General features: G+C 40.5%; 5 protein-coding genes across 25 annotated transcripts; 3 read left to right on the forward strand and 2 right to left on the reverse strand.

Moving 5' to 3' along the window:
* The first annotated feature begins 722 nt into the window (after positions 1-722).
* On the forward strand, positions 723-66,830 carry Zdhhc2 (zinc finger, DHHC domain containing 2). Of its 3 annotated transcripts, none has more exons than XM_006509485.4 (13): positions 723-1,407; positions 23,016-23,042; positions 24,289-24,383; positions 31,736-31,856; positions 33,269-33,338; positions 33,901-33,933; positions 39,326-39,446; positions 41,396-41,528; positions 44,667-44,793; positions 45,149-45,241; positions 50,151-50,263; positions 51,973-52,045; positions 66,550-66,830. In XM_006509485.4, exons 1-12 carry the CDS (start codon positions 1,281-1,283, stop codon positions 52,011-52,013), a joined length of 1,101 nt encoding a protein of 366 aa, XP_006509548.1. In that variant the 5' UTR covers positions 723-1,280; the 3' UTR covers positions 52,014-52,045; positions 66,550-66,830. The 3 variants fall into 3 exon arrangements, with proteins under 3 accessions (XP_006509548.1, NP_848482.1, NP_001344178.1); NM_178395.4 differs by lacking the exon at positions 66,550-66,830 and adding an exon at positions 60,944-62,964 and having other exon boundaries at positions 1,053-1,407; NM_001357249.1 differs by lacking the exon at positions 66,550-66,830 and adding an exon at positions 60,944-62,964 and having other exon boundaries at positions 1,053-1,407; positions 31,755-31,856.
* Positions 66,831-69,775: 2,945 nt separating this feature from the next.
* On the reverse strand, positions 69,776-93,085 carry Cnot7 (CCR4-NOT transcription complex, subunit 7). Of its 10 annotated transcripts, NM_001361939.1 has the most exons (8): positions 88,778-88,992; positions 87,253-87,464; positions 84,693-84,886; positions 79,527-79,565; positions 77,990-78,151; positions 76,533-76,677; positions 73,043-73,153; positions 69,776-71,353 (listed from the first exon to the last, which is right to left on the reverse strand). In NM_001361939.1, the coding sequence occupies exons 2-8, from the start codon at positions 87,367-87,369 to the stop codon at positions 71,225-71,227; spliced, it is 897 nt and encodes a 298-aa protein (NP_001348868.1). In that variant the 5' UTR covers positions 87,370-87,464; positions 88,778-88,992; the 3' UTR covers positions 69,776-71,224. The 10 variants fall into 10 exon arrangements, 7 of the variants coding, with proteins under 7 accessions (NP_001348868.1, NP_001258471.1, NP_035265.1 ...); NR_155265.1 differs by lacking the exon at positions 79,527-79,565 and having other exon boundaries at positions 72,934-73,153; NM_001271542.1 differs by lacking the exons at positions 79,527-79,565; positions 88,778-88,992 and adding an exon at positions 92,942-93,085.
* Positions 88,980-128,372, forward strand: Vps37a (vacuolar protein sorting 37A). 4 transcript variants are annotated; one of them, XR_003947317.1, is made up of 12 exons: positions 88,980-89,471; positions 104,165-104,239; positions 105,556-105,670; positions 106,347-106,447; positions 114,108-114,333; positions 116,548-116,618; positions 117,917-118,044; positions 118,127-118,185; positions 118,263-120,409; positions 121,048-121,191; positions 122,182-122,262; positions 123,514-127,995. XR_003947317.1 is itself a non-coding variant. In NM_033560.3 (12 exons), exons 1-11 carry the CDS (start codon positions 89,347-89,349, stop codon positions 122,260-122,262), a joined length of 1,194 nt encoding a protein of 397 aa, NP_291038.2. In that variant the 5' UTR covers positions 89,021-89,346; the 3' UTR covers positions 123,514-128,372. The 4 variants fall into 4 exon arrangements, 2 of the variants coding, with proteins under 2 accessions (XP_030099531.1, NP_291038.2); NM_033560.3 differs by having other exon boundaries at positions 89,021-89,471; positions 118,263-118,331; positions 123,514-128,372; XR_003947316.1 differs by having other exon boundaries at positions 118,263-121,191.
* Positions 125,437-212,173, reverse strand: Mtmr7 (myotubularin related protein 7). 6 transcript variants are annotated; one of them, XM_017312902.2, is made up of 15 exons: positions 211,936-212,162; positions 203,257-203,375; positions 186,132-186,254; positions 183,997-184,159; positions 174,521-174,678; positions 167,648-167,776; positions 164,286-164,420; positions 158,652-158,784; positions 141,198-141,307; positions 139,808-139,933; positions 138,095-138,144; positions 135,394-135,594; positions 133,014-133,154; positions 131,509-131,635; positions 128,337-129,151 (listed from the first exon to the last, which is right to left on the reverse strand). In XM_017312902.2, the coding sequence occupies exons 5-15, from the start codon at positions 174,572-174,574 to the stop codon at positions 128,789-128,791; spliced, it is 1,569 nt and encodes a 522-aa protein (XP_017168391.1). In that variant the 5' UTR covers positions 174,575-174,678; positions 183,997-184,159; positions 186,132-186,254; positions 203,257-203,375; positions 211,936-212,162; the 3' UTR covers positions 128,337-128,788. The 6 variants fall into 6 exon arrangements, with proteins under 6 accessions (XP_030099538.1, XP_006509532.1, NP_001035789.1 ...); XM_030243678.1 differs by lacking the exon at positions 158,652-158,784 and having other exon boundaries at positions 125,437-129,151; positions 211,936-212,173; NM_001040699.1 differs by lacking the exon at positions 203,257-203,375 and having other exon boundaries at positions 127,397-129,151; positions 211,936-212,030.
* Positions 212,174-252,314: 40,141 nt separating this feature from the next.
* Positions 252,315-259,437, forward strand: Adam24 (a disintegrin and metallopeptidase domain 24 (testase 1)). 2 transcript variants are annotated; one of them, NM_010086.5, is made up of 2 exons: positions 252,315-252,360; positions 256,597-259,437. In NM_010086.5, exon 2 carries the CDS (start codon positions 256,733-256,735, stop codon positions 259,016-259,018), a length of 2,286 nt encoding a protein of 761 aa, NP_034216.3. In that variant the 5' UTR covers positions 252,315-252,360; positions 256,597-256,732; the 3' UTR covers positions 259,019-259,437. The 2 variants fall into 2 exon arrangements, with proteins under 2 accessions (NP_034216.3, XP_006509324.1); XM_006509261.1 differs by lacking the exon at positions 252,315-252,360 and adding an exon at positions 253,128-253,188 and having other exon boundaries at positions 256,597-259,365.
* Positions 259,438-288,358: the final 28,921 nt, after the last annotated feature.

The following is a 288,358-nucleotide window of genomic DNA, read 5'->3' on the forward strand; positions in this document are numbered from 1 at the left end:
TGGTACCTGTTACACATACTAATTGTTTATATAATGGGAGGAGTAATCTCAGAAACACGTTCCTTTCCCATTCACCAACAATTAACTGTGGGATGTTTGTTCTAACTACCATTAGAATCACGTTCCAGTGGTTTTGACAACCGCTTTAAACTCTACTATATGCTAAATTTAGAATCGCTATCACAACCAAAATCACTGTCAGGCTGGATAGGATGGGAAAGAACGCAGAGAAGGAATCGCTTGGCTCTTGGGAGATGGGGACGGTAAACTTTACTCTTAGAATCACAAGACAGTTTAACACAAAAAGAGAGAATCTTCTCTCAGCAAAGATCTGCCAGCCCTAACTCTAGTTACTGTCAATGGATTCACAACGTAAAATTCAACTTGCTCCCTCTGGCTAGGGCCTCTGGCAACCCTCTTCATGGCGATCTGGGCACCTAGGTAGGCGTTCTCATGCCCAAACACCATCATTTCGCTGGTCTGTTCTGGAAACTGACCGCACTTTGGCTACTCTCAGCCAGTTTACTGGCACCCACAAGTTAAAGCGAGAATTTTCCTGACAGATGCAAGGGTGAGGGCCTGGGCGCCTAAGGACTTGGCGCAATCCTCCCTGGGCCTGGCCGGTGAGGAGTGGGATAGCAACTGGCTGGTCCCGGGGGCGGGGCGAAGAGGGGCTGACGCTCGTCCTCCTACAAGCGACACCTTGCAGCTCGTCCCCCTCCGATCCGCGCCCTGGGAGTGGCTTGCGGCTGGGGAGGGTGACCCAAAGCGAGTGTCAATTCTCATCACAGTCCCGCGATCCAGGGCCAAGTGCAGGGGCGGGAGGGCCAAGGTGGGCACCGGGTCGCCACCTCGAGCGCCCCTGCGGTGGCCCAGGGCAAGGGCGCACGGGTAGCCGAGAGTCCGAGGGCGCCGTGGGAGTCCGCGTCCGGATCCCTGCACCCGCCCGAGGGCGCAGCCCGCCGCGCAGTGGGAGGCAGCGAGGCGGGGACCGGGCGGGGACCAGGCGGGGGCGGAGCGGAGCTTCCCGCCGCCTCGTCGCCTTCGTCCTCCTACTCTGAGCCGCCGCCTCAGCCCGGCAGAGCAGCGGGAGTCCGCGGCGCCCGCTCGCTGCCGCGGGATGGGGAGCTAGCGCCACGGCGGCCGCGGTGGCCGCAGCACAGCCAGCCGCCGCCCCCGGGCCTGTCCCGTCGGGTGCTCCGGGAGCCCCGAGCCCGGCCCCGAGCCAGGCCCACGGGCGGCGGCGGCGGCAGAGCTGGGCAGGTGTCTGCGGCTGGAAGATGGCGCCCTCGGGCTCGGGCGGCGTGAGGCGGCGGTGCCGGCGGGTGCTCTACTGGATCCCGGTGGTGTTCATCAGCTTGCTGCTGGGCTGGTCCTACTACGCCTACGCCATCCAGCTGTGCATAGGTGAGTGGGTGCCCGCGTCCCGAACCCCACACGCTGTCCCCTCGCGGTCCCGGGACTACAGCCCCGCTCTGCGATTGCTTCCACTCTGTGCATCCGCTGGGTTCTCCCCACCCCGCCGCGCGCCCTGGGCGCTTCCCAATACCTGCTTGCCTGCCGCCCCAAACCTCTCTCCCCACCACCACCACCCCAAGCGGAGGTCAGCCGGCCTCCTGGAGACCTCCTGCACTCTGTCACTCCCTTGGTCTCCCCTTGCCGCTTTTGGGTTACTGGGTCACCTCCACCCCAGGACGCACGGCCAGGAGTACCCCCTTCTGCCTTTTACTCACCACTGCCACCCCAGCCACACCCTCTCACCGAGCAGGACAGAACAGGGGACCACTGTGGTCACTGAGGCTGGGAAGCTGCCCTGGAGGCCGGAGAAGCTGCCCTGAAGGCTGGGCCAAGAATCAGAGCTGCGCCAGATATGCGATGGGGAAACACTGGCCTTAACCTCGCTCGGATGGCAGAGCCAGCTTCTTTTCTGATGGCCATAGACCCACTTTTTAAAAAATGATAACAGTACTCACGAGCGTTGTAACCGCCTGTGTGGTTTGAGGGTTGATAATTAGCCACTTTCTAATTCAAAAGGAGGCAGGAAGGGCGAGCCACTAGAAAGTATCTTTCGAAGACCTGTGAGAAATATAGAAGACTATAGTTTAGATGCTGGGAAAATAGAGAGCGGGGCAGGAAAACCATCATCTGAAGTGCATAGCATCCAGAGAACCAAGTGCCCCAGTCCAAGATAAAGCTCCTGAATTGGTGGGTGGGGCACTTTCAGCACTGAAGATTTGTTTTTTTAAGGTTGATTATTCATAAGCAGGGAATACAGTTATGAAGCTTAATGTAAACTTTCTGCCTTAGGAGGTTCCGTGAAAGCTGATGTGTGTTATCAGGAAGAAATGTTCACACAGGGGATGACTCTTCTGCCAGGGATACGTGAATATTTTGTCTGATGTTTACCCACTGAACTTACTAACCTTTGCCCTAACCAAGTACTAGCCTAGGGTGGGACAAGGAGGAAATAGGGTCTGTTTCCTTAAAGCTTTGCAACTTGAGTAGTTTCAAAGCTTCGTGCATGAAGTGCAAAACCTTCTCTGAAGCCATCTCAGCTCCAAATGTCGGTCCTATGAGAAATGGTGTCAAGATGATAACACCAAAATAATTTTGACATCACTTTCAAGATAATTGAACCTATCTTCCCATTTCATATAGTTTTAAAATTTGCTATTATTACCTTGTCGACTAGATTCAGAAACAACATTTTAATCCCAATTAGGTGAAAATTCTAATTTTTGATTTAAAGATTTTTAAAAGTGGTCTATACTGACATCTTCCTGACAATGCATAAGAATATGTAATAAGTAGTCATGTACAATGTACAGGAAGAGCGTTAAAGAAAGAAATTAAAGTTTCTGTATTAACAGTTAATCTGTAAATAGGTTGCTTACTGATATATACTGTATATGTTATGTAACTATTGGGAAACTTTGTACTGTTTGATTCCTTCATCTCTGGGAAATAATAACATCATTTGTTGCAAAAGAGGAATGCCCTAGAAGGCCTTCACTGTCAAAATAGCCAGCTTGTTCTTTATTATCACATTAAGCTAAGAAGCTTAGCCTGGCATAATAGCTCATGTCCGTCAAAAGGAAGCATTTGAAGGCACAGAGGGTTCCCTCCATCACAAGTAGCAGATGCTCCATAGGGGGTTTTATTTTACTAAGTAGACAGATGACTAAGGAACTGCATAGAGAATGGTTACTATACCTGAACCATAGTGTGCTGTGTGTGTGTGTGTGTGTGTGTGTGTGTGTGTGTGTGTGTGTGTGTAGTCTTTGCTTATGTGCATGTGTGAGCAGATTCACTATCCCATGCTGGTGAGCCAAAAGTCAGTATTGGGTATCTTCCTCAATAATTCTCCAATTTCCCTTCTGAGACACATTCTCTTACTGAAACTGGAGCTTACCTTTTTCCACTAGCCTGGCAGGCCAGCAAGCCCCAGGGTGGACCTGTCTCCACTGACTAGAGCTAGGATCACAGGCCTGTACTCATCCAGCTTTTAGATGGCTCTGTGGCTCAGAGAGAGTCTGAACTCAGGACCTCGTGCTTGCATAGTGAACGCTTTACCCACTGCTGAGCCATCTCCCCAGCCCCTGAGCCATACTTTATGTATATTTCCATCATTTTAAAGTAAGCTATCTGTGGTATCCAAGTCACCCTTTTCATAAGTGACCATTGGACTTAGAAGGGCAAGTTCCTCGGGGCCATGGCCTCTTACTGATATTTACCTGATAAAGCATCCTGCCACTCCTTGTCACTACCCACCTATGGTGACCAACCGTGCCCCAGTAAGAAACAATCAGAAAACAGACCACCACAAACAAATCAATGGGTGCAGAACTATACCCACACCAAGCTGTTAGAAACAAAGCATCTAGATCCTAAAGACGAGGAAGCAAAGTTCAGGAAGGTGAGTTTGATTTTCAGTGGTGTTCTCCAAAAGCCTTGCACTCACTGCCTGATGCCTGAGCTTGGTTGGCTGAGACATTGAGGTTAAAGGTACAGTTGTTCTCTAGACACAGGGAAAGATGGCGGCCACAGTGACTGATGCACACAGCCAGCCTTTGCTGCTTTTCACAAACAAAGAAAATGTGAGTGCCAGCCCCCACCTCCACCCTCACATTAATCCATCTCTTTCTGCCCTGCCCTTTGGGGGAGTTTTCTGTCCTCTTGGAAGCTGTTATTTACAATCATAGTCTTCAACTTCCTCCTGTGAAATATTGGCCAGGGTTGGAGCCAAAGGATGGGGGTCAAGGACTGAAAAGTAAAGTGGGTGACACACAGGATTCAGCAAAGCAGGGTGATTTACCCTGGTCTTCCTTCCACATCTGCTGTCAGCCAGTGATGACCCTGAATATAAATTACTCTATGCCCTTTGCTGAATGAACTGCAATTTAGGAGTAGTGCTTATCCTGGTATCCTTGGAAACCAGAGATAATGATGCTCATTACAGTTAGTTTCTATATTTAACGATGTGCATGTATGTGGCTCTCTAGGCACGTTCTCGGTGAGCATAATTTTTGCTTGGTGTTTGTATTTTACAAAAATAACTCATCTCTTTGGGAATGTGTGTGGATGTGAAATATATGGAATGTAGAGGAAATGGAAGAGTCAAGTGTTTCAGATAAAATACATCCAATTCTGACAATAGGAGACTAAATATGGCTATTATATGGGTAATCTGTAGAATATTTTATATGCTTTACTAGTTAATAAAACTTTTATCTTATTCCCAATGCTTTCCTCTCTCTCACCTATCCATGGCCCTCTTCCTACTGCCCTTCTCCCCATCCTTGGCTTATTTTAGGCCATAGCCATCTTTAATCTATTCAGATATTAGCTATAGCATTTTCTATATGGTCATATATTCCAAGGGTTAAAAAAAGTATAAGGGCGTGTGTATTATGATGCAAAATTAAAGGGGTAAGAGTGCCTGCAGCCTTGGGTGCGGTTCAGTGTCTATGCCGGACCCGATGGGTGTGTTTTACAGAGCCACCATGATAATTAGTATAGAAACATACATATTGAAGAAGGCAGTTAAACTGGTTCCTCTTAGGTGCTAACATTTAAAATGGATTGATATGTTTTTTTTAAATACCCTTTATCTTGTTATAAGTCCAAATTTACTAAAAGCTCCTGAGATCATTATAAGAGAGGAACACATATATTTGCTGAACCTTTTTGATGTCCTCTTTGCCTAACATGTGTCACGGCCATGATTTCACCTTGGGCATGTGCTGTTGTTCCTAGTGGTCATGATCTCGGGCAGGATTTTCTTGGGTCTGGGGCCTGTTTTAATGAAATGAAAGCCCACAGAGAGCGCGAAGGAGCCAGGAAACTTAATTCAGAGCAGAGCGCTGGAACAGGTGAGAACAGGCCGTAGGAGAGCAAGCAGGTTGCATGACTGGGGATACCCAAGGGTCATGGTTGTTCCCTGGGCTCTTTCAGGACGTATAAAGGAAGAAGGATCTGGTTCAGAAGGGGCGTGGTTTGCATGGTTCTCCATGTTTGATTGGTTGATTGAGTTAAGTCATCATTTGTTCTACTGCAAGTGTCCCATCCCACCATTAAGTTGTACGTTCACCCTTTAATGCACAGGCTAAACGTGGTAAACAGGAGCTACTCTCTAAGGAGAACCTAGTCTTGCTTTGTTGTTTATGTAACCCCAAACCAGCTCAGGCTGAACGGGCTTTTGAGGAAGAAAAGCCTTGTTCCATTTTGGAGGGTGCCGGGTGCATGTAGCTTGATGTGGCTAGCAGGTGGCTAAGTGCGTCATCGTTCAGAGACGGGCATGTGTGCACAGCTCGAGAGTCTCACACGGGCAAGAGAGATTCGTTCATGCGGCCCAAGCCAAGTGGGTCCCAAGGTTTCTAAACGGTTTCCTGGCTGTCTACCTGACAGTTAGTACTAATTATACACTCGCAGTTCTAAGCTTCCTTGTGGTTTTACTCAAGTCGCTGCACTCCATCAAGGCAACTTACAAAGCTCAGAGGTAGTTTAGGCCAGCCTCATCCTTATCCCAGAGGAACAGTGGGACGCTGCATTCGTTAAAAGTTCTCTGTCCTTCCTGAAGTGTCCCAGAGGTGTCCCTCGTGGATCTCACCACTCTGGTCAGGCGTTCTGGGGCTGAGGAGGTAGCTCAGTTAGTGAGTGCTTGTTATGCACCCATGAAGACATGAGCTTGACCCCCCCCCCCCCACACACACACATGTAAAAAACTGGCCATGGCAGCACACTGGTGATCCCAATTCTGGGAGACTAGAGACAGGTGGCTCCCAGGTCACTCACTAGTCTGCTTAGCCTAACTGGTGAACTCTAGGTCTATGAGATAGACCCATCCTCCAAACCAAAATAGAGTGAGTGAAAAATGGCTTCTGAATGTGCTCTCTGGGATCTATATACTAATACACTAATACACATGTACACACACACACACACACACCTTAGCAGTGATTGCAACCCATTGCATTCCATTCTATGTAATGAAGATGTTTAAGAATTTGAAGAAGGCAAGTGTGGTGATGCATGCCCAAAACCCAGCACTGGAGATTCAGAGGCAGGAGGACTGTGGGTTCCAGGCCAGCCTGGGCTACCTACCCACTTCAATCTCTAAATAGATGAGTATACAAATAAGACCAAAAAAAAAAAAAAAACCAGAATTAATCCACATATTTAGGGATCCATATTAAGGTGTGCTGACTCACTTTCTCTTCCTTAAAAACACGAACAAATACCCCACGGATAAAATATATCAGCTCTCATTTTAGATTCTGGTAAGCTCTGTTCTTTGATGAGCCCGGCCCACTGAAATCTCAAGGACAGAGCCTGGAGGACCCTAAACTATCTTCAAAAATGAAAATGCATTTGAGCCTTGGGGGGAAAAAAAAACCAACAAAACTATTCTTGCCATTGGTAAACTTTCACTTTATAAACCATTGAGGACATTAATATTGTCTTTTAATATTGTCTTTTAAGATCAGAGAGACAACTTAGAGATATAAATGTTACTCTCCTTGAGTTTGAAAGGAGACAGAAGACACATCTGTAAAACCTGAGATATTCAGGGCATGTGATGCCGCTATACTTTAAATAATGTGAATGTACTCTGTGAGGATTTGGTGGTGGTGTTAAATATTTTTAAAATTAATATCTTAAGTCTGAATCCAAAATCCAAAAGTTTAAAATATGTTTCAAATTCTGGACCATGCTACCATCTAACTTGGATATAATGATTCAAGGCAGAGTAAGAAGGGGAAAGAAAATGGCTCTGCCGATGTGTCAGAGCAATCTTTGTCTTTGGATTTGCAGGATAACGTGGTTAGGCTTAAAAAGAAAAGAAAAGAAAAGAAAACTGGAAATACCCCAAGTAAGACAGCTGACATTCTTTTTTTTTTTTCCTTTTCCATTTTTTATTAGGTATTTAGCTCATTTACATTTCCAATGCTATACCAAAAGTCCCCCATACCCACCCACCCCGATTCCCCTACCCACCCACTCCCCCTTTTTGGCCCTGGCGTTCCCCTGTACTGGGGCATATAAAGTTTGCGTGTCCAATGGGCCTCTCTTTCCAGCGATGGCCGACTAGGCCATCTTTTGATACATATGCGGCAGCTGACATTCTTAACATGTAGAGATGATTGCCAAGTGCTAAGTGAACTAATTTATCTGTGATTTTTTTATTGACCTTCAATTTTTTGATATGAAGGCATCCAACCAGAAATGCAAATAAAGGTGACAAGAAGAACTAGCCATCAGAATTCAATTTTAATTAAGCCATAGAGAAGTTTGCTTCTAGACTCTTCCTGGGATTGTCATCCACATCAAAACATTTCCCCAAGACTTTCTCAGTACCTTTCTCAGAAGCTGAAGGGCAAGTTCTCTAAGTCAAGGCAAACTTCTCTGGGGGAAGTGTGTCAGTGTGTGTGTGTGTGTGTGTGTGTGTGTGTGTGTGTGTGTGTGTGTGTGTGTGTGCTCGCGCGCACCCACACAAAGGTTAGAGAAGAGACATCATTGTCCAAAGCTGAGGGAGGTTCAACCATTGAACCCTGGTCACCTGGCAAGTATTTCTTTCTGCAGCTTATTTGCAGAACTTAATGTAATTCATAAAAACCAAGAAAAATTATGAACCAGGACACCCAGACCAGCCTCCTTCAGCTTGGACACGAGGAAAGGGTGCCCGTCTTTCTCTTCCGAGCTCCAGAGACAGGTGATAGGGTGACAGAAATGGACTGTGGACCTGCCAGGAAGTCGTAAATTGATCACTGGAGCTGCGTGAAAGGATAATCAATGAAGAAGGTGGAAAGACGCGGAGAAAGTGCATCGGCAGTGACGCCGTCCAGTTGCGATGCGGACTACATCCGTATGTCTCACAATCAGAGCAGGACCAGGTGCTTTTGCTCCTGTTGTGAAACTGGCGTGGTGGTTCGACCTTCGTGTGGCTTACAGGAGGCACAGACCCACTTTTCCTCCACCCCCATTTAGTCTGTGAAGCTAGACAGAATCTCAGGAATATGATTCACTGACCCCCCTGGGAAGACTGAAGAAGAATATAGCTTAGAAGATCCACAGAAGCCAAGAGAAGATGGATGAAGCAGACCTAACAATACGCTGGGAATGGACGTCTGAAGGAGCCACTTGCCCTTGGAGACCAGCTATCATACACTGGAGGGGTATAGATGGAGATGCTGTTGTGCCCACAGTAAAAATGGTCCCAAGGTTAAAGGCTTGAACACAAACAGCAAGCTGAGCTGTGGTTTTTTTTTGTTTTTTTTTTTTTGGCTTGTTTTTTGTTTTTTTTTTCTTTCTTTTTTTTTTTTTTTTGACTTTTGTGCTGAGAAATGACACCACTAAGACACAAAACTAAAAAAGCAGACAAAATTACTCAGAGATAAATATATATGGTATGTGTTAGGATGAGTCTGCAATGAAATATTCTTTATTGTCTTTTATTTGTTTTATTTTTATCTTTTAGAAATCTTGTGATTTTTTTTTCCTTCTCAGAAAGATGGAATGTGGGCCCCGGGGTGTGTGCTTATGTGATTAGTGGTAGAATATTTGCCTTGCTTATGTGGAATCCTGAGATTAATCTCCATCATCACACATGTGTGTGTACGAGCACACACCACACACAGAGACATCATACCACACACCCCACCACACAACATACACACACACATACCACACCACACATCACACACACACACAGACATCATACTACACACCACACACACACAGACATCATACTACACACCACACACACACACAGACATCATACTACACACCACACACACATACCACACCACACATCATACACAACACCACACACACAGACATCATACACAGCACCACACACACACAGACATTATACCACACACATATCACACACACTGCACGACACACACATATCATACCACACTACACATACACACACACACACACACACATATCATACTACACTGCACACTACACACACAGACACACACATATCATACTACACTGCACACTACACACACATATAAGAAAGGGAGGCAGAGAGAGAGAGAGAGACTCACACATAAAGAGAACACACAGAGAAAGAGAGAAATAGACAAAAACAGAGAGACACACATGGAGAACTAAATTGTATAATTTATCCTGTGGATTCCATGTGTTTTGACAGTTGGCTCATTTCTCCCAGCCTTCCTTTCCTTCTGGGCTCTCCTGAGATTGTAGCACTCTGTCTATAATGACTGTAGAAATAACTGTCTTCTCTAGCTTGAAAATGATAAATTAGAATGTGACAGAAATTCCTCATGCTGTCTGCTGGTTGAAGCAATATTCCAAAGGTGGTTAGAAAGATACTTTTTATATGTGAAGTTTCATTATTTACTATTTAGAAATATTAATAAGAGTTTGTCACAAAAACATAATGCCATTGACTGGAGTTTTTTGATCCTCCATTTGAAAACCAGTTGGAAAATGTGCTTTTGATTTCTTTAAGGGGACTCTATATATTTTGATTTTTTTATAGTCAGATGCTAACAATGGAAAGGTACAAGTTATCACAGCAGGCAGGAGGGCAGGGGTGAGTGTAAAGTAGGTACTTGCTTGGATTGTTCTGTCCTCCCTCCCTTTTTCCCTTTCTTCCTCCCTCTCTTTCTCCCTCCTTCCTTCCTTCCCTTCCCTTTGAAATAGACTCTGCTATGTAAGTGAGCCTGGCCTAGAGGCCTTTGCCCCTTCCTCAGCCTCCCTAATCCTGGGATTAAGTGTATGCTATCAGACCCCACTGCTTTAGGGGCTCTGCCAGTGCCTGGCAAATACAGAAGTGGATGCTCACAATCATTCATTGGACTGAGCACAAGGTCCCCAATGAAGGAGTTAGAGAAAGTACCCAAGGAGCTGAAGGGGTTTGCAGCCTTGTAGAGGACCAACAATATGAACTAACCAATACCCCCAGAGCTCCTTGGAACTAAACCATCAATCAAAGAAAACACATGGTGAGACTTATGGCTCTAGCTGTATAAGTAGTAGAGGATGGCCTAGTCGGTCATCAATGGGAGGAGAGGCCCTAGGTCCTGTTCTATGCCCCAGAATAGGGAAATGCCAAGACCAGGAATGGGAGTGGGTGGGTTGGGGAGCAGGAGAGGAGGGAGGGGGTAGGGGATTTTTGGAGGAGAAACTAGGAAAGGGGATAACATTTGAAATGTAAATAAAGAAAATGTCTAATAAAAAAAGAAAGTAAGATAGTAGATTAACTAATTTGGTTCAGAAATAAAATACTTTTAAACCAAGAGAGAGAGAGAGAGAGAGAGAGAGAGAGAGAGAGAGAGAGAGAGAGAGAGAGAGAGAGAGAGAACCATATAAGAGCAGTAAGCCAGCAATGATTCTTGATAATTCCCCTTTCAAAATTATAACCACATTTTTGCCACGGGGATGTGGCCTTTTCTTAATTTGACTTTTCATCTGATAGAGACTCTTAAATTGAATTTATAATGCCAGTGCTTGGAAGTGCTACAAAACCCATATTTGATTTTAATTTATTACTTGAAAGTCTCATACACACATGCAATGTATCTTGATCCTATACGCCACCACTCCAGCTCTCATTTCAGCCCCGACTTGAGAATCTCCTCATTACACTTCCCTTCCCAGCATCCTCCCTCCAACGTCCATTTTTGCCTGAGAGACACTCTTGAGCCAGAATCAATGCCCGCTGCCTGCGTGTTTCATCTTATCATTTCTCCGAACACTTCTGTTCATTCCTGACGCACTGGTGACTGCATTTAAGAATGTAAATGAGGTGCCTGCATACACCTCTGGGTAAATTCTTTGCTAATGTCTCTTCCTAGTGTCTGGAGATTTTTTTTTCCTCGTGGACTGTACAATTAATTACTTGTTAATGGCCCCTTTGGCTTTCATCACTACTGTTGTGATGGAGAAGCAAGATACCCTCAAAGAGTGTGTCAAATAACCCTAACCAACAAGGGTAAAAACCCTTGTAATATTGCCTTTTAAAACAAAATGTATGCTCTCCGGAAAGCATAAAATGGCTTTGAATCAGTTTTAAGTCTCCGGGTTCATCTTATAATAGACACAAAATCTGTATGAAGACTTCGTGTAGCTTCAAGAACCTTATACTCTGGTGTTTCAGTGAAATCGTTCTCTTTTGTTTTCTAGTGTGCAGTTAAAATTACATTTTTTGGTTCTTGTGCATTTTGTATAATAAGGAAAAAAATATGTTCTCACTGCACTCAACATGTGTTTTGGGAATGAAGTGACTTTAAACCCAGACTAGGGACTTTGTGGAACAGCATTTGCTAACCATGTCTGAGACATGGGGTTTTCCCCAACACTAAAACAAATGAAAAAAATTTGGACAGACTGGATTATGTCCACGATCCCCTGGCTTATGTCCCCGATCCCTTTGGGGGCCCACGGGTTATCTCAGTCTCCAAGAGGTGTGTAGCTGAATCTGCAAAGTGGCTTTTCCCTGGGTTTGTAGAACTGGCACGATTCAAATTCTGTCTGTAAAGTACATGTAACTCACAGCAGCGGTCCGTGAGTGGGAGAGGCAGCCTGCTGAATAACAAACAGTTGGCTGAGCTGTAATGAGAGACGCTTGCTTGCTATCCATCAGTTAGAGCGGAGGCAAAAGACAAAATCAGAGTCTCCAACTGATGGTCACGAGGTTGCTCTGAATTGCAGGACTAACATGTGATCCAGTTTATCACTAAGTGGCAACCCCATGTGACATGCATTAGCAAGAAAGGCTGTCAGGGATTTATGTACTTAACCCTGACTACTGATTACCCTAGACTTCTCCAGGGACGCCAAGGAACGGAAGAGGAGGAAGGGCAGAGACCAGTTTGTCTTAATCAAGGCTTTCATTATGACACCTTTTTCATGAAATACAGTTGGTTTCAGAAATAGGTACATTTTAAAAACTAACATATACAGGACTGAGAGCTATATGTTAGCCAGAGCAGAGGAGATGGTATCGGTTCACTAAAGATTCTCACAACACGCTTACCCTGTAATAAGTAATTTCAAAATCCAAGGGGTCGAATGCGTTTCAAGCATCCACCAATTTTGAACAGTTTTAATTTATTCATTCACAAACATCTATTGCTTGGTCTTTGTCTTAGTTAGGACCTTTATAGCTGTCATAAAACATGATGACCAAAAAAGAAAAACTTGGAGAAAAGAAGGTTTATTCCAAGTTTACAATTCCAGGTAACAGTCCCTCACTGAGGGGAGTGAAGCTAGAGGCAGGAAGTGAAGCAGAGGCCATGGAGGGGTGCTGCCTACTGGCTTGCTCCTCATGGCTTTCTCAGCCTGCTTTCTTATACAACCTCCCATGCAGGCATGGGATTACCCACATCTACCTGGGCCATCACTAATCAATCATTAATCAAGACCATACCCCCACAGACTTGTATTTAGGCCGATCTAATGAAGGCATATTCTCAACTAAGATTCCTCTTCCCAGATTGTGTCTAGGCTCGTGATAAGTTGACAAAAGCCAAACAGTACAGTCTTGGAGCTCAGCTCACACTGGACTTGGGGAAGAGGTGACAGATAAATGATTATGTAATCTGTTAGAGAGTCATAGTATCACGACAAAGAATAAAAGGGCCAGAGGGGTTGGGTGCTGAGCGTATAGCATATAGCGTATAGCGTATAGTACCAGCACCTGGGAGTGCAGACAGACAGAGTGAACATTCAAGGCCAGGCTAGGCACCTTGGCAAGACCCTGTCTCAAGACAACAGCAGCAGTCCCCACCTCCAAATACCTAAACAGCAACAGCAGCAGAAACAGGAACAGTAACAATAAACCAAGAAGGTTGAGAATTCAGGAGTAGGTCTCCATTTCAAATAAGATGGAAGGGTGTACAGAGGCAAAAGCCAGAAGATATGCATGTCAGGCAGAAGGAAAGATCTATACAATGCTCCAAAGCAGGATAGTTCAACAATTAATATCTGGAAAGGAAATGCCGAAAGAATCGTGGCAGTGACCATGGCTGGCATGTGTATAGTGGTGGTACTCTTTCCTATGGGAAAAACAGTCTATTCAGTTTTGTTTGTTTGTTTGTTTGTTTGTTTGTTTGTTTGTTTGTTTTTTGGAATGAATGAACGTGTAAGGATTAGCATCTGAGTTTGTTTAATTGAGCCCAATGGGGATCAGTTGACATTCAAAGCAAATAATATGGAGTTCTCCATGAAAAGATCTACTTTTGTTATTTGACCACTCATGGTTATCAACAGGCTGGTATTATTATTTATTTACACATACTTATGCACATATTTTTAGGGTTGCAAATAAATAATTTTTCCCATCTGGACTTTGAGTGTGAATATGTGGAGTAAGGAGTTAGGTGAATTAGACATTATTTGAGAATTGCTAGGATGGTACAGTATAATAATACAATGTATGTATAATAATTACTCTTCAGACTGGGTAAATGATATGAACCACTATACCTGTGAAATAAGATGCACTTGCAGGAAGCACACAGACTGAGTCAGCGTTGTTCGGACACCCGCCCCTTATTTTTGTGGTCCTCGGATAACTAAATCTTCCTTTAAAAATACTAAAATTGTTACTCTCTTTAAGTTTTAAGAATAACTGTCTAAAATATGTCTCGATTCCTTCCTTTTCTTGCTCCAACCTTCTTAAGAATGTGCTGAACGTAGTTTCTTTCCTATTGACTGGAAAAGGTCACAGGGGAGTGGGGTTTGCTGCTTTCCCTGGGCATTCTTTTGATTCCCAGGCAATGAGCTCGGGCAGACTCATGAATGAGCTGCTTCAGGAGCAGAGATGCCTGGCTGTCTTTCTCTGCTTATCAGTCTGGGACTGTTTCCCAGGGTAAGAGAGAACACTTCAGCTACTGTTCAATATTAACATATTTATGGTTGTGAATAGACTCTGGAATAGGTGGGCTTTGTTTTTACTGTGGTAAAGGATAACATAGAATCCATCATTTCAATCCTAAAGTTCGGTGGTAGTCTATACATTTGAGTCACTGTACCAATAACTAATATCTCTCTCTAGGATAAATGCCCAAGTTAAATTTCTGTACCCATTAAGTAACAATAGCCCCGCCCTTGGCATTCACCATTCAACTTTCTGACTGGGAGTCTGACCATTTTAAGGACCTGCCTCCTAGGAGAGAAAATGTGATGTTTGACCTTCTGTTGCTGGTTTACTTCATTCATGTAATGTCTTCAAAACTCATCCATATTGTAGCATGCGGCTCAGTTTTGATTTTAAAGGCTGGATAATATGCCAGGCAATTATCTGTGTGCATGTATATACGGCATTCTGTTTGTCCATAGGTATTTGAGTTAAACTTTTACTTTGGCTGTTGTGACTAATGCTACATTAACAGTGTGCATAAACCCCTATTTGCATCCTTGATTTAAATCCTTTAGGGTTATCGAGGAATTGAATTACCAAATAATACAGTCATCATTCTCTGTTTCTTTTCTAAGGATCACCGTACAAGTTTTCCAAGGAAGGTAATTTGGGTGGAAAATTATTCCAGGGGTGCTTATAATAGGTGTCCAAGAGTGAACGTCTCCAAGGACATCCAGGAAATGTGTCAGGGCTCCCTATCTTGTCCTTTCATGGCTTAGCAGCAAATTCTTAGACAGTGAGTTGTGAATAGTCCCACCTCACCAATGGGGAAGCCTTTGTTCCTGGGTTGTGTGCCCTCATGAGAATGCTGGCCATTGGGCATGCTTGAGGCAGACAACATAATTGCTGTTGCTTCACCAGGATAGTGGGTAAGGAGGAGTTAGTGGGGAGAAGCATGGGATCCGTGCATTTGAATTAACACCATGGGCACATAGTGAATGAACACCATGGTTGTAGATCCTGATCCAAAACCCAAGGACTGAACATAATTCATGAATGAGGGAATGAATGAATGAATGAATGAATAACAAGCTTTCTAGAGTGCTTGCATAGCCTGAGTCTCATGAAGTTTAGCAGAAGCCGGGACCCAGTGCTATAACCGTAGCAGTTACTGAGGGTACCAGCATTTCATTCACATCACACTTTCTCTCCTCGAGTGCAGCCTTGTAAACTCTGTTCCAGCGAGTGCCTTGAACACAGCAGTTAGAATTATAGCCTTGTGTAGCTCTTTTCTCTGGAGAGCTGTGGAGTGGTACCAAAGTGTCAAATAACTTTTATGAACCTAGGAATATTGGCTTAATTTTAAACTATGTTGTGTGTGTTCTTTGGTTGTAAATGCTCTGCATGTTGGCTGCTATCCTGAGGTGAGGGCAGTTTATGGAAATCGTGTGTTTCTTGGGATAAGCACAGCTTCTTTCTCTTAATGCATAAAATAGCTAATGTTTGATAGTGAGAAAGAAAAAAAAAACATTCAGTCCTCTGTGATAACTGTTACCATACCAGATAATGAAAAACTGATGTAATGACATTCAAAACACACGACAAAATTGTTTAACTGTTTGTATACTTTTCAAAAGAGATAAAATAATTAAAATACAGGTAGGAATTTTGCTTGTAAGCAATATATACATGTGGTGGTTTAATGGATCCATCCCATAAGTTCCTATGTTTGACCACTTGGTCCCCAGTTGGTGGAACTGCTTAAAGAAGGTTTGAAGGTGTAACTATTGGAGGAGGTGTGTTGCTGGGCGCGGGCTTTGAGGTTTCAAAAGCCGTTTCTGGTTAGTCTGTCTATTCCTGTGCTTATATATCAGGATCTAAGCTCTCAGCTACTGCTCAGCCCTATGCCTGACCATGCTTCCTACCAAGACAGTCACAGACTCACCCTCTGAAACTGTAAGCCCTTAATAAACCCTTTCTTCCATAAGTTGCCTTGGATACAGTATTCTATGACAGCAAGAGAAAAGTAACCAAGACGGTATGTACATGTAAACATGGGTGAGACAAGGATGAGCAGTTACACTGGGCAACGTGAGAACCATGATCCTTCCACCTATAACAATTTGGTTCGAATAAGGAAATGTCTCAGGATATAGATTCCTTCCAACCTTCCAGCTTATGACGTGAGAACCAGCTAGAATTGGTGAGAGCCTAGCATCCGCCATACAGTACTCGGTTCATAGAAATTTCTCATGGCCTCTCTGGTTTCTCCTTAAGGACAAATATTTGGGATGGAGAAGGAAGACGGTTGGAATCCAAAAGGTTCCATGATGATTTGAACTTGGAGTTGAGTTGTAGCCACATGTAGAGAATGGAGGGCCCTAAAAGTGTATGCAGGATAAATAAGCCACACTCACACTGAAGTCAGCACAGCTTGTTGGCATTGGGAATCTTGGTTTTTTATATAGTCCTTTAGTATGTGTATATTTGTATGTATGTGTGTGCATGCATGTGTGTGTTTGTTACAGTGTGTAGATGGAGGTCTTTTGAGCCTGTTCTTTCATCAAGTCCTCAGAGTCTGAGGCAAGTGATTTTACACACTGAGGCAGTTTGCTGGCCCCCAATCTTGTCTGTTTTGGGATGGAGGTTATTGGAGTCATTGAGTGAAACAAGAATACTAACATCAAGGGACTGGCCTAGAGGTCAGATTTCCCCATGTATCTACACTGCACATTAACCAGTAACTGGGAATCACTTTTTGTGAATTTGAAAGTGGCAGTGAGTTATAAAGTCATCTTTGCTTCCCTCTCAGAACATAAACTGAAAGATGTGCCCATTCTTAATGATTTAAGTACAGCCAGCAAATGTCTCTAGTGTTAAGTGTGTAACTAGCATCAACTACCAACTAGAAGGGAGCTACAAAGGTATTTAGAGCAAGCCACTGACATGGCAAGTTGCGGAAGAAGCAATGGTAAGTCTACTATATCCAGTAGTGTGGATAAACCTGGAGAACATTATGCTGAGAGCAACCAACAGGAGGGGAAACAGCCAAACTTAGAGAAATAGAGAGTAGAATGTTTAGTGGTTTCCAGAACCTGGAAGAAGAGTGGAATAATAGACGGCATTCACCAGGTCAGAGGTCTTCAGGCATATTAGATGCCTGTGCTCTGGGATCCTGTTGTCTATTGTTGTGCTTAGACGTAACACTACTGCATTGTGCAGTTAAAATGTTTAAAGGAGGCGGATCTCAAGCTGGGCCATTTCTGTGATTAAAAAAAAAATGGAGACGTCTTCTTACTATTGAGGCAGGAAAGAAACAGTTCTAGATTTAATAATTTCACAAGTGTAAAGACAGGGAATCCTAAGTCAGGGCAGCCCAGTCTTCTGGACTCGTTATTAGCAGCTTATCCAAGCAGGGATGAACCTTCAAAGTGTGTCGGGTTAAAGTGTTCCTCTCCCTCTGCATTGGCGAGACCAAATGTTAGGATGCCCCTGGTTTCTATCACCACCAACCCAGTCTTGCCCTAGCAACATAGCTCTTATTCGGTTTTGAAGTGCAATACTCAGTAAAGTGTAAACTCAGGCTGTGCCCAGAAATATGGTTATTGGGATAGTTTAATGGTGGCAAAAGTGTTACAGTATCTGTTCCTAGATGTTTAAAGCAGGCTGTTAAAGGAGAGGTGGTAGAGGGTCTTTTACCTCTTTACCCTAATTTCTGAAGCCTTCTTGAGAAGAAACTAAGTAGGATGGGTATCAGTTATTGGCAGACTAGTTGAATAAAGGTTATTGAAGTTGGAAGTCATCAAAGGTGGAATCTACCCAGGGCTGGAATCCTAGCAGAATGCACGGTTAGGAGGCATAGGTTCCTGAGAGAATTTTGGGTTAGATAGGCCCATAGTTAGCTCTCAACTCCATATCTTTTTTTTTTTTTAAGATTTATTTATTTATTATATGTAAGTACACTGTAGCTGTCTTCAGACACTCCAGAACCAGAAGAGGGAGTCAGATCTCGTGATCGGATGGTTGTGAGCCACCATGTGGTTGCTGGGATTTGAACTCCTGACCTTCGGAAGAGCAGTCGGGTGCTCTTACCCACTGAGCCATCTCACCAGCCCTCAACTCCATATCTTATAATTTGCCTACCATTAAAAAGTTATCTTATCAGGGGTAGGAGTAGGGGGAGGGGGTCTTCAGAGGGGAAACCAGGAAAGGGGGTAACATTTGAAATATAAGTAAAGAAATTATCTAATAAAGAAATTATAAAAAAGAGAAAATATCCAATTAAAAAAAAAGAAAAAAAGTTATCTTATCCCTGGAAGAGTGTCTCATATTTTAAAACTATAATATGGCCCACCTCACACACTATATCTGCATATAGCATTTATCAAATGATTTCTTTGTAAAAGTCAGTTTAGTACCACCATTATCGTCTGACCCTCACTAACCCCAGATTCTCTCTCATCTCTGCACAGCCTCTGCGCTATTAAAACTAACCTCTGCCTTTGGAGGACGTTGTAAGCTACAATGTTTCCATTCAAAGGTCTTAGGTTAGAGTTTCAAATCTGAGGGCATCAGAATGTGACTGCATTCAGAGATAAAGTCTTTAAAGAGATTAAATTAAACTAAAACGAGGTCACTGGAGTAGGGTCTAATCCATTATATGTGCTGTCTGCAAAAGAAGAGGACATTTGAAAGCAGGGTATAACAGAGGGAAGAGGAGCTGAAGACCCAGAGAGGCGGTGGCCAAGGAGAAAGGCTTCAGGCCACCAACTGTGTTCACATCTTGCCCTTGGCTTTTTCTGCAGCCTTTGTTTAAGAACCCCATGCTTGCTACTTTGTTACAGTGTCTCTGATAAAGTAACCAAGCTGAAGATGAGGGGCAAGTCAGGAGGAAAGGAGAGGTAGGCTAAAGAAATAAGTGATAGCTCACCAAGCTGGGCATGTGGGCATACTCCGGTAATCTCAGCTACTGGGGTAGGGTGGAGGTGGGGGGGGATGCCCTGAGAGGGAGGACCCAGTAGGGCAGCATAATGAGATGCTCAGAAAAGCCTGCCCTTTTTCCTGATTTAGCTTGTTTGGTATGGTTGCTCAAGATGGCATGTGATTTGTTACATTTTCTTAACATTTTCACCTTAAAAGATCCTGCCCCAATCCAGCCCTAGCGACTCAAATGCCCCTTTGAGACCACCACTCCAAACTCCAATTCACTGTACTTCTGGCCTGTTTTGTGTGTAAAACTGCTAGCACTGAGCACCAGGGAGTGCCTCTCCTCGTCTCTCTGGCCACATCTTTATCTACATTTTGACTACGAGTCCCTGATACACGTCAGGCTCTGTGCCAAGTGCTTTCCTTTTTTTCTAATTTAATTCTCAGAACAGTCCTGAGAGATGAGATGAGCATTTAGACAGTTTAAAAAAAAAAAAAAAAGAGAGCTTAGCCTAGATAAAATGTCAATGGAGCTATAAAGCCAGGATACAAATCACAAATCTCAGAAAACAACTTAGCAGACCAAGAAAGAAAAATAAAGAATGAAGAGACAGAAGTGTGTGGTCACTGACACTCAAGTTGCACCTGAGGGGTGGTAAGGGACACAGAGCTTGGTGCCAGAGGAGATTTTCAGGTTCAATAAAGCACAGTGGAACCTGTGTTCTACAAACAAACACAGTGGCCTCGGGAACAAGACAGTGCAAAGATGTGATTTTGAAGGAGAGCTTGGCCAGAGCCTGGTCACCTGTGACCATAAGGGGGATGTAAGGACACGGTGGCTTTATTTTAAATGCAGCACAAGTCTTGGACTGGCTTTTAGGGAGATGGTTTCATCATCTGTTCATGTGTTAGTAGAAAATGTGGTTTTATTTTTTTATTGAAAGGTGAAATTTTTTTTAGAGCTATGTGGGGCACCATTGTGGGATATAGAGTGTCAAGGCTGTATGTAGTAAGGACTGGTTTCCGTGGTAACCCAGGGGAAAGCCATGTATTTGGAGCTTAAGTTCTACACTATTGAAGCCTCCTCCATTCCCTTTGTTTCCATCCTGTCCTTCACAGATCTGTTTATTATTTGAACCCAATGGCAAATTTATTTTTAGAATCACTTTTGACCCAGGTTTTTAAGTCAGGTTTTTTTTTTCCCGCTCAGAAAACATTAAAAGATAATAGTTTAATTTTAGAGGAGAAGGATTCTTTAAGATAAAGTACAATTTTTTTTGTTTTGCTTAAACAACAAAATTCTAGCTCAGCTTTGCTGTGTATGGTGATCACGGTAGTGTGTATGGACGGGCTGGAGTCCAGGTTTCCTGTGGATTGTTAAAGTACCAGTCAAGGAGCTTTTGAGGAGTGGGCAGTGTGGTTCAGAACATCGAGAGGGGTGGAAGCATTGTGTATCAGAAAGATGTAATAGAATCTAAGGGTAGAGAGGAAGGTGGGCTCTAGAATGATTCCTAAAATCTCCATGGCGTATGAGGATCACCCCACCCTACCCCCCCCCCCCAAAAGATGAGCAGGATTGAAGATAACATAGTAATTGAGTGCATGGACCCAAAGTTAATTCCGATAAAAAAAATCAAAATGGAAATAGATATGTCATAGGAAAACAAACTTTAACGTAGTGGTAGTAGTAGGAAGCTATGGATGGAATTAAACTGGAAACATTCATAGGAATTAGCGGGGTCTCTCAGGTCTGGCATTACAGTGGCCGAAAGGCAATGCCAGTTTTGATCTTTAATACATTGAAGATGAACGTGAGCTTCCTAAAGGGTGTCTAAAAGGACAAAGGATTCTGCTATAAGAGGCTTCCACTAGCTGAATTTATCCAAGATGAATTCATAGTCAGTTTGACAAAAATTTCCAAAAATGAGCATAATTAGATCTGCTAGGGTTACTTAAGCATAAAAAATTAGCAGTAGGGAGAGGCCATTGAGGACTTCCACTAGGATGAGATATGAAAGAGTACTGAGAATCGAATGAAGAAGTAATGGGATGATAGTGATATGGGGAACGATTTGGATTTCTTGTGAATACTAAAAACCAAACAACCAAACAAAAACGAAAACCAAAAAGATATTGTGATGGCAGCTAGAACCAGGAAGCCAGTCTAGGTCATGTGGGTAGTCAGGAAATAGAACTGGAACCCAACCCCCTAGCCTTGCCGTTTGACAGGATCTAAGGTGACCTTCCAGGGGGGCTTGGTTCTGCTCTTGGTACACAGGAGCAGTTTGGTAACTATGGCGATAAATTGTTGTTCCTGCTCTCCTGCACCCCAACCATGCCAACAAAGGGCTGTGATTCCAGTAACACCATTAGCCAAGGAAAAGTGTTAACTCCTGGAGGCACAGTAGAGGAGTCGATGTCTCGAGAGCACAATAGACCATTGCAAGACATGGATCGGGAAGAAGCTCTTCTCATTTATGATAAAATTAGACAAAGGAATTTTGAACGTGGTCCACAGTGTTACTACTGCAGATGCTTAGATTGTGCCCATGTATTTGAATAACAAACATTTTAATGTAATAATAGAAATTCTCTTACTCATTCTTCCTAAATAAATTATATGTTTTATCTGAGGAAAATATGGAATTTAGTCTTGTTTTTGTTCCTTAACATAACAGTTAAGTTAGGTCTTGTCATTTAGGTTTTTATTTACAGTTACAAAACGGAAATCTAGATACCACAGTTCAAAGCCATGTAGTAACGAATTTCAACATGCTATAGGCATGAATGTTTCCCTTCTTAGAGCCATTCAGTAATGTGAGAGGCTGTTCTCTAAAGCTAGCTCTAGAAATATTTAGAAAAGAAGTGGGTTTGCTTGATCAGATATTGCTAAAAATCTGTCCCGTGATCCCAAGATTGCAGCCTGTTTAAAGACAGTGACATTTCATTCCAGAGGAAGGAAAACTGAGTAGGGGAGAAAAAAAGATACATAGGCAAAATGTGACCTTCCCTTGGTACAGCTGAAAAAGGCCCAGACTCCAAAGGACACCACTATCAGCACAGTATGATCACGTGATCGTAGCAAACAAATCACACTCACAGCCAAACAAATATACAGAGCAAGAAGTAAAGAATGTGTGTGAATTACTGAATGTCGTTTCTTGTTCCAGGCCTTTTCAGATTGTCTGTGGCTTGTCCTCAGCCAGCTGCTTTCTTCAGAGGAAGCCCATGCGGGATAGTGGCTCCTCATACCTTGTCTGGGCCCCTCAACATTGCTTGCAGAGCAATTAGAGCCATGGGCTGTTAGGATGCGAAGTATGTGTGCTGTAAGCACAGGCATTTGGTTCTTTGTGGAGAATTGACTAGACGGTTCCTCATTCATAAAGACCAATAAATATCTCAGGAAATGTAATGGGCCTGGAGAATACCATTTTTAATCTGAACTCGATAGCCGAAGGCCCACATACTGGTCATCTACAGAGGCCCACAAGGCTCAAACTTGAGGAACACTGCTTTGTTGGGTGAGGTGCACCACTGAAGCAATTCTGACCGAAGCTGCCAGCCTACCCTTTGACCCTCAGTTCATAATGCTTGCCCTCCTCTACATAAAGCTGATCAAATATTTAAAGAATGTTGGTTTGAAGAAAAATCAAAGTATGAATCCATTTTAATGTCTTTTGTCTTCAGGGCTCTCTGCTTATTCAAACTTCATATAACCTATGACCTCTCTCTTTTTTCCTGTTTCTAGTGTCCATGGAAAACATTGGTGAACAAGGTAAAATATTGTTATGATTGCAGATATAATGTCCTAAGAACAGTTCAATAAAACATGCATTTGGTTGAGATTAAGAAATTATTCCTTGACAATATGATGATATGATAGAGTTAATGACATCTCATTTTTCCAAGTTCCCAAACTAAGATGTGTCACACATTTGGCAAAGAACCCCATAATGACCTTAAGTGTTTCAAAGATCCTTGTAGTTATAATTCACAAGGATACGGACAATCTCCTGTCCTAGCTTCAATTACTACCTTATAACTAGTTATCTATCTGCAGAGTTTATGGAATTCTGCCTGTAGTCATGTTATGCTGATTGAAGTTCCATATTTGATAATACAAGTTCTAAACGATTCCACAGGTTCAAATCCCATGATTCTTCAGAACAATAAAGAATTGCTAATGAAATTTTAAAATATCAAACTTGTCATATTCTGCTTAGTTATTTTGTTCTTGTTAGGAGTAGGGGGCCTGGCACTTGCTAGAAAAGGAATCTACTACTGTTCTGCATCTCTAGCCCTCAACATGCTGATATTCTGAATTGGCACATTTTCTGCAATTGTTTATTTAAGAACGATATTAATGTATTATTCAGACAGGATGATTATCACCAGTATGAAATTATTTTAAATTCATGTAGTACCTTGAGCCCTTAAAAGAACATACAAAGTATGTTCGCATTCTTTAAAGAACTCAAGATGCTTGTCTTCACAGTTGCCCTGTGTGATAAAGTAGGTAACAGAACCCCCGTGGAGAGAAATCACTTCATCCAGATGGTCCCTGTTCACATGTTGTCATTCTAACAAGGAGAGCCACCAGTGTCAACTAGAGCTAAGAAAACAGGCAAACAGCGACTCAGATGGGAACGGCTTTGCTTTCTCTGCCTCTCTTAAGCAAAGTTCATGAAGCCTGAAAGTCTGGTTAATTAAGTGTGGTTAACATTGTGTTTACTCTTCTGTAACAGCCCTATTTTAACAACTTAGGAAAGCTCCAACTAACCAATTAGAGATGGGCTTAAGTACAAATGAGGGGGTTTATTTATGGATATAAGTATAATGATATATTTAGAGATATTAAAAAAATCAAATCTTCATAACTTTAGGTTTTTATTCAAAGAGATGTGTTATTTGAATATAACATCAATAATATTTTATCATTGTAAATTTGAATATTTTGTGAATACCATGATTTGAGTAAAAATTTACATATTACAGTGATGATTTTGTTTCTCTCATTTTAGTTGTGTGCCTCATGGCTTATCATCTACTTTTTGCAATGTTTGTCTGGTCATACTGGAAAACCATTTTTACATTGCCCATGAATCCTTCAAAAGAAGTAAGTTAAGACAATAGCAAAGTTATCCTAAAGATAGCAATCTGTAATATTGATTTGGAAAATGAATTTCCTCCGTTTCATTAGGGTGTCAAATGTATTGAATACAGTCATGTTTGGGGATCTAAAAAAATCTGCATATGTTAATAAAGATGGAAATTTCACTAGGTCCTTACTTTCATATCTGATAGAATTATTCTGTCAAGTGTTCTATGCTGTCTTTCTAATTTACTGTCAAGCATCCAGATAGATATATGAGATAGGTGATAGATAGATGGATAGATAGAGAGATAGATACATAGATATATAGATACCTAGATAGATACCTAGATAATATAACACATACATAATAGATACATAGATAGATATATGCATGCATACACACATGCATACATACATACATACATACATACATACATACATACATAGACACATAGATACATAGGTACCTAGATATATAGATACCTAGATAGGTACATGGATAATACATACATAATAGATGATAGATAGATAGATAGATAGATAGATAGATAGATAGATAGATAGATAGATAGACAGACAGACAGACAGACAGACAGACAGACAGACAGACAGACAGAAAAACAATTTGGTGCAATTATATACTAATTATTATAGTAAATACATATTAGTTGTCTGTCAATCACCAGAAACAACCATAAGTAACATAATTCATTATCTCGGGACTCAAGTTATCTATAGCTAGTTCACAGCTCTTAGATACCCAGACTCCTTCTATCCTATTGCTCTGTCACATGACATTTTGATTCTGTGAGCTACTTCTTGGCTAAAGATGCAGCCGTCGTTCCAGACATCATGAATATATTATAGCCAGAAGACCATAGACAATAGGGAAGAGGTGCCCTTTCCCTTCAGTGACATTTGCTTTAAGGTACTGATTCCATTTCCACTTGCATTTAGATGACTTCATTATGTGACCACATCTCGCATGGAAGCCTGGGAATGTAATCGTGATTCTCAATGGTCATGACAGCCACTAAAGGCAGGAATGGGTATTGGGGGCAGCTAGCAATAGTTGGTACAGAAGGCTTTACATAGCAGTGTATGACTAAACTAGATTCTCATTTTTGAATATATTGTTCTTTTCATCTCTGGGTCTCTCACTTGGTTAAACAATTTTAGAGCAAGAGACAGTATCTTACATACTTTCCTATTCTTGGCATTTGCTCTAATATCATGTTTGTTGAATTGAAAAAAAAAAACCCTTGCTGTGCAGATCATAGCATAATTTTAATAGTTCAAGTTAAAAAGAAGAGACATCGTGGTAGATTGTTCCCTAAAGCAATTAGTTTGAAATGAATCTGTGATCATACTGGCCCAAAACTATACTTTTGGCCTGGATAAAAGTTGTTAAAACCTAAACCACATATATTTGCACAGAAATAACGGTGTGTGTAGACTATAGTGTTTCACAGACCATCTTTTCTCTCTGACTTTCCACCACTTTCCCCTTTTCTGTGTGCTTTTTCCTTCTTCATGCAGTATTTATTTCTTCCTCCTAACCTCTTTCAAGGTGTCTTGGCCTTTGTGTAGATTTTAAAGAAAATGCTGACTTCAATCAATTGGGTGAGCGACCACATCCTCTCAGGTGGCTCACCAATCACCTCGACATTGAAAACTTTCCCATCTGTCCCCAGCTCTGATCACTTCGGAGAGCCTAATGTGTGTGTCTCTCTGTTAAACATCTCACTTTGGTTAGTATCCTGACACTTTAGATACAAACTACATAGATCACCGTTTTGTCCTTCCCTAAACCATAGCCTGCCTACTTCTTACATTAGCAAATATCTCTGCCATCCACCAGTTGTGTGGGTCAGGATCCTGGTGTCTGTTTGCTTCTGTCTATCTGCCCCTCCCCACTCTGTCCCTCTGATTCTTTGTCTCTATCTTTCTGTCTCCCTGTGTCTGCTCTCTCTCTCTCTGTGTCTCTGTCTCTCTTTCTCTGTCTGTCTGTCTCTCTGTGTCTCTCTCTTTGTCTCTGTCTGTCCATCTCTCTCTCTCTCTCTCTCTCTCTCTCTCTCTCTCTCTCTCTCTCTCTCTCTCTCTCTCACACACACACACACACACACACACTTGTCCTTCCCTCTTCCCATTGTCTGACATACTGCATTGTCGTGGTATTTAAGTCTTACTTATAACCCCTTCCCTAAACCCTGCAGAAGTCCATCCTCCACCTTGAAATAGAGTGTCTCATCTACAGGGAACTGTAGCATCTTCATCTGTAGCGTGTCTGCTCTGCAGTGTGACTGCACACACTCCCACAGGGAAAAGTCTGTCTCCCTTGCCTGGCAGCAATTATGCTTGTCTCGGTCTGACTTCCTGCTTTATGTTCTTGTAACTCTCAACTCGTGTAGCTTCCTGAATGTGCTGCCCCAGTAGTTTTCTTTCTCAGATATTCTTTCTCTCTGGTATCCATCCACACCAGCAGCAATTATCTCCTAAAATTCTCAAGCATGGGATTAATTATTCCAGAGCTCAGTTTCTAGACCTCTTTTTTATATATCTGAATTGGGGATCCCATTTAGTTTCATAACTTTATATAGTATCTCATTGGTATAACTCTTAAATGAATATATTAGCCCAGACCTCTGTCCTGAACTCCAGACTCATCAATAACTAACTCTCACACCTGACCAAAAAATTTCAAATTCAATGTAACTGAAAACATTTGGATCTCCTACTTGGTTTTCTGATCATTTTCTCAAAGTGGTCCCATCTCAGTAATAAATGGTGGTTACAGCCTCTACTCTTCAGGCCAAAAACCATTAGGGTCATCCTTGACTAGTCTTCCTCCCTCATCCCGTATCCAATTAGCAACTTAGCTTCAGGCTATGGATTTAGCCGGTGCCTACTGTGTAAACTCATGCTTCCACTCTGAGCCGCATCATCATCTCTTATATATCTGCTGCATCATGTTCAGGATTTCTCTAACCACACCAGAAACAATGGCAAGCCTCCTAGTGCACACATAGAAATTAATCACAATGAATTTATGACTTGATCAGACTTTGCTAGGTGATTATTTTACATAAAACCGTGTGTGTGTGTGTATGTGTTGTGTTGTGTTCAGAAAACTTTGTGAAGTAGATATTATTAGATATCACTTTATATGTGTGCATGAGTGTTCATGAGTGTGCAGGCACGTTCAGAGGCCAGAAGAGGGTGTCAGATACCCAGGAACTAGAGTTACAGGTGCTTTCAAGCCACTTTGGCATGAATGCTAAGAGCAGAACTTGGGTCCTCTGCAAGAACAGTGAGGAGTATTTAACCGCTTAGCCATCCCTCCAGCCTGTATTGCTAATTTTCATAGTGACATAATATTCTCATTGAAATATGTAATAACTGATGTAGTCATGCCCCATTTTAAAATGTTTAGGCTAACCCTAACCTAATTATATATAGTGCTGATACTAGCATGTTTGTATGTAGAGCTTTACCCACATCTTAAATTATTTCCTTATTAAAAATTCTTGGATATAGAATTACTAGATCAAGGAAATTTCAACTGCTTGAGAAACTGTTACCCAAAAGAATTGCAGTGACTTTCAATACTACCAGTTATATTAGACTCTTGGCATTGCTTGCTATTATGAAAACTCTGTTAGCAACTCTGTTAGCAACTTAGTAGACAAAGTGTTCTATGTTTTAACTTGTACATTTTCGATTCTAGTGAGGGGATATATATATATTTCTGGTTCCTTTTATAAACCATGATTTTATTTTTGTGTATATGGCTAAAATTGAAAGCTACTTTAATCTAGGAATTATAGATGAGCTCAGATCTTGGTTCCTACTGCATTTACCAGTAAGAAGGTAGGCGTTTTGGAGAAATGATTACTTTTAGGGTTCTGCAGGGATAATGAGGGTGAGTCAGGGGTACTTTTAGTGTGAGAAAATAAGTAAGTACTCAGAAAAAATAGGTATAAGAGGATGTGTCAGAGGAACACATGGACCAATGACAGAAGTCCCAGTTGTATACAATTTCAGTATACAATAAACATCTATGAGACTCCTTAATTGAATCAATAGTTGACTAAATTGATACATACGTAATAGACCAGAAACCTCTGTTCTGTAAAAGATTTCTAAATAATTTCTGTAAAAAACTCATCTTTTAGGAGTGGAGGTATAAATTCCCCACTCCTTACTAATGAACAAATTTCCTCCAAAGAGTACAGGACAGAAAAGGAGGAAGGTTACAGTAAAAACCCCTGACAAAAAGCTCCCACATGCTGTAGAGGTAGCTCAGTGGTTAGGAACACTTGCTCTTCAAGTGGACCTGGGTATGGTTTCTAGCACCCATATGGAAGCTTACAACCATTGATAACTCTATTTCCAGGGGATATGATGCCATTCTCTGACCTCTGAGAGGACCAGACATGTACATGCTACATATACATACATGCAGGAGAAACATCATATGCATTAAAATCAATCTTAAAACATTTAACTCTCCTTAATTGTATGATCAAGGCCAGCATCATATGGCCGGGCCTGTTATTATGACCTGCTGGCAATGTCTGTCTTTCTCCTAAAGATTCATAAACATCAGAAAAATTACAATTGAGTGGGCCTCTACACAATACCAGTACTACTCAGAAATACTGTGGTGATAAGAAACAAGAAAAGGGAAACATAAACAATTAGGGAAAATCTGAGAAATTGCTGAGGCTAAAATGAACCTGAAGTGATGTTGCAATTGAAAATATTATATTTTTGTAATATGATATTATGTAGATATATAGAGTATAAATACTGGAGTAGAAAAAGATATTCCAAAACAGAGGATCTGAATCTCTGTGTTGAACTTTGTGTGATGTACATTATTATTATATTAAATATTGGTAATAATGTACCAATATTTCTTTGTCAAAGTGCTAAGTGTGCCATGCTACTGTAAGATACTCGTAGAGGGAACTTAGAGATAGGCCACATAGAAATTTTAGAAATTTATACGATTTCCTCAAAACAATTTTTTTTTAGTAAACCTATTGTACTTCTTAAAAATAAAATAAAATTAGTGTTACAAAAGCAAAACCAGGTTGTAGGAAGAACTGTGACATCTGGAGACTAGAAACTGTATCAGGAGTTCCCAGCTCTACTTTATAAGATGCACAGACCTTCAGATCTGTACAGCTAACATCTTCTAATCTGTGAACTGATAAGACTTTGCATATCATAATGTTCTGGAGGAGGGAGAACCATATAGCTCTATCCTATTCCAAGGTAGAAATCTATTTTTGACCTCTGTGTTATGTAAGTAAGAATTTCACCAGCCTATATTTGACTTCTTGGAGCTGACCCTGGTGTTCTGGTTAAATTTATTGATTTAAGTATTAAGCACGCTGGTGTCTCCCATGTCCGATGCTCCCCAGAAGTTACTCCTCAGGTGAAAAAGAGCCAGAAACTTGGTGAAAAGTCATAAAATGTTGATAATTTCAGTGCACATTGACAGTTCTAAGGAGTTTTCATAAACCAATTTACTGGCTGTTCATAATGCCAGGTTTTAAATTAATTTCAGAAATAGCAATGGGAAGAGCTAAGGAGATGGCTTGGTGATACAAATTCTTGCTCTAAGCTTGAGAACCTGAGTTCAAACAGGAAGCCCCTGTGCAGTGGGCCTGCAGTGTGATGATCGGGTCTAGCAAAACGTCATGCACACAAATTATTATGCTAATATACGAGTTATTTACCCTTTAAAGCTGAAGATACTTTTACGTTTATTTCATTGAGGGGAAAGGTTTATGCCCAATGTCATGATCTAATTTTTATTCTCTTGTCGTTGTGTAAATGACTATGTATGTCATCTTAATTTTTTTTTCTTTCTGTTAGTTGTAGAAACTCTCTGGGCAGCCAAGGCTAGCCTTGAACTCACAATCCTCCTGTCACAGTCTCTTGAGTGTTTAGATTACTGGCATGCAGTGTCATGCCCAACTCCAGGTTGTTTTAAATCTTTCTTTTAAAAATTATCTATCTAGTCTGTGAGAGTTTTATTAGTAGCTCCTCCTGTGAGGTATTTCTTAATATAAAACGGGTGTTTAAAGGCAGGGAATATAGTGCAGTGATAAAGAATATTCCTTTTATATATGATGCCCTAGATTTAATTCCCAGCACTACCCAACAAAGCACCTATAATGTACAGTTTAAAGAATAATCAAATAAAAGTGCCTAAGCAAACATTCAGTCAACCTATAGAATGTTCTTATCTTTTCTGGCTGCTATAAAGGTCATACTTGTATTTCCCTCTACTCTCCAAAAGGAAACGACTCCTCTGCATTTTGTTTTAAATATTTCCTTGTTCTTTATAATTTTATCACATATGAGTGTGCCCTTATTGATAATATAGAGGCTGTTTAGTTTCCTGACTTTGAAGCTTTATAGAGAATGTGTTCTATAAGATAATTAGTTATTGCTGTTTTCAGCAAGATACTGAGATGTGGCCCTTCATTGTTGGGCCACTGTGGTTCATGGGTACGTGCCAGTAGCACATTTAGATGTACCCTACCCTAATTGATTTGCCCACTAACCTTTTATAGACATTCAGCTGCCGTTCATATTTTTCCCATTCCTAAGAACATCACTGTGGTTGATCTCGTACATAACTTCTGGACCTGTTTCTAGGGATTCATGCAGTGCCAACTCTGCCACTTTTGTGTGTGTGTGGTTATTCAGTAGAAGCCAAAACAATTTCTTGTTTTTCTCAAATAAGTATGGTTAGTTAAACCAAAGAGTCAATATAAGCAGTAAAATGAATGATTAGTTATTTGGGTGCCAGCAGAGATCCTGAGTAACAACTATGCCTAAGTTCAAATGGTCTTAAATACACACACACACACACACATATATATATATATATATATATATATATATATATATATATTCAAATGATTCGTTTTCTTCTTTTGTTTCTAATAGTATCCAAATGAAAAATTCATTGTTGAGGAATGTATTTTTTAACTGGGCCAACTTATCTATTGTATAATTAATATTTTGACAGAATTATTCATTTTATAAACAATTTTCTACATTCCATTCCCTTTCACATTAAAAACACTTGGGAAATAGGTATAATAACTAGTATGCCTATGTTATTGTTATTATTATTATTTCATCATCACATTCTTTTTCAAGATTCATAATGTAGTTGTCTGGAAGGTTAAGAGACATATCCAGATTTGAAACCTTTTTAATCTGCCTGAATATACTATATACCATTAATATTTTATATTTTATAAGTACCTTTGGGTATAATAGAGCAGACAAATGTGTTGTCATTCCTTTGAAAATACTGATTAAAATTTAAATTTATTCCTCAGTTCCATCTCTCTTATGCAGAGAAAGAATTGCTGGAGAGAGAGCCAAGAGGAGAAGCCCATCAGGAAGTTCTGAGGCGAGCAGCCAAAGACCTTCCCATCTACACCAGGACCATGTCCGGCGGTAAGCCCTGATAATGAGGGCCTTGGAAGAGCACCCAAATGGGGCGTAATGACACTTAGAAAGCATCTTCCTACTCATGAACTGTCAACCACTCATCTGAAAATGCTGTTGCTATTGCTTAGGTTGCTATTGAATCTTCCCTGCACAGTTCCATAAAACAGAATGGAAACATGAGTCACACACACTGTGGCACAGAGATCCCAGAACCGACTCTAATTCTGTCCCTCCTACTTGGTCGTGACTTGGTGACGACATAAAGGGCTGCTGAAGTCTGCATCCGTCGTAGGAAATTTACTTTTAACTATAAACCTTCCTATTTGTATTTAAGGAAGCAATATCTCTAGGTGATGTAAAACTAATAGTTTTGCAAATATTTTAATAAGAGTAAAACAGTAATTGTGTGAATTATATAAAACATAATTTAGGTATTGCTCTCTGTCTTTAAAATGGGAACTATCATACAAATAACTTTAGCCTGCTTAACTTATATTTTAAGGTAATTTAACATCTAACTAAGTCATTGTCTTAAAAAAACAAATAAACAACAACACACATGAACTACAGATAGTCACCCAGACATGTTTTGTGGCTTTAAGCTTCTGCGTGCCTCTTATGACCCATTAGCCCATTTTTCTGTCGAGTACTTAAAATATGGCTAGACGAAGGTGAGAATTCTTAAACATAAGATACACAATGTCTTAAAAGGTTTAGTATAAAAATGTAAAATGCCTCATTAATACTATGTAAATCGCATTTGCTTTTAGCTCACATTAGAACCACACCGAGTCTACCTCTTACACAGTTTCCACTGCAATCTGCTGCACCCTGTGAGGTTTGTGCAGAGAAATCTCATTTCAGACTCAGTCATCCAGATAGTCTGTGCTCCCCTGTGCTACTGAAGAAAAGATGCCGGCATTACCTGCAAGAACTCAAATCCTTAACTGGAAAGACCTCTTCCAGGACCGGCTTATACTCTTGTATCACAATTATCAGAGATGTGAGGTCATTTCCACTTGTTGCAACCAATAGCGTATATTTACACACTCTGGAGAACCTCACCCAGTTAGTCACAGGAATACATTGATTTAGGCGAGGGAGCCTTTCTGTTGACGAGTAGAAATGAACACATTTTCCCCTTGAGCTGTAGCTACTGAGGATGGAGAACTCCTGAAACAAATTTACCCAGGAGGTCTCCTGCTCTTGGAAAATCTCTCCAGAGAACTCTGACTCTAGGCAAGCTCATGCTCTGTGTTTAAAATTCGTTGACTATCTTTTTTATTTTTCTCCTTTGAGTCAAACTTAAATTCAGTATGCGTTTTTAGAGTTTAAATTTGGAATGATGATAAAAAGCCATTTCATTGTATTTTCAGTGACTTGTTAAGCTTAAGACTAAGTGAACTCTTTGTTCCTAGCAATCCGATATTGTGACAGATGCCAACTTATAAAACCAGACCGCTGTCATCATTGTTCCGTCTGTGATAAGTAAGAAAACCTTTGCATCTTAAGCATCTACATGATCGTGGGCATGTTGTTCAGGACCGTGCTTCTGCTTTTCAGATTATCACACAGTCCACACTCATGCCTTTTATGCCTCGTTTAGAAACATGAGTGGGGTTGTTCTTTGTATTAGCAGCAGTGTAGACGCAATTAACACTGTTTCCCCTTGATCCGCTTCACATACTATTGTATATTTAATATGTAACAGAAACAGTAAATCTTGTCCTAAAGATGGATAGTAAAGCGAAAACTTTACATAGGTTTTGTGTATATTTACGGGGATTTTGCACTTTTTAGTGCAAACCATTCCTGTGTTAACATAATAGTCTTTTAAAAAGAAACTGATTCGTATCTTAAGGAGTATACTTTGTGAAGTTTTATTGTTCTTTATTATGACTAGAGTAAGATATAATGTCTCTTTTCTATGAGAATATCTGTTTTTACTGTATTCTATTTTTAAATAAGTAATTCTGTGGTATTTTATGTGCCAAACCTCTTGGAAATATTTTATAAAGCATCGTGTTTTATTTTTGGGGGGTATTTTTAGATGTATTTTGAAGATGGATCATCATTGCCCATGGTAAGTACGAGCCTATAATTAAAACAAGTTTGTATCAGTTACTAACTTAATATAAATTGAGCCACTTTTTTTAAACAAAGCTTTTTATTAATTGGTTTCCTTACTTGTCCTCAGAGGTTCAGTTTCAAGTACTTAATTAGCTTCAAAGAGCCTCCATTTGGGAGAATTTCCATTAAATAATCTTAAAACTAGTGTGTTAATAACATTAAAGTTAATTTTACACATTTTACATGCACAAAGGGTATTCTTTTTATGCACATATATAAACACAGATGCACTAAAATACTTTCCAGAAATATAAGTGCTCACACATTAATTACATACCACGATACCTCTGTAGACGTTTATAATAAACTTTAACAATTTAAACTTTAAACTTTCAAGGAAAACTGCATTGGTGGGTAGAATAGTAAGCAGACAAATACACAAGTATGGTTAAATAAGATTTTCTACTTAGAACTCATTCTTGCGTTTTTTGGGGTTTTTGTTTGTTTGTTTGTCTGTTTGTTTTTTGGATTTTTTTACTTTTTTTATTTTTTTGCCTACTTCTAAGGCATTAAGTTAAGTGACTTTATGGAGGGCTATCTTTAAGGTCTGCTAGGGAAGGTCGACTCTCCTATCCTTGTTACCGTTTTTTCATTCTGCATACATGTTAATCATGCTAAAGTCGCCATGGCTGATTTCAAACATTTATTACAATTATCGCACAAATTTTACATCTTCCAGGGGTGACACACTGAAGAGACATGAATGCTCACAAGTCCACACTAGGTGGTGCGTAGTGCGTATAGGTTGTGATTTTCTTAGGAACAGGAGAGAACAGGGAAGGTTAAGGGCTTTTTCATTCGAGATCTCTTGCGATTATACCTCTCTTGTTTCTTCCCTTCTTTCTCGCACACTTCTCCCTAGCTTCCACTGCTCCCCCACCCCCTACAGTTTTCTTGTAGGGAGCAGCTCCTCTGTTTGATGGCATCCCCCAGCCTCAGAAACACGTCTCCGTTCCTTTACTTTCCCTTTACAGCTTTCTTTTACCTGAACAAGATTTCTCATCTCCCACGGTCGTCCAGAAGTGCCAGGACATTCCTACCTCCATGATGATCCTTTCAGCCAGTCAGAGACTGGCCAATAACCCAACTCTACTGACACTTTTTCCTCTCCTTTTTTATGGTGATGGGGATCAAACCCAGGACCTAGAACATGCTGAGGAAGCACCCTGCCCTAAGCTACATCTCCAGCTCTTCTTACCATCTTTATCTAAAAACAAACACGACAGCCCACCTATCTGTACCAAAGCTGTTGTCTCAGGGTCTTCTTTGAGGAGAGCTCACATGGAGAATTCTGTCTAGTTTTCTACGTGATCTAAACACAATCTAAAATGATCAGGCCAGACCGATGGCGCCAATCTTTCCACTTAAATGAGAGATTGTGATAGTAAAGAATGGGGAGACAGGATAACCAGATTTGTGCTGGGTCAGTGCCTACCCAGGTAATAGCTCCTACCACCCGGTGTAAGATGCACAAAGTTACAAAGCTAGAAAATAATGACTCACAATGAGAGCAGTCTTTCTAAGCCAGCAATTAATATGGCAATAGAGTAAGAAACTTAAGGATAATGTCACCATCTTTCAAACTTTGACAGATCTTATTAAATAGGTTAAAAAATAAAAAGAATAGCTAGATGACTGCAGCTGTTAAGAAGTAAGCTTCCGGAGCATAACTTCTTTAATCTCCACAAGTTTATTGAACTCTTTCCTGCACTAATGTTTCGCAAACTGCTATGTCTGTTCCCACAGCATCTTCCTGCACCCCCTGCAGGAATCACCAGCCTTGTCACTATGTGACTACAGGAGGCCAGGTGTCTTACATTCAGCAGGTGTCGACTCAAGGCAGCATCTGACTTTTTTCTTTTAGTTCTTAGATGGGACCAGCTGGGTGCTTAGCCAGTGTGTATGAGGCCTTATGTTTATTATGTCACACAAAAAATAATTAGGAATTTAATTTTAAGGATGGAGCTAGGGATGTATCCCAGTGGTAGAGTACATGAATAGTAAGCAATGAGATCTAAGTTCAGCCTCATTATACACTCCCCCCCCCCCCACACACACACACTCTCTCTCCAAAGTACAGAGAAAGCACAATGTGGTTCTCGAGTTCAAAAGTAAAAGCAGAAAATAATTTTCTTTTTTCGAGACATTGTTTCTCTGTATAGCCCTGGCTGTCCTGGAACTCACCTTGTAGACCAGGCTGGCCTCAAACTCAGAAATCCGCCTGCCTCTGCCTCCCGAGTGCTGGGATTAAAGGCGTGTGCCACCACGCCGGGCTATAAGTTTTCTAACATCTGTTTTTACTTCTTCCCTAATCACAGAGAACCACTTTTGGTATTGTCATGGCGACTGTTTAGGTCTAGATTTTCCATGTATATGTTTGTATATGCATACATACATACATGTGTGTGGTTTTTCTCTTAACAACAACAACAACAACAACAACAACAACAGCAATAACAACAATAACAACAACAAAACCCAAAACAACAAATGGCTTACAGAGTTGATGGGCTGGATATGACTCATCTTTTTATTCACTATATTCTGGAGCCGTTTCCACACCAGTATATGAAAATTGTTTTACAGCTGTTATCTGAATATGATTTGTCTAAGGGCTTTTAGGACATTACCAGGTTACACAGCTGCCTTTTTATATAGGTCTTGTATGTGGTTTTGCACTTTAGAGTACATATCAACTCTGAGCACTTGAAACATTAGATAAACAGTGCCTGTCAGTTTTGTATTCAAGGGTTTGCACAACTGTATGCTGGGCACTTAAAATTACCCAGTAGGATTTAGGAGATCAGTGTCACGTGGGTCTTTTTAACTAAATGAGACCTTCCGTAGTGTTGATCTTATTGGGTTTTTCTACTGGAGGAATGAGTTTTCCTTTAGCATACAATTTTAATTAACTATATTTAGAATACTTTGGTGTGGTTACCTAATAACTCCTCAAATAGAAGTAAATAGTTTTAGTCTCAATATATTGAATGCCCACTGTATATTAAAGACTATACATATTTTAAAAGTTATTTTTATATGTTGATAACAGAAAGAAGTAATATAATTTGCCCTGAGGCTCAGCAGAGTTGGAAAATGGACTCAAAGTCACACAGTTTTGTTTGGGAGCCTGAAAAGCTTCTTTCTTTCCAACATACTTTACTCTCTATTTAGTTGTATTCAGAAAGCAGTTTCTGTGAAACATTCCACTGCTAGCTTTACACCAAATTCAAATGATCTAACCCAAAGTGTGTTGTTTCTGCATAAACATCAAGCTGTCCTTCCTGGGGGGTGTTGTGTAAGCTGGGTCCTCGGGCCAAACTGAGTCTACAATAGGCAGTTACGATGTCTAACCGAAAGCAGACTAGAAAAAGTATATTGTTATTGTTCAAGATAAATATTCTTCTTTGGGGGTTGGGATTTAGCTCAGTAGTAGCAAGCTCAAGGCCCTGGGTTCGGTCCTCAGCTCAAAAAAAAAAAAAAAAAAAAAAGCCCTCTTCTTTGTTTCTTCTTGAAATACGCCTTCCAGAATCATCATGTACATATATCAAAGTTGGTTTTGATTGTAGGTTCTTGTGTGGTCAATTACCCCAGTGATCGTAAGCATGAGTTACAGTAAGCTGAATCAGGTATTATAAAAGCCTGATCAAAATCATTTCCTTTCTATAAAAGTGTTCTTCATCATTTAATAAAAAAATCTTCTGTTTGCATTCCTTCAGAAAGAGGCACAACAGGTGGCAGTCAGTGTAACTCGGTTCACAAGTACCCTTGCTTATACCCACCCGCCCCCCATTCGACGTCTGTTTAGCCTCTCTACTTCTTGAAAGCAACACTAGTAAGCTAAGGCAATATCCTGCATTCTTTGGAGAGAGATCACGTCAGAGGAAGCCTGTACAGGACCTGTTTCTAATACTCTTTCTTGCCATTATTCCATTCTGGTGCCATAAAAAATAATCTCAGAGATCTGTCTGCATTCCCACTGGGCCCCTCCAAAGCTGCAAACATAACCATTAGTGAGTAATATGTGTATTTGTGAATTGCTTCTCTATGGACAAGACCTTTAAGTTCAAACTTACTAAACTCCAACTGGTCGTTATGCTTTTTGAAGGATAAGCAAAGTCTATGAGAACATAGGTTGTTTTTAAATAAACAAAAACAAGAAATGAAAAAATGTTTTGTTTCATTGCCAAGGTGGAGGAGGGAGAAGGGAGAGGGAGGAGGGGGAGGGGAGAGCAAGAAGAAGAAGGAGGAAGAGAAGGAGGAGGAGGAGAAGGAAGAGGAAGAGAATAGGGACTCAAGAGGAAACAAGGACAGGAAGGAGAGGAAGCAGTAGGCAGGCATGCAGTAGATTTGTCATCCTAGCTACCTAAGAGTTAACCCCATCATCTGTATCAAACAGGTTAGCTACGGAGGCTGTTAATGTTTGTAGAAGATCATGGAGCCATGCCCACGTTTTATGGAAAGCAGAGAGAATAGCTACACAATGAAATGTACTCATTTTGGGATTATTGATATTTATAGTTGTGATTCCACCCTCCCCCCGTGCATCATATAATGACTTTAGAATAGGAACTTAGGGCATCTCAGTTTTTATATTTGGCATCACATCCCCAGAGTGACATAACTGTCTAATATCAAATGGGTATTACACTTTATCTAGCTGGCTCCCACACTTCAGTTTCTTAATTCTTCGATTTATTACACATTGATTGACCTTTGATTACCAACATGATGGCATGCATGCAACGAGGTCATAGAAGTGACTTCAACCAAATTTGGGGAAACTTAAGAGACTTTACCTTAGTTTATCATAGTACAAATAGAATCTAGAGATAACCTAGTGGACTTCCCACGTCTGCTTGACTCTGTTGGCCCTGTCACAAGCTCTCTTCCTTAAGGTAGGTGTGTGTTTATGTAACTCATTGTGTATGAGGTGTAGTAGCTTTCACTGTGATTGATAAAAAAATATTAAGAGTCATATACTGAGGGCTGGAGAGATGGCTCAGCGGTTAAAAGCACTGCCTGCTCTTCTAGAGGTCCTGAGTTCAATTCTCAGCAACCACATGGTGGCTCACAATCATCTATAGTGAGATCTGGTGCCTTCTTTTCTTTTGCCTGCAGGCCAAATGCTGTATACATAATAAATAAATCCTTAAAAATTCATATGTTGAATATCTAAGTGCAAAAGTTCATTTTCATTGTGTTAAAAAATGTTACTGTTCTTTATGAATGAAATAATAATGAGTTTTAAATGGAGATAAATCAAAAAACTATGCTATGATTAAACATATTTATCCCTAGACTGGAGATGGAACTCATTAAGACTATTTTTGTTTTCTTGGCAGGGTGAACAATTGTGTTGGATTTTCAAACTACAAATTCTTCCTTCTTTTCTTGGCTTACTCTCTGCTGTACTGCCTTTTCATTGCTGCTACCGATTTACAGTATTTTATCAGATTTTGGACAGTAAGTCATCACTTTAGTGACTTTTCTATGTATGAACATTCAGTAGCCAGTCATTTCAGACCCTGACTCTCTAGGGTCACTCTGTGTACAGTCAGGTCTCTGCATTCGCAGTCTGTATTTGTGGACTCACCATCTCAAAATTTACTTAGAACTCCCGACAATGTACTCTGAGCTGTTTGAACAGTTTCTAGGCATGCACATATTTGTGCAGTGTACATGCATATTCCTAGTTGAGGTAAACAAGGTATTGTTGCACCATCTGCATCCCAGCATCCTTTAAACAGGTATCGTCTCCCATGGTCTGTTTGCTTCCATGGTTTGTTGTTGGGTTTTTGCTTAGTTGGGTTTTTTTTTTTTTTTTTACCTGTTGTTGATTTTGCAAGTATAAAATGATCTTTATACATACTGATGAAGTGCTGTCTATTATTTCTCAGTGAGACTGATGTGTCTTATGGAGAAAATACATGCTTTATCCAGACATTAATTATAGTGCTGTTGTTCAGAATTTTCATATCAATAAGTCAACACACTATATTAAATAAGGGGCATTCAGGCAAAACCCCACATCAAACAAGGTTGTGAACTGGTCAGTAGATGCCTAAGGCACCAGGAGAAGAGAAAACCAACCCTGTATTTCCTCAGGGTCCTGTACCCATGAATCTAGTGATCAAGGCCATCTTGTGCAGCTTTTTAAACTATTATATCCTGGTAATTCAGCTGGTTTTTTAAAATTATTTTTGCACTATATATTCTAAAACAAAGCAAAACAAAATTATGGAGTATGAAACTAAGCAGAAACATTCCTGCTGAGTATGACACGTTGGTAAGAAAGCATTCTACTCCTTGCCAGGATTGCTTTCTCTCTGAATTTTCTTTTATTTTCGATAAACTATCTTTTATTATGGCAAGAATTTCTGAATTGCTGGTTAGTTTATATGAGATTTAAACCAAATTTAATACTAAAGAGCTATTGAATGCCTACTTTGTGTTGGCCCCATTGCTAAGAAACAGAAAGGCACAAGTGAGTTGGTGTGTCTCTAGCATTCGAGGATACTTCTAATCTCCAGTTGATCCCTAATGCTTGTCTACTATAATCTCTCTGCCCTCTATCCCGATGGGCAGTTTTCTTTTCAAACTGGGAGCACATGTGAACAGAAAACACCAAAGTCTCTGTTGTTCAGAGCTTACTGTCAAAAGCTGCCCGTTGAGGTCTTATCGTCTATATCAGTGGCGAGTATCACTGTGTACCACAGTGTACCATGAAACACTGTGGTCATGCCAGAATGGGAGGTTCCTAGCGTATTTGGTACTTTGCTGAAAGTCAGGCCCCCAGACGTTCATTCTAGAGTCAGTTTATCTCTCTTGATTTTGCAGGGCTGGCTGGTTTCAACCCCTGGGTATTAAAAGTATTTCAAACTGGTCTTACTAATGTTGATCTTTTCTGTAATGTTCTTGCCAGAGCTTGGAGCCTTATTGTGGGGGGTGTCTCCTGTATTCTTTTAGTTGATGATGCTGTTATTTATAATAATCTGAAGTATCAATGAGAATAGGAACTAAATTTTGCCAACTAACCTTCATTTATCTGTCATTATAATTAAAAATTATTTAAACATTAATTAATATGAAGCATGCTAATAATATGTTCTGTTTCTTTTCTCTTGTTTCCTACTTGTATGGTTTATGCTGCCATGTTTTTTTCCCGGAATTTGATTTGGTTATGCAAAGCAAAATAAATATTCCCACTTTAATCTTTTCTGGATAGATGTTCATGTACCAATAAGCCTTTAATCTAATTCAAAATGAATATTTACTTTTCTCCTTAAAATTTAGCATGAAGCTACGTGTCATTTTCTATTTCTAAATTATTTAAACAATCATATTAGCTAATAGTTGTAGAAGAGTATTCATACCACTGATAAAACATTTTGTTTTCTGCCTTTTCCTTACAGAATGGTCTGCCTGATACTCAAGCCAAGTTCCATATTATGTTTTTATTCTTTGCTGCAGCTATGTTTTCTGTCAGCTTGTCCTCTCTGTTTGGTTATCATTGCTGGCTAGTCAGCAAAAATAAATCTACTTTAGGTGAGTATCCAATTATTATAGAGAACAAAACTTTAAATACACATGTAGTCATTTACAAAATGTTCTCATAGACTCATAAGTCATCAACCTGTTTTGAAATAGAAAAAAAAATCTTATTTGCTGTACGTTTTGTAATGTCACAGAGACACATTTTCATTCTTTCATATACTAATTGACTGTGCGTGGTGTACAAAGCAGGATTTATACTGAGGTGAGGACAAGGGAAAAACAACCTGTTGCAGAGCACAGAGGCAAGATTCAAACATAAAAGTAATTATAAAAATAGGGGTGCTTTGAAAGAAACAAACAGGCCTTGATGTGTGACAGAAAGGTTGGAGATAGCGCCATTTTGAATGAGTTGTCAAGGAAGACCTCACCACACTAAGGAATATTCATTTTGAAAAGTTAACCATTGAAACATCCAGAACACTGTAGACACAAAACAGAGTCTGTTAAGCTTCACTGTAGGAATACATTTTTCTCAACCTACCTTAATAAGTGACCAACCTCCCCTCTAGCCCACCACCCATCAGAAGTAATGGAAAAGATAAGTTATTCAAATACAGAACAAGTAGACCTGTCTAGAAATAGTTCTTGGCAGGCGAGCCCAATATTCATTGTCAGGAGATCAGCAGTTCAGTCCAGTAGCAAACACCAAATATGAATCAGCGGCTGCAGTCCAACCCTCTTGGCAGTCACCACACACAACCCAGCAAGGGAAGTTCAATCCAGAAGAAACCGAAAGGCTTGCCAACCTGCCTGAGGCCACAAAAGTGGCAAGAAGCCGCAGGAACCTCGTGAGAAGTCCTTTGGTGAGTTTCTCTCTATGGTGTCACCACAAGCAGAGCTGGCAAGGCAATGTAAGGCAAACAACAAAAGTCTCCACTTTACTCTACAGACAGTGATGGCTAGTGTTGTTAAACAAAATCTAGAATCATCTGGGAGATGGGTCTCTTAGCATGCTTCGGATAAGAGGGCTGGAATTATCTCAATTACCTTACTTAAGGTGGGAAGACCTACCTACTGTGGGTGACACCATTCTCTGGCTGGGATCCTGAGCTGTATAGATGGAGAAAGAGACAGAAGAACAGCAAGCATTCATTGTTCTCTTCAGCTGAGGGTGGATACAATGTAACTATCAGCTTCGAGGTCCTGCCAGCCAAACAGACCCTTTCTCCCTTAAGTTGCTTTCATGGAAATATTTTATCACAGCATCAGGAAAAGAAACTAAGACATATGGCACGAAGTGGGCCTGTCTTAGGGTTTCTATTTCTGCACAAAGCAACATGACCAAGAAGCAAGTCGGGGAGGAAAGGGTTATTCGGCTTACACTTCCACACTGTTGTTGATCACCAAAGGAAGTCAGACTGGAGCTCAAGCAGGGCAGGAACTGGGAGGCAGGAGCTGATGCAGAGGGCATGGAGGGATGTTACTTACTGGCTTGCTTCTCCTGGCTTGCTCAGCTTGCTTTCTTATAGAGCCCAGGTTTACTAGCCCAAGGATGTCAGCACCCACAATGGGCCCTCCCCTCTTGATCACTAATTGAGAAAATGCCTTACAGCTAGATCTCATGGAGACATTTCCTCAAGGGGGGCTCCTTTCTCTGTCATGATTCTAACTCGTGTCAAGTTGGCACAAAAACAAAATAAAATCCAGCTAGTACAAGGCCTCAGAGGGAAAGGCACACCTCCAAGTGTCCATATTATAAATGAAGAAACATCTTAAACTGGTAACTATGTATATATTGTGAGGAACCAGTAAAAGGAGAAGAGAATAAACTTAAATCCAGCAGAGGGGAGGAGACAGTGAAGACGGAAGATAATAGTAAAGGAAGTTATAGAAAAGAAATGAAGCCAATAACTGTCATTTTTAATATAACTAATTTGATGAGGCTTAGCTACCAAAAAAAAAGTAAAAAAGGTATTACCAAATTAGAGGTGAGGGTAGCATTATAACCGACTTCACAGGTATGAAAGGATTGTGGGAAACGCTGCCTGTTGGAACAATGGTTACCTCAGTGTGATGGAAAATGACCAGAAACAAAGCACCACCCTGATTGAGAGATAGCAAGGCTGTGTAGGCAAGACCCTGTCTAATGAAGACCTTTTTTTTTAAACATCAACATCCAGGATCAACAAAGACCTAAGGTCGCATAGCAAGCAGCATGTTTCTTAGTATCCGACCTCGCATGTTAGATTCTGTCTCCAAAATGATGGGCAAAATCTTTATACTTCTAAATGTATTCATATCCTAAAGTTATGATTTTAGAACCTGTTTTTCAGGGTTGTGACAAGAACATTAATAGCCTCACAGACATTCCACATCTTCATTTGTTATATGACCGTGGGCAATTCTAATGTCTTTTTGGACCACAGATATGCAAAGTAGACATAACCAGATGTATCTGTTTTGGGATTGGATTTTTGTTTGGACAAGCTGGCTATAAAGTACATTCTTGGGTCAACTGGAAAAATTATGATGAGACAAAAGTTTCAATGAAGTTAAAAATGTTTTTTTTTTTTTTACTTTAAGAGGTTATTGAGTATAAATACACTTACATTTTGTTTAAAAACATAGATTTAAATATTTCAATATTATTTAGTCCGTCCACCCATTTATAGTCAGAAGACCTATAAGCTGGGCTGGAAGGGTAGGTCAATGGTAAAAGTCACAAAGGCTGATAATCTGAATTCAATCCCCATATTGCATATAGAGGTAGAATGGGAAGCCTCTCCACAGAATTGTCTCCTGATCTCTACATGCACACACACACACACACACACACACACACACACACACACACACACACACACACACATAAAATAAAAATCTAGATGGTGTAATTTTTAGTTTATTTGTTCATTTTTATTTTCTAATTTTCTTTTGTGCGCTTGTACTCTTATAATAGGGAAAAAATTAAAGCAGACCTACTTATTTCTTAATATTTTAAGCCAGAATAGACAACCTCTGTTTCAAGGCTATGTACAGTACATGACAACTCCCGGGAGATGATCCACCAGTTGTTGGAGTTCCCCCCACCACACACACACACACACACACACACACACTTGTTTCGGTATTAGGGCTTGCTAGTATATAAATTCTGAATTTAAAGTATTGCTTCTCTGTTCCTTTTAGAGGCATTCAGAAATCCAGTATTTAGACACGGAACAGATAAGAACGGATTCAGCTTGGGTTTCAGTAAAAACATGAGACAAGTGTTTGGTGATGAGAAGAAATACTGGCTGTTACCAGTATTTTCAAGGTACTTGGTTCTGAAAGTTTTCTTTTAATTTAAATTAATAAAAGTAAGCAAACAAAAGACAGAGTTAAATCTGTTGTTTTTCTTCACAGGGGTGGCTAGAGCAGGGTTTCTCAACCTATGGGTCCTGACCCCCTTTGCAGATGGAATAACCTTTTCATAGGGGTCACCTATCAGATATCCTGAATAATAGATGTTTATATTAGGATTCGTAACAGTACCAAAATTATAGCTAGGAAGTAACAACAACATTGTATGATGGGGGGGGGGTTACTGCAGTATGAGGAACTGTATTAAAGGGTCACAGCATCGGGAAGGTTGAACATTTTTCTTTCTCTCTCTCTGTTTTTAATTACAGTCAAGGTGATGGCTGTTCCTTTCCAACTTGCCTTGTTAACCAGGATCCTGAACAACCTTCTACTCCTGCGGGACTAAATTCAACAGTGAAAAAGTAATGCTACATTTTTTTTCCTGTTTTATTTTCAAGTGATGTATTTTATTCTGTTGTCTCTTTTGGTTTTCTGTTCCTTTGAGAAAACTACGTTAAAGGTGAAGGAAAAGCCGGGCGTGGTGGCGCGTGCCTTTCATCCCAGCACTTGGGAGGCAGAGGCAGGCGGAGTTCTGAGTTTGAGGCCAGCCTGGTCTACAGAGTGAGTTCCAGGACAGCCAGGGCAACACAGAGAAACCCTGCCTCGATAAACAAACAAACAAACGTGAAGGAAAATGTACTATAATGGATTCTACTTTTAATGATGGAGGGAGACAGTGGTAGAATAGACAGGATACATAGTTTCAATTACATTCATACAATTCTGTTCCTAAGAAAACAGTTGTTAAATCTCTAGATATTTTAGTTGAATAAAATATATCATGATAGTTGGTTGTGAGCCTAGCATTTAATGACTGAGCCATCTTTCCAGCCCAAAATATGTTATGACATTTAAAAGGTAGTGTTAAACAAATAATGTAATTCAAAAGCCCTTCTCTGCTCCTTCCTGTACGAAGTCAAGGTGCAACATCGCCTCTCACCCTCTGGGTCTTAACTCTGCGGTAATGTTTATAAAGGTGAAATTCCTTCAGTTGGACCTTTGGAGATCAAAAGGACTCCCAGACATCCATTTGATAGTTCAGGGGGCTCTGGAAGGCCTCTAAATGCTACTTGAATTCACATGTGTGCTTGCAAGCATATGTGCTCGTGTGCCTGAATGTGTGCCCGTTTTATGTTTTCCCAAAGGAAAGGGAAAAGGGTTTAAACATTCACTGTGTGGAGACTTTTGCGCCAGCTTTAAGATTATTTAGATTCTAGTCTATCAAGGACAGAAACATAAAGATTGAAGTTTAATTCTGGCTTTTCACTAATTGGAGAAAGAAAAAGTAAAAAAAAAAAATTCAAGTTTTATAGGAATTCTCTCTCTCTCTCTCTCTCTCTCTCTCTCTCTCTCTCCCTCTCCCTCTCCCTCTCCCTCTCCCTCCCTCCCTCCCTCCCTCTCTCTCTCTCTCTCTCTCTCTCTCTCTCTCTCTCTCTCTCTCTCTCTCCCTCTCCCTCTCTCTCTCCCTCTCCCTCTCTCTCTCCCTCTCCCTCTCCCTCCCTCTCTCTCTCTCTCTTTAGAGAAACATGGCTGTATCCTTTTCTTTTAGAAGGAAGCATATGTCTAAATGTGAAAGTTTTAAAAGATTTGTTTAATTTATTTGTGTGTTAAGTGTTTTTCCTGCATGTATACAGGTGCACCACATACTTGCCTGGTACCAAAAGTCACAAATGGGAGTCAGATTTCCTGGAATTGGAGTCACAGACAATTGTGTGAGCCCCCATGTATACACTTTAAACTGAGCACAGGTCCTCTACAAAAGCAGAGAGTGTTCTTCACTGCTGAGCCATCTCTCCCAACCTTCTATAGGAATTTCTAGCAGTTTGAAATATTAATTTTTATATATTTACATATATAAAGGTGTATTACAACATATTCTGATTTTTAAATGAAAGTCAGTAACAAAAGCATAAGCATGATATCATTTATAAAACTTTAGAATTCTTTATAAAATTTTAGAGTTAGTCTTCATTTCTATAATTTAGTTGTGCTGGGCCACTTACCCTGTGAATATTTCATATTGATTACAGTGCTTTTTCCTATGGCTTCTGGAGTGTTCCCAGAATTATTTGCAAGACTATGATTTTGGCAAACATTCCAAAATCACATTAAGGTTTTAAAAGACTTAAAACACGAGGGCTGGAGAGATGGCTCAGTGGTTAAGAGCATTAGTTGGTCTTCCAGAGGTCCTGAGTTCAGTTCCCAGCAAGCACATGGTGGCTCACAATCATCTGTGATGAAATCTGATTCCCTCTTCTCGTGTGCATGAAAACAGATTACTCATATACACAAAATAAATATATCTTTAAAAAAAGACTTAAAACATATTTGTTACCCGATCTTTAGTGTGAGATATGTACAGGTCAAATTCTGCCTATTAGTGAAAAAGCTCTTCTGATGTGTTTCACATTCAAAGGCATCAGTCACTTCCTGGGTCAAACTTTATGCGCTTTGGCTCGAAAACTGTACACAGTTAAATGTTAATGGATTTTCCTCTACATCAATGAAAACAAAAAACCTGAGCTCTAATAAATTATTTAGGATATGTTTTCAAAGTTTTGCAAAATTTAATAGTAGATTACATTAATATTATTGACCCTCTGTTAAGTGGTTTTTGAACGTTAAGAATGTATAGGTTTTAGGAGCTGCGTGGTCTCAGTCATTAAAGTGCTCTAGCAGTGGCTCTCAACCTTCCTAATGCTGTGACCCTTTAATACAATCCCTCCTGTTGTGGTGACTCCTAACAATAAAATTATTTTGTTGCTACTTCATAACTGTAATTTTGCTACTGTTATGAATCATAACATAAATATCTGATATGCAGGATGTCTGATATGCAACCCCCAAAGGGGGTCATGACTCACAGGTTGAGAGGACTGGGGAAAATCTTACTTGTGACAGCATTTCCCTGCTAAGTGAACTTGAAGTGATTTGTACTCAACAGGCATTTCTTGTCTTTCATTTAAATTGTTGAGGCTGAATTTGAACATGTAAGGGAGAATGTAAGGCCAGACAGGGTATTGAGCAAACTCAAGACTAGACTGACCTACACCAAGAGACTACTTGAAAATCAAAGACCAGAGATATAGTTCAGTGGTAGAACTTGGGTATGTGGTATATGTGCAAGATCACAAGGTCCTAGGACTGATTCCTTAACACTTTAACACTGCAGAATTATATATATGTATACTTATACTACTTATATATTTAAATTTTTTCTATATATGCATGAATCTTTTCTTACCACTTGCAGTTATATGTGTGTGTGCATCACACACACATACACACACACACACACACACACCATTGTTTACCACCTTCATGGCTGCCTTCCTAAGCTAGGCCGTCTTCACTTTGTTAGGGTCCAAGAATCACTGTAGGAAGACCCCAGATTCAAATAGTATGCAAAGAAAAAGAGCGTTTATTCTGCACAAATTACCAGCTTACAGGGATCAATCATTCATCAAAATGGTGATGACCTGAGGGGCTCTCAGGCCCCTTTATATGCAGTGCTAGGGGAATTTTCCAGAAGAATTAGATGACCTCTAATATGATTGGTAGGTGGCAAAGCCATGACATGAGTACAGGTTTGATTGGCTACTATTTTAGTTTCATTCAGTTTTAATTGGCTAATATGTAGGTTTCACTATATTTGGTGAGATCTTGAAGAGGTTGAATAATAAGCCTTGTTCTTGGCTGGTTATCTCCTCTAGTTAGGTGTCCAGACTTATTCTCCCTAAGTCAGGGACATCACTGATCAGTGGCCCATTGTCAGTGGTTTCTTCTGAGGAGCCCAGTTTGCTTCCGGTGGGGGTAGGGAGGAGGGAGCAGGAATTAGTCCCATGTTTTTTATTTCTTAGTGGACCTCTCAACTTCTCCATAGATAATTTCATCAAGTTTCAAACTGTTCTTTCTTGTCCCTGTGGATTGTGTCTTCTCTTGCTTCTAGTTCTTCAATGGAGATAGATGGATGGATAGATAGATATAGATAGATACCAAAACTAACAAATGTGCTTACCTGGTGTCTTAGTCAGGGTTTCTATTCCTGCACAAACATCATGACCAAGAAGCAAGTTGGGGAGGAAAGGATTAATTCAGTTTACACTTCCACACTGCTGTTCATCACCAAAGGAAATCAGGACTGGAACTCAAGCAGGTCAGGAAGCAGGAGCTGATGCAGAGGCCATAGAGGGATCTTACTGACTGGCTTGCTTCCCCTGGCTTGCTCAGCTTGCTTTCTTATAGAACTCGGGACTACCAGCCCAGGAATGTCACTGCTCACAGTGGGCCCTCTCCCCTTGATCACTAATTGAGAAAATGCCTTACAGCTGGATCTCATGGAGGCATTTCTTCAAGGGAGGCTCCTTTCTCTGTGATAACTCCAGCTTGTGTCAAGTTAACACACAAAACCAGCCAGGACACCTGACCTACTAGACAGTTTCAGATCTGCCTTTGAAACATCTTTAATGCCATTCCTTCTCATTTTCTCATGATTTCCAACCCAGAGCCACAAAGACCTTGTTCTGTTTCTAAATTCTCCCAATTCTGCATTTTATGCCTTTGTACTTGCCAACTCCCCTCTATTCCTGAGCAACTGACCATCATGGGGGGCAGGTAGGGAGGCAGCCAGGCTCTCCTGTTATTGTGTAACTGAGGATGTCTTTACCCATCCCTGTACTGGACTCTATAGGTCTTCATGTTGACTAGCCTAGGTAGCTTATTTGCTCCAGAGAAGCCCTTTCTCAAGTGTTCTGAGGAATCCCATTTCAGTCAGACTGCCACGCCCACCCGGCATTTACCGAGGTCTAAGATGTGAACTCAGGACCTCATGCTTGGAAAACAAATGGAGCCCAAATTCATGGCCCTCAATCTTATTTCAAAACCATTATCGTGAGAAGCTAGGATCACGTGGCATAAATAAAACTTAATAAACTGTCATCAAATAAATGCTATTGCATGCTTACTAAATTATCTTGCATGCTAAACAGAATATAGTGTTATTGGACCCTCAGAACATTTTCTGTATGCCAAATCGACATTTCTCGGAGTTGGGGACTGTCACTTTAGCATAACCTGGAATGCAAGAAGACAAAACAGAATGGTTCTCTAGTAGAGAACCTGGTTTTATGTATTTTCCTTGTAGTCCTTGGTTGTCATGGGTCTTTCCCAAGAGCGCCTTGCATTGCGAGAGGTCTGCATTTCATTTTTTTTGAGAAATATTCAGCTGTGCTATTAAGAGTTGACTTGGGCTTCTGATTATTTTTTTGTCAGTCCTGAAAACCACCAGTTTCCTGCAAAGCCTCTGAGAGAGTCCCAGAGCCATCTCCTTAAGGATTCTCAGACCTGGACAGAGAGCAGCGCAAACCCTGGGAAGGGCAAAGCCGGTGAGAGTGCACCCGCTTTTCTTTTACTAGCCTCTGTTTTTCACAGGTGAAGGCGGAGGGAAAAGTCTGTTACACAATTTCATATCTTATTGTTGAACGAGACTCCCGTCAAACAGAATTCATCTTTACTGTGGCATGTTAAAAAATGGTAACTGATTCACAATACAAAGTATTCAAAGTGAAAGAACACAAATCAATTCAGAAATTTGAAAAATGTCTCCAGGAGAGGATCTTAAATTCTGCACTTTTGTCTTTTACCTTAAGAATTCCATCTAGTTTTGGATGATCTGGAGTGATTATGTGGATCACCTTAACTTCAGCTGTTTTCAACTTCTTCACCTCTCACTCCCCATCCCCCCCCCCCGCCCTTGCTGGTGATTTTACTGATTTTTTTTATTACTTCCGTCACTGTAATCTAGTAACAAAGAACAAGCAATCGAGGTTTTGAACTCAGAAATGATTACCAAGATTGGCCTTTTAATGACATTTAGATTTGGGTTTTTTATCTTTGCACTATCAGGGGTTAAATACAATAGTGTGGTTATAATGCAGGTGTGTGTGTGTGTGTGTGTGTGTGTGTGTGTGTGTGTGTGTGTGTTGTGTGTTGAGTACAAAACCACAAACCTGTGATTAAGGTCCTGTTACCTAGAACAGTTCCAGATCAATTTTAATCATTCAAATTTAAACCTTTACTTGTTTTTACTTTACTCCCCTTCATTTTCAAAATTAACACACTGGTTCATTATTCTTTAAAGCACTGAGTGATTTATTAGTGATCTCTTTGGAATATAGTGATAGTTTCAACAAAACAGATAGTCCTGAGTAAAAATTCTAGTTAGTGTTTAACATCTGATCAGCCACAGTATCCCAAAATGTAAGGTTTCCTTAGCAAATCTTAGAGTTGTTTTCAAAATACATTTGCCTCATGATTTGGTCTCCCTCGCTTTCAGACATGGTAAAGTAGTTCACTCTCCAGGCTGTGGGAAGGATGAGGCATTACCTACACAGTAATTGATGATACTTATTTGGCTTCTAGACACTAGTTTCCATAGAAACCAAAGAGTGATGCAGGGGCAGTTGTCAGGGAGGCTCACAAGTCTTTCTTCCAGGAAGGATTTATACTTCATCTTACAGTACACATTAACATATTGCTGATTTCTTGTTTTTTAATGTGCTATTAATTACTTGGCAATTTAGGTTGATTTTTTTACGGTTTTTCGACTGCTAAGTTGAGAAGCTAAAGGGTGAAGTAAGGAAGGTGGGAAGGACTTGAGAAGGGAGGGAGAAAAAAATGCTGCTTTCATCCAGCAAGAGAGGGGAGAGGCTGGGAAATCAAGTGGATGCAATGCCTGCTCCCCACACATCTTTCTTTCCTGTGGTCCCCTGCCTCCTTAGCTCTGTCCTCCCTCACTGCCCCTGCTCTGGTCTGTGTGTGTGTGTGTGTGTGTGTGTGTGTGTGTGTGTGTGTGTGTGTGTGTGTGAGAGAGAGAGAGAGAGAGAGAGAGAGAGAGAGAGAGAAGAGAAGAGAGAAGAGAGTATTGATTTAACTAATACTGTATAGTGTATGATTGTCTAATGTGTTTCTATAAATCAAAAATGAATACATTATAAAAAAACTTTTTGTTATTATTATAGAGGGCCTTTAGAGGTAGAAATTTCCTGCCATTTGTTCAAAGAAGTCCAAAAAAAATCTTAATTTGTTTTTTAAGGTATGAGCAACCCTGCATTAACTATGGAGAACGAGACTTAGTTCTACAATCAAAATAAAACCACTCTTGTAAAGTAAGATGTTTTGATTTTATTGTTACACTTTATTTTTAACAGCTTCCTAGTCTCAAAGAGTTAATAGTTTCCATGAGCAGTATTTATTTTGAATGGCTTGGAAGGTATCTTACATGACCAACGGGATTCCACGAGTCATGTTGGACATGGATTATGGACCTAGCTTCAGTATCAGCCAGCATTTATGCTAACTTGGCAAGCTATAAAAATTAGTTGATGGCCGGGCGTGGTGGCACACGCCTTTAATCCCAGCACTCGGGAGGCAGAGGCAGGCGGATTTCTGAGTTCGAGGCCAGCCTGGTCTACAAAGTGAGTTCCAGGACAGCCAGGGCTACACAGAGAAACCCTGTCTCGAAAAACCAAAAAAAAAAAAAAAATTAGTTCATGGAAACGTGACAGGGATGGATCCTAAAACAAGCACTGTCTTACATTTTGCAGGATCCCAGAATTAACCTTTCCTCTCACTGAGGGTATTGTCTGAGGGTACTGTCATCATATCTTTGACCATCTATTAGCTGATTCTTACTTGGTCTAAGTACTAGATGACTAAGTCTTGTCAGCACAAGCTTCATCATCCCCATTTTGGGTCACTCACTGTTGGAACTCATCGTTGGTCTTCTTTAATAGTTGTTCCTGTTCGTTTTCTTTAAATTATAGTAACAAGTAAACTTGTGCTTTCCAATAAGATTCCTTAAATCCTATCTTGTTTATAAACCTGTAGTTAGCACAAAGGGATAATAAAGAGTGCCTTTGAAATAAACACCTGTGCATCTAGAGAAAAGCCAGCTCTCTCCCTATATGTGCAACATTAGAATAGATACAATATATCCATATATGGTATGCATGCCTGTAATCCTGGCAGTCAGTAAGTAAAAGAGAAAAGATTGCTGCAAGGTCATGGCCAAGCTAGTCTGTATAAGGAGTTCTAGGCCAGCCGAGGCTACATGGAAAGATCCTATCTTCAAAGCATGTAAACAAAGAACAAGCTCATTATAGCCAAGTTACACATTAAAAATTATAAACACAACTTTTTATTTTAAAAACTGCATTCTAAAAATCCTCCATTTTTAGAGAGACATGGGATTGCTGTCCAAAATAAAATAATTTGTATCAACATGAATATTGAATGTTTTAAAATTTTTCTTTGCTTGGTTTTGATGAATAACAATGTAAATAAGGGTAAAATACAGAAGGGTGTAGAGGCCTGTTCATTTAATCCCAAAATCTCAGGAGCAGAGCCAGGTAGAGCTTTGTGGAGTCAAGGCCAGCCTGTGCTAAGTAGTGATCTCCACGTCGTTCAGAGCTGCATAATGAGACTCTGTCTGGGGGGGGGGGGCAGGGGGGGAGTGAATACAAATTAAATTATAAGCTGCTAGTTGATAGTGTTTTGGCTTTTGGAAGCCATGATCGCTTCTGAATATATGATAGTACAATAGATCACACTAATTATAGCTATAGTTAGGAAGGTGAAAATGGAATATTCTGAATCATACTAAATTCCAAGTAGGTATTACTTAATTTCAAGAAAAGATCCTAAGAATGGACCTGTGAGTGGAAAAATATGAAGTACTAGTTAATACTGCAAAAAATTTATATATTTTATAGGTCTGGAGAGATGGCTCAGTGATGAAGAGCACTGACTGCTCTTCCAGAGGTCCTAAGTTCAATTTCCAGCAAGCATGTGGTAGCTCACAACCATCTATAATGGGATCTGTAGCCCTCTTCCGGTGTGTCAGAATACACAGCTACACTGTGCTCAGATACATAAAATAAATAATCTAAAAATAATAATAATTTAGAGAACATAGTTGTGTAAGACATGGGGTCCTCCAGATTTGTTTTCAGTATTTCAAACCATTGGTTACAATTACCATCATTTAAGTGGCCATTTTTAGTACAGAATTTTCTCTATATTTATAAATAGTCCACTTGTTTAAATGACAACGCTGTTTCTAAGTCTCCTTTGTATTCTAATATTCTGACACTGACCAGTGCCAAACACATTTCACAGAGGCAGCATTTGTAGGATCTCAATATTTGATAGAGTCGTAACTGAGCAATTAAAATTAAAAACCAACAGAAGCTTGATTCTATGACCTTTGAACATATAAAGTTGGTATTTATAGCCAAATCACAGCAAAATCAACTGCACACACCTTTAAAAAACAAAAACAAAAACAAAACAAACAAAAAACCACCAAGTAATTTTCTACGTGTTTCTCATTTAAGTAACAACCATTGCCAGAAAAGTTTTTAAATTAAATTTCAGTCCTCTGCACCAGTTCTTTGAGGAAGGCAGCCAAGCAATGGAGTATGGAGTCAAGAGCAAGGTCAAAGGTTACCTTTAGCAATTCTTCTGTCTAGAACTCTTTGCTATTCTAAATCCAAAAGCCATTGGCTTCTGTTAACTAGCTTCTGCTGCTCAGGAGCAGGGAATAAAGAAGGGGAATTAGCTTATTCAGGCTCTCCTTCAACTCAGAAGCTCTTCCACAGCAGTGGGGTGCTCAGAGTTTCATTAACTCTTTGTGAGCCAGAGTAAAAGGAAAAGAAAGCCATGCAAGCAGAATGAAAATCTTTTGCACATTCAACTCGCACAGACACAAACACACAATCATGCACACAAACATGTACACACACACACACACACACACACACACACACACTGGTTTTCCCCCGACCATCTGTCTCATCAACTCCACAAGAGTTCATTCATTCATTCTAGATGAAAAAGAAGCCCCAACCTTTATTACTCAAAGAAGAACTCTATCTTTTTATTGCTGAGAGTAAAAAAAAAGCCCTTTCCTTACTGTCATTCTTAGTTCTTATACTTGCTCAAGAGAATTGATTACATGGTCTTCCAAGCATCTTCATATTCCATAAGTTTATAGCAAGTTTTAAGACACCAATTCAAGTCATAAGTTGAGAAGGAGTCACAGCAGAAATCTTTACATGTGTTTCCATTAAGACTACACCACTTTCATCAATGGACAGATCGTGGACACAGTGAAACTAACAGAAGTTATGAAACAAATGGACCTGACAGATATCTACAGAACATTTTATCCTAAAACAAAAGGATATACCTTCTTCTCAGCACCTCACGGGACCTTCTCCAAAATTGACCATATAATTGGTCACAAAACAGGCCTCAACAGATACAAAAATATTGAAATTGTCCCATGTATCCTATCAGACCACCATGGCCTAAGACTGATCTTCAATAACAAAATAAATAATGGAAAGCCAACATTCACGTGGAAACTGAATAACACTCTTCTCAATGATACCTTGGTCAAGGAAGGAATAAAGAAAGAAATTAAAGACTTTTTAGAGTTTAATGAAAATGAAGCCACAACGTACCCAAACCTATGGGACACAATGAAAGCATTTCTAAGAGGGAAACTCATAGCTCTGAGTGTCTCCAAGAAGAAATGGGAGAGAGCACATACTAGCAGCTTGACAACACATCTAAAAGCTCTAGAACAAAAGGAAGCAAATTCACCCAAGAGGAGTAGACGGCAGGAAATAATCAAACTCAGGGGTGAAATCAACCAAGTGGAAACAAGAAGAACTATTCAAAGAATTAACCAAACGAGGAGTTGGTTCTTTGAAAAAATCAACAAGATAGATAAACCCTTAACTAGACTCACTAAAGGGCACAGGGACAAAATCCTAATTAACAAAATCAGAAATGAAAAGGGAGACATAACAACAGATCCTGAAGAAATCCAAAACACCATCAGATCCTTCTACAAAAGGCTATACTCAACAAAAGTGGAAAACCTGGACAAATGGACAAATTTCTGGACAGATATCAGGTACCAAAGTTGAATCAGGATCAAGTTGACCATCTAAACAGTCCAATATCACGTAAAGAAATAGAAGCAGTTATCAATAGTCTCCCAGCCAAAAAAAGCCCAGAACCAGACGGGTTTAGTGCAGAGTTCTATCAGACCTTCAAAGAAGATCTAATTCCAGTTCTGCACAAACTATTCCACAAAATAGAAGTAGAAGGTACTCTACCCAACTCATTTTATGAAGCCACTATTACTCTGATACCTAAACCACAGAAAGACCCAACAAAGATAGAGAACTTCAGACCAATTTCTCTTATGAATATCGATGCAAAAATCCTCAATAAAATTCTTGCTAACCGAATCCAAGAACCCATTAAAGCAATCATCCATCCTGACCAAGTAGGTTTTATTCCAGGGATGCAGGGATGGTTTAATATACGAAAATCCATCAATGTAATCCATTATATAAACAAACTCAAAGACAAAAACCACATGATCATCTCGTTAGATGCAGAAAAAGCATTTGACAAGATCCAACACCCATTCATGATAAAAGTGTTGGAAAGATCAGGAATTCAAGGCCCATACCTAAACATGATAAAAGCAATCTACAGCAAACCAGTAGCCAACATCAAAGTAAATGGAGAGAAGCTGGAAGCAATCCCACTAAAATCAGGGACTAGACAAGGCTGCCCACTTTCTCCCTACCTCTTCAACATAGTACTTGAAGTATTAGCAAGAGCAATTCGACAACAAAAGGAGATCAAGGGGATACTAATTGGAAAGAGGAAGTCAAAATATCACTTTTTGCAGATGATATGATAGTATATATAAGTGACCCTAAAAATTCTACCAGAGAACTCCTAAACATGATAAACAGCTTCGGTGAAGTAGCTGGATATAAAATAAACCCAAACAAGTCAATGGCCTTTCTCTATACAAAGAATAAACAGGCTGAGAAAGAAATTAGGGAAACAACACCCTTCTCAATAGTCACAAATAATATAAAATATCTTGGCGTGACTCTAACTAAGGAAGTGAAAGATCTATATGATAAAAACTTCAAATCTCTGAAGAAAGAAATTAAAGAAGATCTCAGAAGATGGAAAGATCTCCCATGCTCATGGATTGGCAGGATCAACATTGTAAAAATGGCTATCTTGCCAAAAGCAATCTACAGATTCAATGCAATCCCCATCAAAATTCCAACTCAATTCTTCAACGAATTAGAAGGAGCAATTTGCAAATTCATCTGGAATAACAAAAAACCTAGGATAGCAAAAAGTCTTCTTAAGGATAAAAGAACCTCTGGTGGAATCACCATGCCTGACCTAAAGCTTTACTACAGAGCAATAGTGATAAAAACTGCATGGTACTGGTATAGAGACAGACCAGTAGGCCAATGGAATAGAATTGAAGACCCAGAAATGAACCCACACACCTATGGTCACTTGATCTTCGACAAGGGAGCTAAAACCATCCAGTGGAAGAAAGACAGCATTTTCAACAATTGGTGCTGGCACAACTGGTTGTTAACATGTAGAAGAATGTGCATCGATCCATACTTATCTCCTTGTACTAAGGTCAAATCTAAGTGGATCAAGGAACTTCACATAAAACCAGAGACACTGAAACTTATAGAGGAGAAAGTGGGGAAAAGCCTTGAAGATATGGGCAGAGGGGAAAAATTCCTGAACAGAACAGCAATGGCTTGTGCTGTAAGATCGAGAATTGACAAATGGGACCTAATGAAACTCCAAAGTTTCTGCAAGGCAAAAGACACCGTCAATAAGACAAAAAGACCACCAACAGATTGGGAAAGGATCTTTACCTATCCTAAATCAGATAGGGGACTAATATCCAACATATATAAAGAACTCAAGAAGGTGGACTTCAGAAAATCAAATAACCCCATTAAAAAATGGGGCTCAGAACTGAACAAAGAATTCTCACCTGAGGAATACCGAATGGCAGAGAAGCACCTGAAAAAATGTTCAACATCCTTAATCATCAGGGAAATGCAAATCAAAACAACCCTGAGATTCCACCTCACACCAGTCAGAATGGCTAAGATCAAAAATTCAGGTGACAGCAGATCCTGGCGTGGATGTGGAGAAAGAGGAACACTCCTCCATTGTTGGTGGGATTGCAGGCTTGTACAACCACTCTGGAAATCAGTCTGGCGGTTCCTCAGGAAATTGGACATAGTACTACCGGAGGATCCAGCAATACCTCTCCTGGGCATATATCCAGAAGATGCCCCAACTGGTAAGAAGGACACATGCTCCACTATGTTCATAGCAGCCTTATTTATAATAGCCAGAAGCTGGAAAGAACCCAGATGCCCCTCAACAGAGGAATGGATACAGAAAATGTGGTACATCTACACAATGGAGTACTACTCAGCTATTAAAAAGAATGAATTTATGAAATTCCTAGCCAAATGGATGGACCTGGAGGGCATCATCCTGAGTGAGGTAACACATTCACAAAGGAACTCACACAATATGTACTCACTGATAAGTGGATATTAGCCCAAAACCTAGGATACCCAAGATATAAGATACAATTTCCTAAACACATGAAACTCAAGAAAAATGAAGACTGAAGTGTGGACACTATGCCCCTCCTTAGAAGTGGGAATAAAACACCCTTGGAAGGAGTTACAGAGACAAAGTTTGGAGCTGAGATGAAAGGATGGTCCATGTAGAGACTTCCATATCCAGGGATCCACCCCATAATCAGCATCCAAACGCTGACATCATTGCATACACTAGCAAGATTTTATCGAAACGACCTAGATGTAGCTGTCTCTTGTGAGACTATGCCGGGACCTAGCAAACACAGAAGTGGATGCTCACAGTCAGCTAATGGATGGATCACAGGGCTCCCAATGGAGGAGCTAGAGAAAGTAGCTAAGGAACTAAAGGGAACTGCAACCCTATAGGCGGAACAACATTATGAACTAACCAGTACCCCGGAGCTCTTGACTCTAGCTGCATATGTATCAAAAGATGGCCTAGTCGGCCATCACTGGAAAGAGAGGCCCATTGGACATGCAAACTTTATATGCCCCAGTACAGGGGAACGCCAGGGCCAAAAAGGGGGAGTGGGTGGGTAGGGGATTGGAGGTGGGTGGGTATGGGGGACTTTTGGTATAGCATTGGAAATGTAAATGAGCTAAATACCTAATAAAAAAATGGAAAAAAATAAATAAAAAATTAAAAAAAAAAGACTAGTACCTGACTAAACATTATCTGTTACTAGCTCCATAAGTTTATTAAAAGTTTAAAACAATAATTCTGATGTCATAAGTTAGCATGATTTTACTAAGAAACAAAACCATCTGCTTTGTGTCCCACTAATTTTGAAGTTTTCTATAGGTAAACATTAGTTTATTTTTTTGTCCTTGCACCTACAATAAATTGTCCCTTCCCAAATCAGACCTTTAGTTACCAGATAGTAGTCTCACAACTAACCTAAAAGGAATGTTTTCCCTGATCATAAATTTTTTCTAAGCATGCTTTCTTAACCTAGCGCATTCGCCCGTGACCCATGAAGGTTTATAGCGCCCTATTTGCAGCTTTTCATAGGGCTGGAAATTACTTGTATAATTTAGGAATTCTATAAAATCATTATCAGGAATTGTGAACTCATCAATACGTCTATACAGCATTACTACATATTATGTCTTTGTTGATCTGCAGAATATCTGCCCAATAGGGTGGGCTCATCCCCAGGAATCACTAGTCTATGTAATAGTGACAGGAAAGGTATATTAACAGCAAGAGGCAATCCTGGGATGAAATCTCTGAAGGCCCTGCAATTCAGAGCTTACCCATCGCAGCCATGCAAAGTGATGTGCCATCTCCAGGAAACTTACTTGAATGCCTTTAGCCTTTCTTAGATGGCTCCTGACATGGGACTGCTTGTTTGTTTTGAGCCAGGTCTCATTTGTCAGTCTCAGAACTCATTGTGTAGACCAGTATAGTCTCAAACTTCTAGAGATCTGCCTGCCTTTACCTGCCACTGCCTTAGCTGTGGTGGAATTAAAGGCATTCAGTACCATGCCTAGTGATACCACACTTTAAGAAAATAATTTTTCTTGCATCATGTCTCACATTTTCAAGTCATGTAATACATACATTTATGGATCTGTGTCTAGCGGGGGCTAGAGAGATAGCTCAGTGGTTTAGAACACTGGTTGCCCTTTCAGGGAACCTGGGTCCAAATCCCAGTACCCGTATGGCAGCTCACAACTGATTGTAACTCCAATTTCAGGATATCTGACGCCCTCATACTCGTACAGACATGCATGCAGGCAAAGCACCAGTGCACATAAAATAAAATATAAAAAATTATGAAACTGTGTCCAATGTTGATGGACCTAATACAGATTGTCAAATGGTATCTCCTGTTCTTGTCCTTTTGAACTGCATTAGTCAATGTTCTGCAGCCTTGGGAGAGATGCTGAGGATGAATTGCCAGGGCCTTGCACATTCTAAATAAGCACCATACCATTGTGTTCAGTACCATACCGTGCCGTGCCGTGCCGTGCCGTGCCGTACCATACCAAAGTCCCAAGCCTAATCTGTGGCCGTTTTACAGACTTCTTTCTCATTTCAGCATAATTTACAAATAATTATATTTTTCCTGAAATGTGCTGTGATGCTAAAAACATTGTATATCCAACCCTCCTTGTCGTGGCACAAAACATGTAAAAGTACTGTGATATTATGTGTATAAGTTTCCTTAAATTCCCCTCAACTCTTCAGACATTCCTAGTCTCCAACTGGCCTCAGAGGGATGAACAAAGAACTTATCTCCTGGAGCTAGACAGTCATACAGAAACTTTCATTACCATAGGCCTACCAAGTCTACATTGACGGTGCATTTAGTAAAAACATCTGCTATAAACATATCTTCATGTCTTCTCATTTGTACATTGGATTTGGAGGTCTGTATTCACGAAGGCATCCACCACGCCTTGCATCATGGGAATCAGTTTGGAACAGGGGGTGTGTGATAATGCAACAAATAGTGAATACATTGCTTGTTTTTGTGTTTAACATAGTCTCGTTGGTTTTTGTTTGCTTTTAAGGTACCAGTGCTGTGGAGGAATGGAACAACCTTCCGATTGGAAGGCACCATTTGCCAATTGTCCCTATATCCCTTTGACTAGATATGCAAATTTTGTCTTCAGTGATGGGGATCAAACACAGCAGTATGAAGAGTTTCAAGTAATCACCAAACTGATGCTTAAAACAGAACACTGTTTATTCCAATATATAAACTTCTGTAACTAATACAAATTACTATTAACCTTTAAAAGTTATTAAAAGGGAACCATTTTCTGCCAAAACCCGAGATTAAGTTTATGGGCCCATGTTCATTCGAATAATTGGGTTGTACAACTTATCTCATAATCCCATTATTCATTTGATATTCTGTTTTAGAAAATTTAGGTTAATCTTAAGATTTAATAAATTTCAAATCATGTTATTATGCAAAACTGTATTTGAGAGCAGGTAAGAAATCATCCTTGATTTTTTTTTTCTGATGTGAGATTAGCTTCCGATGAGAGAGCTGCATTGACTATGAACTCATTACGGAGGCCATGTAGCCTATAGCTGGAGGTCATTTATCCCCTTGTGCCAGGTTTCAATTCCCATTCTAGACTTTGTCTCCCATTGGAAGATTCAAATACAAATACTGAAGCTCGAGTTCAAAGCAATTGGATAAAAACTTTTGTTTGACTTAATATGATGTCTTGACAAGGAACTTACATCAGAAATGTACTTTCATGTCTTCTCATTTGAAATCAGAGGGAACACATGCTAATTCTCTTGAAGATTGCCTGGCAACACTCTTTTGCTGGTTTGGATGTTAACCAATCTGTTTTTTTTTTTTAACTACTTGCTCAGTGTTATTGTGAAAAGACTGAGTTTCTAAGCATTTCTGATAGATCAATGGATTATTCCTCCATGTGCACCTGTGTATCATCTCTGTCTTTTCATCAAAACTACAATTGTCAATAGATATTTTTCCTCAAATGCCTATCCAGATTAAATTATGCAAATCATTTAAAAATGAGGAAGTTTAGTTTACCATGAACTAAACATCGTGCTGTTTAGAAATGTAGTTTAGGGTAAATTACGATAATGTGTTTGTTGATGCCAAAATGTTTGGCCTCAGTAAGTATACTCACAGAAGTTCTTGTGCCTTGTATGCACTATTTACAAAAAGGAAAAAAAAATCTCATTTTTCAAAAAATCTGGGAAGTAAGTTTTATAAATTAATCTTAGAATGTTAAGCTGTGCCATTGGTTCCTTTGGTACTAATTTTGAAAATTTCAAGTAGATTAGCTTTTTTTAAAAAAAAAATGGCTAAATAATTGATGTAAGCAAGAATTCACTACAAACTGAAAGACCTGGAGAGAATAGAATAATGAAAGATCCTTGCAATCACTCATTCTTGCTAAAGCGTTTTTGAGTTTTGTTTGTTTGTTTGTTTTTTTCGAGACAGGGTTTCTCTGTGTAGTCCTGGCTGTCCTGGAACTCACTCTGTAGACCATGCTGGCCTCGAACTTTTGAGAGTGTTTAGGGAGAGCAGACATCCGCACAATTCATTGTGGGATCCAGGCGGGTGCGGTTCTGTGGATGAGGGCAATGATTGCTTCCTCGTCTCTCACGCTTGAGCGTTGGATCTGACAATCTACTTCACAAGACTCAGAAGATGAAGGATGCTCTCCCCTTTGTCTTTAAGCATGTTTTGATCATTTGTCATTACCGGAAGTGCCAGACTGGAGCTCATAGCTCCTGCTAGAAGTCTTTTGGGCAGCAGCATGTGGTGTATTTGAAGATCTATGCAGCAGATTTTCTGATAGCACATTGCTCCCTTATCTGTTTTCCAGGGCAGGAGTCTATTAGGCATGTCCTTTTATCAAAGTGGTAGCTGGTGGGGCTGGGGGAGGATTTACGGTTTACCCTGGTAGGATGCTGTTATTTCTGCTCTCTTTAGGTCGTTTATTTACTTATTTTAAATACCTAAGTCCATACACCTTAGAGACAAAATGGAAAAAAGATTAAGAAATAAAATTTTTTCAGTATGTTGTAATGGTTACTTCCGTCTCCATCCAGTTATTTAACCTTTGAAGTTTGTTGGTCATTTTGTTCTAACTCGTGGAATGAATGATTGGGATGAGTGCATATCTCATCAGAAGTACACTGCCACCTTGCCTGAGTGGACGAGCATCATCAAATAAATATGTCTGCATTCTGTACAGCATCTTAACTATTTCCCTTGAAACGATGTGATAGCGTCAGTAAGATTTGTGCAGACACACATGCATGACGAATGTCCTGACTTATGTTTAAAATGGTCATTTCCATTTTCCTCGTTTTAAGAACTCTTTCCATATAGGCAACCGGATTTAGAAATCCTTCATTTAGGAATACTGAACAAAGGTTTCATTTATTTACATTACGTCTACTGCCATATCGTAGAAGAGAACTGGCTTGTTCAATGGTAGCGCTTGCATCTGAACACAGTGATGCTGCCTGCCAGCATTCTTGGTTTTCTTTCTGATATTCTCTAATGAAGAATCTATTTGTCTTCATTAGCTACCTAGATGAAATCCCCTTGGCACTTTCAATACCATTCAAGAGAGGCTTTTGATAATAGTCTACTGGAGCTACTATCGGCAGAATTCATGCCAACATCTAGTCCTAGCATGTCTCCCTGGAGGCAATGGGAAGACGAAGACCTGTTAGTAGTTAGGCAGTTCTGAGGACAACTGGAAATAGACTGTAAAATGTACATTTAGATGTCTATTGAAAAGTATGTCAACTGTTTAACAACAAACTACCTCCACCAAGGAAATCAGATGCAAAGAGTTTTCTAACCAAGTTCATAGAAAGTAGCCTAACATGCAATTTCTGTTTTAAGAAAATATGGAAAGGATGTTGTGCCATTAAATTACAGAAGTCATTTTTCCCGTTCTTAAATATGGGTAAAGTTAGTTGGCTGAATCTGTAGTCTGTATTTGTATTCTGTGTAAGTATTTACTGATGAAATTAGCTATTTTGACACCTCAGTGAGGTTTTTTTCGTTTTTGTTTTTTTGTTGTTGTTTTTGTTCTGGTTTGTTTTTGCACAGAAGCATATACACAAATCAATAAGGCGACTTACACTGTAAGGAATGGCAGTTTTCTCAGGGGAGCCTTTCCTTCTCCCCACCCAGATTGCATTCCGATGGGCCAATACTTTGTACAAAGTGACAAAACTAAACAGTGGTCTTGCACACACACACACACACACACACACACACACACACACACACACACACACACACACACACTGTGTCTGTACATAAGTTCCCTTTGTGGAAACTCAGACTTCTTAGGTAGTTCAAACCGTGAACTCTTTCCTCCCAGGGGTGGTTGCGTTATCTTGTAGTAGAGTCCTGGTTTGTAAACAGTGGTCGTCACTGACATGATGAACACACGCGTTGCAGTGGCACTCCTGTGGATGACATGATGAACACATGCGTTGCAGAGGCACTCCTGTGGTGGAGACACCGTTGAGAAGCACCTCTCAAGCACAGTGCAGCATAGCAGGAGGTTCTGAAATTACCTGGGTATCTGAGCCCTGGAATCTGAGATGTGAGTAGAGGATGCTTGACCATCACAGAGCCCACATGGTAACAGCTCAGTCTCTCAGCCAACATTTGCAAGATTCTTGAGGATTCCCTCACAGTAAGCCACTGCAGAGGTGGGGCAGGAAGGTAGACTGATTGGTTGAGCTACCTGCCAGTCATACAGAGCTTCCTGAGTCTTTACTCTTGTAGGGATGAGTTTGTTTGTTTTGTTATTGTTATGTTTGGGTTTTCTGCTTTATTTTTTCTTTTTATCAATGCACCCACTTCTCAGTTATTGCTCCATACTCCCATTAGTAACCCCAATGAATATCCATTATTCAACAAGTTGGACTTGGATAAAGTCATTATTTTGGTCTGTGCTGGGTTCCCTTACTGGGATGAGTAGATGGGTGTGGCTGTCATCCCAGGAAGAGTCTCTCATACAATAGGAGTTCATTAATACTTAGTAATTTATTTGACATATAAAGGCGTTGATTTAAATTGAGGAGGACAAAAATGCTCCAATTAAAGACTAAATCAAAGAACGACCTCAACCTTGGAAAGCTGCAGTACCTGTTGGCTTTTTTCAGGTTTTTAAAGCGATGCTTTCACAAGTTTGGATTAAATGGTTTTTTGTTGTTGTTGTTTTGTTTTGTTTTGTTTTTGACCCTATATTTTCTACCACTATTTATGGCTCCTTAAAGCACAATCTTAAAGAATCTTAACGAGCTTAATAAAACTTTTGCAAATGAGACAGTGGTAGCACGTGCCTTTAATTCCAGCACTTGGGCAGCAGAGGCAATGGATCTCTGAGAGTTTGAGGCCGGCCTGGTCTACACAGCTGTAGAGGGGCAAATATAACTCTATGCAGGTTAAAAGGCTTGAAGTGAACACCCTTAGGCAAGTGAAGAAGACAGGGATGAGCCCCCAGTGGCTGTAGGGTCAACTAAGGCTCAGGCAGAGAGCACGGGAGTGTTTACTGGTTTTATATGTAGGTATGCCTGTGATGGTCTTGTAAGACAGCAGCTTACTGTAGGACAACTTATTTGCTTTTATGCTACTGAACATTTTAACATATTCAGATCATAATAGAATTTGAGAGTGACTGCAGTTTGGCCAACCTGGGCTTGTGTTCCCTATCATCAAAATTCATTCAAAATATTAATCTAGAATGAGATTTTACTTATTTCTGAATTTTTTTCCTTCCCACAGATACATAAATTACTACCAAACGTCTGCTTCAAGCATGATTTTACTTATGCCATATTAATCATTTTTAAAAGTCATTTGAGAGATCCCATTAATCTTTCTTTGGTTTCTTTTTTTAAACATGCCACCTCATTTTTTAATCATTTTTACAATAGACTAAGAAGAAGCTCTTTAATGGTTAAGTGCTCAGCCGTACCGAAGACATGTAGATCACTTCCAAAACTCAGTGAATATCACAGAAAAGGAGTTGGGAAGAACGTAAGCTGGAATATAGGGCAAAGAGCTGCAAAATACTGTATCTTTTGGACATGATACAGCCATTCCAATCATGACTTCACAGCAGCTAGAAAGAGCCTTTAATATCTTTTAATTTTTAGGGGTGTGTGCGTGCTCATGTGTGTGTGCGCGCGCACATGCTTGTGAAAACCATGTGTGCCCTCTGTGAAGGGAAGAGGGCACCTTGGACTTACCCAAGACTGGGTGTGTCTACAGCTAATCATAGGGGCTCCCTACAGAACTACTGCGACTGATGGATTCTAGCAAGATGGGCAGTCAATGACTTTGGCTTTACTCACTGGGCATCCTATCAGGCTCATGGATAGTTCCTGACCCATGGTTACACAAACAGCCCTGATTACACTGGCCACAAAACAAAACAACATAAATGAGCAAAAAAGACTGGCTGGGAGGAAGGAGCAGGATGTGAACAAGAGAGGAGAAAGGGCAGGAGATGAGAATGATCAGAAGGCAGTAAGTTACTAAATTGTCAAAGGACATTTTAGAAACATTTATTTCTTTTACATTTTTAAGTATTTTCTCCTGTTTGTCTATGTTCACCACATGTATGCCTGCCGTCTTCAGACATTAGAAGAATGCTCTTCTGTTCAACCCCCGAGAACTGGAGTTGCAGATGACAGTGAACCACCATGGAGATGCTCAGAAATAAAGCCAGGTCTTCTGTAAGAGCAACAAGTGTGCTCAACCAATGAGCCGTCTCTCTCCAGTCCCAGTCAAAGAACAAATTTGATAACAGCTCTAAAAAAAAAATAAGAACTATAAAAACTCCATTGAAATTAAATGGATTTTGAAATACAATTTTTATTGCACTTTGCATCAAAATAAAGTGAAGAACTGAAGAAAAACATTTCCAATGAGAATTTATAAAGAATATACATTTAATTTGTATGACTTAATTCTATCTATCTATCTATCTATCTAGGTTTTCAAGACAGGGTTTGAATTCACAGAGGTCCACTTGCCTCTGCCTCCTAAATGCTGGGATTAAAGGCATTTGCCACCACCACCACCTGGATGTTTTTAAAATTATTTTTATTGTATGAAGGTTTTAGCTATGTGTATGTCTGTTTGCCCATGTGTCCCTGGTCCCTGTGGAGATCAGAAGAGGTTATCAGATGCCCTGGGACAGTTACACACGTTTGGGAACAACTGTGTGGGGGCTGGGAGTAGAACCTGGGTCCTATTCAAGAACAGCCAGTGCTCTTAACCACTGAACCATCTCTCAGACCTTTAATATCTTTTAATTTTTTTAGGCACATGCATATGTGTGTGCGTGTGGTGTGCACACGCAGTCACCATGCCATCTGTGAAAGTAAGAGGGTCTCTTTAAAGAGCTGTTCTTACCTTTCATCTTGAAGCAGGGTCTCTTTTGTTTCTGCTGCTACTGCTGCTCCATACTCACTCCAAGGCTATCCTTGAGCTCTTCTGCAGGTTCAGTGCTGGGATTGCAAATGCACACTTTGGATCCAGCTCTTTATATGGACTCCAGAAGTTAAACTCGAGTTATCAGACTAATAGTTTTACTCACTGAGCCATTTCTGCCAGCCCTCATTTAAACTTTAATAGCACCTAGAGTACGGAACAACTTGGAAGGCTTCTGATTTAAAGGATTCGTCTTTGCTGAAAACTAACGCAGTAAAGGTATTGTTTTGCTTTGTAATTTTAAGGCAAACTTGTTAAGGAACTCTGCCAAACTTATAATAAAAGCTGATAGCCAAAGTCACTGCCCCAGTAGTTGACTGAGGACAAGTTCTCATTCAGAAAAATTGCTCTTAACCCTAAATTTAAAAATTACAACAAAAATCCCAGTGTGGTCATGCATATCTTTCATCCCTGAACTCAGAAGATAGGAGGGAGGGGGGATCTCTTTGAGTACATAGTGAGTTTGAGGACAGCCATAATTACATACTCAAACTTTGGGCTTTTGGGTTGTTGTTTTTCCTTCAGACAGATTTTCTGTGTAGACTTGGCTCTTCTGGATTTCACTCTGTAGACCAGGCTAGCATCCAACTCAGAGATACACCTGCCTCTGCCTCCCATGTGTTGGGATTAAAGGCGTGAGCCACCACAGCCTGACTTTTTTTTTTTTTTTTTTGAGACCCTGTCTTCAAAAAAAGAAAGGAATAAAAGTGTCTTAGGGTTTCTGTTCCTGCACAAACATCATGACCAAGAAGCAAGTTGGGGAGGAAAGGGTTTATTCATCTTACACTTCCATACTGTTGTTCATCACCAAGGAAGTCAGGACTGGAACTCAAGCAGGTCAGGAAGCAGGAGCTGATGCAGAGGCCATGGAGAGATGTTCTTTACTGATTTGCTTCCCCTGGCTTGCTCAGCCTGCTCTCTTATAGAACCCAAGACTCCCAGCCCAGAGATGGTCCCACCCACAAGGGGCCTTTCCCCTTGATCACTAATTGAGAAAATACCCCACAGCTGGATCTCATGGAGGCATTTCCCCAACTGAAGGTCCTTTCTCTGCGATAACCCCTTCACTTATGGATACTGAAATTGGAATTTCATATAATTTACATGTTAGGACATGTTCTGCACACAGTCTAACCATTTAAAAAATGGTTTTTAAATTCTCAGTTTGCAAGACACAAAAGTACAGCAGATTGCCTTATAGACCAGTTCAACCTTTCTTCTGTAAAGACTGGTGATTCCAGATGACTGGATCAAATGTATTCAAAGCTGAGATTTTAGTAAGGTTTTAACAGTCCTGAGCAAAAGTGACTTCTAGAGAAGAAAGCCAAATTGATACAAATCAGGAAACTCAGCAACAGATGCGGAACAAGCAGTTCCAGTTTCTGAGAGGAAGGTGAAAAAGAAACCATAGAACACTGCTTCATCTTGGATTTTCAAAATAAGTCACAGTAAGGTTGTGCTAAGTATACTTAGTTTGTAAGTCTTAAAAAAGCAAAAGACAGAGATTCCCTTCTATCCTTTCTGGAGGTTAAAGGGGATTGAAGCCAGGGTTTTCTACTCTTATCAAACTCAAGATCCTCCTTGGATCTCCCCAATGCTAGGTGTTCCTGGGGAGATAAAATTAGTCCTCTTCCTAGGGTTCCAAGGACAAACCATGGCCCACCTTCACTCTGAGGAAACACTGAGTTTGTGGAGTTTCCTTACAGAGCATAATGTGAGGGTTACCAGCAATGGTATGGATACTCCTTTCAACAGTTGTAATTAGAAAGTCTTTACCAAACAGGGAGGAGGGCTTCTCATTATCTGCATATACTCCTTTCCCCTAATCTTCCAGGTCTCTAACCTCTAGCCTCTCCCAGGACGTGTACAACTAAGGAAAAGCTGCGCAACAGTATAGTGTCTGGATACTCAAGTGAGGCTATTTTGGCCTTCTCCATCCTGCCTAAACGGGATGTAATCAGATAAAGACCAGCATGGAAAAATCCTTTTGCAAGGGAGTGCAGCTGAACACACCAAGACAGTGGAAATTGACTCAGGACAGTCACTCACAACAGCAGGATTACGGATGTGAGCTTCTACACCCAGAGACTTCTAATTTCTTTCAGTCAGGTAATTAACAAAGGGCAAGGAAAGGAATACAGTTGATACAAAGGGGTCAGAGTGCCAGGCTTTATGGCCCAGGCTCTGGGCTGGAGAACTGATTTATGGATCAGCTGGCCTTACTGCAACTTTGAACACTAATAAAAACTAAACCAATCTTTTGAGAACACACACACCACCTAGTGAAGTCCTGTTACCCAAAGAAAATGGCTCAAGTATTCAACACTTCTAAATAAGAGCCCCAAAACCAAAGCCATCAGTCACAACCATATAGGAAAACATTTTTGAAGCCTTTATTTACAAAAGCTTTAAAAACAAATAATACCCTCTGTTTTGCAAATAATGTTTAGTTTAAAAAGGACCGCCCAGGTACAGCATTTTCATATCATGTTTACAGAATGTACAAGGGAAACGAACTATGTTGCTAACAGTTGGAGACTTGCTAATATCGATTGAAGTGTAGATAACACACATTACAACTTGTAGTCCATCACTTCAGGGTAGAGTTAATGTTCACCAAAATCTTCCAACACATGCTCTGGTCTGGTCACATATTCTGCATGGCTAAATATTTCACAGTCTCTTGTCAATATATATAAAATAGATTGCAAAGATATACACAAAAAAATAAACAAGCATTACACTCCTCAGGTAATTTTATTAGCTATATATGTGTGTATTTATATATATTTTTTGCATTTTGTTGTTTTGCACCAAATCTCTCCATTATTTATTTTTGTAGCATTTATGAAATCACATTTATTTTGTATTTTTATTGATATAAAATGTACCTTAAGACTTGTTATCTTTGGACTTTAATGAAATTGATTTGTGTAGTTAACAAATCAAGAACATCATAAATATGTTTATAAAATAAAACAGTAAGGGTAAAAGTGATGGAGTAAAAGGAAGCCGATCAAGGGAGGCGGTGCTGTCATAAAACTGGAGCTCCAACATCTTAATGGCCAGCCTTCTGGCAGAGAGGAGATAGCCAATCACAGGGCTTCTTCCTGAAGGGTGTAAAGCTGGTTTGAAATTCTTCAGTCACATAGCAGCCTATGCATGCCAATTAGAAACCAACAGACATGAGATGTGCTTGGAAGGCTAAACACTACACACAGAAACAGTAGTTACTAGGCTCTTCAGTAGTTCCTTGTCTTTTTCTGTTATTCCTGTTGAACAATTTGCACAATGCACGTGCTGTACTCTGAATGTCAAAAACAAGCAAATACTGTAAAAAGGTGGTAGATGGTTATTTTTCTAGCTAAGAGCAAGAAAAATCACAATTTCTGATAAAATAGAGGATTGAAATCACTCTCTAAAGTGCAAACTTGATGGTCCACAATCTTAAATACCTATAAGTACTGCAGAATAGAAGGAGAGGCATGGAAGAGGGAAATAAATTACACTCAATGCTAGTTAATTTAGGAAAAGGGAAAAACAAAACCAAGCTCAAGTAGGCAAAGTTTATCAAATTATTCAGTAATGTAGCTTTGTCACACAAGCTTGATAAGAAGTGTATTAAATTAAGGCCAGATTTAACCTGAATGTACTTTAATTTATTAAGATCATAGCTAAGAAAGGCCATACTTATTACTGAAAGCAGAGAAGGTCTACAAAAGGGGGGGGGTATTGCCTATTATTTAAGGGATGATAAAACCTATATACAAGCATGTGTGTAACTCGTATAAAATAAAAATAAGAAGACTATTTCCTGTCATGACTGCTTGCTGGCTTCCTCTTCATATGCATTCCCTGTGCCGTTCTGTACATAGGATGAGCCAGAACCAAGGCCATATAAGTGACCACAGTATTTGGCATCATCAATGTGATCTTCAAAGAACATCTAAAAAGAAAATTTTGAAAGAAAAAAAAATCATCTTAAGCAAATGATACAACCTGTAGTTTACATCTCAACACTGTAATTGCTACTAACTCTTTCTGTGATGTTCCTTTGAGAAGCTATGCTGCATATTTAATAAATAAGACTGACTGATGCCCTTAACTACAGGCCTAAAGGACACGTTCTAAAAAGCAAAAATATTTTTCGTTAACATTTACCTCATTTTAATAAGAACTTATGAGCATAAAAAACATGGCAGACATTTTCATTTCTTTAACATAACAAACTTCACAGAATATGAGAAGTAATGTCGAGAAGGGGAGGAGACATTATACCATCTTAGGTTGTCTTAAGTCTAGGTGCAAGGGTGAACTGACTAAAATTAACAAAATCCTAAGCATGGTATAGACAGTAAACCTTAACACTCTCACTACATCACTGTCCTTGAAGAAGACAATAAAAAGGAAAATAAGGATAACAAACTGGTGCCAGAATTCCACCACTGACTAGCCATAAGACATTTTAAAATAAAAATCCAGCTAGGCAGTGGTGGTGCACGCCTTTAATCCCAGCACTCAGGAGGCAGAGGCAGGTGGATTTCTGAGTTCGAGGCCAGCCTGGTCTACAAACTGAGTTCCAGGACAGCCAAGACTAAACAGAGAAACCCTGTCTCAAAAAAACTAAAAAAAAAAAAAAAATCCAAAAGGTGGTCCTATACTGAAACTAAGTTAGTTACGTGAGTGGACAATTCAAATAACTTCTGAATCAATACTACCTGGCAAAACAAGTCAAATGCGTTCTGTCAATAGCATGTTTTTACCAAGAGAATATACTCAAAATAATTCCACAGCAACTATTTCATAAAAATGTGTTTCTGTAGGCACATTTTATATATATATTTGTACCATTTATACCAAACTAAAATAGGACACACACACACAGTGTACCAAAAATAGAATACATGTGTGTGTGTGTGTGTGTGTATATATGTGTGTGTGTGTGTGTGTGTGTGTGGGTATACAATTAAAATTTGTTTATTATTATCAGCAATGAAGTAACCACGACATCTATCACCTAGTTATCTATCCTAAAAACACTCAGTTCCACTACATATCATCCTTCTACTCCTAACAATTTTATACTTGAATTCCTGATAGTTTTGACTCAACTATATGTCAGACTTCAGATTTAATTAATACCTATATATTCAAAAAGCCTTTAAGACTTAGTAAAAACTGTTAAGTTCTACTTTATAAAACCTTTAAAGCAATGAAGAATGACATGAGCAAATCTATTTTCGCCACCAGTTTCTAGAAAAAGAAGGTACGACTCCCTGGCTCGTATGGGGTCTAAGAAAGTTGAGTTCCCTCACTATTACCTTTTTAGCTTAAAAAACAGCATGTTCATATGTACATGATCTCTACAATCACCTAATTTTTTATTCTATAAACAACATATTTCAGTAGAATAAATAATGTTTTTTTATTCTATAAAGAGTTTATTCTATTTCCTTTTGCGTTACATTTCAGGAGGACTTATTTAACATTTTCATTCAAATGTGGTGGATGTAACTTATATAGTACCTCTATTTATATCTTCACTTAGTAGGTTCTTAATGCCCAAAACTTTTGTCATCAGACCTTTAATGTTCTCTACCTAACAACCAAGAAAAAGGCACTGATGTCTTCATACTTCTCTCATTTTGAAAAAGGCCATTCCTGTAAGCAGTGAGTCAGATCCTGCCTGGTGCTGAGGGCCTATGCGCTCCAGCTCTAACTGCTCAGCAACTTCCTGTAATCCACCCTAGAAGGAAGAAAAGTTGCTTGTCAAATAGAGAGGACTTTGGGACTGGAATTCACAATTACAGATTTAGACACTGACAAAAATATGAATACATTTTTAATATGTAAAGATGAACCTTGTAAAGATGGCAAGGGGATTGATAAAATATGAATCTGTAATTTATCTGTGGACTATAAAAGCCTTTTTTTACCAGAATATGAAATTCTAATAGGAAAATTTTATTTTAATTATACATCTTAAGGCAAGTTAAGCATGCCTTAACAACTTTCCAGAGATATGAAGGAAGTAGATCATATTCAGGGTAACAGTAATAAACCATACTCAGTGTCATTAAAAATATCTGCATCCCCTAAAGTATTTAAAACTTAGTAAAACAAAGACAACATGAGTGTTCAGACCACTGTCATTGTCAATCTACCACATAATTTCCATTTTCTCAACTAAAAAGAGAATTTTACAAATATACAACTCTTTTAGAATGGTTGCTCTGATCTGCTTATATTACTATAGCTATGACTGAGAAAAATAACGAGTGTCAAAGGAAAAGAGAAGAAATAGACAGACACAGAACAGACTACCAATCAACTTCCTCCTTAAAATACAAAGCCTTTACTATCCTGTAGTCACATCCTAGCCTGACAGGACTCCTGCCAGCAACGGTTTCTAACATTGTGTGCACCATGCATCCTTGGCAGCTGCTTAGAACACAGCAGCAGACTAGATATGAATGACTGGTAGCACCTTATTGCTAACATACACTTTTAATGTGAGCAGCTCACATAGCACTCAATAAAATATTTGATATTTTTAGATATTTCTGAATATATAGAAGAATAAAAAATTAGGACTCTGTTTCTGAAAACTATCATTATACCAAGCTGTCAATTAAAAAAACAAAATACAGCCGGGCATGGTGGCGCACGCCTTTAATCCCAGCACTCAGGAGGCAGAGGCAGGCGGATTTCTGAGTTCGAGGCCAGCCTGGTCTACAAAGTAAGTTCCAGGACAGCCAGGGCTATACAGAGAAACCCTGTCTTGAAAAACCAAAAATAAATAAATAAATAAAAGAAACCCTGTCTTGAAAAACCAAAAATAAATAAATAAATAACCAAAACAAAACAAAACAAAACAAAACCAAAAACTTCCAGAGCCAGCCAGGTGGGAGCCTTAGATTCTCAGCATGCCACTCATCAGTGTAAGTAGTCAGAATACTCTGCTGGAGTTCACTTATGAGGAAACCTCAAATGACACAGGATTCTGTGACTTTCAACTGACAGTCATGAGATAATCTTTCAAGAAGTTCTCCTAGTTATTTGGCACCACACCTACAACAGTGACAAATTACTTCTGTCCTACAATTCTCAGTAAATTGTTGAAACTAAAGCTTCCACATTATAATTCCTCTATTCTTGCTTAAGAAAAACTATTAAATTCCTTACTGTTTCCTAAAGCAAAGCTCTGTCTGTATTTTTCTAAAACCTAGATAGGGAAAACTTGGCCAACCTTGGTTTTACTGAAGACAGGGACAATATTGGCTACACATACACTTGTTTCCTTAGTTATAACTTAACATATCACACCAAAATCCAGCAACTAAAAACCCACTCAGTGTATTGCCAGGGATCTGTGCCAACTCAGGGGAATTTGCTCTTGAGCCAAAGTAGTACTTTTCTTTAATCAGGAAATGTTTGTTTTGATAAAATTAATGTCCAAAGGTTAAAAATACATGGCTACATATGTTCAGTATTATCAGAATAAGCTACTGTCTATATAGAACCTACACATTTACTATATAGTATTTATGCCTAACCAGTTTTAGCTACGAAAATAACAACATCATACTTTAACAAGAAAGAATAAAGGAGAGTCTCTAGTCAGGATAATCTGAAGGAAAACCACCTTAGAACACTACTGAGTGTCTCTGCCCCCTGCTGGCCAACCCCAATCTGTATGCTTGTGATAGTTCTGTGTGCTGGGAGTATGAGAACCTCTGTAATACAGGGCTCTGTCAGTGTACACCTCACACTTTCATTTCAGTTGATGACCCTCAATCTGGCATCAATAACAAAAACATGGCCCTTAGCTTGGCTTTTGTTAAAAATTTATTCTGGGGACTAAAGAGTTGGCTCAGCAGCTAAGAGCACAGCTGTTGTGGAGGACCAAATTTCAGTTTCTAGCACCCACTAGGTGGCTCACAAGTACCCATAACTCCAGTTCCAGAGGGTCTGACACTCTCTCTTTTAGCCTCTGCTACCTCTTGCTGTAAACTTCCACAGAAGTGAGTGAGAGTGTGTGTATCTTAAATATATATATATTTTTAAAAGATTTATTTTATTATTATATGTAAGTACACTGTAGCTGTCTTCAGACACACCAGAAGAGGGAGTCAGATCTTATTACGGATGGTTGTGAGCCACCATGTGGTTGCTGGGATTTGAACTCTGGACCTTCGGAAGAGCAGTCGGGTGCTCTTACCCACTGAGCCATCTCACCAGCCCTCTTAAATATATTTAATGCAATTAATATATCAACATTATTCTGGGCTGGAAAAATGGCTCAGCAGGTAAGATAACTTGGTTGGAAAGATAGCTCAGCAGGTAAGAGCACTTGCTGTTTTTGCAGAGGACACAGGCTCAGCCCCAACACAGCATGGTGGTTCACAACCATCCATAACTATAATCTAGGAGATGGGATGCCCTCTTCTAACCTCCTCAGACAGCAGGCACACATTTAGTGCATATACACATGCAAGTAAAATACCCACATACATAAAATACAATTTAAAGTATCTACAACAAGACAAAAATCCAACCAAGGAAAACACAAAACCAAAACAAACCTTATCCTGTTAAGATAAATACCGCAGCTTTGAAGAGAGATTGTTTATTAAGAATAGGATCAGATAATTTAACTAACTTTTTTCTTTTTTTTGGAGACAGGGTTTTTCTGTGTAGCCCTGGCTGTCCTGGAACTTATTCTGTAGACCGGGCCAGCCTTGAACTCAGAAATCTGACTGCCTCTGCCTCCTAAGTGCTGGGATTAAAGGCATGCACCACCACTGCCCGGCTTAACATAACTTCTAAAACATGGTTTAAAACATTCAGGCCTAAGATATTATAGAAATTACTTGGTCTAAATTGTGCTTCTCAACCTTCCTAATGCTGCATCCTTTAATACAGCTTTGTTGTGGTGAACCCCAACCATAAAACTATTTTTATCGCTTCTTAACTATGATTTTTCTGTTATGAATCATAATATAAATATTTGTGTTTTCCAATGGTCATAATTGATCCCTGTGAAAGGGTTGTTCAACTTCCAGGTTGAGACTCATTGGGCTAACTAATGTGCTAGTTCCGGATAAAGTCATCTGAAGCCTTACTTTGAGATTTTTGCAGCTCTTCATGAGGTACTTCACATCATAAATGACAGGAAAAAATAACCGAAGGATCTCAAAGAAATCAAGTTCTTCCTCAGGCAAGTTAGAGTTGGTCAGAATTTTGATTAAATAGCCAAAGTCATAACCACTAATAAAAAGATTAAAATAATTCAGAAAAAAATACATTAATACCATACAATGAAAGAAATTAGTTTTTCAGATAGAAAGTTAAACAAGTCATACTATAGGCAAAAGGATTAACAATAACGTACACACAGGAACAATGAAAAGAAACACGTCCATAACTACAGTGCAGAAACTGATCACTCAGCATCTTGAACACATGATAGTATAAATTTAACTCTACAGTCACTAAAATAACATTTTTCTGATATGTAAGCTGGAGAGATGATGTTCAAACATGAGTATTTTTGACCCCCAATACCCAAGTAAAAGCTGAGTGTTTTATGTCAACCACACAGACATGCAAGTGCACACCCCAAAAGATAGGTTCAGTAAGGTCACTGCCACAGTGAATGGGAAGGTATGTGAAAATGTAATAAACCAGCAAGACTTAACATGCCAAAGGCAAAAATCATGTAAAACCTTGTCACCATTTACATGAGATGGTGACACTTTCCAATTTCGAAGAATAAATCCCTAACAGAGTATTTCATTTCCACTAAGTGACTTAATTAAGATGTACATTTCCTCAAATGTTTCTATGTCAGTATAACTCTCCGAGACAGTTGTCAATGGAAAAGTTAAATGTGACAGGAACTAAGGAAAAGTAAGAACTGGTTTTTTATACAATACAACCCCCTGCTCCCTCAAACTGACGTCACACATCCTTTATCACGAGTCTTCCCACAGCGGCCTAACTCCTTCCCCTCCTGAAGTCCTCCTGTGAAGGGCCTGTGCCAGCCTTCCCTGAAGCCCAACCCCAGACATCTCCGTACAACAAGCGTTTGCTGGTGCTGACCTTTAGGTTCATGAGTTTCCTCCACTGGGTTAAAGGAGAGGAATTATAGCTATAAAGTATCTTTTTCTTACCTATAATTTAAACTCATTATTTGGCAAATGACCTTACTGAGCCTATCTTTTGGAGGACAAACAAAATCAACTTTTATTTGATGTTTATTATTTTACTTGTAATTTGAAGGAGGAGAAGTTTTACCATAGAAGATCTTTGGTACACGCACCCAAGAGCAGGTATGTGTGGTTTTGGTTTTGTTAAAAGATCCACAGCACTGTTCTCAGTGAGGTACTAGACAGACTCACGGCAGCTAATTCCTTCTAGAGCTAAGCACAACACTGCTGACACAGTAACCCAGACAGACGTAAAAGGCAGATGGGACAGAAGCACACTGCAACCCCTTATTTATTTATTTATTTATTTATTTATTTATTTATTTATTTATTTATTTATTTATTTATTTATTTATTTATTTATTTTTTACCTGTGAAATGATAGCCATTTGACCCCTTCACAAAGAACCACTCCTGAAGTCATAAGAAGTTCTGCAAAATATTGGGTCTCAATTCCTTCCTCCTCGTGTTTTTTAAACTGGATACCAGATGTTGTTAGTAGCTCTATAGAGTCCTGAGCATACATGTCCTCCCTGGCAGGAGAAAGAAAACGAAAGTTCAAAATTCCCATTAAACAGTTGTTCTCCACTTATGCCTACAACTACAATGCAGAAACAAGACAGAGGATTGGTTTATGTCCAACCATTCAAATGCTTCACAATGATCAAGAAAAATAAAATATGAGGTATCCAAAAAGTAAATAATCATTCAAAAAGTCCAATGGTGAGTTCACCCTTAACACCAACTCAATTTCATCAGCTTCTAAACATTACATACATTTCACTGGGCTTAAAAAGGGTCTTTTACTCACCAGAGGCTACCACAGACATGTTCTTTTCAGTCTCTGCAGCTATTTTAGTGCTGCCAGATGGAGCTGTAACCACAGCCATGAGGGGTTATGCACACCTCTCATGCTCTCAGCAGAACCAGGAAGGAGACACCAAGTGGCCAACATCTCTTGTGGCTGAGTTAAACTACATTCCATCTTAAAGAAAAAGGAGATGCCTCCTCTCACAAATGAGGAGCCTTTCAGCGGCTCTAGTTAAGCAGTGAACTGTTCAGATAAAGACTCAGTTATGACATCATTTCTTCTTCAGCAATCACATACCTACATTAGAGGCAAATACAATCCTAGACGACTACCTTAAACCAAGCCAGGAAGCACACTATAAACCAGCTCTTCAAACTTTTACTTAAACCACACAAAAAGCCACCTATAGTTTCTAAGCACAAATACATTAAGTATTATATTAAAAAGTTGAAGATTCATGAAAAAGTATCTTGTGGATTTATCACTTATTTTTATTTACTTTTTAAAAAACCTTAACATTGGTTTCTACCATCAGCAAAAGAAAATTTCTATAAAAGACTTCAATAAAACTAACAAAACCAAAATTAATGTTTGATTTTCATCAGATGTATTTTTGTAGCTTATTCTCTGGAAATCAATTTCAAAGGTCAGTTTAGTTCCCAGACTGTCAGGAACTAAATGACAAAATTAAGAATTGAAGCATCTAAAAACAGAGAGGAGCCACAGTCATCACTTTCAAACATCATGCTTTCTCTTGAAACATCCTGTAGGAAAGATATCAGAATAAATTCAATGCAGGCCCTCCCACTACCCTCGGTTAAATTGTTTGTTATACTAAAAATATGTCCCTTAAATGAGGTCCTTGGGCTCACACTGAAGCTCGTTTAAACACGATTAATCAATCAAGAATACAGTAGACTGTTCTCCAGGCTCATGTTGCTCTTAGCCACATGCTCAAGTTATTTTATTATAGTCAACATTATGTAACCATTACCAAATTAAATAATACATCAATAAGGTAGGATAGTGAGTCTTGGTGCATTTAAGTCATTATTTCCCAAACTTGCCCAATGATAATAATCACCAGGGGAACTTACCAAAAATATGGATTCCCAGGTCCCAATGCAGTCCCAGACCTATTGAATCACAATTCCCAGGTGAGAGACCTGGAGGAGGACCTCGGTATTTTATAATAAAGTAAGGTTGGCAAACAAAGACACATGAACACTCCCTTTCTTTCTCTCTCTTCTGCAAAATTTATATAACTCAGTCTAAGCTTTGTAGAATGAGTCTTTTATAGTAAAGTTTGGTACAGAACTCATACTTTATAATACCCAACTCATAACCTTAATGGTGAGGTCAATCTCTAGAGAGGATGAAGGAAACTTCCTACAGTAAGGTAAATTTGATAGCAATTAGGAGTCTCATTTCCAAATCACTGTACAATCCTTTTCTGATGGTACCAACTTTAGATGTTCTACATTCTGCTTTCTCTACTCTCAAACATTCTAGCAATAAAGGGAAAAATACTAAAACTAACATTAAAAAGTAACTATAACATTGTTTAGTCAAACTGTAAGAATTTCATCTGGTGTTGGCTACTGCCTGTTACATCTATTATTCAGATTTAAGTTAGCAAAGTATATAGTTATGACTAAACATGAGTAAAAAACATGTAAAAATCTCCGAAGATTTTCCAAAAGGCATAGGTACATACGGCTATCTTAGTTAATATCCTAAAGATGCACTATCTACTAACTCAATCATGTAAAAATACCAAATTTCCTATTTTTATAATATGAATAAACCCTATTATAAGAACTCACACTTCTAAACGTGTTCTTATCAACATTAAACTACTTCTTGATCACCTCCCAGATGCCCACCATAGGGTCGATATAGCACCTCCTTCAAATGTCACTTACTTTTATACTAATGGTTAGCCATCTTTAGTTTTTAATAAATTAAATTAATAACAATAGACCTTAATAAACTCAAATAACAGCTCAAAATAAAGTAATAACACAAAAATATATCTAAAATTGCAAAGTCCATGAATGACAAGAAGACAACTAAAAATAGGAAGTATTCTCACAAGTCCAAATAGCAAGCTATTTAAAATAGACTAATTATTTATTCTTTTGATGGATGAAACTGGGCAGAAGTTTCCAATTTGCAAAAGACTATAACTTTCAGAAAACAGTAGCAAGCCGGCCTGCTTGTTTCTTAATATGCACATATGTGCCCAGTTAAAACTTACTGAAATATTCCTTCTGGGAATGAATACATAAAATTTAACAAGGTTTTCATCTTTGGATTTAGATTTCAACTTCCAATAAATTAACCACAAAGTTTCCGAAGAATATACAGATACTCCATGATCAAGGTTATAACCTGATAACCTCATTAGAAGTTAGGACGACAGTAACAAAAGGTGAAAATATTACTACATCACCTAAATGCTTGGCAGCAGAGTGTAATGCAAGCTATCATAGAGAAGAGCAGCCAGCTGGGAGACAGTGCTTCCTACTGCTACCCAACACTGTACAAGAGTATACAGTGCTGCCAAAGAAATGGCACAAAATTCAAAATTTAATGTCTCATCCACTGAATGCATACTACTTCTGTATATAGTCAAAAAGTGTAAGTTGAGCCATCATGAGTCAGGAGCCATGTGAAGGGCTCACTAAAGAACCTAAAGCATAGACCCTAATCATCCAACCACAGCATAGTTAGATATACCACAGTACATTAAGAAAAAGGTCCACTTAGGTGGCAGACAGGCAGATCTCTGAGCTCGAGACCACCCTGGTCTACAAAGCAAGTTCAAGACAACCAGGGCTATGCAAAATAAAACAAAAAACAAACAAACAACAAAAAAAACCAAAACAAAACCCCACAAAAAAAAACCAGAAAAAGGTCAAATAACGGATTACTCAGAACTCTGAATAACAATATCACCAATATCACATATAAATGAGAAATCCTTAATATATACCAAAAATATAATAGTTACACAACAACTAGGAGGAAGTGTTGAGAAACTAGTAAAAGTTGTTTCAACTTTTCAATACTAATGCAGTTTCAAAAGCATGCTTTTTGTAAAAAAGAAAAAAAATGTCAGCAAATATGCTTTATAAAGTCACAGTGTAACACTGTTACAGTCAAGTTTTCTTTCTTTATGTCTGAAATGTATATACTTCAATGTTAACAGTAATCCTGTGGGTAAATCCACACCTCGCAAGTGTGTTTACCTCACCTTTAACCTGAGGAGCTAATGAGAAGGTGAGAAAACACTACTAGAAAATGCTGTCCATCAAGCCAACAGTTTTAGGCTATGTCAGTGGTGAGGATAATCCAGCTTGCTCACTCCATAACACTCAAGTTTAGCTCTGAAGAGGACACAATAGCAGCCAGTGTGCTCGTTAACTATGGCTGTGATGTTCTTTTTCTGTTACAGAGTTTATCAAGCACTGGGCAAAGAAAGCAAAGTCTTAGCTTGAAAACACACATTAATAACCATGCTTGCTTTCAAGCCCACAGTAAGTACAACAGTTACAGTGACCAAAATACCAATATGTCTAAAGACACATTTTTACATAGAGAGTATTTATTTTTTCCTAAATGTTTGTTACCTAATACTGATCTAGGTATTACAAGTCATGCCTTCAAGATTCAGAGAATGTTAAGTAAGACTTGAAGAGCGTTCTTCCAATTGTAGGTATTTCTTATAAGTGGGCTACTCTCAAGAATCTATGCAAAGCTTAATGCAACACACACTGCAACTATACATATCTTTCCACAAATCTTTCTATTTACACCTGATAAATAATGCTTTGCACTTACTCCCTTGATGCTAATGGTAAAACTTGAAACAACACTGGCAAACCTAAAAGAACCCTGACTTGGACAAATGTGAGAATTAAACACAAAAATTTTCGCAAGCACAGACAACAGGCAGAGAGATGAAAACCACTAGGCTATTATGATGTTGGACAATGTTCACCAACACTGTGCTGCAGAGCCTAGTGCACTAACACGCTCCTTCTAGGCATTCAACAAGGTCAATTTCCACCATCCTTCAACACGTCTAAGATGCTATTATGATGCTTCCCACATTATGCAGTACTACTTTTATCTTCTCAAAGGCTTTTGTTCTCATTAACATTTTTCACTATGTTCTTAAAAATTTTAGCCTAAAATTTTCATTGTGTGTGTGCGCGCGCGCGCCTGCACATGTCCATCATATGACACATATTCAGTTCTCTCCCACCATGTGAGTCCTGAGCATCATACTTAAGATCATCCACCATGATGGCAGGCACTTAAGCACTGAGCCACCTCACCAGCCAATGCACTCTTTTCTTTACCATCCTATGATGTTACCATTAGTAGAAATAGTAGCAAAATTGGCGGTAAAACTAGTTTTGTCTGAGTAAGAAAAAAACAAATGTTCCTGGAGAATAATGGAAAAGCCACTGCTACAAAAATTACCATCCTTGCAATGAAGACTACCAGCTTTACCAACTAATACCCTGAGATATTAGCTCCCAGTCACAAACTGAGTATCTTATATAAAAAAACAAAACAAAAACAAAAAAACCAAACAACACCCAATGCTATGATGATTAATTTGAGGGGTAAAAAGAACCCTGAAGAAGTTAAAATAGGAAAAAACTAAAGAACACAGTAATCATTTGAGGAGAGCATGGGAGGACATTTTCACCTGTTCCAAAGCTGTAGTACTCATGAAGCACTATGAAATGACAGTGGGGATGAGCACGTTAGCCTTTCTAGGGTCTATAGGGACTGTCAGGACAGTACTAGATGTTAAAATACTATCAGGATTATTTAGAGGAGTAACAACACATTTTTCAAGATACACAACTGCATCGCTTACACTACTGCCTTCTAAAACCATCAGTCCTGCTATTCATTAGGTCTAACATAAAACTGTACATATTCAACAAAAAATAGGAATGAAGAAAGAATTCTCATTCTCATGTAAGAATTCTTACACTAGCACTGATTTTCTTATCATTTTCTGTTGCTATTTTTCAAACCAGATGTTTGATCATATTATACAAATATAGGCTACCAAGCAGAAGGGCACCACAATATTGTAACATAGTACAGAATATACTATATATTTTATTTCCATACCTGAACAGCAGTAATATGCCCCTGCCTCATACTAGGCGCTTATATCCTGAAGCTCAGAAGTCATATGAACTCCACAATGGTTATAAATGTGGCAAACTTACTTAAAACATTGTGTGTGTGTGTGTATATATAAATTTTAAAAATCCAAATGCATGGTTCTTGAGCATAAACTTTGCCAATGATGCTGTGTCAAAAGGATGGACTCACCTTCATGCAGTTCCCTCAGCTATGAAGATTGTAATAATTAATGTAGAACTATTTTAACTAAAGAAATAGTTTATACCCAAGATTTGAGGTAGACATCAGGTTTTGGTAAATATGCAAGCTTCAATACTATTACATTTTCTGTATGTAGATTAAGAGGTTGAGGATTGCATTGGAATAGCCCTTTAGAGAAAATGAATTTGAAAAGAAAATAGCCCCAATTTCCCAAGAAATATCTTAGTACACGTGGTGAGTATTTAGAATGCAAAGTATGACTGTAATAATAGTTTCTTCACAGGAATAATAACTATCTTAACAAGTCACAGTAGATTGGAGTTGTAGCTAAGTGGTACCCGCTTGCTTAGTCAGCAAAGCGCCACCCCAATCATATGTATTCCAAGTTGGGCATAAAAACAAATGTGAAAGCTCTATGTGTGGTGGCACAAGCCTTTTAATCCCAGCACTTGGGAGGCAGAAGCAGATGGATCTCTGGGAGTTTGAGCCCAGCATTGTCTACATAGAGAGTTCCAGGCCAGCCTAGGCTATGTAATGAGACACTGTCTCAAAAAAGCAAAACAACAGCAAAATGTAAAAGTCAAATCAATACCCTAAGGGTCATGCTTAGGGCCCCAGGTTTAATCTGCAGCACCTTAAACAATGACAAACACAACAGAAACAGCAACACAAATACAGGTTCACAACTTTCCATAAAAATGACCATCATATTTTAAAAATAACATCTCTATAACTAAAGTCTTTGAAATTAGAAAGTTTTTATTATCTTTCTAACTGTGAAGCAATTACAACTGCCTCGTAATAATAAGCCTAAACTTTTGAATTTCTGTATTTAGTACATTTCCAGGGACACTGAGGTTATATATTTACTTCCCACTTACGTCAAATTAAACTTAAAGTTAAACTGCCAAGTTGACGTTCCTGGAGGGTATTCTCCCTGTTCATTCATAAAGGTCAGTCCGAGCTGGATTATCTTTAACAAGTCTACATTACACCGCAACAGTTGGTACTGATAGTCAGCATTGCTTCTGAATTCTCCAATGGGTCTTGCAACAACGCCTGGAAACTCGGTGTCCTGTAAAATAATTGATAATTGTTTACTAAATGGTCATAAATACAACCCATAAACTCTCAGGAAATTTTTGATACAAGTCAGAGAATTCTATGACAATGAAATTCTGTATGTTCACACTCAATGCTTATTTTATAAGCATGAACAGCATTACCTATCAGACCTCAATATTCTATAAACTTAAATTACTTTTTCTTGAAATTTATCCATAAATTACTATCCTGTACTGATAACTCATAATAAACTCAGGCAAATATTTGGGCTATTTCCAAGGAAAAGAAAAATCATAAACTGATTCCTAAGGAGTAGGCATATGAAACTACACTTATAGCATTACATTACTAAACTCAACCCGCATGAAAGATTGATTTAAAAGTTAAAAAGTACCCTGTGCTTTCCAATCAAAGCAGTGAGACACCAAAATAAAGAAAAAGTCTCATTAATGTCATTTCTTTAGTTAGCACAGGTGTTTTCTGTGTACAGTCACACTCTCTCTTGTAAGCTGTCCTTTCTGTAATGCAGCTATTCCTTATTATCTGAGATATAAATGACCACTAACAATTTCTGCTGCTCATAAAAATAACGGTCCCTGCCGAGACAGAAAGTTTCAGCTCTAATTATGGACAAGCATACCTTACTGAATGGTATGCTATACAAAGAAATTCCTGTTTATCCACAGAGATGCATTTCTTTTTAAATTGTGATAGTAAAATTATGTATTAGTTTAGCATGAGCATTCAAATTAAGGCTAACAAAAAAGAGGAGGAGGAGGAAGAGGAAGAAAAAAATAGTAAGTCAATATGACAGCAAAGAAATTAAAATTTGCTGAATTTAATACAACCACCAGCCAATTACTGGATTCTATAAAAATTAAGCTAGACGTGAAGTGGGCCAGGGATAGAGGTGCAAGACATTGAAATATCGCCTTCTAGGGCTAATAATTGTGTGGATCAAGAAAATAGACTAGCACTGGGCGTGGTGGCGCACTGTCTCGAGAAAAACCCTGTCTCAAGAGAAACCCTGTCTCGAAAAAAAACAAACAAAAAAACCCAAGAAAATAGACTAGCTATAACAAATACACAAAATGTAGTAACAAAGCAGAAAATTAATTATACAAACATGCTAGGCAGACTGAATACCACTTATAAGAGCAGACTGTTTAATGATCAAGTATGTTTCTGGAGCTTTAGCAATTTTTTTTTTTCTAAAAGATCTACTTTGGTTTTTCTATCTTTCTTCTTTTTAAAAAGATACCCAGGAACTCACTGGTCTGAAAGCTTATTTGGACCTAGTAGCACGGCCTTGGGATTGCTTAGAGCTGAGCTGACATGCTTAGATAGGCTTTATAGTCCTCCCACTGAACGTAATCAGCTTCACAAAATTGTACATCAACAAGTACATTCTGTAACCATGTCCTCCTCCCCATGCCAAAGACGTCTAAACCACACAACATTCTCCTCCTAGCTGAGTGAGCGACTCCTCCCATCTGCAGCCTTGGTATCTTACTCTTGCCTTCTCACAAAGCAGCTCAGACTCAGTAAAAACCCATAGGAATGCCATAGCTTCCTGAGAGCACAGGGAAGCCTGCCTCCCTTAATCTCTTAAACCCAGGTGAAGCAAGACTAAATCCTAAAGCATGTCTGCCACTTACACTCAAATGTCCCTGACTCCTAATCCCTTGCCGATTAATGCAAGCAGTAAAAACTCAACTTGTCAAAATAGTTTTGTTTCTGATAGCCTTCGATGAAAGAAATAGTCCACTTTTTTCATGATTAAATTAATCCTTAGCTATCAATGAGAAGGGTTTAACTGATGGTTTTTGGTTTTTGTTTTGGTTTTTTGAGACAGGGTTTCTCTGTATAGCCCTGGCTGTCCTGGAACTCACTCTGTAGACCAGGCTGGCCTCGAACTCAGAAATCCACCTGCCTCAGCCTCCCAGGTGCTGGGATTAAAGGCGTGCACCACCACGCCCAGCTTTACCTGATGGTTTTAACAGCCCACTCCAGGGCTTAGGGGGACAGTTCATCTGGTAAAAGCACTTGGCATGCAAGCATGTGGACCAGAAGGAGTTCAAACTCAAGAATCTATGCTTAAAAGGTGCATGGCCCATGTGCTGGCAATTTACATGTTTGGAAAGCAGAGGCAGGTGGATCCCTGGGGCTTCCTGGCCAGTCAATGTAGCTTAATCAGGAAGTCTCAGGCCACCAAAAGACCCGTGTCAGTGCACCCCTCCCCCCAAACACACACACACACACACACACACACACACACACACACACACACACACACACACACGTACTTATTCACTCACACACTTCCCACTTCACCCTTACAAAAGGCATTTTAAAAAGCTTTAGTCATGTCCATACCATAGCAACATAATTATATTTTCGGATAACTTGACGGATTTTCTTCATCTCTTCATCCAGGTTACAAGCCCAAACTTCACAAATTCTTTGGCTATGATCTACGGTTGCTGCTGGCATAGTGACAGCACAAGGAGTCTAGATGTGGAGCATCAAAATGTTATACTTGATTGAAGATTTGTGTCATAAAAATACTTTACCCTTTACTTATGCACCTGTTGAAATAAAAAAACACCAATATCATGAATGTGAATTATAAAACTGGGCTGGTATAAACCTTATTTATACAAAGTTCATGACTCATAACAAAATCAAGTTTTAGACAGTTCCTTTTCTCAAGGTATACAGCTAATATTTAGAGGATAAAAGCACCACACCGCCGATTTCCCAACTGAATATAAATTTCACTAATTAAGATTTGCTCCGAGTTCAATTCACTCCACACAAAACTTTGAACCATTTCAAGCCAAAAAAAAAAAAAAAAATCAACAAAATCAAACGTTTCATAACAGAATGCTTGCTTTTATTCTTCTAACAAAACATTTAAAAATCTTACTCATTCAAAGCAGAGCAGAGGAAACATTTTTCTTAAAAATGTTTTGAAAAGCCATTAGGCAATCTCAGAAACAAATATAGCGGGAGGGAGAAAGAAAGAAAGAAAGAAAGAAAGCAAGCAAGCAGGTAGGCAGGCAGGCAATGAAATGTGTACATTTAAAAATTTCTAATTTCAAAAACTGGCAACCCAAGAGAGACCTCACGTCTCTGCCATCCACACAAGGTTCACGGTATACAATGGTAAGATAATTAATCAGACGGACAGGGACCAAACACACAATAACCCCCGACAAAACCAGCGAGTTAAAAGAGGGTGGCCTGGTGTCCCAAACTCCTAAATGTACGCTGGAGAAAACAAAAGGTGATGCAGGGCACGCCTTCTTTCTTCCTCCCCTCCGTCCTCACACCGGTCCCTACACGCGCTCTACCGACACACTGTACTTTAACCCTGCTTTCCTCCACCCGCTCTTCTCTACTGCGGTCTCAGGGGTCCCTCCAAGGGGCAGCCAAGGCCTTCTCATCCCTGAGGTCGCGCGTCCTCCGTGGGCGAGCAACGTGGAGAGAGCACGGCCGCCTTCATGTCAAGGATAAGTCGCTCGGCTGGCCGCCGGCCAGGAGCAGGGTGCCTATTCGCATGGCCTAGAGCCAGACCGACTACCCCCAAAAACCACTGCCGAGGACGAAAGCCACCGGGGCCCCAAGTAGGCCACCGCCCTCCACTCGCAATTTCCTTCCCACAACGAAGTCCCAGGTACAAAGCGGTGGCGTCATCACTGCGCGCCGCGCCCCTGACAGCCCCCACCCGCCCCCCGCCCGTTAGCACCGCCGTCCCCCCGGGCTCCCCGCCTCCGCCAGTTCCGTCCCACACAGCCACGCTTAGGCGGGCGCCATCGCGCGCGCCAATCTCGGGCTCCCCACTCCCAGCCCCTTTTCCCAAGGCGCCCCAGCACGCCCGGGCCCCCGCCGGATCTACTTGGGTCTCTGAGCTCGCGCTCCTCCTCCTCCTCCTCGCCATAGAGCTAGCACCCGGCGGCGGCGGTGGCGGTGGCGGTACCGGCGGCGGCGGCGGGAGCCCCATAGACGCCTCTCGCCCTGCGAAAGGGGGAAAGGGGAGCTGGAGCGGCGCTCGGCCCAGCGCGGCGACGTCGCTCCTCGCACGTCCCGCCGAGGGCGCGGCCTGATGACGCCGGGCGCCGGGTGGGCGGGGCCCTCCCTCAGGAGGCGGGGCGGGCAGGTGACGAACGCCCCGGCGTTGGAGCAGCTGAGCCGGCAAGGCGACCAGGCCTAGCTAACTGACCCCGGGGTGGTGGTGGCCCGGAGCACACCGGGGTTCCGTCCAGCCGACGAGTCGCCCTTCTCCAGCCGCCCGCAGTGGTAGCTCGGACCCCCGGGGCCAGGGACTCACGAGCGCGGCGTGTGGGAGACGGCGCGGCCCCTGGGCACCCCGTCCGGGCCGTGCTCGATCGCCCGGGAAGCACTGGGCTAAGCGAGGAGCAGCAGGCCAGAACCTTGTAGGGCCTCGGGCCCGGGGACCCGAGGAGGATGAGCTGGCTCTTTCCCCTGGCGAAGAGCGCGTCATCCTCCGCGGCTGGGTCCCCTGCCGGCCTCACCAGTCTCCAGCAGCAGAAGCAGCGGCTGATCGAGTCACTCCGGAACTCCCATTCCAGGTGACGACTGGTGGCTTCGGCCCAGGGTAAAGTAGGACGGGAGGGCGGGCTGCTTGCAAACACACCGTGTGCGAATCCGTAGGCCGCTCCATCAGCTGCCTCCTGTTGATGGGTCTTCCAGTGGGGTTAAGCGCTTGCTTCCCTAGTTTGTGTCCCTGGTGCCCCACCGCTGTTCAGCTCCTCTCTTGACTTGGCTCATCTCCACTGACAAACGGAGTCATCTCTCTTTAATCTGTATACAGCACCCCTAGCTCACACGCTAATTTTCCTTTTGATCTACCTGATTGTAGCATTGCCTTCGAATTGTTAACATGCTAAGAGACAGTTGGAAAGATAATTCCCAACAGTTTTATGAACTGAAAATTTAAACTGTTGCAACGTCAAAGAAAAGGGAAGCCAGTGTTTTTAGTTAACTCTGTCCTGGTGACAATCCTTTTGAGTCTGTAATTAAAGCTCACCCTGTTCCAATAACCTCTTTCTGTCTTGTAATTGTTAGAGTCTTTAGACTTCTCACTTTCTTCTATTTGGCTCCACACTTAGGACTTGCCAGACAACCATCTGCATTATCTGTTGTCTTTTGAGTTTGCTTGTTGTATTGTAGTCAAACTAGAAATACAGGAAATCAGATTATTTCGACTTTTTTTCTTAAATATAAAATTGTTTGCTGCAGTCTTTTTTTTAAATTAGATATGTCCGTGGCTGCTACAGGCTTTCAAATATTAGAGCTGCTTTGCGATATATGGATTTTACAATTAACTAACAGCTTCACAGCACATTTTATAAAGCATATTAGAGATCAACATGATTAAACTCTAGACTTTCAAAAACCTTGTCACATTATACACATTATAATATGTTATACAATATAATTATGTATGTATACATACCTACTCACACATCCATGAGATAATAACATCAAGTTATTGAACACACCATCAAGGGCTATTTTTGTGTTACACATCTATTTTCTTCCCAAGCAAGTAAGCTATAACCTAAAAAAACATTGTCTAAAGAAAAATTCACTACAAAATCAGTTTGAATGAGGCCTGTTGCTGACTGAACTGAGTTTCTTGGTTGTCAACTTCATTTTTGGTTGTAGGAAAGTTTCAAAAAGTCATTTACTGTCTTTTTAAGTAGAAAAGAGTAGCTATCCTTTATTGTTGGTTTCACTGTGGAAAATTCAACTCATAAAGTTGTCCCACTTTGTCGGGTGTGATGGCTTTTCCCCACTCATGGTAAGGTCATGATCCATGCCTGCTCTTAAAGCTTTGGGTTGGCTACACGAGAGAACAAAATAGACTTGTGTAAGCCAAATTTTATGTGGTGTGGAGCTTTCATAAACGAAGACCCCGAGTCCCAGGGAAACCTTTTTGTCTTAGGAGTAGGCAGTGGGTGGGAGAGTGTTAGGACAAAAGGGCACGATCTAATGGTGGTAGACTGAAATGGAGGAAACTAGCAAGTCCTAGATTTGAGGTGTGCTTGCTTGTTTGGTTTTGGTTTTTCTAAACAGGGTTTCTCTGTGTAGCTCTAGTTATCTTGGACTTGGCGCTGTAGGCGCCTTGAACTCAGGGATTTGCCTCTCTGCCTCTCAAGTGCTGCCTGCCAGTCTCCCTATTCTTAACTCTTCTGTGCAGCATTCCTTCTGCCCTGTTAGAGGGACAGAGCCCCTCTAGAAAGAGGATTTTCTAAGAGTGGCCTTTCTAGGTGTTAGGTTTCTTTTATCATCCATGAGGAAAGGGGACTCTTGTCTTTAGGACGACTTTCAGAGGAAAATGTGGGGTAAGAGATAGGAAGACAGCAGGAGAGTTTGCTTCCAATCTTCAAGTCTCCCTTAGTTCAAGGTATCAATAATACCCAAGAGCTATACTTATGATGGTAGCAATTTCTGAACTCCCAACATAAGTCAGCCTTACTCTAAATGGGGTTTTGTTTTGTTTGCTACTCTTGAGAGCAGAGTCATGGATAACTAGAGCTACACAAAGAAATCCTGCTTTGAAAACCAAACCAAAGCAAACAAACCCCAAACACTTGCAAGCTACACTCGCAAGATGTGTAAAATAAGGTGGCTAACTTTTTTTTAATATTTTTATTAGGTATTTTCCTCATTTACATTTCCAATACTAGCCCAAAAGTCCCCCATGCCCTCCCCCCTCACCCCCCTACCCACCCACTCCCACTTTTTGGCCCTGGCGTTCCCCTGTACTGGGACATATAAAGTTTGCGTGTCCAATGGGCCTCTCTTTCCAGTGATGGCCGACTAGGCCATCTTTTGATACATATGCAGCTAGAGACAAGAGCTCCGGGGTTCTGGGTGACAAACTTTTGAGAAACACTACAAAGGTTTCTGCCTTATAATGTCTACTTAGAAAACTGTAGACTGTGTTAGTACTACTATTGCAGAAACACGGTTAGAATTATTCCCTAGCCTTTACTCTTTTCTGTTAGTAATGCTGGTGATTTTTTATTCTTAGCGGATAAGATGGAACTTTTGAAACACTAGAGTCTCTTACTGCTAAGGCTAGTATATGGGGGACGTTATCTGAAGTTTGTGCTTAAGTTTCAAATAGAGTTAATAAAATGGTAATTGTTCCTTGAAGGAGATCTGGAGTTGGTTTAGAAGGATCAGTAAGTACCTTTAAATGGATGATGCAAAACTATTTTGTGTGCAAATCTTTGAACTAGAAATTTTGGACAGGTTACATTATCTACACATACTGTAGAACATAACAACACTAAGTATTTGATTCTTGTAAGTTCTTGAGATTTTAATTAAAATACTTTAAACTTACAAATTAGATATGAATAATTCTAAACATTTAAGAATCTCTTAAACACTTTAACAAATTGTTACCTTCTTCAAAAGATTAGATGAATTTCATAGCTTTTTTTTTTTTTTCTTTTTTAAGTGAGTGATACCCTGCAGGAACAAGTCTGAAACTGTCATAAAAAACTAAAGGAGTTTAACCAAAGCAAGAGGACACATATAAGTCTGCTATGGAAGTGAAAATGGAAGTTATATAACCTGGACTCAAGAACTAATCTTCTAGATAATAATGATAATCACACTATTCAGTTTACCACTCAAACAGTGGTTCCCAAACTTCCTAATGCTGTGACCTTTACTAAAGCTCCTCATATTGTGGTGACTCCCCCAACCGTAAAGTTATTTTCATTGTTACTTCATAGCTGTAATTTTGCTACTGTTGAGAATCAATGTAAATATCTGATATTCAAGTTATCTATGTGGCCCAACCCTTGTGAAAGGGTCATTCAATCCCCAAAGGTGTTACCACCCGCACCAGTTGAGAACTACTGCACTAAAACTTTTGAGTTCATATGTAGAAAAACAAGTTTCCTCTGAAATCTTTAAAGAACACCTGTGTGTGTTCTGTTTATAATCTGACTTGGTGGAGGTGCTTTCAATCCCAGGAGGTGTAATAATTAGGGGTGATCTTAACTCACACTCTTACCTCTTTTGTCGTGGGAATAGGCTTCACCCTCCCCTTCCTCTCCCTCCTCTTCTTTCTCTTTGTGGTCTTCTCCCTGGTTTGTTTGTTCCTTCCTTCTTTCGTTGATTCCACACTCACTCACAGGGAGCCACCTGCCTCTGCTTCACAGTGCTGGGAGGTAGGACTCTTAAATAGAAGTCGGAAGGAAAGCCCAGGTTTTTTCAATAATGTAGAGCTGTGTGGGAAGAAAACAAATGGGAGGAAAAATGTTTCTCATGTTTTAGATGTTGTTGTGTTCATGGGACTTCTGGAGCTGTTTTGGATTGTGATTGAAGGCTGGTAACAAATGTAAAATAGAAGGACAAGGTTTCCCTACTGAATTAGTTGCTCTGGAGCAAACCTCCTTTCCTTTGTGGTACTTCGTGTTTAAGATAAATAACTCCTCACTGGTGGCGTGACTTGCACCGTCCTTTTCAGTAACGTGTGTTTGTGATGATCCTTGCTAACCCGGCTAATATGTAAGGTCTCCAGTGAAGCTGTTTAGTCGAGGTTCTCTGTGTTGCACCCACAGTTAGAAAATACTCCAAATGGATGAGGTAATAGTGATTGTTCTAAACAGGTCTCTCTTTTCTCTATATCTAAAGTTAATTAGCCTCTTATTAATTTCTTTATCTCTAAAACAACCTAGAGCTATGTTATGAGTAGTAATTATTACTTATCATTAACTGTAAATTCAAAGTTATACAAGTAATGAGCCATCTTTATTATCTTTACCTGGATCTCCCAGGTAAAAGGCTTCTGCATTAATTTTGATACTAATTATATAATAATGGGAATGCTGTTTTGTTTGCGTATTCAACTAGAGTATATTAAGTTGTTTGTGATGCAGACAGAATTGTATCTTCCTTTTGTACCACTACTAGACTCCTAATGAAAGGAAGCCAAGAAGTCAGGAGCTACAGCTGGGTTGCTGCCTGTAGTCCTTACATGCCTATGACCACTGAACTGAAAGGATTCACTGCCTGCTTGCTCTTTGCTCTACTCAGCCTGAAAAGTCAGTTGATTCCTCAAGCCTCTCAATGGGACATGCTTTAAGGCACAAAACAAAATAAATCCTGGCATTGGAGACCTGTAGGGGACCCACCAAGGAACAGAGCAGTGGTTCTCAACCTTCTTAATGCTGCGACCCTTTGATACACTTCCTCATGTTGTGGTGACCCCAACCATAAAATTATTTTTGTTGCTACTTGATAACTGTAATTTTGCTGCCCCGTTATGAATTGTAATGCAAATATCTGTGTTTTCTGGTGGTCATAGGCGATCCCTGTGAAAGGATCACTCAGTCTCAAAAGGGATAAAGACCCACAGGTTGAGAACTGCTGGAATAGAAGCGTTGTAATGAAACTGTCCTAGATTGCTGGCTGTAGTTTTAACACACACTAGATGCACAGTCTGTTTGTAAAGCATTCAGTTCTTCCCGTCTTCCATTTTCTGTCTGTGGCTCTTATACATAATGCCAGTGATGGGGATGGATGCGGGGTCAGATATGGATCACAGAGTCCTTTTTGATTATTCAAACCTTAATCCTGTAACTTCCCTTGACAGTAAGCTTTTGTGTAGTCATTGACTTACAGCTTTAAGCATTACTCTTTGCTCATAGTGCAAGGCTTGTACCCTTTAGCTCACTGGTTTCTAGTAAGTCTTTCTGCAGATTTTACTCTCAGGACTCACAAACATCGAACCATAACAAACTTGTAATAGGATATATGTTATCGTCTTTTGTTTTTGTTTTTGTTTTGTTTTGTTTCAAGACAGGGTTTCTCTCTATAGTCCTGGCTGTCCTGGAACTCACTCTGTAGACCAGGCTAGCCTCAAACTCAGAAATCCGCCTGCCTCTGCCTCCCAAGTGCTGGAATTAAAGGCGTGCACCACCACTGTCCGACATATGTTATCTTTTAACCTCTTCTATTATTTTTATTGAAGGATTCGTATTTAGTATTTAAAGCTGAAACTTTATGTTAAAATTTCCAAGTCTCCAATATCCTTTTAAAAGATTTTATTTTTGGAGCATCAAAGTTAAATGTAACACACACCCTTAACCCCCATGACGACTCTTATAACGTTTCTTTTAAAAATAGGGACATCTGGCAACAACTTTTATATAACAACATTTACTTTACGTTAATAGTAAATGTCCTCTGTGCTAGGCTGGCCTCTTCCATTTACCATTCTCTATTGTATAAATAGCTGTATATTCACATGCATTCCCTGGCCACTATAGGCATTTGAGGTTAACTTGTTGCAATAAAACGTTTCATAAGAGGAAGAATAAGGAGATGTTGAGCTCCCCATAGGCCCCCCTCAAAAGGGGCCAGCCAATCACCGGCTAAAATCTCAGCTGTGAGCTACAGTTAAGCTCCTGAGAAGTAGAGTCTTTGTATGACTGTTCCTAGTGTGAAACATTTAGCTAGAACTTCATGGGCACCTGGTAGGCATTCAGAAGACCAGACTGGTGATAGAGAAATGCAGAGACAGTAGGAGCCAAGCTGATCAGGTAGGAACTGTAGGGTATCCGACCAGAGGCAATCACCAAGCAGAAACGTTGCTTTCTGGAAATTTTATGGGAAACTGAACTTAAAGTGAACGGAGTGGTGGTTTTGATGTAGGAAATTTCAAAATAACACAGCATTCAGGCAGTAGAATGAATACTCTTGAGATCAAACAGATTTGGAAGAAAGAATTGGGCATTTTTGAGACTAGCCAGAAAAGATGTGTGTTTAAAGGCATAACCAAAAGCTGCCACACGTGATGGGAGTCCCAGCTTTCAGCAGACAGAAGCAGGAACAGCATATGTTTAAGACCTGCCTAAAAAACACTGTAAAACCTTTTCTCAGAAGTAGAAACAAAAAATTGTAGTAAAGGCCTAGTTGTTAAAGAGATTAACCTCATGAAAACAAATAGTAAGTCCAAGTGTTGCTCCCTGGGACAGTGACGAGTTTGCCCTGTTTTCTGGCCTGTGATGAGGCAGCACATGGTGACAGCGCAGGTTGCACAGCTGTTCTTAGGATAGCAAGGTTAAAAACAGAACCAGAAACTCTAGTCCTCTAATCTTCTTTAAGGCACATGCTTCCAGTAACCTAAATCCCTCAGTCAGTAGGCTGGTCGCTTTGAAAGCCTCACTTTTCCAGTACCAGTGCTGGGACCAAGCCTTGTCACCTAGGCCTTTGGAGAGCATTCCCAACCTAAACTGTAGCAGGTACTCTTTTATTTTGCATGTGAAACTTTTTCAAGAATGTGTTCTTCAGTTCCCCTTTCCTCGTTGCAAAGTCTTAGTTGACTTTTAAAACTTCAGTGAAGTTTTCCCACTCTGTTCTCAGCCAGTGTATTCTGTGTCCATGGTCATTTTCCTATGTGTTTTGAACATGGCTGAGAAGATATTATGAAATAAGTGGGTGGATGTCACACAGCTCTTGAAAACAAAGTCAAGCAGTTGGCCTTAGAATTTCTTACATCCATGTTCTCCAAGAGACTGATTTAGGCTGAAGTATTTTCCAAATAACACACACCATTTACTTAAGTTATCTATTTTAAAATTCTTAGTTTTTCATGTTCATATCAACTGCATATTTATACTGATATGTGTACATGGTTATTAATTTGTTCTTACGAAGATATTAAGCAAACAAATTTGAAATCTTCTATTTGTTTCCTTGAGTTTTTTGGTTTTCTTTTGTTTTTTTCTGGTTTGTTGAGTTAGGTTCCTACCTTCTAATATTTTTTTCCCTTTGAAAGCTTTTTGATGCTCTTATTTCTGCTTTTGAGATTTCTTTCTACTTGTTTGTGGTTTCTTTATCTGTTTACTCTAACTTGCCTGTGGTAAAGGGGTAGGGGGGAAGAAATGGCTATTTCTATTCTTGGGGAGAGTCAGTAACTTCCTACCTCATGCAGATGTCTCTACTGTCTGCACTGGACTGAGCAGAGAGAAGAGAAAGGCCTTCCCTCAGTTAGACAGCATGTTCCTGTTTGGCATGGGCTGGGGTCTAGGGTTTGGAAGACATATTGATCCTGTGTGGGTGTGGCAAGGGCCTTTTGTTTTTTTAATTTTTCTTTCAATCAAATTTTCATCTTTTATTCTTTAAAAAAGGTTTCACTGTGTCTGACTGTCTGATCAATGGCCTGGACAATGGTGATCCTCCTGCCTCTTTCTCCCCAGGGTTGAGATTACAGGCAAGCACCTCCTGCCTGCCTTTCATCTTTTATCTTGCAGGCTTCCTCACATTTTCATGTCTGCTTATGGTAATATTTGCTTTTCATGCTGTTAATGATTTACTTTTTAGAAATTATTTGGTCTTTTTTAAGTTTATATGGTAAATGAAAATTGTCCTTTTGAGAGGTTTACTTATGAATGATAATTTGAGTTACCTAGTACTGTAGGAATATATGTGGTATCTTGAACTGTTTTTCCTCAGAGTCACCCAACTTTCCCATCAAGCTGTATGCTCCTATAGAGACATAGCCATTTCAGTATTCCCATTTTCCTGAAAATTACTGTGTACATAGTATCTGTTCAGTTTTACTGTATTTAGGGAAATGTTTATTAACAATAAATAGAAACAAAACATAAACGATTGCTTATTTTTTAAAGGCAACTTTTAGCCATAGCTAATATGTGTTTTGGATTCACATTTAGAAACTACCCAAATGTGTGACCAATTTATATATTCTGACTAACAGAAGTTTAAAAAATTTATAGATTTGCTTCCTTTGTGTATATGAGTGTCTTGCCTGCATGCATATAAATGCATCACATGTGTACATGGTACTCACATCGAGAAAAAGGCATTGGATCCCCTGGAACTGTAGTTAAAGATGGCTGTGAGCTGCCGTGTGGGTGCTTGGAACTGAATTCAGGTCCTCTACAGGAGCAAGAAGTGCTCTTAACTGCTGAGCTGTCTCTCCAGACCAAACATTTTATATTGTAAATTTATATAGCTCCAAAGATTTAGAAGCACTTGAAGTAAAACTTCAGTGGTAGGGCACCCCTTCTATATGCAAGGCCCTTCAAGTTTTCCCCTTTCTATAGTAGAATCTACTGCTGTTGTCCGTCGTAGCCTCTTGTTTCTGATTGTTATGAGTGAAACTTGCCTGTTGTCTTAGTCAGGGTTTCTATTCCTGTACAGTCATCATGATCAAGAAGCAAGTTGGGGAGGAAAGGGTTTATTCAGCTTACACTTCCACATTGCTGTTCATCACCAAAGGAAGTCAGGACTAGAACTCAAGCAGGTCAGGGAGCAGGAGCTGATGCAGAAGCCATGGAGGGATGTTACTTATTGGCTTGCTTCCCCTGGCTTGCTCAGCTTCCTTTCTTATAGAATCCAAGACTACCAGCCCAGAGATGGTACCACCCACAAGGGGCCCTTCCCCCCTTGTTCACTAATTAAGAAAATGCCTTACAGCTGGATCTCATGGAAGGATTTCCTCACCCGAAGCACCTTTCTGTGGGATAAGTCCTGCTTGTGTCAAGTTGACATAAAACCAGCCAGTACACCTGTCATTTCTAGGAGACAACATCACAGCAGATTTTCTGGTTCTCTGGCTCTTACATACAATCTTCCTGCTCACTCTTCCAAAACATTCCCTGAGCCTGAGGTGCAGAAGTTGTGTTGTAGATCTATCCACTTGGGCTGAGTGCCCCAAGATCTGTTGTTCCCTGCATTTTGACCAGTTATGGTTTTCTCTAGTAGTTTGAGTCTATTGCAAAGAGAAGCTTCTTGGATGAGAGGTGAGAGCTACACTTATGTGGGTCTAAGGATAAGTATTTAGAATGCAGTTGGTAATTATTTTGGTTTAGTAAAGTGGAGGCAGTAGGTTCTCCACCAAGATCCATGGCATCACTAGCCTGGGTAGTTGCTCGGTTCCAATACTGGCATGGGTTCTCTGGTATTGAGCAGGCCTTAGGGCTAATTTGACAGCTGTTGCTTAGTGGCAAGAAATGTATGCCACTATTGCACCTATGGATATCTTGACATGTTGGTCATTATTGTGATTTATAAGTCTCACAGCTGGGTAGGACTATGATTGCTTCCATCCACTGGCAGGTTGCATTTTAATATGTTTCCTGTGATTTTTTTTTTTAATAAAACTCAGAAAATGACTGAAAATGTTAGAGAGTTAAAATTTATTACCACAAATCCAAGAGATATAATAGGTGGATTTTATAAATGCTTTCTTTAAAAATATCAATACATTGAGTAGTTATTGCTAATAATCTTCTGAAGCCTCCACATATATGATCTTGTTTAATCACACAACATCACAAGACCTCTGTGATTCTATTACTATGAAGAGACACCATGACCAATGCAACTCTTATTTAAAAAAAGGTATTTAATTGGGGACTTGCTTACAGTTTCAGAGGTTTATTCGATTTATCATCATGGCACCATGCATTGTGATGTACCTGATCTGCAGGGCTGTGAGAAAACAGCCTAGCATGAGCTTTTGAAACCTCAAATCCAGCCAGGCATGGTGGCACACGCCTTTAATCCCAGCATTTGGGAGGCAGGCGGATTTCTGACTTTGAGGCCAGCCTGGTCTACAGTGTGAGTTCCAGGACAGCCCGGGCTACACAGAGAAACCCTGTCTCGGAAACAAAACAAAACAAAAAAAAACCCTCAAATCCTACCTCCAGTGTCACACTTCCTCCAACTAGGCCACACCCCCTAATCCTTCACAAAGAGTTCAACTCCTTGGTGACTAAGCATTCAAATATATGAGCCTATAGGGGTCAGTTTTAGCCAAATCATCACCAAGTAAAATGGCCCATGTGGGATCTGAGCCTAGGAAACCTGTCTTCAGTCACAGAGTGCTCTTCTTGACTTGAGCTGATAGAAGAGTCTTTCACTATTCATCCCTCGTGACATCTCGGTAGTACAGAAGAATAAACTTAGGGCTTTGTTTTAATTATATGGTATTCATAAAGGGGAAGATGGTATCAACTAAAACCAGTCCCCGTAGGGAAGCTTTCATAAAAATCATTATATTCTGATATTGATTATCTGTTTGAATTACCTGAGCTATTTCTTTATTCTTAAATTTTTTATTAGTTGAAAGTTATGTACAGTGTGTTTTGATCTTATTTATTTCCTCCATACTCCTCCTAAGTCCACCCCCCTTTCCTACCCACACACGTGGTTTCCTTTCTTTTAAACCATCAAACCTAGTTTGTTCTATCCATATATTCTTGAATGTGTGGCCTTCCACTAGAGCTTGGTTGATACCTACCGACTTATGTACCAGAGGTGATGGCTTTAGAAAAAGCTGACTCTCCCTCTTCCAGCAGCTGTCAATTGCTAATTGGTTCTCAGCTAAGGGAACTTTAGTATTTGGTCTGGCTTAAGCTTGTATGTGGTTTGTGCATGTGTGAGGGGGTCCCTGCAGATATCCAGGCAGGGACCTGAAAGATGCTCCCCACCCTTGCCCCATGCAGATTGATTTTTATCAACCTGGATCAGACTTGGGGAGTCTAGTGGCAGACAGTTCATTCTCAACATATAAAACATGGTACAATTTTGGAAAAAGTTTTCAGGTAATAGTCAGTCCCTTTCCAGGTGTACAATAAAGCTTAAGGTGTGACTACTTATAAACTCTTTTACAGAGTACATGTGCCCATGAGAGTGGGTTCTATACCAGGCTACAAAGTACATGTGCCTAAGGATGGGTAATGCTCTAGGGAGGGAAGAGTCTGAGATAATCATTCTGGGGAATTTGGGTGAGGTCTGCCTCCACAGATAGCAAAAAGGTCACCAGGCCATTAACAAAACCTACTCTCAGCTTTCTGGTTGGTATGCAGGTATTTGATTTTATCTCCTCCATTGAGGAGACACTCCTGTGTGATTAATATTCCTGGTGCTCTTAGTGCTTCTCTCTAAGTACAAGGACCTCTGGGCCCCAACACTTGTCACAGTTGCTATGTGTTCATCTGTATAGCTGCCTTGCTGTGTCTGGAGAGTGTTGTTTCCTTGTATTATCAATCACCTCTAGCTCTTACAGTCTGCTTTTTTTCTCCTTTTCACAATGGTCCCTGAGCCTTGGGAGGAGAAGGTTTTGATGTAGATGTCCCATGTAGGGCTGAACATTTCTTAGTCTCTTACTCTCTTTATATTGGACAGTTGTAGGTCTCTATTAATCACCATCTATTGCAAATAGAAGCTTTCCTGATGAGGTTTGAGAGGTGTATTAATCAATGCATCTAACAATAACTCAGTAGGAGGCAGATTACTTCTATGTCATTTAGCTGTTCTCCCCTAGTTTAGCCCTATGAGCTGTTTAGCTGCAGGTTCTTGGCCCTGTAGTGGTGCTAGGTAGGGGTATCATGTTGTAGTCAGGGATGTGAATACAATCAGAAAGTGGTAGATTTTTCCATTATGCTTGTGCCTCTATTGTACCAGAGCACATGCCTTACTGGCCAGTTATTATTATAGTTTTCAGGGTTCATCGATGGATATGATTGATTACTTTTCTCTTCCAACCAGAATTTGATGGTAAGACCCTGTCAACATGGCCCAGCAGGTTGTTCTGCCTTAGGCCAAGCAAGTCTATTAAGAAACACAGCATCTTATGTACAGTTTTCAAGTATGTGTGGGGGTTGGGGAGTTTGGGACAGGCAGAGTCAGCAGAAAGCTATCATAATGGGACAAAGTCAGCAGGAAGCTAATCAAGCAATATTGTACAAAAAGAACACAGGCTATCTCAAGTGTGTCACAAACTGAACACAGAATGGCCTTGGAACTGATAGCCATAGTCTTTTGGGGGAGGAGTTGGGTTCCCAGGGTCAGAAGTTGCAGCTTCCTGCACTCCACTCCCCAAGGTCTGGGCTTCAGGCCACTACTGGCCTTGCCATGCATATTCCTACTTTTAGACAAGGAATTACATTCCTTCTCCATACATCAGGGCCTTAGGAAAACCATTGGCTCACGCTGGCTTCAGTACCTGTTACTAAAGACAACACACACAACATAGAACAAAGGAAAGTCAAGCTGGTCCTGACCTGGAAGCTCCCTCCCTGGGGTTAGCGTTCCTACCTCTGGACGGTTCTACAAATGCTACGGAAGGAGACAAGTAACCACCAAATTTCTTACCTATATCTTATTAGTGAAGCATCATTCCATAGAGTATTAGAGGAAAAAGCTTATTTACATCAGAATTGTTGTCCATGGCTTCATCCCAATTGTGGTGGTTTAAATGGGATGGCTCCCATAGGCTCTTCTATGTGAATGCTTGGTCCTCAGTTGATGGTGGAAGAATTAGGAGGTATGGCTTTGTTGATAATGTTTCTCAACCTATGGGTTGAGAACCCTTTGGGATTGAATGACCTTTTCACAGGGGTCAGTTAGGACTATTGGAAAACATATTTACATTATGATTCATAATAGTAGCAAAATTACAGTTATGAAGTAACAGTAAAAATAATTTTACAGTTGGGGAGCAGCACAAGTGAGGAACTGTATTAAAGGATGGCAGCATTGGGAAGGTTGAGAACCACTGCTCTAAGAGGTGTGCCACTGGAGTGGGAATTTGAGGTTTCAGAAGTTTTCTCTCTCTCTGCCTACAGATACAGCACCATGCCTGCCTTCTGCCATACTCCCCAACACAGTAGTCAGGGCTGATCCTCTGAAACTCTGAACAAGACCTTATTTAAGTGGTGTTTGTTTGTTTTTAGTAAATTGCCTTGGTCATGGTGTGCTTCACAGCAATATAAAAGTAACACTTAGGACACCAAAAGGACATAAGATTTACGTATTTGAGGGGCTAGGTTTTTATTAAAGACTTGAAAATATAATAGTCCAATATTGAGGAAAATAAGCTTTATAAAAGCTGTTAGTTTGAAATAACTAAAATAACAGGAAATAGGTCATAATGCATTTGCTAGTCCATTCAAAGATTCTTGAATACTAAGTATCAACTACTGAGTACTACCTAGTGTGTTTCCCCTTAGAACAATTATGACTGTCAGCATTTCAGGTGAGTTCCCTCAGGCTCTATATTTCTTAGTAAATTTTACTTATAAACATGCCTATAATCAATAATAAGACAAATTGCTTGTAGGGTGTCAAATATAAGGGCTTTATATTGGAAACTCTTCTCTAATAGTGATAAAGACACCCAAAATAGTAGCTCAAACAAGATAAAAGCTTATTAGAATAAACCTAAAATAAACCTAAGTGAGGCGTAGTGACACTTGTTTTTGATACTAGTACTCAGGGCAGAGGCAGATGGACCTCTGTGAGGTCAAGACCAACCTGGTCTACATTGGGAGTTCAAGGACATTCCAGGCATGCATACATACATATGTGTGTGTGTGTGTGTATATATGTATATACTATATATGTGTGTGTGTGTGTGTGTGTGTGTGTGTGTATGCTAAGACTTGTGTCAAAGAAAAAAGCAAACAAAAATTTTGCTAACAATTTCATACTCATCAAGGAGTCCAGCTACTTGGACTCAAGGAGACCCTACAAAGGGTCATTTGTAGGGTCACTCATGGCTTAAAGTGGTTATTACTGTGCAAGCCTGACATCCAGGGGGAAACAGGGAGAAGGCAAGAAAGCCAGTCAGAACTCCTAGTAGTTGCCTGTTCTTTCAACTCCATTGTAAGCTGCTTCTCTAGAACTCCACCTCACTACTAACCTATATTTTTATTGGATGGGACCAAAGTCTTTAACACCAGCTAATTACAAGAAAGACTAGAGTGTGGCTACTCAGACTAAAATCAGGCTTCTTTGTGGAGAAGAGGAAAGATGGAGAACAGCCAGCAGCTGTTGTCTTGCCACTCCAAGGCACAATCATCTGGACTGCTGGGTTTAAGCAGTTAAGTCCGTAAAGCTGCTAGTGGCGGGTTACAGAACTCAGATATTTGTTGACACATATTATTACCCAGAAGGCTTGCAGTTGCTTCTACTAATGATAACTTGGATAAAGTTATCTTAAATCTAAGATTAATTTGAGTTTTCCTCACCATCCTTCCCTTACACCTTGGATAGTTCAGAGTATCATTGCCTGAATATTTGGTAAGCCTTTCCAACTATAGTAGTTTCCTTTCTAGATACAAGTTATAGCATATACCCAAGTTCTGTGATTAAAATAAAAACGTTTCAGTAGGCTATAGCATTTAACACTTGCATTTGATATTAATGGTTTTATAACAGTGATCTCTTTTTTCTTTTTCCAAATTTTCTCTTACAGTATAGCTGAAATACAAAAAGATGTGGAATACAGATTGCCATTCACAGTAAACAACCTGACAATTAACATTAATATGTAAGTAGTGTTGGTTTCTATTTTTATATATTAGGTTTTAATTTTTGCTTTCTATCTTAACAGCCTGACAATATTAGTGTGTGAATAGAATTGTAATTTATACTTCATGTAATAGGAGCTTTTTTGTTTTGTCTTTTAGTTAATATCAGAAATAAGCTGTTTGAGTGAGCTCATTCAAAGAGACTATAACATAACATAGTGCCAAGCTTAGTGAAATAATAACTGCCGTGGCTCATTGCTAACACATGGACATAGGAGGCCTTGTTCAATATTAGTTCTCTGAACAAATTTAAGAATGGATATATAGTGCTGGCAAAAAATAATCAACTTTACAAATATGAGTTATGAGTCTGTACAGTAGCTTATAAATTAGGATAGATTACAGACACATAATAAATGTCAACAAACACTCAGATTAGTTGGCTCCAAAGACCACTTATTGCCTCCTTTACAAAACTATTTTAAAAATCTTTAGTTATTAAAAAAAAACAGACAAAATAAACAAACAAAACTTTTTCTATATAAATGAATTCATCTTATTTCTCTTCTAGTCTCCAGGTAGAGGTAGGTAGGAGAGGTCAACAAAATCGCAGTTTTAGTGTTTTGTTTTTTATAATGCTATCTACAAATAATCTTCTTAGCAATATGTAAACAGAGACATTTAAAAGGAAATATTCTGAGTGTTCAAAATTTGAAAAACAGTTCTTTATTTAATAAACTTCTATTAAAGTGTTTCACAAACTAACTTTGATTTTATAGTACTTGAAACAGTTTGAACTTTTTCACTTTTCTGAATAAGTGCCATAGACACATGCACAAAGGTACACGGGCACGCACAGGCGCGCGCGCACACACACACACACACACACACACACACACACACACACACACACACGTGCACGCGCACACACAGCCAGAGCCATCAGCTAAACAACCAGACGGAGTTTTACAGCATTTACTTGATATAAGGTGTGACCTAATTTCTAGCTGAGATGGTTTTATTCATTAAGTTATACTATCTTTGAAAATTCATTGACATGCTAAACAGACTATTCTATGATACGTGGTTTCTATATTACACATTAAAAAGAATCTATTGTATTGAATTACTATATCTTATTGCCAAAACATAACCTTTTATATATTTTCAATCTGCTCAAATTCTATACTAAGGCACTTCTTACAAAAGAATTAATCCACATAAGTCAATGTGAAAGTTTAATAAATTGCTTTTAAATAACTTGGTTTTAGGACTATGGTCACATGTTGTACTTTCTTTTCATTTGTTTGTGTATTCTCGTGTTATTCCTTTCTAGATTACTTCCTCCACAGTTTCCTCAGGAAAAGCCAGTGATTAGTGTTTATCCGCCAATCAGACATCATTTAATGGATAGTCAAGGATTATATGTTACCTCTCCATTAGTAAGCAATGTACGTATGTGCTATGGTTTATTTCAGAGTAATATAATGTATTCATTACATTTTTATTATTCTTGAAATCTGAAATGTATAGACATTTTCATCTTGAAATTAGTAAAGTTTCCCTGGAGAATACTGTTTACTTGAAGTTTTTGGATACAATGTGGTTGATTATGTGACAAGGTAAAAACTTAATATACCCCAATTATTTACCTTTGGACAATCAAATTATTGTGAAGTGTGGGAATATTTTAGCCTCATTATTGCTTGAATAGACTGTTAACCTGATATTTATAGTACTGATTGTATTAGAAATTGTTGTAAGTCATGTTGACACAGTGCTCTTGTTTTTCTGTTTATTTTTTCCTATTTTATGTGTATGAGTGTTGTGACTCACATGTATGAAATGCGTGCATGCACCACATGCATGCAGGGCCCATGGAAAGCAGAGGTCATGTAGAACTGCACTTATGAATGTGAGCTGCCATGAAGGTGTGAGGAACTGAACCTGGGCCTCTGCAAGGACATGAAGTGCTCTGATCCACTGAGCCCTCACTTCAGCCCCCCATTTCTATTTATTCCTGCCTGCAAACATTGGTTAAGATTTAGAATGACATTTAGTCACAAGAAATTTTGTTACCGCTTTTTGGAGAGGGTTTCTATCATTATGTATTACTGTTACTTTCAGTTTACAATGCACTCAGATCTTGGAAAAATTATTCAAAGTCTTTTGGATGAGTTCTGGAAGAATCCTCCAGTTTTAGCTCCTACTTCAACAACATTTCCATAGTAAGTATACTAATAGTATGTAACCTTAGCACATATTTTCATTTATCACAATTGAAAAATAGTTTAAAGAAATTGAAGTGATGTTTAAATGAGATCTCACCTTCATGCCCATAAGACCACAGTTATCAGAAGGCTGTGTCATCTTTTTGTAGCTGACCGTCCGCCCACCTTTGTGATGGCATTAACATGGCATGGCGCTATTCTTGAATTTCATATTGGCTAGTACTTATTGGTCTGTTACTATAAAAGATGAGGATTTTAACTGTTGGAAATTTTCTTCCTCTTCCTAGTGAAATTATATCTACATAAGTCTATTTGGTATTTTTGTTACATGACTCTTGAGTATTAAGCATTGCAGAGCCAAGCATTCTTTTTAGCCTCTTTGTGTTCTGTCATACCGGGTAGGTAATTCCTAGGTTCTGTGTTTTGTTGGTGGGTTGTTTTGCTTGCTTGCTTGTGTGTTTTCTTTCCCCCACTCTTCCTTAGTAGGTCCACTTTCTGTCTCACAGGCCTCATCCAGTAGCATCCCTTTATTGTTTCCCTCAGATTTTCCTTTGCTGGTGTGGCTTTAAGAAATATGAATGAGGTGAAAACTCACTGAATTCTCTTGGCTGGCAATTTTGTTAGCCAAATATTAAGACCTTAGTGGAGGCTATCGGCTATTGCCATTGAAGGTGGCCTGGGTTCCCTCACAGAGTAACACGTGGAGAGAGGGCAGATCAGCCAGTAGAAGCCGTGCTTCTTATTTAGATCTAGACATGGGTGGGTGCTGCCATCATCATTTCTGCTGTGGACTAAGTCCACTTGGACTGGAAAGGGAGAAGATAAAAAATCCATCCCTCACTAGTGTGGAAGAATTGAAAAAAAGCCTGTGTTTGTGGGAAGTGTTCACCGGAAATCCTGCAATAGCTATTTTAAAAACCACAGTCTGTCATAGCTCTGATCACAAGAGTTCACCTCTGTCCTATATGCAAAACCATGTTCAGGCTTTCACAAGAGTTTTTCACAGTTCATATTTTATAGACTGAGGCTCATGGTTAGATTTGACTTTCATTATCTAAAAGGTGCTTAGGTATAGCAGAGGTTCTTCAGTTGTGTTCCTCAAGAACAGCTCTTAGACTGAAGAATGGTGGATTAAAATGACAAGATTGCTGCCCCACACATAGCAGCAACATGCAATGGTAGAACAAACCTGTGATACTCACTGTAGGTTACCCTACCCATACCGACAAGATGTAGGAATTCTGAAATCCGGCTGGGCTCACTGCTTGGATGGACCTATGGTTTTCTTTTTTGTTTGTTTGTTTTTTTATTAGGTATTTATTTCATTTACATTTCCAGTGCTATCCCAAAAGTCCCCCACTCGCTCCCCCACCCACTCCCCCACCCACCCACTCCCACTTCGTGGCCCTGGTGTTCCCCTGTACTGAGGCAGATAAAGTTTGCATGACCAATGGGCCTCTCTTTCCACTGATGGCTGACTAGGGCCATCCACCTATAGGGTGGATGTTCCACCTATAGGGTTCCACCTATAGGGTTGCAGATCCCTTTAGCTCCTTGGGTACTTTCTCTAGCTCCTCCATTGGGGGCCCTGTGATCCATCCAATAGCTTACTGTGAGCATCCACTTCTGTGTTTGCTAGGCCCCGGCATAGTCTCACAAGAGACAGCTATATCATGGTCCTTTCAGCAAACGCTTGCTAGTGTATGCAATGGTGTCATCGTTTGGAGGCTAATTGTGGGATGGATCCCTGGATATGGCAGTCTCTAGATGGTCCATCCTTTTGTCTCAGCTCCAAACTTTGTCTCTGTAACTCCTTCCATGGGTGATTGTTTCCAATTCTAAGAAGGGGCAAAGTGTCCACACTTTGGTCTTCGTTCTTCTTCAGTTTCATGTGTTTTACAAATTGTCTCTTATATCTCGGGTATACTAAGTTTCTGGGCTAATATCCACTTATCAGTGAGTACATATCATTTGAGTTCTTTTGTGATTGTGTTACCTCACTCAGGATGATGCCCTCCAGGTCCAACCATTTGCCTAGGAATTTCATAAATTCATTCTTTTTAATAGCTGAGTAGTACTCCATTGTGTAGACGTACCACATTTTCTGTATCCATTCCTCTGTTGAGGGGCATCTGGGTTCTTTCCAGCTTCTGGCTATTATAAATAAGGCTGCTATGAACATAGTGGAGCATGTGTCCTTCTTACCGGTTGGGGCATCTTCTGGATAAATGCCCAGGAGAGGTATTGCTGGATCCTCTGGTATTACTATGTCCAATTTTCTGAGGAACCGCCAGACTGATTTCCAGAGTGGTTGTACAAGCTTGCAATCCCACCAGCAATGGAGGAGTGTTCCCACAAAGAATCAAGAATTACAGTTGTTCCCAAAAGTTTCAAGCTTCCCCTATTCCCAAGCATATGGCCAAAATAATACTAATTGCAAACTTATCATTATTTAAACTTTAACTTTTGACTTATACTTCAGAGCTCTGAGACCAGCTCCTTGCATTTTTCCTGTGAAGCTCTAATGACAGATGTGGGCACAGCTGCCAGGCAGTGGCCAGAAAGACTCAGGTTAACCCTTAACTCAGTAGTTCTCCTTCTGCATATTGTACACAGTGACGCTCGGAAGAGTCCCAGTGTTTTGACTTAGTTTTACTAGTATATAATTTTATGTTTTTTATACTTGCTTACCCAGGAACCACTCTTAAGATGTTGTGCAAAACTTATTTCATAATTTCAGTAGTTTTTTTTTTTCCTTTCTTGTGGTCCCAATGTTGGCTCTATTTCATTTTCTAATAATTTCTTCAAACTTTCTTTGCAAGTCAAACATTAATCTGGAACTGCCATTGTGCAGTTCCTACATTGTTTCCAAGATGAGAACACACAGCTTGCACCTGGGCCATTAGGACTGTGCTGTGCTGGGCTGTGCTGGGCTGTGCTGGGCCCCGTGCCTCAATTCTTAATTGTTGAAGAATTATTACATCAAGGAAATGTAGTTTCACAGAATTCATGAGACTAGAAGGAAAAAGATATAGGGAAGTCAGATATAATAGAATAATTATGCATACCAAGGCCAATTGAAAAGCAGTCACGCACACATGAAATCTCTACAGCCGTTGTCCAGGGTTAGGAGAAATGAGAACAAGTGTTTTTTAGAAGGAGCTGCTGTGGGCTTCTGAGACGTCTCCGTCCCAGCCTGCTGTGGGCAGACCCTGTCTTGGTTGCTCTTCCCAGCAACTCAGTTCAGGAGCTCAAGCAGGGCTAGAACCTGGAGGCAGGGGCTGGTACAGAGGCTGTGGAGAGGTGCTTCCCATGGCCTGCTCAGCCTACTTTCTTAAAGAACCCAGGACTGCCAGCCCAGGGATGGGACCACCCACAAGGGGCTGCCTCCCCGTCCCCACCCCACATGGATCACCTATTGAGAAAATGCCTTAGAGCTGGATCTCATGGAGGCCTTTCCTCAACGGAGGTTCCTTCCTCTCTGAAGACACACACACTCCCCCACACAGTACCGTGTGTTTGTGTGCATGTACACGCAGGCACGTGGGCACGCATATGTGGGGCTGATGTCGGATGTCTTCCGCATTGGAGGCCTCATGTATTTTTGATTCAGAGTTTCTCACTCACCCTTGAGCTCATCAGTCGGCTGGCTGGGCTGGCCAGTGAGCTCCGTGAGTCCTCATCTCCTGCCTCGCCCATCGTTCAGTGCTAGGGCTACAGATGTATGTCTCTGTACCAGATGTTAAATATGTGCTGGGAATAACAGCTTAAGTCTTCATGCTTATGCACCAAGCATTTACTGACTCAGCCATTTACCAAGGCAGCCATCAGATATATTAATGAGTGTAGAATCTATAAGGAAGAATCTATACAAGGGAGAGAGCAGTGTTTACAAGAAAGTACTACCTAAAATCTGAAATATGCTAATATGAGGCCATATCAAAGCTCTTTGTCATTTTTAAGTCTCAATGTTCATCTTTCAAGATAAAATGCCTGTCACACTTTCTAACCACATGCCTTTCAAGCTTGGCCACTTCTCCATCAAGAAGAAAAGCATGTTCTCTTCCCTCAAATCTGGTCAGTAATCAATATGTGTGTGTGTGTGTGTGTGTGTGTGTGTGTGTGTGTGTGTGTGTGTGTGTGTGTGTGTGTGTGTGTGTGTGAGAGAGAGAGAGAGAGAGAGAGAGAGAGAGAGAGAGAGAGACATAAACAGAGAGAGACTGTCTCCCAGTCTGCCTTCAAGGACAGAGGCACTCCTGCTGCCGTAGACACTGACCTGTATGAGGTTCTCAAGAGACAAACAGCAGAGAAAATAGAGATTTGAGAGTGACAGAGTGTAGTGTCCTACACCTTTAATACTAGCACTCAGGAGACAGGCAGGCTGATCTCCATGAGTAGGACGCCAGCCTGGTCTGTACAGTGAGTTCTAGCCCCTTGAAAGCTATGTAATGGGCTTATCTTCCTCCCTCTCTTATCCTTCTCCTTCGCCCTCTTTCCCCAATCCCTCTCTGTTTTTTGTTCTTTTTTAAAGACTGGGTTTCTTCATGTATCCCGGGCTGTCCTGGAGTTCACTCTGTAGACCAGGCTGCTGCCTCTGCCTCCTGAGTGCTGGGATTAAAGGTGTGGAACACTACCACCCAGCTGAGGCTCATCTTAAAAGGGGAGTTGTATAGAAATGGCAGGAGATGAGGTCATACAGGGAGAGAGATCAGAAAGAGGAGGATCTAGGGCAGGATTCAAAGGTATATATCAACAAGGAACATGTAATGAATGTGCCAAGGGAAGGTGGAAGAGAGGCTTAGCCCAGAGCTTATAGCATCTAGACTACAGCAGGAAGTCTGTAGGCAGGCAAGACTCAGACAGTAGGTGAGAACTGGGCCAAAGAGTAGAGAGGACTGCTCTAGCCACTAGAGATGCTCTGAAACTGTCTTAAATTTCTCTAACTTGTTTTTGTCATAATGAGTAAAGTAACTCATGGAACTTTTTGTGGGAAGGTAAGGCACCAGGATCCACTCAGAGCCAGCTGGCCTGGCCCTCTGTGCCTGAGCTGCAGTCCTAGCTGCTATGTGCTTTTTACATTTTGAGACTGTCACACTGACTTACTCAGGCTAGTCTTGAACTCACAGTTCTGGCTCAGCCTCTGAGTAGCTAAGATTAAAAGCCTACAACACCAGTCCTAGCTAATACAAGTATTTTAATCCATAATTTTATAATCTGTAGCAAGTATAACTTTGGGAGGCACCTGGAAATTGGATTATTCTACCCTCTGAGAAGAAAATCTAAAGTAAGAGAGTTTTAAACAAGCAGGGATTAAAACTAGAGGTGCTTTCATGAAAGATTTTTTATTAAAGGAGATATCATCCAAAAATAAGCTTCAGAGTTTGGAAAGTCAACCAGCAATGTTTCTTGCAACAATGTGGATAAAGAAAATGCACTAGTGAGTTGGATGGTCTGTCTAGAGAGAAGTCTTTACAGTGTTGAAGGTGCTGTTTGACTTTGTTGGCTTTAATCCATGGAACAGGAGAGAAAGAGCTGCCGAATATATCGGAGACAAGACTTCCTGTGATTTAATATCCAGCCTCTCATTATTCTGCTTTTCCCAAGACTTAAGAAGAGTAAAGTTCAGGGGCTGGAGAGATGGCTCAGCGGGTAAGAGCACTGACTGCTCTTCCAAAGGTCCTGAGTTCAAATCCCAGAAACCACATGGTGGCTCACAACCATCCGTAATGAGATCTGAAGGCCTCCTCTGGTGTGTCTGAAGACAGCTACAGTGTACTTACATATAATAATTAAAAAAGAAGAGTCAAGTTCAGACCCTTTCAGAGGGTTAGCAATGGATCTTCTAGGATCCAGGCAGTGCCTTATCAACTGTCCAGTAAGGAAAACACCTAAAACCGTTAAAGGTGTTGTCTCTCAGCAGCCTTGCTGAAAATCCCATATATACATTTCAGACCTTGGTTTGTTGCTATTATCTGAAAAGCAAAGAGGTGATCAGGTCCTTAATCATCTATAAATAAGAAAGGTAAGCAGGAAGGGGAAAAAAAAAAAACTCACTGGCAAAAATAGCCCTACTGTTTTTTCTGTTTGTGCTGGGAATCGATGCCTAGGATTGTGTGCATTGTGCGGACTTTACCACTGCACTGAGGCCCTAACACACTCTCCTTCTGTCAGGATATTCCTTTTAAGTGTGATATTGCATCTCTTAGAGCTATCTGGTTTTCTTATATGCATTTTAATATTGTCATTTTTTTCTAGAAATAGTACTTTGACAAATATTGTAAAACTGTCCTCTCTCCTAGCTACACTCATTTCACTTACACACACAATGCCCATTTATCCATGCCCTTTCCAGTATGGGATATTGTCAGAAGAGATCTCTGCCCATTTTGTGGGCCTTAAAAAGTTCTTTCGTTTATTTGTTATCTAACAGTTTAATTGCACACTGTTTTCCTGATGTAAAGATACTTTATTTTATGGAAGTTATATACCATTGTGTCCTCTATTTGCTGTTACATTTGTTTTGGGAATTCTTTATGTGTTAGAAAAGTTATTCTTCTATGTGTGATAGGGCTTTCAGTTCAAGAAAATTTCCAACTCAGGTTAATTTCTGTCATTAAGTAAGATTATAGTAGTTCTATAAAATTTAGTTTTATGCAATTTAGAATTTGTACCAACATAAAGTGAAATATTTTAGTAGTTACTTAGTATTATCTCAAATATACCTTTTCTTTATCTGAGAGTCACTAATTGATCAAATTATTATTAACTCAAATGTATGTGTTTCTGTGATTTTTTTTTTTTTAGTCTTCATTTAGGCCTGAAATACTCCTCATTCTTATATAATTTGATTTCTTCTCAATTTTTCATTTGTTTATTTTTTTTTGAGACAAGGTCTCCCTACATAACCCTTGTCTGGTGTAGAACTAACTGTACAGACAGGGTGGCCTTGAACTCATGGAAATCTGCTTGGTTCTATGTAGTGCTGGAATTAAGGGTGTGGGCCATTGAAGCCAGCTTCTCACTTTTAAGGGAGAAATATATTAATTTTAAACCATCCTGCTAAAATATATATTGTTTATTCTGCTGTCTAAGTCCCAGGTAAATAATGAATTGCTAGTTTTTAAAGTACTCCGTTGTGTTTATGTACAAATTTGTTTGCAGTGTTTTTTAACATTATATATATATATATATATATAATATATTCTATATAGATGGATAGATAGGTAGATATTCCATATATTTGATTTTTCTTTTAAAATCTGTAGACAAACAGCCTCAACTTTAAGGTAGATACTGCCCAACATCAAGAGCCATTTAGCAACATTAACTTGAGTAACCTTCTGGACTGAATCCTCTCCGTAAAGAAACAGAACTAAGTGATGTCACTGGAGTACCAACAACTCAGTGACTTCTAATAGACTTACAGAGAGCAGTGGGGGGGGGGCCGGTGCTTTCTGGAGCAATCCTACTTTTCATAGAAACCACATTTTTTCGGAGGTGCTTATAGTTTGTGACTTAAATAATTTTGTTTAATTATAAAAATCAATTGCCAGAAGAAATTCCATGTATGGAATTGTATAACCACTGTTATTCAGGACAATTTAGGGATGATTCGACTCCTAACACCTGCCTAATGATGGTCTCTTTCTTTCTTCAGCCTGTATAGTAATCCAGGTGGGATGCCTCCGTACCCCTCCCAGGGGTTTCCATTTCTTCCTCCATATCCTCCACCAGAAGCTAACAGGAATATCACATCCTTGTCTGTAGCTGACACTGTTTCTTCTTCAACCACAAGTTACACTGCAGCTAAGCCCGTGGCGCCTTCATTTGGCATCCTTTCAAGTCTGCCATTACCAGTTCCCACAACTGAATCTTCAGCATCGGTTGGTACCTCTGGAGTCTGTGTTTTGTACCTGTGACATGGGTGTTTGGTCAGCTAGCCTTTATTATGTCTATCTACTAAGCAAGGCACAAAAGATTAAATCATATTTGTCATCTCCGATAACAGACTCAAAAAGGTAACCAATGAGGGTTTGCGCATATAGTTTCTAGAGATAGTCCAGAGCTGTGGGAGACAATTGAGGCCACTGCCTCCAGAGACCAAAGTAGATGTAATGATCAGTCCAGTTTTTTACTTCATCCCCAGTGCTTCATACTGCACACTTAGTACTTGCTTAGTGGAAAATGATGCAGATAAATGAATGATGGATTTATGCTTGAGGCCAGATTTTTAAAGATGGTTATAAAAAAATCTGAGGATATCAAGAGGTTACATAAAGTGACTGGAGGTTACACAGTGATTGGAAAACATTGACAGAGTCTTGTACTATATGCGGGGTGACATGTTTGTAAAGTTGCCTGTTACAGCTCTGTCTGGATGTCAAGTAGGATTTACTGGACAAGGCACAAGATTGGATTATACCAGAGAAGCAAGTATCAGATCAAAGAGGATCTATTGCAGCATGCTCAAGGCTTCCAGCATTTTATTGGCTTAAAATTTATATGTTTATAAGTAATGCTGGTAGCAGTTGCCATGTAACATATTAAAGAAAAAAAAACAATATTTGATGTTTAAACTATATCTGTGGATTTGGAGGCTGGCATAATGATTCAGGCATTAAAGTGTTTGTTGTGCAAGCACACAGAACTGAGTTCAGATGTCTGGCACCTTTCATAAAGTTCCAGGCATGGTAATTCATGCCTGGTTATAAGGTGCCAGGTGTCCTTGATACATTTCCAGAACTGAGGTAAAAAACATGAAGAGTAAAGATGGTCTTGTCTGATTTACTTATAGTTTCATATTCAAATTAAATAAAATTATTTTAAAGGTTTTCACTGTTCTTTTAGCTTGGTAAGCGGTGTAAATCAGCTTTAGTCTGATAAATTTTTAGACTTGCCTATACCTAGGGATTACTCTAGATGTAACGGTTACAAAGTTCTCGGTTGAGTAAGAAATCCTGTCTCAGAAAAGAAAAAAACAAAACAAAACCCAGTGTTGACCTTTGGCCTTCACACATAGCTGCTCTTGTACTCACATATGTACTCACAGAAACACAAATATTTATAAATATGTATATGCATATACATTATGTTCAACATTACCAATTTTATATTTTATAATCATTAAAAAAAGAAACCTGAATGAATTTTGGTTTTTCCAAAATCTTTCATCATTATGTTAAGAAAAGATTTTAGCCGGGCGGTGGTGGCGCATGCCTTTAATCCCAGCACTTGGGAGGCAGAAGCAGGTGGATTTCTGAGTTTGAGGCCAGCGTGGTCTACAAAGTTACAAAGTGAGTTCTAGGACAGCCAGGCCTACACAGAGAAACCCTGTCTTGAAAAACCAAAAAAAAAAAAAAAAAAAAAAGAAGAAGAAGAAAAGATTTTAAGCAAACTGCTTATTTGATTTTTTTGAGACCGAGTCTCAGTAATTCTGGCTGTTCTGGAACTCACTCTGTAGCCCAGGCTGGCCCTGAATTCATAGAGATAGATCTGCAGCTTCTTCCTCTTGAGTGCTGGAATAAACACCTGTGCCGTTTTTCCCAGCAACAAACTAGTATTAATATATTTTTTTAATTAGGGGAAAATTTGGAGTGTTCTAATAAAAACAGTCATAAATATTCAAATTGGTACTATGTTCTTTAACTATCCTATTTTATTTAACTTAAATATGTAACTACCCAGAGTGCTGGTGGTTTACTAATGTATACTTGATGTCTTTATTTGAATGAAGCATATTCATTTATATCTACGAAATCCACAGATAATTCTGAACACCTGTTACAATTGCTCATAAGAGATTTATTTTATAATCATATACTTTGACACAGGCTAATAATACAGGCTCTTCCAAGACACATCCTCCCCTCCCCCCTCCCCCCATAAAGTGTAAACTCTGTATAGAAGTCCAGAGAACTAGACTGGTGGGGAAGACTTGCGTGCTGGTGTGATGTGCAGAGATGGAGGTGCACAGCTTGCTCGCTGAGAGACTGGGAGTGAGAGCACTGCTAGATGCAGCACTTCAGTTATTTCTAGTCGGTAATGCACTCACTCGCAAGTATAGCTGAGACCTAATACTCTTTAAAACTCTTCTTTAGGTTAACCAAAATGGTTTTGGTTATAAGATGCCGGATATTCCTGATGCATTTCCAGAACTTTCAGAACTAAGGTAAAAAAAAAAAACTTGAAGAATAAAGATAGTTTTATCTGTTTTATTTATAGTTTCATATTCAAATTAAGTAAAGTGAATTAAGTTTTTGACTGTTCCTTTTCTGTGGTTGTCCTGGTGAGTAAGTGGTATAAATCAGCTTTAGTCTGATAAATTGTTCCATGACTGGTCTGTACCTAGGGATTGCTCTGGATGTCATGACTACCAAGGTAACCAGAGTTCTTTTCTCTTATGCAACTTGCAATCTTGGAGAATTTTTTGGTGAATGCATTAGATTCTGATCAATTCAAAATAGATTTTTCATTGTTTCTTTAGTAGATTAATGTATCTCGATGAGTATACTAAAGTTATAATATATTCAAAAACTAATTTTATTAGAAGCCAAAGTTTTATTCAAATTTATAGCTGATACAGTGGCAGGATTAAACTTTAAGGTACTGTTTTTTTTCATAGAACATAAGATGTGCCATGAATAAAACATTTTATGGTCTTTCCATTTAGTGGGGTACCCCATGTGCCCCACTAAGGATTTATAATATCCACGAGGCTACTAGTATTAAGAACATTGAATACAATTAAGAATAATTTGGAATTTCATGTCTTTAGAATATATTCTACCAGCACTACAGATTAAAGCCTTGTGAACAATGTTGTAATTTAAAATATAAAGTTGGACTTTGTTTGTCTTTTAGTTCATGTGTAAACATAAAAAATAACATGTAAAGAATGCAGGTTCCACAACAGAAAAGATGTTTGCTGTATCTTAAGGGTTAGTATGCATTATAATGCTCAAGTTCCAAAAATAACGCTGTTTTACAAAGTATTATCTTTCTTTTTTCCTTTTTAAAAGTTTACCTGCTATAAAAGTTATGAAAACATCAAAACTACAGGAGGAGAACTAAACAGCGTGAACAGCCTCCATACTTAGCCATGCACATGGTTCCCTCTGTCTCCGGGGCCTGTCTGTTCCCCTCTGCTGGGTAACTGCAAGTGACTCAGGCTTGCTCTCTGCAGCCTGCTTGCTGAGGTTTCCTTTTTGTTTTCCTAGCACCTACAGGGTGCGCAGCCCTCCCACATCAATCACTAAGTAAGACAGTGCCTTAGGCTTACCTGCGGCCTACTCTACAAAGGCTGTTTTTCTCTGTGGAGGTTTCCTTCTCTCCCATGACTCCAGCTTATGTCACATAAAACTACCCATCACACAAGTCAAGCCAGAAAATTGTGGACATTTGTCATTGTGGAGAAAAACCACATGACTAACATTTATTAACAATTGGCTTTTTCTTTTGTGTCTTTAGTGTGTCACAGCTCACAGATATGAATGAACAGGAGGAGGTATTACTAGAACAGTTTCTGATGTTGCCTCAACTAAAACAAATTATTACTGACAAGGAAGACTTAGTAAAAAATATCGAGGAATTAGCAAGTATGTCTCCCTTTGCTTTGATTCATAATTCCTGAGAAAAATGTGATCTGTGCTGAGAAATAAGCAGAGATTTATCTTCCAGGAAAAAATCTCCTTTTGGAACATAGCTTGGAAGGCAAAAGGCAAACCGTTTTAGATAAGGTGAGTTCCTGATCATTTCCAAGGCATTTTTACTCTTCAGAAATCAAAATAAACAGCAATTTTATGTTTTCTTTTAGTATGAATTACTTCTACAAATGAAATCTACCTTTGAAAAGAAGATGCAAAGGCAACATGAACTCAGTGAGGTAGGGCTGATGAGTTCTTTCTGTCCCTCAGGAGCTGCTCAGCCACAGGAGCTGGCCCCGCCCTGTGCATCTGACTTTATAAAGCTGACTGACAGCTGGAAACAGAGTTCTTGTTCTTTCAGGGTTTGTCTATTTCCAAATCCTATAAGGAATGAAACCCCAGCAAAGCAGGAAAGTAGTGTAACTGCTATAATAAAACCTAGTAACAAAAAGATACTTTACATTAAGTATAATTTAAAAGATTAGACTGCTACTTAGGAAAAATAATCTTTAAAAATAAAATAGAAGATGTAATCTTTATAGCTTATTGCAGCAAGAAACATTGTAGTTAATAATTTGTTTCCCTTAAGAGATGCTTATATTCTCTAGTTAGAATAGCATAGAATATTAAGTAGAATGAAAGAGTATTAATAAGACTTGATTCTTTAGCATATGACTTAAAAGTTTAATATTTCCAGTAATCTCCCAAATATGGTTTTAAAAATCTGAGTGGATTAAAGTAGTTAGGAAGGAGTTGAATATAAAAGGGTTGGGAAAAACATGCTTCATCAACATCAAAATATTGTGTAAATGTCATTTAAAATGATGCAGTAGTTTTGTAGGAAGATGGAAAATAGTTGTATGGAGCAGGCTGCAGTTCTAAAATAGATTCGTGTATGTGACTAATAACTAGAAAAACTTCAGGAGTCAACAAATTGTGTAATTGCTTATTGGTTTAGGATCTGATGAAAAATTGCCTTCATCTTTTATATCAAACTTCATAAAGGTCATATTCTACAGAATATAGAAAAGTACAATACATATAGTATCAGAACAAAGTATAAAAATCAGTTAATTCCTAGGAATATTTTTAAATGGTTTTTTAATGTGAAAAAATTAAAAAGTCCTGTTTTCTAATTGTAATAGAAGGCAAAAGCATAGAGGAAAATGTTCACATTTGAATATATAAATTTAAAATTGAGAAGTACTAAAAATAAAAGTGAATGCTTTTGTTAAGAACACATGTATAATATAGACAACACAAAAGTTGCTAGTGGATTATAAAGAGCAAATAAGAAAGTAGGAAACTCCCCTAAGAGAAAATGTCTCGTAAAGAATTCTGTGTAGGGGCTGAGCGGTAGAGCATGTGCCAAACATTTGTAAGGCCTCAGCTGCACCTGACACAACACAGGTCAGCTTTACCACTTTTTCTCACCCCTGGACATGTATGTAAGAATTACTTGAGGTGATTCTAGAAATACTTAAAAATTGTCCTGAGGTAGTGGCGCACACCTTCACCCACATACTTGGAAGGCAGAGGTAGGCTGATCTCCGTGAATTTGAGGCTAGCCTTGTCTACAGAGTGAGTTCCAGGATGGCCAGAGCTACAGAGGGAAACCTGTCTCAAAACAAAAACAAAAAACAGAAAACCCATAGATATGTTTGTGGATTAACTTCTGACATTACTAGGAGACGGAAGTCTCACAGGAAATTCCCTGATCCTTTGCTTCTTATAATCTTTCTAAATTTCCTTGAATCTTAGCTACAGGAGTTGTTTTGTATCTGTTTGGACTGGGTTCTACAACTCTGTACTTGATTAGTTGTGGTCTTCTATAATGGTCTTTCTGGTATATTGCAAAGAGACGTGTTCCTTATGGAGGCGAGGACTGCACTTACCTGTGGATTAAGGGTTATGCTGGATTGGTAATGTGGTGGTTGTAGGTTCTTTAAGATCCACAACTTCACTAGTCCCGGCTAGTTAGTTGGCTAGGTTCCCAGTTACAGGCATGAATTCCCCCTTTGTTGAACAGGTCCTAGTCTTATTAGAAGGCTGAGCAACAAATCAAAAGAGGATTTCTCATGCCTAATGTTTGATTTTTTTTTTTTTTTTTTTTTGGTTAGGTGGTCTTTGGTTCTTGGAGGGAGCATTGTCAACCCAGAAGGGATGTCATTTGAATATTAATATTCTTTTTTATACTCTTGGAATGTATTAGAGTGCATTGATTTTGTAGATCTTTTGCGTTATCATTGTCATCGTAACCTAACAAAGACAGACAAGAACAGGAATACAAGGAGATGCAGGTCATTGGGTCATTTGAGTAGGTATTCTCACAATGATTTAATTCCAAAATATCTAGGATATAACAGTGGATTTTCAGTTTCTCATTTAACAGTTTTACAGTTTGTGATTTGGTTTCTTTTGTGCTTGCTATCTGTATTTGCTAATTGTAGGTCAAATTGACACAAGCTATAGTTATCAGAAAGGAAGGAGCTCCAATTGAGAAAATACCTTCATAAGATTGGGCTGTACAAGAATTTATAGTACATTTTCTTAATTATTCATTGATAGGGGGAGGACCTAGCCCATTGTGAGTGGTACAATCCCTGGGCTCTATAAGAAAACTAAGTAAACCATGAGGAACAGATACAATAGCAGCATTCCTCCATGGCCTCTGCATCAGCTCTTGCCTCCAGGTTCCCACCTAGCTTGAGTTCCTGTCCTAACTTTCTTCAATGATGAATGGTGATGTGGAACAGTAAGCCAAACAAACCCTTTCATCTCCAGTTTGCTTTTAGAAGAAACCCTAACTAATGACTAAGGCAGGATCCATCCAAGTAGCCAATGCTGAAGACCCCCGTGGATCTTGCTTCTCATATCTCTGCCTCATTTCCCCGTCTGTAGTTTATCTGAGAATTATAGACTAATGCATTGCCTGATTTTTTTGTTTGTTCACAGAGTTGTAGTGCAAGTGCTCTACAGGCAAGATTGAAAGTAGCTGCACACGAAGCTGAGGAAGAATCGGATAATATTGCTGAAGACTTCTTGGAGGGAAAAACTGAAATAGATGATTTTCTCAATAGCTTCAAGGAAAAGAGAACAGTATGTAATACTCTTCAATTGAGGATAAGTGACAACATAATAACAATTTTTTTAAGTATGTTCATAAGTAAACATCGTTAGCACATAACCAAGCCGGAGTTTTGACTACTGAGCAGAATCTGAAAGCCTCTTTGGGGAAGGATAGCGGGACTCTACTGTTTCTTTAAACCTGTTAGTTCTGAGTACACAAGCAGGTAAATGAAATGATAGTTCTCATTCAGGATCAGTAGTATCTGTGTCATTGTGTAGGAGCTGGTAAATCAGCTGTAATAGTCTGCAAACAACCTGCTTAACAAGTCGCCTAAATACATAATCTGTAGACATAAAAAATAATTGAAATACGATTTAAAACTTTCAAGAACAGCTTCTAGTCTGGTATTTCCATTGTATCCAAGGGGGGAAAAATCTGCTTAACAATTTGATGCTAAATATTTAATAGTCCTAAATATTTACCTATTATCTCTGAAACAATCACCTTTGTTATTTAGTAATTTTTATGAAATGTTTGTGTGTAGGGTTGTTTGTGAGAGTGTATGATTGTGTGTATGTGGCCTTAAAGAAGACAGGGCAGATTTTATGAGCTTCATTTTTCATGAGAGACAAAATTCAGAGATGGTTATTAACTTGCCTGTGTTTATAGTATTAGTAAGGAATTTGTTTCTGATCCATTCTATTCTGTATAGTGACACTAAAGTTTGTTAATCTTCCATAGTCAACAAGAGCAAAGTTTAGTTCTTTTTTTTTTTAAGCACAGGCATTTGAAATTAAATAATCAAAATTTAATATTAGTAAAGTTTATACTCAAAGACTTTTCACACAAACCTTAATGTTCTTCTGGATTCCTTGTAAATTCTGAAGAATTACTAGCTACCTTAAATGTTAAAAAGCTAAAGGAATGTTAACAAATTAAAATATTCTTACTTGGAATTCTGTCTTAATGTAGGAAGCAGTTGGAAAAGTGACTGGTATTTTAAATAATTTATCTTCTAGATTTGCCACTGTAGAAGAGCTAAAGAAGAGAAGCTTCACCAGGTGATAGCGATGCACAGCCAATTTCATGCTCCTCTCTAGGTATGCATTTCTAGCTAGTGTCTCAAGGCTGTTATACAAGTGTGCTTTAACTTAATAGTTCTTAACAGTGCCTGCTCACTGCTTTAACATGATTCTACCATTATAGTTGTTGATTGTTCTAAAATGTTGACAATTATAAACATGACCATATAAGTACATCTATAACCAGTAAGAACTCTGTAGATAATTTCTCAGTACTTCTGTATCCTTAGTGAGAGTGTGCGTTTCTCCTAAGGGTAGCTTACAGTCATGCTTCTACCATTAGGAATGTCTTGTTTACAGAAGAAAACCTTGCCCCGTATTCAATTGCTGTGATAAAATACCATGACGAAGGTATCTTACAGATGGAAGAAGTTATTTGTGTTTATTGTTGGTGAGGGAGAATCCATAATGGTGAGGCAGGCTTAGCATCAGGCAGCTGGAGCGGGAAGCTGAGGGTTCACATCTTTAACCACAACATGAAGCAGAGAGCAGACTATTAATACAGTGTGTTGTGACCTCTCAAAGTCCACCCATAGTGACTTACAAGCAAGGCTGCACCACCTCCCAAGACAGCACCAGGTGGTCAGCTACCCAGGTCTATTGGGGTAGCTTTCTTTCAAACCACACAAACTGAAATAAGAGCTTGTTAACTGAAGGAGAACACAAAGTTAAGGAAAGTGCAGCCCAGTTACTGAGACAGACGAAGCCTCTCAGTAACCAAAACGCATCTTCCTTCTCAGGCTGGCTGTTTCCGCTTTCTGCATGAAGTCTGATCAGACCCATTGCTTTCCATGTATTCAGCAAGCACTGACCTACATCACCAGTTCCATTTTTTAGTCACCCATCAACCACAGCAGCTGCTGTGCACTGAGAGTCTTGAGTTGCAGTACTAATCCCTAGGAGAGGATGAATCAGCTGCATGCAGCCATCTGGCTGAAGGAGAGGACTTTAAGGAGGAGCATGGGGGATTCTTTTGAAAAGGGATGGAGTAATAGGCATTTCTTATCTCGAGTTTTTATTCCATTAGTATCGCCTCTGAATTGTGTTACGTCTTAATTTCCAAACTGAGATAATTTTTATACTACTTGTGTTTATCCCAGATCCCAGCCCAAGCAGTAGAAATAGATTATTGAAAGGAGCACACTGTAATCTTTTCCTTGCCCAGTTCCTTCCCAGTCAAGTTACAATACCTTAACAGGAAGGCAGTATAAAGGATCAGGGTTGATAATCTTAAATTAAATCTTAAATTTGACATTTTTTTCATTTCAGATTTTCCTGAAACCATGAACTACCAAGAGAGAAATGGGACACAGGCCTAAGCACATTGTTTTCTATTTATGACTTAGGGATGGGCACTTGAAACCATGGCTGAGGTCCAGATGCGATGTAGATTGTCTATCACCTGAGACTGATTCCGTACAGATTAGAATGACTGCTATATTTGACAAAACTTTCTGCACTATTTGCACTAAAGATGTTTATTGTTGACAAATCCTGTATTTAAGTTCCTCTATTTCTGATTAAACATCTATGCATGTAATTCTAGCTAATTTTTAATATTTTTAAAAACTACTGATTTACATTTTTAGTTTTAACTTGAAGCTGCCTCATTTATCAAGAGTGCTTATTACTTAGATTCTTCTTCCTGTCAGCCTTTTCTTTCAAAACCTATTTTCAGCTGTGAAAAGGTCATCTAGCCCACCCCGATACACACACACACATACACACACAGACACACACACACACACACACACACACACACACACACACACACACACCCCTTTCTTTCTAGATGATGAAACTGTCCAGAGCAGTTTGTTTTCAGATATTCAGTGTCAGGAAACAGCAGTCCTGCCAAGGTGCCATCTCAAGAAAGCAACCTGTAATACCTGCAGTAAATAAGAGTGAAGAATCTACTTTCTTACAGTTTCACTTTCAGACTAAAGATACATTTAGGCAGCGATACAGGTCAATGCATTGGTTGTATTTTGTTCTGGAACAGGTTGCACTGTGTAGCCCACTCTAGCCTCAAACTTGTGCTTCTCCTCCCTGAGTACAGGGTTACAGACAGGTGCCATCATCTCATAAATAGATATTTTACTTATTTTTAAAACTGTCTTTCACTTAAACCAGTACAATACAGACTTCCATGCTAACTAAAATAAATAAGTATATATGGGTTTTGGGTAAATGATACTCCTTTTATATTCCAAATGTAAAAACAAACAATTCCTTTTGTTAAGAAATGGTAAATCTAGGCAGAAATAGTAAAATTTTAATACTTTGACTTGACTTTTTAAACATTTTTTTTCCTAAGAAAGCTTTATAATAACAAGTAATGTCTTAATTTTTAATGAATTTAATTTTCTAATTGTAGATGTATTCAGCAATTTGTTTCTGTATTTTGTCACAGAGCTAAAGAAGAAAATGAGTACATATCTGAGGTTGGTAAGTTAGGACCTAAATCACTAAATACCATAACACATAATTGCTCAGTTTTCATCCGTGACTGTCATTCCAAAGCCTGCATACATTATGGATTGTCTTCATTTTTCTTACTCTACATATTTTTGGTAATGGAGTTTTAAGAAAGTCATAAATATTTTCTTATTGAAAATTTTTTTCATGTTTGTGGAAGACATATTCCTGTGACTATAAAGATTATCCCGTGCTGGGTATGCACCATGATAGCTGCCTGTCTTGCTGGCGCTAATGTTAAGGGTATGCTATGGAATCCTCAGGCAGACCTACAGATATAGGTGAGATAACAGGTGGAGTCATGTTTCACATTTGTGACCAACTTGGGGGCATTCAGAGACTTCTGAGTGTACTGGTATTTGTGTTTAACATTCCCAGCAGTCACCATAGTCAGTGGAGAATTTGCCAGTCACAGTCTAGTTGCTTTCTTAAAAAACCAGGGATATCCCAGAACAAGAGACCAGCAGTCTTCTTATTAAGGTTTCTGCTAGACACCTCACTCAGTATTGTAGAAAGACTACCCAGAGACAACACAAGTGTGACACACAAACACAAACACACACCACACTTGCTCACCCAGGCCAGGGCATGCTTTTCTTTAAATTTGTATTATCCAAGTTTCATTGTCAATTAATGAAGCATAATTTCTCCCTAAAAATTCAGAGAGCCTCTTTACAATCCAGACATTAAACCAAGACATTTGACCACAGTTGCTTGCCTTTAGCAAGTTGACAAACTAGTTCAGACATGTTTATTACTTGTAGTGAATATCTGAATATGCCAGTGTGAATTTGCATTCTTTATTTGCAGGAGACAGAGTACATGGTTGTAATTTTATGGCCATATTTTTTCTTTGTAAAAATTGGCTATAGATCTGAATACCAAACACATACTCGGATTTTACTTTAGTATAAAGGAAAGCTTAGGAATTACTAGACTACCTAGGTAGAATTTGTCAAGGATATTTAAAGGTAAGCTGTAACAAGTCGGGAAAGTCAAAGTTGGGTGAAAACTTCAGATTAAATGAACAGAGTATAGAACAAAGGTTGTTTGACCACAGTTTATATATTTAAATTGCAGGACAGCTAAGATTCTGTTGTAGGAGAAAGAAGTAAATTGAAGTTGTGCTTTCTGTTCTTTTAAGGCAGGGTTTCTAGCCCAGACTGCGCTCTAACTTTGATGTAACTGAGGATGACCTGGCTGTCGGGTCTTCCACCTCTTGAGTACTAGGAGCCTAAGCATGTATCACCAACCCCAGTCCTGTGGAGCTTGGGGACTGAGCTCAGGGCTTCATGCCTGGAAGGAAGGCACTCTTATCTATTGGCCGACCTGCATCCTCTTAAGGAATGAAAACTTGGGCTGGGGAGGTGGCTAAGTGCTAACTTGTGTGTCATGCAAGCATGAGGGACCCGATTCAAATTCTTAGGACCTATATAAAAACCTGGTACATGGTAGAACAGGCCTGAAATTCCATCACTCCTATACAGGAGAGGAATGAGAGACTTGTCCCAGGAAGCTTTGCAGGCCAATTTATATAGTAGGCAGAATGGCAGCCAGTGAGGCCCTTGTTACAAACAAGGTCGGGGCACGGCCTGACACCTGTTGTTCAGTGTTCCTCTCACTTCAGCACTGAAGGTTGCTGGGAGGTTTTGTTTTGTTTAAATTGCCAAATGACTTGTTCAAACATGATCAAAATTACTAATCAATTGAGCTGTAACTATTAAAGGTTGGGAAGTAATGTCCTGAATAAGTTATATATTTTGAAGTATTCTCTGAACACTGCACTAAATAATAAAACACCTCACAACTGAAGCTTCATTTAGAGTGAACATGTAGTACTAGAGGTTTCTAGTTGAATCGACCATGACTTATCCAGGGACTCTGAAAGGCAGGCTGCAGTGAGCATGTGTAGCTTCAGTATTGACTTGTAAAAAAAATAAAAATGACTCCATGAACATACCTAAATTATGTCTTGTAAAGGGATGGAGGGAACAAAAAGCGTGTGGCTCTGATGCTAATAAAGGTGTCACATTAAAAAGTAAAAAATTTAAATACATACATACTGCTTGTTTTTCCAAATATGTAGTACAGATGATGTTTTATCTTTGTTGTTGACCTATTGTCTAAAGAGCAGGTACTATACAAATGGCGAAACAGCCAGGCGTCATGACACACACCTTCAATGCCAGCACTTAGGTGGCAAAAGCAGGCAGGTCCCTGAGTTTGAGGTCAGCCAGGGCTACAGAGTCAGATGTTGTCTTAAAAAAAGAAAGAAAGAAAGAAAATAAGTGATTTATGTTATAAAGCTGTAAAAGCCATTCCCACTATATTCCATATGTTTATTAGCTATTCTATAGGAAATGAGTAAATATTCCTTAGGCTTACTTGGGAAACTTTCCAACAGAAAATGCTCAATTTAACATCTAAAGGAATTACACTTGCTTTATTTTTGTATTAATAATATTTTTATATTACAGGCCTTTAGTATATTAAATTCATTCTGTCTTCAAATGTGAGCATTATTATATTGTATGACATTATGTGATGTGTGTGTATAACTCACACTATGTTTTAAGTCTCTTATCCTTTCATATTACTGTATTTCTATTTCCAAAAAAATTGAATACATTATCTGATAAAAATTTTCACACTTTAAAGTACTGTTATAAAAAACTAAGATTAAATGTATCTCTTTATTAGAATGTACTTACACTGTAAAATCATATAATAAGAACATTTCAGTATGTTCAAACACAGCAACATTTCTCCATTAAGAGTTTTCAGATCAAAAGCTCAATTCAAATCCTGTTTTAAATGCATTTTAACAGAAACTTCAGAATTGCCATCCAGTAGTCCATGGTCATGAGATATTGCTAATGTTACAGAAAACATTAGCTTTCTATAGAATTTGTAAAATGAAAAGTGCTGTAACCTTTATTCCCTGTGTTTAGCAGATGGGTTGGGGGTTTGAAGAATGGCTCCCAAAGGCTCATCTATTTGAATGCTCTGTTCCTGGTTGGTGGAACTGTTTAGGAGGGATTAGGAGATGTGGCCTTGTGGGAGGGGGTTTGTTCCTGGGAGCTGCCTTTAAATTTTCAAAAAGCCCATGCCTTTTCTAGTTAGCTCTCACTGCCTCTTGGTTATGTCTTGAAATGTGAGCTGTCAGCTGCTGCTCCAATGCCATACCTGCTTGGCTGATACCATGCCTTCCACCATGATGGTTGTAGATTCTAACCCTCTGAAACTGTAAGTCCTAATAAATCCTTTATTCTAGTTGCCTTGGTTGTGGTGTCTTATCACAGAAAGCATGCGATAACTACATGATAAGCAAATTCCCTCGTTCTTGACCTTTTCCCTTGTTGATGTATCACTACCTACTGCATTTAGAGTGTTGTAGTTTGCAATCAGGTTGGCTGGCTCACAGTTTTGTTATGTGTAATCTCTGAAAGAGTAGTAAAAGGCTACTAAGAGCTAATGTCTGGACTCAGATTCGAGATGGAGAAAATGAATCCAGCTTCAGCTTAATAGGTTCTACATTCATGGTAAAGAAAGACAGACATTTTTTTGAGAAGCAGAAGATGCTCCACAGGGGAAAAATAAAATGATTACATTTATAACAGAAAAGGGTACTCTCCATATTTATTTCTTTTAAATATTGGTAAAGGCAGAAGGAAATGTCAAAGTTCCTGAATGCAACCTGCAACTGGAAGTGAAATCAAAGTCCCAACATTATCAGGTATGGGAGAAACCAGGAGGGCTTTTAAGCAGACACATGCTATGCCAGGAAAGACTGTCTGGACAACCTTGGGTGAAGATACTCTCTCTCCTTGTAGTGATATAATTTTCATAGTCTAGCATGAGCCTCAGGAATGATGATCAGTCTTCAGTATGATTTGATAAAACAACTGGTTATTGATAAAGAGCTTTTTTTTCCCCATTTTCACAGCTGTAATTTTATGGTTCTGGATAGAACTTGCCATTTCTCAACATTTTTACTACGAATTGCACTTTCCCCTTAATTTGAAAGTGTTTCTGTGTCTTTTACTTTGGAACTCCAAAGGGGAACTTAGGCAGTGAGAAACACAGCTTCGTCCGAGTCCCGGTCCTTGCCACTGTCTTCGCTGGGTGCATGCTCACCACCACTGGGAGATCGACAGCTCAAATCCTCCACCCCAGACTCTTGATCACTATTCACTGAGAGGTCGGGGTCTGAGCTTTTTAAATTGTCTTGGGTTAGAATCAGAGCAGAATCTTCATCACCCTGGGACGGGCTCCTGGATGGGAAGGACTTGCTGTTCCCACTGTAATCCTGAGGGGTGTTGGCTGTGCTGTGGTCTGAGGTAGAGAACCCCGAGTGTTTGCTGGGCTCACTTTGCTTACTCTTCACTTTGGTACCATGTAAGTGGACTTTCTGAATTTTTTCCAGCCTCTAAAAAAATAAATAACAACTTTAAGAAACGTCACAATTTATTCTTGCATATATATTTGCATACCTTTGACTCCCTCCCAGTTGAGGGTAACATTAAGGACAAGACTCTTGTGGCAGTTGAAAACCAGAGGACATGAACGTCAGCAAAACTAACCGAGAGGCTTGCTTTCTAATACAAGGATGGTAGTAAGCGCCTTGGTAAGACTGTCTACGATGTGAACAATACAATATAGTACACTACCTGGAAATGGAGCCCCACACTTTTTTTTAAATGACTATACAATTTGACATAATTATTTGCATTGTATTAACACTAAACTTTTTTCATTTTTGAAACATTTGTTTTATGTATATAGGTATTTGCTTGTACTTAAGTCTGTACACCATGTGTGTGCCTGGTACCTGTGGAGGTCAAAAGAGGCTGTTGGATCCCTAAGGAAATAAAGTTACAGAGAATTGTAAGCTGCCATGTGAGTGCTAGGAATTGAACCTGGGTCTGATGGAAGAGTTGTTTGTACTCTTAGAGGCTGAGCTACCTCTCTATCCCCTAAGTATGTTTTTCTAAGGTAAGAATGATGTATGTATTTCATCAAAATAGGACTCGCTAGAAAATGTATCATTTCAAAGTATGTAATTTTATTCCTCCTCCCTAGAGTTGCATTTTGTGTCAAGTCTCTTATAATAAGCACCGGTTTTTGGTCTTCCTGTGTTCAAATATCAGGAATTCTCTCCTTCTTAGGGCGCAATTACATTCTTACACATGTCTATGCTGTTCCTCCACCAAATCACTGCAGGCTGGCTGTCCCACATATGCTTTACCTCAGTATCCTTTAATATAAGTAGGGAGTGTGTGAAAATTAAGCATTACACATTCAGAAGCATTCCTAAGGGGTTTTAGTTTTAGTGCAGAAGAATTGTGCTGGACCATAGGGGGAACACAGCGAATCCAGACGCAGCCATAGCACATCTGCAGATTGTCACACATGGGCACAGTTCTTATATTCATTTCAGAACGGTAAGATGGTTTTCAGGGAAAGAGCACAGAAAGCAGTGTAAAAAGTCTGAAAAAGCAGAGCCTGGGATCTTGCAGTGGTTAGAAGGCCACAGAGGTAGGAAGCAGAAAATGTGAATTAAATGGGGAGCACTGGAAATGAGAACGGAAAGGGATTATGATGCATTATGGGAAAACCTTGAATACTATGCTAAGAAACTTTAGCTGTTTTAAAGAAATAAAGGAACATTTAATATTAAGGTACTTTTTGATATCCTATATATCTTGTTTATAACTTTACCAATTTTCAGTCAAAAGAACGTTATAATAAGCAAGGTCCTAAAATATAGAAAACTGGGTGTGCTTGTGAAAAATAAATTGGCCTCCAAACTGTAAGTTTAATCTCAGTTTAATTTCAGTTCTCTGAGTTCGTACTTCAATCCAAGGTCTCAGCTCTACTCCTACCTCTATAGTCACGTGGGTCATATGAACCTGTGGAATGTAAGAATTACACTCAGGTACCAGAACTCATTATAAAATAGTGATCTTGCTGCACGTAGTTAGAGCTGCTTCTCCAGTGATGTACAGCATTGGGTACCTGAATGTATCCAATATCCAATGTCTGGAAATTAAGAGACATCAGATGCCCTGAACTGTAGTTACCTATAGTTGTGAGCCACTAAACTAGTTGAGCTACTAAACTAGTTGAGAACTAAAAGCAGACATTCTGTGAGAGTAGAACTCTTAACCACTAAGCCATCTCCAGCCCCATCTCATTCTGTTAAAACGTTGATTCTAACTTGAAAATACAAGTTCCAAACAGTGGGAATTTATAGCCAGTTCTTGGGCAAGTGAATGTTGAGGTAGAATTATGATGAATGGGGCAGAATAAATAATACTCACTTAAGATGAAGGCAGCAAGTAAGAAATGCATTTATGTACAACACGTCTCTGCCCAATAATAAAAATTATATAACCAATCTCAGCTATTTACATATCAATGCAGTATTAACATATAATTTTAAAAGAGCAGAAGGTTTTAATTCATTTGAATGTATTCAATTTTGCCTTTTCATATTTTCATGAGTTTTGGGATTTTTTTTTTTTAAGAAAACTTGAAAAAAAAAGAAAGATGATGATGGGAAAAATAAAATGTACTGACCAGTAATGGATTTCTACAAACTGAAGTGAGCCAAAAACTAACACAGATGGCTTAGTGTTAGGTTTGGGCTTCATTGTCTGGGTGTTGACCCACTGACTTAAAAATGGCTTGTGCTACATTTATATTCCAGATCTTGAGGATCTTCCTCGAGGTAATGCTCAAGACAGGGGCACAGGAAAATATAAACAATAGCAAGACTCTTACTTCTTCTAGGGACTCCAGTTCTTCCTCCAGCTGCTGGGACTCCTCCTTCACAGCCATGAGGTAATCTGTAACAGACTGTCGAGGCTGCAACCCCTTTTCAAAGCGGTTATACATCCCATTCCAAAACCTGGAGGAAGGAAGGAAGGATAGCACATATCCCAGTCTGAAAGCCCACAATCCCAAGTCTTGTCTTCAGTATCACAGCCCAACATATTAATAACCAAAAGCAAGTTACAGCCTTGAAAAAGCAACTACTAAAAGTAATAATTTCAGGTTGATATTTTTTCTAAGGTAGTTAACTTCTCTTAGGAAGAGTAAGTTTATATTATTACTAAGTTAGAACATACATAATATGTTTTTCTATAGTGAAATGAAGCAACAAGCCAGGCAGTGGTAGTGCACACCTTTAATCCCAACGTTTGGGAGGCAGAGGCAGGTGGATTTCTGAGTTCAAGGAAAGCCTGGTCTACAGAGTGAGTTCTAGGACAGCCAGGGCTACACAGAGAAATCCTGTCTCAAAAACAAACAAACAAACAAACAAAACCCAACAATAACAACAACAAAAAAACAAAACCCGAAGCAGCAAATTTTATCATTGGAACTTGAAGATTTGTGATTACATATTTAGAACTCCTGCTGCAAAGAAAATCTGGCCTTTAAACTTAAAACAGCTTTGACTTTATTACAACAACAGAAATTGACATTTGCATTTTCAATAAATCTATCCTAGACAGTAAAGCATTATGGAATGCAGATGGAACAAGCTGTCATGCTGGGGGTATCTTCAGGCTTATTAAAAAGTGCCTTGAGGGCGAGGTATCTTATTTATCTACAGCATGTAGAACAGTGCCTGGGCCACACTAAAGTAGTTTGAAACACTATTAATGAATTAGCTATGATATAAATAACTGCAGTGTGCCTTGTTTAGTCTTAAAAGGTGCTGTTTTGTACAAGGCATGCAGGCATTTCTGATACAGGATTAATATTCTGCTGTGCTGTCAGAAATGATACTGAGGGAACTAGTACTAGAACACACAGTGTGTGAGACTGTTGAATACAAGCCTGAAGTGACTCAAATGGAGACCATGCTTTAGGCATTTAGTGTATCCTCCCTAGAACCTGTGAAGAGCACCCCAGCACCATCTTAAAACCAAAGGTTTCCACAGGCAAATATTTACACCAAACTTGTGCTTCAAATTCTACTTCAATAGGACTTGATTTTCTTTCCTCCTCCATTTCCTTTCTTGCATTTCCAACAATTACGCTGACGGGAACTTGTAGTGTTAAAGGCCTCATTGTAAAGTGTCAATTTCTAAAGGGAATGTCCCATGTAAAGCAATGCAGAGAGAAACAGCACTGCCAGAAATGCCAAAATCAGATAGCCACGCATCTTCCCTGGTGGGTTTTATGTCCAGCAAAGCCTTGAAGCTCTTATTTCATATACTTTGGCCTCTGAATGTTAAGTCATTACCAGCTGCAAACCACATCTGGCAAGACTGACTTACTTATAGGTGAAGTTGCATGGAGCTGTAGGCAGATGAAGGCTCCCCTGGGTCTGACTGTGGTCAGCTCTAAACAGAGGATTGAGGTAGTCAGCTCGATTCTTCCACAGGTTGGACCACAAAGAGTAGGTTCTTTCTTGAATCCTGTTATTTCAAAGAAAGGCAAGAAATGACCAATCTTAGTTCTTATAAATAACAAGTAATTTACATTAAAGCTGGAAAATAATTATTATAGCAGTGACATTACCACTGGTCAATGGCTTTTTGGCATGGTACAGAAACTTTCTTACAGTAGTCTCCACACCACTACTATTTGTACTAGCTTTGACGTAATGTGTGGTTATTTTGAGTACTTAAAGAAACATTGGCTTTATCTTTTTTTTTTTTCAGTTTTTATCCCCCAAGTGATTATTGGATACTTTGTAAGCACCATGCTAAATGTTTCAAGTTTTATTTAATCCACAGCTCCTGTATGTCCTATTTTCTGCATGAAGGGAGAAATGAATGGAAAGTAGTCTCTCCAAATCCCACAAATAGTTAATAGAAAAACCAGGATTGAAAGCCAAGCAGATACCATTAAGATTGGCTATCCTAGTACAACAGACCACAAACTATCCAGAAAAACAAGTGAGACTAAAGGATATGCTCTGCTGTGTACGCATTCTTACTCACGTATGCTGTGGTTTCAACACAGGCTAGCCTTCAACCTCAGGAGTCCTCCTTAAGGAACCGTGAACCCTTTTTGCTTTTTCCATTCTCACTGTGAATGAAGGAAGTGGGAAGTTGTGTGGGGGCATCCATGTGTATAGGCAGATGTGTGTGGACGTGCGTGCATGTACACGTGGAGGCTTGTAACTGATGCCAAGCATCATCCTTACCTGCTCTACCTTACGCACTGAGGCAGGCCCTCTCAATCAAACCCCACCTCAGTTCACCAGTCAGCTGCTCTGGGGGAACTGTGACATGAGCTCTGGGATCTCAAACTCCAGGCCTCCTGGTTGTGGCAACTATTAACCACGCATTCATCTCCCAAACACCACTTGCTTCTGAGTAAGGATCTCTTACTGAACCGCGATCTAAAAGGATCTGTGAGTGTCTACTTCCCAGCACAGGGATTATAAGCACAACAACCAAGCTGGAGAGACGGCTGGCTAAGCAGTTCTTTCAGAGGACCCGAGGTTCCGTTCCAAGTACCCACATGATAGCCTGTAACTTCAGTAACAGGGGATCCAGTACCCACTCCTGACCTCTGCATGTATCAGAGATGTGTGCAGTGTACATTCTTACATTCAGGCAAAACACACCCCTAAAATAACAAATAATATATCATTTGTAAGTGTGCTGCTATACACACAGTGTTTGTTCTGTTTTGTTTTGAAATGTGAGTTCTGGGGCTTGATCTTAGGTCCTCATCCTTAGAGAGGAACCACTCTGAACAAGCATGGACTGTGTAGAAATCATACTTGATGTTTCATGGAGAGAAAAAAGCAGCATCCACTACAAAAAAAAAGTCATTTTCTGTTCACTCCAGATGGCACCAACCTACTAAAATCTACTTGATATGATTGCATCTTTTCTACAATGAAACTGGATGCCATACACAACACAGTATAGTTAAAATCATTTTCATGCTGTAAGTACCTCAAAAAGTTCTTTAATTTGCATTTCTTAAATCACCTTAATTCACAATATTATTTGAGATTCCACATTTCAGATATTATTAGTCTTGACTAATGGAACACAGTTTTAATCTAACCTGGCTGGAGGTGTCAAGTGTGGTGGTACTCAGGTGCAAAGGTCATGAGTTCCTATTTTCTATTCTATAGGCTATACTGTGACACTCCATCGCAAGTAAATCAGGGGTTTATATATGAATGTGTGTGTATATACATATATATATATATATATATATATATATATATATATATATATATATATATATAAAATCTACTTGAATGAAAATGCCTTTATAATTAAACTCATCAGCTGCTATGTGTACTGAATATACTCAATAATAAAAAAAAACTAAAAACCTAATGGCCTCAGTTTCAAATATGCTTTTCCATTTAATTTGAAGTTTTCATTATCTCTATCAAATATACTTAACATTTTTTAAAGACAAAATTAATTTAATTCCAGCAGTTTCCTTTAATTATTAATGGCAAGTCTTCTCACTTATCTGATTCAGACAGAAATCACAGGAAAAAGTGACTACATGTATTTGTGAACTGGTATCATTTAAACCACTTATGAACTGATGTCAGGAATAGGAAAAGAATGTAGAATTAATTTTGTAACTCAATTAAGCAGTTCTCATAATTATGAAAATCTATATGAAACTCCCAGTTGCCCAAATCATTAAAACTTGGACACCAAGACTTACTTGAGTTCTCGCCTCTCCTTCTGGCTATTACACAGGAAGTTCCCAAACTGGCAGGAATAAACATGATGCTGAATGTGAGTCAGAAACCTCTCGTTGAACTCAAAGGCGCAAGGGAACTGTTCCGTTAGCTGCCAGACACACTCAATGAACTGGTCGATTACTGGAGAGATTTCTTTTGGGTCACCATCTAAGTTGCCATATCTATAAAACAAAGTATTCTAGACGTTATAACATAGGAGGTTTTTGTTTTAATTAGAGACTTATAGATGCAACGATCATCATAAAAGCAACTTTAATTCCTAAGTAAATTATAAAAATTTAAGATGAAATAGGAAAATAAACTTTAAAAGTCCAATTGGAAGATAAAGATTGTAATGAAAGTCTGGATGGAGAAGAGAATATGTGAGACAGAAAGCTTTTCCTGAACAAGTTATACTTTTTTAATTAAAAGTTTACTTTTGAAGTTTGTTAGGTTGATACAGAAGCAATTCTAAAGCAACTGCATGGCTAGCTGTAAAGGGAGAGCTGACCTAGACCCCACACAGCCGTGCTCCCACTCACAGTTCTCTATTGAGACTGTCAGTGAATGACTTAGAACAACCCTGGGTCTCATCCCCAGCCCTGTAGCAGCCTGCTTGAAGGTGCCTTTCCTCCCATCCTACTTACACTCTGGGGACTCTGCAGAACCTTGCTGTGGAACCAGCTTGTCCTCTTTCCTGTGGACATCTCAGCTCTCCCTTCATGTCCCATTACGATTCCCATTGCTCTTTGTCAGCCCCTGATGCCTAGTAGCACTCTCTCCTTGGGGCACCTTAGTGGCCGTTTCTGGCAGGGTCTTTGGGAAGGAACTTATACTCTTCTTCCTGTCCTCCGTTAGGACCTCTCTCTCCTTTAACAGCCTACTTACAAGATTTGGTCTCCTGGTCACACTTGTTTACGGTGGACCCCACTTCTAGGTTTGAACAGGATCCCCTTAGCTCTCTCCTGAAACCCCTTTCAGCCTTTTCTCCTACCCAGTTCAATCCCTTCTGCCACCCATAGACTTGCACAAGCATTCTCTACCAAGCAACCACAGCCACACTCCTAAGAACTAAAGAAGACAACAGAAACCAAGGAACAAAACACCCACCAACCAAAGACAATTCCAGGTGTCAGCACCTAGAATTATAATCATTCCAAACTCAGAAGCCCAGACACCAGTATAAAAACAGTAACAGCCAGGACTGCATGTCTCCCTAGAGCCCAGCAACCACATCACAGCAGGCCCTGAGTATTTCAACATAGCTGAAGCACAAGGAAAAGACCTTAGAATACCCTTTAGGAATATTATAGAGATCTTTAAAGAAGCAAATAAACCCCTTAAGTCTGAGAAATCACAAACAGTGGGAGGAAATGAACAAAACAGCTGGAGCCAGGAAGTGGAAGTGTAACCAATAAAGACAACCCAAACTGAGGGAAATCTGGAAATGAAAACTTGACGGCCAGGCGGTGGTGGCGCACGCCTGTAATCCCAGTAGTTAGGAGGCAGAGGCAGGCGGGTCTCTGAGTTTGGGGCCGGATAGGTCTGCAGAGTTAAGTTCCAGGACAGCCAAACCTACACAGGGAAACTCTGTCTGAAAACAAAATTTAAGAGCTTGAGTAGAGGCTGGCTTTTCCAAGAGAAATTGATATAGAAGAAATCTCAGGCATTGAAGACAAGATAGAAGAAATGGATACCTTGGTCAAAGAAAATGTTAAATCTAAAACAATCCTGGCACAAAGCATCCACAAAATACTACCGCTCTACTAAAAGAACATCAATAAAATAACACATAATGGCATTCTATTGTACTTACAGATCAGTACTTGCTCAGCCATCATCAGCAAAGCTCTCTTTTGCAGCGGAGACAGCAAAAAATGCAAAGACCCACAGCCAGACAATATGCAGAGAGCGGGAGACCTTAGAACACTCAGCTCTAAATAGTATGTATCCTGGCAGAAAGAGTATAGGAACTAGAGGGTTGGAGGAAGGACACCAGGAAAACAAGGAAGGCCCTCTAAATCAATATGGTGCCCATATGAATGCAGAGACTGAGGCGGCCCGCACCAGGTGGGACCCTAGAGCTAAAAGAAGTGGGTACAGGTTCCTATTCCTAATTCACAAGTTATCTCCAACTGACCACATGCAAATGGGAATTTAAGTTTCATCCAAGGGATCTCATTAGGGAAACAGTACTCTTAAGGCACACTGAATGTCCAGCAGTAGATGACCAACAGAAAACAACTGCATCTTTGGAGGTGCCTTGTCTCTTCATGTCATGTCAGGGCTGTTTGTTTGTTTTCCCATTTTTATCTTTTAAATTGTTTTTTTATCTTTTATTGTTTTTTACCAAACAGGTTTGTATATATTATGGCTTCTGGTTTTGTGTTTTTATAGATTCTTGAGTGTACAAATGAGTAAGTCTCTATATTCTCTTAGAATTTTCTTAGGCTCTTTTCCTTTTATTTGTTTTGTCCTATTTCAATGTGTTTATTTTTGTTTTATCTTCTTCTATTTTATTATCATCCCTTAGATACCTGATCGTTTTCTAACGAGAGGTAGAACGGGGTTAGATACCTATGGGGGAGTGTGGGGAGGAACTGGGAAGAGTAGAGAGGAAAAATGTAACCAGGATATAGTATATTAAAAATAAGCATTTTCAATGAAAAAAATATTGCTTACCTATGATTAAATTTATGTCCGAAGGAAATCCAGTCCTTTTCAATTAATACCTACACATACACACACACAAAAAAAGAATAAAATATGGAAGCCTGTAAGAGAAACATTAGAGAAGCAAACTAATAAAAAAGGACTGAGTTCATGGGAGCAAGGGAAACTCCCACACGACTGAGAATATGTTCTCCCACAGGAGGGGTTCATTTGTGCAAGAGCACGTGGTGTTCCTCAGAGGACAAAGGCCCTAGCACCCGTATGGCTCCTCACAACTGTCCATCATTCCAGGCCCACACGCACATGGTGCACACATACATACTTGCAAGCAAAACCTCTTATACAAAACAATAGTAAATAGATCTTAAAAGAACATTATCCAGAATATATCCAAAATGAAGGCCTTCTCTATGAAAATTAGAAGGCATGTGTGAGACTGCAGTAGCCACCCAGAGTCCTCCCGTGTGCCAGGCTCTGTGCTGTCATCTTGCTGGTTTGACAGCCATCATTCCCCCCCATTCTAGAGAAGGGGAATAAAGATGAAATGTTCTCCACAAGTCAGGTCTCAGGGACTTCATGTCCTAGTCTCTCTATTCTTAACCTCATCTGTTAACCAACATGGATTGCTGATGAAACTATGGAATAATTTCATGAATATCACTCTTTAGAACTGACATCTGCCCTCCAAATGCCTTTTATAAGTGTAATGGCTTAATGTGGGGGGTTGTTGTGTAGGAAAGAAAAAGACTCATGGCGTTATGTACATAGGACATTTGATGCTCTCAACTACACAAAGGCATCGAGTCTGCTCAGGAATACACCACAGAGGCAGGGACATTCAGATCTCATTTGTCTAAAGTAGTATGTTCTGAAGAAGTGGCCTGCCTCTTCGGCCTTCTCCCCAGGGGAACAGCTGACATGGCTCACAAAACTGGTCCAGTGATACAGATTTTTGTGTGTGTGTAGTTTCTGTGAGCCTCTGTCCCAAGCAGATTCAGGGTCCACCAAAGTACTTTCTATCAACTTATAGTCAAGAGGCAGGTACCAGGTCACCTAGTCACCACACAGCCCCTACAGTCTTTTGAAGGCCTTCTGCCAGCTCATTCCTAACATGCCAGACTACTGCAGCTAAAGTCAAAGTCAAATTGTGATGTACACCCAAAAGGTTCCAGCTCTCAAGATGTGTTCCCAATTACAGCAAAGACAGAAAACACTGAAATTCAATACTATCATGCAGTTCTGTCAGGGAGCACTTAAAAAATAGGAACTTAGGAGTGAATGTTGTTTCTTTTTTTTTCCTTCCAAGAACTATTTGTATGCACAAAACTGAACTTTTCCAATTTTTTTTCATGTTTTCTGCTGATATAGTCATACACTACTCCAACTTGAGATACTTAGGAACAAATTATGTATACAAACCATTATTTTCCAAGCTTTTTAATATATTTTATATTTATATATTTTTATTTTATATTTATATATTTATGTATTTTAAATTGTGTCTGAATTCACATCTAGGAGCATTGAGCTAAACTAGTTTCAACATCCTCAATATTGATGAATTTCAAGCCTGTTTCAATTTCTCCCCTTTAATCAATCTTGCTGATGTACTAAGAGAAGAACAGTACTGATTAGACAAAAAAAAGGTGACAAGATTCTAAAAATGAAGTGCACTGCTGGTCAAGGGTCTGCCTGAGTCAGGAAGGTTCTCGCCAGACTCACCATGAATCCTTTCAGAGTCCGGTAGTAAGGGTCCAGCAGCAGGCTAGCCACCGAGCACACCTGGGCCGTTCTGTCCCAGCCGTCAGAACAGTGAACAAGCACACTTGCCCCTTCCTCTGAAACTGCCTGAAATGACAGTCACTGTGACCATTAGGTTTGGCTACAGACTAAGAGAACTCACAATCAGCACTTAGGCCCAGCCTTCTTAGAACTAGCAGAGAGTTTTTCTTTCTCATTACATTTCAAAGCCAACATTCAAATCACCACAAATTAACAAATGTACTACTATATGAACTATGTAACACACCTTTATGACCTGTCCCCACCTCACCTGCAACACAAATCTTACTGAAATTCTGGGGTTTCTACAGGCCTCTTCTAAAATGGAAATGTACATAAATTCTAATTTATCAAATTATAAAGTTGCAGATAAAAAGAAAAGGGCCAGTAATATGTTCAGATGAAGAGAAGGTAAAAGACTATGTCAGGAACTGTATGAAAGAATTTCTTTTCTTTTTCTTTTTTAGTTTTCCGAGACAGGGTTTCTCTGTGTAGCCCTGGCTGTCCTGGAACTCACTCTGTAGACCAGGCTGGCCTCAAACTCAAGAAATCCGCATGTCTCTACCTCCCGAGTGCTGCGATTAAAGGCGTGTGCCACCATTGCCCAGCATGAAAGAATTTCTATCTGTTCTCACTTATGTGCATCTTCAGCTGTCTTGCACTGGGAAAGACAGTGATTATGTAGCATTTATCATTAGTGAGAGTGAGTGTGTGTGTGTGTGTCACTCGTGTAAGTAAGAGGCTTGACTTCATACTGCTTACTACTGCATCCACAGCACAATGCCAGGCACTAAACAAGGATGAATAGCTAATAAACAGCATCACCGTCACAAAGTCATGGTTCTCTCTAGGCAGAAATCTAAGAGGAATTCATTTATAGGAAACCCCCAATGTCATAATAGAATTATTAGACACCTTACTTTAAACATTTTATATTGAAAAAAAACTAGTTTACATTTACGTTCCATCAAGGCTCTTCCAATGGTAGAATGGAATCTGTTAGCTTTGCTTAAGTCATGACTGAAAAGCAGGATCTACTGACTATAACCTAAGCCCCCATCACTGAGGGGACAGTCTCCTATAGAAAAGTCTGTCCTTTATCCAGGGGTAAATCTGATGAAAGAGAGTATTCTGGAAATATTTTGGCATTTGACCACTTTCTTAACCCAGTTATCTGCCCACTGCACTCTGTCACAAAATCATGTTCACTACCTGAGGTCAGCAAAGCCTGCTACCCACTCGTGAATACAGGAGAGCCGACAGGAACACAGCTCTGAGGTTATGCTAGCCTCATGTCTACTCCCGTAACTTTTTTGCTGTCTTCACAAACCTTTGCAATGAAGATCCCTGCATCCATGATGGCTTTGATGTGCCTCAGCCAGCCTGAGTTCTCCAGTCCCCACAGGAAATCACTCATAGAGGGAGATTTAAGTTCACACACTGTAAGAAAAACCATGTTACAAACGTGAAATTAAGGCAATCTCTCATTCTACATGACCATACTTGAGAGTGACTTGTTAGCTTGTTAGCTTTAGTAGATACAGTCTAGCTAGTCAATAATTATCCAAGTTGTAAAATTAGACTCTATTGAATCACTTCAAATAAGGCTTTAATTATTTTTCTCTGATAAGGTGACACACTGAACCTATGAGAATCCTAAGAGTTATGAAAATCATTGACGGTTGCCATTGCACAAGTCCAGCACAGACTGTCCACTTACCTTTCTGGTGAAGACATTACAATTGTACAGCTAAGGAGCACTTGCCTTAAGAATACTCGGGGGGGGGGGATATCATCGCAATGCTGAGTCTAGCAATTAACCAATGAGAATGGGTCACCATCTCAGTGCTTTAGGACTGTTACAAGAACTCACAATGGAATAGTCCTAAAAGTATTCCCCACATGGAAAGGACAGAGCTCCTTTTGGCAGCAGCCTAGTAGGTGGCAGTGTAACTTGTGTACAGAATGAGGTCTACACTTTTGCTCCCAGTCTCCTGGATCAGGCCCTTGACTAAAAGAAAAGCAAGGATCCCAGCGATCTCTATCTTTATACATCCAAAGCAGGTATACAGGCCCTTCTAAAAGTATCATCAACAAGAAACAGTGTTGTCAAGAGCTCATCTTGTATTTAACACAAGAAACTAAAAGCCTTAGAGCTAATAGTCTATGTATCTCCAACACAGCATCTCACACCTTATGAGTATCCATGGGTACAAAAAACTCCGAAGCCCTATAGATAAAACTGGGAAAATTAAATAGTATGATCAATGGTTTTATTTGCCATAGATATAGTCTATGTATGCTCTAAGTATATTCTATGATTCTCTCATCCATGTAGTAAACACACAAGAGCCAGGTGCTCTGCTTCCTACTCCCAACTGTCAGTATGTGCTGTATAATCTTACAGTTGTTATTCATCCCTTGGAGCCTCAGTTTCTTCAGTCTTTTTTTTTTTTGAGATAATTTAATTACATCTCTTCTTTCCCTTACCTCCCTCTAAACATCCCCATATACCTCTCCCCATTCCCCCTTCAAATTCATGGCCTATTTTCTCACTTAACTATTATTGCAAGAGTGTGTGTGTGTGTGTGTGTGTGTGTGTGTGTGTTCCTAAGAACAACCTTTTGTGTCCATACAATGTTATCTGTATGTACGTTTTTAGGGCTAACTGTTTAGTACTGAATAACCAATCCATGTGTATGCTCTCCCAGGAGCAGGGGCAGTGGGGGTGGAACTACCTCTCCTACTCCCAGATTTTCTCAGTTGTCTATAGTTCTTTGTGTACAACTGAGGCTCAGATTACATGGTCCTCACTGTTGCCTCTCAATTCCAGATCTCTTTCATAATTCAAATGAGAGCCGGTAGAAGTTCTACGGATCAGGTGTCTTAAGCCCTGCCTTGAGATACTGCTTGCGACTCTTCCCATAAATGTACCACCAATTCCTGACACATTGACCAATGGAATAGAATTGAAGATCCATTTATAAACCCACACTCTTATTGTCCCCTAAGTTTGACAACGAGGCCAGCAATATGCATAGGAGAAAATGCATCTTCAGCAAATGGTGCTGGTCAAACTGGATAGCTACTCATGGAAGAATGAACCTACATCCTTCTCTCTCACCCTGCACAAACCAAATGGAAATGACTCAGAGACTTCAAAGCAGTATCTAAGATAACTTGAATCTGTTAGAGGAGAAAGTTGAGAATAAACTTCAACTTGTAGACATAAAAAAGGAATTTCTGAACAAGGCCCCAGTAGCACAGAACTGATAAATGAGTCTATGAACCTAAAATACTGCTGAACAGAAGGGAGCATCATCATTCTGTAAAGCAAAGGAGGAGCTTATAGAATGGGGGAACCTTCATCAGCTACACATCTGGCAGAGAGTTAATATAGCTCTTAACCGCATTAGAGACACTTTTCCTTTTCCTTTTCTTTTCTTTTCTTTTTTGATTTTTTTGAGACAGGGTTTCTCTGTATAGTCCTGGTAATAGATGGCAATTAATATTTGGTCAATATCCAGAGTATAAGATACTGAGCATCAGGGCATGCTGAACCCTGAATATCTTTAACACACACGCACACACGCACGCACGCACACGCGGCTCAGGGATCATCACAGAGGAGAAGAGACTACAAGGAACCATGGCAGTGGATGACTAGAACAGAACTGATTTCTGCACCCACAGGACAGCAGCACATATGAACTCAGCATGCACAAGACATGCAAAGCTCAAGGCTGACAAAAGCCCAGTGTAGGACGAGGGAGGTGGTCACAAAGCCCCACATCTAGCCGAGGAGATATGGCCATTAATTACTGCTGGGAAAGCAAGAGGGAGAGTTAGCTTTCTGCAAGGATGTGGTGGTCTCTGACAGGCCGTAGATAGTCTTACACCTACACATATACTGCCATCACTAAGGGGACACACTGGTTTTTAACATAAAAAAAAACCAAAACAATATTGGGAGGGAATATGTGATGGTGACAAAGCAGAAGCCAAAGAGGAGGGACTGAGTGGGTGATGGTCTTGATTCAAACACACTGTCTCAAACAATATATAATTGTAGTCTCCCCTCCCCTAGCCTGAAACCTGCTTGCTCAGGGGTGGAGCTTCCTGCTCATTCGTTCTGCCACGCCCACTGCTGGAACCTGCGGAGCCACACACGTGCACCTTTCTACTGGACCAGAGATTATTCGGCGGGAATCGGGTCCCCTCCCCCTTCCTTCATAACTAGTGTCCCAACAATAAAATTTGAGCCTTGATCAGAGTAACTGTCTTGGCTACATTCTTTTCTCTCGCCACCTAGACCCTCTTCTCTTCCAGGTTTCCAAAATGCCTTTCCAGGCTAGAACCCAGGTTGTGGTCTGCTGGCCGGACACAACAATTGGCGAACCAACGCGGGACTGAGAAACGGCAAAGGATTTTTGGAAGAGACGCTGCTGGTTCGGAGCTCCATAAAATAAAGGATAAGGGAAATTCATACCGGAGAAGGTATGGGCTAAGCTGAGACAGCGTTAAACCCGAGCGCTGGTTCACTTAGGTTCAGCAGTGAGGAGCTGGGTAATAGGCGGTAGGCCGTAGCTCTCCGAAGCTACATGAGGTGTGAGAAAAGAAAGGGTTTATTAAAAGGAATAGGCGGATTGCCCCAGTTAATAAAAAATGCATCATAAGAAAGGAAAATGTCCCAAAAAGCAGAGAGAAATATCTCTCTGGGCCTTATAGCAGGAGTACTCTGTTCCCTTTTGTGTCTTGTCTAATGTCCGGTGCACCAATCTGTTCTCGTGTTCAATTCATGTATGTTCGTGTCCAGTCTGTATGAATGAATGTTCTATGTTTTGTGTTGGATAATAAAGATGGTATAAAAAACTTTATCTGCAAAGCCGAGAGCTGCCACGTGTTTCAGCCAGGAATCAGACACGTGGCGAGAGGGCCCCTGCTGGAAAAACTGTTTGTTTTAGGAAATAAAGGCGAGTGCACAGCCTCTAAGTTTCAGAGTAAAAAAGCTAATAAATGGTTCATGATTAATGTGTTTGACAATGGTAAAGTGTTTTTTATTTTATGATTGTAGCTACAAAAATTATTATTCTCTGATTGGTCTAAATGTAACTGCTTCATTTGGTCATTTTTATTGGTAATGTGCTCTGAGTGTTTTCACAATCAGCTCATAAGTTGTTGGTTAAGATTAATAATTGTTACATTGCTACAGATGGTTAGTGTTAAATTTGATAACTCAAGTTTAGAGTCCTTCCGACACATGGCATAAGGCAGCCCAAGAGGCTGGGTCTCTAAAGATATTTCTAGTTTAGGTAATAATGTGGTTCGTATCCTAAATAGTAAAATTTAAGATAAGATTTAAAGCAATGTCTCTTTATTAAAGCATTAAAGCTTGCTTTAATAGGTATTCATAGGTATTAATTGACATCCAAACTTCGTAATATGATAGTAATGCTTCTAATATTGATTTTAAAGATAATAAATTGTTTTAAACTTGGGTTTTGCTTTCCCAAGGTTATAGGTATTATCCTAACCTTGCACAAAAAACTTAAAAATTATGGTTAAAACTGCTATTGTTCCATTGACTGCAGCTTGCAGTTTGATTTCAAATTTAAGATCTTTAATTCACCTGTATACTGTAATTAAGATAATTACAAGAGTAATCATCTTATGAGAGTGCTCATACAGCTCACTTCATACAAAACTGTGACAGAGTTATCTAGTTATGTTTGTCTTTGTAAATAGATTAGACAAACAGTTTGGTTATAGTTGCTGCCTGGCAGGAAACTGCAGTACGGGCAATTTTTTCACAACACTAAAGTTGTGAAGAACGTTTTAACTGTAAGTCATCTTAAGAAAGAGTATCATAATTTAGAGGCGTAGACAGTTATATTGTTTCTCTAGAATCGGTCCTTATTACAGGAGGGCCAAGATGCTCAGATTAAAAAGTATTTTACGTTTGAGTCAATGCAGGGCTCTGGGCAGCCCTAGAGCGGCTTGTGGCCTTTCTTTTGTTTTGCAAACAGTGCCTGAGAAAGATTTTTCCCTGTGTTCAAGAGAAATTCTTTTTAACAGTGTTGCAGATCTATTCAGATGTTTAAAATAATGCTTAAATTCAAAGAGTTTTGCTTCTAGTGAACTGTAATCACTAGAAAATTTTGCCTCTAGGTATGGCTAATGTAACTTTACATTATGTAAGAAAAAATTTTATTGTTTCTGCTTCTATACAAGAAGCCAAGAGTTTTAATCTTTCAGTGTATATTGTTTCTTAAGTGAAAAGTATTTTATTAACTAATGCTTCTTAAAGTTTACCTTAAATCCTTGCTCTCACCCAAAAGATTCAGAGACAATATCCTTTTATTACTTAGGGTTTTAGTTTACTACAAAAGTTTCTACAAAAAATAAAGCTTTTATAATTGTTATTAATTGGTAATTAAAAATTGGTTGTGCCCAAAACAATTCTTTGGCCAAAAAGAAAACATTATTGTAAAGTCATTTTTCTCATCCTCCCAGCCGATCGTTGGCCCACGTGGGCCCAACTAGCTTCTGTGGGGCGGAGTCTTAAGACACAGTTTCCCCTGTTCCAGCACAGATGATCTAGTTGTGTGCTGTAGATGGTGTTTTAAAATGCTGAACAATCAAACCTTAATTTGTATATTAATAGTCAATGCCATATCTCTGAGCTCGCAATTGCTTAAATTGTTCATCCCTCAGATACTATTAATTCTCAAATTTACAATTGCTTATGCATATTTCTAGTTAATAAATAAATAAATTATGCACATGTGACTCTTAATAACTTTGCAAGCCTTCTAGTTACAACTGCTCCTTAAGATTGAAATTGATTGAAAGTGCAATTAGTCACTGCCCCTTTACAGCCATGTATTTAAAATATTTTGTCAACTAGTTATTAATTCAAAAGTAGGTATTATAAAATTTTAAAACTTTAACTTCTTAAAAGACAAAAAAGAGAGAAATTGTATCCCCGTGCATGCTATTTAGTGCATTCCCATGCACACTATTAAAGTCTTACCTTTATTTTCAAAATCTAATATTTAATGTCAAAGAGTTTAATAAATGCTTTATAGTATCTTAAAGGGATCTACTTATTGGCTTATAGATTGATCCTAAAACAGCTACCTTATTAGAAAAGGGAAAAACAGGTTTTCTCCACAGAACGCTGCAGAAGCATATTGGTAAATTCGTGTGACGAGCTGGTAGGTAAGTTGACTCATGTCCTGATTGAATTGACTAAAAAACTAAATTAAATTCATGTTTTAGATCCATCCTTACTTGTCATTTTTCCAGTTTAGACTAGCTTCTAGCCTTTTAACTTTATGGCAATAGTACATCAGGGACTGTATATTCAGACTTAGTAAAATTAGTCATTTAATAGAGTCATAATGATTTTTCTCCTTTCTTCAGTGTGACCAGCCATTCTAACTCAATCTTAGACTGGTCCTAATATTCAGTCCAATGTTAGAGATTCCTATATTCTAAATTACCTAGCAAAGTTAATTCAGAGCACTTCCCCCACTTCCCCTAGATCCCTAACCTCAGAAGGATTGCTGGCCTTACAGCTAGTAGAAAAAGCTATTAAAGAGCAATTGGTCACTTAATACATTGGTAAAATAGGACCCCCTGACTAACGAATAGAAGGGTCCAGATCCAGTTCTAATTTGGGGTAGGGACTCAGTTTGTGTTTTTTCACGAGATGAAGATAGAGCACAGTGGCTGCCAGATAAATTAATTTGTTAGATGAACACAGATTCTAAATCTTCTAAAGTATCACCTTGAGGACTAAAATTCCTCTTTTGCTTAAAAGTCGGCTTGAGGACTCAGGCTCTGAAAAAAGCTACTCTCTGAGCCAGCTCCCGACAGGAGGCCGGAGACTAGCCTCAGCTTTACAATTTGCATTTGAATAAAGTACCTAGACTTCCCCAAAAGAAGTTCTGCTTTCCTACTTTCTCACTGTCCAGATTTTGTCTTTCAAGCAGGTAAATCAACATTCTCAAAGAGGACCAGCAGATGTGCATCCCCGCCCCCCTAGAGCACACAGGTGGCTGCTGTTATCTCCTTTCCAAGGACATTTCCAGCATGTGGCTTTCAGTCTGAGTTAAAAATTAGGTTTACCAAGAGGGCTAGAAAAGTAGATATTTCTATATTAATAAAGATTGGTTTTTATTTTGATAGACAGGCTTAGCCCCTTAGCTGACCTCTGGCTTTTCACCCTTGCTGTTACTGCAAGGTGTCCTTAGCTCCTTAGGCTGTGGAAAAAACAGGGATGAGGAGGAACGACTTCCAGCTCCTATTTTAGCCACAAATCGTGGTGTTACTAACGACATAATTCTTGCTTAGGCTTTGCTAATTCTGAGGTTGATAATTCTCCTTTAGGAGCTGCACAGCACTCAGAACTGTGCATACTGGTTTGTAATTGTACAAATTCAGTATGGGCATCGCTTGGTGCAGAGGTACTGCAAGGGAAGGTCCGGCTTGACCATTTCTGAGTTTCCTGTGAGATAAACCCGGTTTGAAAGAGGTTGGTACCAAATTTTGGTTAAAAATAAAAAATATTTTCCGGCTCTACCTCGCCTCCCCAAAAGGTACCGAGAGCCACATGTGTGGGTCTTATTAATACCCACGGGAGGAATCGGGTCCATGTCCACCCAAGCCAAGGTTAAAAGCCCACTCATCTACGGATGAGAAAATCATTTGATCACCTCAGTTAAGCGTTGCCTTATTTAACTTAATTAATAGGGGGGAGAGAGATTGGAGACGTACTATTGAAAGGGCAAGCCCTTCACTGCCTCCCACCCAAATAAAAAAGCCAATTGGCCTTGTACTGCAAGAGCCGGTCGAACTCCTTCTCCCTGTTTCCCACCTATCATCCAAAAAAGCGGAGAAATATCAACTTAGTGTTATTATAGTGTATTTCACATTTGTTCAGTCAAACTTAGCCAGAGTTCCAACGCCCTACTTAAAATTCAACTAGAAAGTTACCTACCAAGTACTAATTAGCATTATAAAGTCAGAGCCTACAGCTCCAGGCTTTTCAGTTAGTTGTTCACTAAGATAAGAAAGGACAGTCTTAGCCTTATACAGTTTACCATAAGAAAAGTTAAGGAATCCCATGAAAGCAAGTTTTTTCTTTAGCCCTAGATTCCAGGCAGAACTATTGAGCATAGATAATTTTTCCCCCCTCAGGCCAGCTTTTTCTTTTTTTAAATTTTGTTAATAAAAGGGAGGAGATGTAGTCTCCCCTCCCCTAGCCTGAAACCTGCTTGCTCAGGGGTGGAGCTTCCTGCTCATTCGTTCTGCCACGCCCACTGCTGGAACCTGCGGAGCCACACACGTGCACCTTTCTACTGGACCAGAGATTATTCGGCGGGAATCGGGTCCCCTCCCCCTTCCTTTATAACTAGTGTCCCAACAATAAAATTTGAGCCTTGATCAGAGTAACTGTCTTGGCTACATTCTTTTCTCTCGCCACCTAGCCCCTCTTCTCTTCCAGGTTTCCAAAATGCCTTTCCAGGCTAGAACCCAGGTTGTGGTCTGCTGGCCGGACACAACATATAATAACATAACTTTTTATTATTTTTAGAATCTAACTACCAGATAGCTTAAAAACCACACACACACTACTCACAGCTATGGCCTGCATTACATTTCTGTGGACAGTGGTGGTGTAGGCTGCTTATGGAGGTTTACTTTGCTATACATACCTTTAAAATACACTGTCAAAGCAAATTACATAAGTAAATTGTAAAAGCATGCATTCCCTCAAACACGCTAGGTCATTAATCTTGCTGCAGTTTAAGGTATGAAAAGCGAGAAAAAGTCACTCAGAAAGGAAGAAAGATCATTCAGGAAACATAGCACAGAAAAGCTAATGCTCTAATGACTCCCAGAAAGCAATGTAGCCACGGTGCACCGCGGAAGTTTTCCTGAGCTCAGAGAAGAAAATCATTAGCAGACAGACAGTGGAAGTTAACTGCACAGGCCAAATGCCAGCCCCTCGTTGCCACCAAGAAAAGCTCAGCCTGGCATATGCAGCAGGCCCTCCACGTGGCAGACTCACCTCAGTCTGTACACACTGCCCAAGGACACAGCCCAGCAGGAAGGGAGGTGGATTCTAGCACCCTCTCTGAGTTTTTAATACTCCCTGGATGCCTGGTGCTTACAACATCCAACCTCAGGCCATGGCCCAAATTTTTCAACTTAACCTGAAAATACACACATTCCAAGGAGAGGCAATGAGAGTCAGCTGCTTCCATTAAGTCTTCCATACAAAACACTGTCTTGAAGTTATTTCAGTTAAGGGGCCTACCCTTGGGTTGATATTGCAGGACCTGTGGGTTGGTTAGCATACATATTTCTTTCAGAAAATCTAGCAGGCCTAAGGGATATCTGGACAATGGAAATGTGTAGCTCAGCCCAGGACAAAGGCTGTTTACTTTCTCTTCCCACAGGGGGCAGAAATGACAGAAAGTTTAAAGGTCAAGTCTCTAGACTCTGCAGGTAACCAGGAGACAGCCTGTGCTGACAGTGAGCTGGAGAACTGAGCAGGGTGAGAGAGTACACCAGCGTCTGTCACAGGAGGGATGGGCTTCTGGGCTCCTGCCCTGTCAGCTCATTCCTTCCAGCTCCTGGGTACCAATTCTGCTTGGGAAATTAATCCCCCACCTCCCGCCCCCAGACTTCAGGCAAGGTGACAGCTGAGAGGATGTTTTCCCCTAATGGCCAGTGGCCACTCAAAGCAAACAGCTCTGTGGATGATTAACACACATGACAGATGGGGCTACACTTGAAACTGAAACAATCAGTGCCCAGGCTTTTAAATATGAAACTGTTGTGTTTGTTTGGATAAACTCAGGATAAGGGAGAAATACTGATTTGTTCACTCTTGTTGCCAAACCAGAACCAATATTTACAAACCATTTTGCTGAACAAAGTCCATGTCAGCTGACCTCAGAAGCATATGCCACAGATTGCAGAGAAATGTACCTGCCAGCCTGGAGCTAGACGCTGGGTCTCATGATACCGTTTTATATAACAGGGCATTTCTACTGTACAGGCACACAGAACACTGCAAAAAATGACAAGCCAATATAAAGTGTACTTTAGGACTCAACAAACAGGAAAGTCACCCAGAAGAAAAGCCAGCCTCACCTGCTCTTCCCCACACACTGCCTCCTGTGCAAATGTTTTACAAGGTGAGGGAGGACATGGCTGGCTCCTCTTCTCCCACTGAGGCCAGACCTGGCAGTCCTCTGCTATATATGTGTTGTGGGAGGTGGGGGTGGGGTGAGGGTTGGGGAGCTAGGACCAGCTAGTGTGTGCTGCCCGGTTGGTGGCTCAGTGTCTGAGAGATCTCAGGGGTCTGGGTTAGCTGAGACTGCTCGTCTTCCTATGGGGTTGCTCTCCTCCATCCCCTTTCTCTTCCAGCCTTTCCCTAATTCAACCACAGGGTCTTCAACTTCAGTCCAGTGCTTGGCTGTAAGTATCTGCATCTGTCTCAGTCAGCTGCTTGTTGGGCCTCTCAGAGGACAGCCATGTTAGGCTCCTGTCTGTAAACACACCAGAGCATCAGTTTTTGTCCCTAGAGTTCTTTAGACAAGAACAATTCTGGGTCAGATTTTTTGACTGTGGGATGGCAACCCCATCCCTCCACTTGATGCCATCTTTCTACTGGAGGTAGACCTACATGTTCTCTCTCCCCACTGCTGGGCATTTCATCTAAGGTCCCTCCCTTTGAGTCCTGAGCGAGTAGGGAGGCCTGGCAGGGGGGTGGGGGTGGGGGGAAATCCTGTTGGAGATAGTGGGGGAGGAGGAATGGGATGAGGAACTGTGGGAGGGGAAACTGGGAGGGGGCAACAGCTGGACTGTAAAAAACTAAAAGTAACTAAATAAAAACAAAAAGAACACATTAAAATTTTAAAAAGAAAAAAGAAAGGGGCTTGGGCTCAGTCTTCCCACGGCCTCTAGCACCTATCAGCCATCTTGAAGCACGCCCAAGGGCTACTGATGTTGGCACTTTTCTTTTTGCAGTAAGAATCCGAGGCCATTTAGCCAGCCCTCAACACTCTCCCTTCACTGGGCAGCATAGAAAGTAGCACCACTCAAAAAGGACATGAGTGGAGTCTGCATAAGGGAATGGTTAGATAAGTCAGCTTTGTTATCTCACTCTTTTTCTAAGACTCGGAATAAATTTCTGAATTGTATTTAACGTAATAATGTCAACAATACACGCCTCAGCCTCAGCAGCCACACAGACTAAAGAAAACTTTCTACCAGCTGGAGAGATTCTCCAAGGAACACCAACAAGACCAAAGATTATTCTTCAAAACATTTCTACTTTTATTGATGATATTTTCTGCAATCTCTAGATACTATTTTTTGAATAACCTGGTTTTCTTTATAATAATATAGCATTACATGATTACAGTGCGGTTAACCTTAAATTCTGTGCATCTGTGTTGGTACTGCTTGAGCTAGTAGCATAGGAAACAGTGCACATACATGTGTACATCCAGAGAACAACCGTACATGTGCACATGCAAATGCATATCCACACAAATGTGTGCCAGAACACTAACACTCACCTGAAGACAACCAGACGGCAGGTCCACACGAGGGATGCCTGGTAGATTTTGTTACCCTCACCCATGAATTCTGTTTACAGAGACATGTTCACAGATTTATAACATATAATGGCAGTCTCCGCTTAAACCTAACTGCCATGCACGCAGAGTCAGTGTGAACAGGAACTGATGGTGGGACTCTCAAGTGGAAACAGAGGAGCTGGGACTAGGGTAGGTTTTGGGATGGTGATGGAAGAAGGTATGCTGGTGGGGTAGAGGTCACAAGGTGAAGTAAGACGCACAGAATGCTGGGGATTCCACAGTCCCACCATAGTGCAAACACTCTGAGGAACCACACAGGCAGCAAATCTGAGATCACACTGTCACTAGCAACTGCCAAGCTCCACCAACAGGCTTATGGAAAACAGCCTATCTTGTCAGCCTTTAATCCCACATCAGATATGTACTTTTTTTTTGTTTATTCCCTTTTAAGAATGTTCTTACCCAAAATCTTGCTGTCACAACACAATATGGAACTATACGAAGTGAGAGGTACTCTGGGGATGGGGTTCTCTGCTGAAATCCTAAATCCTCACCCAGCAAACACCACAGAGAGAGAAAGCATGCGCTCTTGGTCCACTGTGCTCCCCTCCGAGTCAGGAAACAATAACTGGGAAAGCCTGCAGAACAGACCATGGCTCAGAAGAAAAATTTAAAATGTCTGAAACTGCTGTTTCTGAGTGAAGCCACTCATACTGTAAAGAGCGGCTTGAGAGGGTCACTGTGTCATCTACAGTAGCAAAGCCAGGCCTGCCATGTTTGCTAATTTTTTTTGGTTTTTCAAGACAGGGTTTCTCTGTGTAGCCCTGGCTGTCCTGAACTCACTCTGTAGACCAGGCTGACCTCGAACTCAGAAATCTGCCTGCCTCTTCCTCCCGGATGCTGGGATTAAAGGCGTGCGCCACCACGCCGCACTTATACCGAGAAGAAATAGACTGTATCACGAGACTGGCACATACATGCCTCTGCAAATTGTCTTCTGAATAAGGAAATTAAGAAAACTGACCTATAGGAAAGCATGGGACCTATCAAATACCTGGCTGGCTGGATTTACCATCTCAGTGTTCACTTTAAAATATATTATTGCTTACCAAGAGAAACCAGTATGGACTTTACACTGACAAACACTTGACAGTCTATAAGGCATCTTGTTTTCTTTTTCGTATATTAAACCATCCCTAAAACTAAAAGTTGTATTTTATTAAATGACAGTTAAGTACTCTTTTACTTTTGTTATTTGTGAACACACGCAGAATCACATGGACGGCATTACTTTATAATCTTATTTGGGGAGGAAGGGGTAAGACATTTACTTCATCTTACATGACAAGGGTAGAAAACCAAGCAGGGCAGGAATCTGGAAGCAGGAACACATGCAGAGGCCATGGAGGAACACTGCGTACTGGCTTGCTGCTGATGGGTTTCTCTTTCATTTTGTTCTTGTTTTAAATTAGATATTTTCTTTATTTACATTTCAAATGTCATCCCTTTCCTGGTTTCCCCTCTGAAAACCCCCTTCCCACATAAGGCATCTTTTAGTGTTATGAAATATATATAATTTACATTACTTACACACATAGAGATGGAGATCTGCTCAATTTTACAGCAACCCAATCAAGAACTCAGCCTTAGGACTTTCACCACCTTAGACCCAGGCACTTCCTAGATCAACCTCCCTTCCCTTCAAGCTAAGTGGCTAAGAGTTTGGCACTGGGTTTATGCAAATGAGGGAAAGCCATGTCTGACTTTACTATGGTGAGGCTGTGCGAGTCGCTTAGCCTCTGTGCATCTGTGTCCTCACCTGCCTACAAGGTCACCTGCCTCAAAGAGGTCACAATAATTCACTTGAGCACAAGTGTCAAGAATTTAGTCACCTCCCCAAAACACTATGTCAGTATTACCATGTAGAGGAGTTCTCTGTATTTCTGGCTTGAGAACTAGGAATTAACAAGGATCAAGGTAATTTAATAAGAAGTACTTTGTTCAAATCTTTCTCTATTACATGATCCTGACAGATACTGAATCCTGAACAGAGAATTTTGCACAATGAAAACTACAATAACCTCTTCTTAGGATGAATGGAAACTGCCCAACCAGATGTGATCTTGGTGGATGTGTGAATGAACACACACACACACACACACACACACACACACGTCCAGGATAGACATCAGGTGTCCTCCTTGATCACTCTCTACCTTACATATTGAGGAAGGTTTTCCTGGAACCTAAAACTCTCTAATCAAACTAGTCTAGCTACCCAGCCTTTAAAAAATAGTAAGCTTTTGACAAATGTCACTGGAAACTGTAGTATAGTAGATTCTTAAACTGGAGAGGAAACACTTGCACTGGTTTGAAGAAGCAAATTGCCACATGGCAATCGCTTATGCATAAGACCACACAGGAAACTGTGGCAGGCACGGAACTAGAAAGTGGCCTCTAGCTAACCAAATGTGGGACCCTGAACTGAATTCTGCCATTAGCCTGAGCCCAGGAGCAGACTTCCCCAGCCGGAGCCTCCTAATGAGAACACAGGCAGCTGACACTCAAAGCTCTCATAAGAACCTCAAGAAGATCTTCTAGGTCCCCAGCTACACAGAGAGCATCCTTAGAATCCTGAAACACAGAAACTCAGAGATGATGAGTATTGCTCAATGAGTATGTAAACCAACCGGGGCACATACTCCGTCACTAGGAGGGGAACGAGAAAAACACCCCGATCCCCATGCACTAATCTAGGGATCCTTCCTGACTTCTCCCTAGCCTTTCTTTATACACAGGACTCACATATCGTGCAACAGGCAGGCTGCTCTACACCCTGAATGATTTACTTACTTCGCCTACATTTCCTATCAAGAATGTAGAACAAACTGTTTGACTTAGCTTACTACTGTTCACCGTTTATCTTGTTTCCAAAGTTCTACTATCATAACCGAGTGTGGGCGTGTTTAAAGCCTTATTCTGGATTAGTTCCTAAGAGGAGAAAATCTGGTTAAGGAATTATATATCACTATACAAAGTGTACACACCCTAAGTCAATTCAATGCTACAGAAATACTCAATGCAATGATTTTACCACCTTCTTTATAGTGCTGGGTTTTTTTTTAATGAGAAATGATTCTTTGAAATTTATCAGAGCAAATTCAAATATTTTTATGACTTTTTCAATTCAGTTTTATCCTGTCTGTCTGACCTAAGACAACCACTCTTTATTTACATAGCACAGATGCCATGCATTATAGAACACTGCTGTGAAAATCAAATATAGTCACTTAAGTGAAAGCACTTGTGTGACTGTAATCCCAGCACTCAGGAGGCAGAAGTGTAAGGATATCTAGTTTAATTAAGCCCAACCTGGGCTACATAGCAGGACCCCATTTCCAGCAAAAAGAATGAAAGAAGGGAAGGAGGAAGGAATGAAGGAATGAAGGAAGGAAGGGAGGAAGGGAGGAAGGAAGACAGGATGGAGGGTGAGGAAGAGGAGGAGGAACAACACTACCCCCAGTACCCCCCAACATCTAATAGTTGCTCAGTATTTTACTTAAATGACTAAGTGGTATACTGCAAAGATACAGAATACCCACCAATACAAGATTCTTGTGGAATTCAAGCAATAGAACTGATGGGCGGGGAGGGGGTGAACCTAGGAAGAAGGGGAAGGAAGGAAGGAGATGGGAGAGAGGGAAGGAGAAAGCAATTGTCTCTGTGAGAGAAAGGGGAGCTACTATGAAAAGCAATTAAGTTACAAAAATTGCTCTGTGGACCAGAAACATACCTTTCTTCTTGGTGACTTACAACCTGTAAGTTAGAGTTTAAGTTGATGTATATTGACCTCAAGAAATGGATCTACAGAGGGTATGAGCTCACTCCTAAATTTCTGTTTTTAATGAAATATCCTGGGGGTACTCACAGACAGAACTTCCTACACACTGGTAGCAGAACACAAATAATTCTTCTTTCCATTCCATAATCTCCTCTGGTAATATCCCAAACAATGCTTTAGCAAGTTTGAAGAAAGTAAGAGTCATGGGGGCACGCCATTAGCCCCACCTCCCAGACTCTGATGCCAAGGACCCTCCCTGTTTTAAGTAGAAAGCCCTGGAAGGCGGGTCTTACTGCATGCATCACTTCATCAGCTGAGCCTCCACCAGTGGTTTACAATTTACTCAGACTGTTTACAGGTAACCAAACACTGGTCAGGACCCCTGAGAGGCATCCAGAAAGCTATCCCTGCTTACGACTACACATGACCAGAGGGTGATGCAGCTCCGCCATGATCCGAGTGAAACAAAGCTGCCCTCCTGACATCAGTCAGCTTGCTTGTCCAGAGGACAATGGTTGAAACACCAAACACAGGGTAATTTAGACACCAAAGGCAGAGGCCTGTGTTATAAATATTCCTAGGAACAACTTTCTGTACAGAAGAAAAGTAATGATCTGGAAAACTGTCTTATGAAACTGCTGAATACAAATTGCAAAGTGTGCCAATGTGAAGTTTCCCCAGTGACTAACAACGGTGCACTCTTCTTACGATAAAGAGTCTTCTCAATGACAGAGCTGGGCTAGCCTACTTTTCTCCTACCGGCAATGCACTATTTATAACAAGGACAAAATGAAAGGCTCTAGATGCTTAAGAAACTAGGATGAATGCACCTAGATTGTTAGAACTTTGACCTAAGAGACAAGAAAACTGTTTCAAAGGAGGATGAACATAGAGCTGGGACTACTTTTTTGTTGTTGGTGTTGTCTTAGATACAGGAATTGGCTTCTTCTAATAATTTAAATGCATATTTATCTACCCCAGGGCTGAGAAGTTACCCCAACGCCTTATAGTACTAAGCTAGACCCACAGCCATTAATCAAATTTTAGTGTTGCAGCCAGTGGCACCAACTGTCATGTAGAAAACAAACAATCAAACTGGGTAAGTTATAATTGAATCCACTCACTTCCCTGCGGGCACAGGAAACAACGGATGTGTTCCCAGTCCCACAGTGACTAAGGTCAACCAGGGGATGCAGGAGGAAGATGCTGGGTCTCTCTGTGACACTTCCCAGGCACATTTAGGTTCTTGCCACACTGCTGCCCTGATAGAACAGAGAACTGTGAAGTCACCGAGGTCAGAGGCACATCCCCCAACGCAGTCCAGCTCCGTCCTTGTCCAGCTCCATCCCAAACTCCACAGAGCCTACTGAGACAACCAACTTCCCTAGATTCCACCCCATCCCTGCCGTTCTCACAGGCAAGGGGAAGCTCTGTGGCTTCGGCATCTTCCTCTTTCGTGGTTGCCCTTGGAGGCAGCAGGATCTGATCCCTCACGGGACTTCAGGATCAGGTAGACCGTAGGCAGTAAGGCAGCAAGTTTTGCATGCAAAGCATACTGTCTGCTAATGAATACACAGACACAGGCGTCATTCTTCCATATCATATGAGCCAACCTTCCCTTTCCTCTCCACATGAATACGTAGGTCCTTATGTGTCCTCGCAGTGCTTGCTCAGGATGGGGGTTGCAAGTGCATGTGTGCTCCGGTGGTTCCTGGTATTTAAACTCTATCTATCTATCTATCCATCTATCCATCATCCATCTATCATCTATCTATCTATCTATCTATCTATCTATCTATCTATCTATCTATCTATCATCTATCTATGTATCTATCATCTTTGAATCTATCAGTCACTCAGCAGTGTGGGGACAGTTTGTGAACCTGATTTCCAGATAGGAACACTGAGTTACTGCTTCAAAGGTAAAACTGCTTTCTTTCCAGATGTCTTTGAATGAAAGAAAGTAAAGGAGGGGAAAGAGGGAGGGAGGGAGGGAGGGAGGGAGGGAAGGAGGGAGGGAGGCTCCTTCTGTCCATGTTTTTATCTAGGATATTAAAGTGCCAGTGTAGTCCTGGCTGCTAACTGCCAAATATTAAACCACTCAATTACACTACTGGAATGACACCAGGAGGCTGCTGATGGCTTAAAGAGTCACTGCAACACAATTATCTTCCCAACTGCAATGTATTTCCCAGTCACCACACTTGTTTAACAGTATCACTGGGAAAAAAAAAAATTACATCAAAAGACTATCTTATTCCATTTCGGCATCAAAATACTTAAGTATTCTTTTAAAGCTGTGCATAACAAAATGGTTTACCTTCCAGCATTTTCTGAAGACTGTTCCTCATGACGTGGATGTTCTCTATGCCGATAAACTGAAACTTGATATTGGAATAATTGTCTTCATTCTCATAGCCTTTCCCTGCAGCACGATTTGCCATCGCATTAAGCTGCAGTTGTCAGCAAAACAAAAGTCATCAATTACATTCAGGACATGCAACAACCACTTAGGAAAACATTGCAAAGACTCGCAGATGCATACATACTACAGTTTGAGCCCCTGAAACACTGTACAGAGCTCTCAGTGCAAGCATAAAGGTCAAGCCTGTGGTCACGAGCCCTCATGTGCTAGCCTGGGCTAACAGTTCCTTAGTGGAAAGTGCTCCCTAAGGTCTGGAGATGACGCTGCCAGTTTGATGGTGATGCTGACTTGATGTCGAAGTCTGGCAGAGCCAGTTTAACACTATACGTGAAAATCTCCTAAGTGGCAGAAGTATCCACAGAGACAGCAATCAGCATAAGTCCCTGTGCGCTAGATTATCTGCCAGAACTGTAACGCAGAGAAACAAGTAGGAGTCATAACGTGAGAACTGTCAGGCAGGAATGGTTCTTCTCATCTGCCCAACTGAGCCTTCAGCAGGATTACCGAAGAGAGAGTGCTGACCGTCAGGCTGCAGGGTGCCCCTCCCCATCCAGACATGACCCAGAGGTCTGATGTGGGAGCTTTTGTCACTTTCAGAACCATAGATAAGATACTTGATATGTCAGTGTAAACTGGTTTCAATGCTAATGGATGCTGAAGAAACGGAGTAAGCCCAGATTGCTTTAACCCTGCACAGTACAGGCAAACAGACAAGTCCTGCCCAAGCTGGGAAAGATTTCACAGGGATACATGGCTGGGAATGCTCCTCTCTTGCAATGTGACTAAGCAGGCCACCATTTATGGAGAACAGTGTTCAGTTACCACTATCTTCCTAGGGCCACAAAGGCTAGGGGACTAGCCAAATGGGGGTTAGTGAAGGGGTCTGCTTTTAAGTGTATAGTATTAAGTAGTCCTTCAAATAGTTAAGTTTAAAAAAACTAAGCTAAATTAAAATGCTTTGGTCCACATCCTCTAGTTCTGAAAACCTCCTAAAAACAAAGGTCTTAACATATATAGATCAAGACTGTCTGTGACAAATGGTTTTGTAAACATGAAAGCCGAAAACCTATGACTGTCTCCTCCAAGTGGTAACTGCGTAAACAAGGGCATATCCATGCTGTGGAATACAACCAGGGACCAAAGACACAGACCCTGCCTGACCTATCTCTCCCCCGTTCTCTCTCACATACACCACACAGCTACATGTACATATGTGTAAGCTAAGAAAATGTTCATTCAACCACCCACCGTTAATACTTACTGATTCATTTATTTACATTCACTAAGAAGAATTAAAGTTACCATAGACTATGCCAATTGGGTAGCAATTTCATAAGGAAAAAGGGAGTGGCAAGCTGCAGGGGGATACTATCAACACGACCTCAGCTACTCACGCAGCCTTTCACAGTTACAAGAAGCACACGTTAAGTCAGGACCATAGAGAAGAATGAGACAACCAGGGAGAAAACACAATACAGCCAGAGCTGAGAGCAAGCCACTGCCACAGGAGTCCCTGCTTCGTCAGCAAGCGGGCTCCTGCTCCCCTCCTCTGCTCCTCTGGCATCTATGGGGCTGTGGGCTCTTCGGGAGACTGACCCCGGTCTACAAAAGCAAGGCACATCCCTAAGGCTTTAGCCATAACCAATAAACACTTTCATGATATATCTTAAGGGATATATATGTTCTAATATTTTAAGGGGATTTTTTTTTTCTTCCAGAAATTACATATGCATGTTGCTCTCATGGAACTGTGTACTTTTAAAACGTTATGGCCTTACATAATTATTTTCAGGGCAGTTTCAGCTAAACCTCTGTAATGAACTTCATTAAATGCAACAAATCAACAGATCCAACGAGCCTGATGTTATATGAACTACACACTTATTCTGCATCTAAATTCAAGGTCCAGCCTTCTCATCAGCCCCGCCCCATCTCTTCTGAACATGTATAATACGTGATAAGCAAAGCACTCTTACTACTACAGTTCCTGCATATATAACATATGCTCACACTTTAAATCACTTAGGAGTTACAATGGGAGAAACGGCAGGCAGTTTTCCTTAAAAGCAAGTAGGAGAAAACCTCTTCAAAGTCAGTCTGTAATTCACATAACAAACACAAGGTGGCGATATTTAATCTATCATACAAACTATTTTTTAGGAGCTCTACTTATTTAATGTGGCAAAAGCTGAACTTTCAAAGCAGAAACACAGGTTTAGAAATAATAAACACCCAAAAAAGATATTCCAGACTGAGACAGACAGACAGACAGACAGACAGACAGCTACCTTTAGGAGAACTGGGCCAAAGCCTAGCACAGGTGTCAAAGAGTGCTCTTTCTTCTCCTCACTAACTTAACTGTGGCACACTCTTGGAAATACTAGATGATTTTATTGCCTACAGGTATGACCTACAAATAAGCTTCTCAAAATGTCCCCTTCGCCATCCAGGGACATCTTTCACGTATTTAAGAGTACAGGATGAAATCTTGATCCAGGCTAATTTAAATTTTCAACCCATATATGATGCAAAACGGTCTCTTTCCCTGGGTACAGGCTCCGTGAGGTGATGAGGGCTCTCCCTTCCCGTGGCTTCTAACAGGCTCGCCTGCTCTGTGTAGTTGGTAGAAGGGACCATGTGGAAGAGATGCAGTTAGATAAACAGCTCTTTGCAAAGCTAGGCAATGTCAGTTGTCTTACTGGTTGACAGTGCTTCTGATTGCTAATAACTGGCTGTCTCTGCCTTCTCCGCATAGGCATCCAAAGGGTGACTTTCCTAAGGCACACAGTATAGGCTCCTAGAAGTACTGTGCCACCTTTCACTCGCATACGAGATCCACTGTGGCCTGAGCCTAGACCAGCAGCCATTGCCAGCTACATTAGCCCCAGGTCCCTCTCCGGGGGCCTCCATGATAGGTAAGCTGTGTTAGCAAGGTTTTATCAAGTTTGTTAAGGTCCAAATTAAGCCAAAGGATATTTGTCCATCCTTGCACTTACAAAGAACAGGACTGAAGACTCTCCCCTCACCTGCTACAAAACACAAATGTCTCTCTCCCACTCTCTTTCCTCTGTCAATGGCCACCTTCAAACTTTATGCATATAACCAGGAAATAAGATCCCAGGTTCCCACTTTTCAGGTACCCTGAACTTCATAGCTGTATCTTGAAGATGTCTCCTGCATGGGACCCAGTGAATAGACATTACCTCATTACCAAGAAAGAGAGAAATACCCTATGACTTCCTGTTAGACAATGAAACAACCCCTGGCGCCGTGACACTAAGGCCACAACCACAAAGCAGTCCATGGAGCTGAGGCATGTCACAGGGCCGGTCACCACAGAAGCAGGTGACTGACTCAACCTTGCCCCTGCCTTTAGGACTCACACTTCCTCCATAGCTTAGACAGATGACAGCCTTAACTTCAGGACTCATACTTCCTCCATAGCTGGTAGGCAGGCACACAGCTTAGAGCCCTCCTGCTCCACTGGCTTGAGGTGACTTTGGCTCAGCCTGGAGCTGGGTGTGTGATCAACTTAGGTGTCAACCCTCTAGAGTCTGGAAGCGGGGACAAGGGTCCCCTAGAGATGTTCTGGGAAACAGAAACAAAAAAGCCACTGGCTTTGATGTCAAATAAGCTTGTATTTAACTGAATGTGGCCTTGGGTCTAAACCGTGTGGTCTCAGTGAATTACCTAACCTCTTTAAAGCTAAGTCCAGGAAAAGACAAGAAGCCTCCCAATCTGCAGAATTCTTCCAAGAGTGAAATGAGAACGTGCTGAACATTTTTGCAAGCTCAACAGAATGCCAGCATATCTGACAGAAGAGGCTGAAGTACAGAGACACGGTCCTTGTCTTAGACCTCCACAAATACCGTTCTGACTCAATTCCATGTGTTAATGTACCAATCTCTAGCAACAGCTGAGACCAAGGAGACTTTTCTCAGTACATACTTAAGGCTTTCACTGCCTCTGCGGCCCATCACTGTCCCATCAGTGAACAAACAATTCAAAAGGCTTTCATCTGGGTGGGTGGCTTGGGAAGCCCTTGTGTGGACTTAACCCCGCTCAGAGACCAAGGATCAGGACCCTGGGAGCTGCCTCCCAAGCCTTTGTCTTTATTATTATTATTATTATTATTAATTATTATTATTATTATTATTATTATTATTATTATTATTATACTAGGAAATAAAGCTGGATGCAGAAGGCAAGGACTGAGGACAACCTGCATGCCGCCATGCAACCCTTCTGTGGCAAACATCTGCATACTTTCCTGGTGGCCTAGGAAAACTACCGCACCTGAGGGGTGGGAATCAACCAACGTGGTCATGAAAAAAAAGAAGAAAGGAAGGAGGGGAAGACAGGGAGAGAGGAAAAGAGAGAGGGAGGGAGAAAGAGAGGGATAGAAGAAAAGAGAGAGGGAGAAAGAGAAAAGAGGGAGAGAAAAGAGGGGGAGAGAGGAGGGGAACACAAAGCTTGAAGCAGTTTTTACAAGCCACATCTTTGCACCTGAGAAGAGAGCACCCAACTTTCTTTATCTACTGGATCAGAGTCAACTTCTTACCACTTAACAATAAACAAAGTGAGTACTAAATATACCCTTCAAACTGAATCCTTAGGACTAAGAAGGTGGCTTTAAATACAGACAAGGCCTGGTCCTGTGGCTGCCACGTTCTAATAAGGACTTACACTACAGGGACCTAACTTGGATCACTGGCTCTTAGGAGGTCAATCTGTTTATCCCTGTTTAAAGCTGGAAAAGTAGGGTAGGAAAAGGATTTCCAGTCTCCACTCAGTAAAGCCCTGAAGCCTGAGTTTGTCTGCAAAATGTCCTCTGAGAAGCACATAACTTATCAGAAAATACAGAACAGCTCTACCGTACACAAAAGATACAGGGCGCGGGGAGGAGGGCAGTCAGGGTTGGAGAAAGGGGTTTGCACCTGATTCAGACAGAGGCAGAAACTGACAGGCAACAGAAGTTAATCTGTCACATCTTTCAAGGGCAGACCTTCTTCCAGTCCTTCACCCCTGGATCAGAGATTTGATCTATGTTGTGCAATGAAAGCTTACTAGAAAGTCAGGGCCCATTATGTATGATGTGAAGACTATGTCTATAAACATCTACAACTGACTATGCCACGAAGCTCTTACTCTTAATGGCTTTCATTTTAAACTGACTTGACCAACTAAGCTATTTTTCCTCTGTCATATTTTTATTCCCTTGTAACCTGTTTTGAATAGCACCGCTGACATTTAATCCACAGCCAAACTACTTGCAAACCTAAACAGTAAGCCATTTACTGTGTGACCGGCACAATGGTAAAAACCGGAAACAGAAATGTACTCAGCACACTCAGCCCCTTCAGGAGCTGAGATGCAGCAGAGAGCAGCCCTTTGGTGGCCCCATGGTCTGATCAGACCAGGAACAACCCTCTACAGATAAGGCAAAGGGTTGCTACCAGTCAAGCTTTGGTTCCTTCCGGCCTCAGGACTCAGGGCTGCAGAGACACGTATGAAAATGGTGACACTTACTTTAGGCCTTGTGTCCACGACATAAATGAAGTCACTTCCAGGATTGGCTTTCCTGATGGCTTGGAGCATCTGCTCATCCTCCAGGCACCGAGCGCTGAAGCCGGAAAGGGGCTGGCTGCTCCTGCAGATGGAGGCCTGCGGGGAGAGGCCACAGCAACACAGAACTGTCAGAGACACTGTGGGAGCATCCCCAGGAAGAGGCGCCTGTGGTTAGCCTGCACTCCACACCAACATGGGAAAATGGTATTGGATTTTATGGAAATCAAGATAGGTTTACTTTTAACCCAAGCTGAAGAGCTTGCTACCTGGGTAAGCTTTCTGTGTAAGGTATTAGGAATGTGTGGAAATGTTTAAGTAGGATCCATACCATGAATTTAAAACTTTTTAAGCAACCTACTTTCCTTTTTAGTAATAATGTTTTTCACTGCTGAAAGCAGAATAATCACTTTCCTGAAACTTACAAGGCACTATTAGTGGAAAGACTAGGGAAACAATTTTAGTGCTTATTTGGTGCTTATTGTCTTTTTTTTTTTTAATATACTAGTCTATTTAAAAGAATCATGAGTACCCAAATCAAATCTAAAGGTCACATTTTCACAGTAATAAAAGCCCAGGCTACTGCTAGGTTTGCCCAGTAGGGATGTTTAGGGGTCTCTTCAGACCCCATCTCAGCACACCCCACCATTTCCCTGACCCTCGTTTCCAACACCATACAAACATCTTTCCGTCTGTCTTTCCAGTCACCAGGTCCTAGGCCGGTGGGTTTAGTCAGCTATAGCTTTCCACAACCACGGATCAAAAGTATTCAACTAAAAGGACTGACTCTGAATCGACTTTCTGTCGCCTTTCCCTAAATATCCCACCATAGCAAGTATTTACCTTGGTTGGGCATCTGAAACAATCAGGAGCTGATGTACAGTATGCAGGAGGGTGTGAGCAGAGTGCATGCAAACATTACCACTTTAGGTGAGGGACGAGCCCATGCAGGGACACTGGTGAGCTCTAGAACCCATCCCCACAGACAGCATGGACAGCTTGATGCTTCGGAAAATGTGTCTTAACAGACTAGAAATCATCTATGAGTCCAAGCCCCCTGCCCCCGCCCCACTGGGAATTCATGATGTGAAGCTAGGAGACCATGTTGGACACAATTTAAAGTAAAGTGACTTTTAAAACTGCTAGCATGGTAACAGAGAGCAAAGGATTAAGTGACTCTCAGTAAAAACCATACCCAGAATGCTATTCATAAGTGAAAGTCTCTAAGCATGACCTATAAAGTGGTTTGACATCAGAGGGAGTTAAGGGAGGGGGCGGAACAAGGCCCACATACAACAACTGGCTTAAAATTAATATTATAGGGTACCCTGACACCTGGTAAAACCAAGAAGCCCCTGGTTTTTGTGTAAGCTTGATGCAAGCATCTACGTCACATAAGTGTTCTGCTCGCTTAAGTATGGGGCCTCAGTTCCCCACCAGTCTACAGTTACAACACATCAGCAAACGTCCTGCAGGGACAGGATGACCTCCCTGTCATGACACTGCAAGGCCTGACTCCCAGAGCCTCCTCTTCCACTGTTCCCAGGTCAACCTCATGGTCCGTTATCCAGCAGATGGGGTGTATGAGCGATGAGAGCGTGGGAAGCCAACAAGCCACCTCACCCAACTTTCCCTCAGCCACAGAAGTCCACACTCAGCCGTGGTACTTCCTTAAGGACAAGCTTGCCCAGAAGCACTCAGACATTTGGACATGATGCTGCATTCCAAATATCGTTATAAAACACAAAAATGACTACTATTCCACCCTGAAACCAGACTGTACAGAGATGTGAAAATGGGAGCCCAAGTGTCACACAGCCGCTGTCTCCAGAGTGACAACATGACAAAGAGATGCTTGGAAACATGTCTATGTGATACCACGCAAGAACAGCTAAAGCTCGGTGCAGAGGACCACTAACGCTGCAATATATCCAGTTGCGGGACAAGTTCACCCTCAGATCTGAAACTCATCATGAAGAACGTTAGAGCAAGGCCCACCTCTGAGGCCTACCTCCTGAAGATCCGATCCAGTCTGATGTACTACACCTCTGCCCTTAACAATATTCATACCAACAAAGAACGGTTCACTTTTCTCTGAAAAGGAAGTAGCATAACACCTGGGCTCACTGTTTAAATACACCCCTCCATCCTACTGCTGAAAGGAGAAGTGATCCTCTCCCCTCATCTAAATCCCACCCCTATCTCACCTCATCAATGAACCACAAAGTCTGAATGTTACTGGCATCCCAGCTTAAAGTATAACAACACAGAATCTCATAACCTTACTAATTCTATTTTTAAAAAGGGGGAGTCACCCTTTGCTCAAAACACTGTTCCATTCCTGTGTGGCCTCAAACATACTTGGAGTTGAATAACACAGATAAAAGTGGACGTTCTCCAGACCCCATCAAGTGGAGAAGAATAGAGCAAGAACAGTGGATGAAAATGCATCCTTTCAAAGGACAGAACTCACCACCAAGTGAGTATTTTCTATTGAAGAAGGCAACACAGAAGGCTGTGTGCTGCCTGGTGGTGAAGCTGCCTTGCTCAAAATATTTTTAGAAAATTCCTGTCTGGTCTGACAGCTGCTGCTCCACCTTGACTGTAGGTCGATTACATTCACTCACACACAATCATACACATGTACACACAATGATACACACATAGCATCACTTGGTTTTGAATATAAAACTATATTAACCATGAAAAATCAAACATTTTTTTGCCTGGCTTGAGTCAAATAATTTTTATAGCAGATGGCAAAGGCCACTGTTTTTCCTCCAAATTTGTTTTTCTCTCTTCCTTGGAAATAAAGCTTTAAATTTTGGTTTCTTGCATGGCTACCCACAAGACTGCATGTTCATGCCTGCTGCACATAGTTCTGGTAACTAGGATGTGAGCAGAAATGTTGCCCTTGCTTCTCGGAATTTTCCTTTAAATTGTGGGAGCACGCCATCCCTCCTCATCCGCTGCCAGGAGAGGGGAAGTGATGGCTGGTACTACAGCCTCCTTTAGGATCCCAGGATCAAAGCCAGGCCCCTCCACAGGGGATGGTTTCATTCATGTGGCTGATCACACTTGGGTACTGTCTGAGTCTACCATCAGTTTATTGCCAAATACATATAGAAGGCAAAGTTTCTACATGGAACTAGATTGTCTCACACCATTCACAGGGTACTCATGTGCCACTAAGAATTTAAATAAATAAACAAAGAAAAAAATGAAAGAGACAAAGACAGACGGACACAAGGGGACACTAGAAAAATCCCCATTTAGGCTAAGACGTAAACGCGAAGTGTGAAACCAGGGCCCGCTTTGAGACATACATGGCTGTCTTTACAGTAGTAGGAAAGGGCAGGAAATCGCCGTCTGCTCCGGAACTTGGAGCTGCCCACGATGATGTGTGCCGTGGCCGATCTGGGGACGTACAGTTCCGTGGGGTAAGAGTCACAAACCTGTCGCCAGAAAATAACAGAGAGATGTTGAGGCATCACATTACAATCTGTGCAGTTTCCCACCAGAAATCCCATGTCAACACACTTAAAGGTTGCAGATCCTGGCCTTCCTCATCAAGTTACAAGGGAGGCTGTTCCGAGGGAACCTGAGGCCACCCAGAGGGATGAAGCACTGCTGGTTCTGTGACGTCACTCCAAAGGAAAGACCAACCGACCACCAATGTCCTGTGACCGTGCGACGTCCCTTTTCTTTATGTGGGAAGGACATTAACAACTGAGTCTTCCTTTTACCAAAAAGGGACAAACTCATCTGCATCCTAACGGCCAGAGACACGTTAGAAGCCTGTAGCTGACCGGCAGCCCGTGTGGGGACAATCTCCAGCTCTCCTGAGAAGTGTCCTCCCGGGTCCTCTCCCAGGAAGCCTTCTAGGTAGGATTTCATGGTATGCCTCCCATCACCAAATGATGTGCCAGCCTTAACGGTGACGCGAGTGCATTGATTTTGTAAGTGGTAAGGAAAGATTTGCCCCTTCTGGCAGGAACTGCTGCGGCAGGTCCCGGTACCTTGAGAGGAACTTAAGAAGTCAGCCATTCAGCACACGGTGTGGAGTTTGCGGCTCCCCAACCTTGAGGAAGCCGGACTACACGGGATGCTTTGCTTCTCTCATCTCCAAAACTGACAGTTTAGAAATGGTATTTTACAAAGTGGATAAGAAGAGGAGGGAAAAAAAAAAATCAGACAACATCCATGGCGGAGCACTTTAGAAACTACCAGAGCCAAAATAAATGCCAGCACTTGGCATTGGTGACAGTGGCTGGCTGATGGGTGTCTGGCATTCCCATCAGTCAATCTATCAGATAGCAAACAGTTCCCTGGGCTTCGTTAAACAACTGCTTATTTCCTGGAAGTCAAGCATCTTTGGAGTCATAGCAACAAAATCCACATGGGTGTGGCAACAGGGGTGATATTTTATCTTTGGCCATCTCGACCCACCCTTACCACACTGAGAGAGTAAAAACCCACAAGCCTCCGAGCTGCAAACAGCTCCGTCATGATGCCGCCCTCCCTGCCAGCTTCCAAACTTCCTTAACCAGACTGCTAAAAATCATGGAGGAAGCCATTAAAAGGCCATAAAAGGAATGGCCACGGGTCCAGAGCATAACCTCAGTCTCCTGTGGACTGGGTACCCTGAGAGAATCCGGCTCACCAAGAGCACAAAGCCCAACTCACTTGGACCCAGACAGCTAGGATGAGGCCCTGGAATACTGCACTTCCCCATGATTGCAACCTGGTGTCTGAGTCTGTCTCAATTAAGCAAGCAAGTTACTAGAACATTAACACCCACACCCGCACCACGCCTGCTGCTGGCCCAAGGACCAAAGGCACGTAGTCACTGCACCAGACTGCCATGTCCTGAGCATAACCAGTTTTAAAAGGAAGTAAGGAGGATTTCAGTAAACTGAGAATCACATATACTCTTCCTAATAACAGCAACACAAAGCAACTGAAAAAGTTTTATTGCTAAGTAAAATAATCTGAACAACAGAAGACTACCCAAAATACTGCACTTAAGCTTCTGAAAATCGGGAGGAAAGTAAAGGATTCTGCAGCCCCCGACAGGCCCTCTGCGGGTCTCCCAAAGCCAGAAAATGTCCAGCGAGGCTCAGGCCACACCATTATGTATACTGTGGCTGAAATATGACTAGGAAAAGGAAAGTTATCTATTGCATACGCACTTTCACACTGACAGCACCACTCAGAGGCTGTCCTGATGTCTGCACACAGCCCTCTTCACTTAATACTGTGAAGGACAGTCGCTACCATCTACAACACCAGAGTTACCACTCTCCAGAGGAGACTGTGACCTTCATGGCTCAGCCACTGTACAGGCCAAAGCTGCTCTACCTGTGCCCAGTCAACCACATCGAAGGTGTGTCCAAGCTGACTGGCACACCCTCCTGTCTTGAATACAATTCTCTTAAAGGAATTCTGCTTCTTCAGCGCATTGCCCATCAGTCAAAGCTAAAGTATATGGCACCCTGAACATCTTCCACTAGAATTTCTAAGAAGCTGGAGCACCTGTAAAAATCCATTAACGCTGTTGATAATATGATGACGACAATGATGATCATACCCCCAGGCCTACAATGTCATTTAACTTGACTTCTGATAAACAGCCTTATACAGACAGAACTAAAGAATGAAATTTATCCTCCTTTTGAAGTAGGCAATGCTCCTGAGTGAAAACTAAGTCCTACCCTGCACACTACAAACATCTCTCCAGAAGATACAAATGGAATGATGCTTGAATTCCTAGAGTAGAAGACCCAATAGTAGTAAGTACCCTGCCCAAAGCAACCTACAGACCCTAGGCAAAGCCTATCACAAGCCTCAATGGCCCCTTATTCAGGAATACAAAACTTTATCTGAAAACTAATATGAATTCTCAAGAGATTCCATTTTTTCTAACGAACAGTTGGGGATTCATGATACGTGATTTCAAGGAAGGTGACAGAGCCACATGTAACCAAAGAGTGTGACCCTGGCATTAAGACAGATCAATGTCGGAGGGACCACAGATAAGCGTCATATGGGCAGCTGAGCAATCCCAACGAAGGGACCAAAACTATTCCTGGAAAAGTACGGCTTCTTATCTAGTTACTGGGAAAACAGAAGATTCACACGGAGAGGGAAAATGTGGGCTCTTAGACCTTATACAAAAATTAACTCAGTATAGACTAAAGGTGTGAACAAAGGATGCAAAACTTCCACAGAAGTACAAGAGGAAAGAAAAGCTTCCTATTAAATCTGGTTTTGGTGTCTTATGTACAATGTCAAAAGAATAAGCATGGGGGGGGGGGGAAGAGACTACAATGAACAATAACTTTTATGCACCCAAGGAGCAACCAAAAGAATATAAAGGTAACTAAAAAAAAAAAGGAAGAATATATTCCCAAATCATTCGTTTACTACCCAAAATACATAAGGAAATTCATGTCAAAAAAAGCAAATGACGTAACTGAAAACAGGGACACTCAGAGTAAGTCAGCACACATGAAAAGGACCTCGGCACCGCTAACCTGCCAATGAAATGAAATCAACTACACTGAGAGATCGCCTCCCAACAGTTGGGCTGGGCACCGTTAGGGCAAAGCCGAAAACAAGTGATGGCAAAGACTCAGAGAAACCAGGACCCTGTCCTGTGTGTGCTGGCGAGACTCTGAAGCAACACAAGCACAGTGAGAGACAGTACAGACGCCCGTCACAACTTTTACAGTACAATTTACTACATGCTCCAGAGACCTCACTCTGGGGAAATCAGCAGGAGGCGAAGCAGACTTGCAAAGAGGTATTCACACATCCTCACCAGAGGAGGCACTGTTCCTGCTAGCTGAGAAAGTACCAGGCCCCCAAATCCATCAGCCTACCATGGAGCGGAATGTTTTCTATTTACATAGGGACGTTAGCCACCCTGAAAAATCCAACTAAACTCTGCAGTAAAAGCCACATAAAGGGATAACATTGCATGGTTCCATTACTATGCAGTATCTAAAAATCTAATCCATAGATACCAGAAGTTGAATGCTAACCACTGAGGAGAGAGAATTACTGTTTGATGGGCACAAAGTGTCAGCTTTGTAAGGTGAGTTCTGGAGTTAAATGGCACAGCAATGTGACATACTGAATTCTACTGATCTGCACACTGAAAAACGAGGAAGATGCCAAACCTCACAGCTGTCCCTTTATAACTGGCTCAAACTCTGGTAATGAAGAATACGCTACACAACAGAACTTACGCTACCAGGTTTTGCAATTCCTCAGGAATGGCCTGAGATTTCTATCTCAGTCCTTACTTTCTTACTGTTAGACCTGGGGCAGAAATGAGTAGCAGAGATGGCCACATTCTCAGAACTGCTCTCTGCTGACCTGGGTATATAACCTTCCAGTAAATGTATTTACCTACACAGTTGGTAGCCATCCAAGATGCTATCCAAAGGGTCTGAGTCAGACCTGGGGTAACTTATTGGGAACTGAGAAACATCAACACAGACACACCTTTTAAATATTTGGATCCTAGAACTTGCTTCAAGAAATGTATGACAAATGAAGTTATGAGCAAAGTAATTAATAAAATATCATAGAACATGTTAAGATTTAGCTGTAGGGAACTGAAGTTCTAATTTAGTTAAATTTAAAAATATGATTAAATTTAAAACAAGTCTAATTAAATATGAGGCTTAGATCATATTTTAACTTACATTACAAGGAAGATTGAGCAACTTTCCCCCCAATGTCCAGGGACTGAACCTGGGCCTCTGCATGCTGGCAGGTCTCTACCACAGAGGTACATCCCTAGCCTGACTAAAGTTTACCCTGTAACAGACACCAATCACTTGATCTAAAGAGAGGTAACTTCAGGGTTGTATATAAAATGAAGTCTGGGCTTACAGACTTAGGCAGCCATCAAGTGAGTGTCAAAGGTGCTTCATGGACAACAGAGATGACCACGGCAAACCGGCTGCAGGCCGCTCACACTCAGCTGACATCTTCTGTGTTGACTCGCAAGTTCTTCCCACTCCACCCACTTGAAAGGACTTGTGCAAAGTGTAAAATAACTCATAAAGCAAGAGAAGAAAATACCTATTTGTCTCAGTCTTAAACTCAAGGTTCACAGGAAGCGGGCTGAGATGAAATGTCCTCAGTGGGTGATGAGTCAGAACTTACTATGTAAGATAAGGGTTGTCCTATTTCTAAGCTGGCAGTAAATTAAAGATATTCCTCTGACATTTCTCAAGTCAGAAAATCCCCGAGGTTTTCACCTCTTCTGTCACAGCAGTCTGGAAAGGGCCAGGCTTACTGGGCTGGGAGTTTCTCTGGAAAAGAAATGGCAAGTGACACACAGCTTTCAGTCTGGGTGATGCAGGGCTCCGGTTACTATGCGCAAATGAGTCACATTGGTGGTTAATTCTAAGGGGAAAGTCATCAAAGCAGCAGCATGGAGAAAGTACCATTCAGTGGCTGTGCTTCACTCTCTCTCTCTCCTTCCTTGTTCAAGGACAGCTGAATAGTTGAGAAACAAAGACATCCGACTTCCTTTATAAAAGTCAGATTCCCCTTCACTCTCTCATCTTTCGGCTAAAACACTTGGTGCAAAAGTTGACTTTAGCAAGAGGGCAATCAGGCTAATGATACTAACCCAGCACTTCATGAAGATTATGTTAGGTATTGTAATTGAGTTTATGCATAATAACAAGGAAGTTTTATTATCATAAGGAACCAACTGTATCTCAAATAACCTGTATCTCTGAGATACTCTGGATAATAGTGAAAACCCACCTGACTTTGGGGCAAGGTTTAGTATCAAACTATAACAATCATAATTAGTAAAGATGTTAGCTGTAGCTCTTACACAGTGTCAAATTTAGACGATTAGCAACATATAAAAGCAGAAATCATGATTAAAATAAATGATTAGAACTGGGATGTAGCTCGGAGGGCAGAGTGTTCCCCTGGCATGTAAGAAGTTCTGGGTTCAATGTCCAGCGCCCCTAAGTCAGGTATGGAAGCACGCGCTATGCCCTAGCACTTTACATGAAGGGGCAGGAGGACCAGGAGTTGAAAGCCATCCTTAAACTCTGAGTTTGAGTTCAGCCAGAACTACCTGAGACTATCTCAAAAAAAAAAAAACCAAAACAAATCATAAATCAAAAGTTCTGAAGGTCAGAAAACATGCTGGGATGTATTCATAATAGCTACATGAGCAATAACAGTATCTATAAATATACACCGAGACAATCTTGTGAAACAAAGAAACAGGAATGTGAAGAGGAGACTCAATGTCACTACGAATGGCCACTAAACATGGGCACTGTTTAAATAAGAAGAGAGGCTGTCAAAGTATGTAACTGTGAAGGAAGGAAGGAAGATAAGACAGAAGAGTGGGCTTGGAGCACATCTCAGTGGTCTGCCATTGGCATGACAGGCACAGAACCCCGGGCTTGAGCCTCAGCATACACACCCACAAACACACTCCAGGGTTAAACTGGAAGAATTACCATCTCTCCCCGCCACCCCCAGTCTCCATCTCCCTGTTCTGGCTAAGTCCCTGGAGCACGAGGAATTAATTGTGACTTGTGAACTCCTCACTGGAGAGAACAAGAGGCTCACTTGGCACTCCTTCCTGGGAGGACAGGCACATTTTTTTTTTCACATCCCTCTAGGGAGCCTCTTGGTGACCTTATGTACCAATTGAGAATACAGTGAGCATATCAAGAGGCTGGTGCCAAACTGCCATCAGGGTCCCTCGGATTTCCACACTAATCGTCCCCTGTGCTATAAAAAGATGTGATGGGAGAATGAGGTCCCAGCCAGCTCTCTCATCAACTGTTGGCCACAAAGTCTGCACTGGGCGGTTCGGAGTTCACAAATGCTCACCCCTTAAGAGGAGGAGTATGGAGGGACGGTCTTGAGGGATTCATTCTAGGTGCAGTTGGAAGAGAAGGGCAGAATGGGCTGGGGACATAGCTACAGTGACAGATTACTCATGTGGCATAAGAGCCTGGGCTCAGTCCCCAGTCCTGGAGGGGGCAGGGACCAGCACAGTGAAAGAAATGGGGACAAGTCAGACTCCATCTACAAAGAGCTACAAAATCTAGAAGAGATAAAGGCTATCCCATGCTAACTGACTTGGTAACCTCATGAGAAGTTAAGTGTTTGTACTCCACTAAAATGGCGCCACTCACTCTGTAGTCTCTATTCACATCGCTGAGCTGCCAATAATTATCAGGGAGGCCCATTCGCTTGTATTCTTCACTAAGGTCAACCAGCAACCAGCCCTGCTCCCGTTCTTCCTTATCCAGCTTGGGGTTGAAGGAAAAGCAGTATAGCTCCTCGTACTTCACTGCAAGAGAAAGAGAGGACAGCCAAGTCAAGCCAGGTCAAAGCCAGAACCCATTTGCCCCAAAACCATTCTGTCCCAGCTGGAGTTCACCATCAGCCTCCCACCCCAGCATGGGGACAAGGGCACCCGGCAATGACAAGAAGGTCTGGAGGCATCTGCATGCAACTCGGAGGAAGCCTCCTTCCCCATGGAAAACACAGTGTCTCCTTGTTGGCAGTTTCTAAAATACATAAAGTATGGAGCATAAAAATAATTAAGAATGTAGGGATTCATCAGACATCTATCGTGTCTGGATTTGGAATGGGTTCTAAGAGATGCTTACAATATTAAGAAAGCAGAAACAAAATAGCTACAAAAGGTATGGATTTTTTCACATGTTTCCATTAAAAAGTCTATTTTTAACAACTACATATAATTGTATTGCTCTTAAGTTATTTATAGGCGTAATTAATAAAACCAGTTTATAATGCACAGCAGCAGCCTGTGCCTGGAGCCGGAACTGAGGGATGGACCAGGAAAGCCTTCCTTCAGCAGCATTGCCAGCCTCACGGTTTCCCTTTTCCCAGTAAAACCTAGCACTTGGCTCTTTTTGCTCTGGCCTTGCCTTATAAGGGAAGTATACAATTCAGCACACTGCCCGACAGAAATATCATGTCGCCCACACCATCATTACAAAACTTCCTGTTTCCACATTAAAAATTAAAAGGAAACTGAAATTAATTTAGTAGTATTTTAATCCACTATAGCTAATATGGTTACTTTAACGTGTATATAGTACAAAATATAGTACAGAATACACATTTTGTTCTGGCTTTTGGGACTCCACATGTAGTTGTATTACTACAGCTCAGGGACAGTTCTGTGGCCAGTGGCTACTGTATTGAAAGTGCAAGTCTTAACTCTTGAGGAGGAGGAAGAGGAGGAAGAAGAAGAGGAAGAGGCCTTGTTTTTATTCTAGATTTTGTTCTAACAGACCAATCCACCCTAGCAGGACACCAATGCTAATCCTCGCTTCAAAGATGGGAAAAGTACAGCAAAGGAGGCTGGGGAGCGGCGCTCACTCAGGGTCACAGAGCTGGGTCACACTCAGCATCATGGTGCCCCACGCACCCACACAGCAGCGCTCAGTTCTTCCCTATTTCCCCTCCTCCACCTAAACTTCCTGTCTCCCTCCTTCCACCATGTGCCTCCGTTTTCCCAGGTCCTCAGTGCTCAGCTTGCTGACAGCCCTCTGTGCAGACAATTTAAGGCTCCTGCAGGCCCTACACAGGATCTGGCCACCAACAAGGAGCCAAGGAAAACTCAGCTGCAAGCTTGTTTTGACTGCTGTTAAGATGACTCACCCACACGAAAGAAGAAAGGCACCGTCATGTTCTGAAGAAAGATAGGGGCGTTTTTAAGGACCCAATTGTTTTCGCCTGACCCATAAGAGGCCCAACTAGACAGACCTCACTCCACTTGAGTGTTCTTGATGTCACTTTTAAACTTTAAAACAGAACAGGCTGTGGATCAGATGAGAAAGGTGCACACTCACTCACAGACGAGACCTGTCCTATGAGCTACTGGGGAACAGCAGAGATGACTGCGGTCCAGTTCTGGGAACAGCTGTTCAACTCTGACCCATCTTTTCCATTACTGAGAACCATTTTTATGACACAGACTTCTGCTGCCATAATGCAGTTAGCAGATGCAATTTGTCAGAGATGCCAAATGGATCTCTTGAGACAACTTCAGCTCCCTGGTGGTAATAATGGAAGTTAAGCTCCCTTTGTTAAACGTTTACAAATGGGTTGAAGGTAGGAAGAGAAAAACTTGGCATGACTGACAGCTCTCTGTATGTGTGCTGATGCTGAACATCAAAACTGCACAAGACCAAGAGCTGTGAGCGGGGCCATCACCCTGGAGCTGGAAGACATTAGCCTAGGTTCACACGGAAATTATAAAATGTTTTCTTTTCTGTGGGGCATTTTTACAGAAAGGGATGCTTAAACAAACTCTCAGGCCCAATTTAAAATTCCATGAGGGCAAGAAAGCCTCCACATCGTTGTTGACCAAACCTGCATCTTGCTAACGTACTGTGCGTAAGTCTCCTATTCAGAAGAACTGCCCACGCTGTACATCGGGGATTACGTAATGTGCGTACCCCAGCACAGATGTAAATTTCACAGACTGGTTCCCATTTCATAACTATGCTTCCTACTCCACTGCTTATCATAAAATCAGACAAAAATTTTAATAGTCACCAGGGAAGGAAGATTTTTTTTTTTAAAAATTGGACTAAAAATGCCTAGGGCTATTGTTTACAGATATAGTCTTTAATTTTTATAATGACAAATTATAGGTATTTACTTATGAGGATCAGTGTGGTGTTGAGATTATTATTATTTCTGTGTGTGTATGTGTGTGTAGTATATGTGTGTATGTGAGTGTATGTATATATGTGTGTATGAGTGTGTGTGTGTTATGTGTGCATGTACGTGTAGTGTATGTGAGTGTGTGTATATATGTATGAGTGTGAGCGTGTATGTGAGTGTATGTTAGTGTATGTATATATGTGTATGCATGAGTGTGTGTGTTATGTGTGCATGTGCGTGTGTGTGAGTAGTATATTCGAGTGTGTGTATATATGTGTGAGCGTGTGTGTGAGTGTATGTGTGCATGTGTGTAGTGTGTGTAGTGTGTGTGTGTGTGTGTATGTGTGCATGTGCATGAGTGTACGTGTGTTGTGTGGGTCCTGGCACAGGCACGGTGGTCTGACAACAACCCTCAGGAGGATCAGGGGAACCAAACTCAGGTGTTCAATCTTGCATAGCAAGCAGTTTGAACCACTGAGTCACCCTGCAAGTCCCGTCAGGATTTTTAATACAAAATGGAAGGATTAAATCAAGGTAATTTACTTGGACATAATAAACAGCTTTGTGATGAGATGTATGAAGTCGTAACAGTGCTGAAATGTATGATACTCATTAATAGCTAGGCTTGTCATGCTATGTAATCAAAAAAAGAAAAAAACAAAAACAAAGAGAATCTGTCTTATTCTTCCTACCTGGGGCTTTGGACTCTTGGATAAGACCTTTCTACTCCCTCCACTTCCCTTGCATGGCCACCGTCCTTTTACCCACGTCTATGGGCCCACCAGTTTTAAACTCCAAACCTACGCAGATATGCCCTATGGTCTTCCTTTAGCTTACTTGATTTCACACACAGTTCTCTATTTGCATCCACACTTTCACAAATGAGAGAATGTTTGCCTTCTTCAGAGCTCAAGATTATCCATCCTGTCCTGCGGGAATCAGAATGTGGAGCGCCTCACAGAGGCTCATGTGTTTAAGTGCTCAGTCACTTGTTGGTGCTGTTGAGGAGACAGAATCTATGGGACGTGGAGCTTTGCTGGAGGACGCACATTACTGGGGAGGGCTTTGGGAGTTTTATAGTTTTACCCCACTACTAATTTGTTCTCCCCGCTTTTTGGGTGTGGTTGAAGATGTGAGCTCTCAGTTTCCAGTGTGAGCTGTCTTCTGGATTCCAACCCTCTGCAACCCCAAACCCAAACAAACACTTCTTTCTATAAGCTGTCTTTGCTGATATTTTAATCAGAGCAATAGAAAAGTAACGGACACATGTGGACACTGAACGTTTTGTTTACCCATTCATCAGCTGATGAGCACACAGGCTAATAACCGTGCCACTGTGGATGCTGCTACACTGAACATGGAAGGAGACACCTCTTCAACATAATGATTTCAAATCTGTCAGGTGAATCTGATGGTAGCTCTATGTTTAGTTTTTAGGAGTGTTCACAATGTTTTCGATATTGGCGACAAGCATTTATAGTCCCACAGTATACAAGACTTCTCTTTTCTGTATCTCCTTTCTGATCTCAGAGTTTCCTTTCTTTTACACACTTGCCACTCTAATAGATGTCAGGTGGTATCTCAATGTGGTTTTTTTTTATTATTTATTTTTTTAAAGATTCATTTATTTTTATATGCTTTGGTGTTTTTTTTATTACGTATTTCCCTCAATTACATTTCCAATGCTATCCCAAAAGTCCCCCATACCCTCCCCCCCACTTCCCTACCCACCCATTCCCATTTTTTTGGCCCTGGCGTTCCCCTGTACTGGGGCATATAAAGTTTGTGTGTCCAAAGGGCCTATCTTTCCAGTGATGGCCAACTAGGCCATCTTTTGATTTATCTCCCTAGTGATTAGTGATGCTGAGTTCTCACTTGCTTCCCACTCAGATCTTCCATTTAGAAGTGTCCAGTTAGGTCCTGTTGGTCTTTTGGGTTCTTCTTTTTTCCAACCCTTTATGCTCCCCTCCCTGTTTCATCCCCTATCATTAGATAGGAAAGAAAGAAAGAGAGGGAGGGACGGGAGAGAGAAGGAAGGGAGATAAAAGGAGAAAGGGAAGGGAGGAGGAGAGGGGAGGGAGAGACGGGAGAAAGGGGAGCAAGGGAGGCGGGAGGGAGGGAGATCCGAATCTAATTTCTTCTTTGAGCTTGACTACTAACAAACTTCACACAATCACAGAAACTAGCCACAGCTGGCAAAAGCATGCCTCTGCTAGAGCAGGAGGCAAATCATAGTCAATTGCTGGGAAGCAGCCCCATATTCCCACACCTGAGATTAAAATGCAAACATAGTTGTTTTTTAAAGAAACAAAAATTCCAGAATTTTCACTCCAGGTCCCTTATAATTCTAACCTGGATTATGACGTTTTTCACACAGAGTTTAAGTTCCTTATAGGATTTGGATATATTATCCCTTATCGGATGTGTGTCTCACAAGTACAGCCTCTTGATACATGTGCTCTCTCTCAGTCCGTGAACTAGTCTCTCTGTTGTAGAGAAGCTTTCCGTCACATAGAAACCCTCAACTTTGAACAGAGAGAAAAATATTGGCCTGTTCAGCAAGGCCAACTCCCTCAGCTGATTCACTGTAGACCTAGTAAGTGCTCCTCAGACTTTCCACATCTACAAGTCCCTGCCACCACACCCAACAAAACAACTTCTGCTGCAGTGACAAGGACCTCATCCTAAGGTGTCCTGACTAGGAGGGCACTCTGAAAGCAGAAGCAAAACAAAACAACAACAATGAAAAACAAAACAAAACCAAGCTTCCGGTCTATGGGAGTAATCTAAGATGTACCTTTAATTTTAAAGCTTGCCTGTACAGAAAGTTACAAACTGTATTAATACCTTCTGGTATACTACCTACTAAGGCAATGTAATTATCTTAACAAAGGCAGACAAGCATTTTTTCTATCCAGAAAAGCAAAGGGACAATTCATAAATATCACTGAAATTAACTAAGCTTGAATATTTCTGGCGGTAAGTCTGACTTGTTGTTCAGTCAGATGCAAAATCGGGCACAGAGATGTGGGCTCTCGGTGTTTTAGCCCCACTGCTCGCTGTGTCTTCTGACCCAGGGAAGCAGGAGTCCCTCCACACTGCTCGCTGTGTCTTCTGACCCAGGGAAGCAGGAGTCCCTCCACACCAGCTTAACTTCCTTCTCTCCCCACCGTGTTCTCCCTCAGAAAACTGAATTTCCCTGGAGTAAACCCAGATTCACCAAGTGCAGACACTCAGCATGGAATCTGTCACTGACTGACTCCAGAGATGGGGTCAGAAGGGAAACACTGGGAGGACTGGAAGGGATTGCATCAATCAGCAGAAAGTTATGGGAAGAGGGTTTTCAGAAAAAAATTGAAGAGATTTTTATCTCACTGCAGAGTAACTTTGAAAACAAGAGGGTAGCTTAATATTAAAGTACTTTAAAAATTCAAAGAAAAAAAAATAAAAAAAGGATGAGAAGGCCACCAGCAATCACCAGGATACAGAACTGCGGAGTTTGTTAGACCAGAAGCTAATTACCAAAAGCCAATTGCCTTAGATTTAAAAGTCCACTGAATTTAGCCAACTCAAAATGAATGCCACAGAACACCCACCATAGAACAGTAAGAGGACAACACAGCCTGTCACTGGGTTGTGCACCCCAAACATAAAATAATAAGCATGTCTCATCTTCACTGTGAATTTTAAGCAAGTCCAAGTTTAAATTAACATCAGGGATGTGGATGCTAACATCTTGGAAGAGGACTATCAGACTCAGACGGACATCGTCAACTAAGAGAAAGAAATGACCAGGATGGGAAATGAAGAGTCAGTGGAGCCACCTTGCAAACAGGAGGACCTGAGTTTACTCCCTGGAACTGACATCAAAAGCACCCAGGCCTGGTGGCTGAACTGGAATCTCATCACTGAGGAAGCAAAGACAGGCAGATCGATCCTGAGAATAGCAGTCTACTTGCTGTGATCCTGCTAGAGACTCTCTCTCTCAAAACACAAGGTCTGGAGAGGTACTCCAGTGGTTCAAAGTGCTGGCTGCTCTTCCAGACAACAGATCCCAGCATCACATGCAGCTCTTAACTCCAGATCTGCTGTCCTCTTCTGGCTGCTTTAGAAACTGCAAACTCATGGTGCAAACATAAACACCGTCAAATATTCATACACATAAAACAATAAAATACAAACTAAAAAACACAACGATGCAAAAGCTCTCGATGAACAATACTTGAAGCTATCCTCCAGCCTCCACACACGAGTGCACACACACAGGAATCTGTACACCGACTCACACAAAAATACACTGCCACTGGAAATTTGCTCAAGCATCAATGGCTTAGACAACATAAAAGTTTCAAATTAAGCAGATGAGACAAACTCAATCATGGGATTTTTGAAAGCCATGGTAAATATAGAGTTGTGGGTATAGCCCGGAGTGGTAAAGTAAGCCCTTTGCATGGGTGAGGTTCTAGGTTCGATTCCCACCACCAAAGGGGGAAAATATGCAGAAGAATTGGGAAATAAGATGACTTTAAAAGACTGTAATTTAAAAAAGAAAGGAGGGGAAAATAAACATAAGAAATTATTTAAGATTGAAGGACACACAAACACTAAAGTAGTAATATAATTGATACAAAAATAAACAGCAGGAGGCAAATTAGAAGGATGAATACAGGGATTGGGCATGTGGGAAAACTGAGCCCTTTGAGAAACAGAGGTCCTTTCCTCAGAGAATCTCAGATGCTCACGAGTCTGTGAGACCCAGCAGTTTAACGGAACTTTTCATCCTTGGGTCCAACCTCTCTTTTGACTGACCTGACACCGATCCTTTCTAATCCATGACCAAATGCTTATGCATCTTTGTTAACGTGAGATGCAAACCAGTGAAATTTCTTCCAATTTTCCAGTAGTCCCAGAAATCCTAAGGACCTATAGAGCTTAGGAAATAGCTCCTTCATAGGTCTTGAGATGAAGTACATAACCGGAAGAGACTGAGTGACAGAGGACCCGGCACTGCGCATTTCCTTCACCAGCTGACTCTTACCCTCCCCCTTCTCCCTCCCTCTCCTTACTCTGACTTGCCTATAGGGGGAATAATGACTTATTTTGTCAACTCTGCCCTGATGATCTGTGACAAACCATGTGTGCCTCATGTCTGAGTCTCTCTACCTCTGCTCATCTCCCTGACTTCAGACCTGCAGATCACGTGCCATGGCCTCAGCGCTGCAGGCAGTAGCTTTAGAACTGCCGAGCCTTTGTATGCCTCCCCACACTTATTGCATCACCGTGCGTTGCCTAACCTGATGTTTTTAATCCCAGTGTTTCAGAACGCTAGGGACATTTTAAATCCACTCAGGTGATAGTTTTAATTAAATTCACTGCTATGTTTTCTCTTATGGAAAGGGTAGCCAATCAAGACATTGGCACCATCTGAAATCTAGTGACTGAAATGTCACCTTTTAAGAAAACGCATTCATTTTTAAAAGCAGATGGACCCTCACAGTAAGTCCTAGCACTTTCCGCTCCCACCACAGCCTTCCCACCCTTAGAGCTACTCTTTCAGCTACTAAGCCCTTCCCCGTTCTGCAGCTATTCCTAAATCCCATTAATCCAGTTGGAGTACATTTATTACCCTGCACATCCATTAATCAGTGACACAGAAGTTGCTGGCACACAACTCCTCCGGCAAGCTCTGCTGCATGCAGCCTAGCCTACATCTTCCCAGAACTGCTGTTCCAATTATAGACTACCCTCCAAAAGAGTTCAACTGCTTTCCTGGCTCACTCTGCAGTTATTCTTAACACGCTAGGAGGTGGGGAAAGGTCTCAGCTTGAAAGAAGAACAAAGCAAAGTCAAAACCACCAGATTGTGACCATTCCCAGGCCCCATTTCCATGAAGGAGCACTGGCTCTAAGCTCCCTACAGTCCTGTCCTAAGGAAGTCAGGACCCAGCCTAGTGCCTTGCAAAGGTCGCCAACTTCTCATCATTTTGTAAAGAAACTATAAGCACATATCCTTTTTGCCTACTGAAGCCTTCCATGTGACTCTGAAGTACAACCTCGATGGTATCTTTTTACTGTAATTCCCAGGAAGCCTGGATGCATACCTCCTTTGAGCAAGCTCACACAAGCCTGGCAGAGAGTCAAGGAACACTTCTCTAAAGGTATATAGTGAGTTCTCCAGCTAAAGACCCAAATACTACACGGGCTAGAACAAGGCAGTTACACAAGACTGCCCATTTTCCATGTCCAAGCATTCTTCCCACCACGTGTGTGGTGGTGGTGGTGGTGGTGGTGGTGGTGGTGGTGGCGGCGGCGGGTCTGTTTGGGAGTACCAACGGGAACTTCACCAACAGTCACGGATGCTAACAAAAGCCTAGGCAGTTGTTACTAATGATCAAATCAAGCATATATTCCTCAAAACCCTAGCTGAACAAAACATGCAACACAGTGGCTCTCACCCCTGTAATTCCAGCCCTGAGGAACCTGTGACATTGGGCCACTCAAAGCAGCATAGTAAGATCCTGTCTCAAACAAACAAACAAACAGACCGACAGACAAACAACCTAAGAAAGTAGGACACTCTGGGTGGGGAGGAACACACTAAAGTTTTGGATACAAATGTTTTCCACACTAAACAACCTGTGCGTTCTATCTTAGGCCTCATACTAAGTGACTCAATTAACAAAGTTGTATAATTTTTTTAAAGTGATTTCAGACGGAAAGACAAACACATTATAACCACTATCTAGGAAATTTAAGAATACAAAGGTTATCAAAAGAGGCCTGTGTGGTAAACAGCTCAGAGGAGCCCGCAAAACGAACAAGGTTAATGGGTCAGGTGATTAGTTGGGCAAGAATGACAACCAAGTCCTAAAACACTGCTATTCCTAAGCATAACAGGAACCCTGCCACGTGACTTGTGCCTCTCTCCAGAAGTCACACGTCAGATGCCGAGTCTCTTTGCCTACCTGGCCGTGCAAGGCGTATCAGAGAGATGTACACGTCGTGGCAGTCTCTCTCCTGTGGAATGACAAGTTGTACGATCTGGAAGTTCTTGCAGCGAATAAGCAGAGGGCAGCCCGTAGCTGTTGTCGCCTGCTTTTCAATGGTGGAGATCTGACTGTGCAGAATCTGGGACAGAAAGTTAACACGAGGAGTACCGTAAGCACGAATAAGAAGCAAAACTGACAAAGGGCAGACAGGTCTCTGAGCCACACAGACAAGAAACAGTCCTCAAAAGTAGGCCTCGCTCAACCCCCACACTCTGCTTACAAGAGCTGGAGGGTTCCACCTAAAACTCCACTATAAAAAATCTGTAACTTAGTTTTCAGTACCAAGCTTTGATATCCACAATTATTATTTTGAAAGACTATTCTGCATTTAAATTTACACAGCTCCAGGTAGGGGAACATTTGGGCAGTCAAATGCTGGATGCGTTTAATAGCTAAATTTAAATAAGGTCATGGGAAGTCAGTAAAATAAACTTTGGCAATCAGTAAGAGTTAGAGATGGCTCCACTGGGAAGTGCCACCATGTTCCTTAATTCCACGTGGGATGTTCAAGTTCAATAACCCCTTGTTCTCTAAGCTGTTGGTGGTCAGGCAGTCTGCAAAGGAAAATGTTTCACTTTCCAACTGTCTGTTGTTTTTAACAGGCAGATCACAGTACAGAGTGCTTTCCTGATGGATACGATGTGAAATGATTAAATCAAGCTAACTAGTATATACAATACAACCATAAACTTCTGAGCTATCATTTCATGGTGATATATTTGAAATTTTCCAAAGATATTTTGAAATATATATATTATGATCCACTATAAACCCATGTATACAATATGCTTGATCTCAAAGCCTAGCCCTCTGCTCTATCTGAGTCTTCTGGTTACTCTGATCAATAACTCCCCATCCCCTTCTGGTTACTCTGATCAATAACTCCCCATTCCCCTCCCCTGACCTCTTCTACAGCCTCTGGAATAAACCACCATTCCATTAAGAAAATAGGTTGATAAGAAAATAAACCAGCCCGGTAGCGGTGGCGAACGCCTTTAATCCCAGCACTTGGGAGGCAGAGGCAGGCGGATTTCTGAGTTCGAGGCCAGCCTGGTCTACAGAGTGACTTCCACGACAGCCAGGGCTATACAGAGAAACCCTGTCTAAAATAAACAAAACAAAACAAAACAAAACCAAAAAAAAAAAAAACCCAACAACAAAAAAAGAAAATAAACCATTCTGGACCGTGTCTTTTGAGGAGATCCATGTTCTGTCCTTAAGGGCAGTCCTCCATGAAGTTCCTGACTACTGTGAGGTACTGGCTACCCTTCTGGTGCTAAGTGTATGCCTGTCCACGGGGTAAGGAATGGAATCTACAGGTCAAGATTTTGGCCATGGGTTATAAGGCCATGTTTGTCTTGCTATACAACGTCAGAAATGTCTACTGGTTTGATGATTAGGCACAAAAGTTCCTGGTTATGGGACTAGTCTCTAGCTTTCCTTTTCTTTTAAAAATTACCAGAAAAGTAATGTTAACATTGTAAAATAATAGAACCGATAATTTAGAAGTCCCTGCAAGGGAGGGGGGGGCCCTGATGCTCCAACCTCATTGGAGGAACTCTTGGCAACTGAGAGCTGTAGAGAAAGGGAGAGTCACCCGCTTTTGAGGACATGGCCTCAACAATATAACCATGTGCATATATCCAGTCCTAACCGGACTCAGGGCATTATTAACAACAATAAAAAGGGGAAATGAAGTTGAAACGGAGGCAGGATCAGGCACTAAGGGGGATGGAGGGATGCCTATGAGCAATGTATGAAACATTCAAACAATAACAGATGTGTGTAAAACATCCTACAAAGGACAGTTATAACACATCAGGTGCTGTCGCATGCGACACCTGGTAGGACTGAAGATCTTCCCGGCCATGCATAGGCTCCAGCAGCTTCAGCCACTGCTAGCACATTCATCCATCCCATCTTAGGGCTGTGAAGGAAATTCCTTTTCTAATACATCTCAGAAATCGCTCCCAAAAATGCCCCCAAAAGTCCACGGTCCCCATCCTGAAACCAATGAAAAACATGTAAGGCTAAAGATGCAGATGTCATACCCAGGTTTCTTTTCTTGTGTCAGGTGCATTTTCCACGAATATGACGTGAGTGGCCGTCAGATACAAAGTTCCCAGCGCTGCCTTTTTACAAGACACTCTGTCTACCAAGCGCACGTTTTCAACCTAGAGACGTTGGGTGAAAATCAAAAGAGCCAATCACAAAATATCCAGGAACCTTATATTTACTCTAAAACTTACACGGGAGAATGTCTCCAATAATTAAACCAAAATACGCCCCTTGGCTCAGCAGCAGACCATGATAATGTGTATCAAATAATAAAATACCAGTTACGAAAATGTGATTTTAAATGTGCCACAAAACATTTACGTAAGTGTTTTGGGAAGGGCAGTACACACTCTTAAGTGCTGAGCCATCTCTTTAGCTCCATGAAACACAGCTCCCTTGATCCCCTGACTGAAGTCTAATATTACAGTCTAATAATGAAGTCTAATATTTCCTTGACTTTTACACAGGTCAGTATTTTATTTCATTGTAGCTATACAACATTTTGCACATAAGTCAGCACATGCATGCATTAAAGCCTTGCATTTACATAACGACAGTGTGTGAATATGAGCTAAGTTCTATCAAAAAGAAACACTATGCTTTTCCACGCGTCTGTAAAGTGGAAGACAGGGCACGTGGATGTTTGCCTTCACATAAACGACCATAGTAAGAAATATAAAAAGGTTCATAAGGAGACCATGAAGATTGAGAACTGCTTCCATTCACTGGTGAATCCTTCTAACGATACTGGAACTCTCCTCCGAATGTTGGGTGTGTGGAAAGTATCACGTATTTGTGCATTTTGATGCAGAACAGTTTCAGGGATACTGCAGTAGGTCTGTGTCACGACACACCACAGGAAGGACAACACAACCTGTACTGGCTGTGTGGAAACAGCAGTACAATGACCTCTTTACGGAAACAGCTCCTTTTTATTTCAAGGTTTATTTTGTTTTCAGTTATGTGCGCTGGGGTGGGGGCTGTGCATCGAAGTGCAGGTGCCTTAGCAGGCAAGAAGAGGTCACTGGATATCCTGGTGCTGTGTTGGGAGCCGCCCCCACATTCGCCGTCACAAGATGGCGCTGACATCCTGTGTTCTAAGTGGTAAACAAATAATCTGCGCATGTGCCAAGAGTAATTTTCCACTACATGTACTCTGCCTTTACTCGGCCATGGGCTGCAGCCAATCAGGGAGTGATGCGTCCTAGGCGAAGGATAATTCTCCTTAAAAGGGGACGGGGTTTTCCGCCATTTTCTCTCTCTTGCTCTGCGCTCTGGCGCGCTGGCGCTCTGGCTCCTAAAGATGTAAGCAGGGGGCTTTCGTTTTTGGGCTTGGGGGCTTGCGCTCCTGCTCCTGAAGATGTAAGCAATAAAGTTTTGCCGCAGAAGATTCTGGTTTGTTGTGTTCTTCCTGGCCGGTCGTGAGAACGCGTTTAAGAGTGCTGAGGCTGCAGGAGCCTGTGAGCCACAAGACCTTGGGAAGGGTAGTACACGCCCTTAAGTGCTGAGCCATCTCTTTAGCTCCATGAAACACAGCTCCCCTGATCCCCTGAATTAAGTCTAATATTGCAGGTTTCACTTCTTCTTTGACCCACAACTATTTAATAAGCATATTTTGTCAGTTCCCTATGACTATTATTTTATTTAATTTACTAAACATTCTATTCTGAACTAACTCTAAGGACACTGTCATGAAGCAGCTATGGAAGGAAAAAATGAGGATATGTTATCTTTATAGCATTTCTTTGAGAAGGGAAACTATTTAGCTGTTTAAAGTTGTATAGCTAAAATATCTAGGGTCGGTATACGAATTAACAGTATGTAAAAATGAAATATAAATCATTTTTTTATACCCTGAGGACTAGTGAAACTGAACTTCATTCTAATACTGAACTATGGTAATATTTTACGGCGAAAGCCTTCAGTATAGACTATTTTCCCCTCAGAAATGAGAGAGTCGATGCCACTTTAGAGTATTTTTAGAAACAGAGTAGAACAGAGCGAGGAGGAGCACTTGCTGGCGGATGGGGGGAGACTTAATGGAATTATTCCCATGTCTCTTTGTTAACTTTGGATGCTGCTGCAGGAAAATTAAATTTCAAAGTTTGGCAATCACTCTGACAGGTCCCAGAGCTGTCATAAGCAATTTTGAAGCTATAGAAGACAAAAAGAAATGGAGGATAAATAAATGAGAGAGAGAGAAAAAAAACACCAAAATGACCCGTATGTTAAACAATACCAGAAATGGGTAACCAACGCGACAATTAATTTCATTCCTCAGTATACAGAGCACATGAGGACAGCCATATTCAGGGCCCACTTCACAGTCTGTGCTTAGGTAGCTGGAACAACCTCAAATGAAATAAATCCCCTCAATTCTGGCGCCACCCTGAAAACCTACTAGTTTAATAGCTGTGCCTCAGTGGTGAGCTAGCTCAAGCCTATTTAATCTCCACGGCAATGAGGCTGCTCCTATCTGAAGATGAGACCTGGGAGCCTACTTATTTCTTGGACAAAGTCATCACAACTTGCTCGCCTGTTCCAGAGACTACGGACACGCCACACAGGGGCACATACGCTGTAAGTGGCTTTTAATATATGCTAAGAAAGTGACACCCGTTTCTTCTGGATTGTGCATTTACCACAAATGTGATATTTTTAAATGAGATCCACCTATGTCATTAGTGGGATAGCACACCCATGTTATTTAGTGGCTATTGCTCTTTGCTTCCTTTGTAGGACATAAAACTCTGATGCTTATTAGTGGTGTCTGAGATCTGCTCAAATGACTCTGGCATCCTAGCAAGTGTTTAAGTCCTAGGACCAAAAGAGGTAACCTTGAAGAGTTATGTCAACTGGGGAAAGAAGGCATCTGAGGAAACGCACTGTTTGAAGTTCTCAGCGAGAAAGCACACACTTAGGAAGAGTCAGGTCAGATGCTATAAGTAACATTCTCTTGTCAGGGCACAGAGGAAACGTTTATGTCAGCTGCTGTTGAGACCTGGAATAAGGGAGAGCTGATATGGTCGACACTTTAGCAAGCAGGGGCCTGGGAACACCAGGACTGGAAGCTATACAGAGCCACCAGAAGCATCAACTCGCAAATGCTGAGACTGCAAAAATTCTGTCCATATGGAAGTGGGGGCATGGTGGGATAGAATCAGAGGCCATTCTGGTCATTCACAGTCCACCCCAGAGACTTACAACCAAAGACATTTTAAAGAAAGGTCTACTGTCAGGACACAGTCCAAGAATGTAGTTACAGGAGAGGGATCCTGAGCCCTTATGAGAAAATTCCAAGAAAGCAAGCATCGATGACCTCAGTTTCTTGTGATGTGTCTCTGTGCTCCTACCAGATGTTGCAGATAGGAGTGAGTTTACTCCAGAGTTTATGACTCATCTGCCTCTGTGGAGAAGCAAACTTGCAGCCTGTCCTGGTGACTGAACACTGGTGACTCTCCCTAGCCCTTTGAGTATAAACTGTCTGATGCTCTAAATAAAGTTGGCTACTGCATGAGACTTTAGCCCCACTCATTCTTAGGCCCCAATCTCCCAGGTTCATGGCTAATTAGAGCAGTCAACTGTATATTAATTAGTATTGCCCATAAGAGCACCCGTGCCTGTGCTACAGGCAAGCGGTAAATGATTCTAGATGTCTGTGAGGCTGTTAGGGTCTTACACTGGAAAGGACGAGAAAAGACCCATTTTTTAGGATCACAGGGATCACTGAGCAAAGACTTCTTTATGCAACTCATGAAAAACTCTTCTCCAATTCTATGAAGCTTCTTAATCATTTTTTGATTGGTTGGTTTTTTTGTTTTGTTTTGTTTTGTTTTGTTTTTGTTTTGTCTGTGTTTTGTTTTATTGACATAGGGTTTCTTTGTATAGCCCGGCTGGCCTAGAAGTCTTTGTAAACCAAGCTGGCTTCAAATTTAGAAGGATCTGCCTGCCTCCGCCTCCTGAGTGCTGGGATCAAAGGTACATACCACCATGCCCTACCATTTTCTTAGCTTTTAAAACTGGTTTGTTTGTTTTCCAACTGTGGGACAAGTCCTATTTCACTTCATGTTTAAGCATCTCGTAATGTATAAGGGAGAAATCATGCCTAGAAGCACCACCCAAGCACAAGCAACGTTCATCCTTTAGAACACTGTGGAAAACATCTATGCTTCACTGTAAGTGGGTGTCATGAGGTACCGGGGTGTGGGAGGGAACAGTTCCCAGGAGAGCAGGGAGGAATCCAGTCTGCCTGCAGCATCAATCCAGCCTTAGTCAAAACTGTCCAGTCACACAAACCTTGGGAGTTTGGAGACTCAGAGTGTAATTAAGGAAGAGGCAGGCCCCATACATAGCTGCACCAGGGAGTAAAGATGGACAAGAGACGCTAAGACAATCAGTAACAAGATGTGCAAGGGAAGAAAGAAAACGTGGAAGCCGGCAGGCACTCTCGGGACTGTTTTGGCCTTCTAAAGGAAAGAGAAGAGAGGTATTCAATATCCCAAGAAGCATCACACATATCAGCCCCAATCCAAGCTGTCATGGGCCGTATAAAAAAACAAAAAAACAAAAAAAAAACAAAAAAACAAAAAAAAAAAAAAGAAAAAGAAAACCCAGCAGTAATACAGAAAAAGAAAGTTTTCAGCTGTGTTCTATATTGTGCCATGCATTACACCATCACTCTGCACATCTGACCTCCTAGCAGAACACTCACCAGTCAGGGATATGAATTCACAATCACCTCAAGCAATATTATACATAAAATCTGAGTTCTGAAAACAAGGTGATTTACTTAGGTAAAACTGCAGTGCAAAAATTTCATTTTCAAACACCACCAAGACATTATTATTCCTTGAGACAAATCCAAAGACAGAAGCGTGGACACAGGAAACAAGAGCCCAAACACTGGGACAGACTGACTTTTAGGGTTCTCAGAACTAATAGAAGAGCAAAGAGTAAACACATGATTGCAGTCAACAAGACGCGCGGCACTGCGCTAGGTCCCGAGGAAAAACAAACCAAACTGGGCAGGATAGCCGTTGTATGGCCGCGGGGACTTTACAGAGTCGATGCAAAGGACTGCAACGGTTTAACATCCTTTTCTATTGCCATCTCATCTGCTGGTCTAGGCTGAGAAGAATAAAGGACTTTTTAAGCTTTTCTAGGACAAGGCTGAAAAGCTTCAATCAAAACACAGGGCTCCATCTCCCACTGCCAGGTCTGAAAGCAGACACCCTGGCTGCAGAACAGCATCCTTCCTCTTTCCATTTCTGCCTAGGAGTCAGGAGGTGGATCTTATAAATCACCAAGAAACAGGACCTCTCTCCAGCAATTCTCACCACGCCTTCTGTTAATCTCACCATAAGAGGATATTGCTTTCCATCCTGCAGGTCAGATACAGGACTGGTAACTCTCTGGGTTCCAGAATCATCTGAGACTACCTGGGTTAAGAACAGCTGCCATGCCGGACAAGGAATTCACAGGTAGAGTTACCATTCAGTGAAAAGGATGGGGGAAGGACCAATGGCAGTGGCCACAAAGTGTTCTTGGCCAAATACCAAGTCTTCACTGCTATATAAATTAGGCTGAAGGTCACTGTCAATCATTTAGGGGAAGAGATCCAGCGACTGTTGAACAGAGAGAAATCAAAATGTCTGCAGCAGCCAAAACCTATGACAAGTTTATGTTCTAATCTAAGAAAAGCAGCTAGATAAATAGTTTGCCATGCTAAATTTGGTATCGTGACATTTTCTGACTCTACCAACATGAAAAGGAAAGTATTCACAAGTCAAGACGCCCGGGCTCTGGATCGGGTTCCGAAATGGGACTGCTAGGCAGAGGCAGTTAAACTCTCTGCTTCTGGTCTGCAGGAACAACCTAAATAAATGGCTTTAACTTCTCCTCCACTCTAGGATGCCATAGCTCTCTCTCAACAGTACAGAGATCACCCAGAACACAAGACAGCCACCGTAGAAACATACATGGCAGTGACGAAGTCACATGGGAAGGTGGCTGACCAACAGAAAACTCTTCCAGCTTTCTAAGGAAAGGAAGGTATAGCCTTTGCCACAACAGTATCTGAACCAGTCCAGAAGCTATACTGTTCAACACAGCTCTAAGCACAGAGTGGAGCCATGAACACCCCACATGTAGGCACACCTTCCTAGTTGTTGGTGGGTCTTCAGGCTAAGATCTCCTGTCTTACAACCCTCTTGCATTTTCCTCTTCTGATAAGTTAGGAAATGACTGGCTGCATGCTACAGTATCTGGAAGATCTCTTGAGTTATTTCTACCTGCCATAATTATAGTTTGGTTTTAAGTATGAATTGGTGGCCTTATTATAGCATTAAAGATAAAGCCTTTGGTTGACTTAATGAAACAATCATCAGGATCTCTACTTTGGCATTACATATAATATGATGCCATTTGTCTTAAAGTTGAATAAAAAAAGCCTTTCTGGGCTAGTGAGACAGCTCAGTCAGTGGAGAGGCTGTGAGTTCAATCCCAGAACTTGTAAAACCAGAACTGTAAAATCCCAGTATTGTAAAACCAGGCAAGGATCATAGATCAAAACTCCAACCTCCAGTTTCCTGAAAACTCCCATCAGACTCCAATGTAGTAGTGAAAAGGCCTAATGAAGCTGGAGAAGTGACAAGCAAGCTGGCTGGCCATCTGAGCCCCATCTGTTCTCTTCTTGTTTGATGGGGAAACCCTGTGTCCATTGAGAACAGCCTAGTTTCCTGATCCTCCCATGACTCATAGCAGTGTCCTGAGGTCTGAAAAGGTGTGCATCCCATCAGGAGCTGGAGAGATGTTTTATGACTCGAGTCTTCTTAATATTTTTGTCTTAGTTTCTTCTCTTTGTTGCTATGATAGGAAACACTTTGACAAATGCAACTTAAAGAAAGAGTTTCATCTGGCTTAAAGTCCCAGGTTATTGTCTATCATGGCAGGGGATTCACAGCCTAGGAGTTCCTGTGAGCTAGTCACACTGCGTGCAGAGTAAACAAATGGGGAGGACATGCAGTTCACTTTGTCCACTGTACACAATCCAGAATTCCCTGTCCAGGAAATGGTTCTTTTCTCACAATTAAGTTAGGTCTTTCTGGGAAGGAAGAAATGGCTCAGTATGTATAAAAGCACTAGACGGTGTTCCAGAGGGCTGGGAACTCCCAGCCCTCACATGGCAGATCACACTCATCCGGAGCTCTAATTCCAGAAGGATCCAACACCTTCTTCAGGCCTCTGTGAACACCAAGCATATATATATATATGGTACAAAGGTCATGCATACAGGGAAAATACCCACATACATATAAACATTTTTGTAATTAAAAAGATGGGCCTCATATCAATTAACCAACTAAGATAGCCCCTCACAGGCATGTCAGACTCTTACTCCAGGAGATTCTAGAGTCTGTCAGGTTGGCAATTAACAATAACATCCACTTGTGAGCTTGCCATCATCCTGTGAGCTTGCCACTAGCTCACAGGAACTCCTAGGCTGTGAATCCCCTGCCATGATAGACAATAACCTGGGACTTTAAGCCAGATGAAACTCTTTCAAGTTGCATTTGTCAAAGTGTTTCCTATCATAGCAACAAAGAGAAGAAACTAAGACAAAACATTAACAATAACATCCACATTTATATATGTGCATGTGTTAAATGCACATTCTGAAGTTGTTTTGATTATGGAAGGTGTCACTATCTGTGTAATATTTGCTAAGATGTTCCAGATGTTCCAAAACTATAGCCCCACTTAGAGGAGAGACAAAGAGAATGAGAGAAGAGAGGAGAGGAAAAGGAGAGGAGGGGGAGAGGGAGAGGGGATGAGAGGCAGAGAGGGAGATGGAGAGGGAGGGAGAGAGAGAGAGAGAGAGAGTGAGTTGTACATCTTAGCTGTTCTCAATGAAAGTAATTATTACCTATGACAGAGACTAAAATATTACTTCTTCTTCCTCCGACTGAATACTCACATCTATAACACAGTTCCTTTGTTAAAGTAGTAGTAACCAGAGATGTACTCAATTATAGTTGGCAAAGCACCCTGATACACAAGAAAAAAACTGAAGCAAAATCAACTCCTTCAGACCATTTAGGATCACTATAATCTCGTAATTATGGAGGAGGGGTAACTTTTTCTAATTTAAACAGGAAGCACTTCTTTCCTCCCTGTATAAGCCTGCCTAGCCAAATAAAGAGCGGCAGTCACGAAGCTCAAAGGCTTTCCAGTCCAGCCTTTCGGTAAGGAAAAAAAAAAAAATTCAAGGACATCCATCGTTTCCCCAAAAGGCAGATTTAAACTGTTCAAAACTATAAAACCAATGGAAGTCTTTTTCCCAGGACCATTTTATTCAAAGGTCAGAGACAGAAGAACTAAGGGAAGGGCAAAAATCACAGAGCACAGTCCAAGGAAGTAGAGGCTATAGAACCAAAAGAAACAGTCTGCCCGTCAGAAAACCCTTAAAGGCCTTCAGCACACTGCATTGAATGAACCTTTAAAAGGAAACTCTTGAGACTGTACTACTGTGCAATTAATTATTTCAAAAACACAGTTAATAAGCATGGCACCTGCCAATTAACTCACTAAAGACTAGACAGCCGACCCTAGCAGTTTAATTTTCTTCAATTTATACTTATTATTTAGTTATATTAATTTGTTGAATGTTCATCGTGTACCAGAAGCCCAGACGATTTATTATTTAGTTAATTCCCAATGGGTTAACTAGGCACAGATTCTTTGACTCCATCCATCTCTGCTATGAACCTTCTAAGGAGAAAGAAACACCTCATCCACACAGGGCACAGGCCAAAGAGAGGTTGTTAGATAATCCGTCTACAAAGGTCAGTGGCTCAGAACACCCAGTTCCTCACACAGCAGCTCCTGACCACACCCTCCCTGCATGCGCTGGGTTCTCTGCTCCAGGCTACTCCAGCAAGCCAACCTTCCCATTCCCATCAATCGCATCAAAGGACAGAGAAGTAAGGTTATCAGACGCTCCTTCAGCATCTGCGGTTCCCTGGGTCACATACTGATGCAACCTGAGAGCAAGGACTGGGGGCCCAGGCCACACACCCTGCATGCAGACTGAGCAAAGATCTTCAGAGCCAAGGAGGAGGACAGTGACTCAAGTCTAAAAGAACATCTTCCCTGAGTTCTACTGAGAGACGTCCGTCTACACACTCTCATTGTGTAACTAAGAAGAGCTTCCCTCTGCTGCTGCCGTGACCTTCCAGAGCACAGCCCTACGTGGCCTGATTAACAGATTCTTCCATTCCAAGGGCAGGCCTCGCGGACTGTCCTTTAGAGACACAGTGAAAGAGGGTAATGTACAGTCAAAGCCAAACCTTCACCCGCTTCCCTTCTCTAGTAATGGCTATAGCCCATATTTTCAACACTGTCTCTTTAAACACAACCTTTTCTCTGAATAGGGCTGGATTCATCCAAATTAACTGAAGTGGGAGAACTCAGATTGGGAAAATCCAGAGCCTGGTTGGAAGTAGACTCACAATCTAACAGGCTCAGACAGACCCACATTAGACAAGAAAAACCCATCCCTGTAATCTTGATACAGTTTCAGAACTCCCAGGAGGACAGACGCTTACACCTGACTACATTCACAAAAAGGTGTGAAAGTCTTGCTGGACAATTTTAAGGCACATATTTCAAAAGACCTGTTAACTACATACACAGTCGCAAATAATTCCTGTATAGTTATATCACATCTATGAGAACAAAGGATTTGAGAATTTTTCATCTAAAATGAGAGAAACAATAAACAAAAACAACAAACAAAACAAAAACAAAAGCAAACAAACAAACAAAAAGTCCCATTCTCTGTATTAAAAGTCTTCTACCTGACTTAGGTGAAGACAAGGAAACTAGCTGGACAATTGTGAGCAGACTAGAATGTTTACACGAAAGCAGGATGCTATTCCATCCATGCACTGCTTGCTACGGGAGCAGCTTTGACTGGCACTTAACTGCATCTTTAATTTCCACTCAGGGAGATAACGAACTAAGATGGCGACACAGAGCAACAGCTTCAGAAGAAATGAGAGTGTTGGGAGCTCCTGGGAAGGCAGAAGGGAGCCCTGCGGCTCCCGGACAACACAAACATCTGTCCAGAAGCCATGATACATAGCCAGGCACTTGCAAGTTTTACATGGGGCCGTTAAGATTTATTTTGGTAGGATGACCCTGGATGCGTAAGCTCAAAGGAACATGTGCTGCCGAACAAAAGGATTTATTTCAGCACCACCTTAAAATAACCTCAACCAAAAATACCATTTTCTGCAAGCATAAATAAGAGAAAGAGGTTTAAAATGTTAAAAAGAAATTAAATTAAAACCTGATGCTGGGTGTGATATAATTCAAAAACTAAGTGTTTGGAGCAATCTGTTAAGGACAAATGGATTAAAAAGAATAAAGTGATTTAAAGAAAAAAAATTAAGTAGTTTTAGAAGAAAAAGACCTTGCACTTCCTATTTCCTGCCATGGTTCATTGGCTGATGGCTTTTTTATTGACAGGTACTGCTTGTAAGAGATTCTCTCTACAGACCACCATTTCTGAATCAATACAGAAAGCTAAAGACTGTTTTGTGATAATGATGGATTTCTATATATAAAAAAAATTCTAAATTTCTAAAAGCCTTCTGAATTTGGTGTATTTCTACCAAAAGTATTAATTAGCTAATAAAAGATGAAATAAACCCTTTTTACTTGCAAAGCTCTTTGGAAAGTATGGGAAAATATTTTTCCAAGGCCAAATTGTGCCAAATAGAACTTGTGGTCCAGGGAGAAGCAGCAGCCTGGGCACAGAGAGAGGCAAGCCGTAGCTCCTCCCACCAACTCTGGCCAAGTCCAGGGCCTGGGAAGGGAGGAGTAGAGAGATCATCCATTCAGGGAAAAGCTAGGCTTCATAGCATCCCGTCTACGCATCCTCATGCTGTACTCCTAGGTGCCGAAGCCCTGAAAGACAGACTGCACGGTCTACCACATTCTTCCTCCTCACACAGTAGAGCCCTAAGAGACCCACTGTCCCCCTTCTATGAAATGAGTGTAAATAGGAGGCCTCTCCTGAGTTCTGAAAGGAGACACTGCACCCCTGCCCGCCACAGCGTGGTAGCAAGCTCTGCACATCCTCATAGCCAGGTCCACCCATTAACAGCTCCTTGCCCATCTACCCAGTGCAGCGACCACTCTCTGCCCTTTAAGTTGCTATGATACCTCTGATAATTAACACTTACTTTATACTTACCATGGGCTGCCTTAATGCAGGCTATACTTAAGAGTGCTGCTTAGAACCTAAGCTCAAGGAAAGTACTAGTTATCTTGTGTTTGATCCTGCAGCACCACGAACTATGCTAGGCACACACTTCCTATAGATAGTCCATGGCTTATTGAATTGCAGAAGCAATAAACTGAAACTGCAGATCAACCACCCTCAACTGTAGGATTCCTAGGGATGGGCAACACAAGTCTTTCATCTTTCCCTAGCACGCATGCTAAAAATATTTGTCTAATGAATGAAAATTATTAATGTCTTGGTTAGAGACAAAGACTATGAGAGCTGGTGGGTAGAACTGGGTAAGATTAAACAGGAAGGTACAATTAGTAAATTTAAGTTTTAGACAAGATAAAGAGGAATCATCTATTAGGAATTCGTTGTAAGTGGAGGAAACAAAGAACAGGAATAAGGAATGAAAAGAGAATTCATGGCCTATGACTAAAATGAGACAACCCTGAAGGAAAATAAGAAACAAGGCCACTGAAGGGTCTTGAAGCATGGACACAAAGTCACATTAAACCATATTCTCCATTCATTCATTCATTCATTCATTCATTCATTTATTCAACAATCTGCGGGTTCCTCTCCCTTGAACCAGTATCTTGGATAAGGGAGATACATAAATAGGTGAGATAATGTCACTGTCTACATTCCACATGGGGATGTATGCTCGAGACATAGACAGCACTTCAGATGGACAAACAAAACAAATGTGCGAGCATGCATGTGTTTATGCTAGAGGATCCAAGACCTGCGAGAGGAAATTAAAACAGACACATTGGTAGGGATGGTGGTCTGTAGAGAGAATCTCTGACAAACAGCACCTGTCAATAAAAAAAGCCCATAGCCAATGAACCATGGCAGGAAATAGGAGGTGGGACATTGGCAGGAAGAGAGAGAATTCTGGGAAATAGTAAGAGAATGAGGGAAAAACTCAGCAGAGATAGAATGAGGGGAGACTTGAGAGAGACGCTGAGGAGGCACAAAGGAAGAAGCAGGTTGAGACTGAAAGAGAGGTAACCAGCCATGTGGAAGACAGAATAGTTTGAATGGGTTAAATAAGTTATGAGGTAGTCAGGGAATGAGCCAAAGCTTGTGGTCAAAGCATTTAATAATAAATAATTAGTCTCAGAGTCATCCTGTCTTTCTGGGAGCAGGGGTTGGAAAGAAAAAAATGAAATTTAGTATTATTATTTTTTTAGACAGTGGTCTGCTTAGGAAAGGCTTATCTAATCAAATGGCAAACTATTTCAAAATTGACCCAACTAAGTGAGTCAGGCACATGGAAATGTGGAAAAAGACACCCCAGAAGAGGGGAGGAAACACAAAGGCAGGAAGAGCTCGAAACGCTCAGCTGTGAGGCTGTCAGGTCAGGGTCAGAAGGACTGGACCAGGTGGTACAGGCTGCAGAAACGAGTCTTGGAGGGTCTTCTAGACTATGACGCGGATTCAGCGTCCACACTGAGTGTGGTGGGAAGTCACTGGAAGCTTACAGGGGAAAGCCAATGGGGCTGAAGAAAGAAATCTTCTAGGAATAAAAAGGTTTTCCACACAGAGATTTCAAACACACTGTATAAAATGATTACTAGATGCCTGCTTAACTCCAAATAACAATGTAAATTCCGTGAAACTAGGCCTGTCAGCCTCGCTAACCATCAGAGATCTGGGCCTTTACAGAGGGTCTACCGTACAGGAAGCACACAAGTTCACAAATGAACAGACAGGCTTTTCAAGCTACCTACTTGGCTTGAGGCAGGATCCCTTAGTAAGCCATCACCGCTCAAACTGGCTGAATTGTACCTTGAACATTCTAAGTGGCTTGTGCCTAGTAAGCCACATGCCCGGAGGAATATAACTTTCTTTCCTAGCTTGGCAATAAATTTATTTCTCCGGGAATCAGTGATAAGCAGTGTTTTAATAAGCAAGGAAAAGGGAAAAAGTAAATATACAATTTTTATAAAGTTGTCATGGCCTGCCACAAAGCCTTAAGTGGGAGCTATTTTTAAACAATTTTAAATGGGGCTGTGAGAGGAAGGGTTGGGTCCATGTCCTGGGAAGTGCTCTTACTCCCAAAGGCTTCAACTAGCTGTCCACCAGGGGAAAGGGCACTAGAAAAAAATAGTTCTGACTGTTCCTGGCCTATGAGACATGGTACAAAATGAGCTGTTTGCAGGCCCTCTGAGTGCAGACCAAGAACACAGAGCTCAGCCATCATCACATACAGTCACAGAATTTGGGGTATCTGGTTAAGCCAGTCAGTTTCACATATACTTTCACAGCGTATCCTGTTCAAAGTGGAAAAGTAACACTAAGAGTAAGCTTCAAGATGAGAAAAACCTGTATAAATCTGACCTGTTAAATGGAGCATTGAAGACCCGGCTGCACCTGCAGAGATGGGCAGATATGATGAAAACGTCACCTCCTGTGAGTCCACCAGGAAAGGCTACGCTTCACCCGGCAGTAAAGTAACTAAACTAACGGCAAAGGTGGCCAGCCAGCCACCCACAGGAGTTCTGGGTCTTCAGCACCCAGCCATGCAAATGTTTCCAGGTGCATAGCAAGTGCCCACATGGAATCCCTTTGCGGTAGGAACGGTACTTTCCCTCTGGACAGAGTTACATCCCCCCTTCTCTCCTCCAACCTCCTACAAAAAAGACCCTCCCTCAACAATCTGGGCTTTGCCTCCCAGGGCTCTCTACAGTGACTCCCTGAGCAAAAACGGGATACTTTCCTAAAATTCATGAGCTTGCAGAGATTAGTGTTTTTATTACAAAAAAACTACACTGCGAAAGCATGGGTGTGAACTAGAGTTGGGTTACACAAAGTCATTCTTTGGAGATTGCCTCCAGGGGAGACAAAGACCTAAAGCCACTGTGAATCGCGGAAGTGAGGAAGTAGGTCAAAAGAAATGCTTGGATTGGGAAAATTGTTTTTTTTATTCTCACATTGCATGGAAGTTTTCTCAGCACACAAACCTGGCGTCACCTCCTTTTGCAATGAGAGTAAAAAAAATTATTTAAACAAAAAGAGTGCTAAGACATACCATGAGCCTCATTATTAAGTGTTGTAAAAACATTCTCGGTCTCACCTGCAAAAGTCGAAGGCCGGGAAGCCAAGGTTGCAGGAGTCCTCAGGGACTCTTAGAGATCATATAGCTAGCTGTAGTCCAGATTGTGGACTGACAGACGGACACAAAGATTAAAGGAACAGCCGGGGGTGGTGGCGCACGCCTTTAATCCCAGCACTCGGGAGGCAGAGGCAGGTGGATTTCTGAGTTCGAGGCCAGTCTTGTCTACAAAAGTGAGTTCCAGGACAGCCAGGGCTATACAGAGAAACCCTGTCTCGAAAAAAACAAACAAACAAACAAACAAACAAAAAAGATTAAAGGGACAGAATAAAGTCAGCCCAAACATCTGTGCTGAATTGATTCTCAGCACGTATGCCAAGACAAGTAGACAGGTCAAGTGGGGTCTTTTCAAGAAACAGTCCTGGAGCAACTGGTATTCCACAAGCTGAAGGACCATAGCCCCTCTATTCAACACACACTGAGGGGATCAAAAACCTACACATGTTGAGTTTCTGTGAGCTTAGGTTAGGTAATGGTCTGTAAAGAATGAGGCCCCAAGGAAGGCACTAAGAAAACAGATGACCCTGGACTCCCACCAACTAAAAACTTTACCAAGAAAGACAAGCGACATCCCATGGAATGATCACAAGGCATATAGGTGCTCATGAACACAATCTATGAAGAACACTCGTGGCTCAAAAATGAAAGGCAGACAACCTGGCAGGAAACAAGCAAATGGCTTTAAAACATGTCTCTAAATAAGACATAATCAACACGCACAAGAAAAGTAGTCAAGAAGCTTGTCTGTCTGTCGGTGGGGGGAACCACCCCCGGTAGGGACTACTGCCTACCCTTCACAGAGTAAGTTTTATCCTGAAGCTAGAGAGTGCAGGTGAGGAGCTGGAGCACTGGAACGGCCATCGCTCATCTTTGCTCGACATATCAAATGATGCAATATCGCTGGAAAACGTAGGAATCAAGAGAGCCCTGATTATACACCCAAGAGAACTGGGAAACATGGGTTCCCCAAAACACCTGTACATAAATGTTTGCGGGAGCACTACTCATAAATATTTAGGGGTAACCCAAGTACCCATCAACTAGTAAGTGGGTAAACCACCTTGACTATATCCACCACAGACTATCAGCCAGCAACGGCTAGGACGGAGCTCAGGATGCAGGCTTGAGCTCCAGCGCTGGACCCAGGTAAACGGTGTATGGCAGGGTGTGTCTGTAACCCCAGTACTGAGAAGTCGGCAGCAGAGGGGCCCCAGGGGCTCTGCACCAGTATGAGCTACAGAAACCCTGTCTCAAAACAAACAAGAGTATTATTTAGTAACGTGCCAAAAATTATATGAACCTTAAAACATCACACTAACTGAAAGAAGTTGTTAGGCACAATGAATCACATAATGGAATTTATATAAAATACCCAGAAAAAGGCAAATTGTTAAGACAGAAAAGCAAGTTAGTGGGTGTCTACAATACAGAAAGATACAAAGGGGAAATAACTGCTGAAGGGATATAGGGGTTCACTTTAGAACATCTGTGGGGTTAAAACTGTTTTAAAATTGTATTTCTGTACAAAGGTCATTTTACCTGGAAGACTTGTTACTGTCATGTATGAAGAAGAACCCGGACTCCCAGCCATGTCTTCTCAAGAGTTCTCCATTTTTTCTCATTTTCTCCCACAACATGCACACACATGCCAACACATTCACAGTCTTCACCCAGCTACATAAAAAGATACTGGCAGCTAGATGCATTCTATACTATATGAATGAGTAAAAATCACAACTCAGGAATGAAGAATTCTTTACTTCTATGACAGACTGTGTGCCCTCAATATCAAAGGCTGACTCGGGACAGCAAGACATCATCCAAGTATGGCTAAACCTATTAAAAGGGAGGATTTCAGAAAGCATGGATGCCTCTGTGAGTGTGAGTGTGTGTGTGTCTGTCTGTCTGTGAGCATGTATGAGCATGTGTGTCTGTGTGAATGTGTTTGTGTCTGTGTAAGTATGTGAGCATGTGTATTTGACCATGTGTGTGTATGTCTATGTATGAGTGTGTGTGTCTGTGTGTGTGTGTCTGTATGTATATATATGAGTGTGTGTGTGCTTGTGTGAGAGAGGGGGAGAGAGCATGCATGAACGTGTGTGTGTCTGTATATGTGTCTGTGTGAATGTGTGTGTGTCTATAAGTATGTGAGCACGTGTGTTTGACCATGTGTGTATCTGTGTGTATGTGTGCACTGTGTGTTTGAGCATGTGTGTATGTCTATGTATGAATGTGTCTGTGAGTGTGTGTATGTATGTATATATGTGAGTGTGTGCATGTGTCTGTGTGTGTGTGTGTGTGTGTGTGTGTGTGTGTGTGTGTGTGTGTGTGTGTCAGATGAGGACATCAGATGGCCTGCCCTGCTCCTCTATCACTCTCTGCCTTATTCTCCTGTGACGGGTCTATCACTGAACCGGGAACTTGAGCTTGAAGATCCTACTGATGGCCAGCATGTCCCTGCCGCATCACGATGCCCTGCTTGCAGCCAGCCCATTTTTCACATGGGAGCTTGGAATGGAATCCGGGTCCTCACGCTTGAGGGAACAACCACGCACCCAATGAGCCATCCATCCCTCTAGCTCTAAGTACAGATGACTCTGAGGAATGCCTAACACAACTTCTGTGAGGACTTAGCTTCCTGAAAACTAAAGAAAATCAACTGCTTTAAAATGGACGGGTTCATCCCCACAAATGTCCCCACCTTGCCTCTGAAGTGTGAGAGACCACATGGAGTATCTCCTCTCCTCTGAAGCCGTCACAAACATCAGGCAAACATCAGGACATACAATGCTGCAGCCGGTTCTTTTGGGGAAAATCAAACTGCAATATGAAGAAACAGTTGAAATGGGACCAAAGAATAGAAGGTAGCAACACAGACCTCTGCACAATGATTTAAATACACAGATGTTTATTGTGGTTATTTATTAGTGGTAAAATGGGTATAAGCTAAATATCAAATAAATATTAAATGTTTATCCTAAGGATGATGAAGTACCTGAGAACTTGACTGCTTACCACATAGCAAGCAACCTCCCAGAATCCCTATAGACACAAGGCATCTGAGTGAGAAACAGAAGATGCTATTGGTCACTGCACACACGGCTCCCCTGCCTGCCCCCTCACAGTGTCCAGGGGACAATACAGAGCAGTGTGCTCAGGATTTATAAAAACATCAAGACATGTAAGCAGGCTTCCAATAAACCTGAAGAGTCCTTGCCTCCAAAGAAAACAGTAGATTTATTATTGTGGGGGAAAAAATGAAGTCATTCCATGCTACTTAGATTGATATGCCTGGGGGGGAGGGGGAGAGGAGAGAAAATGTAAGCTGTTCATTATACAATATCCTTCAGATCCTGCAGAACCAAAGTATGAAAATATAAATGACCCACAAGACCCATCTCCCTAAATAACTTGTAGTTAAACCACAGACTATAATTATAGTCTGCAAGATTATTAAGTCATTTTTTTTCAGAAGAAAATTCAATAAAAAAGAACACGCAAAGAGAGAGAACATGGTGAACCCAATTTTGTTTTAAATTTCATTTCTATTTATACGCAAAGAAAAAGGCTGGTCTCCGTAGGTACTGCAGAGAAAGGTACTGCAGAGAAAGGTACTGCAGAGAAAGGTACTGCAGAGAAAGGTACTGCAGAGAAGCGGCCTTTTCTGGTGTTGAGATTACATCATTTTGGTTTTCTTCTGCTTTTCCAACTAAACGTCTACATTACCTTGATTCTCAGAAACACATGACAGCAACACCATGACTGCCTTCCCACGCTGCAGACAAACAAGCCACGAGCACGTGGGTCGATAAACTTAAAGCTCTGTGTGTCAAAGACACTTAACAAAGGCTCAAGGATGCAGCTCGGGGTGGGAGACTGCCACTGCACTGCCCTGACTTGGCTTGCATTGCCTGGTAATGCGAGAACCCTGAGTTGTTTCCCCACTGAGCAGCATCGCTCGCACCAGACATGGCAGCTCAGGCCCATCATCTCAGGATGGATGAAGGTAAGATCAGATGTTTAAGGTCATCCTGGACTTGGCTACAGAGCAAGATCAAAAGACAGAGCCAGCCTGAGAAATACGATATTGTCTCAAAGCCAAAAAAAATGAAAACCAAAAACTCTATCAAAACAGTGAAAGGGAAGCCTCCAGAGTAGCAGAGAAAACACTGACAACTCAGATATCTGGCTAGAAAATTACATCCAGAAGGACTCTCACAATTCAACAATTAAAATATTAAAGGAGAGGGCGCATAGGAGAGTGGACATGACCACAGCAGGGCATGTGTCCACGGAAGCGCAATAGTGATCTCTACTAGTACATACTATGAACATGCAGTCCTAACTTTTAAAAATCATTTCTTTAACAGATCCGGAAAAAAATTAAAACTCAAGTTCAAAATAAGCAAAGGATTTAAATAAAGTTATCCAAAGAAAATACCCAAATGGTTAATAAGGGCATGAGAAGACACTTAAGGCCTTCTGTCATTAGGGGATCCAAATGGAAAACAGAGAGAGAAACTATTTCACACCAACCAGGATGGGGTCACCACTTAAATGTGAAATACCACAGACAGGCTCATGTGTGGAACACTGTCTCCTGCTAACAGCACTATGTGAAGAGCTGGTGGATTAGAAGTGGATCACTGGGGACATGGGTCTGAAGATTATACCCGTTTAGTCTCTTCTTTACAGTCTCCTGTCCACCATGAGGACCCTCCTCTATCACACTTGTCTATTCTCACCATGTTCAACCCAACTGAACTCGGCCAAGCAATCACGGACCAAACCCTCCTAACTCTGAGCACAGCAACTCATCCTCAGCTACTGTTGCATTAACCAATGCAGGAGACTAAGAAAAAATATAGTTAGCAAGAGTTGGTGAAGAAACAATCAATCAATCCAAACCTGCGACAGTAGCCACTGCCTGAGACATGGTATAGCGTCTTTGGGCAATTTAGAAAAGTCCTTAACACGCTAAGAAAACTCTCTCATAATTTGGCAGTTCTAGTCTAAAAAACAAGACATTGTTAAGAAAACTGAAACATGGGTCCACATTCAAAATCCATACATATAAGCTCACAGTAGAATTTGTTAGCAACAGTCAGAGTAACCCTGTTGTGTTTTATAAAAAGTTAAGAGACGAGAGTTATGTTTGGTGGAGGTGAGGTAGGGTGTGGGGGAAGGGGGGCGCCTCTGCAGGCCCACACTGAGCCATCTCTTCCCCCATGAGGTACTAGCAGAATAAAATAGAATAGAGTTTATTCATGACATGGGGAGGGGAGTTGAGAGAAGGGGGCAAGGGGGAGGGAGGGAGGGAGGGAAGAGGCCAGTCATAGCATGGAGAGAGGGCAAGGGAGCAGAAGCAAGATGAGAGAGCAAATGCCCCCTTTTATAGTGAGTCAGGCGCATCTGGCTGTTGCCAGGTAATTGTAGGGCGGAGCTATCAATATATGCCAACAAACACTATAGTAGAGTAACACTACAACCTGGGCAAATCTAGAAATCAAGTTTAAAAGGCCAAAAAGAGCCACATATTTTATGGTTCAATTCATATGAGATTTTCAGGAAGATAATATAGTACAGATAAACGATATATTATTGGTCAGTAGAGGTAGGAGAAAGAGAACTGGGCTGTCACCACTAATGAGTATGGGATTTCTATGGGGGTAATAAAAATGTTCAGATGTGGGTAGGGTGCACAAACATGCATGCACTCCCTGTTACTTTTATCATCTGCAGATTTTGCTAAATAAAAGAGAAAGGCCCTGAGGCCAGTGGTATAACGATAATGACTGGCGGAGAGAAAGAAAAACCTCAAGTCTTAATGTCAAAGAGAGAGAGCACAGATGAGATTACTATTCCCAAATGGAAAAGACAGTCAAATTGGTCAGTTTGACATTCATTCTAGGCAAGATTCTAAAATTAGTTACTTAATGGAACTTTGTTTCAGCCTAAAAAAGGAAACCATCAATCATCAGGGACATCAGGATTCACTCAAGTCATTTCCAAAAGCTGTACTTCCCTCCCTTCTCGGATGAACTATTCGGAGGAGTGGTGGGGGATGGGCTAAGTGAGAGACCTGGTGAAGTTACCACGGTCAAGGCTCTCAGAATCGGGGCAAATGGCATCAGCCGCTAAGAACGCACACACCCTAGATTATCATGATGAGGAAGAAGGTAACAGAACCAGACCTAAAATACAGTGCATGGTACCAAACCGAGAGGATGAGAAGGGTATAAGGATCCAAAGCAGGATTAAGCAGCAGTCTGAATCCAGTTACGACTTTATAAACCAAAGCTCACTAATGATTTCTCTGGGCATAATGAACGTGTTCATAAACTGGATAAGGACAATACTTGCACAACGCTCAACACACACTAAAACCACTAGATTGCATATTTGATATAAGTGGCTTTGTTATTTACATTTTATCATATTAAATGTAAATGAAATCACTATGATGAATATAAATATATAATCACTATATATATACGTGTGTCTGTGTATGTGTGTGTATGTATATATATATATACACATTTTTATATATATATATATAATTTAAGAGGACTCACAATACAATCAAGCTATTAGGTACAATGCGTATGAAACCTGAATTCCTAATGCCTAGTCTAAAATATGAAGTACTAAAATAAAGAATACTATTCATTCTTGCAATTATTATTTATTTAGTGCATGCTTGCTTGGTAGCAAGCACTGTTGAGGTGCCATGAATGCAGGAGTGATTACATCCACCTTCTTCTGAGACTCCCAGTTAAGACAGGAAGCTTAGCATTCAACAACTACCATTCAAATGAATGCAGTAATCACAGCGAGGAACATAAAAGAACAACAAAATGGCTCCATTAAAAACTACAACAGGCAGGTCTAATTCAGACAAAGGACATGGGTGACAGCCTCTCTGAGATCACATGTAATTGGGAACTGGGACTGTGAGAAAGAAACCTAGCCTGGCAAAGAAAATAAATTAGAGTGTGCAGTTCCCCCACTCTTCCTGAGATGGGATGACTGCACAAATCCTGGGACACAAGAGAACCTGGCACACTTGATAAGCCTATCAAGGCCATGGCCCTGGTCAGGAAATGGTCACTGAATAAAGCCGGGTAAGTGGGACAAGCCAGCCGAACAAAGCCCCAGAATCCCCTGGGGATTCTTGTTTTGTATCTACTAGGTTCAGAGAAAATTTGCTCAAAAAAAAAAAAAAAACACTGGCAGAGTTAAGTAGGATGGTTGACTTCAACTAATTGGATTTAAAAACAAAACAAAAACAAAACAATCTAGGACATTAAGAAGGCACAGTTCAGGGTGTGTCCATGAGGAGGTTTAACCAAAGAGGAAAAACTCACACTGAATGTGGGACCCCAAGGGTGAGGTTCCAGACTGATAGAAAAGGGAAAAGAAGGTTAGTCACTAAGCAATAACATTTCCCTTTCTCTGCCTTCTGGGGCGCACCAAAAACCAAGCCTTTCCACCATCATGGCCCCTCCTCCATGATGGACTGTAAGCCCTTAAACTGTGAGCCAATAAACCCTTCCCGCCTTAAGTTGCTTTTGCCAGGTATTTGGTTGCTGCTCTAAGAGAATTAACGCAAGTAAAGTGTGACCATATGTCATAATAGAATTACCCAGGAAAGAAGAAAACAGAAAATGAGGAGACTCTGCAGTAAGGGCTCAGGCTAAGGAGCGGGAGTTACACTTAAAGTAAACACTTGAAGGTCTGCATTAGAGATGATCACATATTCCATTAATAACAAATTTACAAATGTGGAGGAAATGCCTTTCAGAAGATTATCCTCAGCCAAACCCCAAACAAACAAGTGAAATTCTACCAACACTTCAAGCTGTTTCAAGGAACTCAGAAGCCTTTTGATCTAAGTAATACTTGAGCTCAAATACTTGCTAAGTTTCGAATGGGACTAAATTTTCTCACCGGTGAGTTTTCTGGGTTACCAGCCAGAAAAGAAGATCAACAGCAAAGCAGAAACCCTAATTTCCACTGTGAAGGGAAAATCCTGAACGGCCTCACTTCCATCCAAGACATCTCGTCCTTGGAGTATTCTCTCCTTGCATGGGATCACTGGTTGAAACACATTCTATTTAACATATGCTCTATGAAAAGCGTCAGTAAAGTGTACATGCAGGCACTCACAGAGGGAAAATATTATGTACGGGGCCCTAATTATTCATATGTATGTATCTTCTTAAACTGCACTCCAGAACACAGGCTGTGACAGCTATTACAATAACTTATACTGTCAATGTAAAAGCAACAGTACCTCATACATGTATACATTTATTTTCCTCCAAACAAACCCATTTCTATCCTGATAAATAGTACATCAAACGAACGGTGGATCTGTTAAGCAAACTTTGCATATACAAACCTAAGACATAAAACTATGAAATCAAGAAAGAAAAGGAAACTTCCCACTCAGCTCCCCTGAGAATAAAACTGAGCATGGAGTGTACGTATGAATATGACCACTAACAACTGCACAGTTGACAATGTATGTTCTGCAGGTAGCTGTACGCTTTGCACACAGCCAATAATGTTTGAAAAACCGTGCGTATACTGTATGCACTCCTAGATGCTGGAGCTCAACACTGGATGTCCCCTTAAACTGCTCTGCCCCTCCACCTAATTTTTGAGACAGGGTCTCTCACTGAACCTGGAGCTTACTGTCTTGACTAGACTGGCTGCCCAGTGAGCAATGGCAATCCTCCTGTTTCCACCCACCCCTCAGTGCTGGGGATTCAGGTGTGTGCCATCATGCCCAACTTTCAACGCGGTCGCTGGGAATCCAAACTCCCATCTTCATACTTGTGCAACAAACACTTTATCCTCTGGAGCCATCTTCCAAGCCCAGCGTATTCAACCTTTTGATGTAGCTAGATGACGTTATCATGGACAGTGTGGGCAGTCTGGTACCCTGTGGTCGAGCTGTGTTTGCTTGATCTCATAGACTGTTTTAAGTTTACTGTTTTGTGTTGGGCTGCATTTACAGCCACCCTTAGTCACACATGCCCATGGCTCTGGGCTGGACCTTCCTGAATGGCAAAAATTAGTTTAAGACTTAAAAACATAGGATAAAAGGAAGTTATTTTGCCTCAACGGATTTCATTTTCAGCCCAATCTTGCGGTTTTCAGATTCTTTGAGGTTGCAACTATTTATTCTAATGGATATTTGCAGAATTACGTGACAGCTGTCTCAAGTGCTCTTGAGCATCAACTCCTTTAGTGGTAACAGTCAACTATGCTAAGACTTTTCTCATTTTCCCATGGAAATACACACATGACACAGTGGGTAGAGAGATACACAGGGCCATGTAATGACTATCCCACTATCAATTCCTCTCTTTATATCCACTGTACCTTGTTCATGTCTGTCTCAGTTGTATAATCCCATGTCACAACTGGCACCCCCATCCAGACTATGAGTTCCTGCATGTGTGGTACTCCAAGCATCTCACAAACTGCACAGAACACGACCCTTAAATGCTTGTGGAATGAAACAGATAAACAAATCTCATCCGCCTAATATGTGTAACCTCAACGTTTTGTTGTTACTGTTTATTATTCTAATGCTAACGGCCATGTAATTCAAAGACACTTCAGTGACTTCTCTCTCCATCCCAACCACCCATTGTCTTCCCATTTCCAGACACACAAATGTCTACATGGCCTAGAGGGTATTGATGAAAACCAATTTTAAAAAAATACTTCCTGTTATTCAGGTTTAAATATATGGCTTTGCCGGGCAGTGGTGGCACACACCTTTAATGCCAGCACTTGGGAGGCAGAGGCAGGCGGATTTCTGAGTTCGAGGCCAGCCTGGTCTACAGAGTGAGTTCCAGGACAGCCAGGGCTATACAGAGAAACCCTGCCTCAAAACAAAACAAAAAAATATAGAGATATGGCTTTGTCTGAGGTGAAACAGAGTAAAGTCCAGAAAGTGATATCGCTCTCCCAAGTTGACACCAAATAAGACAATGCCATCCAGTGCCAGGATAAATACCCTCTCATCCCCGCTGCCGACATCCACATAAGACACCACCTGTACAAAGGGCCCCTTCATCATGAAAGAGGAATGCCCTTGGCAAAAGACAAAGAGAATCATGGGTTAAACTCATCACTCTTGAATAAATTATTTAGTACCACTTAAGACCTGAGAGCCCTGAGCCACGGATCTTGTGGTTTATGGCACTGTCTCCTAAGTTTACAACTTCCTGATTGTAAAGTAACAGTTTCATTCCATGGGGCAACGTCAACACAACTGAAACTCACCGCTGGAACTGACGGTCTCCAGCAGGCTAGAAGACTAATTCTTCCATGAACACAATATTAATGAGGCTTTTACTAAGAGGTATGGGCAACCATCTCTGAATGTAGGGATAAATTCTTGCTGGATAAGGAGCAAAGTAATTAAATATACGTTCCCATGAAATGATAATAGCCCTGGGATCACATGACTTCTGTGCACTCGGATATAATTTTAGTCCAAGTCTGTCTGGGACCTAGATTTTAAATATAAGATGATTCTGAAAAGACTGTGTGGTGGTAACTAAGAGAGAAACAACGGGATTTTTAAAAAGGTCTTCCTTCCCAGAGGTTTTTAAAATCAGACAAGAATCTCTATCATTATTTTAATTCTAAATTATATTGCAACAAAGAGTGGCAAGGTTTGGTACTATGGCTAAGGCTTCCAGTCTTAATTAACTGTATAATCTGGAAATAATCATTTCTGTTGAGCGGCAAACGCCGGTGTGTTTTAACACACACTCACGGGTGAAATCTATACGCAGCATCTTCTTCCCAAGGGGCCAAACAAACGGGAAAGAGAAGAATACGCCATCATTCAGTCATGGCAAATATGTATCCTAGGCTCAGCTGCAGGTCCCTAGCAGCTCCAAAATGGGAAAGGATGCTTCGGGTGAGTCCAATCCTTAGCTTCAACAAGCTTCCAAGTTCATTCAAACCATCTGTCTATAACGCACTTTCTTTGCACCTGCTATTCAAGAGCTTGCTTCCTTTTCAACTGCTCAGAGCTACCAGCACCTTCTTTAAATGAAAATATTTAAAGAAAAACCGTTTATCAGCACCCTGTTACTCAACAGACAAATGGGGTCCATTCCCTCCTGCCCACCCCTGCGTCCACTGCGCACCACCTCACCCCCAAGGACAAGAGATTAGCGCCAGCTAGGCCTGTGAGCTAGCAAGAGAAAGACCGGCCTCGCAGTGCTCTGGGAGATGCTAGGGCGCCGCCAGCTCCTCCCTCGTTCGCGGTCCAGCTCCCGGCCGGGCAGCCCCGTGCGCTTAGCATCCCTCCTCCTTCTCTGCCTCCTCCGCCCGGGCCACCAACCTTGGGCGTGCGGATGTGCTCCATGGCGGGCCCGCGTCTGCAGGGTCCCCGGCGGGCGCGGCCTCACGCACCTGCGCGCGCGCGTGCGGCGCAATGGGAAGGGCGGGGAGGGGGCTTCGGCGGCCGCGGGCGTGGGCGGGTCCCGGCCTTGGCTCCTCCTCCAGGTGCGCCGGTGGTGCTGGGCGCCTGCGCGGGCCTGAGATCGCGGCTCTGCGCCTGCTCGCACCTGCGGGTCTCACCCTTGGACTTTGCTCTCCTTTCCGCTCCCTCTCTCTGGTGGAGGCTCTCACTGCCCAAGTCACTAGGTATTTTTCCAGATGGGGATCTTCAAGCTGGCTGCGGTGGCGCTTGCCTGTAATCCCAGCCACTCAGGAGGCTGAGGCAGGAAGATCATTTGGGTCCAGCAGCTTGGAACAGTAAAAGAGACATAAAGATACCCCCCATATTTTCTTTTTTTAAAAAAAGAAAAATCAAAACCCAAAGAGAGTCAGGCAGCATAAAACGGTAATACTGTGGCACCACTGTTTCCTAAGGCACAAAGAGGGCCTTGTGTTGGGTGTGGTTTCTTGGAGAGATGCGAATGAATCTGTGAAGCTTTATACCCTCATTGGCTGCCTTCCAGAGCATCCGAAGATAGGTGGAACTTCAGAATGTGGTAGGGGGAAAAAATGACTGCACCCTGATGCAGTATGCATAGTCTACTGGGTTCTGGATGTATTCTGGCACAGGCTCAGTCAGCAGAGTCTTTGGGGTGAAAGTGAGAGTAATACCAATGTTGTTTGTGCCCTAGTACTAAGGTTGCTGTCAAGTCAGACATCTCACATAACCATGTGACTTCACTGATGGAATCTTGATAGAGATGTGAAAACCCCAGATCCTGTGTTAGGTACATATCGGCTGTCTTTTCCTAGCTGTAACTAAACGACAGCTAGAGACACAAAGTATCCACTATGAGGTCCCTTTAAGGCACCAAGGGAATCCAGAGACTAAAAACACCCTCTGCCATACTGAAGTTTCATAGAACAGTTCTTGGAGTAGTATTTGTTTCGTTGTTTTCCTGGCCCTTGTTTATGACATTGTTGTAAATTCTTTGACCTTACACATTGTTTTTGATTTTGTTTTTTTTTTTAATCTCCTGTTCAATACCGGCATATTGCAACCTTCAAAATATGTTTTCATTAATGTCGAATTCATTTTAAAATTGTCACATCCCCTTTGCACGTTTTGGACCATATTCATACTCCTACCACCCGAGAGGGTAGATTGGAACAAGCTATAAAACATCACTTGTAAATGACAAGAATAAGTCAAAGTGTAATTTTCCCTTTTGTAAAGAACATCAGGGGTAGTCAAAGAAAGTCCCGCTTTAGTCAGTAGTACTTTCTGGTCTCGATTCAAACCAGCTCCAGTATCCTTATTTATAGACTGAAAACATCATTTCCTGTCTATATGACCTCATCTCCAAATTAAATTTTATGATATAATGAGCTTACATCTGTTTGGAGGGAATATTCTGAATCAGACAGACATCCTGGAATAATGTGTTTTCAGTATTCTGTCTTCTGGTAGGCTGATAAATAGTGTACTGGATCAGCAATTTTTACACACAAATATTATAGTACAGATTTGAAAACATCTATACATAGGTAAAGAGAGATGTCTGAACAATTCAAGATTAGTCTAAAGTGTTGATGATTCAAAAATCATGGTACTTATTTAAAGACTCGTAAAATAAGCACTAGGTTAAATTAATCTATTATAAGCCAATTATTAGGATAAGTTAACAGAATATGATGGAAATATTATAATAAAAGAGAAACAAGTTTCTACTAACTGCAGTTTGGCTTAATCTAATAACTCCCTAAGGATTTTTTCTCAGCTTGTCCTTTAACCCCACAGTTACAGAAGTTATTCAGTGATAAGGTCTAGTCCTCAGTAACCCGGTGAAGTCTCTCGTACTCATAACACTACTATATATCCCCCAGGCTCTCTGTTTTCACTACTCAACAGCCGGTAGAGTGGAAGACACTGAAGGTTTTTGGTTTTGTTTTGTAGAAGGCATCTTAGAGTAGTAATGTGAGGGGAGAACATACATTATTAAAATGCCTTGTATCAATATGTCTATATTCATGGGATGTCTAAATTCATCCCGGTGATAAGGCTGAGCAATCACTTACCAAAGAGACGCTGTCAATATTTAAGCAATCCGTACTCAGAGTATCACAGCCGATGCCAAAAGATTGATGTAGATGAGACTACTACGTTATAAGTGTGATACAGCTAACACCAAGCAAGTGTGGGGAAACCAACTCGGATGCTCACAAAATATGGGGAAATGCCTAAGGAAACCCCCAAAGGGTGAGTTGTACCTTGAATTTTTTATGCTATTACCAAGGATCAGAAACTCACTTCTTAAAGTTTTATGTTGCTGGAGGCGTTCTCAAATAAAAGCTTGATATAAACTGGGAGCTTCCTCTAACAGCCTGTGAACTTCACTGGCCTAAAGGAATCTGGAAATGTGCCGCACATTTATAAGTCTTTCTGGAATAGTTTAGATCTCTTCCGAGACAAGTCAAATTTCTGATCAGGCAATGATGCCAAAAAGCGTTTCCATGGGGACCAGTGTGGCTAATGATTGCACATTTGATAAAACCCGAGTCAGCACTATTAGACCCTAATGGTCCGTGCAACATGTAGAACAGTCCAGCCTCTGATAGAAAATGTTATTAGGCACAAATATGAGAAAGTCAGAGATGCATCTGGGGTTTTGTCTTATAGGGAAAAAAATGGCATCCCCAACCTTACAGTTTAAATGAAGTATGAAATATCATGGCTTCTTTGACTTGTCCTATACCAAAGATGTAGAAGGTGGGGTGGGGGGGAAGCCCACTAAGTGGATTGTAGACAGCTCTGCCTTTTTTTTCCAGAAACCAGAAAAGAAACATTAGGGCAGCCAAAAAAGAGTTCTTAAGTCTCTGAGCAGGCAGGGGTTTTAAATAGTCTCCTTATTTTGTTCTCTCTCCAGGAAGATTCGGGGCTTGAGCCAAATCTGTGTCCTTGGGGCACTCATACTCCCTATTCATTTCACTCCCATCCCTTCAAGCACTACTTTAATACATGCCATTTCCATCTTGGTATATCCAGTTCTCAATTCTCTCCTTAAACATTACAGCTCCATTTACCTCCTAGGTGTAGCCCCTTGGATGTCCTTTGCAGGCTAGAGACATAGCTCAGGTGGTAAGGTTCTTGCCACATTAGCCTGAAGACCTGTGTTTGGATCCCCGGAGCTTCTACAAAATCTAAGTATGGTGGAAGAAATGCCTGTTATCCCAACCCTGAGAAAGCAGAGACAAGTGGGTGCCTAGGCTCAGTGATCAGCCATTCTGGTCAAATTAAACAAGCCACAGACCCAGTCTCATAAAACAAGGTAGACACCTCCTTGAGAAAACAAGGTAGACACCTCCTGAGATTGATCTCTGGTCTACACGCACACATACACACAAATGCACACAATCATACACATGCAATGATAATCCACTCATCACAAGCCAGGTATGCTTGAGAACTCGGACACCAAAAGGAGACAGGCTTTTATTCAAATAATGATTGTGACCTATATTAGCTCTGTAACCTTGACTAAGCTATTTACTCTCAGTTTCAGGTCTCTCCTATATAAGATGTGTATGATGATGGCACCATGGATTGAATATTTGTGCTACTTTGAAATGTATATGTCAGGATTTGAACCCTGAGGCAGTAGTATTAGAAGCTGGGAAACTAAGCAGGCAGATCCTTTACGAGTCACTAAGTCCTGTTATGAATAGGATCAAGCTCCATAAGGAAACCCCTCATCTTTCCCCATCAAGCAAGTTATGGTGGACAGACAGTTATTTATGAACCAGGAAGTGGGTCTTTACCAAGCACGAAGAAGCCAATATCTTTATTTTGAACTTCCCAGCCTCTAGACTGGTAAGAAACAGGTGTCTGTTCTTTATAGGCCACCCAGTTTATAGTATTTTTGAATACTGAAGCCAACACAGGCTAAGACAGATATTATAAAGTTCTCTTTGCCATGCTGAACAGATGGATATGTGTGTGGTATATTCATTATAGTGTTTTCTATTTTATGTATGCATGACGTTGATGGAAATGTGAAAGGTAATTAATATGAAAGTATAAATTAATTATACCTCCCTTAGGGTGATTATGTAAATTCCACAAGACCAAGCATATAATACATTTTTCAATAAAGGCCACTGTGGAGGGCTTGTTTTACTAAAAGCACTGGAGCTTTTCATAGTATGAATGACAGCAACCATGTCCTCTGCCTTCAAGATCTAATAGTATTAACTCTAGTTAGATTTATATCATGTATATTATATAATGTGTTTTCTTTTCAGTTTTATCTTATACATTAGTCCTATATTATATATTTGAATAGTAAATATTTCTCACATCTGCTGAACATGTGGTCTCAGAGAGTGGCACCATCTCAGGAGATGGTAGAAACTTCAGGATGTGGGGACCCAGCTGGAAGACGTGGCTCAGGGGAAAGCATTGCCTTTGAAGGTTAGAGCTGCCCCTCAGTCTCTTGCTATCATTCAACTTCATGTCGCCCCTGAGGTGAATGGTTCTTCTCCACACACTTCTGGCGTGATGTGCTACCCAAGTACGTGTGTGCAAAGTCCCAAAATCATGTTCCAAGATATCTCTCCCCTTTTGCTTGTTTATGGCATGTCTTGTGTCAAAGCATTGTGAAGACCCAGCTAATCCACTCACCTAGTATCAAATCACTTCCCGACTGCATTGTGGTTCTTGTTTATTTTAAAAGCCCAGTAGGCCTGGAGACATTCTTGGCTTTGTCTCTTACTGGCTCCACATCAAGACATTTCTTCACTGCCTCCTTTTTCTCCTTTTTTTCACTTTTGTTACTCAACTTCAGATCCTCATTGTTTCTTCCTGGCTGGGACATTGCTTTTTGCTGCCAGATTAATCCTCATAAAATGCAGCTCTCATCATTATAACTCTGCCACTTAAAACCTTTAAGTGCTTTGCTGTCTGGACTGTTTCCTTATTCTGTTGTATAAGGGCCAGACCCATCTTCTTCTGTCTCTTACAAAGTCAGCCAAATCAGTCACTGAACTCAGGAGAGACTTCTTTCAATTATCAACTAACTCCTTTCTGTAGCCTGCATTTGCTTAGCTCTACGTGTTTGTGTCTGTAGCTCTCTACCAAAGGCTTTGAGGTTCATTTCAAATTCTTATTAACAACCCCACCAGCATGCAGTTCTTGCAGAGTGACTCAAGTTTGTTCATGAATCAGGCAAAAATCATCTTAGGGTTTTATTGCTGTGAACAGACACCATGACCAAGGCAACTGTTATAAGGAAAACATTTAATTGGGGCTGGCTTACAGGTTCAGAGGTTCAGCCTAGTATCATCAAGGTGGGAACATGGCAGCATCCAGGCATGGTGCAGGAGCTGGGAGTTCTACATCATCATCTGAAGGCTACTAGGAGAAAACTGACTTCCAGGCAACTAAAATGAGGGTCTTAAAGCCCATGCCCAACAAGGCCACACCTACTCCAACAAGGTCACACCCCCAAATAGTTTCACTCCCTGGGCCACGCATACACAAACTGATCACATCATCCAAGCCAATTTATTTCCATCCAGAAATATAATTTTCTGCCTCTCTGTCACAACTGTTCCACAGGACTTTGGTCAGTACACTGTATCCAAGATCCCAAGGTCTACTACACTGACAACAATAATCAATTTTTTTTCATTGTATGTAGGAAGCAAAAAGTAGGAGAGGCCCAAGGAAGCACACACATGTACCACAAATTGAAGGCTTAACTCCGGGATCAGCTAGGCTCCTGACATCACAATGAATTTTCTAGGGATCTGAAGAAGTCTAAGACGTGGGAAAAGTGTCTTTACAGGAAGGACAAGTTGCCTCCCATTACGCTCTTACCACTGTCTGAGGTAATGTATCACTAACCTATTCAGTGGCGTTATCAGCTCTGCATGGGGCCGAGAGCAGTAAAAGGCACTTCAGCTTGCTTACTTGCAGTGGATACTGATTTAGCACAATAGACTTTTGACCTGAACGCCCGTTCACATACTCTGAAGGTATCTGAGAAGATAGGGGTTACCTTACGGAGCCCTGGCCAGCCTCAACTAGAAATGTGATAGATTATGGGCGTGGCTCACCACAATTTGTTGTGCCTTTGTGCTGATTATATTTTTTAATTTATGATTAAAAAAATAACAAGAAATTTGTTCTCCCATTTTAAGACTCCAGTCTTTTTTATTTTAATTTTCTTTATTTTTAATTTATTTTTTACATTCCATATTCCATTCCCTGCCTCACTCATTCACCCTCTGACTGCTCCACATCCCACATCTCCTCCCCACCCCACCCCATCTCCACGTGGATGCCCCCACCTCCCACCCTACCTGACCTCTAAACTCCCTGGGGCCTCCAGTCTCTTGAGGGTTAGGTGCATCATCTCTGAATGAACAGGGACCCAAAGGCTCCAGTCTTAAGGGTCTAGGATTGGGTACATTCACAATGTTTTGCAAACAAGGGGAGGAGGAAATGTAATTCTCTCAGGGGGCAAATCCCTGTGGTTTTCTGGAAATTCATATGCCTTGAAGGATGAATGACCAGATGTAGAGACGGATGCCAATTTTGGGTGAGCAACCTCATTTTGTTCAAATGTCAGAGTTGGAACAAAATTGGATGCTGGTGATGAAAGCTAATGAAAATATTTCTGGGTTGGTGTTTCAAAATGTCTCAAAAAGTGAAGTTATGTGTGTCCTTTGAAAACATTCATTGCAGGGTATCCACTTCAGTGGCAGTGACGTTCTTAATTATCCTAAGGACATGGACATCTATTTATGACACCACTAACTAAGCCCTCTTCTTTATTGTTCCTCTTCTTTTTCCCTTCGCATCACATTCTTAGTTTCAAATACTATTGTGGATTGGATGTTCGTGTCCCCATGAAAACCTATATCGAAGTTATAACCCCAAATACAACTATAACTGAAGATAGGACCTGCTAGGAGGTAATAAAGGTTAAATAAAGTCATAAAACTGGATCCCTAAGCAAATACAGCTAGTGCCCTGTGCTGAGGAAGGAATAAAAATCTCTCTCACTCTTCTCCTCTCCCCCTCCCCTCCCCCCTTTTTCTATTTCTTCCTTTCTCCCTCCCTTATCTCTGCCCTCTCTCATTTTATAGAGAGAAAGTATATGTCAGTAGCTAACAAAGAAAGCCCTTACCAACAACTAAACTCTAGCAGACCTTCATCTTGAAAAGATAGACTCCAAAACTCAGTGAATGTTGTTATCATTATGTCAGCCCAAGCTCACTAGTATAAATATTTAAGCGTTTTGATCCTTGTATGGATCTCGATCTGATTGAGATATTTATCATAATATGGAAAACCTAAATATTTCAAGATTTCTAATTTGCAAGTACCAAGGCACTCACATGACTCTAATGCCCAGATCTCACCTCTCTAGTCCTCCATGTTCATGCAGATTCTTCCTCCGGAAGAAGCAAGTAAGCACACACAGGTCCATCTGAAGGGAGGTTCAATAAGTCAAAATGGGCAGCTCCTGTGAAATTCACTGACACATGACTGCAGCGCATGTGCAGCACATGATGCATGGGAGCCGGGATCTACCTCAGGTTGCGATTAAAGGGTCAGATTTGCACATGGTCTAGAGGATTTCCCAGTCCAGCAACATCACCTCTGACATTACAGTAGTGTATTGTCTTTGTTTTCCCAGGATGGTGATAAAATCAATGGCTTCATTCAGCGACCACCCTACTAGGTCTTATCCCTTACCAGGGTTAATGACTGCCATGCTAAGAACTTCAAGATTTCATCTCGCCCCAGTCAGAATGGCTAAGGCCAATGAAACAACTGACAGCAAATGCTAGAAAAAGTACCAAGAAAGGGAACCCGAATTCACTGTTGGTAGGACTGCAAACTGTTCCAGCCACTCTGAAAGTCATTGTGGATGATCCCCCCAAAACTAAAAATACATCTGCCACACGAGCCAGCTACATTAACCCGTGGCATATGCTCACAGGATTCCAAATACTTAATCATTTGGAATAATTTATTGCTAAACTATTCACAATAGCTAGGAAATGGAAACATTGTAAATGTCTTCCACTAATGAATGGATAATGAAAATGTGGTACACATACACTATGGGATCTATAAAGAAATATTAAGGGACTGGAGAGATGGCTCAGTGGGTAAGAGTACCCAACTGCTCTTCCAAAGGTCCTGAGTTCAAATCCCAGCAACCACATGGTGGCTCACAACCATCCTTAATGAGATCTAACTCCCTCTTCTGGAGTGTCTGAAGACAGCTACAGTGTAAAAAAAAAAAAGAAAAAGAAAAAGAAAAAAGAAGAAATATTAAGTCATGAATTTTTCTGATAAATGGCTGGAACTTGAAAAGGTCATACTGTGTGAGTGAATCCAGACCCAGAAAGACAAATGTCACCTATAGTCTCTACTCTGGGGTTCATAAGTATCTCCAGATGGGAATGATTAACCTAGAGAAGCCACAGAAATAAGGAAAGTAAGAAGGAATGGGGTTGCGGATAGATTGGGGAATAGCAGCATACAGGTGATCTGAAGGGGGAAATGGGAGACATGGGGAGGAGAACTTTAGCTGGGAAGAGGGAGGGAGTTCATCACAGGAGAGGGAGAGAGAGAGAGGAGATAAAACAACACAAAAGATGTATGACAAAGACTCGAGGAATCATGTCATTTATACTTACCTACTGGGCAGTGGTGGCACATGCCTTTAATTCCAGCACTTGGGAGGCAGAGGCAGGTGGATTTCTGAGTTCGAGGCCAGCCTGGTCTACAGAGTGAGTTCCAGGACAGCCAGGGCTATACATGGAAACCCTGTCTCAAAAAAAATTACAAAATACAAAAAAAACCCCAATTATATGTGATATACATAGATATATAGATGTACATCTGCATATATATATGTGTGTGTATGCATGTACAGATGTATGTATAACTTGAATGACGTTATGACACCTGAGCTGACAGTGCTCCTCATAAAAGCCATAGACTAACAACAACCAAAACAAAAACAAACAAAAAACCCCAAAGACATGAGAAACCTCCATTTGAGTTGTTCAGGTTAGTCTGGGTGACTCTGCAAACAGTATAGGCTATGGCTGTCGTCCTTGGTTACCTCTTAGAGGTTGAAGATAAATCCCTTTTGCTGAAGACACAGCACATTTCTGAAACTGACTTGGAAACTTAAGCAAGATATAACCTTAAAACCTCCTTCTTCCTGTAGTCTAGCTTTTAGAGTACCAGAAGGTGCCACGGGAGATGCCAAGAAGAGAAAGCTCTCAATACTTCTATCTAGCAGTGATACCTATGGACCACAACAGTGACCTGAATGGTATATATCCCTAAAGATACAATTGTGGTACTTCTTTTTTTTTTAAGATTTTTGTTTATTTATTATTATAAGTAAGTACACTGTAGCTGTGTTCAGACACACCAGAAGAGAGCTTCAGATTCCATTAAAGATGGTTGTGAGCACCATGTGGTTGCTGGGATTTGAACTCAGGACCTTCAGAAGAGCAGTCAATGCTCTTACCCGCTGAGCCATCTCACCTGCCCCCAATACTGGTACTTCTTAACAGTAACCAGTACCTAAGGTCTGCTCAACAGGAGGCAAAATCATGCCTGGTACTGGACACGTACCAACTATCTGGGTCCGATGAGGTCCTAGATCTTTGAGAAGAACCTACTATCTCTTTAGTAGACCAGCATAATTCCTAGCTGCATTCTAAATACTTATCTTTATATCCATAGATGGGTGTAGCTCTCATGTCTCATCAAATAAATTTCTCTTAAAAGAAAACAGAGGCCATTACAGAAAGCCACAACTGGTCCTAATAAAGAGGGCAACTGATCCTGAAGAACCCAACCCCAGTGAATACATCTACCACACAAGCCCTATATACTTAAGGCTCAGGAAGCAGCACAGAAGATGGCTGGATCTTAAGAGCCAGAGGACTAGGATGTCCACTGAAATTGTGTTTTCTAGAAATGATAACGAAGCTATACTCATGATACCTCAATAAGACGGCTACTTATGTAAGACTTAAACAATGATAATACCAACAGACATGCTTATGCAGAAAGGGAGTTCTCATGGTGTTCTGCCTCTATAAAAAGAACTGCAGTCATCTAATGAATGCAGAAAGAGGAAGAATTACCATTTCTCAAGAATTGTTTATCCAATACAAAGTGGTCGGCCCTGGAATCATTCACGTACAAGTAACAGCGAGCTGACTCAGCAGGTTTTATTGACATTTTTATAGCACACAACAATAGCTAGAAAAAGAAAAAAGTTGTTCCCCGCTTTCATTCTTTAATCTTGCCAATTATGATTTTTACAACTAATAAAAAATTCTTTCTACCACATCTAACCTGGTTTGAAGGGGTTGCATTTTATAGTATTTTGCAGCCAATGTTCTATTAAAAAGTACTTAACATTGCTTCAAATTTTATTTACAAATACAAAATGTGTCTTTGGCATTTAGGAAACAAAACGAGTAAATTAAGTTTACATGATTAAGTCTTACCGAAATCCTACACCTTTTAAATTTAGTTGAAAATGCTAAAAATTGGGAACCATATATGAATATGGATTTTTATCAACAAAACCCTTTGAGATTTTTGACAGACTGTTATCAGTGTTGTTTTTGAGTTGTATCAGGGTATCTTGGGTTGATTGTGAGTCATTCCAAATATTGGCTCTGCTGGAAAATCCTTCCTTCCATCCTTTGTCTGAGAGGATGTTTTATAAACATAACCAGTGAACAAGACCTTTTCGAAGCAGTGGAGAAACATCAGAATTTGATACATATAGCTTGCCCAGGCCACCTATGGTTGCATTTGGATTCAGCGATATCCACAGACTATTGTGCCCATGCAGAGATTTTCTTGGACATGAATAACAGACTGAGAATTGTATTGTTTTGCTATCTGAGCATTTTTAGATTTAATGATCTTTATAGACTGTGAAATGATATTCTAAAGGTGTAGAAAAATGTAATGATAGTTTTACAGTCATAAGTAGAATACAGTAATAATAATGTGTTGATGAATGATCTACATAATTAGACAGCTGCTTCTGAACTTTCAGGTTCAATTCATAAGCATTTGTTTATTTGGTTTGATATTACATACAACAAACATAATGGATTTTAAGAAAATGTACAGGAGAAAAAAATTTAGAGATATTTGTATTTCCCTTTTCTGAAAATTAGGAAAAAAAAAACAACCTGGTACATTCCAGTTTAGCTCACAGGTCCAACTTTCAAAAGTATTGCTATGAGTTGAAGAAACATGAAATAACTCATTACAATGACTGTACTGAAAACCATCAGGTCCATGAAAGTCTCTCTTCACCCAGCAAAGTACCACCAATGTAAAACAAAGACAAACAACAACAAACGATTAGCAAGGTGGATATTTGAATTATCAAGGAGAACGTCCCCGCCTTCATTTTCTTTTCCCATTCTGTTTCCTCCCACTACTCCAACAGCTCTGACATCTTTCATTCGCTACAAAGAAGAAGCCAGACATAAACCAGAGCCAGAAAGCCTTGAGCATCAACTGCTGAAATGAGAGTTGTGGCACCTAGGGAAGACAGCACTTTCTGAATCCCAACAGTGTGGATTTAATTATCATGAGCCAAAACATAAGGGAGGAAGATAAAGTTTATCCATAAACAACCCAGAATGTGCTCACTGCTTCTGGGAGGGAGGAAATAAAGGGAAAAACTCATTTAGCTTAGCCACACAAGAAGATGAAGGAGTTTTCTTGGAGTCAGGAAAAGGACATCAAAGGGGAGAAGAAAGCAAAATCTTATGTGGGGGGTCTGGATCTCGCCTTGCTTCCTCCCTTAGCAGAGTCCAGGTGGAGAAAGCAACCAGAAATCCAAGATGGGCAAAGCCTTCTTTCTCGACTTTAACTGAAGATTCTGCAAGATGTGGAGGAAGTCTGTATCCATTCTGGCCAGCAATCTGTAAGGGAAACATACAAGCAGGCCCAAGGGAAGCCCCGAATCAAATAGAATGATAGGTAGGACATTACTGTGAATCTCAAGAGGATGTGGATGAGACTATAGTCAGAGATCTTAAAAAATCAGACCTCTGCAAGACTTAGGGCATTTTCTTAATTAATGATTGATGTGGGGAGGGCCTAGCCCAATGTGGGCAGTGCTGTCATCGGCTGATGATCCTGGGTTCTATAAGAAAGCAGGCTGAGCAAGCCATGGGAGAGTAAGCAACTAAGCAGCACCCCTCCATGGTCTCTGCATCAACTCCTGCTTCCAGGTTCCTGCCCCATGTGAGTTCCTGCCACAGACTAACCTCTTTTGGGTCTCCTATCTGCACGGAATAGGTTTCTGGTTGCAGGTGGGCAAAGAGTTGGCGAGAAGGAAGGGTGACAAACAGAGGCAACACAAGGGAGGGTGGATCTGAATGTAATTTATCAAATCGAGCATCAAACTTTTTATACAGAAGAAAATAGGGAAGTTAGGTGACACACCGGCAAGGGCAAGGTACAATGAGGTTACCGCATTCTTACATAAAACAGAGGAATGCAAACTCTAAGGACTGGCAGGAACTAGCTGGGATAAAATTCAATGTTAAGAACTGAGATCAAAAGCAGCCTAAGGTCTGCTTAATCTTAGAAGCCAGGGGCAGGGGCTACGTGCCCTTGCCATAGTTCCTATTCTAGTCTATTGTATAGTCCACCTTCCCCTAGGCTATTGTAAATTCCTGTGTATGGGTGTAACTCAGCTATCTATAGTTCTAAGTATCTACTCTGGTTCCTCCCTAGACCACAACCTTCCTTCTTCCTTGGTAATGGTAAATTCCTACGAAGGGCGGTGACTTGGCTATTTATGCCCAGGGTCAGCTCAAGGACTGACTGCCTAGAACTGGTGAAGAATCTAACTTAGCTATATGTCAAAAATTCAATCCTTATAAGCACTTATAATAAAGCAATATTAAGGGAAAGCACACAGATCCGTTTACCAACTAAAGCAAGAAGCAAGGACATTGGAGCATTCGTTATACAGGATGCCATGATTCCAGGAGACTAAGTTTCCGCGAACTTTTCACCTCGGGACCGGGGACCGCACCCAGGCTTTTCGGCCTGTCAGGCAGTCACTACTGGAGTGGATGTAGCAAGTTCCTGTTCCAACTTCCTTCAGGCATGGCCTAGGGTGTGAAAGTGTAAGCTGAAAAGACCATTTCCTCCCCAACTAGCTTTTGGTCATGGTGTTTCACTACCTCGGTAGTGAACACTAAGACAGGTGAAGAATCAGGTTGCTCGGGGAGGACTGTGGACTGGACATGCATCAGGCCATAAATCATGAGGCCTGGGAGAATAAGTTCAGAACCTACCAGAGGTGACGTAGAGCTAATCCCGGACCCAGTGTCTTCTTGTCCTGACCTAAATCACCTTCGCTGTAGAGCTTGTATCACCTCCTAGGCAGGAGGGAAAGAAACACTGAGGAGCACTCTGTCTGAGATGCTAACTGAATGATAAGCCCTATATGTCTGAGGTAACCTCGAATCAGAACATTCACTTCTGACAACTATCATATAAGGGGAGATTTGAAATCAGGTTTGATTAGAAAGCAAGAAAGTTTCAATGTTCCATACCTGTAACATGCAGTGCCTGCGTGAACGGTACCGGCGATATTTGCTCATCACGGACACATACCAATGGCTGGAAACTTGGTCTCCTGTCCACACCCTCACACATACCAATGGCTGGAAACTTGGTCTCCTGTCCACACCCTCAAGTGAGTTTATTGATCTCTTTTAGCCTTCCTCCTTCTTACATGCTCACTTCACTCATATTTACTTCCCTCCTCGTTTGACCTTAGAAACATCATCTTCAGCTCTTCCTCTGCCCATGTGCAAACCTATTACACCTTCAGTATTAAGGCACATGTGCCCATGGAAAGGAATCCTTCCTAAAGATTCACCCTACAAACACTTCAGGGTGAGCTAAATGTGTGCAACACACTCATGCAGTGCCCAGAGAGGCAAGGGGAAGGGTATGGGGTCCTCAGCAACTGGAATTACAGGCTCTTGTGACCCACCATGTTAGTGCTAGAAACTGAGCCTAGTTCCTCTAGAAGAGCTGTCGGTGCTCTTAACTGGCGAGCAGCGTCTCCAGTCCCTTCAGGGTAGTTTCACTGAGTACAGAAGACCCATCCTAATGTGGGCAGTACCATCCCATGGACTGAGGTCATGGACTAAATAAAACAGAACAGAACAAACAAAAACAAGGTGAATAAAAAAAGAAAAACAAACAAGATGAACAGTAGCATTAATTTCTCTATGCCTTGCTTACCATGACAGACTGCACCACCAAACTGTGAGTCAAAATAAACTCCCCCTCTCATAAGTTCCTTTTGTTGGGTTGGTGTTGATGTTGTGGGATAATTTGTCACAGCGGTGAGAAAGAATAAGCAATGTAAAGTGTCTTTCTCCTATGATACTTATGAACCTGTAATGTTCCAGTTGTCTTATTTATTTATATCACTGTCTTGGGGCTTCTGTTGCTGGGACAAGACCCTGTGATCACCAAGAAAAGCAGTAGTAGTGGAGTGGGGACAGCTGGAGCCTAGAAGACAAGCAGCGTGTGCTGCATAGGACAGAGCCAGAGAGGTGATCCAAGCCCTTTGGAAGTGCCCAGAAGATCACTGAGTTATTTACAATTGGAGTTTGATTTTGTGACTGCATCCTGGTTCTTCCCTCCCCACCCCCACCCCTGCCAAGAACATATTTAACTTAATTTTTATTTTTATAGGCATCCACGGCTAAAGGACTTTGAGCCTTTAAAGAAAATTTTGTATTTTTGAAGAGTGTGAATATTTTTTTTTTTTTTTTTTTTGGTTTTTCGAGACAGGGCTTCTCTGTATAGCCCTGGCTGTCCTGGACTTCACTTCGTAGAGCAGGCTGGCCTCGAACTCAGAAATCCGCCTGCCTCTGCCTCCCGAGTGCTGGGATTAAAGGCGTGCGCCACCACGCCCGGCGGTGAGTGTGACTATTTTAAAGAGACTGAACTTGTAATGTGTTTGATTTTGTAAGGACTGTGAGACTTAATATCAACATTTCAACTTGGGAGATGGATGAAGGGAAGGTTCTAATTGAAAAGTGATGTGTTTTCGAGGCAAGTTCGCAAGGAGTCATTTGTGCTGGCTGGTTTGTGTTAGCTTCACACAAGCTAGAGTCATCAGACAGGAGGGAGCATCAGTGGAGAAAATGTCTCCATATGTAAGGTGTTTTCTTAATTGGTGATCCATGAGCGAATCCCAACCATTGTGGGTGGTGCTATTGTAAGACTCTGGCGAGCCTTAGCTTCCAGGGACGCCCCGAGTGAACCTCGAGGAGCTGAGAATCGATGCAAAAAAAATAAGAGGAATTTATTGTTCCAATGTGTTGGGGTCGTCCTCCACTCGAAGGAGAGGTGGCGACCCTAGGGACCTCGGTCGGTGAGCTTTTATACAGTTTTCAGAGCAGCAGCCATTAGGCACAATGTGATTGGCAGAACAGTGTGACGTTTAAACTGATTGGTCTTTAGGGCGGCAAGAACTCCCCTTGTCTGTAGGTGGCCAATGTGTCTATGTGCTCTGGGCCTCCCCCAACCCGCAGGTGGCTGGCTGATGGCTGATGGTGGGTTCCCCCACCTGTGGTTGGAGGAATGTTAATTAGCCTCTCCCTTCCCGGAGGGGAGGGGTGCTCAAGTGTTAGTTCCTGAGCTGACCTCTTCACCATCCCCCATGAGGTGGTACTGAGTTCTGTAAGAAAGCAAGCTGAACAAGCCCAGAGAAGCAAGCAGCGCTACTCCAAGGTGCCTTTCATGGGCTTCTGCCTGCAGATTCTGTCCTGCAGGGTTCCTGCCCACACTGCTTTTGATAATGAACTGTTTGGAACTGCTTTGGTCGGGGCGTTTCATCTCAGCAATAGTAGCCCTAAGACACCATCCACCTTACAATCGCACTAATAGAGAAACCAGTAGGCATTCAGGAAGAAAACTGAACGAAGCCTATACAGTAAGTCTAAGAAACTCAGCTCTTTGTACTTTTATTTTTAAATCCTTCCTCAGCAGCTACTGGGTTGCAAATACTCTAAGCCTTTGCTTGTGTGCTGTTAACAACCTTGCAGACTACCTCTTGATCCTTTCATATCATCTAGACGTTTGAATTTGTTCCAACCTGCTTAACCCGTTTAATGAAACAGCCAATAGCTGATTGGCCCCGTGGCTCCACAGCAAGAGGTAATTACTGCTTAGTTGGCTGCCTGCTCAGTATACTCAGCTGCATATTGCTTTCTGAAGCCTGGGGGAATCTTGTAATTGCCCTTTGGTGACAGCAGTCATTTCCTGCCCGGATTTTTAAACTTAACTATGATCCTGCCACATCTCTTTGGAAGCTGTAGCTGTTGTGCAGTGTTACCATTGAGTCATTTTGGATCTGTCCGCCATGTGGATAGCATAGACTCCCAAGACATTGGTCCCACATTCTCCTTTGAAGAGACAACTCTAAAAGGGATTTGATTTGCAAAATTTCCCAGCCAATGATCTCACCAAGAGGGGAGAAAATAGAGTTATATGAACAGGTGTATTCACGAAATCCTTGCTCTCGGTGAACTGATGAGTCTTTCAACCTGCCTGCCACATCATTTCAAATGTGTTGCTACTGAGAAGACTACATGCCCACTGCCTTTAATCTTCACAAGCTGTTTTGTTTCAAATTATGTACTTTAAAACATTTCATTAAAATTTTGAATAATTCTAAAAAGCAATAGCTTTTAAAACAATCTTTTGTGAGCAACTAGATTATACTACTACCACTGAGCAGAAAGGTATATTAAATTCAAATCCAATTTCTTTTTCCTTTTTTTTTTTTTTTTTTTTTTTTTTTTTTTTCCTGAGACAGGGTTTCTCTGTGTAGCCTTGGCTGTCCTGGAACTCACTTTGTAGACTAAGCTGGCCTCGAACTCAGAAATCTGCTTGCCTCTGCCTCCCGAGTGCTGGGATTAAAGGCGTGTGCCACCACGCCTGGCTCAAATCCAATTTCTTTATTTGAAAACTTTTTTTATTATGCCAGGAATGTAGGTTGGTTTAAGAATAAACTATAGGATTTGGAGAAGTGACTCAACAGTTAAGAGTACTCTTGCTCGGGATCCGATTTCAGTTCCCAGTACCCACATGGTAGCTTACAACAATCCTAACTCCAGTTCCCAGGGATCCAATGCCTTCGTCTGACTCCCAGGGTACCAGACATGCATATGGTACAAATTCATGCATATAAGCAAAACACTCATACACATAAGTTAGAATTGATGCGTATCATTTAAAATAAAAGAATAAAAATATAGATAAAATTCATCATAGTATTAGACTAAAGAAAAATAAAACAAATCTGTATTGCCTTCTTAACAGATACAGAAAAGTCATCTCACAAAGTAATATCATTCCCAATTTAAAAAAAAAAATGATGTTAGGCAACTTAGGCAGAGAGACCTACCCTTACCTGATAAAGTCTACAAAGATGCAGACAAAACAATCATACACATAAAATAGATAATTCTAAAGACAAATTAAAAAAACATTTGTCCAGTGAGTTGTGGAGGACTAAGGACCAACATAAAATTTGAAATCATAAGCAATAGCACCATGTATTCTGGTATAGTTTATAATTTTTTTTCATAATAACACTGTAAAGAAAGACTATAGACAAGCCGGGCGTGGTGGTGCACGCCTTTAATCCCAGCACTCGGGAGGCAGAGGCAGGCGGATTTCTGAGTTCGAGGCCAGCCTGGTCTACAAAGTGAGTTCCAGGCCAGCCACGGCTATGCAGAGAAACCCTGTCTCAAAAAACAAAAAAAACAAAAACAAAAAAAGAAAGAAAAAGAAAGACTATAGACATTGTGATAATTATGAGGGAAAATCTTAATTTTGTTTTCTTAAGAAGTACGATAGCTAAGTTATATAGTTATATTCAGAATCACAGGTCCTAACTCACACTCTCACACCCGTTCTTCCACTGGCACAGCTGTTGATGAGGTCACCATGTTACTAGTGATGCTAACGTTCTGGAATCACATAATCCATTGGAATTTTTCACCCAAGGGATCACGTCTTGTTAGAGGGTCAAGGGAAGTGTCTGAGTCTCAACTTCACAGAGATATGTCACATCAGCGCAGGGACAACATTTATAGTGATTTACGTCACAGTAATAGTAGCTGACGTTAGTAGTAAATTACAGTATAGAGGGAAATGTCAAATAAGATATAAAATAAACCAAATCTTTAGATTTTTAATATCACATAACTGTTTCTGTAGCCTCCCCCAGCCTCAAAGCAGGCTGATCCAGACTTTGACCTTGCTTGCCACTAAGAAAATTACCTAGGGTGGAGCCTTCCGACCTAGATGGCTCTATTGTTCTGTCACCAGCCACTGCTCTCCTCCAAGACACTGCTACCTGCTGCGAGGCCCTTGAGATATTCTGGAGGAACATCCTATCTATCTCCAGATACCAAGAATGGACTTACGGGGGATGGGCCTTCCCCCTTATAAGCACACTCTCTTAGCTTGATCAGTACCTTTGTCTTGGCTCCGTTTTCTCTCTCTAGTTTCTCTCTTTTCAGCCCCAGCCTACCTCTCAGGTGTACCCGATTCAAGTAGGCCGCGGGCGGGCATACAACATGTTTCAATATCTCCTCCCTTTCTCTCTCCCCCACTCTTCCTTTATGCCAAATACAAAAATTTCAAATGATTAACTTACGGAAATTATTGGCTCATGAATAAACTATGAAGATTTTAAAGTCTAAAAGACTTGGCGTTGCTGGCAGCCTCTAAGAGAAACGTAGGAGAAGATCCAGGGTCTATGTGAGTTCATTTCACATGGTAGCTGTCTGTTAAACGTTTGTTGAATTAGCCAATTATTCAGATCAACAAATATTTGCTGAGCTAAACTCTGTGGAAGCCACAGGAAGAAAAGGTCTTGTCCTCACGCATCAACGACCTTCCTGAGGAAAACCAGCACCCACACCAGGACTCTGAAAGCCAACTGTGTAAGAGGTTGGGCAGTTAACAAATGGCAAACAATTGCAAGCTTAGCTGGTGGGTCACAGAAAGCCAAGGACTGCACAGTGAAAACAGCCATTCAACAAGAGCACCTCAGGTGAATGGATTACGACGAAGATGGCGACGAAGATGGCCTCAATCGAGCCCCAAAGAATGGCTATAAAGCCTTAGAAAGAGGAAAAATTCTGAAGGAGCTCTCCTCTCAACAGCTCAGAACAGAAAAACACAAAAGCTGTCTACTCAAGTAAGGCCTGTGTTCATTTAAGGCAGGGAGTGTTTGAGATGAAATTGCGTGTGCCAAAACAATTGTCGCTCTTTAGTTACAAATGCCAAAGAAGTGAAATGAAGGGGCAGAGATGTAGCTTAGGGTGCTTAGCTTGCCTAGCAAGTACCAGGTCCAAAACCAGGTAAAATTAAAACATCTCAAGTTCTCGATAGGACCTTGGAGACTAAATAAGTAAATTAGGTAAAATCCAAGTTAAAAATAGGATCACTATCTTTTTATGATTTTCTTTTAATTACTTTGTAAAACTTTATTCAAAAGACTTAATGGAAGGCTAGTGAGATGGTTGGGTGAGGAAAGGTGGCTGTCCCCGACTCTGATGGGCCTGAGTTTTATATTCAGGACCCATATGCTAGAAGGCAAGAACCAGCTCTCTCAAGTGGACCTCTAACTACAAGCACACTGTAGCATGAAGTTTTGGCCCCACAGTTACACACACACACACACACACACACACACACGTAATAAATTTTAAAAAACTTTTAAAAAAGATAAATATCATTTGGATGAGTAATTACTCTTTTCTAGGGTTTTGTCTTTGATTTAAGATTTAAACTATAGCCCCAAACACTGTTCATGAGGAGTAAAAATGGAGATTATTTAAATTATCAGCAACTTACCTCTCCTTTGTGAAGGTGAATACTCAATATGACACACTGAAATCAGAATTCCCTGCCTGTCTTTCAATTTTTATGTTTTTTGTTGAGACTATGTATTATAAGGTTGTTTTTTTGCTTGCTTCTCTTTCATTCACTAGCTGAACATCAGTTAGTCATCTGATCCATTCCATTCACTCTCAGACCACTTTGTTTTCTGAATCTGCAAAGAGCTTTAGTCCCAAGCACACTCTACTCCATGTGTTCTCAACCTGTAGGGTCAAACGACCCTTTCCCAGGGGTCCCACATCAGATACTTACATTGAGATTCATAAGAGTAGCAAGAGTACAGTTAGGAAGTAGTATCGAAGTAAGGTTATGCTTAGGGTCCCGACAGCGTGAGGAACCTGTATAAAGGGCTGCAGCATTAGGAAGACTGAGAACTGTTGCTCTACCTGGGAAGTGGGCCTTGCATTTCCTGCACATCACTAATCTGTAGTTAAATGACAATAAGCAGGAATATCTTTTTCTTGGGAGTGAATTGCTTCGTTTTAAAGTGCACTTCTCTGCCGCAGAATGAGACTGGGACAAAGGCTTTCCAGTTGCTGAGGAAGGCTGATTTAAAAACAACAACAACAACAAAACAAAATTAAAAACAAAAAGAAAAGAAGAAAAGAAATAAACAAAACAAGAAGACACATCTATGACTGGAGAAAACTGTCTTCATCCTTCCAGAGCTGGACGCGTGTGCCAAGAAAGCGTGCTAAGAATAGAAGAAAGTGTTTGCTTTTTGCTGTTTAATGTAGCTGTGAGAGGCAGCTGCAGACCTTCCTGTGGAAACAGTCCCACACCCTGTTCACCCCAAGAATTCTTTTCTTCCAACTAAGAGCAGATCCCTCCCACCACTGGAGTTCATCGGATCATGGAAACTCTTGAGATCCTTTGGGCGACTCTCCCCGACACATCCTGTCTCCTACGGAGCACTCAAACCGCCACACAAGACACTCAGAGTTAGCTATGAGTAAAAGTTTGGTCAGATTAAAACTGTGTCTTGGGAGAGTTGGGAGCTGGAATGTCCAGTTGTTCCTTCTCTGGAAATTGTCTGCTGGTCTTTCAAAACGCAGTTCAAAGTCCCCTCTTCTGTTGAGGCTTTTCCCAGTTCTCTGAGGTAGCGCTTTGTCCTGACCTCATGTTCTCCTGGAGACCTCAGCCAGAACTCTAACCTCAGCACTGGCTACATTGTGTTACAGTATTCTGTTACAAGACCTCCCCAGTTTTATAGATCTAACACCTATCCTGGTACTTGCTGCTTACTTAATCAGTGATTGACAACTGTTGATCACGTGACTATCCAGACCATCACTGTAGCCAATACAGTCTCAGGAGTCACATCTTAGGCGAAATAATTACTTGAATAAAAAATTTAAGCTCTGTATTTTTTAGAGAATAAACTACATTAGAACGGGTGCTTATCTTTTTTAAACTCTTTAATGTGTGCTGAATAAATTATTAACTGCAACCTACTATTAATCAAGTTCAAAGCTTAGAAGGTCGCTCAGCATCCAGCTCAAAATATTTTTAACCATTGGGTTCAGTTCATTTAAGGTAAAAACAAAAAGTCTGCTTACGTCTGTCTTTTTATTTTGTATGAAGTTTCTTTGTCCTGTGTTGGTATAATTCAGCCTTGCTATTGTTTCTAAACTTTGTGGTTCTATGTATGATATTACATAGGAATATCTTACGTAATATCATACACCAAGGTCTGATATCATAGCTTAATTAGGGAAGTCCTTACCCTAAAAGCAGGATGCACACAGTTCAATTCTGAGGACCTGGTGTGCAAACACTAATCCTAATCTTGGGGGCAGGCAGAGCATATCCTCTGGCCTTCACAAGGCTGTGCATGCCCACGTGCACCCATATATACAGTGTCCTCACGGAGAGGTGGGAGGCGGGAAATCTCGCATTCAGTATTTTAGGGACTAAGAAGAACAGAGTCTGAAGTTATATGCTAAACACACACACACAGAGAGAGAGAGAGAGAGAGAGAGAGAAAGAGAGAGAGAGAGAGAAAGAGAGAGAGAGGTTTCACGAAGGTACATCAAGTACAAGATGTCAAATTCTTTAAATTTAATTCTATAACATTAGCTCCATTCAGGTGTTTCAATGCAGTGTTAAATTTGGAAATATTTACTCTGGGAACCCTACATGGCATTTCTGATAAATCACCCAAACTGTGACGTGAGGCCCCAGCATTGGTTTCCTGTTTGTCCTGTCCACTATCTCTCTGTCTATTTAAAATGAGGCAAACTATGGCAGATATCCATCCTCTATGGGATTAAGCTCTAACCTGTCAGACAGTGGAGCTCACTAGAAATGTTGGACAGATCTTTGGATAGGGCTCAAACCCACATAAAACTTGGTAGGAGCAAATCACAAGCATTCATGAAAGCAAAACTAAATGTAGCAAACAGGAAAATCTTCAGGACTAAGAGGTGCTGTATTGAAACTTGTGCTGTAAGTTTCAAGTCTTCCTTGTAAAGTTTAAGTATTAATATATGCAATTCTTTATTATAGTAAATAGTTGTTCCCTGGAAAAGAGCACAAAAGACTTAATTTTTTAAATATCTGTTCCCTCCTCTAGTTCAAAGAATGCTTTCAAACTCTAGACATATATAAGAATGTCTTTTAGTTTTTGTTTTCTTATTTCCTATAGAGGTAAGACCTATCTTCCCATGTAGAGTGTTACTGTTCTTACCCCCAAGAAACATAAAAGGAATACAACGTTTGAATATCTATATCTGAAGACACATCAGAAATTCTTTTGGTCTGTTTTATTATTTCTTCTAAAAATGGTTTTATTTTAGTTTGGGGATTTTCACTTGTTTATTTTGGGGGGCGTGGAGAAGAGTGTCTTCAGAGCCTAATATCATTTGCTCTACAATGAACTATACTACCAACCCCACAATGTACATACACATATTTAAATTTAGATGATCACATTTATTAGAACACAGATAAGAAAACTCAGAAAACTTGATTAAAATTTCATGCTAAGGAAATTGACAAAAAGATCTTAATAACTACTTGAAGGCTATGGAAAGAATTATTTGAGAATACTAAAGGCTGGCCTGGAGAGATAACTTAGCAGTTAAGAGCACTAGCTGCTCTTCCAAAGGACCTGGTTTCAATTCTCAGCACCCACTTGGGAGTCTGTCCCACAGATGTCCAAGAATCTGACACTCTCTTCTGGCCTTTGTGGGTAGTAGGCACATACATGATGCACAGACATACATGCAGGCAAAACACTCATACATATAAAATAGTACAGTAATAATAATACAAAAAGCATGCTTTTTCATGGCACATCTGAGACATTCCGACCCATGCTATTTCATATGTATGTTGAAGCCTAGACATGCCAGGAGAAGACACACACACACACACACACACACACACATACACACGTATATATATGCATATACATATCTATGAATATATATCTCTTTGGATTAGCAGAAAGTAACTGAAAAATCTCAGATCTTTTTGTTTTTATGTTTAACTGTGTATATATTCACTTAACTACATTATCCATGGAGGACAGAAGATGGTCTTAGATTCCCTGGTGCCAGAGTGATAGGGGGTTGTGAGTTGCTCAACATAGGTGCTAGGAACTAAACTTGGGTCTTCCCCAAGAGCAGCATGTGCTCTTAACCACTGAGTCATCTCTACAGTCTGTGGAGACCCTTTTCTGCGACCTCATCTGATCAGTTTGGTGCGTTCCAGGCATTTGTGAGTCTATTACAAACTTTGAGTCCTATCTGAGCCAGAACACATGACACATGGATGCACCATTATATTATTCTCTCCATCCTCCAAGATTTGAGATGCCCTAACACTTAAGATGCAAAACAAAACAAAAACAATCCTACCACCCACACTGGGAAAATGCTCTAAAACATTCTCATTGATCCCCACCTTTCTCTGTAAACCAACCAGGGTAACTTCCCAAAGCTTTCTTTCGCCTCCTGTATGTTAGTTTATAAAGACAATGTTAGAGCCCTGGATTCACTTTCTCTTCAAGATGCAGCCCAAGGCATAACATGAGTACCAAGAGCCGGGTTCCCTCTCCAGATTGCCTGGGTTCACAGCTTCCTAGTGCTCCTTTTCCTTAACCCAAAGGGTTGCAATGCCAGGCAACACTGCAATGTTTCCCGTGGCGTCTGGGTTAGAAGGGGGCACCCCCTTAGGCTGTGATTAAGAGGTAAGCTTTCTTTTCATGATGAGTTTTCTGGGTAAGCAGAAATACCAAGTGAGGCAAGACACATGGGATGCAAACTGTGCTATGAAGCAGGATGGCACCTGACAAACTGTGTAAGTCAATCCCCTTTCTCTGACGATGGTGACACACTGCAGCCTAAATGTCCTCTCCCTCCACGGAATTCCCCCTACACTGACGTTACTACCGTTGAGGGAGCTGATCACCTTTACTGTGTGTATAACCTTGCCTGTTGACGGTCAGGTGACTCTGTTCCAAGTGAACAGTCACTTTAGAGTTTGTTTTCCTTCATTGATCTCCACAGCCAAGGCCAACTGAAAGTGCGTCAAGTGACAAAGCTTTTCGGGATACCTGTGTCACAAGTTGTTTGACACTTTAAGTCAACAGTGATTATTCAATTCCAATTGAGATGTGTGGAAAGCCAGCATGGCTAACCACCTAGTTTTCTGGGGGAAGATTCTAGTGGAAAGGACATTGCTTTTACAAGATAAAACTTTTATTTTGTGTTATGGAAGATTGTACATCTTGTCGGTAACATTCAATGGTGTGCAGCCTTTTCTTGTCATAATAATTATTTTCTAATTATTAGGAGCTAATAACAATCCTCTGATCTTATCCAATGATAACACGATTATTTTTCTAGGTTCATTGGTGGTTTTTCTCTCTTCACCAGAGAACCCCCAAACTATGGTTCTTTTGCACCTTGAAAACTATTTTAAATTATTGAAGAAACTCCCACTGTGCTATTTTGACTTTTATTATAAGAATAAAAATCTAATCCCTTTAGCGAGTGAAATGTTCTACGGGAGAGGTGGATCCATAAGCGGAGACATCAATCAGCCAGTCCTATGAAGAAGGAATCAAAAAAAAAAAGAACAGAAAGTCATCCCTTGATGTTTGTTGTAGTGGATGGACTTAAAAACCTGTCTCGCCATTCCCTGTTCGAGGAAGCAAAAATCAAGGCGGGAAGGGGAGGGTAACAGGGGTGGATAGTGAGGAGGTTGGGGGGTGAAGGGCTGGAGGGATTTCAGATATAAACTCAAAGAAGAATCCTAACATTAAGGATTCTCACAAGAAAGTCGAAAGAAAATAGAGTTTAATCCCAATGGAAGAATCTGAAGTTTGGTAAGTTTTGTAATGTATCTCAATTTTGCTACTTTTTCCTCTGTCTCTTTCCTGCAGGTTCTCAGAGTCTACCTTGTGAAATGTTTTAGGCTAAGAAGAGTCCAGCAACAGCTAACTGAGAGACCTGAATAAAAGGGTAAATTAAAAAAAAGAAAGAGAAAAAGAAAAAGATGAAAACAAGTCTGCTCTGCAAAGTCCGAACCTCCGCATCCCGCGTGGCTCTTCATCAGCATCGGAGATCAAGAGTGTGTTTGTTTGCTCCACAGAAAGAAGCCAGTATGCCCTGAGGGCACTCCAGGTGGATAGTGGCCAACCTGTGATGAGATAGAGGCTACAAAGAATCAATACCTGGAAATCTGTGTAGTACGTAGAGGACAAAACATTCCTGTGGGTTTAGAGACCTTAAAGACTTTTACAGAGAATGAAGACAAACTTTGAGTTGCAGTAAAACCAGGATGTGAGAAATAATAGTCCCCAAAGTATGAAAAATGAGAAAGAGACATCCCAGGTTCAGTTGGAGCTGGGTAGCAGGGCTCCAATGATAACAGTTACAGCCACGATGTTCAGTGCTTCTTTATAAATAGACACCAGGGACAAAGATATTAGGACTTGGTGGACCCAAGGGACAGAAGAACTCTGGGCTTCGGTTTTTCCAGTTGGACTGTTAAGGTACTAATTAATATCCTAGCTCTCCTAATTTCTGTTCTGGACCACCTACAGCTTTTGATGTCAGTCCTCAAAGCTGAGCAAAGGAGTGAGCACACGACAGAGTCACACTAATGAAAGGAACTACAGCTAACAGGATTGGGTATAAGCTGGGGTGGTCCTCTGGCTGCCGCATGAGACAGAGTCAGGGGAATGGTCTAAAAATATGATGGGCGTAGGGTTAGGGATGCAGCTCACTGGTAGAAGTCTTACCTCACATGCATAAGGTCCTGGATAGAAACGCCACCGCAAACAATAATAAAATAAATAAGATACAGCTAATCTGCAGCCCCCACTCTAACATGTCTGTGTGGAAAGCCCAGGAGACTGTACAGCTAAGTGGCATTCTAGGCCCTTCTGTCCAGAGCCAAACACTAAAGCTGTGTGTGTGTAATAGGGCTTGGAGGTGTCACGTAGAAAAAGGCACTCGTGGATAGAACAACCTGCTTCTCCCCACCCCTGACATGTTTTGCCAGTGATTCTTTTCTAGCTCTCAGGAATGGTGGGATTTCAGCACAGCCACACACCAGAGTGGCTAAGCAGAGGATGGCATACAGAACCTTGGTTTATACGAGGTGATTCATGAAGGACAACTTGTGAATTTCCACTTTAACTCAAGAAGCTCCACAATTCCCTAATGATAATAACCTGGGAGCCCAATAAACAGGAAACCCCTGATGACTCCCCCAGATGATTAAATCAGAGTCTCCAAAGACACAGATGGGGAATTCACACTTTAAGCCGGTGCCTCATGGATTCTTATCCTCTGATGCTTGGGAAATATTGACCTAAGGAATGACTAAGCTCTGGGCAATCTTTCTCTTTCTTTCTTTCTTTCTTTCTTTCTTTCTTTCTTTCTTTCTTTCTTTCTTTCTTTCTTTCTTTCTTTCTCTCTCTCTCTCTCTTTCTTTCTTTCCTTCTTTCTTTTTTAATAGATATTTTCTTCATTTACATTTCAAATGCTATCTTGAAAGTTCCCTATACCCTCCCCCTGCCCTGCTCCCCAACCCACCCACTCCTGCTTCCTGGCCCTGGCGTTCCCCTGTACTGGGGCATATGATCTCCACAAGACCAAGGGGCCTCTCTTTCCAGTGATGGCCGACTAGGCCATCTTCTGATACATATGCAGCTAGAGACACAAGCTCTGGGGGCACTGGTTAGTTCATATTATTGTTCCTCCTATAGGGTTGCAGATCCCTTTAGCTCCTTGGGTACTTTCTCTAGCTCCTCCATTGGGAGCCCTGTGTTTCATCCAGTAGATGATTGTGAGCATCCACTTCTGTATTTGCCAGGCACTGGTATAGACTCACAAGAGATAGCTATGTCAGGGTCCTGTCAGCAAAATCTTCCTGGCATATGCAATAGTGTCTGGGTTTGGTGGTTGTTTATGGGATGGATCCCCGGATGGGGCAGTCTCTGGATGGTTCTGGGCAACCTTTCAGCTTGGTGTATTCTCTCTGGCTGAGGAAATCTGAAGCATCTATCTGCTCCAGATCTTACTTTAAGTCATAATACTGTGAACCAGAAGAGCCTGCTTGAAAAACATTCAAAGTGCAGGGGGCGCTTACACTTCCAGGTCACCGTCCACCATTGTAGGGAGTCAGAGTATGGATGAACTGAAGCACAAACTTGAAAGCAAGTCTCTCATCCCTCAAAGCAATATCTCTAACCAGGGAATTCACTCTCTGCCTACAAAGTGCCAGGAAACCACAGAGGATGCTACCTGAGGGCTCACTCACCAGCACACACACACACACACACACACACACACACACACACACACACACACACACACACACACACACACACACACACACACACACACACACACACACACACACACACACACAGCACTAGATTGGGTCCTCCTACATCAATTAACACTCAAGAGAACCCTCCAGTCAGGCAAAAGAAGTCTGTCCACTGAGCCTCTCTTCACAGGTGATTCTAGGTGGTGTTTAGTTAATGATCAAAGCAAATGAGGTCAGACGTTAAGAATGATAATAATTAGTAGTAAGTAGCTAGGAACTACGATAGAATTGTAATTAAAAATGATTTAACTTCTTGAGCTGTTTATTTTTGGAATTTTTTTTTGTTTTTACTTTCTGTTTTTCCAACATAGTTTGACTGTGGATCTATAAAAATACAGAAAGCAACATGACAAGCTGCCCTGCACTTGGCCCCACAATGCCAAGTCTTGTCACTTACACCACTATGCACCGTGGTAGGGGAAGGGAATCCCACATTTTTGTGTGATCACACTTATATATTTTGAACACTCTAAATTCCTGGAAATTTATTAGGTAGTAAGCTTATTTCTAGAATTCAAAGACACGACGCCTCGCTGTCGTATAAAACAATACAAAAATCTATCCTAGAAGGAACAAAAGTGAGTCTATCAAAAGGATTAGAAGTGTATCTCTGATCTAAGAAGTCTCATTGCTTCACAAACTTAACTATAACATCAGAAATGTAAATAAAATATGTGCTTTAGGGCCTGTTAATCAGCCCATTCTGGAGATAAAATCCTTACACTGTGTGACATTAGAGGACCAAATGCCATAATGTCTGAAATTAGGGATTATAATAACAGGTTTTTTATTGTTTTAAAACTTAAAAATGAATTCCAATTATGGTGAGCCACAAAATCAATTCTATTATCAAGTATATGCTGACCAAGAACCGTATAAATAATGTGTAAATGGCTGTAATAAGAATTGAGGTAACTCTTGGAGGTACCTAACTGGGATGTGGAATCAGCTAGGGTGCTTGGTTTCTAGATGGTCTAATGAACACTCAGCCCCAAGGTTGCAGGATTTTGTTGACAGTCACAGATCTCGAGTTCTTCCAAAAGTCTTATGAACATTAATTCCTCACGAATATAGATTATCAAATCTACTTTTGATAGGAACTCACTATTTTCTAGAAAGTGTTAAAAGTGAATACACAACTTGACATGATCATTCTGAGTCAACAGAGTTCCTTGTGAATGACAAACTCCAACCTTGACAACTCTCCTATGAAAACACATGAAGCAAAGCTTAATAACACATGCCTATAACTGCAGTACCAGGGGAACTGCCAATCGTGCTAACTTAGAGCTAGAGAGCAAGCCCAAGTCTGGCTTTCTAGAAAGAGAAACCCTTGAGTTAAAGAGGCAAAAGTTTGAGTATTTATGGAGAATGGTTCCATAAAGGCTGGAGACCCTGGTGAAGCTAGTGGACATGAGTCCAGGACTGGGGTGCTAAGAGACTATTGGCCACATTGGTCTGATTGCTTTACCATGTCTGAAAGGAGGAATAGATTAGCATGGGAAGTTTTTTTTTTTTCTACTTACAACCAAGTGCAATTTTGTTTGCATTTCTACCCATCTTTCTGAGAAATGAACTCGAAGAGTCTCAAAGACAATACACCTAAGAACAACAATGACAAAAGATTATAAATGTTATAATCAAAATCTCGAAACAAAAAGAATTTCAAAAAAGAAAAGAAACTATATGTTTTGTCAACTGACCCTCCTGGCCCCACAAAAAAATTATCTGACAGAATCCAATACCAATTCATGATTCACAAGAAATGCTCAGTTCAAGAGCAATAAAGAATATTTCTGTCACCTTCACAAGAATATCTAAAACGCTCTTATAGCTAACATCATACTTGATGGTTAAAGACTGCTTTCGGTCTAAGATGGGAAACAAAGATATACGCTGTCACTGCTCTAAGTCAGCATTACACCAGAAGTCAAAACCATGATAATAAGACAAGGAATTAACACCAAAAGCATACAGAGAAAGAAAATTATCCATATTTGTAGATGATCAGATCAACCACGTAGAAAATAGAAATATACAAAAGTGCAAAGAAATAAAAACTCTAGAAATTAAGAATTCAGTAGAGTTGCCAAATATAAAACCAACACCCAAAAGCTGGTTGGACACTGACAATGGTCAAGAGAAAACCAAACTAAATTACACACAACCACTTAATATTACTCCAAAGAAGCTTCAATGCATAAGTATAAACCCAACAGAATAAGCATTATACATCAACTACATAAATGGAGCTAGAGAAAATACCCAAGGAGCTAAAGGGATCTGCAACCCTATAGGTGGAACAACATTATAAACTAACCAGTATCCCGGAGCTCTTGACTCTAGCTGCATATGTATCAAAAGATGGCCTAGTTGGCCATCTCTGGAAAGAGAGGCCCATTGGACTTGCAAACTTTATATGCCCCAATACAGGGGAACTCCAGGGCCAAAAAGTGGGAGTGGGTGGGTAGGGAAGTTGGGGGGAGGGTATGGGGGACTTTTGGGATAGCATTGGAAATGTAAATGAGGAAAATACCTAATAAAAAAATGAAAGAAGACATTAATACTTGGAGAAACCAACTGTGCTCCCAGACTGACATGGTAAATAAGCCCAGTTTTTATGGGCTCTAAATTAATCTATAGCTTTAGCATTGTTCTTATCAAAATCCAGTGATACCTATATTTAAATCTACATCTATATCATCTATATCTATATATCTATTTATGCAATTTTATTCTACAATTTATACAGAAGAACAAAAGCACTAGAATAGCTCAAACATTTTTTGAGAAAGGAGACTGAATGAGGAAGAATCACAGTCCTGGAGTTGTAAGTACAGTCACTAAGACTGCAGTCCTAAAGTAAAGAGGGCACACAGGTCAGTGAATCCCAACAGCAGCCCAGAAATACATCCACATAAACACATATACAACTTAATTCTGCTAAAGGAACAAAAAGGCAAGTCAATGGACGTGAGCCATTCTTTTACACAAATTACTCTAGAGGAATTGGATATCCATAAGTCACTCCCCCACCAAAACAAAAACAAACAAACAAAAACCCCACCTATGATTCATACTACAACTCCAAACTCTATGTAACATTTAAGTCAATGGAGGATCATAAAATTAGTTGTAAGATATACATCTATAAAGCTACAGGAAAAGATAGGATACAATTTCATGCTTGGTGAAATCTGAATGTGCTCTGTAGATTCTATGACTGTCAAGGTCCTGGGCTTTAAGATCATCATTATTGGTATTAGTATTAATAGTAGTGTTAGTGTTATATAAAACTTGCCTTACCTACAGAACACACTAAGGTAGGTACATGAAGATAAGAAGCCCCTCTCTATGCATTTACTTGCAGACTCCCTCACGGCTATAACGATTCCAAAATAAGAAGTCAAAAATAGGAACATGGAAGGTAGAAAAATCTTTCTGGGGGTGATTTATAGATACATAGAAGACAACTCACTATATCTGTTCCCAAAGGTTTCAACCAAGAAACCTATTTTAGAGTTTTAAAAGTATTGTCTGAAGTTAGGGAAATAATATCCGTGTAGAAGAAGAAATTTTTATGGTGCTATCAAAATATATGGATACAATCTAATAAAACTAACGACATCAATTGAGACACTCGATTGTCATTAAATATGATATCTTAATAAAATCCAAAGTCTGATAAATGAATGAGTATTTAGGGATCCTAATACCACATATTTATTACTCATACAGCAAAGAGGACACGAATGTCATATGTAATTATGCTGCATTACATGTTGGTGTGATGAAAACCTGGAACATTTTCCTAGGTTTTTTTTAAAAAATTGTTTTAAAACTAACTAAATCCTCCCTTCTGCTTTAGAATACCACTATGTGCAAACTTGGGTAAGTAGCCCTACGTCCAACCGTGGCTGTAGGTGCTTAGGGTAGAGATGAAGAGGGCGTGCTGGACACTCCAGAGGTCATGCTGCCATGACTTCAGATGTGACCTGCATCATGAGGACACTATCTGCCTTCTGGTTCTTATTTCTCACACCCAGAAGCCAGCTTAACATCACGGATAACCATGTTTGATATGATGTGATGGAGTAAGATATGACATATGATTGATGATCGCACCTCTTCTATATCAAAAATAACAATATTGTATATAGAATACTCTAGGTGCAAGAAAAAGCAGCATATTCTGGCAGGTGGAAATCTATTAACAAACAACTTGGCAGTTCATATGTTTTCTTCATTAAATAAAATTCATTACAATATAAACATATCAGTTCTCTCTTCCCTTGCCTCTCTCCCCTGACACTCCCCTGTCTGTCTCTTTAGCCCATTTTATGGTCCTCCCTCAATCTCTTTCAAAGTGATGGCTTCTTTTATTATTGTTGCTGTTTTATTTTATATATAAATGCAATACATGCAACATATAAATGCATAAATATATAAATCCAACCTGCTAAGTTTGTTTAGTGTGACTGAAGATACGTGATTTCAAGGCAGACTACTTTTTATTAGCTAATCAATTAGGGGGTGCTCCTGATTGGAAAAGAATCTATCTGTAGGGTTTTTTTCTAAGGGTAGGACCCAGTGAAATGCCCCTTTCACGTTAGCATATTAATTGATATTGAATTTGACAGTTTCTTAATGAGCATTATGGTATTATGAATTCGTACACATGTGTATGTGTGTGTGTGTTCTACATCGTATAAACAAGTGTTGATCCTTTCACCCTTCATAAAAGTCAAATATGACTTGAAAGTATTGTATAAACTACAGCTAGGGCAAAGAAAAAGTACTGAATGGTTACTAACCCTGATACTTGCCTAGAAAAAAAGCCAGCTAACCAGGAGATGTGTGTCCAACAGTGCCAGTGTGCACAATATACTTCACTTTCCCTTCATGCCCATCTTAGAATTTGTAAATACATATTCACTTGCATATTTATTTAATTCTTTCCTTCACTCAGCTTGATATCCCAAGGGGACATGATCACCAGATCACCTAGCTCAAAGTTGGTACCATATTATATTATATTATATTATATTATATTATATTATATTATATTATATTATGTTTCATTATATTATTTCATATGTAATGACATAATAAATATAAGAAAGTACAATGTGCTTCTGACTTTAGGAGTGGAGAGAACGTATAGTATTCTTGGGGATTTATTTATCGGTGAAATGAGTATTTTCTTGTATAATTCACATTACAGTCCTCACATTGTTTTTTATTTGCTTTTGAAATAATAAACTAAAATTTGGAGAGGTTGAGTTATTTTATTTTCATAGGCTGCTTTAAAAACAATAACTACGAATATTTGGTTTCTTCTACAATCTCACTTTTTTTTATCTTACATCAAGCTAAGATGAAAACAAATGACAAATCCTTCAGACGTGCTTGAGTGGAATTGTAGGCTCATTTATGGGAGATTTCTAAAGAAAAAAAAAAGATTGAACTGAAAAGTGTGTATTTTATAGATTCCTGGACCCTGGTCACCACCACTCAGAAGAAGACAGGGTGAGCTGCTCAGAGGCCCAAAGCACTTGGTGGGCAGAGTGGGATTTTCTGAAGCCACAGTGAGAGGTTCAGTGAGTTTTTAATTTGGAACCTCTCCTGAAATCTGCTTTGTTGCAAGACAGCTGCTTTCTTTTTTTAATGTTGTTTTTGTTTTTTGTTTTTGTTTTTTGTTTTTCGTTTTCTTTTCAAGACAGGGTTTCTCTGTGTAGCCCTGGCTGTCCTGGAACTCACTCTGTAGACCAGGCTGGCATCAAACTCAGAAATCCGTCTGCCTCTGCCTCCCAAGTGCTGGGATTAAAGGCGTGCGCCACCACCGTCTAGCGACAGCTGTTTTCAAAGCCCATGTATGGGTCTCTAAATTAAGACGATGTGTTCTAGTATGGTTTACCCCACCCAGTTAGTTTGCCCCTTTGTAACTTTGAATGCATTACTCATAAGACATACTTCAAACTACAAAAATTCCTTTATACTTAACATTTATAAAACAATAACCTAAGCAGTTACAATATTTTAAATACCCTGAAAGCACAATATCAGACTTACTCTTACATAGGTATGCTATTTTCAATCATGCCAACTTAGAATATATTGATCACAGAGCCTGCTAGCATTCTTCCAGTGAGCAACGGAGCAGGTGCTCTGGCCTAGGTAGTGATTTAATCCATTGATGGATTCAGAATCTGAGTAGATTGTCAATTGGGAGGTGACGTGGAAGGGATGGTCTAGTTGCAGGAAATGGGTCTCTATGGGTATGTCTTCCTCCCTACCTCTTCCCATCATTCTTCTCTGCTCCCTGGGTTCCCTGAGACATCCCTCTGGCACGTACTTCAGCCTCCATGGTATCCTTCTGCCTCACCTCAGCCCCAAAGCAATAGGTCTGCCCAACCACATATGCACAGAAAGCTGTGTGTGAGCCATAATAATGGCTTGTTCTCTCTCTCTCTCTCTCTCTCTCTCTCTCTCTCTCTCTCTCTCTCTCTCTCTCTCTCTCTCTCAGGTATTTGTTACATAAGCAAAGAGTCTGAATAACACAACCTTTATGTTCCCAAAGAAATTATTTATTAGTAGTCTAACACTGATATTTTTTCAAGACTTTATAAAAAAAATCCTATTAATTACCTGGAGCAAAAAAAATCTGCCGTGGAGGATCCATCGACAAGAAGATCTATCTATCATTTTGCACCACCTCCTCCTGATCAACTTAAGGAGCAAATTCTCATCTGTCTCCAGACCAACCTGCCAATAGATATTGCAGGTTGTTTTTCATATGGTTTCCTAATATCTAAGTTATCACAACGATTGCCCAACATATCAATCTCGCCAACAGATTTTTGACACCTACGTCAACATAGAAAGCAATGGTGGCAGCTTGCCAGACACACCCCCTCCACACACCCCCTGACATTGCTAATCACAGGACTGCAAGATGGCACAGACAATCCAATAGGTATGCCTTAGCTTCCACTAAGTATTACTTAATTCCTTATTCATTTGTATCCCATCCTCTCAACCCTCAAAAAAAAAAAATCTTGTAGTTTTAATTTATCAAGTGAGAACCGAAGCGGCATATTTGAGATAGATTGAGCAATTCTAGGGAATGGTTCTCTTTGAATAACATGCCGCCTTTTGTTACCGGTTAATATTTTGTAGGCCATGAAACATTTCATCTTGTTGGCAGATGATCCTGACAAGATGATCCTGTCTTTCTGATTACCTTCTGCTGACACATCTGAAACACAAGTCAGGGACAAGCTGTACTTGAAACTGAAAGTGCATGTTAGTCTAGCGGGAAGCATACACGTGGCAGGTTCTACTCTACTGCCATCTACTTCAAACCTGGACCACAGGGTACCAAATGCCTTCAGCAGGAGGATAGTGTCATGGTCAAGGGATAATGGGATGCAGGTCTTATCTCTTGCAGCTTTCAGTATATTTCTTCATTTTTCCATTTTTGACAACTTGTTTATGGAGTATCCTTGTGAATTCCTCTTTGGCTTGAATTTATGAGTAGTCTCTTGGCTTTCTGTACCTGAAGGCTGTCACCATGTCCTGTGCTTGGAGAACTTGCAGCATTATTAGCTTAATATGATTTCTGCATCTTTCCCTTGTTTCCTTCATAAAATTTTGGTATCTGTAGATTTGTTTTTTTTTTTTTTCATTTTTACTCTTTTGACTTCATCAAGTCAAATGTACCTATGGGTTTATAGATTCTTCTGTTTGGTCATTTCTTCTGTCAAGGCTTTCCTATTCAGGATTATTCTGAACTCTTTGTCAGTCATTTCATAGACATACACTTTTGTGGAGCTCATTATTGGAGCATAGTTTATTTTGGGTGGCTTCACATTTTGGTAACTTTTCAAGACCTTTGTATGCCTAATAGAGAAGCCACTAAGTTAAGAACTTCAGCGAGTCTGTGGTTTCAACATCAAATTACTGTAAAACATTATTTTATATGTTAAGGACATGAAAAAAATAAGTAAGAATCAGAGAAGAGATTTCTCAGTCTTTTACTGCTTTTGAGTCAGACTCTTAAAATGTGAGTAGTTCCCACTAACTTTCGTATCCCGTCCTTCTTATATTACTTTCAAGAAGTTAATGACTCGAACCTAAGATCTTGTTTCTAAAGACACCACACCCTTCAGGCACAAGAGAATCAAACTTGCCTAGAAGTTCTACTTGGGAAAGAGGGCTCATAATATTAGAAGATGCTAAACAAGCTGTAAAAGCAGGAAGTCAGTGAAGAGTCCTACTTAGATGATACACAGCAATGACCAGTGCAAATGTTATTCTCAGTGGTACAATAGTGGTACTTTCATCTTGGGGACAACCAACAGCTATCTAATTGGACCTAATATCCATTCAATAAAAGGGAATTCTTGCCTGGTATTGTAAACTTAGTCAACTACTTGTGACTAAAAAAGTCAAAGTCCCTAGAGGAGACCTTGTTACTACCATTTTTTTTAAACCAATAGAATGTCTAATTGTATTGTAGATAGTTGCCATTTGTACAATTCTTATGCTTTAATAATTATAATAAAACAATTTCAATAAATGGCTATCTCTTGCATTCTATTCATTTACTCTAGGTTTATTCAATTTTTTAGTGTGTAGCTATTTGTAACAGGCCCTTAGGATCTCTTTGATTTCAGAATCATACCTTACAGCCTTTCATTTTTAATTTTATTTTTTTATCATATTATTTTAGTATTCTCACATTTCTCTTTTTAGTTTAACAAAATGATTCTTGATTCTTTTCTTTTTTCCTTAAAAAATACAGAGACAAAGTTTGGAGCTGAGATGAAAGGATGGACCATGTAGAGACTGCCATATCCAGGGATCCACCCCATAATCAGCATCCAAACGCTGACACCATTGCATACACTAGCAAGATTTTATCGAAAGGACCCAGATGTAGCTGTCTCTTGTGAGACTATGCCGGGGCCTAGCAAACACAGAAGTGGATGCTCACAGTCAGCTAATGGATGGATCACAGGGCTCCCAATGGAGGAGCTAGAGAAAGTACCCAAGGAGCTAAAGGGATCTGCAACCCTATAGGTGGAACAACATTATGAACCAGTACCCCGGAGCTCTTGACTCTAGCTGCATATGTATCAAAAGATGGCCTAGTCGGCCATCACTGCAAAGAGAGGCCCATTGGACTTGCAAGCTTTATATGCCCCAGTACAGGGGAACGCCAGGGCCAAAAAGGGGGAGTGAGTGGGTAGGGGAGTGGGGGTGGGTGGGTATGAGGGACTTTTGGTATAGCATTGGAAATGTAAATGAGCTAAATACCTAATTAAAAATGGAAAAAAATTACCATTATTTTTATTGTATTTTTATATTTTCCTTATTCTTTCTTTGTGATTTTCTTTCCTTCTGCTACTCTAAGGCTGTTTAACATTTTTAAAATAGGTAATGTTACTATTATTATGATGATGTTGAATGTGTGTGTGTGTGTGTGTGTGTGTGTGTGTGAGAAAGAGAGAGAGAGAGAGAAAGAGATGTGTAAGCACACCATAATTTGAGTGCGGAGATAAGCAGACAGTTTTCAGGAGTTGGGTCTCTTCTTTCACCTTGGGGTTTAGGGCTCAGACTCAGACTGTGAGACTTGTGCAGGAAGCATTTAAAGAAAAGATTAACTTTTATTTCATGTGCATTGGTGTTCTGCCTGCATGTCTGACTGTGAGGGTGTCAGAGTCCCTGAAACTGGAGTTACAGACAGTTGTGAGCTGCCATGTGGGTGCTGGAAACCAAGCCCAAGTCCTCTGGAATAGCAGCTAGCGCTCTTAATAATGGAGCCATCTCTCCAGCCCTGCATTTTTTTCTTTTACTGGATATTTTCTTTATTCACATTTCAAATGTTATTCCCTTTCCAGGTTTCCCCTGTGGAAACCCCCATCCCACCCCCCCTCCTGCTTTTATGAGGGTGCTCCCCTACCCACCCACCCACTCCTGCCTCCCTGACCTGGCATTCCCCTATACTGTGGCATTGAACACCCTCAGGCCCAAGGGCCGCTCCTCCCACTGATGTTCAACAAGTCCATCCTCTGCCACATATGCGGCCGGAGCCATGGGTGCATCCTCTTTCATTGGTGGTCCTGTCCCTGGGAGCTCCGGGGGTTCTGGCCTGTTGACACTGTTGCTCCCCCTCAAACCCCCTCAGCTCCTTTAGTCCCTTCTCCAAATCCTCCATCAGGGACCCTGAGCTCAGTCCAACAGTTGCCAGCCCTGCATTTTAAAAATGAGTTTCTTATTTATTTTTACATTGTTTTTCTTTTTCTTTATTCTTCTCTTATACACGGTAACATGACTGCAACCTCTTTCTCATCTTCTTCTCCCAGTCCCCCTTCTTCTCCTATCCCCAAGATCCACTGCTTCTCAGTTTCCCTTCTTAATGAGCAGCCTCTCAGTGATATCAACTGAATGTGATATAGCAAGATGCAATAAGAATAGGCACAGCCTTTATATCAAGGCTGGATGAGACTGCAGGACTGATGCATTGGGCCATTATCTCTCAAGCATGTGCTTAATTTATTCTTATCTTTTCAGTTCTGTGTTGGTCATTGCTGCTCACAACCTCTTTGGTACTATTTTCCTTCCATCACACACATTTTGGAACGTCTTGGTTTTGTTTTTGATTGGGTCCTGACTTTTTTCTTTGTTTCTATTTGATCTTAACTGCTCCATGGGTCATTTAACAGCATATTGTTTAACTTCCACATGTTTGTAATATTTTCTAGCTTCCTTTAATCATTAATTTTTATCTTAGTTACTTTCAAGTTAGAAGAGATATAATTTTAATTTTCTGAAATGTTTATGATAGACTATGGTACAACAAATGACCAATACTGAGAAATGCTTGTGCCTAGTTGTGAAGAATATAGGTCTTACTGTTATTGAGTGGCCCAATCTATATATGCTTATTAACTGTTTATAGAGTATTGCCCAGTTGTGATATTACGTGTTAATCATGGGAAGATTATACCCACTATTGAAAGTATCAAAGTTTCCTACTAGTATTATAGTTTTATTTTCGCTTTCAAGTCCATTATTTTTTTTTCACACACCTGGGTGTTAATTCAGTGCACATAGATTCAAAACTGTATAGCTTTCTGATACATTTTAAGGATTACATTAAAAACCTCCTTTGCCTACTGTGGCATTATTTGACTTAGACATACATGCATACACATACATACACACACACAATCTAATAAGTGTTTTGTAAAAGAGAACTCATAGATAAAAGGGGCAACATATAAAGATTATATATGCTTCCACAACAAGGAAATGACTAGAATCTTAAATATTTTGAAACAAAATATTCCTTAGTAAATTTAGCGAACGTGTGTTCCTGAAGATAGCATGATAAAAGATTTCTAGGCCCTTAAAGATGTCATAAACTAAGTTTATTGAGTTAAGGCATTTACTTTGTGTTCATTTGTGATGTGATAGCAACCATATGAAATAGCGAGACTAGAAACTCTGGAGTCAAATGTAGTCTCCTTTAAGAAATTATGTTGAAAATTGGAAAAACTGAGAAAGTTGAATAAGGTAAATTATGCAGAGCTGGACATGAGAGGTAAAAACATACATGGGACACAACAAACTTATAGATACCAAACTCACTCTATCATACTGTAGATACTCAAAGATAATAGACAGCTAATCTTGTTTTTGTGGTTAATGCTAGCCAACTTGTTAAACACACTCTCCTCTGATTGATGTTTAGAAAACAGCCCACATAGTCAATTTAACTATAAAATTTGTTTGCATGTTATCTTTCTCACCCTTCTTCTGTACTGTTTTTGCCTGATTCGATGTTTAAAATGTAGCATAATAGATAAGGTATATTTATACATAGATATAAAAATGTCTCTGAATCATTCATTGGCCTGAAGAAAGGTATAGATGATTACTAATGTGTGGATTACTTATAGAAGTTTTAAGATGTGTTTGAACTTTTTTTTGGAACCTGAAATGCTTCATGTGCTCCACGATATGGCTAAATGTTGGGGAGATAACCTGGAACAGCAATAGGAAAAAGGCTTTTGAAGGAAAGATGTCCATAGATACCAAACTATGTGTGAGGGGTATACACATTTAGAGAACAGGAAGATATGTTCATATTGCAAAGCACAATAAATATGGATAAGGAAGCCAGGGGTGAGTAGAAATAAGATTTGGTTGAGATGGTGGAGACACAGTGGGAAGGCCAACTACAAGGTTCTATAGTCTAAGAGGCTCTGGTTGCTAAGCAACTGGATCTAGTACTTAATCCAATGAGAGACAAAGGAAGAGAGAGTTTATGTTCTCATGTAGAATCTTTGCTTTAAAAAGTGGTTCTCACAACTGAGTCATGAATAAGACTACACCAAGATATTATCACTACTTCTCCTGGTAAGTCACTCAAGAGGTTAGGTCAAAAGGACAGAAGTTCACAAACGGAACACACATACACACACACACACACACACACACACACACACACACACACACACACACACACATGCTTTCTTTTTCAGTTGCTCAGATATTGGGAAGGACTAGTGACTCTATTTCTAATTCCTCTGTCTTTATTTGGTTGGGATAAACTGTTTTTAATGTGTTATTATTCATAGTTTATAAAAATTGAATTTAACTTAAATGATAGTGAGGGTTAGGTGATGATTAAGATACACAGACTGATGAGTTTAATGAAACTGGGAATAGGAGTTGCTGAAGACAGTGATAAGAGTTCTACTAATATGGCACTACAGGTTCTTATAAATTTATTTCCATCATCACCATCACCACCACCACTACCATCATCATGTGTATGTGTTTATGATCCTCTGTGTGTGTGTGTGTGTGTGTGTGTGTGTGTGTATGTGTGTGTGTGTGTGTGTGTGTGAGAGAGAGAGAGAGAGAGAGAGAGAGAGAGAGAGAGAGAGAGAGAGAGAGAGAGAGAGAGAGAGAGTTGGGATGGGTGGTAGAGGATGGGTATGGAAGTCAGAGAAAAACTTGCAAGAAGTAGTTCTCTCCTTTATAGGTTTCTAGGATCAAATGCATGTGATCAGGCTTGGACACAAACACTTGTACCCACTGAGCCTCTTCTGCACATTCTTTTGCTGAACATGTCACAATCCTTCAGAATATGCAGCTTCTGTAGTCATTGTTTCAAATGATGTAAGATGTAAGAAAACTGGCTCAACTTTCAAGTTTATTTGCCAGTGTCCTGTTTGCAAGGTGAGGTCTTAGGAATGAATTCTCGTAGTTTTGTAAGGGTTACATTTATCAACAATATTATTGGTAAATCATCCCTTCCATCACAAGCATATAAACTCATAACCAAATATACCCATAATCAATATATATACATGTGTATATAATATATACATATATATTACATATGTGTATGTAATGTGTACATATATTACATATATATTGTACATATATGTCATGATAGATATAAACAGTGTCAGCATGTCAGATTTTACTTATAGTTTTTAAACACATTATCCTCAAAGATTTCTTCTACTAACTTTGCTTTCTTATGTGGAGTTCTGGGTAATTCATAATGGAAGCTTCCTGTCCTACCTGGTTACTTTCTTCTTGCACTGAAGACTTCTTGTTACTTTTATAAGGTCTTCCTCCTTAAAATCTCCAGCCACTGATGTGCATCAACAAACAAAATACTTGGAAAATATTGTACCTTGTGTTTAAAAAGTATTAAAAGAGATTGTTTTTCTTACTTAAAACACCATAATATAAGTTCAATAATAACAATTTGATTTAAAAAAAAACAACCCAGCAATTTTCAAACAGAATCCTGCACATTATTGAGAATGTGCCAAATAATAAAATTAAGAAATACAGTGGACAACAAATTAGAAGTTATTACTATGAGGCACTTTTGGGGGGGGGGTCTTTTATCATGACGAAACTGTGGGATGAAGAGTCTTGGATTTTGTGTTTCCTCATCTTCTCCAACCTTCTCCAAGGATTTGGTAATTCATATTCCCAGAAACACTGTCAGAGTATTCTAAGAATGTCAAAAACTGGGGAACAAATGAAGCTGCTGCAGATGCTGAGTGATTTCATCAGAGGCTGCTGAACTGATGGAGTCTGTGAACAGGAGGGACGATGGCGGGCATGATGATGAGAACTTGCAAGCAGCAAGATCACTATTGTAGACCTCCCTGAGTCAGAGAGTGAATTGTAACTAAACGAAACGTGGTTAGTATAGTAGAAAGTGGTATCATGATAATAGCATGAATATAAGTCTATAGCTAATAATCTTTGAGGAGTAAAATTAAACAACAGGTGTTTGGGGGGTTATTTACATGCCTGCTAAACACACGGTGGAAGGAGACAGTCAACTCCCACAAGCTGTTCTCTGGCATGGATTAGTTACTCCTAAGAAGGTATAGCTACCGTGTTTCCCTAGAATATTTTGCAGGCAGGACAGATTGTACCTCAAAGATTTTTGTGGTTGGGTGGGTGCTTACTTTTCTCTTGTGGCAGCCTTCATAGTACCTTTGCATGCCATAGACGCCAGAAGAGAGGGGTGAAGGCGCTATCTACACAGCAGATCACGTTCTCCAAGTTTAACAAACTGTATAGATGTCTTCAGTGATGAGCCCTGGCCATCACTTTGAAGAGAGACCAACAGTTCTTAATATTGTCACTTGAATGATCTCATGGATCTTGTAGATGCTGTCAGTTGTCAATAAAAATGGGCAGTTTATATGTGCAGTACTCAATCAGTGGTGACGGAAGCTTGACTACATCTTTCCCTCACTAATCTATAGGCAGTGCAGATTATTGCTAAGTCATTGTTTCAGTCACCTACACTGACCACTAAGGCCCATATTGTCCATTTGTATTTCTCAAGTGTGTATTGTACTATCTACATTTTATGTAAATTAACATGTTTTCATAATAAATTAAAAAAACAAGTTGTTACTGCAGGCCAGGCACCAGGAACTCTGCTGCCGCCAGATTCAACATTGTTGAGGCAAATTTTTCAATATTTGTATTTTTATGTGAAATGGGTGCAGGCATTTTTAAAATTTATCAGTATCTACTTGGAAATTGATCTTTAGCAATTTTTACCTTTTTTCATACTTTCTTCTTTATTTTTATTAATTAATTTGCTTATATCCTGACCACAGCTTCCCTCCCTCTTCTCATTCCACTCTCTTCCTCTTTTTTTCATTCATTAATTAATTTACTTTACATCCCAATCACAGATTCCTCTCCCTCCTCTCATCCCAGTCCCTTCCTCTCATCCTCCCCTGCCCCTCCATCTCGTCTCCCTTTCTCCTAAGAGAATATCTGAGGATATTCTCCTCCTGAAGATATCAACCTGCCTTCGCATATCAAGTTGTAGTAGGATTAGTGCATCCTTTCATATTGAAGCTAGACAAGGCTGCCCAGTTTTGTGAAAGGCATCCAAAGGCAGGCAACAAGAATCAGAGACAGCCCCTATCCTTCTCCTGTTCCTGCTGTAAGGGGTTCCACATGAAGACCAAGCTGCACATCTGTTACATATGAGTAGGGGGCCTAGGTCCATCTCATTCACATTCTCTGATTGATGGCTCAGTCTCAGTGAGCCCCTATGGGCAGAGTGGCTTCTTCAATATTCTCCCCACTCTTCCACAAGATGCCCTGAGCTCTGCCTGCTTGGTTTTGGGTCTCTGCTTCTGTTTCCATTAGCTGTTTGATAAAGCCTCTCAGATGACAGTTATGCTAGGGAGGGGTATAATTGGGATTATATTATATGAGGATACAGTCTATTTTCAATAAAAATATAGTCTTTTTATAAGTATATCCAAAATAAATGCATTGGGGAACATCCAGCAAAACAGCACACCTAATTTGGCTATACCATTGTTTATTAATTTATCACATGAATATACCCATTACAGAAGATTCCAATCCTTTGACTCTACAATTTTACAGAACTGGAGTAAGAAGGAACAAGCAGTTATTACATAAAAGTGCATGTTAGGGGCTAGAGAGATGGTTCAGTGGTTGAGAGCATTGCCTGCTCTTCCAGAGGTCCTGAGTTCAATTCCCAGCAACCACATGGTGGTTCACAACCATCTGTAATGGGATCTGATGCCTTCTTCTGGCATGCAGGTACACATGCAGATATAGCACTCATATATATTAACTAAATAAAAATAAATTTAAAAAAGGAAAGAAAAGAAGAAAGAAAACACATGTTAAGGACCATGCACTTTATTTTATACAAGTTTGGTAAGAAATATGTATAATTTATCAGTAAAAATGAAAAATTTGTATTCTTTGGTTGACTCTATAAATCAAAATTTTCTTGAAAAAAATAAGTGGCTTTCTCACATTTGTGCTAATATAATTTCGATTAAGTGTTAATGTAAATGTTATCTCATATGTATATAATTAGGAAATGATACCGTGAATCTGTGTGTCTTTTATCAAGGTCTGACATTGTCAATCTGTGATTCTTTTGAACACACAAAGTATGACTGTACTGCACCAAAATTAAAGGCACAATAGGAAGTCATGTCTTGGTTCAAATGCTAAGGCATAGTCACACAAAGTTTTCTACATTAGTCAACTCATAATGAAGCTACTCTTATCTCTGCCTCTTTTTCCTATTTCTTAAAGTCCTCCTGCCCTGATGGATCCACTTTTCCAGAAGACAGACTATTAACGGTCAGTGCTGCATGGGATTAAGACAAAGGAAGTACATGGGCAACAGGACCACATCCTATCCTCCTTCATTTGCTCTCTCTGGTAGGACATGGTGGCTATGAGTGAGGCTCTGGTTCATGCAAGGATCACTCTCCTTCAGGCATGGTTGAGGATGCTGCTCTTTTCTTCTGTATGGCCCCCGACTTGGTGTGCTGAATACAAAGGCCCTCCAGAGACAGTGAAACCCTTGAGGGTAATTGTCTCTAGTAAAGACATGAGTCTTGCAGGCTGGATGTCCTATAGTCTGTACTTTGGAGGCCAGAGACACATTATCTCCATGAAATCCAAGAATTTTTTGGAATCCAGACAGCTCCCTGTGTTCACATACAATGACCAAGGTGTCCTCTTTGAGGACAGACCTTTTGTCCAAAATGACTGTTATTATCTTGGTTTTGTGGATGGAGATCTAGAATCCATGGCTGCTCTTACCACCTGTTTTGGGGGCTTTCAAGGAATATTACAGATAAATGACACAGCTTATGAAATTAAGCCCAAGAGCCCCTCTTCCACATTTGAACATCTGCTTTACAAGATAGACAGTGAGAAAACTCAATTACGCCCCATGAGATGTGGATTAACAGATGAAGAAATAGCAGGGCAAGTGAGACTTCAAGAAAATGGTAAGTCCACTAGAATGCAAAGCATCTATGGGTCATGGTGGTCTCATGGATTGTATATTAAACTGGCATTGGTTATAGACCATGAACAATACCTTTATCGAAAAAAAAATACTTCTCTTGTGATAAGAGATGTATTAAGCATTATGCAGGGAATAAATCTCTTCTTACTTTCAGTGGATATTAATGTGGTTTTACTTGGACTTACTATCTGGACTAATGGAAATCCTATACCAGTGCAAGATATATATGCTCTTTTGCCAGCATTTTGTACGTGGAAGGGAACAAACCTTGATTCTCAGATACCATATGATATTGCACATCTCTTTGTGAATTATACTTTTAGTAACTATTTTGGCATAGCCTATGTAGGAACTGTATGTGATAAGACATTTGGTTGTGGAATTGATAGTATCGCTGAAGATGATTTCCTTACCATTGGACATATTGTGGCACATGAGATAGGTCACAATTTGGGCATGTCACATGATGGGATACTTTGTACTTGCGGAGAAGAATCATGTTTAATGTCTGCTACAATGGATAGTTCCCAAAAACTCAGCAACTGTAGTTATGAAGTCTTGTGGGCACACATGATCAATAAAAGCTGCATACATAGAGAGCCCAGACCTTCTGATATTTTCCAATTGAAGGTCTGTGGGAATGGTATAGTTGAAGAAGGTGAGCAGTGTGACTGTGGAAGCTCTGAAAACTGTAGACGTAATCGCTGTTGTATGCCTAGCTGTACTCTGAGGTCTAAAGCTAAATGTGATACTGGACTATGTTGTAACCGCAAATGCCAAATCCAGCCATCTGGCACTCTGTGTAGAGCTCGGGAGAATGAATGTGACCTTCCAGAATGGTGCAATGGAACCTCACATGAGTGCCCTGAAGACTTGTTTGTACAGGATGGGACCTCTTGCCCTGGTGATGGCTACTGCTATGAAAAAAGATGTAACAGCCACGATGTCCACTGTCAGAGAGTTTTTGGCCAGCTTGCCATGAAAGCATCGGATAGCTGTTACAAGGAACTCAATACTCGTGGTGATCGTTTTGGTAACTGTGGCTTCATAAACAACGAGTATGTGAGATGTGAGATCTCAGACATCCTCTGTGGGAGGATTCAATGTGACAAAGTGGGAACACTTCCTATCCTGCAGAATCATTATACTATTCACTGGACTCATTTTAATAGTGTTTCCTGCTGGAGTACTGACTACCATTTGGGGATGAAAATTGCTGACCTCGGTGACATAAAAGATGGCACAAACTGTGGTCCACAGCATGTGTGCATTGCCAGAAAGTGTGTTAATAAGCCAAGTTGGGTAAATGATTGTACACCAGAGACCTGCAACATGAAAGGAGTCTGCAATAATAAGCAGCACTGCCATTGTGATGTTGGCTGGAGCCCACCAAACTGCCAGGAAACTGGCACCGGAGGAAGTATTGACAGTGGTTCTCCTGGAAACGAAGTTTATGAAGATGAAGTTGTGAGCAAGAAGGATGCCCCAGAAAAACCTAACGTCATAATTTGGTTATTACCTATTATTTGTGTGGCTGTAGTTTTATCTGTATTGTTTTGCTTGTCTGGGGCCACTAAAAAATCACGTGAAGCAGCAGCAAGTCAACCAGCAGAGGAGAGAGTTAAACCACCATATGAAGGGGCTGAACCCTCATATGAGACAGTTAAACCACCGGATGAATGGGCTAACCCCTAGATAAAGAACAAAAGGATTAAACCACCAGATGAGGAATAAGAGACTAAATCATAAGACAAGAAAGAAGAGGCTAAACCATCCAATGAGAAAAGAGGCTAAGCCCATCCATCATATGAGAGTAGCAGCTCCTTGTCAACAGCTTCACTTCTTCAACTTCAACCAACACAGAATAGAAAAATCTAATGAGTTGTCAAAATAATCTTTAAGATTTAATGCAATTTACCACACAGCATCCTGGTGTGAGAGATCCTAATGTGTATTATAAACCACTGATAGAAGATCCCAGCAATCTATAATAGGTCAGGAAAATACACATTTATCATTCAATAAATATGAGAACTACCATATTCCCACTTTTCATAATCTGAAGAAATTTAGGTAACTTCTTACTTTTCTAATTAAAAACTTTTATGGATTGCATCTTATTGAGTCATTGGCCAGAGGGAATTCCATAGAGCCTTCAAAATATCACAGGCTAGTATTGTCGAATCTATTGGTTACTCTCCACATCCTAATGGTAAGGTCTTATTGCTGAAGACACACTTATTATTTTGTGAGATAATTTGAGTAGTTCTTGAATGGTCTTATATAATTGTGCTGTCTGGCCCTGGGATTTTTTTTTGTCTGGGGGTGGGGGAGATTTTTTAGTTACTGCTTCTGTTTCAGTAAAGGGTTATAAATCTATTGAAATTATTTAATTTTGGAAGATCATATATATCAAGAAATCAATCTGTTTCCAGTTTTGTGGAGAACAGATTTTTGAAATATGTCTTTATATTCTGAATTTTATTACTGTGTGTTGTAATGCCTCCTTTTTTTAATCTCTGCTTGGATCTCCCCCCCCCATCCTTTGGTAAATTTGGCTAAAGATTTGTGAATCCTATTGGCTTTCTCAAAGGATCAAGCCTCCATTTTATTAGATTTTTGTATTTTGTTGTCGCTGCTGCTGCTGCTTGTTTGCTGCAATTTCTTTGATTTTTAGTACTGATATTTATTATCTTTTCCACATCTACTCATTTTGAGTATTATTTCTTCTTGTTTTTCCTAAAGCTTTCAAGTGTGTCACCAGTGTTTTATGTTGACACTTAGTGCTTTGAACTTGCTTCGTAGAACTCTTCTCATTGTGTCCTATTTGTTTCAGTATGTTGTGTTTCATTTTTCATTCAGTTCTAAAACGTTTTTTAATTTTCTTATTGATTTCTATCCTGACCTAATTTTCATTTAGTAGGCAGTTTTTCAGCTTCTATGACTTGGTATACTTTCTGCTTTTCTATTGTTGTCAGTCTCCAGCTTTAACTCATGATAGCCAGATAAAACGCAAAATGTTATTTCAATTTTTTTATAACTGTTGAGACTTTGTATGCTAATATGTAGTCAATTTTGGAGAAAGATCAATGGGCTGCTAAGAGGAAAGTATATTCTTTAATGTTTGGGTGGGATGTTTGTAGATGCTGTTCATTTGGTTTACGGCAATAATTAACTCTAGTGTTTTCTCTGTTTGGCTTTTGTCTGGATGACTTATCTATTGGCAAATGAGGGGTATTGAAGTCACCCCGATAACTGTGTGAGAGTCAATAAGTTATTTTATCTGTAGTCGTGTTTCTTCTATCAAAGCTCGTGCCCTTGTATTTGGTGCATGCATGTTTAGAATTTCTATATTCTTCTTGGTAGATTTTTTTATGAATGAGGCAATTTATTAACCCAGCATCCTTTGTTCTAATGCTTCTTGTTGGCAGCTGCCACCTGTCCAGCGATCCTGTCCAGATCTCTCTGTCCCTGAGGTGTTAGCTTGCGGCCCCCATCTTGGTCCTTTTCCACCATTTTCAGCCCCTCCAGGGCTTGGAGGACCCGGCGGGCCACACTATTAGATAGCATTCGAAATGTAAATGAAGAAAATATCTAATAAAAATGCCTTAAAAGATACTTTAAAATTTTTTTTTCAAAAATCACAACAAATTGTGGGTTACTTAATTTTAAAAAACCAAAAACCAAAAAACAACAACAGCAAAAAACAAAACAAAACAAAAACAAAAGGAAGATGTCGATGTCAGGAAATGTTCATGCCTAGGACATAATTCTGACTAAGCAGGATAGAATACCTTCTGGATTGTGTTTGAGCAGCCATTTCCCCTCCTCGTGCCACATACTCCTTCCGTCCTCCAGACTGGGACCTGGGTAGCGAATCTTATCTCTTCTATGCTTCTTAATCTAAAATTTTAGTTTGACAACTTACATTTTTTTCTTCTTTCTTTTTTTTGCTAGTTTAACATTTATTGCATAATAAATCATTTATTACATAAATAAATAAATAAATAAATAAATAAATAAATAAATAAATAAATAAATTACACTAAACCATCTCCATTCTTCTTGGTCAAGATTTGGAAGATTCTTCACACAATTATTCCTTTCCTTCTTTCCCCCTTTCTCCCTTTCTTTCTTTCTTTCTTTCTTTCTTTCTTTCTTTCTTTCTTTCTTTCTTTCTGTCTGTCTGTCTGTCTGTCTGTCTGTTTCTCTCTTTCTCTCTCTCTCTCTCTTTCTTTCTCATTTTTCATTTTTTTCTTGGATATTTTCTTTATTTACATTTCAAACGTTTTCCCCTTTCCAAGTCTCCCCTTTGAAAACTCCCTATCCGATCTCCCCTCTCCCTGCCTTTATGAGGGTGCTCCCCCCACCCACCCACTCCCATCCTCCCGCTCTGGCATTCCCCTACACTTGGGCATTGAACACCCTCAGACACTAGGGTCTCTCCTCCCACTGATATCCAACAAGCCCATCTTCTGCCACATGTGGCCAGCACCATAGGTTGCTCCATGTGTATTCTTTGGTTGGTGTTCCAGTCCCCAGGAGCTCCGGGGTCTGGCAGGTTGACACTGTTGCTCCCTCCATGGAGCTGCAAACCCCTTCAGCTCCTTCAGTCCCTTCTCCAACTCCTCCATCAGGGACCCCAAGCTCAGTCCAATGATTGACTGTGAGCTTCCTCCTCTGTATTTGTCACGCTCTGGCAGAGCCTCTCAGGAGATAGCCATATCTGGTTTCTATCAGCATTAATTTATTTATTCACTTTATATCCTTATTGAAGCCCCCTCTCCCTCCCTCCCTCCGTCCCAAGCTCCACCCCTCTTTCCCCCATTCCTCCTTCCGATTCTCCTCAGAGAAGGGGAGACCCCCTCTCTCCCCTGTACCAACCAACTTTGGCAAGTCAAGTCACAACAGGACTAGGCACATCCTCTCCCATTGAGGTCCAATCAGGCAGTTCAGTTAGGGGAAGGGGATCCAACAGCAGAAAACAGAGTCAGATACAGACCTTACTCCAGTTGTTATGGGACTCACATGAAGACCAAGCTACAGATCTGCTACATATATGTAAGGAGCCTGGGTCTAGTCCATACATGTACTTGTTGGTGGTTCTGTCTTTGTGAGTCCCCATGGGTCCAGGTTAGTTCTCTGTGCAGGTCTTCTTGTGGTGTCCTTGACCCCTCTAGCTCCCTCAAACCCTCCCCAGACTCTTCCACAAAGCTCCTTGAGCTCTTACTAATGTTTCTCTGTGGGCCTCTGCATCTGTTCCCATCAGTTGCTGAATGAAGCCTCTAAGATGACAATTATTCTAGGGTACTATCTGCAAGCAAAGCAAGAGAATTATTCGTAGTGGCAGGGTTGGCTTTCTCTCATGGGATAGATATCAAATTGGGCCAGTCATTGTTTGGCCATGTCCTCAATCCTGTTCCTTCTGTATCCCTGCATACCGTGTAGGCGGGGCAAAGGAAGAATCTGTGGGGGAGTTGGTGTCCCTCCTCCCACCACCGGAAGTTCTTCCTGACTACAGGAGGTGGCCACTTCAGGCTCCCATATACTCTGCTGATAGGAATCTCATCTAGGGTCATCCCTATATTCTCTCAGGAGCCTCCCTTGTCCCAGGTCTCCTGCTTGTCCCAAAGATGCCTCCCCCACCGATTTCTGTCCTCCCAGCCCTCTCACCCCCACTCCCATTACCCTCCCCATCTCCTCTCCCACCCAGTTCCCTCTCTCCATTTATGTTCAATATCTATTTTATTTCCCCTTCTGAATGAGATTCAAGCATCCTCTCTTAGGCTATCCTTGTTACTTAGATTATTTGGGTCTATGGATTATATGTGGTTATCTTATACTTTATAGCTAATATCCACTTATAAGTGAATGCATACCATGTGTGTCTTTCTGGGTCTGGCTTACTTCACTCAGGATGATCTTTTCTAGTTTCATCCATTTGCCTGAAAATTTCATGATGTCATTGTTTTTTTATTTTTATAGCTTAGTGATACTTCATTGTGTAAATGTACTACATTTTCTTTATCTATTCTTCAGTTGAGACCTACAACTTGGTTGTTTGCAGTTTCTGTCTATTATCAATAAAGCTGCTATGAATATAGTTGAGCAAGTGTTCTTGTGATATGGTAAAACATCTTTTGGGTATAGCTGGGTTTTGAGGTAGAACTATTCCTAATTTTCTGAGAAACCACCATTTTGATTCCAAAGTGATTAGACAAGTTTGCACTCCCACCAGCAATGAAGAAGTGTTCCCCTTGCTCCATATCCTCACCAGCATGTGCTGTCCCTTGAGTTTTTGATCTTAGCCATTCTGGTAGGTGTAAGTTGGACTCTCAGAATCATTTTGATTTACATTTCCCTAATGACTAAAGATATTGAACATTTCTTTAACTGCTTCTTGGCCATTAAGGGCTCCTCTGTTGAGAATTCTCTGTTTAGCTTTGTACTTCATTGTTTTTTCTTTCTTCTTGTATTGGTTACTTTATAGATTTACATTTCAAATGTTATCCCCCTTCCCAGTTTCCCCTCCACAAATCCCCTATCCCCTCCCCCTTCCCTCTGCCTCTATTAGGGTGTCCCCCCACTCCTGCCTCAGCATCATAGCATTCCCCTATGCTGGGTCATTGAGCCTCCACAGTACCAAGGGGCTTCCCTCCCATTAATGCCAGATAAGGCCCTCCTCTGCTACATAAGCAGCTGGAGCTATGGGTCCCTCCATGTGTACTCTTGGGGTGGTGGTTTAATCCCTGGGGGCTTCAAGGTGTCTGGGTAGTTGATATTGTTGTTCTTCCTATAGAGTTGCAAACCCCTTCAACTCCTTCAGTCCTTCCCCTAACTCCTCCATTGGGATTCCCACACTCAGTCCAATGGTTAGCTGTGTGCATCCGCATCTGTATTGGTAAGGCTCTGGAAGAGCTTCTCAGGGGACAGCTATACCAGGCTCCTGTCAGCAAGCACTTCTTGGCTTCAGCAATAGTGTCTGGGTTTGGTGTCTGCAGATGGGATGTACCCCCAGGTGGGACAATCTCTGGATGGCCTTTCCTTTAGTCTCTGCTCCATTCTTTGTCCCTGCATTTCCTTTTGACAGGAGCAATTCTGGATTAAATTTTTTGAGATAGGTAGGTGGTTCCATTCTCCTTGTACAAAGCTCAATTCTAAGTGGATCAGGGACCTCCACTGAGTACCAGATATGAATCTAATACTAGAGAAAGTGGGAAAGAACCTTGAACAGATTGGCACAGGGGGAAATTTCCTAAACAGAACACAAATGACTTGTGCTCTAAGATCAACAATTGACAAATGGGACCTCATACAATTGAAACACTTTTGTAAGGCAAAAGACACTGTCAATAAGACAAAAAGGCCACCAACCGATTGGTAAAAGATCTTTACCAGCCCTGCATCTGATTAGAGGGCTAATATCCAAAATGTGCCCCCTTTTTAATTTGGTTATTTGGTTCATTGATGTTTAATTTCTTAACTTCTTTATATATTCTTTTGGATATTAGCCCTCTATCAGATGTAGGGGTAGTGAAGATCTTTTCACATTCTGTAGGCTGTCGTTTTATCCTTTTGATAGTGTCCTTTGCCTTACAGAAGCTTTTCAGTTTCATGAGGTCCCACTTTTTAAATTGTTGATCTTAGAGCCTGAGCCATTGGTTTTCTGTTCAGGGTGTTGTCTCCTGTGCCAATGTGTTCAAGGCCATTCTCCACTTTCCTTTCTATAAGATTTAGTATATATGGTTTTTCTCTGAGGTCTTTGGTCCATTTAGACTTATTTTGTATAGGGTGATAAATATGAATCTGTTTCTATTCTTCTACAGGCAGACATGCTTGCCAATCAGCTCCATTTGTTGAAAATGCTTTCCTTTTTCCATTGCATCGTATTGGCTTTGTCCAAAACCAAGTGTCCGTGGGAGAATTGGGTTTATTTCCTGAGTCTTCAGTTTTATTCTTTTGATCAACCTGTCTGTTTTTAGACCAATTGAATATGGAGTTACTACCATTGTTCTGTAGTGAATCTTGAAATCAAGGATGGTAATACCTCCAAAATATTTTTTATTGTACAGGATAGTTTTCACTATCCTGGTTTTTTTATTTTTCCATATGAAGGTGAGAGTTGTTCACTCAAGGTTTGGAAAGAATTATGTTTTAATTTTGATAGGAATTGCATTGCATCTGTAGCTTAATTTTGATAAAATGGACATTTTTACTATGTTAATCCTACTGATCCATAACCATGAGAGATCTTTTCATTTTCTGATATGTTCTTCAATTTCTTTGTTCAGAGACTTGGAGTTCATGTCATATAGGTTATTCACTTGCTTGGTTAATAATATTTTATATTATTTGTGGCTATTGTGAAGGGTGTTATTTCCCTAATTTCTTTCTCTGCTCATTTATCATTTGTATAAAGGAGGGCTACTGTTTTTTTTTGTTGTTGTTGTTGTTGTTTGAGTTAATTTTTGTTGACATTTAAAATTTTTTTATTTTATTTTTAATTTTTTTTACACTCTATATTCCATTCCCCACTCCCCATTCACCCTCCAACTGCTCCACATCCCACACCTCCCAACCCCACCCTGTCTCCATGTGGATGCCCCACCCCCCACCCCACCTGACCTCTAAACTCTCTGGGGCCTCCAGTCTCTTGAGGGTTAGGTGCATCATCTCTGAATGAACATAGACCTGGAAGTCCTCTACTGTACGTGTGTTGGGGGCCTCATATCAGGTGGTGTATGCTGTCTGTTTGGTGGTCCAGTGTTTGAGAGATCTCAGGGGTCCAGATTAAATGAGGCTGCTGGTAGTCCTAAAGGATTGCCCTTCTCCTCAGCTACTTTTAGCTTTCCCTAATTCACCAACAGAGGTCAGTTGCTTCTGTCCATTGGTTGGGTGCAAATATCTGCATCTGTCTCTTTCAGCTGCTTGTTGGGTCTTTCAGAGGGCAATTATGATAGATCTCTTTTTGTGAGCACTCCATAACCTCAGTAATAGTGTCAGGTCTTGGGATCTCCCTTTGAGCAGGATCCCACTTTGGGCCTGTTGCTGGACCTTCTTTTCCTCAGGCTCCTCTCCATTCCCATCCCTGTAGTTCTTTCAGACAGGAACAATTATGGTTTAGAGATGTGACTGTGGGATGGCAACCCCATCCCTCATTTGATGTCCTATTTCTCTGCTGGAGGTGGGCTTTATAAATTCACTCTCCCTACTGGCATTTCCTCTAAGGTCCCTCCCTTTGAATTCTGGGAGTCTCTCACCTCCCAGATCTCTGATGCATTTTGGAGGTTCCCCCTAACCTGCTCTTTCCTGAAGTTGCCTGTTTCCATTCTTTCTGCTGGCCCTCAGGGCTTCAGTCCTTTTCCCTCACTCAATACCAGATCAGGTTCCCCTCCCCACATTCCTCCAACCCCATCTACTTTCCCTCCCAGGTTCCTCCCTCTCTCTCTACTTGTGATTGCTTTCTTCTCTCTCCCAAGTGGGACTGAGGCATCCTCACTTGCAAACTTCAGCTTGTTGAGCTTTTGGGGGTTCTGTGGGTTGCATCTTAGGTATTCTGTATGGTTTTTTAAAAATTTATTTTATTTTTATTTTTTATTTTTTGGCTAATATCCACTTATTAGTGAGTACATACCATGCATATCCTTTTGGGTCTGAGTTACCTCACTTGGGATGATATTTTCTAGTTCCATCCATTTGGCTTGCAAAACTCAGGATGTCCTCACTCTTAATAGCTGAGTAGTATTCCATCTTGTAAATGAACCTCATTTTCTGTATCCATTCTTCTGTTGTGGGACATCTGGGTTGTTTCCAGCTTCTGGCTATCACGAATAAGACCGCTATGAACACAGTGGAACATGTGCCCCTGTGGCATGCCGGGGCATCTTTTGGGTATATTGCCAAAAATGGTATATCTGGGTCTTCAGGTAGATCTATTTTCAATTTTCTGAGGAACCTCCAGATTGATTTCCCAGAGTGGTTGTACCAGTTTGCAATCCGACCAGCAATGGAGGAGTGTTCCTCTTTCTCCACATCCACTCCAGCATCTGCTGTCACCTGAATTTTTGATCTTAGCCATTCTGATTGATATAAGTTGGAATCTCAGGGTCATTTTGATTTGTATTTCTCTGATAGCTAAGGACTTTGAACATTTCTTAAGGTGCTTCTAAGCTGTTCAAGATTCCTCAGTTGTGAAATCTAGGTTTAGTGCTATACCCCATTTTTTGATTGGGTTGTTTGATTTTTTTGGTGATTAACTTTTTGAGTTCTTTATATATTTTGGATATTAGCCCTCTATCAGATGTGGGTTAGTGAAAATTTTTTCCCAATCTGTAGGTTGCTGCTTTGTCTTATCGACTATGTCCTTTGCCTTACAGAAGCTTTCCAGTTTCATGAGGACCCATTTATCAATTCTTGATCTTAGAGCATGAGCCATTGGAGTTCTGTTTAGGAAATTTCCCCCTTTGCCTATGAGTTCAAGGCTCTTTCCCACTTTCTCTTCTATTACATTCAGTGTATCTGGTTTTATGTTGTGGTCCTTGATCTACTTGGACTTAAGCTTTGTGCAAGGTGACAAATATGGGTCTATTTTCATTTTTCTACATACAGACAGCCAGTAAGACCAGCACCATTTATTGAAAATGCTTTCTTTTATCCATTGTATGTTTTTGGTGTCTTTGCCAAAGATAAAGTGACCATAAGTGTGTGGTTTTATTTCTGGGTCTTCAGTTCTATTCCATTGATCAACATGTCTGTCTCTGTACCAATACCATGCAGTTTTTGTTGTTTGTTGTTTTGTTTTGTTTTATCACTATTGCTCTGTAGTAAAGCTTGAGGTCAGGGATGGTGATTCCCTCAGCTGTCTTTTTATTGTTAAGAATTGTTTTCACTATTCTGGTTTTTTTGCTTTTTCAGCTGGATTTGAGAATTGCTCTTTTCATGTCTTTAAACAATTGTGTTGGGATTTTAATGGGGATTGCATTGAAATACTCTGTACATATCTGTTACGTCCATTTGATGTATAACTTTGTTAGTTTCATTATTTCTTTATTTAGTTTCTGTTTGTTTAGATGACTTGTCCATTGGTAAGAGTGGAGTACTGAAGACTACCACTATTAATGTGTGAAGTTCAATGTGTGACTTAAGCTTTACTAATGAATGCTCTCTTGCATTTGGGTCATAGATATTCACAATTGAGATGTCTTCCTGGTGAATTTTTTTCCTTTTGGTGAGTATAAAGTTTCTTTCCCCATCTCTTATGATTATTTCTGATTGAAAGTCTATTTTATTAGGTATAAGAATGGCTACTCCAGCTTGTTTCTTGGGTCTAGTTACTTGGAAAACCTTTTTCCAGCCCTTTACTCTGAGGCATTATCAATCTTTGTTGCTGAAGTGTGTTTCTTGTATGTAGTAGAATGATGGTTCCTGTTTTGACATCAATTCTGCTAGCCTTTGTCTTTTTATTGGGTAATTGAGTCAACTGATGTTAAGAGATATTAATGACCAATGAATGTTAATCCTATTATTTTGATGATGGTGGTGGTAGTGTGTGGGCATGTGTCCATGTCCGTGTGTGTGTGTGTGTGTGTGTGTGTGTCCATGTCCGTGTGTGTGTGTGTCCCTTCCTTTAGTTTGCTGGTGTGAAGTTATTTGTTTCTTGTGCTTTTTGGGTGTAGTTAATCCCTTTGGGTTGGAGTTTTCCTTCTAGTATTTTCTGTACAGCTAGATTTGTGGCAAGATATTGTATGAATTTAGTTTTGTCATGGAATATCTTGTTTTCTCCATCTATTGTGATTTAAAAAAAAAGTTTTGCTGGGTATAGTAGTCTGGGCTGACATTTGTGGTCCCAAGGGTCTTCAATGTATTTTCCCAGACCCTTCTGGTTTTTAGAGTCTCTTGAGAAATCCAGTGTAATTCTGATAGATCTGTCTTTATATATTACTTGGTCTTTTTTCCCACTTTTAATTTTTATTTATTATTTTTTTATATACATTTCAAATGCTATCCTGAAAGTTCCCTATACCTCCCCCGCCCTGCTCCCCTACCCACCCACTCCCACTTCTTGGCCCTGGTGTTCCCCTGTACTGGAGCATATAGAGTTTACAAGACCAAGGGGCCTCTCTTACCAATGATGGCTGACTAGGCCATCTTCTGATACATATGCAGCTAGAGACTTGAGCTCTGGGGGCACTGGTTAGTTCATATTGTTGTTCCACCTACAGAGTTGCAGACCCCTTTAGCTCCTTGGGTACTTTCTCTAGCTCCTCCATTGGGGGCCCTGTGTTCCATCCAATAGCTGACTGTGAGCATCCACTTCTGTGTTTGCCAGGCACCGGCATAGCCTCACAAGAGACAGCTATATCAGGGTCCTTTCAGGAAAATCTTGCTGGCATATGCAATGTTGTCTGTGTTTGGAGGCTGATTATGGGATGGATCCCCAGGTGCAGCAGTCTCTAGATGGTCCATCCTTTCATCTTAGCTCCAAACTTTGTCTCTGTAACTCCTTCCAGGGGTGTTTTGTTCCCAATTCTAAGAAGGGGCGAAGTGTCCACACTTTGGTCTTCGTTCTTCTTGAGTTTCATGTGTTTTGCAAATTGTATCTTGGGTATTCTAAGTTTCTGGGCTAATATCCACTTATTAGTGAGTACATACCATGTGAGTTCTTTTGTGATTGGGTTACCTCACTCAGTATGATGCCCTCTAGGTCCATCCATTTGGACCTAGGAATTTCCATCTAGGAATTTCATAAATTCATTGTTTTTAACAGCTGAGTAGTACTCCACTGTGTAAATGTACCACATTTTCTGTTTCCATTCCTCTGTTGAGGGACATCTGGGTTCTTTTCAGGTTCTGGCTACTATAAATAAGGCTGCTATGAACATAGTGGAGCATGTGTCCTTATTACATGTTGGTGCATCTTCTGGATAATATACCCAGGAGAGGAATTGTTCTGTACGTTTTGTGTTTTGATTATTATGTGGCAGTAGGATTTTCTTTTCTGGTTCAATCTATTTGGTGTTCTGTAAGCTTCTTGTATCTTTATAGACATCTTTTTTTTAATATTAGGAAAGTTTTCTTCTATGATTTTGTTGAAAATATTTTCTGGGTATTGGAGTTTGCTAGGCTTCTCCTTGTATGCCTATTTTTCTTAGGTTTGGTCTTTTCATAGTATCTCGAATTTCTTGGATGTTTTCTTATTTTCCTCTTTAAAGGTCTCTATCATCTTTATAAGTTTGGGTTTAACAACAATTTATATAACAATTTTCTGCTTTGTCTGTGCTAGGATATCCAGGACTTGCAGTAGTAGTATAGCCAGGCTCTGATGGTGCCATATTGACCTGGCTCTTGTTGATGTGTTCTTATGCTGGCCTTTAGTCACCTGGTTGTCCCTATATTGACTGTCTTTCTGATGTTGACAGAACTCCTTGGGGAGGCAGGTAGAACCTTGGCACTGACAATGGAGCTCAGGGAACAGCATGCTGTTCATCTCTGGTGGCTGTGTCCAAGGTGGAACTGGATGCTCCTGGTGTCCCTCAGGCCTCCTTGGGAAGGGAGGTAGGGCCATGGACCTGATGATGGAGTTTAGGGGATAGAGCTCAGCCCACCTTTGCTGACCCAGGTGGACATGGCAAGCATAGGATAGGTGAGGTGGGGTCTAACCTGGGTGTTCCTGTCCTCCTACATGCCTGGATGTTTCTAGGAACTGACAGATGGGGGGAGGTGAGGGACAAGGCAGCCTGCAGCTCATCTCTGCTAGTTGTGATAGTCTAAGTATTTTACTTTTATTTTTATTTCAGTTTGGGTCTTCTTTCTGTATTCTATTTATTTGTTAACTTCTACTTCAATCTCAACTTATTTCCAACTCTTTGATCTTTAAGTTTTCAGTCTTCATTAAGACTTTTATTTATACACACTCTCTTTGATGTCTTCAAATATATTCATAATTTCTACTTTGAAATCCTTTTTCTTGTGCTTCAGCTAAATTGCTTTTCTCATGGCCTAATGCAATAAGGTTGCTAGATTCATATGGTCATGGTTGTTCATGTTTGTGATTTTGCAGTGGATGTTGGGATGTGGAGTTAAGACCTTTCAATTATAGATAGCTGGTCCTGTCTTTCTTGGGACAATCTTTCACTATTTGGCTGCTGTTATCCACTCTGAGTCATGTCCAAATGTGGTCCTTGTGGGACCTCAGGTAGATGGGCTAGAAAAAATAAGAAGACTAGGAAGAGTGACAGGGGAGTACTAGGGAGACCCTGGGTCCACATAAAAAGGACAAGTTTCTAGTGGATGGGGATGGGGTAGTAGGACAGGCTCCTATAAGTAGACTTTAGCAGGGCTAAGAGTAAATCTGGAGAGACTTGAATAGGTTTTGTTTTGTTTTGTTTGTTCTTAGGACAGGTTCTGATTATGTAGACTAGGTTATTTTTGAACTTGTGTTTCTCCTGCCCAAGTCTGTCAAAACTGACTGACAGGCTTACCTCACACCGCACATCTAAGGCTATGCATTTCTTTTGTTCTTTTTCTTCTTTGTTTTTTGTTTTTGTTGTTGTTTAAGTGGTAATGCAAGTTTAGACACTGGTTCTCGGCTGTGTTTGGTAAGCACTCTACCGCTGATCTTTATTTCCTGTGCTAGTTAGTTATGCATTCTTTTAGGATTTAAAAAATAAATTTACGTGTATAAGTGTATACACATGCATGTTTTTACCTTTGTGAGCCAGAAGAAGGTGATGGTTCCCCTGGAGCTGGAGTTGTAGGCAGCTGTGACCTGCCTACTGTGGGTGCTCAGAATCAAACTCTGGTCCCTTGGAGGAGCAACAAGTTATTTTAACAAGATGATTCATCTCTTCAGACCTCCAGTGGTTTGTTTTTATTGAAACTAGTCCCTTTCTCTGTTTTAACAGAGTAAAGATCTAACTCATGGATCCTCTGTGCCTATGTGTTTGGCACATTGGTAACTGGTATCTCTCACTTACAAAACACCTACCCATTTTTATTCTGTTTCATGAAGAGGAGAAGCCTACAAATCACATTTTTGTTAGCCCTTCCTAGTAGAATGTTCCCACTGGGAACCCAGAGTCCTACTAAAAACCTGGGAGAACTGTTTGATGGGAGTTCCTATCAGTGCTGTTCCAGGCTCAACTCTCATCTAGACAGCAACAGCAGGTTTTAAGGTCTGAACATGATTGTTCACATCTCTGCTCCCTAAAGCTACATTGTTGTCAACTTTAGAAAAATAGAACAGTACCAATCTACTGTTCTGTAGTTTATGTATATTTTATAAGTATATTATATATTATAATTATATAAATTATAATCATGTTGATATATAATATTATGAATATCATGTATATATACAAATATATAATATAACATATATTATATAATATGTTCTATATTATGTGATATTTAATTATATTACATATAATATATAGATATCTATAATATTTATAGATAGGACCAACTATGTACAATTTAAATATATTTCAGATTCCTATATCCACTGTAAAATCACAAACATGAAGAACCAATATCATATGAATCCAGCAACCTTATTGTGTTAGGCCATGAGAAAAGTAATTTAGCTGAAGCTAAACCCCGCAGTTCTGAGTCCCATATGTTTGTGTTCTCTATACAATTCTGGATGTCTAATTTCTAAGACAACTGTGTCTTCTCAGATCTTTAGGCCTTAGAATGATGGGACAAAAATCCAAAACTATGTGTTTGAATGTCTCCAGTCTCTCTGTTTTGATCTCTAGCCACAGTGAGATACACATTTTATTTACCCACTTACAGTTATCTCAAGGGTGTTCTTCATTAGGGAATGGAACTCTGATACAGAATATACTATGGTAAAGTTCATTACAGAACTCTAATGAAGTCAGAGTTTCATTACTACCCATTAGATCTTTGGGACATGATTTAGATGTAGGTGCATTCCTTTAAAATCATGCTACTCCATTATCGTCAGTTTTGCTTATAAAATAGTGCTGTGGGTATACTTAAAGAAGTTTATGTTGGATGGAATAAGTATTAGTAAATTATGTTTCTTTTGCAAAAAAAAAATCCCCACACCTTAATTAAACTTTAAAAACCATATTGCAAAGTCAAGAGAGAGCAGTGATCAAATGGATGACCAAATACACTTCTATTTTATAGATAGGAAACCAATTTGAAATAATTTTGTCTTCTACTCATTTCTCTGCTGCATTTCTTGGTGCTGCATATGAATTGAGACTGATTTGGCTCAGACTGAGGAGAGAACTCCTGCTCAGAGATACAAGAAGTCCATTCCTCTAAATACTTACACCATACGAAATCAACAGTATCTGGGGCCATCAGTTTCCTCCAAGTTACATTTGTAGAACGAGATGTATTTCAGGTCTGCTGCTGAGCAAGCATGATGTTTCTAAGTGGATATTTTCATAAATCTTGTTGTATCCTAGATACAACACATACTAAAGGTGCACCTGTAACCAGTATGTATAGTTTCACTATTAGAAAAAGTTGGCTGCTTTTGGATTTGAACTTGGCCAAAAGCTTAAGAAATCCACAGAAGACCTTTGGGTGGTAGCAGTTGTGCTAGTTTGTGGTTTGCTTTGCTGTATGACAAAATCCATGAGAGAATAAACTTTGATAGCTGGGGTATAGCTTATTGTTGGGGGCACCTTTTTAGTATTCACAAGGTCCAAACTCAGTACACAGAAATACGTGGAAAGAAAGAATGCTTCAGCAATAAGGACTTACCTTCGCCCTATGAGAGCAACAAACAGCAACAGTAATAGCCTATATTTGGGAGTCTGGTGTACCCTTTTGACAAACATAGAAAAGAAGGTTTCTCATGCCTAGAACTGTGGTTTGTATTAGTCTGTGACTCTTTAGGGGAACATTGTCAACCAAGTGGAATAATAACTTTATTTAAATGACCACACACACCATACACACACACACACACACACACACACACACACACACACACACACATACACACACACACACATACACACACACATACACACACACACATACACACACACACACACACACACACCATACACACACACACACACACACACACACACACACACACACACACACAGGAAGGAGGTGACGGTTCTCACCCCACATCCCCTCCAGCATTTGTTGTCAGAGTTCATCTGTGCCATTCTGACTAGGGGAAAGTGGCATCTCAAAAGATGTTTTGGTTTTGCCTTTCCCTAATTGCCAAGGACAAAGAAAAAAATTGAGATGTTTCTTAGCTATTTTTTTCCTTCTGTATCTTTGTCCAGATATGCAGCTTTTTAAATTCAGCTGCTGGTTTTTTTTTTTTTTTTTTGGTCCTTTGCTTTTTGAATGCTTTATATATTAGTTCTCTGTTAGATATTTAGATGGAAAAGATTTTCTGAGTTTCCTGTTCACTCCAATGTTTCTTTAGATGTGTATGAGCTTTTCAGTTTTATGAGGCCCCTCTTATTAATTGGTGGCTTTCTTTAATTTATGGGCAAATGAACTTGTGTTTAGAATGTCCTTTTCTGCTCCTATATCTGTAGGGCACTACCTGTGTTTTCTTCTAGCCATTTCAGTGTTTTAGATTCCACATTGAGGTCTTTGACCCATTCAGAGTTATTTTTTTGTGTTAAGTGAGAGATGAAAGTCTAATTCTATTTTTCTTCAGATTGAACACCCAGCTTTCCAATTTCTCCAGCACTATTTTTTTAAAAAAGCATCTTTTCTCCACCATATATTTAAGTCATCTTTGTTAAATTCAAATGACAGCAGTTTATGTGTACTTATGTTTGGGTGTCCAGTTTTGTTACTTTGATCTATATATCTACTTTTTGTACCACCAAAATGTACAGAGATTTCAACCTCCTTGGTTAGGATTATTCTTAGAGTTCTTAAGGTTATTGTGAATGGGAGTATATCTTAGGATTTTATTGCTGTGAAGAGACACCAAAACCAAGGCAACTCTTATTTAAAAAAAAAACAAAATCTTTAATAGGGGCTGGCTTACAGTTTCAGAGTTTCAGTCCATCATCATCATGGCGGGAAGCATGGCAGCATCCAGACAGGCATGGTGCTGGATGAGCCAAGAATTCTTCTTGATCCAGAGGCAGCTAGGAGGACACTATCATTCCATAGTGGGCAGAGGTTGAGAGGTGAGTATGAGGGAAAGCTAGTAATGCCATGGATCATAAAGGAAAATCTTCTATTAGCCACTTTACTAAACCAGCATAATTCCTAACTGCATTCTAAATCCTTAGCCATATAGCCACATATAGGGATAGCTCTTACCCCGCACTAAAATTTTCTCTTTGCAGCAGCTAGAGACCACTATAGACAGCCACAGTTGGTCATAATTCAAAGCGCAATGGATCATGGGTGTCAAGCCCTAATGGATACAACAAACCCCTATATCTAAGGTTCAAGGAACAACATGAACAAGGGTGTGGAAACATTTTAAGAGCCTGAGGACTAGAAAGTTTGCTATGTGTTCTAGAAATGACACTGAAGCTACACCCATGATTCTTTAACCATATGCTCCCCTAACCAGGACCTGAACAATGACAATAGGCATGTTATCACAGAACAGGAAATCTTACATGGTCCCACCCCTAGACAAAGAACTATAAGCAGGGCTGGAGAGATGGTTCTGTTGTCAAGAGAACTGGCTTCTCTTTCAGAGGTCCTGAGTTCAATTCCCAGCAATCACATGGTGGCTTAAAACTATGTATAATGAGTTCTGATGTCCTGGCATGCAAATATACACACAGATAGAACATTCATACATAAAATAAATAAATAAATCTAAAAAAAAAAAAAACTACAGGCAACTAAAGACATCTGAGAGAGTGAGAATTAATTGTCCCAAGAGCCGAACTTCTAATTTGTTATTCAATTCCAAGTGGTCAGCCCTGAAATCATATACATACAAGCAACACTAAAAGACTGAACATGTTGCATTTATATATTTAATCTATATATGTGTGTATGTGTAGTATATACCTATATGTTATAGTAAGTTATAGATATGTTATATCTGTATAAAGCACTTATAGGAAATGATGCCATCAATTTGAGATGGATCAAAGCGGGACATGAGAGGGGTGTAAGAAGGAAAGGGGAGAGGGAAATTGTACAATTATACATTAATTAAAAAAATAAAAGAATACGGCTGTTGAGATGGCTCAGAAGGTTAAAAGCAACAACTGCTCTTCTGAAGGTCCTGAGTTCAAATCTCAGCAACCACATGGTGGCTCACAACCACCCATAATGAGCTCTGATGCCCTCTTCTGGTGCGTCTGAAGACAGCTACAGTGTACTTATTTATAATAATGAATAAATCTTTCTTTGGTCTGGAGCTAGCAGCGACTGAGCGAGCGGGGTTGACCCGAGCAAGCAGAGGTCCTAAAAGTCAATTCCCAACCACCAGATGAAGGCTCACAACTATCGGTACAGCTACAGTGTGAAGTCATATACATAATAAATAAATAAATAAATAAATCTTTAAAAAATAAAAGGATATATATATATTTTTGTTCTCTCATATCCCTACCAAAGTTTCTCTATCCTCCTCTCTTCCTCGTCCTCCCTCCCTTCTCCCCTTTGTTTTAGATCCACTCCTCCTCCACTTCCCTTCATAAAAAAGCCTTGAGTGCTTTCAACCAAACATGGCATAACACAATAAGACTAGGTACATACCCTCATATCAAGTCTGAATTAGACAACTCAGTAAGTGAAAAGGGGTCCCAAAAGCAGTCAATAGAGCATCCCTTTCTCCCACCATTAGGAGTCCCCACCAGACATGGGCTGGCGAGATGGCTCAGTGGATAAGAGCACTGACTGCTCTTCTGAAGGTCCTGAGTTCAAATCCCAGCAACCACATGGTGGCTCACAACCACCCATAATGAGATCTGACACCCTCTTCTGGTGCATCTGAAGACAGCTACAGTGTACTAATGCATAATAATAAATAAATCTTAAAAAAAAAGGACACCAAGACACATAACCATAACATATCCAGAGCCCAGGTCAGACCCATACAGGCTCTATGGTTAGCTTCAGTCTGTGTGAGCTCCCAGGAGCCCTGGTTAAATTGATTCTGTGGACATTGTTCATGTGGTGTCCTTTACTCCTCTGGCTCCTACAGTCCTTCCTCTCCCTTTTCTGTGGGATTCCCTGAGCTCTGCCTAATGCTTGGCTGTGGGTCTCAGCATAGGCTCCCATCAGTTGCTGGATGAAGCATCCCTGATTCCAATTATGCTAGGCTCCTCTCTACAAGTACAGTAGAAGATCACTAGCAATTATTTTGTTGACTTTTTTTTTTTTTTTGCCAGTCATATCTAGTTCTATCCTAGGTGTCTGGGCTATCCAGCCTCTGTTTCTTGGCCCTCCAGGCAGTGTCAGGTATGTGTTCCCTCTCATGGAGTCTCATGGGTTTCGGGTTGGACCAATGTGACACCTTTTCCCCAGCACATCTTGCAGACAGGACAAATTGTAGGTCAAATTTTTGTAGCCAGGTTGGTGTCCTGTTCCCTCCACTGGAAGCCTTGTCTAGTGATAACTAGTGTTCATAAATTGGAATATGGTTATGTTGAAATGTCTATTTCTCCACTGATTTCAAAAGGTAATTTTGATGAATATACCATAGTTTTGTGTGAAAATTCTTTACTACCCCAGAGCCTGAAATTCATTATGTCCTACTTTCATGACTTTTAAAGTTTCTGATAAGAGGTCAGATACTACTTTAATGACTTTGCCTTTGTAAGTTGGTATTTATCTATTACAGCTTTTAATATTGTCTCTTTGTCTATAGTCCAAGCATTTTAACAACAATGTGGTATGAAGAGATTCTTTTATATCTTTTTGAGGTTCTAAGTGCCTACTATGCTTGTATATGAGTATTTATATTTAGGAAACTGTGCAATAATTATATTGAAGAGGTTCCCTGTGCATTTATTTTCTATCTCAGGATCTTCTTTTACCTCATGGATTCTTAGGTTTAGTCTCTTGATCATGGCTCAAAGTTCTTCATGTTGTCTTCATGCTTAATTTTTTTTTACAAGTTCTCATATATCTCAGGCTGCTCTCAAACTTGCTATGTAGCTAAAGATGACATAGAAGTTCTGCAGCAACTCTTGAATAATTGAATTACAGTCATCCAGTTGATATTGTATGAGTGACTGTACCCAAAAACTTCATGTATGCTAAGAGAATGCTCTGCCAACTAAGCTGCATCCCAGCCCTGTGTTGTAATTTATTACTGTCTGAATATAGTATTTCCTCTACCTTGTCTTCAACTTGTTATATTCTTTCTTCTCCTTGATCTAGACTACTGTTGAAGTTTTCCGTGGTATTATTTAGTTAGTTAGCTCTTTGAGACAGAATATCAATTCTATTGCTTTGGCTGTCCTGGAACTCTATGAAGATCAGGCTGACCTTAAATTCAGAGAAATCTAACTGGAGTTTGAAAACATAAGAAGGTGGGGTTCTCTACTCTCCCCAAGTGAGATGTATGATGAGACAGCCTCTCCTAGGATAGCTTTTTTTCTACTGAACAGGTGTTCAAGGTTAGGAGGCTCACTTGCTGCCACACCAAACATATGCTGACCCTGTACTACGCAGATAGAAAAAAAAAAAGAAAGTGAAGGAAAAAAGAGAAAGGAAAAAGAAAAAGAGTCAGGTACACAGAAAGAAAAAAAACACTCTGGATGAAGGAGAGAAAAGACATTCCAACAAACCTTTAGTATTTATAATTTCTCCAAACAACTATCAGGCAGAACCATTACAACAGGATAATTGATTGCATGATTTTATAAATACTTTTACATTTCATAAGTTCATAGTAAGTTTAAGGCAATATTTTATGTCATAAGGCTTAAGGAGTTACAACAGAAATGTTTACATGTCTTTCTATTAAGACTAATTTTTGACTAAACATTCATTTCCTTCTAGATCCATAGGTTTATTATAAGTTTAAAGCAATAATTTGTATGTCATAAGTTAGCAGTTTTGTCAAGAGACAAATCATCTGCCTTGTGTCTCATTAGTTTTGAAGTTTTGTATAGATAAACTAGTCAATATTTTATTTTCTGTCCTTGTACCTATGATAAATTGCCCATTCCCAGTTTATGATCTTCAGTTACCAGATAATGGCCTCACACCTAATCTAGAATGAATGTTTTCCTTGATTGTAAATATGTTTCAAGCCTAGGTGGGTGCTAGAGAGATGGCTCATTGGCTAAAAGTACTGGCTGCTCTTCCAGAGGAACCAGGTTCAATTCTCAGCACACACTTGACAACACATAACTGGCTGTAACTCCAGTTCCAGAAGATCTGACACCCTCACACAGACATGCATGCAGAAAAAAAAACATGAATGTGTATAAAATAAAGTAAATTATTTGATAAAACCTTGTTTCAAGGCTGCTTTCTTTTCCCAGTGCAATTAGCCTGTGACACGTGAAGGTTTACGGAGCTCTATCTGCAGCCTTTATTCTATACAAGCCTAGAAATTACTTGTATCAATTTGAGAATTCTATAAAAATCATTACCAGAAATAGTGAAATCATCAATTTGTCTACACAGCATTACTACATGAGAGTACATCATCATATTCATTCTGGAGAAAATCTTCCCCAAAAGGGTAGGGTAATTATTACCAGGAATTATTAAGTATGTAATAGTGACAGAAACAGCATATCATCAGCAAAACGCAGCCCTGTGGTGAAGTCTCTAAGGGCTCTATTCTCAAAGCTCACCCATTGTAGCCGTGCAAAGATGTGGACCATCTCCAGAAAACTCACTCGCATGCTGAAGCTTTCCCTACATGGCTTCTGACAGATGAAGAAGAAAGATAAGCAGTGGTTTTAAGACAGTCTTTGGTTTAGGTGTTTGGAAGGGGCTTTGTCAATGGAAGCAATTACAGCTGAACAGCTGGTATGTGCAGCTCTGGTTATTCTGTGGCTACAACGTGTCTTCTCTGCTGAGTTTCATGGTTTTCTTCTTCAGGGTTACTATTGTTATGATGAAACACCATGACTCAAAGCAAGTTAGGGAAGTATCAATCATTATTATATTTCATATGAAAAGCATACAGAACGGAAGTGACAAAGAACAAAACTCATTTTGAATTGGTATGGAAGCATAGCAAATCAGGGCAGAAACTTGAGAACCCACACTGACGAATAAATAGAAAGCAAACTATTTGAGGCAATAGAGTGTTCAAACCTTGTCCAGATAGAATAAATTATATCTGTGCTCTTCCTTATTCTGCCTTATTTGTTTAGTTAGGAAATCTAAAACACTTTTAGTGTGTGCTGGTCATAGTTAGGATAACACTGAACGAGACACCAAATCAGAATAAATGTTGGGTGGAACTTTGGATATAGACATAGATGAATTTGATGAAGCTATGCAGAGAAGAAAACAGGATCCACAAGAAACGCTGCTTGAAAGTCAGATTTGAATTTTTGGTGCTATCTAGCATGACATAGCTAGATATATGAGTGATGTCATAACCTTTCAGGAGCTGTGGCATGTGGAATCACTGAATAAAATAATGTAGGCAGTTGCAAAGAACCAGGCTCAAATGTTCCTTTGACTCTGTTATCCTTTGACTATCTTACAAGACAACATGTTAGGAATAAGTACTGATGAATTTGCATCAGTGAAGTTCATTATCAACAATGCAACATCATTAATAAATAAACCTTTTTACTACCAGGACAAGAGCTCTTAATCCAAAATCAATGAGTGTATTCCAGGAAAAATATTTTTTGCCATATGATGGTAGTTACATGCACACATTCCTAGAACTTTAGTGGGACTCTAAGGTTGAAGAACAGAAAACTCAAAGCCAGACCAGATGATATTATTTCATGTTGAAATACTACCTAGAAATTATGTATATGTATGTATATATGTATATACATACACACACACACACACACACACACACACACACACATATATACACACAACCATAATAAAGAAAAGGAACCTATCAACTTAAGAGTGGGAGTGGTTAAGCAGGGAAGTTTAAGGATGGGTATCTGGGAGGGAGAAGGGGGAGGAGGAAGGAAAGTGACAGGTGAGGGGGAGGAGGAACGTAACTTTGTTTCTATTAAAAACATGTTTTAAAAATATTTTTATTAGGTATTTTCCTCATTTAAATTTCCAGTGCTATCCCAAAATTCCCCCATAATCTCCCCCCATTCACCTACCTACCAACTCCCACTTTTTGGCCCTGGCATTCCCCTGTACTGGGGCATATAAAGTTTGCAAGTCCAATGGGCCTCTATTTCCAGTGATGGCCGACTAGGCCATCTTTTGATACATATGCAGCTAGAGTCAAGAGCTCAGGGGTACTGGTTAGTTCATAATGTTGTTCTACCTATAGGGTTGCAGATCTCTTTAGCTCCTTGGGTACTTTCTCTAGCTCCTCCATTGGGGGCTCTGTGATCCATCCAATAGCTGACTGTGAGCATCCACTTCTGTGTTTGCTAGGCCCTGGCATAGTCTCACAAGAGACAGCTATATCAGGGTCCTTTCAGCAAAATCTTGCTAGTGTGTGCAATGGTGTCAGAGTTTGGAAGCTGATTATGGTATGGATCCCCGGATATGGCAGTCTCTAGATGGTCCATCCTTTCATCACAGCTCCAAATTTTGTCTCTGTAACTCCTTCCATGGGTGTTTTGTTCCCAATTCTAAGAAGGGGCAAAGTGTCCACACTTTGGTCTTCGTTCTTCTTGAGTTTCATACGTTTAGCAAATTGTATCTTATATCTTGGGTATCCTAAGTTTCTGAGCTAATATCCACTTATCAGTGAGTACATATTGTGTGAGTTCCTTTGTGATTGGGTTACCTCACTCAGGTGATGCCCTCCAGGTCCATCCATTTGCCTAGGAATTTCATAAATTCATTCTTTTTAATACCTGAGTAGTACTCCACTGTGTACATGTACCACATTTTCTGTATCCATTCCTCTGTTGAGGGGCATCTGGGTTCTTTCCAGCTTCTGGCTATTATAAATAAGGCTGCTATGAACATAGTGGAGCATGTGTCCTTCTTACCGGTTGGGGCATCTTCTGGATATATGCCCAGGAGAGGTATTGCTGGATCCTCCAGTAGTACTATGTCCAATTTTCTGAGGAACCGCCAGACTGATTTCCAGAGTGGTTGTACAAGCTTGCAATCCCACCAACAATGGAGGAGTGTTCCTCTTTCTCCACATCCTTGCCAGCATCTGCTGTCACCTGAATTTTTGATCTTAGCCATTCTGACTGGTGTGAGGTGGAATCTCAGGGTTGTTTTGTTTTGCATTTTCCTGATGATTAAGGATGTTGAACATTTTTTCTGGTGCTTCTCAGCCATTCGGTATTCCTCAGGTGAGAATTCTTTGTTCAGCTCTGAGCCCCATTTTTTAATGGGGTTATTTGATTTTCTGGAGTCCACCTTCTTGAGTTCTTTATATATATTGGATATTAGTCCCCTATCAAATTTGGGATAGGTAAAGATCCTTTCCCAATCTGTTGGTGGTCTTTTTGTCTTGTTGACTGTGTCTTTGCCTTGCAGAAGCTTTGCAACTTTATGAGGTCCCATTTACCGATTCTCGATCTTACAGCACAAGCCATTGCTGTTCTATTCAGGAACTTTTCCCCTGTACCCATATCTTCGAGACTTTTCCCTACTTTCTCCTCTATAAGTTTCAGTGTTTCTGGTTTTATGTGGAATTCCTTAATCCACTTAGATTTGACCTTAGTACAAGGAGATAGGAATGGATCATTCGCATTCTTCTACGTGATAACCGCCAGTTGTGCCAGTACCATTTGTTGAAAATGCTGTCTTTTTTCCACTGGATGGTTTTAGCTCCCTTGTCAAAGATCAAGTGACCATAGGTGTGTGGGTTCATCTCTGGGTCTTCAATTCTGTTCCATTGGTCTACTTGTCTGTCGCTATACCAGTACCATGCAGTTTTTATCACAATTGCTCTGTAGTAAAGCTTTAGGTCAGGCATGGTGATTCCACCAGAGGTTCTTTTACCCTTGAGAAGAGTTTTTGCTATCCTAGGTTTGTTGTTATTCCAGATGAATCTGCCGATTGCCCTTTCTAATTCATTGAAGAATTGAGTTGGAATTTTGATGGGGATTGCATTGAATCTGTAGATTGCTTTTGGCAAGATAGCCATTTTTACTATATTGATCCTGCCAATCCGTGAGCATGGGAGATCTTTCCATCTTTTGAGATCTTCTTTAATTTCTTTCTTCAGAGACCTGAAGTTCTTATCATACAGATCTTTCACTTCCTTAGTTAGAGTCACGCCAAGGTATTTTATAATATTTGTGACTATTGAGAAGGGTGTTGTTTCCCTAATTTCTTTCTCAGCCTATTTATCCTTTGTGTACAGAAAGGCCATTGACTTGTTTGAGTTAATTTTATATCCAGCTACTTCATTGAAGCTGTTGAAAAATGTGCCTTATTATATGAGATTTCTCTAGAAGCCTCTGAACAAGAAAGCACAGGCAGGTATCTGAAATAGAACAGTTTTGCTTGGTATCTATGGTTTCTGGAAGGCACATTATTAACTCATCTCAGGGTAAATCCAACTAAACTATTGTTTTAATTACGTCATGGAAAGTTTCTTTCTTCAACTGTGGCAGATTTCTATTTATCTGTCTGACTGTCGGTCTGTCTTAAAGGGAACAGAGTTGCTCCAAACTTGTCTAGTTTTAAAGTTTCCACTGAATTTGCCTTTATATGTAATTGGTGAGATCTCCCTTGAAGTTTGAAAGGCCCTTTCTCTGTTCTGTGCGTAAAGTGTTTTAACTATATAACCTGGGGAGTATATTTTCTGCTCCTGTCTATTTGCTGTTCTGTACCATAGAGCTGAATGGGCCTCTCCTTCCTTAGTTTTGGGAAATTTTCTTCTATGGTTTTATTGAAGATCTGTTCTATGACTTTGATCTGGAATTCTTCTCCTTTGGTCTTTTCAGGTGTCCCAAGGTACCTACATACCAAGGTTTATTTTTAAAACTTGCTATTTTCTTTGATTGACTGGTTCAATTGACCTATCTGGTCTGCAAGCCCTGATACTCTGTCTTCTATATGATTGATTCTGCTGATAAGGCTCTCTGCTGAGTTTTGTTATTGGGTTACTGATTTTTTTCATTTCCATCTTTATTTTATATTGGGTTTTCTTCAGTATTTTAATCTCTTTGCTAAATTTAATTTTCACATTCTGGATTATCTTTGTTATTTGTGGGGCTTTGTTTGTTTAGACTTTATTGAGAGCTCATTCCTGTCTCTTTGTCCATTCAAGCATTAATGTGTTTTTTTTTTAAAAAAAACTCATTTAGCTCTTTGAATATGCTTATAATTGTTCTTTTTAATTTCTATGTTTCACAGTTCATGGGGATTATTCTGGTAGAGGAACATTATTATAGGATTAATGCTCTGGGTGCAGGTGGAGGTGGGACATGTATTGTTTTTTTCATACTGTTCCTGGTTTTGCACTGGGACCTGGATATCTTGAGTTAGGTTGGTGATTGCACGCTTGATATAAACCTCTAGCTTACCTACATTGTGTGGAATTTTGATTGATTGATTGTTGTTGTTCTGTAATTCTGGCTGCTTACAGATCAGCAGAAAAGTGTTTAAAACTCAGTTTTGCAGATACTTAGTGTTGCTGTATCAGTAGGGATGCTGGGATAATTCTAATTCTGTGGCAGCTAGCATGCTAAGACATACCCTCATTGAAATTCAAAATTTAAAAGCCATTTATAAAATAAAACCCATTTTCAACTAAGTGTCCTGTGTCATGGCTGCCACCTGTGGATATGATGAAGTCCTGTTTCTGCTACCTCTAAGGGAGAGCTCTGGTTCCATGCTCGTGCTGCAGTTGGGGGTCTGTGTTGATGCCTGTTGCCCATGTTACCACCAAAGGCCAAGCTGATGTCTGTAGTCTATGCTGCAGCTCTAGGCTATGCTGATGTCCACAGGCAGTGCTAATGCCTAGAGCCATGTTGGTGTCTGTGATCCAGGCTGCTTCCAAAGGCCTTGTCAAGGTCCCTGGTCCTATTGCAACCAGGGCTTTATTTGTGGTCTGTGCTGTCAACAGAAACCATGTAGAAGTCCAAGATCCATGCTCTCCTTGGACTGTAAAGAGCAAGGAAGCTACTTTGGCAGCGATATCAATGGCTACAGAAGCACAGTTGAGAAAGAGGGACATGGTAGGCTTCTGGATCAACCCTACCCCTAATCTTAGCCTCTCCCCCTAAAAATTAACAGTCTAAACAAGAAACCTTCATAGAGATCTCTTACTGTGATAAGGATGCTGAAGTGTACCTCTCCACTTCATGCTGGGGGAGCAGGAAGGGAAGGACTTAGTTCTATTTAAAGGGCAGGCCACTGGGAGTTTGCCCAATCTCCAGTGAGTATATAGATAACAAATTGGACTTGTTTTGTTTGTTGTTGTTGTAGTACAGGGGGAGTCACAAGGACAGGGAGAGCATGGAAGGACTTGGAAGTGAATGTGTATGATGTGAAATTCCCAAAGCATCAATACAAATAAGTTTTAAAAAGACTCAGACACTCACATTTATTGGAAGGGAAAACACTTTATTGACTGATTCATCTTTCCAGCCCCAAATAACAAAACATTTTTATGATATGTATGTATATCATTGGACTTTATTTGTATATAGACTATTATTCTCTCTTGTCCTCATTTCTCATTCTGGCCCAACACTATGCAATAGCTCCAGATCCCCACTTTAGATTGTGTATAATATATCATATATTTATTTATATATCAATATGGATTCTATTTCTATATAGAATTAAGAATATTTGCCATAGCTTTGTTTAATCTAGATAACAAACAGGAATCCAGTCATTTCACTATACTTATTTTTTCGTCAATATTTAAGAAAACATTTTTGGATATATTTGGTTGTTTACTTTCAGGCTTTGAGATATATTGTTCTCTATATTCTTGACTGTTAGAGTTTCTGTTGCAGCAGATAAGGTTATTCTGATATGTTTCTCTTACCATTTTTACTATTGTTTCTTTGGTTTCAATACTTGGATTCTTCATTACAATATGTTGTGGAGGTTTTTTGCTGGCACATTTATTTGGCTCTGAATAATGTCCATTTCCTTCCCTATGTTATAAAAATTTTTTTGCTCTAATTTTATTAAACAGATTTCCCAAGCTATTGGTTTTAACTCTGCTCCTTCTTCCCCTCCCCCCTGCAAACAGAATTTTTGATTGGGTATGATAATCATGTTCTGAGATTCATAGAATTATAGTCATGTTTATTGAATTTTTTATTGGTGCCTGAATGTATTAATCAAGCAACCTTGTCTTTCAGCCTAGATTCTTTCCTTCCTTGGATTGTTTTTATCTACTGTCCATGCGTCTGTTGTCTCTCAGGTGTATATATTTTCATTTGATTTTCTGTACTTTTAATTTCCACATTTATATATAATTTTCCAAAATGACAACTTACATGAATGGTTTCTCACACAAGCTGCTGACTTTGTCATGTATGTTTCTTCCTCATGCATGCTGCTGAGTTTCTTCTCCAGGACTTCAACTGATATCATTACTCCATTCTGTGATAACAAGTAAAACATGTTCTTTGAAATCATTGGTCATTTTTACAAGTGAAATATTGGAATCTTATCTGGTTGTTATCAATTTTTGCATCTGAATTCATTTGTTGAGAAGTTGTGTTTTGAGGGAGCCCCATTTATCAGGTCCAAAGGAAAGTCAATTTCCCTAAATTCTTATGGTTAGACAAAAGCCATTATTTCTCATGTAGAGAAGATGCCTCTTTCTACCAAAAGGAGCCATTTCTTTTATCACTGACAGAAGTGACAAATGCCCATCTGTGGTGCCTACTAGCATATCAAAGCACATGCTGGCCTCCAGGCTCCTTCAGTATCACAAGTACCTGATTAAAGAGTATTGTTTTGCCTTTTCATGTCTTCTGTTTACTTGGAAATTGTATTGTGCAGTATGTTCTAGAAGAATTAATCTCCAAGACCACTTGGTTGGGAGAAAATAAAATTGCTGTAACAGATGCAACATCAAACCAGATTAGAAACACATTTAAAGTTAATTAAAGTCTACTAAATAATATACTACCAAAAAGCATAGAACAGAGTATAGCAAATATAATGTAGAGTATGTTATAAACATAAAAGGTATTCAGGGAAAGTGTATACTATTAAGTGAATAAAATAACTGAGGCAGGAAAGTATAAAAGGACAAATACTGAAGCTCTAATAAAGAAGCAAAATAAATGAAGGGAATTGTTAATAAGAAAAGGGGGGAGAGAAAGAGATTAGCAAAATATGACTAAATATAAAGGGAAGAATAAAAAGTAAAAAACTTAAGGGGTTATCTTTTTTATGAAATCACCATACTACTAAAAATATAATCCACAGAGAAATGGAGAAACACAAGGGAAAGACAACAGAGAGGAGTTAGAGCAGCTTGTTTCTGGACCTCTGAAACTAGAATATGCCTGGTGAGTGTGGCAAAGTTAAGCTTGGAGACACTTATCTTCCCTTTGACTTACATTGGTGCTGAGTCTGTACTGAACAATCTTAAACTCTCTGGCAGAGCTATCCTCCTGTAGTAACTTCCCTTCTGTATATACCAGGAACCTCTACTGAACATGCATAGCTCTGTCATCTGTGGACTTAGCATATTCTTCAATTTTTTTTCACTAAACCTATTTTATTCTTTAACACTTCAACCTCTGTCTTAGCCCACCGACCACAGGTAGGGGAAAAAGAAGGTTTATAGGAAAATTGAGTGGTGGATCTGTTTAGTAGCAGTTCTTTGGCGGCGAGTCCACTCTTCTCGTCAGGATACCAGCAGTCCAGTTCAATAGCAAACAACAAACTAACAGTGGTGTAATCTAGCAGACACTGCAAGACTCCATCCAATCAGCACAAATTAGCAGAAGTCTGGCCCTTCTGTTCTCTGCTAGTTCATCAATTATCTGTTTTTGTGTCAGTACC

Source organism: Mus musculus, chromosome 8 (assembly GCF_000001635.26).
Source record: "Mus musculus strain C57BL/6J chromosome 8, GRCm38.p6 C57BL/6J".
Taxonomy (NCBI): domain Eukaryota; kingdom Metazoa; phylum Chordata; class Mammalia; order Rodentia; family Muridae; genus Mus; species Mus musculus.

What these genes read in the sequence shown, in the direction of transcription:
- Zdhhc2 (XM_006509485.4), top strand. Translation starts at nt 1,281, where the DNA reads ATGGCGCCCTCGGGCTCGGGCGGCGTGAGGCGGCGGTGCCGGCGGGTG. An exon ending in CACCAGGACCATGTCCGGCG is followed by an intron (nt 31,857 to 33,268) that starts GTAAGCCCTGAT and finishes CTTTGTTCCTAG; the next exon opens with CAATCCGATATTGTGACAGA. An exon ending in ATTTTATCAGATTTTGGACA is followed by an intron (nt 39,447 to 41,395) that starts GTAAGTCATCAC and finishes TTTTCCTTACAG; the next exon opens with AATGGTCTGCCTGATACTCA.
- Cnot7 (NM_001361939.1), bottom strand. Translation starts at nt 87,369, where the DNA reads ATGCCAGCAGCAACCGTAGATCATAGCCAAAGAATTTGTGAAGTTTGG. An exon ending in CCTGGGAATCCATATTTTTG is followed by an intron (nt 78,152 to 79,526) that starts GTAAGTTCCCCT and finishes TTCTCCTGCCAG; the next exon opens with GGAGGACATGTATGCTCAGG. An exon ending in AGAGCTGCAAAAATCTCAAA is followed by an intron (nt 73,154 to 76,532) that starts GTAAGGCTTCAG and finishes TCTTCCTTCTAG; the next exon opens with GGTGGATTACAGGAAGTTGC.
- Vps37a (NM_033560.3), top strand. Translation starts at nt 89,347, where the DNA reads ATGAGCTGGCTCTTTCCCCTGGCGAAGAGCGCGTCATCCTCCGCGGCT. An exon ending in AAATATCGAGGAATTAGCAA is followed by an intron (nt 118,045 to 118,126) that starts GTATGTCTCCCT and finishes TTTATCTTCCAG; the next exon opens with GAAAAAATCTCCTTTTGGAA. An exon ending in GCTTCAAGGAAAAGAGAACA is followed by an intron (nt 121,192 to 122,181) that starts GTATGTAATACT and finishes TTTATCTTCTAG; the next exon opens with ATTTGCCACTGTAGAAGAGC.
- Mtmr7 (NM_001040699.1), bottom strand. Translation starts at nt 211,959, where the DNA reads ATGGAGCACATCCGCACGCCCAAG. An exon ending in AGCACATCCGCACGCCCAAG is followed by an intron (nt 186,255 to 211,935) that starts GTTGGTGGCCCG and finishes CAACGTCTCTAG; the next exon opens with GTTGAAAACGTGCGCTTGGT. An exon ending in TCTTCAGAAAATGCTGGAAG is followed by an intron (nt 141,308 to 158,651) that starts GTAAACCATTTT and finishes TTTTTCTTACAG; the next exon opens with TGTGTGAACTTAAATCTCCC.
- Adam24 (NM_010086.5), top strand. Translation starts at nt 256,733, where the DNA reads ATGGTGGCTATGAGTGAGGCTCTGGTTCATGCAAGGATCACTCTCCTT.